Source organism: Manis javanica, chromosome 1 (genome assembly GCF_040802235.1).
Source record: "Manis javanica isolate MJ-LG chromosome 1, MJ_LKY, whole genome shotgun sequence".
Taxonomy (NCBI): Eukaryota; Metazoa; Chordata; class Mammalia; order Pholidota; family Manidae; genus Manis; species Manis javanica.
Genome location: NC_133156.1, coordinates 180,806,505 through 181,069,878, shown reverse-complemented (window position 1 = coordinate 181,069,878; position 263,374 = coordinate 180,806,505). Strand labels below are relative to the sequence as shown.

At 37.9% G+C, this 263,374-nt stretch overlaps 1 protein-coding gene and 1 long non-coding RNA gene across 11 annotated transcripts; one reads left to right on the top strand and one right to left on the bottom strand.

Annotated features, from left to right (window-relative positions):
• Window positions 1–31,803: 31,803 nt before the first annotated feature.
• Window positions 31,804–52,276, bottom strand: LOC118974102 (uncharacterized). Its single transcript, XR_005063697.2, has 4 exons — window positions 52,164–52,276; window positions 40,411–40,469; window positions 37,888–37,997; window positions 31,804–33,466 (listed from the first exon to the last, which is right to left on the bottom strand). It is a non-coding gene; the product is annotated as an uncharacterized lncRNA (long non-coding RNA).
• A 120-nt stretch (window positions 52,277–52,396) lies between these two features.
• Window positions 52,397–261,819, top strand: ALMS1 (ALMS1 centrosome and basal body associated protein). 10 transcript variants are annotated; one of them, XM_073211465.1, is made up of 23 exons: window positions 52,397–52,726; window positions 74,571–74,766; window positions 78,121–78,238; window positions 79,371–79,837; window positions 81,603–81,721; window positions 81,828–81,959; window positions 86,101–86,260; window positions 104,905–109,692; window positions 110,697–110,830; window positions 144,060–145,903; window positions 156,689–156,930; window positions 173,709–173,834; window positions 186,056–186,226; window positions 200,475–200,612; window positions 204,310–204,477; window positions 223,934–225,084; window positions 250,384–250,504; window positions 251,627–251,830; window positions 252,123–252,352; window positions 253,065–253,248; window positions 254,494–254,557; window positions 260,566–260,665; window positions 261,670–261,819. In XM_073211465.1, the coding sequence occupies exons 1-23, from the start codon at window positions 52,442–52,444 to the stop codon at window positions 261,712–261,714; spliced, it is 11,187 nt and encodes a 3,728-aa protein (XP_073067566.1). In that variant the 5' UTR covers window positions 52,397–52,441; the 3' UTR covers window positions 261,715–261,819. The 10 variants fall into 10 exon arrangements, with proteins under 10 accessions (XP_073067566.1, XP_073067536.1, XP_073067535.1 ...); XM_073211435.1 differs by lacking the exons at window positions 78,121–78,238; window positions 79,371–79,837 and having other exon boundaries at window positions 86,170–86,260; XM_073211434.1 differs by lacking the exons at window positions 78,121–78,238; window positions 79,371–79,837.
• The last annotated feature ends 1,555 nt before the right edge of the window (window positions 261,820–263,374 follow it).

The window sequence follows — 263,374 nt, the reverse complement described above, 5'->3', positions numbered from 1 at the left end:
AACACCAGGTCCTTTAATCACAGTAATGATGTTGTCCCCTACCTTCATGACACCTGCTTTCTGGGCAGGTGTGCCCCAGGTGCTTGGGATGATGGTGGAACTAGATGTGGATAATTAGACGCTGGGATAGTGCTGGCACTCGGAGCTACAGTGGCAGTGGTATGCCCAGGAGATGGAGGTGGAACCTGAAGTGGGCAATTAGACACAGGAATAATGCTGGCACTCAGAGCTGCAGTGGCTGGCTGTGGTATGCCCAGGAGAGCCCCAGCTGCCCTGATGGAAGGTGTTAACAGACGTGTTTCTTGACACACATCTCTTTTTCATGATGGTGGTTCCTCCAAGTGTAGGTCTTACCCGTCCAGGCGGGCTTCAGGCCTATTGATGGAATGTGGGAACACTAGGGCCTCCCGTTGCTGTACCATCTTTGTTTAGGACAGGTAAGCCCCACATGCTCGGATGTAAGGTTGTATTCATAGAGTGTCCTACCGCTGAGGTGCTTGCCTGTTGTCCTGAAGCAGCCGTGCTGTGGCCATACGGAGCCCAGGTTATATGGCCACCAGGAGGAACAGAAGTGGGGCTATGTGCCCTCTTCCTGGATGACGTCTGGTTGAGTATTTGGGATGCCTGTGAATGAGTAGGGTCTTGGGCAGATACGCTGAGCCCAGGTCTTCCTCCACCCACGGGGGCTGCAGGAGCTGCCCACACAGATGGGCCTGGTGTAGCACCTGTGAGCAGTGAACTCCTGTTCCCACTGCTGGGCATCCTGGTAGCACCTCTAAACCCACTGGTGGTGGCTGTGCTGCTGGACATGCCAGCGGCTGGCCAGACATTCACAGTGGTGCCAGATGCCAAGACTAGCGATGTGAAACCTGTGAAGTTTGATTTCATTCTGTGGCTGCTGGGTGACTGGGCGGCAGGAGAGCAGGGCTGTCTGTTTTCCCAGCAAGTGCAAGTGTTTAGGCTACTGCCCACCACAGTTTTGAGAAGTGCTGGGAACAGGGATTGCTGGGTTAAAGAGATGGGTGGAAATTGTATTTTTTCTGCTGCCTACTTTGGGATGTAAAAAGGTGGAGACATGGGCTGAGGCCATACTGCCATTGTGCAGTTTGTCCTGAGATCCAGGAGGCACCATGTAAGCTGGGAAATGATTCTTCCCAGAGACAGGCGGAGACTGGAAAATGACAGCCTGGGAAGATGGTGTTGTATCTATAGCATCATCATCAAAAGTAGGGTTGAAGATTGCAATTGTGCTGCCCATGGCATTGTGTGGGATTGAAGGCGCCACAAGGAATGAACCAGGAGCCCTGGGGAGAGAGGCATTCTGGGAATTCCAATGGTGAGCTGAGGGGCAGTTTGGGGGCCGATGGGGTGGGTAAAAGCGGGGGTGTGGCCAATGGGGTGGGTAAAAGCGGGGGTACCTCTGGTCCACCCTGCAGCTGATTTGGGTAAATGGGAGCAATCTCCCTGTGGACTCTGGGGGAGAAGTGAAGATGACAGCATGGGAAAGGGGAGTCATGTCCATGTTCATATCAGGATCTGAAGTAGGTGGGGAGGTCAAGCCTGCAGGTGCCTGGGCGGCAATGGTGGGAGGGCCTGCTGTGGAGGTGACTGTGGGGACACTGAGAACAGAGTTACTGAGGGAAGGCCCTGGAACCAGAATGGGTAAGAAACAAGGACTGGGAGAATCTATACACACAGGCGATGGGGAGTCCCTTACCCAGGAAGGCTGCTGGGAGAAGGTGGTTGAGGTGCTGGGAGGTGTGCAGAGGTCAGAAATATGAAATGCTGTAGCTGTGACTGACTGACAAGGGCTTGCATTCTCCTTGGGTGGAATTCCAACTACAGGATTGGGACTAAGAGGAGGAGCAGTTTCAGCAGGAACAAGGGGAGGAGGAGAGTTAGGGGCCATGTTTCTTGTTTCCTGCTCAGTATTGGGTTTGGGGGAAGGTGGGGGGACAGGTGGGATCAGAGGCCTGGCAGACAAGCCATCCAAGTTGGCGGTGGTAGCAGGGACCTGTAAGGTGTGACTGGTTGAGGGCAGGGAGCTTGCAGTCTCTAGTGGGGAGGAGGAAGGGGCTGGCTGAGGGGCACTGCCATCAGCCATGACCTCCGTTCTATCCTCTGAGTTCTTGTTTCTCTGATGGTCAGTACTGTTCTCCACAGCACCTGGGTCTTCAGCAATAGCTAAGTGAGGAAGTTTAGGAGGTTGGGGCAGCTCCCTGTGATCCCACAGCACTGGTAGTGGCCGTGGCCATGGCAGAGTCAGAGGCATGGGTATTTTCCTTCTGCAGGGCCTCCTGTGGGCAGGTCCTGGTAAAGAGCTCCTTGGGGTGTCAGAAGGCTCTGTGCGCTGCATCTTCTTCCCAGATGCTGGTGAGTCTGCAGGGCTCAGCTGATGACTGTCACCTGGCACTTCCTCTGCTGACCTCCCTGGCAGCCGGGAGCAGCATGGGGTTGGGTCAGAGGGCACTGCTGCCTCTGGATCAAACTTCTGAGGAGGCAGGACACCTCCAGACGGGTTGTAAGTGGTGCCCATGCGGTCTGCAGAGGAGGAGCTCATCTGGGTGGTCTCTCTCGAGCCGTCTTCTGGGAGCCTAGGACAGTCCAGAGGCCCAGGACTGCCCTCTGGGGAAGTGAGAACCCTGCTGGTCTCTAGGGGCCTAAATGTTGATGATGGACCCCCACTGCCATGGGGGCCCCTGTTCTCATCATGCTGCCCTTTGGTCTCTGCGTAAACCTCCTCCTCCTCTGTTGTCCCCTTTCTAGGCTCTTTTGGGACCTCTACCTCCGGGCGAGGAAGTGGGAGGTCGCTAGCTGGCACTGGCTCTTTAGCCTTGACTACCTCCTCAGGTAGTGGATGCAGGAGAGAACGTTTTCACCCTGAGAGAGCCATTTTTGTGGTTCTCGGGAGTCCAGACATCTTGGAATTATAAGTCGAGAGTGTGGCCTTCTTTGGTGGGACCCCTGGTTCATTGAAGTCAGGACTCCCAGAGGGGAGAATACCGCCTCTGCAGCTTGATGGAAAAGTCAACTGGTAAAGACACAAGGTCCCAGTGGAACAGCCTGCAGCCAGGACAATCAGCAGGTGCACAGGCAGCGTCCTGGATGGGAAGGACCAGTAGGCAAAGAAGGTGGGGCTGGGGAGGCGGCAGAGTGGGGCATGAAACTTAGGAAGGAAATTGCCCACACAGAAAATTGATTGTGTGCCAAATGATCTGAGAATAGGGTATGAACTAGGAGAGGGTCTCCTTTGCTTCTAACTCCTCTCAGGTTAAGCATGCACTGGGCTGCCCAGCTAGGGCAACTGTGATGTCACCTGGGGCTGTGAGCACTGCTGTAAGCACACCAGCCCCACACAAAGGAAACCCTGCCAAAGGTCACAGGGCGTGGCCCCAACACCAACCCCAGTAAAATTCCTAGCACCCGGAACTGCCCCCTGAGGGCTACAGGTGTTTGAAGCAGTTTGTCTTTTTTTGTGGTATCTTTGCCTGGTTTTGGTATTAGAGTGATGCTGGCCTCATAGAATGAGTTTGCAAGTATTCCCTTTTCCAATTTTTGGAAAACTTTAAGGAGGATGTTTATTAGGTCTTCACTAAATATTTGATAAAATTTAGTGATGAAGCCATCTGGTCCAGGGGTTTTGTTCCTAGGTAGTTTTTTTATTGCTAATTCAATTTCATTGCTGGTAATTGGTCTGTTCAGATTTTCTGTTTCTTTCTGGGTCAGCCTTAGAAGGTTGTATTTTTCTAAAAAGTTGTCCATTTCTTCTAGGTTATCCAGTTTGTTGGCATATAATTTTTCATAATATTCTCTAATCATTCTTTGTATTTCTGTGGTGTCCGTAGTGATTTTTCCTTTCTCATTTCTGATTCTGTTTGTGTGTGTAGTCTCTCTTTTTTTCTTGATAAGTCTGGCTAGGGGTTGATCTATTTTGTTTACTTTCTCAAAGAACCAGCTCCTGTTTTCATTGATTCTTTCTATTGTTTTATTCTTCTCGATTTTATTTATTTTTGCCCTAATCTTTATTATGTCCCTACTTCTACTGACTTTGGGCCTTATTTGTCCTTCTTTTTCTATTTTTGTTAATTGTGAGTTTAGACTGTTCATATGGGATTGTTCTTCTTTCCTGAGGTAAGCCTGTATTGCAATATACTTCCCTCTTAGCATGGCCTTTGCTGCATCCCACAGATTTTGCAGTATTTAATTATTATTGTCATTTGTCTCCATATATTGCTTGGTCATTGATCTGTTTTTATTTGGTCATTGATCTGTTGATTATTAGAACCATGTTGTTAAGCCTCCATGTGTTTGTGGGATTTTTCATTTTCTTTGCATACTTTATTTCTACTTTCATACTTTTGTGGTCTGAGAAACTAGTTGGTACGATTTCAATCTTTTTGAATTTACTGAGGCTCTCTTTGTGGCCTAGTATATGATCTATTCTTGAAAATGCTCTATGTGCACTTGAGAAGAATGTATATCCTGTTGCTTTTGTGTGGAGAGTTCTGTAGATGTCTATTTGGTCCATCTATTCTAACGTGTTCTTCAGTGCTTCTGTGTCCTTACTTATTTTCTTCCTGGTCGATGTGTCCTTTGGATTGGGTGGAGTGTTGAAGTCTCCTAGAATGAATGCATTGCATTCTATTTCCCCTTTTAAATCTGTTAGTATTTGTTTCACATATGTAGGTGCTCCTGTGTTGAGTGCATAGATATTAATAATGGTTATATCTTCTTGTTGGATTGACCCCTTTATCATTACATAATGTCTTTCTTTGTCTCTTGTGACTTTCTTTGTTTTGAAGTCTATTTGGTCTGATTCAAGTACTTCCACTCCTCCTTTTTCCTCCCTATTAGTTGCATGGAATATCTTTTTCCATCCCTTCACTTTTAGTCTGTGTATGTCTTTGGGTTTGAAGTGAGTCTCCTGTAGGCAGCATATAGAAAGGTCTTGTTTTTTAATCCATTCAGTGATATTATGTCTTTTGATTGGTGAATATAGACCATTTATATTTAGAGTTATTGTTGACAGGTATGTACTTATTGCCATTGCAGGCTTTAGATTTATGGTTACCAAAGGTTCAAGGCTAATTCCCTTACTATCTAAGAGTCTAACTTAACTCACTTAGTATGCTATTACAAACACAATCTAAATGTTCTTTTTTTTCCCCCTACTTTTTCTTCCTCCTCCATTCTTTTATATATTAGGTATCATATTCTGCACTCTTTGTCTATCTCTTGACTGACTTTAGGGGTAGTTGATTTAATTTTGCTTTTCTGTAGTAATTAATTGTTCTACTTTCTTTACTGTGGTTTTATTTCCTCTGATGACAGCTATTTAGCCTTAGGAACACTTCCATCTACAGCAGTCCCTCCAAAATACACTGTAGATAGGGTTTGTGGGAAGTAAATTCCCTCAGCTTTTGCTTATCTGGAAATCATTTAATCTCTCCTTCTAATTTAAATGATAATCTTGCTGGGTAGAGTGTTCTTGGTTCAAGGCCCTTTTGTTTCATTGCATTGAATATTCTGGCCTGTAAGGTTTCTGTTGAGAAGTTTGATGATAGCCTGATGGGTTTTCCTTTGTATGTGATCTTTTTTCTCTCTCTGGCTTCTTTTAACAGTCTGTCCTTATCCTTGATCTTTGCCATTTTAATTATTATGTCTTGGTGTTGTCTTCCATAGGCCCCTTGTATTGGGAGATCTGTACACCACCATGGCCTGAGAGACTATCTCCTTCTCCAGATTGGGGAAGTTTTCAGCAATTACCTCCTCAAAGACACTTTCTATCCCTTTTTCTCTCTTCTTCTTCTTCTGGTAACCCAAAATACAAATAATGTTCCGTTTGAGTTGGTCACACAATTCTCTCAATATTCTTTCATTCCTAGGGATCCTTTTTTCTCTCTGTGCCCCAGCTTCTCTGTATTCCTCTTCTCTAAGTTCTATTTCATTTATCATCTCCTCTACCATATCTAATCTTTTAAATCTCTCTACTGTATTCTGTAATTATTGGATCTCTGTCCTGAATTCTTCCCTAAGTTCTTGAATTTTTCTATACCTCCATGAGCATGTTTATGATTTTTATTTTGAAATCTCATTCAGGAAGATTGGTGATTTTGGTTTCACTTGATCCTTTTTCTGGTGTTTGTGGGATTTTGGTTTGAACCAGGTTCCTCTGACTTTTCATATTTGTATGTGGCGCCCTCTAGTTCCCAGAAACTCTACTCTCTGGAGCTGCTCAGCCCCTGGAGCTATTTTGTGGGTTGTAGGGGAGCGGTGTGGGTGCCTATTTGGGAGGAAAGAGCTATTTCCTGCTTCCTGGCTCCTCTGCCTGTCTCCACTGCCAGAATCAGTTGGCCAAACACACAAGTATAAGCCTCTATGCTTTGTGTTTGTAGCTCCATAGGCAGGGCTTTCCTCTGGCTGGCCTGACACCAGGGTAGGGGCTGCCAGTTTGCAAGACAGGTGCGGGCTGGCTGGGTGGAAGGCGCAGCAGGATGCATATCACTGTGGGGGGCTTTAGAGCTGCGTAGCCAGCCAGTGGGATGGAATGCCGGAAGCTCCTGGAAGTTCTCAACCTGCTGGGCAGAGTGAGCCTGGACAATTTTGTCTACCTGTCCTTTCTCCTGAGCAGTAAGCTCTGTGCAATCCTTGTCCCTTTAGCCACCCACTTGCTTTTAGGATGTCTCTCAGACTGCCCACTTTTCCTTTGTCCCAGAGCAGCTGCATATGGATCCTTGTTTTCCACAAACAGCTGGAATATCAGTCTCTCCAGGCATTCCACTTGTCTTAGTTTTCCAACCCCACTAATCACCAGTGCACCATGCAATGTAGGTTCATGCTCCCAGAGCAGATCTCCAGGGCTAGGTGTTCAGCAGTCCCAGGCCTCTCCTCCCTCCCTGCTCCATTTCTCTTCCTTGCACTAGTGAGTTGAGGTGGGGGAAGAGCTTGGGTCCCACCAGATCATGGCTTTGGTACGTTACCCTGTTCCCTGATGTCTGTTCTTTTCTCTGCATGTATGCAGTCTGACACAGCCTTCTTTCCTGTTACTCTTTCAGGATCAGCTGTATTAATTATATTTTTGTATTATATGTGGTTTTGGGAGGAGGCCTCTGTCTCACCTCTCACACCACCATCTTTAATCCAGAGTCCTCACCATCAGTATTATTTATACCAATGGCATCCTATTATACATACTCTTGTAACTAACTTAACATTGTATCTTGAATGTTTTTTTTCCCCCTCAATCATGGTACAAACTAATCAATAGTGTCAACAGCACCAGAGTCTTCCATCATGTAAATGTACATAATTTTTTACCTTGACATGTTCCTGTTTCTAACTATTATAAAGAATCTGACTGTGCATAGCCTTTTATGTGTACCTGGTGCACTAATGGGGGTAGTAATAATAATAATAATAATACAGTATGCTAGCTAGCATTTGTATGCTACCTACTATGACACTCACTACCAGGTGTTGAGAGCTTTATACATACTCACCATTTAATTCTCACAACAACTTGATGAATACTATTATTGTCTCTATTTCGCAGATGGGGAAACTAGGCATGGAGAGGTTAAACTTCCCTAAGCTTATAAGGTTAGTAAGTGATTTGCCAGAATTTGAACCTGCAGTATAACCATAGGCTAGATTCCAAACAGGGGAATTCCTAGGTCAAAGGTACAAACATTTAAAAGTATAATATATATTGTCAAACCTTCCTTTGAGAAGATTGTTCTGATTTAGATGCTAGTCAGCAGTATATGAGAGCTAATTGGCTAGCAGAAAGAAGTATCCCAGTGCTAATTGTAATCGCACTGTAAAAATTATTAAAGAAGGATGAAAATGTATTCATAGGGTCTTGGTATTTCTTTTTCTATGATCTAGGGGTCTAATGCCTCATCCAGGACCTGAGCGGGAACCTACCTCCTACCCCTGCAGTGGCCACTGGAGATGAGGCTGTTCTGACATGGACTGGAGAGGGTATACTGCGGGGGTGGGAGGCTTCTGTAGCCTCCTTACTTTTGTTCTTTCTAGTTTGGGTCATGCAGGAGGTGGAGAGTAGGAGACCAAGGTGGCTGCAAACCATTTAGGAAAAGCTTCTTAAATTATTCCAAGGCAGCTTCTAAGCTGTGTTACCACAGGAGAGAGGAAGGTTATTGTTTCTCTTGTTTTCCATTTATATGCCTCCTTGGGCAAAGTCAGCATCAGACAGAGCTGAGAGGTAGATCATCACTGAAGAGGTGACTAGGATGGGCTTTAGGAGAATCAGAGGCGGGGGGTGGGCACAATGACTTCTCCATGCTGCTAGCCACCCTATAATGTGAGATCAAACTCCCTTTGTATCTAAGCCTGCTTCTCCTTTGGTGGGCAGTAATGGACTTGGATCTTGCTATATGCTTTTATTTGATTGAGAAATGATACTCAGTGCATTGATTTTTAATTTATGTATTAAGAAGATGAAAAAGAGTCTGAGAGTGTAGACTGAGAGGTCTATAGCTCTAGAACAGAACCGAAATCAGAGATAAACCTGCTAAACTAAACCTACCTGGCATACTTCTCTTCTCCCTGTCTTCCTCCTGCTTCTCACCTGAGCTCATCTCACGTGTTTTATCTCTCCTCCCCCATCTCACAATAGTTTTCCTTAAACTTCTTTGAAGTAGTTGGTCAATGTACTGGGATCTGACAACATAATTCCAAAATACCTGGTGGTTTATCCACTGCTGACCCACTGAGCCATAGCCTGAGTCTTCTGTGCATCCCTGGACCATGCCCACCACCGTTAGGCTAGGCTTCTGGTCACAAGTAACAAAAATGCAACCTGAATTAGCTTAAACTGAAAAAATAAAGAAAAAAAAGTAATTTATTAACTCACAGAATCTAAGGGAGTATCAAACAACTGGCAAGGGGGAAAGGATACAGCTGGGTGTCAGGAGCTGGTGGACCGAGGGGCTAAAAGTTTTTCAGATGCTTTCAGCTCTTCCTCTTTTCTCTTACTAATGAGTGAAAACCTGGCCACTGGCAGATTCTGTGTTCTCCATGTCAGCCTGCTGTGATAAATGGATGCTTGTTCTCAATTCCAGGTAGGAAATCTCAGGAAAGACCATTGCTATCCTCTCTAGGACAATTAGCTGGCTAGGTGGCAGGGTAATTTACAGCTGATAAGACCAGTAGGGGCTTGTGCTTGTGTTTTGAGGGCCATTCCCAGAAAAGAGGAAACCACTGGGAGCCAGGAAGCCTTCCAAGAGGCCACTGCCTCAGGCCTTGAGGGCAAGAGCTAGGCGGAAATGGACTCTGGCATGTTCTCCTAACAGGGGCAGAAATGGATAGTTCCCACTGCTTAGAAATGCCCCTGGAGCAAGTTGCCTATTCCATCTGTCTGCCAGTTCCAAGGAACATTGCCCAAAATAAAAATCCCTCATTAGCAATCCAGAGCAAAACAATGTATTTGTTTCCTAGAATAATCTGGAGCCATATTCAGCTTGGCAACCTGTGGGCCCCACACATGTGGTTTGCCATGCAAGGACTCCAGCAGGGACCTTTACTCAGGGCATGAGGGGGAGGGTCCAGGGTGGCCCCTGCTCAGACAGCAGCAAGCAGGTGTTCATAACAGAAATGGCTTTAACAATGGTATACAGTGGGCTTCTGATACAGGGTATGTCAGGGATGGGAGGAACTTAAACAGTGCTTCTAAATGCCAGCTTCCACTAAGGCCAAACTATGGACACATGGCCACAGGGTTATAGAGAATCCCATCAAGGAGTAGGGATCTCAAGCCTGGGAGTTACTGGAACTAATTCCAACCCAGCTCTGCTGTTAGCTTGTTCTGTGACCTTGAACAAAATGCCGGTCCTTTCTGTGCTCACATTCTCTCACTTGCTCTACCTACAGTCTAAGGATTAAGAGCTATAATTAATAAATTAGGCAGTTGAAGCACAAGCACTTACTATGGCAAAGAGAGATGATGTGATAAAGCAATTAATTCCAGATATGCTTCTCATGTTTTCTGGGTACCTCCTCTTATGGGAGTGGGGTTGGTCACCACAGTCTGAATTTTATGACTAGCTTTTGTCTTCTAATCCCTGCTCTTATTCATTCATTTATTCACTCATCTAAATATTTATGGCTGACTTAACATATCAGCCACTTCAACAAATTATTGCAGAAAGGTGTGATACATATGACAGTGGGGGATGCTCAGGGTAGTTTGGGATCATAGAATGAGGCAAGAATTCATTATCTAGCCAAAAAATTCAGGAGGTAATTTTCCAAGGAAGTAATTTTCCAATTGAGACCAGAAGGTTGGGTAAAAGTTAACCAAGAATAATGGAAAGTGAGTGGGGAGCATGTTCTAGGCAGAGGGAAGCATGTGAACAGGCCAGAAGGTAAGAAAAGGAGGGGTGGGGAACAAAAAAGGATTTAGAGAACTGAAGGAAGTCCATGTTGGCTGCAGCAAGAAGAGTAAAAGAGGCTAGAAAGGAGAAGTGGGGTCAGGTGGGAGAGATGGGAAAGCTCAGGATCATGGACCGTTTTAAACACGTTTAGGTATCTGGACTTTATTCCTGGGGCAACAAGAAGTCTTTGAAGAGGTTTGAGCTATGTAGGAGATGCAGTTTTATTTTAGGAAGGCCAGTCTGCCTACTGTACGGAGGGTGAACTGCAGTGGAGATCAGTTAGGAAGCTGCTGCAGTTCAGGTGAGAGAAGGTTGTGAGGCCTGAAGCCTGATGGGAGTAACAGGAAAGAAGAAGTTTCCAGAGTCCACAGACATTTAGAAGCTAGTCTCTAATGGACATACACGGGTGATTAGCTACCTGTGGGGCAAAAGGGAGAGGAGGGAATTGGGGTTGACTCTCGGGTTCTGGTTTGACGATGAGTAATAATTTACTTAAGTGGAGAATCAGCAAGAAAGCAGAGTCTTCTAACCAAACATTGGGTTTTATTTGTGGAGCTATAATTTACATACAGTAAAAGGAAAAACTCTTAAGGATACAGTTTGATGATTTTTTACCTAAATCATAGAACATTTACATACCCTGGAAATTTCCCTTGTGCCCCTTTTCAGTTGAGAGACACTTCTGCTTTGAGGTAACGGCTTTTCTCAATTCTATCCTTATAATTAGTTTTGTTTGTTCTTGAACTCCATATACATGGAATAATTCAGCATGTACTGTTTTATGTCTGGCTTTTTTTGCTCAGTGCAATGTCTGTGAGGTTTATCCACTGCATGTTTTGCATGCATCAGTAGTTTATTCTTTTTTTTCAAATACTAATATTCCATTGTTTAAATATACCACAGTTTGTTTATCCATTCTCCTACTGATAAGAGTAGGTTTTCACTTGCTTTTATGGTTGTTTGTTTTGAGGAAGTCACAAGGAAAATGATTTAGAAATGAATGACAATGACAAGATATAACAGTTGTATAACCAGTTATATAACATAACCTTTATGACCTACTATATAGATTTGAAATATATAATAAGTATGAATAAAAGATCTAATTTACTTCAGGAAAAAGACTTTTTAAAAATTTAGTAATAAACTCAAGAATGTGCAAGACGAATATGAAGAAAACTACAAAATTTTCCTGAAGAGCTTTAAAAAATAGAATCAATGAGGATATGTTTTCTTGACTGGAAAGACTCAATATCATAACTATGTCAATGTGTCAGTGTCAGTGGGTTCCCTGAGAAGCAGACACTGAGATGAAGTTAGGAGTACAAGGGGTTTATTTGGGAGTAACACACTGAGAGATAAAAGCAAGACTGGGGAGGAGAGCCTCAAATCTGTCCTACATGTCTGACAGTCTCAGTCAACCCAGAGATGAGTTCCAGAGCAAAAATTGTCCATTCAAAGATTCTGGTACTGAGAAGAGATGGCCAGTTCCCTGGTACCTTCTCTGTACTCAGTCACTGGTGGGGGCATTCCTGGAAAAAGCATGGCCTTGGTTTGGAAGCTGAGGTGAACCTGAAAGGTGCTACCATTGGGGATCAGCATAACTGTGCTCTTTGCAGCTGAATGGCACATTCTTTCTTTAAGAGACCCTCGAGGGGAACACCTCCATAGCCAACACTCACAGTCACTTCTCTCCAAATTAATCTGCAAATTTAATGCAATTTCAGTAAAATTGCCCACATGGTATGATTATGTACAGGGAAGAAAACAAAATGAACAGAAGAATTATGAGGAATTTTTAGAGTTTATAAAATTTTCTTGGTACGAAGTCGATATATAAAATTTTATTTTTTCTATGTATCACCAACTATGAGTTAGAAAATGAAATGTAAAAAGAACAAGACAGAATTTTTAAAAATTCTGTCATTTTCCAAAAATAATAAAAATATGAACTATTGAAGTATAAATATAACAAAATGTAAAATCTTTATAAAGAAATTGATAATATTTTATTGAAAGATATTATACAAACGTCATTTATTTTGCAGACAAATCTGTGATTTGGGCAGGGATTTTCAGGGAAAGCTCATCTCTGTGCCACACCCTGGAAGCTGGAGGAGCTGTACTGAAGGCTGGACGGCTTGCTGCTAAGAGGGCTCACGCATACAGAGGGCGAACTGGTTCAGGCTCTCAGCTGACCTGCTTGCTTCCTGTCCACGTGGGCTTCTCCTCACAGCTTGGTGGCTGCGTTCCCAGGGCAGTTTGTGTGTGCGTGTGTGGTATGTGTGTGGGTACAATCAACTTTATTACTTATTTTCAGACATCTAGCATCATTTCTGCCACACTCTTAGTAGTCAAGACAGTCACAGACTCACACAGGTTCAACCCACCCTGGCTCAAGGGAAGGGGACTTAGATGTCACTTCTTGAAGGAAGAGTGGCAAAGTCCTGGCAGAGCATGTGGGATGGAAATATTGTGGCCACTCTTAGGAAGTACAATTTGCCACATTCCTGCTCTGAAACATGACTGATGCAGTTAATAAAAAGGTTTTTTTTTAAACCTTAAGAATAAAAGGTTGAGCTAAAACTAAATGCAGTAGAAAATACTAAATCTGTAAATAGAGAAACAAGTAACACTTAAAAAGAATATATATATGAATAAATAAAAGGCAGATTTTTAAAAGGTTAAAAAATTTAAATGAGCTAAAATATGGAAGCAAATAGTTTTCTAAAGTTTAATACATAGGATGTGAAATAAGGAAAAATAATAGAAGTCTGAAAATTAGAGAAGCACTAAAATAAGGATATAGATAGAAAAGAATGATTTAAAATGGCTCACATCAAGACTAGAAAATGTTCTAATAGCACTGAAACAAAATTTTATTAAATCAAATATATCTTTGTTAAAAAAAAAAGTGACTGGAGGTCAGTTTGGGGAAGGTTCTGGTCCTAGACAGAAGGAATCCCTCTTCAAAGGCCTTCTGTGGCCGGGATTACCTTTAAGGCCGGCAGCACTGTCACAACCCTGGTTTTGGAGGTTCCATGTCTTTGGCTAATCTCTCTTTCTCCCGGTCTTAAAGTTTCTTTTCCATGTAAATCTTGGACATTATGGACTTTGCTGCCTCTATTCGGGTCTTTCCTGGTCCTTGTGGCAACCACAACTGGGTCATCATCCTGCTGAAGAGAGAACAGCACCCTACTGAGCTGCGTCTCCCGGAGCCCATTTTGCCGCCCTTGCAAGTGAAGCCAGGAAGCGGTCTGGGACTTGGTGCGGACGAAATCGTTCGGAGGCCCCAGGAGCCTACTATATCATAAATGCATCCTGGCAGTACACGGGTTCCTGGATTTCTCTTGCTTAATCTGCTGTCGTCCTTAATGTTTTCTTTTAATGACAGTGATTAAGAAAAGAATCAGTCATCATCATCATCTCAAGCTCGCACTGTCCGTTTCCGTTTCGGAACGGAGAGTCTAGGCTGATTCACTTCCCTGGACAGCGCTTTTGTCCCCCTCTTCACTGGTTTGCTATTATTTGCAACACCAGGGCCCCAACCCCTAGCCTTGTGAGAGAGCCAGAACTCCCCCAAGGCTGTTTGGGCAATTGGCCCAGCTGTTGGGCGCCAGCAGTGAATCCTCCGAAGCAGCCTGGCAGAGCAGGAGCTGCGCCGGGGGTGGAGGTGTGAGAGGTGAGCCTGGCAGGCTTCAATTACGTTGCTAAGTTCTGAGTTGCTTGTTTCCTGCACGGTTGAGTCGGCTCACCCTGGAAACAGTCACCTTCCCGGCAGCTCCATATATAGGCTGCCGGCTGCCGGCTGCCTACACCTTTGCCTTCCAGCTCCTTCCCGAGCTGCCTGAAGGTTCTGCTGCCTGTGAGAGTCTCGCTTCTTTTATCAGAGGCTGAGCCTTTTTCCAGAGAGGCGGGAGGGTCAAGACTCTCTTCCCTGGGGTGTTAGCTTTGTGGGAGGGGCTGGAGGAGGTGGAAGGTGGGTGGGAAGGCGAGGGATTGAAACCTGTGATTGAGAATATCTAGTCTCTCTCCTTATTTAGAAAATTAAAGAATAGTGGGAGTGGTTGAGTCCAAACTGATGGTTCAATGGGGGGATAGATCCCTGCGCACTCACTCCTGCTTTCCCACAGAGCTGCCTCATGACCCAGGGCACCAGACCTGAGGCTCCAGAGACTGGCGCCCCAGATGAAGCCCTTCTTCCCCTCAGAAGCCTGACCCAGGGGCATGTAAGAGCATCTGTGTTTAACTCCCTACCACTGGCCATGAGAGCCTCATCCTTAGGGACTCTCGGGTGCTCTGGAAAACCCAGGAATGAGATTCAGATTTAGAGGCTGTACCTCCTCATGCCCCTCATCCTCACTGCTTCTCCCCGATCCTTTCTAGCCTTCTAGCAGATGCTCCCCTGGGTTTTCCTTCCAAGCTCCACACTCACCGACATCCCCTGTGAGCTCTCCCTGTTCCTCCAGGCCCAGCACAAGGTGTCTTAAATTCTCAACCAATCTTTCCCTTTCTCACACTGCATTCACACCCTCCACCCACCCCGTTTTTAAAGTTTCGGTCCAATTCTGCATTGTTGTATAGAATAACTATTTGTGTAGAAACTTATCTCCACTTTGGACTCACCTAGTTTGGGGCTTGGCACGCATTAGACACAATGCATGCTTGTCCAGATGACTTGCTGGAGGCATACAGATTATTCTGGCCCTACGGTTTACTCGCCACCCATTAAATGCCCTTTATCTTCTTTACATTTGCATATTTACTTAACCAGTGTTCCTGTCCTCTCTAATCATTCCTAAATTGCAAGCTCATGGGGGTTCCAGATTCCGGAACCTCATTTGATCATCACTTAGACTCACACCATGGCAACAATATATGCATAAACACTGTTGAAGATTTTAAAGGAATGTTTTTACCATGAAGATAGAGTTGAGGGAGCCCAAGATCTCCCTCTTACATTGCCATTTTATAAGTTAGGAACTTATTACTTATAAGCCCGCCCCAAACCTACTGAGACCTCTAAGATTTGAGGGGTGGTGGGAGAGACATTTATAATGTCCACTCCAAAATATGACAGGAGTATAGAGATGTTTACTCTTTTGCAAGGCTAGTATTTTTTTAAACCTTAAAAAAACTTCCATTTAAAAGATAGGAACATGGAATGCTTAGTGACTCTTCTGTCCCACCCCTCCTTGTTTATAACTTACTATTTTTTTTCACTGTTTTATACAGAGAATATTTTTTTGAATAAGCATGAGTAAATGGATTTCATATTTGCAAACTGAAATCAACTGGAAACTCTTATTTTTTTTTTATGTATGTGGGTAAAATTGCAGTATTTCTAGAATCTCTTGCCAGGCCTTAGTACATCTCCGTATCAGTAGGTGTTTCCAAGGGGTAGAGAGGTGTAGCCATCTCCATATCAATATTGTAAGGGGGTTGAGCGAGCCTGCACCCGGACAGGAGAGGTTTGGTGGGGTCTTTTTGGCATCCAGATCGTGAGAGTCACTGGCGAGCAGGAGGAGATGAGGGCTTGTAAGCAATAAACAATTTCTCCCACTTTATTTCTCCCTTTGTCCGATTTTGGCTTCAAAGGTTTATTTGCCCTTTGGGAACATATTTTCTCTCTAGAGTTACAATATATTATTTACTTATTTTACCGAGGTACAGAGTAAAAATTCACAAATCTTAATGTATAGCTGGGTGCATTTTGACACATGTACACACTCATGTACCCATCACCCAGATCAAGGTATCAAACATTTTCACTAATTTTTCCCCCTTCTTCTATATAACTTTTCCCCTTCTTCTTCTTCTATAACTTACTTCTATGTAGTTAATTTCTTTTTTTTTAAATTAAAGTATCATTGATATACAATCTTATGAATATTTCACATAAACAGCATTGTGGTTTCAACATTCACCCATATTATCAAGTCCTCACCCCCTCTATTGTGGTCATTGTTCATCAGCGTAGTAAGATGCTACAGAGTCACTACTTGTCTTCTTCGTGCTTGCCTTCCCCATGACCTACCTATATTGTGATTGCCAATTACAGTATCCCTTAATCCCCTTCTCCCTCCCTCACCACACCCTCCCCAACCAACTCCTTCCCTTTGATAACCAATAATCCCCTCTTGGTGTCTGTGAGTCTGCTGCTATTTTGTTCCTTCAATTTTGCTTTGTTTTTATACTCTTATGTAGTTAATTTTAGTAATGTAATAAGCACCCATAAACTCACCGTTCAAAACAAAGCTAGTCCCTGGGTAGTAACCCATATCTATCTGGTTTCCCCATCCCATTTCTCACCCTAGTTCTGTGCTGTCCTCAAGTCAGGTTTGGATTCAAGGGTCTATTCTGTTATATCACCATCTCAACTGTCCCCATTGTCACTGATAGAGCAAGTCTTTGGCGGGCTTCACATTTAAAAAGTCCTTAAATGCCCTCACTTGGCAGAGAACAAAGCTCAGATTAAATGCTGCTTGTTATAGCATACTCTTCTATGTTTAAGAGGAGCTCAAATAAATATAGCTGAGATATTATTCATCTCAAAACCACTGCCCACCAATTTGGATAGAACTTCCTTTGTTGCATTCCAGAAATTCCTTCTTCCAGGATGGGACCAGGATAGCTGACTAAGAGGTCCCCACCCCACACTCCCTGCCCACCTTCTCTCCAATACTGATTAGTGTTTTTCCCTCAGCCTCTGCCATGGGGAGAAACAGCTGCTGAGTGACATTCTCCTAGGCTTATAATATAGAGGCTACTGTTTGGAGTGACACATGCTGCCATTAGTCACTCTTCCCAGCACTGAGCCTGTATCTGTGTTTTGCAGTTACAGGCAGCAAGCAGGTGTCATAAGGCACACACTCAGACCTAGGGATAAAAAGAATGTTATATGTTATGGTACCTCCTTAATTCATCTTCACTCTCCTTGTGGAGAGGGTCTCTAAGAATAAAATGAATTGTGGGAGGTGATTTGAATTAGCAGGATAATGGGCAGCTTGTCTTATAGGTGTTTACTCTGAAGAATTTGTAAGACCTAAAGTTCCCTGGACTTGAAGGTCTATAAGGAGGCTCCATCTGCCACCAGGAGGCTGCAGTCTCTAAGACACTGACCACAAGGGGGTCTGTCAGAAGGGAACTTGGAGTCTGTAGCCTGGGGGTAGGGTGAGGGTTGGGATGAGGCAGGGTAGGTGGGAGCAGAAAAAAAGGTGAAGAGGGAGGGATCCCGGAGAAGAAGAGACTTGGGACTTCCCACCTAAGGCTGATTTGTTCTGCACTGAAGGCTGTCTCAGGCAAAAAATAAGGACATGTTCTGCAACATCCTCTGGGTGTCATTGTGGCTAGCCCCTGGAAAGATTGTTCTCTTTCTGGCCATGACACTGCAGGACATAAGAACAGGGTAACATAAGGAAGATCATGAGTATGAGCACAGTTTTGCTTGGCCTCCTGTGGGCCAGAATGCTGCGGAGATGGTATGCCGAGGGATGAGGCTTACAATGGGCCTGTGCTGGGGAGCTCTCTGGTGGTGCCTTGCCTGAGAGGTGGCCCCAGATCATGGTGAGGCAGCTCAGCAACTAGAGCTGTGCTCTTTAAGTCTTCCTCAAGACAGGTAATTGGCTCAGAGGAGGAGACATGGTCCAGGTTGGGCCAATTGTATCCTACCTTCTGAGAAGGTCTAGAATATGGAACGGAGAGGCATGCGGCCGGTGGTCTCTGGGGTGGAGTCATAGCAATGGCGACGTTCTGGAGGGAAGTGGATCCTCCAACCTCAGTTAAATGTTAGTGTAAGTGTTTGACATCTTGATGCGGGTGATGGTTACAGGAGCATATACACATGTCAAAATGCATCAAGCTGTACACTAAGACTTGTGCATTTATTGTATGTACCTCAGAGGATAAATAACTTACTTAGGGTCACAATGTGAAGTAGTTAGGATCTGAACCTGCTCTGCCCTGTCCCTAGTATGGGATTCCAGTCTTATTGCTTGACAATTGAATGTGCTTACTGTCTTTGATTCCTTAGCTCTGTTCTCCTCTTGATTCTTTGGGGTTGGGCTGAGTAGGCTTTAGATGATGTGGGATTTGAGGTTGGGCTACATGTTTCAAGACCCCAAATGTGCAGGGACATGGTTGATAGTACTGTCTATTTTGGAAAGAGCTTATATATATATAATATATATAATATATATAACATAATCCAATAAGAACCTAATAGTCTACTAAAGCTAAATATTTATATAAGTTTTTCAGATGAGAAATTGACCCTTGGAAAAGTTAAGTATTCAGAGCCTCATGACTTGTGATTTAGGGGCAGAACTGGGCAAGAATCCAGGTCACCTAGCTTCCAGCCAAGGGCTATTTACTTACAAATGGAGAGGGTGCTGGGGAGAAGATAGTGTGGCTTACTGAGGAAATGTGGAAGGAAGGACTCTTAAAGTAGGACTTGAAGGAGAAGGAAAGAAGAGGTGGTTTCCCTGGCCTGGCTCCTATTCGCAGCTGCCAAGCCAGGATAATGCTTGTGGTTTCTTTCATCCAACATCTTTTTACTATAGAAGAAGTCATATGGGCTCATCAAAAATGATTTCATCAGAAAGAAGAGTAGAGAACAACATGAAAAACTCCTCTGTTCCAACGCATCTCAAGAACTCTCTCAGAATGTCTTGAGAGTGTCTGGATTTGCATTGCCATTCTTTCCGGGGTCACATACTCTTAAAATGCTTGTGAAGATAGTGAACTCTATCCCACATTTCCCCTATTTTGAGTTGGGGTGGCATTTTGGTGTCTGGATTATAGCACTTGGCCCTTATCCACTTTGGGGTTCCTTCAGCTATGCATAGAAGTGGGAAACACAGCATCACATTATTAATAGTGCACAAGCAGAGGCCACCCATCAGGAGCAGCGCTTCTCTGTGCTGGAGCACGAGGCTTAATTCTGAAGTCTAGGAGGGGCTTCCTATGAGCTGTCCTCTGAGCTGAGGATAACTGAGCCTGCACAGCTCAAACACTCCCCTCCCTTCCACAGGCAGAGAAGACAGAGCAGCGGAGCTGACCAGAAGGACAGCCAGAGCTTCTCTGCTCACTGCATAGAGACAAAGGGGGACATCCAGCTCCCACCTGCTACAAGGTATGGTCACTCTGCCTACCTGTGAAATGTGGCTCAGGAATGTTCTAGGCCTTGAGCAACTCCTTCACTCTCAGAAAAAATTAATAAGATGGTGTTTTCTCCCTTAGGGGCAAAATGGACATATGAGTGAAGCTGCAGAAATATTCCCACCTTATGTTTACATAACTGAAGTTTGCCTTATTAAGGTGACATCTTTTATTTAGGGCAGCACTTAAATGCACAGATTCCCTGGGGGCAGAATGTACTAATACCTATTGGTTTAGGGATTGGGAATCAGAATGGCAAAAATGTAGTCCCCGCTCTCAAGGAGTTTATGACTCATAATGGGAGACAGATACCCACTCTACAGTTCAAATAAAGTTCTGTAATAATAATTACAATAGCTAAACATCCAGGAAACCGTTACGATGTACAGGTGTTATGCTGACCACGTTACATGCTTTACCTTGCTTAGTCCTCCCAATAATCACACTAAGGTAATTTTAGTATTACCAGTTTTCAGATGAGGAAATTGAAGCTCAGAGAGGTTAAGTAGTTTGCCCAGCAAGACACAGAGGCGGAGGCAGGAGTTGCTCGAACTGAAGTCTCTGTGTGACCACTACATTTTATTCCTACTATAGAGGACAACATGGGGTGCCACAGGGACCCAGAGAAGGGCAGTCACCCAGACTACAAGGTCAGGGGAGGACTGCAGAGATGCTCACACAGCCCTCCACAAATGCTTAAGCACCTTTAAGGACCAGCCAGTTAAATGGGGGAAGAAAGGGGGAGCATTAGTAGGTCAGGTCTGCACAGGACACCTCAGTGGAAGAAGGAGGGGAGGAGGATGCTGAAGGGGCAGGAGGAGCATGGGAAGGGGTGACCTGAAGGCTGAACTTCACAGGTATGTGCCATTGAGCTCATTTGTCTCCAGGGTAATGCAGAAATGCTCAATAATGACCGCTGTTGAGGCTGTTTGACAAAAAAATATTTATCTCTGAAGAGAACATAAATGAAAATATCTAAGAGAGGAGGGAGGGGGGACACCAGGGCATCAGGAGCCGGAATCTCAACCATCTGGAATCCTACTGAGATTTGGCAGCCCATTCCAGAGTCTCAGGTATCTTGCCAATAGATTTTTTAAAGGAGAAAAAAACAGTAACGTTGCCTGCTATAATAATGACCCAGAAACTCTGCACATTGACAATTACAGATTTCCTGCCAATGGCTGGGAAGCATATATTGGTTGCATAGCAGAGGCAGCAAAGAGGAAAAGCAACTGGGTGACGGCGCTGTGCCTCCTTGGGTTGTTGTTATCGCTGCCACCTTTAGCCATATGCTTTTCAAAGGCACTGAAAAGCCTGGACCGGTTTCAAAGGAATTCCGAAACCCAGATTTCAAAATCGTCATTACATCTCTGGATTGTCAGTGCTCTGTGTACAGGAAACACAAATTTATGGAAGTTCTTAAATGTTTCTCCATAAATGTTGATCAGCTTCTGTCATTACATGAGATGCCTGGGATGTTGAAAATAGATGCTAATAAATTGCCAATCCAGCTTATTGCCAAGTAATAAAAAGCATTTCTCTTCCTTGGAATAGGATGTCTTACCACTTGAGTGGGTTCCAGAAGCTGTACAGGAAAGGGAGTAAGATGGTTTCTTTTTTAGTCTGTTTGGTTGTTCCTTACCGCCCCCACCCCCACTGCCACTTTTTTAAATGGAATGAAAACAGATTCAATCTGCTGGGAACTCTGGTTTTTAAGTACAGCATGAACTGTGTTTGTGATGCAGCTGTCATCTGGGACTCTTATTGTTCTTTGCCACCACTTGATGTCCCATATGATTACGAGTCTCCATGCTTCCAGGTCTTTCCCTCTCCTTTTTCTTGTCCCCTTTCCACATACCAACCTTGCTCGGTTTCACAAACAGAAAAGCTAAACCAGAGGCTGATAAATCAGGTGGCTGATGAGTCAGGCACAGAGCCTGGGAGCCCTGCAACCAAATGGGGCTCTGGGACTCTGCAGTGTCCCTGACTCCATCTCCGTCTCAAAGGACAGCATGCTGCTTTGTGAGAGTGATGGTGTTATACCAAAGGCTCTGGAAAACTAAAAGCCACACATGTTCTGGGTATTTTGTTAAGACTTGTGTGAAGGGAGCAAAGCAAAAGGGTAATCCTGGGCAAATATAGGAGTCTTCCACTTTAGAAAATTCTTGGTTGGATATTGTGAAGAGATCTGGGGTATGTTGGGATATTCCATTCAAAATGAATGGGAAGTTGCTTCACTGTGTGTCTCGTAACTAAGAAGACCGATGTTCCAATGACATCCTTGAATGTTGAAAGCAGCATAATATATTTAAGTGTCTGCTCCACACCACAAATTGGATAACACAAAATGCTTCCAGGGAACCACTAGAAAGTCATGTTCAGTACCTTGAGATGAAAGCATGGGACCATTTAATTTTTTTATTGAGCATGTATTGTGTGCCAGGCATTTCCCTAAGTACTTTATATGTTAAACTCATTTAATATATTAACTCATTTAATTCTTACAAGGGCGCAGGTTGTATGGCAGAGCCAGCATTTGAACCCAAGTATGTGGCTCCCAAATCCTCTGTTCTTAATCACCGTACTTTACTGCTTTCGTTTTCAGAGCTGTTAGTTAATCTTGGAGGCTGCAATTTCCAGGCGATGCCCGTTCCTCATCTAGGCTATCATAATTCCAGTATTTGTCAACCTATGGAATGAATGATAAATTTAACTACCACCTACACACCCACTTACAATAGTGAGAGGTGGGAATGAATAAGAGGAAGAAATTTGCCATAACTAGTATTTAAAATAAAGGAAAAGGAGAAGCTAATTATTCAGTCTTCAATACTCTAAAAGCAGTACAAAAATATGCAATTAGCCAAGAGCATGGTCCCCACACATAGGTATTTTGTCCCTTATTCTTCACTACCACAATTAAGGAAGTATGTAATCTCCAGGATTTGCAGATGATTGCCATAACCAGGAACTTTTTTCTGGGAGTTCAAAAATATTGAAAAACATTATTTTTTCAGCATATTCTTTCAGAATTGTATCTTCAGATAAAGTAACCTTATTTGATCATTTTTCACATGGCCTTGAGTACTCTGAAGTTCTGGTATGATTCTTCCTTTGGCTACACTTCCATCCTCCCCCTATAGGAAAACACCTTGTTCCCAGCCTTTGAGCTACCTACTCAACCTTTTATTTGACTCCAGAAATGGAGAGAGCATCCCTGAAGTCAGGGCTTAAGTTGTGGAACTCTCAAATGTGGAAGAACGAAATTTTTCTATTATTTTTATTTTGCAAAAAAATGAATTAGGTAAATCTTCATCACTGATATGTATGCTTTCATTACTTTTATTTTTTCACACATATGTGTGTGTGTGTGTGTGTGTGAAAAATATATAGCACAAATCTTGGCATATAGCCTGATGAATTTTGACATGTGTATATACTCATGTAACCATCACTTAGATCAAGATATCAAACATTCTCACTAATTTTCCCTCTTTGCCTATCTCACCCATCCCCTCCACCCCCCTGCCAGTATGGCAACCACCAGTCTGTTCTCTTTGTTTATGAGTCTGTATCAGTTTTGTTTGTTCTGTTTTTTAGAATTCACATATAAGTGAAATTTGTCTTTGTCTGACTTATTTCACTTAGCATAATATCCTTTAGGTCCATCTATGGTTTTCTACTGTTTTAAATCCTCCATTTCCCTCTAAGGATGGTGGAGTCTTTTGTTTGCTAAGTTCAAATGGAGTCATCATCCTTAGTATAATAACCTTCTACATTCTTGAGGATAGAATTTAAATGCCAGAGTTGGGAGGAAGTGTAGATACCCAGTTTTAGATACAGAAGCTAGACGAGAGCAAAATTGCTGTGTTTAAGGAATAAGGAACTAAAAAATAGATATAACAGTTTCAAGACCTAGAATTGTTTTGAGGGCTAAATGAGATAATCTATAAGCATCTATGCACAGTCCTCAGCATAAAGCAAGGGCTGAGCCAATGTTCAAATGTTTTGCACTGCTATCATTTTTGTTGTTGCTATTGTTATATAAGCCTTTCTTGAAAATAAATGCTAATGATAGAAATAGAATCAAGAATAGAAATAGAATCAAAATAAAAAGCTTGAAATGATGTTTGAAAGTGTTATTTGCAATACCATCTTAAACCTAGAGCTAGAAATAAATGCTAAAGAAAATAAGATTATAGAACTAAATGTATATGTCACACACCTTGGCAATGGAAAATAAAACAACATGTACTAAAAGTCACGGAATGGGAAGGAGTATAAAAGTACTGGTTTGTTTTAAGTTGTCTCTAGAATATAGCATACAGCTGGCTTTTGCTTTGTGAGCAACTCAAAATCTTTTTGTCTTAATAACTAAATTTTGCTTCATTTACACTAATTAATATGATGTGTTTGACTTTGTTTCTGTAACATTTTGTTTTTCACTGTTCCTTAGCTTTAAAATATTTTGCTTTGTTTTCTTTTTTATTGCAATTTTGACTGAGATAATTGTAATTCACATGCATTTGTAAGAAATAAAACAGAGAAATCGTGTGTAACATTTACCCAGCTTCCCCTGATGGTAATGTTTTGCAAAACTCTAGTCCAATATCACAACCAGGATATTGTATTGATACAACCAGCAATCTTGTTCAGATTTCCCAAGTTGTTTTGATTTGTTTTGAATGTGTTTCTTCTACTAATTTGGAAAATTTAAATTTTATTCTAGTGTTTAGCTTTATGGTTTTATGTCTTTTTTACTGAGATATAATTGACATGTATCATTGTATTAGTTTTAGATGTACAACATAATGATCTGATATATGTATATATTGCAAAAAGATCATCAGAATTAGTTAACATCCATCACCACACATAGTTACAATTCTTTTTTCTTGTGATGAGAACTCTTGTAGCAACTTTCAAATATATAATACAGTATTATTAACTATAATTGCTATGTTATAGATTACATCCCCAGGACTTACTTTATAACTGGAAGTTTGTGCCTTTTGATCACCTTCACCCATTTCTTCCCTCTCCTCACCTCCCACATCCACCTCTGGCAACTATCAATCTGTTCTCTGTATCTATGAGTTCAGTTTTTTAGATTCCATATACAAGTGAGCTCACACAGTATTTGTCTTTCTCTGTCTGACTAATTTCTTTTAACATAATGCCCTCAAGATCCATCCATGTTGTTGCAAGTGACAAGATTTCTTATTTTTTTATGGCTGAATAATATTCCATTATTTATATAATATATGTATATATCATATATATTTCCTATCTATGTATATAGGTATATATCTATATATCACATTTATTTATCTGTTCATCCATCAATGGACACTCAGGTTGTTTCTATATCTTGGCTATTGCAAATAATTGTGCAGTGAACATGAGAGTACAGATATCTTTTTGGGATAGTGATTTTATTTCCTTTGGGTAAATACCCATAAGTGGAATTACCAGATTGTAAGATATCTATAATTTTAATTTTTTGAGGAAATTATATTCTGTTTTCCACAGGGGCTGCATCAATTCATATTCTCACCAACAATGTGTGAGGGTTCCCTTTTCTCCTAATCCTCACCAAACTTGTTATTTCTTGCTTTTTTGATATGTATGTAACTCTCCAGCACAAAGGCCTTTGAAGATTATCACATAAAGAACACTTTGGAAATGTTTTTAGTGGGAAGTGTCTAAAGAAGAAGAGAAATAAACCAAGAGGATGGGACAGATGTATGGGACATATAAGGATAATTAAATAACTTAGCAAATGTTATCACTGTCTAAAACCTTAAGATCAAAGATAAAAAAGAGGAAAAATTTATCTATAAAAACCTGGAAGGAATTTTATGGACAATATCAAATCTGTCATGGTCATAAAAGTATGCTGAAGTTATTATTTTGTTTGGAGGGTAAGATGCTGATAAATTAAATTAATTAATAGGAGTAAATAAATGTAAGTATCAAACTTAAGGGCAATCATATAACAAAAATAAAAAACACTCAATTTTATCTACCTAATGCAAAGCAGGAAAGGAGAAAAACAGAACAAAAGTGAAATACAGTGCACAGAAAGTATAAAATAAGTCCCAGAAAGTTCAATAAATAGAAATGACTAAAATTCATCAATTAGAAATCTAGGAATTCTCAAATAGATTAAAAAATAAAATAAAACAAGGTCCAACAATATGTTATGTACATGAGACACTGAAAGCAAAGTAAAATGATAGGTTGAAAATTAAAGAATAGGAAAAGATAAGAACAAGAAGAAAGTTGGGTCACAATCTTTTTTTCTCATGAAATAGATACCTAGACAAAAATAATAATAAGAGACAATGAGAATGGTTATATGCTGGGCAAAGGAATCACAGAACAAGGACATACAGCCAGCACAACATAGCCTCTAAGTAGGTAAAATAACAACTGACAGCATGTTGAGAGAAATAGATGATCAATTCTCATCAGAGATTTTAACTACAAATCAAATAGGTCAGCAAACAAAACTTATTTGCAATCTCAGTCTAGGGGAAGGGATCGTACATTTATAGAGCAAAAATCATAAGCCAAGTACTATACATGTGTTATTTCAATTCATCTTTCAAAAGTGTCTGAAGTAGGCCATATAATTAACCCCGTTTTACAGATGGAGAAACTAAGGTTCAGATAAACCAAGTAATTTGCCTAAGGTCTCATAGCTAGTATGTGGTAGTCTAAGAATCTAAACTGAATAAATACAAGTGCTATGTCAATATTCAATGTTCAATGCATTATGACAGGGTTTGAGTTATAACATGGTGCTATAAGCCCACTACAGCCCATCTCTCCTGCTAATTACAACTAAAATCGCTAGACAAATACATAAAACACTATTGGAGGACTCAGAAGAAAATTTTTAATTTGAATTTTAAAATGCAGGCAGATCATGGAGGAGAGTCAGAACTTGGAGAAGCAACCAACATGGGGGCAGCTCCCCTTTGTTTCCCTTTCTTCTCTTTTGGCCTTGCCCGATGGCTGAGCCCTGACTGTGGAGAAGCGCAGAGGCACCAATGGCTAAAACTTGAACAGAAACAGAGCGATGATGGTCAAAGAAACCAGAAAAAGGGGTCCCAGCAGGGCTGAGAGTAGGCAGTAGTATCCTATAGGGGAGAGAGCCAAAGGAGATCCATTAATTCTCTATATGAACCCACATATGTCCTGCACAAAACCTGACTATGAATGCATGGACAGATGCAAAGACTTGAACTACATGATCAAACATCAGAGTGTCTAACCACTGAGAGACACATGGGTGGAACAGACCTAAACAAAAGTGGCTTGGAGAACTGAAGCTGAATTTGAATCACCTGACCACTTTTCAGAATAATCTCTGAGTGGCACATGAACTGGTCAGACCCAAAGGAGCCTAAAAGAGGCTTAGAGAATGGAAGTGAGATTTGAACTACCTCAGGTGGGGCAGATATTACAGGTTAATTGCCTTCTAAAACAGAAACATACACATTCTCTAGAGGGTTTTAAAAGGATCCCCAGTCTATCCAAAATGACTGTCATAATGTCAAGATACTACACAAAATTACTCAACATAAAAAGAATTAGGAAATGTAAATAATTCTTGAGGGAAAATAAAATCAACAGATATCTATTCCAAGATAACCCAGAGAGTGGAATTGTCAGACCGAAAGTGGATGAACCTTGAAAACTTCGTGTTAAGTGAAAATAACTAAGTCATAAAAGATCACATATTGTATGATTTCATTTATATGGTATGTCCAGGATGGCAAATCTGTAGACAGAAAATAGATTAATGCTCTCCAGGGGCTGGGATAGAGGACATGGGAAATCACTGATAATGAGTATTAGGCTTCTTTTTCAGGTGGTGAAATGTTCTAAATTTATATAATGGTGATGATTGTGCAATTCTGTGAACATACTAAAAATGACTTAGTTTGTATAATTTGAAAAGGTGAATTGTATAGTCTGTGAATTTTATCTCCATAAAACTGTTACTAAAAATCTGTACATATGCATAGAAATGCTTCTTGAATGATATTCAGCAACTGTGTGCAATTTGGGGTGGTTTGCTGCTTTTATATATTGCTTGGATTTAAAAATAAGGAACATTAATTCATTTTTATAAAAACAAGTCATTGCTACCAAATGATTTCACTCATCTGTGGAGTATAAGAACGTAGAAAAAACTGAAGGAGCAAAACAGCAGCAGACTCACAGAACCCAAGAATGGACTAACAATTACCAAAGGGAAAGGGACTGGGGAGGATGGGTGGGAAGGGAGGGATAAGGTGGGGTAAGAAAGGGGGCATTACTATTAGGAGACATACTGTGGGGGGGGAGCGGGGAGGGCTGTACAACACAGAGAAGACAAGTAGTGATTCTACAGCATCCTACTACGCTGATGGACAGTGACTGTAATGGGGTATGTGGGGGGGACTTGGTAATGGGGGGAGTCTAGTAAACATAATGTTCTTCATGTAATCGTAGATTAATGATACCAAAAAAAAAAGTCATTGCTTTCAAAGAAGTAATGGTGCAAATGAATTTCAGTCTCAGAACTGAAGGAAGGGTGGGGGGTGATTGTTCAGTGGTGAAAGAAAATAGATTTTGGAGAGAAAAATCTTGTGTTTTCAGTGCTGTTATCTACTGTGCCTTTGCTTGCCGAAGAAATGCAAACTTCATTAGCATGATTACAATTAGTAACATAGTTTCATTTTTATCTTCTCTTAAGCTGAGTAATTTTCAAATTAAAAAAAACTCATGATACAATTTTACTGAACTCAAAGAGGATCTGTTGGGACAGACAATTTACTGACAGAAAAGCTACTTTCAAAGAGGCAAGAACAGAAATACCTCCTTTTCATGGTGTGCCTCTGCTTCAATCATGGGAAAATGTGCCTACAGGCATTATCCCAGCAGGCCAATCCATAATTAGAGCTCTAATTTTCTTCCAGGCACTTTCCCCTATATTGTCCAAGGGATCCAATAAGAGGTGCCTATAAAACCATGATAATGGTTCTAAACATTCTGAGTGCCAGCTCTACTACCCAGCTGATGTGTGGGTGGGGGGAAGCTGCATGGTGTAGAGCAGAAAAGCAACTGCATGATTGTAAGGCTTGCATCCCAATTCTTCCCTCTCAGAAAGGCTAACCAGGAAGACCCACAGAGCCTCCATTAACACTTTCTTTGAAGACACTTTCCTTTGACGCAACCATCCCAGAGGAAGTTTGCCTTGATACTTACTAGAGTATCGGGAACAAGATGATAACCAGTAAAACCAAAAGTGAGCTGAGCAAGCTTTGGGAAACTTCTTTTGTGGTAAGAATGATAAAAATTAGTTATCAAGGATGAGTCAAAGGACAAATGTCCAAAGATCTGTCACCATTGGTTTCTGCACACCTCCAACATCTTGATTTCATTTATTCCTTTCTTTGGCTACCACCTCTTATTATTACAGGGCACTTGCTCTAGCAGCTCATTCCTGCAGTTCTTAACCACACTGAGATCTGCATCCATTGATTTTCACTCCTTCATGATCATCTGATCATGGAGCATCTGATCAGCTCCTTCATGATATCACTTCAGTTCCTACCCAGCCTGAGCATCTAAGACTCAGGGAAATGATGCATCTACATGTTTATTTTTAGTTGATCCCTTGCAATTCACCCACTTTCAAAACCAGTTTGAGATGGATTGAAATAGAAAACACTGATGACAGAACAGAGTACAGGTTTAGAAGAGGAAATAAAAATTATTTAAAATGTCAATCAAGAGATAATTGGTTATGTAATTCAAAGAGACTCTATCATTTTTCACCTTCTCTTTCACTGTCAGAGAATAGAGGGAGAGTAGGCCTTGGCTAATAATGTAATTTGGCTGAGGGTTAAGAGAAAGGGCATTTCCAAGGATGGTTCTTTGTATAGCTTAGCAGTAGTTGTAAAGAGGTAGGTAGCTTAATAGTGGATCATGATTTGGGGCTCAGGACATCACTGGCTTGAAGGGGTTGAAGAAATGTTGAGGAAGTAAGATAAATAAGAGGAACTCACACTATTTTGCATAATTTCAGGTACTCACTCTCGCGCTATGGGCTGTGACTAAATTTATGTGGCATTAAGGAAAAATTTTTTCTTCTGCAATATAAATTTAGACTGTAATATCTCCAGGAAATTAGTATTTGTCCTTGGGAAATATATGAGAGAGAGAGAGAGAGAGAGAGAGAGAGAGAGAGAGAGAGAGAGAGAGTGTATTTGATCAAAAATTACCTGTTGGACATCAGGAAAACAAAAAGGAATAGCTACAACCCACTCCAAGTGGTGGACAGACTTTTTGTAACCCACTGGGAAAATCGAGGCCATCAGCATGAACCATCTCAACTTCTTTCCCAACCACCTACAAACTAAACCCTCTTGACCTGCCCTTTCTCCTTCCCTCTTATCTCAGTGGAAGAGATTTCTCCTTCCACCAGGAAATCCTCTCACTTTCTTAGGAACTTGTTCACCAATCAGCTCCTTTCTCTGCAGGATCTTCACCCTCTTCTTTACTCATGGTGTTTTCTCTTAAGCACTTGCTCAAGTCTAATCCTCTCTCGTTGCTACCCTGTAATTCTCCATTATTCCACAACCACACTATTTGAAAGTCATCTGCAAGAACTGTTGCCAGTTACTTCACTCAGAAATCACTGCAGCTGTGCTTCTGTCCCCAACACTTGGTGAAACTCTTCTCCCCGAGGTCACAGATGACCCCCTGGATACCTAATCCAATGGATCATTGCCTTTTCTTAATTTATGTGACTTCTCACTTTGTTGTTCCATGAAATTCTCTTGTGCCTTGGTTGCTATGATACCACTGTACTATCCTGGCTTTCCTCCAACCTGTCTGAACCAGCTTAGCATCTCTCTCATTCTGGCAATGGAGGAAAGAGCTACCATTACAATCTAAAAAATCTATACAGTTGTGATGTACTATACCAGTTCCCTAGGCCAGTGGTTCTCAAAAGTGTGGTCCTGGACCAACTGCCTCAGCATCACCTGGGAACTTGGTAAAATACAAATTTTTAGGCCCCACCCTAGATCTACTGAATCAGAAACTCTGGGGATTGGGTGCAGAAAATTGTATTTTAGTTATACCCTCTAGGTGTTTATGATGCAAGCTCAAGTTTTAGAGCCACTACCTTAGGTCTCTGGCTCCTAGCTCTCCAACCTCAGTTAAAATGTTCTTCATTTATGTGGCTACTTCTCTGGGGATATAACTTATAGCTGAGGAAGCAATGATTAGAAGATCAAGTTGACCATTTTGGCTTTGTCATGATGCCTAAGTGTTTAGGCAAAGCCTTGGACCTTTTCTGGAATTTAATGGTCAGCATCTTGAATGTCCATGGTACACTGGATAATAGCCTGATGCATTCACCAAAACAGACATGTCTGTATTCCCAGTTGTGTATTCCAAATAGTCCTCACTGCCAGCCGAGTGCTTCCTCTGAACCAATCAGAGAAGTGGGGGTCTGGTAGTTCCAAGGAAAGTTTTCAGGGTCTCATTCCATACAGCCGAGAGCGGCAAACACTTACAAAAAAAGATGCCTTTGATGTAGAGTGGGACCTCCAGTGTCAAAGGCAATCAGAGACTCCTGGAGATGGCCACATTTTCCCAGTGATTCATTCCTGACATCTTTACCTTGCTATCTCCCCAAATCGAATTTCCATATAAAGGCAGCCTTGGGTGCTGAAGATTCATACAGCCAAGATGCTTATCACAGGAGTCTTTATCCTGGATGGTTTTCAGGTCCACCCTCCTCCACGGCCCTTACCTGCTTTTGAATCTTAGCTTTGCTACTTCCCAACTAGGTGACCTTGACCAAGATGATTAACTGAGCTTCAGTTTCTCATCTGTAAAGACACCTACTCAGGTTTGTGAGGACCAACTAATGTTAAGCATTCACCACTGTGTCTGACAAATAATAGGCACTTCAAGCCTATTTTTTATAAGCCACCTTCCCTAGTTTAAGCCTGGAGAGATTTTGTGGCTTTGTCTCCTGTCAACAGAAAAAAAACCCAAAAAAAGCCAAACACTAAGAAAATACACAGAGAAACAGAACAATTTTAAATCAAAATTTCAGCAGGACACTAGGAAGGGAATATTAGGTTCAGAAAGATCAGATGGGAGAAATAAGATCATACAACAGGAAAGATTAAACTGACGCCATTTCAGATTTTAAAAATCTTTTATTGCAGTACAGTAGATATACAATCTTATATTGGTTTCAGATATACAACACAGCAGTTCAACAGTTACCCATATTGTTAAATCCTCACCCCCACTAATGCAGTTACTGTCTGTCAACATAGGAAGATGTTACAGAATCATTGGCTGTATTCTCCATGCTGTCCTACCACAGATTTTTAGTTTAATGTTCTACACAGCAGATTGATTTTGCCATTCTGCCTGATTGAGATACCATGGGAAGAATAAAAGATTACTTTCGTTTAATCACGAAAAGAATATTTAATGGAATGCCAACAAAGCTCTGAATAGATTTTCTTTTTAAAAAACGCTTTTTAAATATAAACAGAATATATTTATTATAGAAAAAATCAAAGAATTCAGAAAGTAAAGAAAGAGAACCTGTAATCTTACCACCCAGAGATGACCATTATTGATATTTTGGAGTGAATCTTTCCAGTTAATTTATTTGAACACACACACACACACACACACACACACCAGAAACACATTTTTTTTAAACAAATGGACTTGCACAGAAAATCCTATTTTGTAACCTATTTTTTCCACTTAGCAAGATGTTCTGAAAGTTTTCTATAGGTACTCTTTTAAATGACAAGTATTTCATTTCATGGATGTACCCCAATTTATTTAACTAATACCATAACTAATGAATCCAGTGACACAGACAGTACAATGATGAACATTGTTGCACATAGATATTTTTCATTAATGAAGTTGTAATTGAGGTATGGATGCATAAATGTGAGATGTATGGATATATAAATGTAATTATTTTGCATATGCAACTGTTAAAAGTTTTATGCAATTGAATTGCTCTAATACAATTTCTATTTCTTTTTATTTGGGTTTCAGGCTTTAGAACTCAGAGGGACTTTAAAAATCAACCTGTCCAATCCCAACTTTGAGTAAGTAAGCTGTTTTCACCACATAACATATGGGCCACTGTGATCCAGAGAGGTTAAAACCCAAGCTCCAGGTCACACAGCTGTATTGGTGGCTATGTGAAGACTAAAACCCAGGTTCCTGATACTGAGCACGCTGAAATGCCATTCTTCCTTCACATTGGTTCTCAAACTCAGCTATACTTTGGAATCACCAGGGAGCTTTAAAGAATACTGATGCCTGGATCTCACCTCCAGAGAACTTGATTTAATTGGTCTAAGGTGTGACATTTTTAAAGCATGCATTTATTTTTATAAAATAAAACATCACTGCAGAACACCACACCAATAAAACACATGACTTAATGAATTACTTTAAGGTAAGCACCGTTCAGATGAAAAAAATAGAAATTTGCCAGCCATTCCAGAAGCCTCTTCCATGTACCCCATCCCAATCACACATTCCCTCCTCCCGAAAGTGACCACCAGTTAGACCTGCCTTTCACAGTGACCACTTCCTCACATTTTCCTTTTTTATAGTTTTATCACCCAAATGTGCATTCCTAGAAGCTATATTTTACTGTCGCCCATTTAAAAATACATCACGTATCTTTTTTTTTTCACATAAGTATCTTTTAATCTGTAGGTTCCTCCTCTTCTATCCTTCTCTGGCTTATAGGCCTTTGACCTGCACAGTCTCCCACAGTCTGGATTTTTTTTACTTGAGGGCTTGTGGTGCAGGTCAGTGCGTTCCTCTGTCCTCTGTATTTCCTGCAAATAGACAGCTGATTCAGAGGCTGATTCAGATAACAGGTTCGATCTCTTTGGCAAAACCCTCAGTATTATATAGCAAGGCTATAAAAGGCACACATTGTCTCGTTATTTTTTGTGATCTTAGCAGATGCATAATGACTATATCTATTATTCATTGGGGAGGTTGCCAAATGCTGATAATTTGATACTATCATTTCTTTTCATTTTTTTAGTGGAAATACTTTTACAAACACACACTTTCCCTCATCTACTGTTTTGTTATACTGTAGTAAAGCTCATACAGAAAAAGCACAATAAAGGTTATATTTATTCCTTTAATTTAACTGTTTCAAGATAATAAATTGGTTATCATCATCTGAAGGTGACCAATTCCTGTTTTTGAAGTATCATTATGAACTCTTAGATTTAGACACATTAGGTGAACTTCAAACCATTGCAATTATTATCATTATTGAAGCTCACATAGTCCTTTGGCCAGCGAGAATCTCAAGCTGGTTCCTGAGCCCTCTTGACAAAACCTGTTTTTCTACTTTCTAGTTCTCTTCAGGTATTCTCTGTTGTATTAACTTGCTCTTGAATTCTTTCTAGTTTCACCTTCATTAATGAAATGATTTATGTTTTTTGATTCTTATTCTATATTGAGTTCTGTCCCCTCATTTCTGAGTTTTTCTGATTCTGATTTTGGTTGGATTTTTTTCTTAATGATGTTCATTTTGAAGTCATAGGTTACAATTGTTACCTGGTTTTGAGCCAATGTTTGGGCATTCTTTCATTGTCTCGTGGGACATTATTCTGGTTCTTATTCTCTTTTTTCTTGTAATAACTTTGTGTGAGCTTTGACCTTTATACTGTTCTCTTTTTTATTTTCTGTGTGGAATTAATTGTTCGGGAGTTTATAAGATGGAGTTCAGGAAAGCTTTTCTAATTTCATAGAGCTCCCTCTTCTGTTGTTTTTGTGTAGTGTTCAAAACTATGGTGGTTTGCCTTCTGGGATTTTTCTCATACTGTTCCCCTCTCCATTTAGGTCTACCCTTTCTATTTCTGTGCAATGTTTGAGACATACTTACACACTAAAAAATTAATCACTATTTACTTGAAATGGACTTCAAATTAACTGGGCATCCTGTGTTTTATTTGCTAAATCTGGCAACCCTAGTTGTAAATATTTTCCATGTGCTTTGGGTTTACTGTCTAGATGCTCTGCTGTTTTTATGTGGAGATTTGTAGGGACTGAAAAATTATGCAGGTGCTGGCATTGCCGCTTTCCCAGAATTCAGCCCATAATTCTCAAAACAGTCTTCTTGTTTCCCGCCCTTCTCCCTTGCTCACACATATATCATCCCATATCTCCTCTGATAACCCATGATATAAATCTAGTGTGTATTTTTCTATAGTATTTATTTTATTCATATAATAATATACATATGTGAATTATAAATATGGTTTATTTTTTTAAAACAAAAGTGAGATCACATAATATACATTTTTCTCCATGTTGCTTTTCTCAGTCAACAACATCCCAAAGAAATGCTTCCAAGCCACCTCACAGAACCCAATTTCCTTCTTCATAATACCAGCACTCAGAGACATGCATAGATTGTAATGGCTTTAACCATGTACTTAGTGTTAGGCTTTCACTTTGTTTATGGATTTTTGCTGCTACAAAAGCATCTGTAATAAAGACCCTTACATAGATCCTTCCATGTGAATGCTTTTGTTTTCCTGAGATAGACTTCCAGGAGTATACTTACTGGGCAAAAGTGTTTCTGATTGTGGCAGAAATGAAGATAGGGTCATTCAATGTCCATAGCATCCCCCTTCTGTCATGCTTTCCCATTGAAGAGAGGATAGAAAGTTAAAATAACAAAACTCCAGACTCTGACTAGTTCATCCTAGTAAATACCCCCATCCAGGATTAGATTTAGGAGTAGCCACACATATGTGGTGGAAGCATCTGGTTGTTTTGAGGGAAGCTGTGTTGGAGCCCCTTCCTGCTGTCTTGTCCCTCGCCTCATATATGTCATAAAAGAGAGGTAGTTGGAGGGTTGTCACTGGGACCTTCCATGGTGAGGCTGGCCATTTCTCCTGACTGCATGAGTACCTCAAACTTCCTGTCTATTCTTATAGACAACATTTTATAATAAACCTCTCACCATTAAAACACTCCACTGAAGTCTCCATTGAAGACACTGCCTTAGTGATCAAAGTGGCTGCTGTGTAGACCATGTGAACAGCACAAGAGTATAAAGGCTGTGGCTTAGTCTGTCTATTTCTAACAGTACTTGAAGAAATTGGAAGTCTTAGGGTTTTAAATTCTTGCCTCCAGGCATGAGTAGAGAACCAAGAAATTCCTACTATTGTCCTAAAATAATCTCTTCATGTTAGTCCCAAATGGCTGAGGTTAACTGGGTTGCTGTATTTAACTCAGACTGAGCCCATTACTATTTTTTTAATACAATTTTTTATTAAGGTATTATTGATATACATTCTTATGAAAGTTTCACATGAAAAACAATATGGTTACTACATTCACCTATATTATCGTGTTCCCCCCATACCCCATTGCAGTCACTGTCCATCAGTGTAGTAAGATGACACAGAGTTACTACTTGTCTTCTCTGTACTACACTGTCTTCCCCATGATGCCCCCCATATCATGTGTACCAATCATAATACCCCTCAATCCCCTTCTCCCTCCCTCCCCACCTACCTTCCCTCACCCCTCCCCTTTGGTAACCTCTAGTTCCTCCTTGGAGTCTGTGAGTCTGTTGCTATTTTTGAATCCATAGTCTTGTTTGATCTTTTAGGTGAAAGTCAGGGCATCAATTGGGAAAGGGTGGTAACATGATAATTGGGATGGGGAAATTCAGGAGAATCTGGCTGATACCAAGTAGTCAAACTCCATTCAGCCTCACTTGACGGCAGAGAAATAATCCTCCCTGTCTTTGTCTGATGTACCTACTCCTGCCCTGCTTGAATCCCTCCAGACCTGGCCTGAGATAGTTTCCTTGCAAGTGGATGCCCGTGCTCCTTATGCTCTTTCTAATCTCTCTTTATATCCATACATATAAGTAGAGTTGTGTTGTCTTATGTCCTAGGGGACCAATTACAAAGTCATATGTTATTTAGCAAAAGAATTGCAATATTTTGCTAATTTGTCTCAATAAGACATGGAAAATACATGTGGATGTGAATTCAAGAGATTAGGGGCACAATTTTACTATGGCCTAAATTTATTTAGTTTTAGAGGATCTAACTGTTTGGTCAGTGGATTGAAATCTGGTGTGGCTTATGCTGCATAATGTTGAGATACCAAGAACCCTTTGATATGATACAGAAAAAGCCAATGACATTGATATTTTGGAATTTTGGAATGAATTTATTAAATGTGGACTTACCATTCACTCACCCCTTTCTTGAGCCAAGAAGACTCACAGAACATTCCCTTCATTATGGTATAGAAAAATATACTGATGAGAAGAGCCCTATATCTTCACAAGGAACCCATAGCAGCTGTCCTCTGTAGCCTGGGTGTGAAGGGAAATACTCTGTACTGAAATGCATTTCTTGATTTCAATGGAGATTATTATATCCCAGAATGGTAGAGGCCATAGAGTGACACTTAACCAACAGAGAAAGGTGACATGGCTACCATAATAAGCAGCAGGGCTAGAGTGGTAATCAGAATAGTTTGGCCAATAGAAAACTTTGATGGTAGCTTATGTGGAGTACTCAGGGCCAAAATAGACCACTAACATTCCACTTAGACTGTACAACTGGGAAAAAAACTTGAGGGTATGAAAAGAGTCCTGACTTAAATCATCACAATAAAGAGGCATGGCCTCTTACCTTTTGCCATTTCTGAGTTAGTTTGATGTCCCAGGAGCCTTTGAGGAAGGACCCTGTGATAACTTTGATAGAGTGACTCTTATTCCTGGTCTTCCCCAAAGGGACTTATGTCTATTTACCATGGTAACTGAGCCAGGGGAAAGAGAGATATCAAGACCTCTTAGGAATTACTAGTTACTGGCTCTGGGCCAAAGTTATTTCCAAGGAACCTGAATTTCACTGTGGTGCACCAGGCAGGGTGGGGCTTATGAGAGCAAGATAATGAAATTTCAGCTACTGTTCTTCTCATAGTGGCCCAATAGGTTTTCAAGTCCATCTAATTTCTGTTTGTAGTTGGAGTAGAGATATTCAGGTACTGGTAGAAAGATATACATTCTGTTTCACCCATGAAATCATGTCTATTGTGGCAGAAAAGACCAAATGGAAGTTCTTGGAGATTCCCCTTCCTATCCAAATTATAAACTAAAGACAATAATCATGCCCCTTTGGAGAATTTTGGTGACTAGGTACAATTGAAGACTTGAAATATTAATAGGCGGTGATTCTTATTACATTGCCATTTTACTCACCATGTGTCTTGGATAATTTTATTGGGTTACCATAAGTTTAATTAGGTGGTAACTTCAATTATAGCTGCTGATTCAAATGTGATCTTTTGCTGGACAAAATCCAATCCATCCTAAAAAGAAGGAAATTACATTTGCAACATCATCAGTGAACTTGGAGGGTATAACACTAAACAAAATAAGGCAGAGAGAGAAAGACGACTAGTGCCTGGTATCACTTGTATGTAGAATCTAAAAAAGTAAAGAAACTCATAAAAAGAGTAGAATTGATGGTTGTCTGGGCCTGCGATGTGAGAAAATAAAGAGTCTAGTAAAAGGGTAAAAACTGTCTGTTGTAAGAGAAATAAATGTATAATACTGTATTTTATCATTGAAATTTGCAGAATAGAACTTTAGAGTTCCCCCACCCCCAAAAAAAGTAAATATGTGAGTTGATAGATGGGTTAATTATCTCATGGTGGGAATCCTTTCACAATGCAGACATATATCAAGTCATCAATTTTCACACCTTAACTATATACAATTTTTATTAAAATATCTTTCATAAATAAACAAGTTATAGAAAAAAAAAACAAAAACCAATCCAGCATCTGGTACTGGATAGGCTGCTATTGATCTTATTTTCCATCTCCCAATAAGCAGAGAATAGGAGAGGCCATTGCTTTCACCTGAAAGGTCAGCTGCATAAATATTCTTTTCCATCAAGGCTACTTAAGTTCAGCATTGGGTCAGAATTTTGTCTTTATGATTGTCTCATTATCTTACTGGATATTGCTTTGATTCAATCCATTGGTGACATTCATTCTGATAGGACTAGAGAACAGGAAGTAGCAGGTGTCCTCAGTTCCCTGACAAGATACATGCATGATAGAGAGTACCTGGGAAATCCCACAACAATTTCAAGGTGTCACCCCAAGGAAGTGTCTGTGACTCCAGTAGACTGTGCAAAGTTGAGATATCACCTTCACAATGAAAAATAAGTTTCAAAATAAAAAATACCTTGCATCATTGTCTTTAGAAAAAATAGATAGCAGATCACTCTGGATTTTTGAGGCAACATATTTACTGAATAATGTGCACTCCAACCCACTGTAAGTAACCTGGAAGGGTTACTTGACTTGAGTCAAATCCAGAATAACCAAAAGCTTCAGCTTGTTGAAGTTGCTCTGGCATTTGCCCTTATGACCCAAAGTATCTAATGGTGTTCCAAGTATTTGTGCAGATTGAGACACTGTATAAAGCTTATGAAAATCCCAGATAGAGGAATTACAGTGTAGTGACCCTCAAAGGGATCAGTGAGGTGAGACAGTAATTTAATATTCACAGTAATAGAAATTCATTGCATTGTCCTCACAAGTTTATCATATTCTAAATTTATGACATATACAAACACACACATGCATATATTTGAAAATTTCTTTCTACATGTTACATATTAACTTTCATAATTTCTTTTTCTGATTATAAAAGTGTTATGAAAATGAGGCTATTAACAGATTGACTTAGCCATAAGTGGAAATGACTCATTCTAAGGGAGAGTTTGCTACCAGGAATCATCTACAGGTTACAGTTAGCTTCCTCTCCATCCACTCAAGCACTTGGAGATGCTCTTCACTTTCTGCCCATCTAATGACCCCAGAGACCAACTAGAGGAGGAAATTAAGGTTCCCCAGTAGGCAGACATCTTTATCAGTTCCAGTGAAACCGAATTTATTCTGAAGTTCTCTCCAGAATCTTTTGCTCAGCCAATTCAATACAATTTCCATTCATTTCTTTCAACAACATTTACCAAGCACTTTTTATATGCCAGACATTATTTTAGGCACTAGGCATAGAGTGGTATGCAAAACAGACAAAATCTCTGCTCTTATGGAGCTTGCATCCTAGTTGGGGAAGACAAACAGTAAGCAAAAAGTAAATGTTGGTTGGTAAAAAGTTCTAAAAAGTAAAATAAAGTATGGGTAGGTGTATTGAGTTATCAAAGAAAGCCTCTTTGACAAAGTGAGCAGAGACTCTGTGGAAGTGGGTGCCAGGAGGTGGGAACAGCAGGTGCAAGGGCTCTGAAGTGGGGGTGGGCTTTGCATATAGAAGAACCGTGAGGAGACCAGTGTGGTTTGAGAGGGGTGAGCAAGAGGGATGGGCAGTTTAGATCTGGAGGTATCTTGGTAGGAACGAGGTCAGGTCGGCTCTTATAGGCCATGATCAGGACTTTGGATTTTATTCTGAGTGAGGCTGAGAGTCCTTGAAGGTTTTGGACTAGAGACATAAAATCCTCTGATTAATTATTTAACCGTGTTACCTTTGTTCCCCCACAGAGAATGGTCTATGATGGAAAGTAGTTCTGTACCTCTACGTTCTGTCACCTTCAGGCACATGCAGAAGTGCAGGCTCCTCCCACTTCCTCTTGCTGCAGGGCTTTAATTTGCATATTTATGTAAATCTTGGCTCATCCTGCACTGCTGACCTACTTCCTCCAAACCTGTCCTACAGTTGTAGGCAACCTTCCCTGCCCCCATAGCCTCTCACCTCATCCCATCCTTGACTGACCCGCTTTGCTCCTGAGGACAGGGCTGTCCTTGCAGCTTCTGTGGGGGAGGTTGGAGATAGGGCAGGGACAAGAGACAAGCATGACGATTAGTTTTCTGATCCTGGGATGCAGTGAGATTATGTTCTGAGAACTTCCCAAAGAAAGATTTCCAAAAAAGCCAAGGTATAAACAGTATAGTAAGAGCAAGAAAGATTCCATCTTAAGGCTAAGATTCCATTTTAAAAACCGAGAAGTTATGAAGTAAGTTTCCTAACATGTTCTTTAAACAGGCGATAACTCAACCGACTTTGGGGGCAGGGTAGGCAGTTTTGATTGATATGTTCCCAGAAGGTAGCTGCTATCCTAGAGAGGAACTGACCAATTTCTTGTGTCAAATTAATTTTGCAGAATTACCTAGAGGACTGATAGTAGAAGAGACTTAATGTCTCTCACTGGAAATAAGCATTTTGAGATCACTTTACAAGTCTATACGCCCTAGCCCTTTGAAAAATCCTTAAAAGAGGGAATTCCCAGCCTTTTTGCGCCTCCTTTCTGAGGATGCCTGCACTTTTCTTTCTTTAAGTGCTTACCTTTAAATAAAGTTTCTCATTGCTTAACTTACCTGCGTTTTGTCTCTCTGTGCTTTTCCAATAGTAAGCGTTTCTTTGCTATTTCATTCTATTTCCAAGTTTCCATTTCCACTTAGTCTTCACTTTACTCCTGAGAGCTCAGATTTGGGCCTGCAAGTTCCCTTCGCCTGGGTGACCAGTTGGAAACTAAAGCTGCAGGAGACTGCCTGAAAATCTCCTTTCTTTGGGAAGTTCTCAGAAATAATCTCACTTCATCCCATGCTCTGTGGTTCCCCCAAATCCTGTGGTGGTAGGGGCTAGTCCCCATGCGGTGCAGATGCAAGTGGACACGGGACACCAGATGACCTTGGCTTTCGGAGTTAGCAAGAGAAACTGCTTTAACCCTCTGCACTTCACTGTTCTCAACTGCCTGCAAGGCCCCTGCCATTCATTTCTACTCTCGCATTAATGAATTCCTTCCTTACCTATACTCTGAGGATGTGCTTGAGAATTTTTTATAAGTTACAAAATAAAAAATACCTTGCATCATTGTCTTTAGAAAAAATAGATAGCAGATCACTCTGGATTTTTGTTTTGAGTCAAGAACCCTCCTCCATCCAAGCTGAGGTTTCACCTAGTGCGCAGAAAGACCTCTTCCAGACGTAGCTTCCCATCAACAGGTTGACTGTTTCCCATGTTCCATTTACCACAGGGCTAGACTGGGCTGTGTCTGCTCCTACTGCCCCACTGGAAGCTCCTACACTGTATGGTTCAATGGGAAGGAGCATGGACTGTGATAGACAGACTGGGCTTGAAGCCATGTTGCACACACCCGCTTACTGGCTGGAGTATATTGGGCAAATTATTTAACTTACCTCAGCCTTGTTGTTCTCATCTGCAAAATACCTTACTGAATTATTGTGAAGATTGTAAAATACCAATCATAGTGCGTGGCTCTCCAAAAGCCTTAGTCTTCCATTCCTGCCTGTCCCTTTGATGTCACATGGCTATCCTTGTGACTTCCCTGGGTAGCACAGGAAGGATCTAGCATTTGACCCACCTTCTCTCTTATTCAGCTTCTGTTTCCCTCATAGGGGTTTTAATAGCCATAGGGGGAGTTTTAGGAACTCGTTTTTGTAGCCACACCTTGGCCCCTTAAACTCCTATAGTCACACCTTCAACCTTTTAAACTCCAGTATTTTAGTCCCCCGTCAAGATGTATTTCTCTACTCATCCTTGTATGCTTGTGCATTTAGTTTCCAAGGGCTTCTGCTCCAAGTTTGACAGCTTCATCCCAGGGCTCTGTCTTTTCCCACATTTGGCCTAGACTTTGTCCTGTAGATCAGTGACAGGTTTTGGGTTTAAGCAACAGAAGCTGACTCTGCGTAACTTCAGCAGAAAAGGAACCTAGTAGAGGGATATTGTGGAGCTCCTAGAACCAATGGGCAAGCTGGAGACCAGACTTGGAAAAGGGGTGGTATTGTATGTTAGGTTTATCATTCAGGAAATATTTATTCCCTGTTCATCAACCACCTTAGAAGAAATATGTTGTTGCTTTTATCCATTTGCGTTGGCCAGTGATGTGTGGGAGAAAAATGACAGTGTGCCTGTGGCCTTAAGAGGCATTTGTGTTTCCACTCACCTGAGCACTTCCTATTTCCGTCATGGAAGGAGCATTCTTTGGGTAACCTGCTGGTCCCTGAAGAATGAAAGACTTGTGGAGTAAAGTCACCCTAGCCACTCATGCACTGCAGCATGAAGCAGATATTCTCAGGCAACCAGCTGGTGCACAAGCAAGAAACAGTGCTTTTTATTGTGGGTCACTGAAATTCTGTGATTGTTTGTTATACAGCATTAAATATGAGTGGTTGAGCAGGGAGGCAAAATCAAAGGAAGGCTGGGGAGCAGGACCTTGATGATGGTCCTGCCGTAAGAACCATCTGGTTAGGATATCCCTGTTTCATTGGCTGTTGCTACTATGGCAACTTCACCACTATGACTATCTTCTAAACCAGTGCTTTTCAAACTTGAATGTGCCTGTAAATCACCTGGGGAGCCTGTCAAAATGCAGATTCAGTAGGTCTGGGTGGAGCCTGAGATTCTGCATTTGTAAGAAGCTGTCAGGAGATGCTCCTGGTTCCCAGACTATTCTAGAGTAGTAAAGCTCTCAACCATTCCAGCTTTACCCCTTAAGAGTCAAAGCATCAGACTTTGACTTACCCCTTAAGATCAGAGCATCCAGAGGTAAGAATTTAGGTTACCTGTCCATGCCTGGGTTGCTAAGTGGCAGGTAGAGGGGTGATTCTCTGTAGTGGGTGGGGCAGCACTGTATTATCCTTGATATTTCAGAGAAAAGAAAGAAGTGTTTCTCAACTATCACTGGGCATCAGCAATACTTGGGGGGTGGTGAGTGTGTTAGTTTAAAGATGAGATTCCTGGGTGCCAACCAGACTTCCTGAATCTTATTCTCTGGGTGATGGGAGCTGGAATTCTTCATAAAATTTACACCTCAGGTAATTCTGATGAAGATGGTCTGTGTACCTCACTTTGATCAACATGAATAAAACCCAGAAAACATGACTTCAGTCAGCTACTTGTCCCACTTCCCTGAGTAGAGGATCTATGTTGGTCCTGCTTTTCTCTCCTCTATGGGAAAGCGACATCCTTCTTCTATCTGAGGGTAACCCCTCCACCTGAATCACCTGACATCCTTCTGCTTTTGTCAATTTTTTTTCTAGCTGCAATGTCTTTCTTTCCTTTGGTTCAATCTTCTCAGCATACTAATATACTCAAGAGTCTTCCATATTAAAAAACAAATCAACCCCCATGGTTCCCTCCATGCTCCAGCTACTACCTACCACTTTCCTTTCTTTTTAGGGCCAACCTCCTCTTTTCTATACTCAGTGTCTCACTTTCCTCTCCCCTAATCATTTCCCAACTGTTGCATCTGGAATTTACTCTCACCATTCCAACAAAATAATTCCTTTTGCAACAAGTTACCGATTTCTCTTTTTGTTTCTTTCAAAGCATTTCCTCCCTCCCTCCTTCCTTCCCTTCCTTCCTTCCTTCCTTCCTTCCTTCCTTCCTTCCTTCCTTCCTTCTTTCCTTCCTTCCTTCCTTCCTTCCTTCCTTCCTTCCTTCTTTCCTTTTTACCAATAATTTCTTGATGCCAAATTCAATAGATACATTTCAGTCCTTATTTTATATTTTTGCTACATTTGATACTGTTGGCCTCTCCCATTTTGAAACTGTTTGATTTCCTATATTCTGTAGTACCTTTTTTTTTTTTCATCCTCTGCCCATCTCTCTGGAAGTTCCTGCTTAGTCTTTTGGAACGTGGGTATTATTCAGGATTCCACTGTTGGCCCACTCTTGTTTTACACTGAGATATGACTTCCTCTAATATCTATGTGCTTGTCAGCAACCTACACAACCCTCTTCCCTGAGTCCCAGATCTGTATATACAGCTCCAACTGAACATCTTTGACTGGATATCTCTCAGGCAACTAATACTCACTATGCTCAAAACTGAGCTCGTGACCTTTCCCTTCAGACCTGCAGGTTCCTTCTTCTATACTTCCATCATCAGCTTGGTTGTCCAAACCCCAATATGGGATTTATCTCACTCCTTCCTTTCTGTCTCTCCCCACTGCTTTCAGTCACCAGGTCCTCCTGATGTCACCCCCCTATGTAGCTTTTGCATCCATCTTCTCCTAATTCCATACCACTATCTGTGTTCTGTCATTCATCATCTGAAGCACTGTTGTAACTTCCTTACTGGTCTCCTTTTCTCTGCCAGGGTCCTCTTTCATGTCATCATGTGTTTGGTCTCCTAAGGAGAATACCTAAAAAGATATGGGGACATATTGGTGTATCTCAGTGATATAGCCATTTGTTTAAAAGGATGATGTAGTTGAAGTATGATTCTAGCTTGTTTTCTGGAAGGCTCAGATTCAGGAGACATCAGTTTCTCTATCAAATTGTCTAACTGGGATGTGGAAGCTGCTGGACAGACTTAAACATTTCAGACATAGACATCAGGAGAGAGCTTGGCATCACCTGTAGGCGATCTAATTATTTCTTTATACCTAATTTTATACTTTTGTGAAGTCATCTTCAAAGAAAGTTATCATGTGCAATCATAGCAGGAGGATTCAGTGAGAGTAAGGGCTCTGCCATATTGACCTGTCCCAGCTTCAGTACATCTATAGAGGACAACAACTAAAGTAATATTGATTACTGAGAGTCAAGCCTGCCTACTTCTCCCTATAGATTGTAAATTCTCTGAAGGCACAGGAAATGTCATTCAATCTCTGTTGGTCTAGCATCTGGCAATGTGACTGGCATTTAGTAGCTGGTCAATAAATATTGGCCAATTAAATGGTATTAGAGATTTGGGTCTGACCCAGAGCAGCCTTACCCAAAGGTGACAAAGCTCAGCCTCAGGGCTGAAAGATAACTAAGAGGGATGTAACTGTATAACTGGGCTGTAACCTGACTATCTGAGGCAATCTGCCTATGCATATTATTTTCCCATTTTAAAGTAAAAACTTGACTTTTCAAGGCTTGGGTTTGAAAAGAGAATCTTTTGGTGGGAGAAAGCCAGCTGACCCTGTGGTTCCAAGTGGGCCCCTGAGTTCCATCTTTCACAAGCAGTAATCTCTGTTTGATGACTCCTGTCACTGCTATGCTGGTCTACATGGTTAGAATGTTCTGGCTCAAGGGTTGAGATTATTTTGCTGAATTTCTCTAGCTCTGAGACTCATAATGTTTCTACCAACTAAAAATGTCAACAGTCTCTGGTTTCAGGTAAGTCCAAATTAACTGTAGTCTCCCAATTCATTGACTGTGGTCCTTCCTCAGATAGTGCCTCATCCTGCTCTGCCCCCAGGTAGTGGTGATACTAAAAATATTTAACAACTGAAATGGCAAGGGCATTGACCAATCAAACCAGAGTCTCAAGCTAGAATAGGCATTAACCCTTCAATTTTTGTATCCTAGACAGGTAAGTCTGGGGCAGCAGAAGGTCACTGGGGATGATGAGGGGAAGGGTACTTGGGACATTTGCTAACTACCAATGAAAACAGAAGTATCTGAATATTTTAACAACCAGTATTGCTAAACCTGTGCACATCAGATGAATGTCAGCCCCACCTCCAGGTATTTCTGGGGATTGTCAGTCTGTCATTCATGACTTCCCCAAGGAGTCCAGCTAGATGTCATGTGACAGGTGCAGGGTACTATTGCCCCTCTAGCAGTGGACAGCCTCTTCCACAATCACATTGGCCTCATCTGGGCATGGCTGCAGTTTCTCCTAGGTTATTTCATCTCAGGAGCATTAATTCCTCCACTAGACTACACAATTCCTTCTGCTTTTGCCTGCCAGGCCCTGTGGTCTTTCTGTGGGTATCCAGGTTGCCATGGGCATCTCTGGGTACCATCAAACAAGTCTTGAAGCTTTTACAACTGATTTTCCAGATATCCATGGTAAAATGGGGGAGGAAGCCTCTTTTTCCCTGTAAGTTTCTTTTTTGAAAAGAGTACCAAAATATAATTCATTTACTCACTCATTGGCTACATATTGAGGGCAAGTATATGGCAGGCATAATACAGATGTTAAGGTTGTGAAAAAGACAAGCTCCCTGCTTTTATGAGGTGTATGTTCTAGTGAGAAGAGACAGAAAATAGACAAAGAAACATATATAATGTTAGCTGACAACAGATGTATAAAGGAAAATAAATCAGAGTGGTAGGCTTGAGGATTATGGAGAAGGTGGGGGTAGGGTTGTTATCTTAGACTGACGGATCAGAGAAGACTTCTGACATTTGATCAGAAACCTTAATAAAGTAAAAGAGTGACCAATGTGGTTATCTGGGGGAATAGCAAATGCAAAAACCTTTCAGTAGTTTGCAATAGTGCTCCAGTGTTTTATGGTTTTGCTGAATTGGTTCCTTCAATTTCTACTGGTCTTCTGCCCTTTGCTTTACAGTTCTAGCTTCAAAAACCTAGAAAAGATCCCTTTCTTCTATAACAGACAGCTTTTTCCTCTCCTTATCTCTTTTTATCCAGAGAAGAAGAAGAGGAGGAGGAGGAAGGAGAGGAAGAGGCAAAGGATGAGAGGAGGCAAGAGCAGTGGGTATGGGGGAAGGGAGGGCATGATGCCCTTGTTTCCTCTTTCAGTGTCTAGAAGCACGAAGGGGTGGGCACGCTCTGTGTGTGTGCAGGCCTAGTCTGAGCAGCCCTCTGGGCACATTAGACATGTGCTGTGGGAATCCATACCATTTTGAATTGGCTGACTCCAACTTTCTGTGAATTCATATAAGTGTAGTCCTGCTATTGGAGATAACCAGGCACCTGAATGATGAGTCTCAGCTGCAGGATCTTCTGTTCCAGGTGTATCTGTGGGTCTCATCCTCGCCATAGGTCTCCAGCCATCTTTTCCTATCCTCTGGGCCTTGGCCTCAATAGACGGCTATTATAATAGGAGTTTTTTCTTCTGAGTGCAGTATTGGTCTCTAATTTTGGCTAGGACCCTTCACCATCATCTTAGGCAGTAGGAAAGGCAAACTTGTCTTTGTCTTCATCTATAAACAACATTTGCATAGTGCTTTTGAACCAGAGCTGGAGTCATTACATTGTGTTATGGGGTTCTGACATCTCCAAAATTTCTCTTTACATATATGTTCCCTATAAGACCTCCAACACGTGGCAAAGGTGGCTATAATGGAAGATGAAGTGAGGGCTAAGGAGGCACATGTGCTCAGAATCACCACTCTCTTCAGATAACTAAAGCTCTCTACCCATGAACTGAATGCATCCTGCCTTCCTTCCCCGAGAAACAGGAATGTTTGAATCCCCCTTGCAGTGAAAGCTGACCTTCCAAAAGGGGTAACAGCAGGGAAATAATATGGAGAACCTAGGAAATAAGAAGTGTGTGAACAATAAGGCATGGGTTTTAATCTTACTACAGTGGTTGGCCAGGTTTCTCTGTGCTGTTGGGGAAAGAGAACTTTTAGCTACTCTCCTGCCTCCTGTGGCAGTACCATATTTAACCCCTGGTGCTACTACCACTACTAGAAGGTAACATCGACAGGGCGCTCACTCTGCCATAATGAGATTGGTGCCAGGAGGCATCACCCCTACTTTCTAGCACCTTCCTAGTGCCTTGAGCCTAGGAAGCACTCAAACCTTTGATCAGGAGTATTGTGCTTCAGAGCAGAAACCAGAACTCTAGTAACTGGGATTAAATCCATTCACAGTAAGTTTGAAATTGGCATAGAACTTACACAGTTCCTTTAGTTGAATATGTCAATGCTCTCCTGCCAATGATCATTGTTTAACCTATAGTTAAAACTGGATTTGCTATTCATTGCCAACAGGGAGAATACCCATAGGGAATCATTGCATATCTCAGTAACAGCATGTTAGAATTTATGCAACTTGGCTTTGTGTTAGGTGGTTTTGGGGAAGGTTCAAAGAAGCAGGGCTTTACTCTGAATTGGGTGATGTCAGGAAAAGGGGGGTAATTCTATAATTATTTTATGAATCTTATTAGAGGAAAGGGAGAACAATGTGATGCTAGAGCTATCATTGTTAAAGAAGCAGCAGTTACTCAAATTAGCTGGAAAAGGGAGTTTGTTTATGGTTTACACAGTAAGGCTGTTTTTGTCTGTACTTATTCAAGATTATGGGGTAGTCTTGTTTTTTGTCTCCCTTCATCACAATCACAGAGTGACCTTGTGTGATACTGTCATTCTGCAAGATGGCTTATCCTTAATGGGAAAATACCACGGCATAGCTATGAATGACAACCAGCTCTTCACAACCCTGAGGCTTGCTTGTTAGTGTTAGAACAGTTTCCAGAGGCAGAGGTTTTCTTAGTCTCTCCCCTCTTTTGGTCAAGTGCAGACAAAGTCAGTCCACTGGACATTAATCCACAATATTCAGATTTGCATTAGGGCTGAGATCCTGCTGATGGGAGAATGCAGTCTGTGGTTCGATTAGAATTAATCCTTCCTTCTCTTCCTCTTGTGGGATGAGTTGTTGAATCATATAGCCATGTGACTGGATAGCCATGTGACAATGGATATCCAGTTGTTGAATGGATAGCCATGTGACAATGGCTATCCAGCACCATTTAGGATTCTGGACAGAATACATTGACTAATTGCAAAAAAAGAGCAATTACTAGAAACAAAAGAAACAAAATTCTTATTCACCTTTGTAATAAGTCTTGAAGCCAGGGGCCCATATTATAAAACCCTGGCAATGAAAACATGCCCTAGAATCCAACTGGGTCTGTTTAGAGAGCCAGTTGGTTTTTCCTTTCAACCTAGTTAGAGTTTACGTGTCCTGAAGGCACAGATGCAGCAGTGAGTGTTGCTGAACACAAACTCCCCCATGGCTACTAAGAGGAAATCAAGGGCTATATGATTGTCCTTGAAAACTGTGGCTAATGAATTCAAACTTAAATGGTCTGTTGAGCTTCTAAAGCAGATGTTGTGTTATTTATGATGTCTGCTAAGGTCAGAGACAAAAAATTGGGCTACCTTTTTGGTTGTATTATTTTGTTGTGGGAATTTCATTCATATGCAGAGAAAGTCAGTTATCCCTCCTGGGAGTTCTCCCAAGCCCTCTGAGTCTGTGCTTGCCTCATTTTGTTGGTTTCTGGGTAGGGAAACATGATCCATTGGTGCGGTGTTAATTTTAAATACCTAGAAGTCTCTAACAATTAGCTTCAAAACACAGGATAAGTTAGTGTGTGTGGTAGGAGGACATAAGTCTGATGTTCACATATGAACTAGCACTCTACTGGTGTACTACATTGGAAGTATGAGTATTATTTAGCACATCAGCAGCAAGCCAGTATTTTGTTCCTTAAGGTGAGCAGTTCTGTTGAATTAAGCAAAATAGGTTTCTGAAAAGTGGGCTTTTGTAAAGAGAATAAACTGAACAAAGAATATTGTAGCAAGGATGACCCCAATATTAGTTGCCATTTCTGAAGGGCTAGGTTTTTCTGATAAGGTTGCAGTAATCTTAGAGAAACATTTTGTTGAAGTATGGGTCAAGATTCAATTTTTAAAAGGCTGAAGTTTCGGATTAATTGTGTGAGGAAAGCTTAAGTACCAGAAGGGAACTATAGAAGGAAATCTACGTTATGAAGTGTTTAAAAGCACAGCTAGTAAGTTTTATTAATTAAGAGCAGTAGCTATGGTTTGAGAAAAACACATTCAAAAGGGTTTCTTAAGTGGCAGAAGAGCATAAAGGAGTCAAAAGTTATAGGATGGAGATAATGGAGATCGTATTGACAAATCATTTTGTTAGTAAACAAAGGTTGTCAAAGTACAGTAAGAGGCAAGATTAGTTGTAGGATAAAGGATACTGAAGAATCAGAAAATGGTCTTGTTCTGTTGTATGGGCATAAGCTGTCCAGTTCTTTGCACATTCTGGAAAATTCCCAAGAATCTTCAGTTTGAGGTCTTCCAATGGAATGGCTGTCAAGTAGCCAGGGAAAAATGATGCATGTATTTTAATTTGGGTAATGTGAATCCCAGGGTCAATGCCTTAGAGTTTTACTGCTGGGTCAGTTGTTGGCAGTGCCTTGTAAAGTCTTTTCTATTGAGGTTCATGGGAAATTTTTTTCTGATACATTTTCAGAAGACAGTCTCCAGATTCCAGAGGGTGCAGAGGCTGTAAAGGTGGGTGCTTTGAAAATATAGCCCCTACGTATTGTTGATAGGAGTTATTGTATGGGTCCCCTGCAACAATTAGTCAAATCCACTTGAATTAAGGTAGAATCTAGTATTGGAAGTAATTACCCAATACATGGGGCTGCCTATTATTAACTCAGAAGGAGATAACTGGTGGGTCCTTGAATGGATTGATGTTATTGCTATCAATGCAAATTGAAACTACTTTGAGCCTTGGAAGTTTGAGAGGTTTTGACAGTTCTGATAATTAGTTTTGGAATTTTCATTGTTTCTCTTAATTTTTCTTGAAATTTGTGCATAACGATAGTGGGGTTTCTAAGCAAATGAAATTCTAAGCTTTACAGAATTAGTTAGTAACAGTATCTGTGAAATAAGTGTCCTTGTTACTGGAGAGATACTTTGGGATTTCTAAAGTCAGGAATATAAAATGAGGCAATTTCTTACACCATTATAGCTATAGCTCTCCAGCAAGGAAAAGCCTCAATCTGCCACAAGAAGAGCTGTATTTGAATGTAGTCACCGTCCATGTAGAGGTGTTCAGTTCATGAACACCATGTTCTACTTTTATAGTTTTGCCAGGATCAAGTCCTTGGCAGATAGGACATATATTTTGGCAATACTGCTAAAATTACTCCACCAATGTTGGTTCAGTATCTTTGCCAATTTATCTCTGCTGTTCCGGGCAATACCATGATGCCTTTTTGCTGGACTCCACTTTACGCTGTCTCCCAAAGTAACAGCAAAGCCTCTCAAGACTCTAATTTGCCACAACTTTTATAGCAGTTTCTGAAATGGTCAGGAAATCTTTTGTTTCTGAGGCATTTCAAAGTCATTGATTAACCCCAGAACATGTGTATTCTCAGTATAAATTTTTATGCTTTATTAGTTGATCAGTCTGGGCCAGGGCCATTTCTGGACTTACATAGGACCTGGGATGGCAATGACTCAGCCAGCCACGTACTAGGTAAGAGACTTTGGGCAAGTCATTTTTCTGAGCATTAGCGTCTTCAAATAGGAAATTGTAGTCGTGCTTGTCTCACAGAACTGTAAGCATTTAATGAGTTACTGTACAATAATCGACGAATAATATTTACCACTAAAGACCTTCATATTAATTATTTCATTAGCACAACCATCTATGCGATTGACTTATTATTCCCATTTTATAGGGGCTCAGTAACACCGCTGGAAATGGCAACGTCAGGAATCAAACTCCCATCTTTCTGATACCAGCGCCCAGTTCTTATACTGATGCTTTCCCACTGTTTGGTTCAAGTGCCCACGTATCCTGTCACACAGTAGACACTCAACCATTAAACATTTATAATTTGCAAGTTTGATTATGATGTATTTGTCCTGGGCATTATTTCCTCTCGGTGCAGGGGCAAAAATCAGTTTTGGCCCGGCCCCGCCGAAGACTAAATTCTCTCCTCCCCCGAGAGGAGCCCAGTCCAGGTTTACTGTGAACTTACAGTAGTACTGTGAGCAAGATCCCCCTTGACGGGGCGAGGCGGTGGCGTAGTCTGTTGCGCCCCCTTGCCCGTCTTCCGCCAGTCCACGCGGGGCGTCCCTAGCAACACGCACGCTCACTTCCTGCCCCGCTCCGTGCGCGCGCCGCGGCCTCTGGAGCGAGGCGGCGGCGGTCTTTGCGCCTGCGCGCGGCCGCAACTGCCAATCGGTTCCTTTCCCCTCCCCCACCCCTACCTCCCTCCATCCCCTCCTCCTCAGCCTCTGACAGCGAGGCAGCAACATGGAGCTTGAGGACCTACCCAGGCTCGGCGAGCTCGAGGAGGAGGCGGAGGAGGCGGAGAACCTGGACCAGGATGAGGTGGTGGTGGTGATGGAAAAGGAGGAGGAGGGGCGGCGGAAGCTGGCCTCGGACCTCCACTATGAGAGCCGGCCTCTGGGGAGTCCGGACGGCGAGGACGACGAGGAGGCCAAGGCCTGGATGTGGGCGCGCCCTGCCGGGACTGTGGTTCCGCCGTCGCTGCCGACGTTCCACCGGTCGGAAGACCAGCGGCCCGTCCCAGAAAAGGTGAGCCGCGCCGAGCGGCGACGTGGGCCTCCGGGGGCGGGGCGGCCCTGCGCCCTCTGCCCGCTCTCTGTGCCGGAGGCCGCCGGCTCCCTGCCTGTCGCGGTGCCGGACACAGCATAGGCGCGCATTTCAAGGCGTGCAGAGGCCATCTCGTCTCCCGGGCCGCGACTCCTGCCCAGCCTCTGGCTGACTACGAGTCTCCCGTTCTTTCTGGCAAACACCTCTCCTGTACCCTCCCTCTGGGTGGATCCCGGGCCTTTTGAACTTACACCAGATGTTCAGAAGACCCAGTATTCCCTTTGCGTGTAGTTAAGAAACCGTTGTGGGAGGAGGTGCGGTTTATCGTGCCCTGAGGGGGGGAAGGGCGGTGTCGGGTGGAGAGAGTGGTTGCCCAGGGACTGTCTTGTAGGGGAGACAGTTGGGAGATAAGTGCCTGAAGGGCAGGACCGCCCTTGAGGGAGTAGTGTGGATTACGTACTAGGCTTGCTCAGTTACTCTCAGGAGGCTCCTCAAGGAGCGTCAGTTGTACTTCTCTGGACCTAGTTTGTACCATAAAGGGGTCCCTAGCCTGTAGGAGGGGCTTAGAAATGCAAGAGCCTTATGCTGCAGCTCCAAACAGTCTGGGAAACTAGAAAGACAATGGAGAAAAGCTGATTTTGTGCTTGGCTCCTGAAGATCATTTTCAAAATAACTGCATTTGAGTTATTGCTTTTAAAGGTGAATAACAAAGGTTATACAATTCAGATATCAAGACATCAGACATGTCTAAAAATTTTTTTATTAATGTATTACTGATATACACTCTTATGAAGGTTTCACATGAAAAAACAATGGTTACTACATTTACCTATATTATCAAGTCCTCACCCATATCCCAGTGCAGTCACTGTCCATTAGTGTAGTAAGATGCCACAGAGTCACTGTTTGCCTTCTCTGTGCTAAGCTGTTTTCCCCGTGATCCCCCACCCCATATGTACTAAACATAATACCCCTCAATCCTCTTCTCCCTCCCTCCCCACCTGCCCTACCACACTCCTCCTCTTTGGTAACCACTAGTTCCTTCTTGGAGTCTCTGAGTTGACTGCTATTTTGTTCCTTCAGTTTTGCTTCACTGTTATACTCCACAAATGAGGGAAATCATTTGGCACTTGTCTTTCTCTGCCTGGCTTATTTCACTGAGCATAATATCCTCCAGCTCCATCCATGTTGTTGCAAATGGTAGGATTTGTTTCTTATCGCTGAATAGTATTCCATTGTGTATATGTACCACCTCTTCTTTATCCATTCATCTACTGATGGACACTTACGTTACTTCCATATCTTGGCTATAAATAGTGCTGCAATAAACGGGTGCATATGTCTTTTTGAATCTGAGAACTTGTTTTCTTTGGGTAAATTCCTAGGAGTGGAATGCCCAGGTCAAATGGTATTTCTGTTTGTAGTTTTTTGAGGAACCTCCATACTGCTTTCCACAATGGTTGAACTAGCTTATATTCCCACCGGCAGTGTAAGAGGGTTCCCCTTTCTCCGCATCCTTACCAGCATTTGTTGTTCCTGATCTTTTCTATGTTGGCCATCCTAACTAGTATGAGGTGATACCTCATTGTGGTTTTAATTTGCGTTTGCCTGATAATTAGTGATGTGGAGCATCTTTTCATGTACCTGTTGGCCATCTCAATTTCTTCTTTGGAGAACTGTCTCTTCCTATCCTCTGCCCATTTTTTAATTGGGTTATTTACTTTTTGGGTGTTGAGTCATGTGAGTTCTTTATATATTTTGGATGTTAACCCCTTGTCAGATATGTCACTTACAAATACATTCTCCCATACTGTAGGATGCCTTTTTGTTCTGTTGATGGTGTCCTTTGCCATACAGAAACATTTAAGTTTGATGTAGTCCCATGTGTTCATTTTTGCCGTTGTTTCCCTTGCTCGAGGAGATGCGTTCAGGAAGAAGATGCTCATGCTTATATTCGGGAGATTTTTGCCTATGTTTCTTCTAAGAGTTTTATGGTTTCATGACTTACATTCAGGTCTTTGATCCATTTTGAGTTTACTTTTGTATATGGGGTTAAACTATAATCCAGTTCATTCTCTTGCATGGAGCTGTCCAGGTTGCCAACACCAGCTGTTGAAGAGGCTGTCATTTCCCCATTGTATGTCCATGGCTCCTTTATCATATAATAATTGACCAAAGATGGTTGGGTTTATATCAGGGCTCTCTAGTCTGTTCCATTGATCTATGGGTCTGTTCTTGTGCCAGTACCAATTTGTCTTGATTACTGTGGCTTTGTAGTAGAGCTTGAAGTTGGGGAGCATAATCCCCCCAGCTTTATTCTCCCTTCTCAGGATTGCTTTGGTTGTTCGGGGTCTTTGTGGTTCCATATGAATTTTACAACTATTTTCTCTAGCTCGTTAAAGAATGTTGGTATTTTTTTTTTTTTTGGTATCATTAATCTACAATTACATGAAGAACATTATGTTTACTAGGCTCCCCCTTCACCAAGTCCCCCCTACATACCCCTTCACAGTCACTGTCCATCTGTGTAGTAAGATGCTGTAAAAATCACTACTTGTCTTCTCTGTGTTGCACAACCCTCCCCTTGCCCCCCATGCACTATACATGCTAATTGTAATGCCCTCTTTCTTTTCCCCCGCCCTTATCCCTCCCATCCTCCCCAGCCCCTTTCCCTTTGGTAACTATTAGTCCATTCTTGGGTTCTGTGAGTCTGCTGCTGTTTTGTTCCTTCAGTTTTCCTTTGTTCTTATACTACACATATGAGTGAAATCATTTGGTACTTGTCTTTCTCCGCCTGGCTTATTTCACTGAGCATAATACCCTCTGGCTCCATCCATGTTGTTGCGAATGGTAAGATCTGTTTTTTTCTCATGGCTGAGTAATATTCCATTGTGTATATGTATCACATCTTCTTTATCCATTCATCTACTGATGGACATTTAGGTTGCTTTCATATCTTGGCTATTGTAAATAGTGCAGCGATAAACATAGGGGTGCATCTGTCTTTTTCAAACTGGAGTGCTGCATTCTTAGGATAAATTCCTAGAAGTGGAATTCCTGGGTCAAATGCTATTCCTATTTTGAGCATTCTGAGGAACCTCCATACTGCTTTCCACAATGGTTGAACTAATTTACATTCCCACCAGCAGTGTAGGAGGGTTCCCCTTTGTCCACACCCTCGCCAACATTTGTTGTTGTTTGTCTTTTTGATGATGGCGATCCTTACTGGTGTGAGGTGATATCTCATTGTGGTTTTAATTTGCATTTCTCTGATGATTAGCGATGTGGAGCATCTTTTCATGTGCCTGTTGGCCATCTGGATTTCTTCTTTAGAGAACTGTCTATTAAGCTCCTCTGCCCATTTTTTAATTGGATTATTTGCTTTTTGTTTTTTTGAGGCGTGTGAGCTCTTTATATATTTTGGATGTCAATCCTTTATCGGATCTGTCATTTATGAATATGTTCTCCCAAACTGTAGGATACCTTTTTGTTCTATTGATGGTGTCCTTTGCTGTACAGAAGCTTTTTAGCTTGATATAGTCCCGCTTGTTCATTTTTGCCTTTCTTTCCCTTGCCCAGGGAGATATGTTCATGAAGAAGTCACTCATGTTTATGTCCATGAGATTTTTTGCCTGTTTTTTTCTAAGAGTTTTATGGTTTCATGACTTACATTCAGGTCTTTGATCCATTTGGAGTTTACTTTTGTGTATGGGGTTAGACAGTATGGGGTGATCCAGTTTCATTCTCTTACATGTAGCTGTCCAGTTTTGCCAGCATCATCTGTTGAAGAGACTGTCATTTCCCCATTCTATGTCCATGGCTCCTTTATCGTATATTAATTGGCCATATATGTTTAGAATAATGTCTGGAGTCTCTATTCTGTTCCACTGGTCTGTGGCTCTGTTCTTGTGCCAGTACCAAATTGTCTTGATTACTGTGGCTTTGTAGTAGAGCTTGAAGTTTGGGAGCAAGATCCCCCCCACTTTATTCTTCCTTCTCAGGATTGCTTTGGCTATTTGGGGTCTTTGATGGTTCCATATGAATTTTTGAACTATTTGTTCCAGTTCAAGAATGCTGTTGGTAATTTGATAGGGATTGCATCGAATCTATATGTTGCTTTGGGCAGGATGACTGTTTTGATGATATTAATTCTTCCTAGCCAGGAGCATGGGATGAGTTTCCATTTGTTAGTGACCTCTTTAATTTCTCTTAAGAGTGTCTTGTTGTTTTCAGGGTATAGGTCTTTCACTTCCTTGGTTAGGTTTATTCCTAGGTATTTTATTCTTTTTGATGCTATTGTGAATGGAATTGTTTTCCTGATTTCTCTTTCTATTAGTTCATTGTTAGTGTATAGGAAAGCTACAGATTTCTGTGTGTTAATTTTGTATCCTGCAACTTTGCTGAATTCCGATATTAGTTCTACTAGTTTTGCAGTGGAGTCTTTGGGGTTTTTTATGTACAGTATCATGTCATCTGCAAATAGTGACAGTTTGACTTCTTTACCAATCTGGATTTCTTATATTTCCTTGTTTTGTCTGATTGCCATGGCTAGGACCTCCAGTAACACGTTGAATAACAGTGGGGAGAGTGGGCATCCCTGTCTTGTTCCTGATCTCAGAGGAAAAGCTTTCAGCCTCTCGCTGTTCAGTATGATGTTGGCTGTGGGTTTATCATATATGGCCTTTATTATGTTGAAGTACTTGCCCTCTATGCCCATTTTGTCGAGAGTTTTTATCATGCATGGATGTTGAATTTTGTTGAATGCTTTTTCAGCATCTATGGAGATGATCATGTGGTTTTTGTCTTTCTTTTTGTTGATGTGGTGGATGATGTTGATGGATTTTCGAATGTTGTACTATCCTTGCATCCCTGGGATGAATCCCACTTGGTCATGGTGTATGATCCTCTTGATGTATTTTTGATTTCGGTTTGCTAATATTTTGTTCAGTATTTTTGCATCTACGTTCATCAGGGATATTGGTCTGTAGTTTTCCTTTTTGGTGGAGTCTTTGCCTGGTTTTGGTATTAGGATGATGTTGGCTTCATAGAATGAGTTTGGGAGTAGTCCCTCCTCTTCTATTTTTTGGAAAACTTTAAGGAGAATGGCTGTTATGTCTTCTCTGTATATCTGCTAAAATTCCGAGGTAAATCCATCTGGCCCAGGGGTTTTGTTCTTGGGTAGTTTTTTGATTACTGATTCAATTTCGTTGCTGGTAATTGGTCTGTTTAGATTTTCTGTTTCTGGGTCAGTCTTGGAAGGTTGTATTTTTCTAGGAAGTTGTCCATTTCTCTTAGGTTTTCCAGCTTGTTAGCATATAGGTTTTCATAGTATTCTCTAATAATTCTTTGTATTTCTGTGGGGTCTGTCGTGATTTTTTCCTTTCTCATTTCTGATTCTGTTGATGTGTGTTGACTCTCTTTCTCTCTTAATAAGTCTGGCTGGAGGCTTATCCATTTTGTTTATTTTCTCGAAGAACCAGTTCTTGGTTTCATTGATTTTTTTCTATTATTTTATTCTTCTCAATTTTATTTATATCTTCTCTGATCTTTATTATGTCCCTCCATCTGCTGACCTTAGGCCTCATTTGTTCTTCTTTTTCCAATTTTGATAATTGTGACATTAGACTATTCATTTGGGATTGTTCTTCCTTCTTTAAATATGCCTGGATTGCTATATACTTTCCTCTTAAGACTGCTTTTGCTGTGTCCCACAGAAGTTGGGGCTTTGTGTTGTTGTTGTCATTTGTTTCCATATATTGCTGGGTCTCCATTTTAATTTGGCCATTGATCCATTGATTATTTAGGAGCATGTTTTTAAGCCTCCATGTGTTTGTGAGCCTTTTTGCTTTCTTTGTACAGTTTATTTCTAGTTTTATACCTTTGTGGTCTGAAAAGTTGGTTAGTAGGATTTCAGTCTTTTGGAATTTACTAAGGCTCTTTTTGTGGCCTAGTATGTGGTCTATTCTGGAGAATGTTCCATGTGCACTTGAGAAGAATGTGTATCCTGCTGCTTTTGGATGTAGAGTTCTATAGATGTCTATTAGGTCCATCTGTTCTAGTGCGTTGTTCAGTGCCTCTGTGTCCTTACTTATTTTCTGTCTGGTGGATTTGTCCTTTGGAGTGAGTGGTGTGTTAAAGTTTCCCAAAATGAATGCATTGCATTCTATTTCCTCCTTTAATTCTGTTAGTATTTGTTTCACATATATTGGTGCTCCTGTATTGGGTGCATATATATTTATAATGGTTATATCCTCTTGTTGGACTGAGCCCTTTATCATTATGTAATGTCCTTCTTTATCTTTTGTTACTTTCTTTATTTTGAAGTCTATTTTGTCTGATACTAGTATTGCAACACCTGCTTTTTTTCCTCTGTTGTTTGCATGAAATATCTTTCCCCATCCCTTGACTTTTAATCTGTGCATGTCTTTGGGTTTGAGGTGAGTCTCTTGTAAGCAGCATATAGATGGGTCTTGCTTTTTTATCTATTCTGTTACTCTATGTCTTTTGATTAGTGCATTCAGTCCATTTACATTTAGGGTGATTATTGAAAGATATGTACTTATTGCCATTGCAGGCTTTAGATTTGTGGTTACCAAAGGTTCAAGGTTAGCTTGTTTACTACCTTACTGTCTGACTTAACTCACTTATTGAGCTGTTACAAACACAGTCTGATGATTATTTCTTTCCCTTCTTTTTCCTTCTCCTCCATTCTTCATATGTTGGGTGTTTTGTTCTGTGCTCTTTTTAGGAGTGCTCCCATCTGGAGCAGTCCCTCTAAGATACCCTGTAGAGGTGGTTTGTGGGAGGCAAATTCCCTCAACTTTTGCTTGTCTGGGAATTGTTTAATCCCTCCTTCATATTTAAATGATAATCGTGCTGGATACAGTATCCTTCGTTCAAGACCCTTCTGTTTCATTGCATTAAATATATCATGCCATTCTCTTCTGGCCTGTAAGGTTTCTGTTGAGAAGTCTGATGGTAGCCTGCTGGTTTTTCCTTTGTAGGTGACCTTTTTTCTCTCTCTGGCTGCCTTTAATACTCTGTCCTTGTCCTTGATCTTTGTCATTTTAATTATTATGTGTCTTGGTGTTATCCTCTTTGAGTCCCGTCTCTCGGAAGTTCTGTGTGCCTCAGTAGTCTGAGCAACTATTTCCTCCCCCAGTTTGGGGAAGTTCTCAGCATTTATTTCTTCAAAAGACACTTTCTATCCCTTTTTCTCTCTCTTCTTCCTCTGGTACCCCTATAATGCAGATATTGTACCTTTTGTATTGGTCTCACAGTTCTCTTAATATTGTTTCATTCCTGGAGATCCTTTTATCTCTCTCTGCATCAGCTTCTATGCGTTCCTGTTCTCTGGTTTCTATACCATCAATGGCCTCTTGCATCTTATCCATTCTGCTTATAAATCCTTCCAGAGTTTGTTTCTCTTCTGTAATCTCCCTCCAGACATCTGTAATCTCTCTCCGGACTTCATCCCTTAGCTCTTGCATATTTCTCTGCAGCTCTGTCAGCATGTTTATGATTTTTATTTTGAATTCTTTTTCAGGGAGACTGGTTAGGTCTGCCTCTGCAGATCCTTTCTCAGGTGTAACTGTCTTGGACTGGACCAGATTTTTTTGCCTTTTCATGGTGATAGCAGTGGCTATAGGCAGGTTGCAGGTGTGTCAGCTGGGAGAAGAAAGTCCTTTCCTGCTTGCTGGATGCCTTGCCCTTCTCCTCTGCCTGTGATGGCTACCTGCACTCCTGGAACAGCCACCGGGTTAATCTCCTAAGCTGCTGTGGGCGGGGTGTCCGTCAGAGCAGCGCGGAGTCCTGCGGGGAGTGGCAGGCACACCAGGTGCACTCCTCTGTGGTAGTGGTGACGCTGCCGGGAGGCTGTGTAACAGCAGTGGCCTTTGGATCTGGCCCGGACGGCTGTGCGTTGGGCTGGGATTCCGGTTGGCTCCTGGGAGCGCGCCTGCTCCCTCTGGCTCTGCTGCCGGTGCGCGCAGGGCTTTTCCGTGCAGGCTTCTACTGGGCTCTGGCTTCACTGCCTCCAGTGTGTGCAAGCTGTGCCCGGGCTGTTCAATCATGCCACTGTAGGCTATAGCACAAACCTGCCCTGCAGCGCACGGATCTGCTCTCGGTTCTATCCAGCGCTTCCGTCCCTGGCGTGCGCTCCCACTCTCCTGCTACTGGGTCCGTGTGTTGGGGTCCGCGCCAGTTGGAGGAACAACTGGCAGGCTGCGTAGTCCTGTGAGGGGCTTCAGAGCTGCACTGCCTCCGTTTAGGGCACCTAAGTCTCCCTGGTATTCCCAGCTGCTGGGACAAATTTGTCCACTATGGGGTCCCTGTCTCTTTAAGACTTGCAGAAAGCACTTGCTTTTCTTTTGTCTCAGGGGCGCCGGTTGCGGGGACCTGCCCACAGGTTTTGCTTTTCCATTTCTCTAATATCCAACACCCCATGCACCTTGTGTCTGCGTTCCGGGTGTGGATTTCTAGAGTTGTTTAGCAGTCCTGGGCTTTCACTCTCTCCCTGTTATGACTCCTTTCTTACCGCCGGGTTTTGGGGTGGGGGAGTGTTTGGGTCCCGCCTGGCTGCAGCTTGTATCTTACTCCCTCCGTGTGATGTTGAGTTCTCACAGATGTAGATGTATCCTGGCTGTTGAACTGCATCCACTGGTGTCTCTTTTAGGAATAGTTGTATTTATTGTATTTTCATTAATATATATGTTTTTGGGGAGGAGATTTCCTCTGAACCACTCATGCCGCCATCTTCCCGTGATTCCCCCCTGTTGTTGGTATTTTTGTAGGAATTGCATTGAATCTGTAGATTGCTTTAGGCAGGATGGCCATTTTGACAATATTAATTCTTCCTATCCATGAGCACGGGATGTGTTTCCATTTATTGATATCTTCTTTAATTTCTCTCATGACTGTCTTGTAGTTTTCAGAGTATAGATCTTTCATTCTCCTTGGTTAGGTTTATTCCTAGGTATTTTATTCTTTTTGAAGCAACTGTGAATGGAGTTGTTTTCCTGATTTCTCTTTCTGCTAGTTCATTGTTAGTATATAGGAATGCCGCAGAATTCTATGTATTAATTTTGTGTCCTGCAACTTTGCTGAATTCAGATATTAGATCTAGTAGTTTTGGAGTGGATTCTTTAGGGTTTTTTTGTGAGTATTTTTTAAATTTTGTTATCAATAATGTATAGTTACAATTACTTGAACAACACTATGATTACTAGACTCCCCCTATTATCAAGTACCCTCCACATACCCAGTTACAGTCACTGTCCATCAGCGTAGTAAGATGCTATAGAGTCATTAATTACTTGTCTTCTCTGTATATACTGCCTTTCCAGTGTCCCACCCCCCACTACATTATGTGTGCTAATCATAATGCCCCAGTTTCCCCCTTATCCCTCCCTTCCCACCCATCCTCCCCAGTCCCTTTCCCTTTGGTAACTGTTAGTCCATTCTTGGGTTCTGTGATTCTGCTGCTGTTTTGTTTCTTCAGTTTTTGCTTTGCTCTTATACTCCACAGATGAGTGAAGTCATTTGATACTTGTCCTTCTCCGCCTGGCTTATTTCACTGAGCATAATATCCTCCAGCTCCATCCATGTTGTTGTAAATGGTAGGATTTGTTTTCTTCTTACGGCTGAGTAATATTCCATTGTGTATATGTACCACATCATCTTTATCCATTCATCCACTAATGGACACTTAGGTTGCTTCCATTTCTTGGTTTTTGTAAATTGTGCTGCATAAACATGGGTGCATATGTCTTTTTCCAACTGGGTTCTTGCATTCTTAGGGTAAATTCCTAGGAGTAGAATTCCTGGGTCAAATGGTATTTCTATTTTTCGTTTTTTGAGGAACCTCCATACTGCTTTCCACAATGGTTGAAGTAGTTTCCATTCCCACCAGCAGTGTAGGAGGGTTCCCCTTTTTCCACATCCTTGCCAACATTTGTTGTTGTTTGTCTTTTAGATCTTGGCCATCCTAACTGGTGTGAGGTGATATCTCATTGTGGTTTTAATTTGCATTTCTCTGATGATTAGCTCTTTAGGGTTTTTTATATATAATATCATGTCATCTGCAAACAGGGACAGTTTAACTTCTCCCTTGCCAATGTGGATCGCCTTTTATTTCTTTCTGTTGTATGATTGCCGTGGCTACGACCTCCAGTACTATGTTGATAGAGGTGGGGAGAGTGGGCATCCTTGTCTTGTTCCCGATTTTAAAGGGAAAGCTTTCAGGTTCTTGCTGTTAAGTATGATCTTGGCTGTGGGTTTGTCATATATGGCCTTTATTACGTTGAGGTACTTGCCCTCTATACCCATTTTGTTGAGAGTTTTTATCATGAATGAATGTCGAATTTTCTCAAATGCTTTAACAGCATCTATGGAGATGATCATGTGTTTTTTGTCCTTTTTGTTGATGTGGTGGATGATGTTGATGGATTTTCGAATGTTGTACCATCCTTGCATCCCTGGAATAAATCCTACTTGTTCATGATGGATGACCTTTTTGATGTATTTTTGAATTTGGTTTGCTAATATTTTGTTGGGTATTTTTGCATCTATGTTCATCAGGGATATTGGTCTTTAATTGTCTTTTATTGTGGTGTCTTTCCCTGGTTTTGGTATTAGAGTGATACTGGCCTCATAGAATGAGTTTGGGATTATTCCCTCTTCTACTCTTTGGAAAACTTTAAGGAGGATGGGTATGAGGTCTTCACTAAATGTTTGATAAATTTCTGCAGTGAAGCCATCTGGTCCAGGACTGTTGTTCTTAGATAGGTTTTTGATTACCTGTTCAATTTCCTTGCTGGTCATTGGTCTGTTCAGATTTTCTGTCTCTTTCTGGGTCAGCCTTGGAAGGTTGTATTTTTCTTGAAAGTTGTCCATTTCTTCTAGGTTATCCAGTTTGTTAGCATCTAATTTTTCATAGTATTCTCTAAAATTCTTTGTATTTCTGTGGTGTCCTTAGTGATGTTTCCTTTCTCACTTTTGATTCTGTATGTGTGTACACTCTTTTTTTCTTGATAAGTCTGGCTAGGGTTTTTTTTCATTTATTTTCTCGAAGAAGCAGCTACTGCTTTCCTTGATTCTTTCTATTGTTTCATTCTTCTCGATTTTTTTTATTTCTGCTCTAATCTTTATTATGTCTCTTCTTATACTGACTTTGGGCCTCATTTGTCCTTTTTCTAGTTTCTTTAATTGTGAGTTTAGACTGCTTATATGGGATTGTTCTTCTTTCCTGAGGTAGGCCTGCATTGCAATATACTTCCCTCTTAGCACAGCTTTCGCTGCCTCCCACAGATTCTGCAGTATTGAATTATTGTTGTCATTTGTCTCCATATATTACTTGATCTCTGTTTTTATTTGATCATTGATCCATTAGTTACTTAGGAACATGTTGTTAAGCCTTCATGTGTTTGTGCGCTTTTTCGTTTTCTTTGTGTAATTTATTTCTAGTTTCATACCTTTGTGGTTGGAGAAACTGGTTGGTACAGTTTCAGTGTTTTTGAATTTACTGAGGCTCTTTTTGTGGCCTAGTATATGATCTATTCTTGAAAATGTTGCATGTGCACTTGAGAAGAATGTGTATCCTGTTGCTGTTGGGTGTAGAGTTCTATAGATGTCTGTTAGGTCCATCTTTTCTAATGTGTTGTTCAGTGCCTCTGTCTCCTTACTTATTTTCTTCCTGGTTGATGTGTCCTTTGGAGTGAGTGGAGTGTTGAAGAAGTCTCCCAGAATGAATGCATTGCATACTATTTCCCCTTTTAATTCAGTTATTACTTGTTTCACATATGTAGGTGGTTCTGTGTTGGGTGCATAGATACTTAGAATGGTTATATCCTTGTATTGGATTGACCCTTTTATCATTATGTAATGTCCTTGTCTCGTTACTTTCTTTGTTTGAATATCCTCTTTTGCTGGATTGACCGTTTTATCATTATGTGATGTTCTTCGTTGTCTCTTGTGACTTTCTTTGTTTGTAGTCTATTTTGTGTGTTACAAGTACTGCAACTCCTGCTTTTTTGTCCCTGGTAGGTTCATGAAGTATCTTTTTCCATCCCTTCACTTTTAGCTCTATGTCTTTGGGTTTGAAATGAGTCTCTTGTAGGCAGCATATAGTAGGCCTTGTTTTTTTATCCACTCAGTGACTATATGTCTTTTGATTGGTCCATTCAGACCATTTACATTTAGGGTGATTATTGATAGGTATGTATTTATTGCCTTTGCAGGGTTTAGATTCATTGTGACCAAAGGTTCAAGGGTAACTTCCTTATGTATGCATCTAACTTAACTCACTTAGTATGCTATTACAAACACAATCTAAAGGTTCTTTTTCTTTTATCCTCCTTTTTCTTTATATATTAGGTATCATATTCTGTACTCTTTGTCTATCCCTTGATTGTCTTTGGGGGTAGTTGATTTGATTTTGCATCTTGCTTAGAAATTAATTTTTCTACTTTCTTTGCTGTGGTTTTATTTCCCCTGGTGACAGCTATTTAGCCTTAGGAATACTTCCATCTACAGCAGTCCCTCCAAAATGCACTGTAGATGTTGTTTGTGGGAGGAAATTTCTCTCAGCTTTTGCTCATCTGAAAATTGTTTAATCTCTCCTTCAAATTTAAATGATAATCTTGCCAGATAGAGTATTCTGGGTTTGAGGCCGTTCTGCTTCATTGCATTGAACATATCATGCCATTCCCTTCAGGTCTGTAAAGTTTCTGTTGAGAAGTCTAATGATAGCCTGATGTGTTTTCCTTTGTATGTGATCTTTTTTCTCTCTCTAGCTGCTTTTACGAGTCTGTCTTTATCCTTGCTCTTTGCCATTTTAATTATTATATGTCTTGGTGTTGTCTTCCTTAGGTCCCTTGTCTTGGGAGATCTGTGCACTTCCATGGCCTGAGAGACTATCTCCTTTCCCAGATTGGGGAAGTTTTCGGCAATTGCCTCCTCAAAGACACTTTCTGTCCCTTTTTCTCTCTTCTTCTTCTGGTACCCCCATAATACAAATAATGATCCATTTGGATTGGTCACACAGTTCTCTCAATATTCTTTCATTCCTAGAGATCCTTTTTTCTCTCTTTGCCTTAGCTTCTTTGTAATCCTCTTCTCTGATTTCTATTTCATTTATCGTCTCCTACACCTTATCTAATCTGCTTTTAAAACCCTACATTGTGTTCCTTAGCGATTGGATCTCCATCCTAAATTTGTTCCTGAGTTCTTGAATATTTTTCTGTACCTCCAGGATCATGTTTTTGATTTTTATTTTGAAATCTCTTTCAGGAAGATTGATTAGTTCAGTCTCACTTTATCATTTTTCTCGTGTTTTTGGGATTTTGGTTTGAATCAAGTTCCTTTGATGTTTCATATTTGTTTGTGGCACCCTCTAGTTCCCAGAAGCTCTACTCTCTGGAGCTGTTTATCCCCTGGAGTGATGTTGGAGTTGCAGGCGTGCCGTGCTGGTGCCTGGGGAGAGGAAAGAGCTGTTTCCTGCTTTCTAGCTGCTATTCCTGTCTCCACTGCCAGAACCAGTGGGCCAAACACACAGGTGTAAGCCTCTATGCTTTGCGATTGTAGCTGCTGTATGTGGGGCTTCCCTCTGGCTGGCCTGATACCAGGGCAGGGGTTGCCAGTTTGCGAGCCAGGTGCCGGCTGATCAGGGGGAAGGTGCAGCAGGCTGGGTATTAAGGTTGGGGGCCTTGGAGCTGCGTAGCCAGCCAGGGGGATTGAGCACCTGAAGATAGTGATAGTTCCCAAGCTGGTGGGCAGAGTGCACCTGGACAATTTTGTCCATCTGTCTTTTTTCCTGAGCAGTAAGTTCTGTGCAATCCTTGCCCCTTTAGCAGCCCTCTGGCTGTTAGGAAGTCTCTCAGACTGCCCGCCCAGAGCAGTCAGATATGGATCCCTGTTTTCCACAAGCAGCTGGAATCTCAGTCTCTCCAGGTATTCTGCCTGTCCTAGCTTTCCAAACCCACTGATCACCAGAGCACCATGCAATGTAGGTTTGTGCTTCCAGAGCAGGTGTCCAGGGCTAGGTGTTCAGCAGTTACAGGCATTCACTCCCTCCCTGCTCTTTGTTATCTTCCTCCCACCTGTGAGCTGGGGTGGGGGAAGGGCTTGAGTCCCGCTGGGTCTTTGGTATGTTACCCTGTTTTGTGAGGTCTGTTCTTTTCTCCAGGTGTATGCAGTTGGCGCACCCTTCTTTCCTGTTGCTCTTTCAGGATTAGTTGTATTAATTTTATTTTCATATTATATGTGGTTTTATGAGGAGGTCTGTGTCTAACCTCTCATGCCACCATCTTTAATCCCTCCTCATTGATTTTTTTTTTTTCCTTCCTGTTCACTCTTTGGTTTATCTGTGCTCCAATATTTATTATTTTCTTCCTTTTGCTTGATTTTGGTTTAGGTCGTTCTTTTTTTTTCTCATTCCTTGAGGTATAAATTAGGTGGTGTAATTTGAGATCTTGTTTTTTTTTTAATGTGTATGTGTACAGCTATAAACTTCATTCTTAGAACTGTTTTTGCTGCATCCTGTAAGTTCTGGTATTTGTGCTTTCAGTTTCATTTGTGTCAAAATGTTTTCTAATTTCCCTTGTGACTGTGAAACCCATTGGCTTTCTTAGAGTGTAGTGTTAATTTCTACATATTCATAGAATTTCTAGTTTTTCTTATGTTTTTGATTTCTAGTTTAATTCCTTTGTGATTGGAAAAGATACTGTGTATGACATATTTTGTGGCTTAATATATGTTCTATCCTGAAGAATGTTTCATGTGTACTTGAGCAAGTGTGTATGCTGTTGTTGAGTGGAGTGTTCTGTATATGTCTGTTAGGTCCATTTGGTCTATGGTGATGTTCAATCCCTCTATTTTCTTCATTTTCTGTCCAGTTGTTTACCCATTGTTTAAAATTAGGTATTGAAGGTTACTAGTGTGTTGCTGTATATTTTCTCCTTCAATTCTTTAAAAGTTTGCCTTGTAACCATCAGTGTAGTAAGATGCTATAGGATCATTACTTGTCTTCCCTGTGTTATACTGCCTTCCCCGTGTCCCCACCCCCAGTCCCTTTTTCCCCCTTATCCCTCCCTTCCCACGCATCCTCCCCAGTCCCTTTCCCTTTGGTAACTGTTAGTCCATTCTTAGGTTCTGTGAGTCTTCTCCTGTTTTGTTCCCTCAGTTTTTTCTTTGTTCTTATACTCCACAGATGAGTGACATCATTTGATACTTGTCTTTCTCTGCCTGGCTTATTTCACTGAGCATAATACCCTTTAGCTCCTTCCATGTTGTTGCAAATGGTAGGATTTGTTTTCTTCTTATGGCTGAATAATATTCCATTGTGTATATGTACCACATCATCTTTATCCATTCATCTACTGATGGACTCTCTTGTAACAGTTTTCGATTTAAAGTCTGTTTTGTCAGAGCTTAGTGTATTGACTCCTATGCTCTTTTGGTTACCATCTGCGTGAAATATCTTTCAGCCTATATGTGTCCTTAAATATAAAGTGTTTCTCTCATAGGTAGCATATAGTTGGAAGACCACTAACTTTTAATATTAAAAACTGACTTAGATGAACTCTTTAAGGATTTTTTTTTAACCAAAAGACATTTAATCTCAGATCAGACAGTTGCTGATAACACCTGCTTAGGTTTCAAGCATTCATCTTAAGAATCTTCCTTTCAAGTATTTGGATTACACACTATCCAGAGGTAACTGTGGGAAATCTAATCAAATATAATGGAATGTATTAGAAATTAATTTTCTTGATAAAGTTGAGAGTCAGATAGGTAAGAAAACTAAGTAGTTCTGGGAAATGGAATTTTTAGTAAGAGCTTTTAACATAACCCCTGGGTTTTCTTTGAGTTGATCTAAAAGTGAGTGGGAGTGTTCTTTTTCTCACCCATTGGGTTAGTTGTCAAAGTGCTAGTTTCTTAATATTGTATTATTAGTTTTCTACAAGAATCCTAATGAATTGAACTTTCTTTTTGTAAGCTGTTTCCAAAGGCAAGACCCCGTGCTCTATACCCAGCATTATTTAGCTGCAGTGAATAACCATTTTGAACACTGATTTTGGCATTCATCTGTCCTGGAGGGCTCAAAGAAGACTAACTGTGCCAAAACATTGGCTGTTTTGTTATGTGATTTCAGATTGCCAAAATGAATTTGCATAATGTATTTCTTTGCTTTTTATTCTTTATCCCTTAAAAATTGCCTTTGAAAAAGGTGGGTGTGCCACATGGTGCTCTAGCTTTTCAGAAAAGCTTCTTGGAAGAGTTGGTATCTTAGAAATCTCCTTAGTTTTTGAATAGAATTTAAATTAAGCTGTCCTTCTGTAACCAAAAGCACATTGTTATAAAGTGCAGTGTAAAAATGTTTTGTTAGTATAGCAACAGTGTTTTAATTCTGAAAAAAAATCTGATGACCTTGGGTTTCCTTCAAAGGTCTTTTCACATTTGTGGTTATTAATATTTTGTTAGCATTTATCTTTTCTTGACTAACAACTGTTTTACTTTAGAACCTTTTTTTTTTTATGAACAGCATATCTTTTTAAAATCTCTTTGAGGATCTGAGATATTCATTATATAGTCTTTTGAGAATATAGTTTGTAGTAGCATTTTTAGGAGTGTTATTGTGTTTTGTCTTTTGGTGCACCCTTCTTACTGGTGTTTTTGTGGTTGTGTTTGCCTGTCCCTTATGTCTTTTTCTTTGGAAGTAGGTCTTATATTGGAAGCTTTGGGTTCTTAATCTCCAGCAGTATTCTGTGGGGCAAATCTCAAGAATCAGTACCTGAACCAGTGGGTGACTGGAATAGGTCATTTTTGTTTGACTGCTTCTGATTTTTTTTCTGTTTGTATTGCTTCAGCCTTGGGGTGTAGCCACAGCTTTCATTGCCTTCTTTTACAGGTGGGAGAGGCTTGATTCAACTCCTCATTTAACCAAATGAGCCTGACTTTAATCCCACTCCCCATGCTCTGAGATGATTTTAGTCCCTGTTATTAGGGTCAATTTCTTAGGTGTCTTAAATAGTAAGCTTGCTTCTGCTTATTCTTTTACCTCTAGGGGTATAGGAGGTTAAGGAAATGCTGTAGTTTATTGGAAAATATTTGAGTCCTAATTGGGTAACCAGAAGTGTCCATATTTTTGAGTGATGTGATAAGAACTTAAAACAGTGGTTTTGAAGTTGAATTGTGAAAGTGCTTTACAAACTGGGAAATAGAATCTAAATGCTAGATTTTTATTATTATTATTATTCAGTCTTAGTGACTGTACTACTACTGTATTTAAACCTGATTTTGATTTTCAGTTTATTCCAATAACCCATTGCTTAAGCCAAGAGCCATTAAATTAAGACAATAATGGAACACAGATTTCTGATGCTAATGTGGTCTTTTTGGGAAAAGCAGTTCAGTGGAGTTCTGGGATGATCAGGTGTGTCTTTCATAATTGGCAAACTATCTTTTGATAAGCAGCACAAGAAATTCTGATTTAGCTGTGAAGTATGGAAAGAGGTGAATTAGTTTAATATTCCATTTTTTCTAATAGAGCTTTGGCAACCTTAATTATATAGAATAACAATTCACATTTTATTTTTGTCTCAGGACTCCTTTACATTCTTCAAAAATATTTTAAAGAGCTGTTGTTTATATGGGTTATCTATATTGATATTTAGCTTACTAGAAATTTAAAAAATATTTAATTTAAAATAACAAACCCATTATCTATTACCATAATGTATTTTAAAATGAAAAATGACTATTTTCCAAAACAAAATAAAATAAGTTGAAAGAATGCATTGTATTACATTTTTGCATACCTCTTTAAAGTCAGGCTTACTGGAAGATATTAGACAGTGGGTTCTCCAGAAAAATAGAACCAGTAAAAGACATATACAAACATAGAAATATCTATCTATATCTATCTACATATGTTGTAAAGAATTGGCTTATGTAATTATGGAGGCTAAGAATTCTGAAGATCTGCAACCTGGAGACCCCAGGAGAGTTGATAGTATAGTCTCAATCCAAATCTGAAGGCCTGAGAACCAGGATAACAGCTGGTATAAGTTTTAGACTGAGTCTGAGGGCCTGAGGTCTAGGCCAGCTGATGGTGTAAATTCCATTCCATATCTAAGTCCAGATGCAGGAAAAGACCATCTCAGCTTAAAGACCATCAGGCAGAGAGAGAATTCTTTCTTGCTCAGCTTTTGTTCTAACGGAGGCTTTTAATGGGATGAGGCCTGCCTACTTTGGGAAGGGCAGTCTGCTTTGATGAGTCTTTGGATCAGATGTTAATCTCATCTGTACACACCCTTAGGTGCTCACTCAGAATAATGTTTAACCAGATATCTGGGCACCCAGTGGTCAAGCCAAGTTGACACACAAAATTAACCAACACAGTTGAATTGTCAGATCTGCCTCCCTGTTTAGGCTGTTGGGATATATTGCTTTGGTTCAGGTATGGGAAGAAAATATGGCCTTATGTAGATACATAGTTAGAAAAGGGAGTGTCCACATAGATGCCCTGAAAGGGTGTCAGTGACCCCCTAGGGATCCTTGGCCAACCACACTTGAAGAACTGCTAATCTAGAACATTGTCATATATACTTAGAAGAAGTGGAAAAATTGGAAAATGGAAAAATAGGGAAAAAGCTCATATATGCTTGTTGGAGGGAAAATGCAGCTTTGCTTACAAAGGTTAAATATTTAAGGTTGATTATCTAATAACTTGTGTATCAGATTTCTTCCATACTTTTGATTTCCCCTAAGTTGCAGTGATTATTCTTTAGATGCAAGATATGGAGCAGAGAGATTTGTAGTCACCAAGCAAAAGGGGTTAAGAGAAACCCTGACCGGAAAAAGCACAGTACTCTGAGGCCATTAAATGGAAGGGGGATTGTTAAGGGTTTAATTGTGTACCCCAAAATGATAAGTCCTAATCCCCAGTACCTCAGAATAGGATCTTATTTGGAAACAGGGTAAATGCAGGTATAGTTATTTAAGGTTAAGTTGAGATCATATTGGAGTAGGATGGGACCTTGTACAAGAGGACAACACCATGTGAAGAGGGAGACACACAGGAAGAAACCAGAAGACAGAGGCAAAGATTGTGGAGTCATGCTGCCACAGTCAAGGGATGTCTGGGGCTAGTGAAAAGTAGAAGAAAGGACCCTCCTCTTTATAGGCTTTGGATGGAGCATGGCCTTGCCAACATCTTGGCCTGAAGTCTGAACTGTGAGAGAATAAATATCTGTTTTAAGTCCCAAGTTTGTGTAACTCTGTTATGGCAGCTCTAGGAAACAAATACAGGATGTATCCCTAAAGAGTTTAATATTCTCTGATGATGTTGTTTTGGTAGAGCACAGTCCAAAATAGATGTCTTCCTTTTTGTCCCTTTCTTATATTAACCATGGATGGATACTGTAGTTCTTCATTTCTGTCTTCATACCTGGGTTCTTTAGATCAACTGGGGCATTATGCCACTTTCTAATTCCTTCTCTTTTCTCTTGGTTATTCTGTTCATTCATCCTTTTTGCTGTCATCTGAGTTACCTCTCTTTATTCATTGAAAACTATAGGCTCTTGCTACACTGTCCTCTTCTAGATTCTTTCACTTCAGCTTACATACCCATCCAGTGTCAAACTCTTGGATCTTTCAGCTAACCCGCAGAGATCTTTTCCTCCACTCCTTCTCCCAGCCTTCTACCCTCACTAGGTTACTCATCCCATCCCATGGTCACAGCCTAGACCTTAACCATCTCCAGCAGCTTGAGTACAAACCATCCTCTCTTCCCCTCCAGCTACTGTGCCCATTTAACATTCTCCTCACTGTCAAATGAAATTTTCAAGAGTTGTCTACATTCTCTATCTCCACCTCCTGTATCTTACCCTCATTTCAAATTGTTAATATCTTAATTTTATTTTTTTACTCTCATTTTTAAAAGTCAGGTTTATTAAGGTATAATTTAAATACAGCAAAATTTACTCCTAAGTGTGCAGTTTGGTGATTTTTGACAAATACATGCAGTCATATAATCATTACCACATTTGAGATATACCAATTGTCATCACCCCAAAAAAGTTTCCTTGTGTCCTTTTTTAGTTAGTCATCTCCCAATTCTTAGTCCCTGGCAACCACTGATCTGATTTTTGTCCCTGTAATTTTGCCTTTTCAGAATTATAGTGTGTAGACTTTTGAATATGGCTTCTTTAATTTGGCACATGCTTTTGAGATTCATCCGTGTTGTTGCATGAATCAGTAGTTTGTTATTTTTAATTTTTTATTGCTGGTAGTATTCCACTCATGTTCAGGTTCTTAGGTAGACAAATGGTTTCATTTCTCTTGGGTAAAAACCTAGGAATGGGATTCCTGGCTGATATGGTAATTGTATGTTTAACATTATAAGAAAGTGCCAAATGTTTCCCAAAGTGGCTGTACTATTTTGCCTTCCCCACAATGTATGAGTTCTAATTGATTTGCATCCTTGTCATCAGCCCTTGGTATTATCAGTTTTCTTGTTTTTTGTTTAAAAAATTTTAGCCATTCTAGGTTTTAATATGCATATTGTGCCATATTATGGTTTTAATATGCATTTTCCTAATGACTAATAATGATGACTAGATGACTAATGTGCATCTTTTTGTGTGCATATTTGCTATCCATGTTTCTTCTTTAGTGAAGGGTCTGTTTAAATTTCTTGCCCATTTTTTATGTGATTTTTTCTATTTAGTGTCTAGAGTTCCATATGTATTCTAAATTCAAGTCCTTTATCAAATAATGTTTTTCACAAATATTTTCTCCCAGTCTTTGGTTTTTCTTTAAATTCTCCTGTGTCTTGAAGAGCAGAAGCTTTAATTTTGATGAATACTTTCATAGCATGATAGGAAGAATATTCTTATTTTTTAATGAACACTAAATTTAAAAAGAAAGCGCCTACAAAATTTGTTGCCATTAGTATTGGATTCAACTTTAATTCAACATTGCTACTTACTACTGTCTGTCAGTTGCTGCCAGTCCATGAATTACTTGTTAATGGTTTGTCAAGAGGTAAGTACAGGAATATAGAGGAAATACTTAGCAACTTTTACAGCAGTTTGACAGAGTAATTTTATGTTTTTTAGAACTAGAAATCAGACGTTTGGCCCTGTATTTTGTATTTTGGGCTTATGTGTCTTTTAAATTTCACTTTTTAAACTATGTTTTTTTTTTTTAAGTTTTAAAATTATTTTTACTTACTTACTTTTATTGGTATTTTAATAAAAATGTCTGTGATGAATTGGAAATAGCAAAAACTGATCTTTTCCATAGATGTTTTGAGAAGCATTGCTCTGAATCATGCCACTAATGTGAGAATAAACATTTGAAAGAGACAGATGTACAGTATCACTATTCATGGATGATTTGATCTGTATACTGAGAAGAAACAAAAACCCACTAGAAACCAGTATAGCTAGTAAGAATTCAGTACAGTGATCAAATGTAGAAAATATTGTGGCTTTAGGTTTGGATTTTTTTTTCAGTTTTATTTTAATCAGATTGTAAGATTTCATCATGTAGAAGCAACGTATTGTTTTAATGATAAGAACTGTTAAAGAATAGCAGAGATGCCAGTGATTCAACACAGTAAAAGAGGTTTAATTATGGGAAGAGGTCTAAAGTGTAGTTAATATTGTGAAAAACACAGAACAGCTTTACTTTTTCCAAAGTTTGATGAGATTGTCATCATAATGAAACCATATGCTACATGAGTGGACATTTTAATCTAAGTGTTAATATGTATAACTCAGTTAATGACTCAGCATGTTCTCTTTCAAAATTACTGTTTTAGAAAACAGAATCTTGGCATCGTCTTCCTCAAGAAATGGACTTTTCCAACACCTTGGATACAGCCCAGACCAGGTTTAATATGAGAGAGAAAGTGACCAAAGTGACAGACTTCCTCCCTCTGGAGGAAGGTTTATTGACCCTATCAGAAAATCGGGTAAAGGAGCCCAACAGAGATCTCTTATGTTCTCCATTGCTAGGTAATGCTCTTTATTTTTAACTAGTAGTAATAGTTCACATTTGTAGAATACTTTTCAGGGACTTTAAGTTTTGCTTTTAAATCCTTTCTTGAGTTGAGGAGCTCTGTAGAGCCATACTCAAAGGTATTTGCTTATTTCTGAGTTTCCACACTGGCTAGCTGGTCTAGTTATATTAAATATGCAGTTACCCCTCATTTTATCACACCTTATTGCTCACAGTAAAGTGTTAACTTCCTCTATAGTGTGTGTGCCTCCTCAGTCCTGAATTTCTGGAGTTTTTTCTTAGGGTAAGCCATATTATCCTTTGACTACTTTTCTCAGCAAAAGAGACCCCTTGATACTTAAGAATAAGCAAAAAGCAAATGTTCATGCTTACCTCATTAGATCCTTAGAATTAGTTTAAGGCATATATTATTACCCTCAGTGTTCACAAATTGAAATAAACAGGTTAAATGACTTGTCTGAGGTAGATCTTATTGCTTTCTCCTGTTTAATATGAAACTGATTTATTAACTCTTTACAAAAGGTAAACTTTAAGTGCCTTCTAAGTCATCAAGGGAGGAGATAGAATTGTACCATTACTACTTTGGATCTTTGTGGATATGTAAGAACGCATAACCCATACGGTAATTTCAATTTTTTCATGATTAAGCCATAATTCAGTCAAATATTTTGTTCTTCCTTCTGTTTTATTCAGTCCTCCCCCCTCCAAAATAAAAAAAAATGCAACAACCACATTTTTTAGAATTAGTCTTTGTCAGGGGAATGAGATTCAACCATGAAGTTGTCAGAGTTTTGTAGAGGAGCATGAATAAGAGTTAATTCAGCAAGTTTATTTCAAACATAAGCTAATGCTATCCAAATCAAAATATTAGTACCAATGCATTCCATGATGTAGATCATCAAAGCCAACTTGAATATTACATTCTAAAAAAGATGTTGCCAACATTAGAGTTCCTTTGTGGGAGATGACTATGACAAATGGATGAGAGAAGACTTTGCTATGATCAAGTAGTTGAAAGGCTGTCATGCTTAAAGAAGAAGCCGTTTATTTTTTATTCACTCATTTATATAACAGATACCTAAGCATCCATTGTGTGTTTGATGCTAGGGATATATGAACAAAAGCTACCTCCTCTTTTGGGAAGACAAAACAGAAAACAGCAATACCATGGGATGAGTATTATAGCAGTCTAGAGCAGGAGTCTACAAACTATAGGCCATGTCTTGATTTTGTACTATCCACGTCCTAAGCATGGTTTTTGCATTTTTAAAGGATTGTAAAAACAAACAAGCAAAAAAATATGTGGGACAGAGGTCATATGTGACCAAGAAAGCCTAAAATATTTACTACTAGCTGGCCTTTTATAAAAAATTGTCTATTCCTAGTATAGTGGTCTCCTAGTGTAGTGATCAAAATGAGAATACATTTTCAATTTGATATAAAAAAGAACTTTCTGATAGAGCCACTTAATAGTGGGAAGGCTATGTAACACCAGAGTGAGCTTTATGTCATGGCAGAATGTCAAGCAAAATTATCTAATAGAAGAATGTCAGCATTGGGTAGGAGATTGTGCTATGTGGATTCTAAAATGTTTTCTAATGTAAAATTTTATAATTATTTTCTCATTTACTATGCATAAAGTAGAACATTTTAATTATTAGAGGAGATCGCTGGATCTGCTGGCCAGAGGAAATGTCATCATTGCTGTTTTGCTTTGCATGAGTGTTGTGGGGTGTGTTAGTCTCACCAATGGCAATGTCATGATGATGACTAGTGCCAGAATAGTTAGATATCTCAAAAAAGGGTGATCCAAATCATCATCAGTTGTCAAAATGTGAGGAATTATGGGGTCTTTTTTAGTAAACCTTCATGATTCTTAGAGAGGTGAAAACCTTCTTTTAGCAAGTTTTAAGACTGAATCTCTAAGCCAAGGCCAAAGAGGGACTACCAATTAGTCCTTGGTGGTAAAGGTTATCATCTTTCCATTTCTCATTTTAATTAACTTAACTCAGTGAATACGTAGAAAAATAATTCTTTTTGAGTACCTAGTAAGTGTAGCAGGTACTTTGTTAGGCACTGAGGATACATCTCTGAATAAAAGCAAATACGGAGTTGACAGTCTAGGTGGGAAGCAGACAGACCAAAGATTAAAACAAGAGTGTGATAGTGATGACAGGGAAGGTGTGCAGTATTATAGGCATTCTGAAATCAAGAAAGTATAGTGTAGCAACAATATTAGATTCATATTGAAAGAACAATTTAGTTTTAACAAAACATCACCCATCCAGTTAAATTAATATTAAATAGAATGCTTTTGGTTTTACAGCTTTGTTTCTATTAATACTTAATTTTTCGTTTTGTAGTTGTGTAAAGGCTATAAGGAATAAGGAGTTTTTATCTAGTTTGTACATATTAAGGATATCATAATCATAATGAGAATTATTTACATTGGCATTCATGAACCATAAGACTTTTTTTTTTTTCCTTTAAATTAGGACTTCTCAAACTTCTTGGTCACAGGACTCCTTCACACACTTTAAAATTACTAAGGGCTCCAAAGAGCTTTTGTTTTTGTGGGTTATTGCTGTTTCCCATATTAGAAATTAAAATTGAGAAATTAAAAAAATGTTAACTCATTAAAAAATAACAACTCCATTGCATGTTAACATAAGTTACATAATTTTTAGGAAAATAACTATTTTCCAAAAAAAAAATTAGAAAAGTAACATTATTTTACTTAAAAAATTCTCTGTAGTAGCTGACTTAATAGAAGACAAGTAAATTCTGATATTTGCCCCTGCATTTAATATGTTGCTATATCATATGTGAGACAACTTCTAAAAAATTCCACTGTACTCTTATGAGAAAATGAGAGTGAATAAGGCAAATGATATCTTAATATTATCCTAAGAGTGTCTTAGGAATCCTCAGGACCACACATTGGTATAAGATGGAAAAAAAAATCCTCATAACGGTTAAGAACATTTGCTAAAAAACGTTCAGAATATTTAGGTTCAGGTCTCACTCTGGTACTTAAGCTATCTGAATGTGGACAAATTACTTAATATTTCTTAAGTTTTATAATCGTATCTCCTTACCTACAAAATGGGTATGATACTACCTGTCCTTCAAGGTTGTCATGAGGATTAAATGGAAGATTGTATGTTAAGTGACTGGATCTTAGCAGGCTCTCAGTAGATGGTAGTAGCTGCTGCTGCTGCTGCTATGTTATCATTCTAATGCTTATAGAATTCAGCGGGCAGCATGTTTAGGTTCTTTAAAATACTGCAGGAGTAGGCTAAACAATTAATGTTCAGCATTCCAACATTTTTATATTCGAAACTTCACAGTCATACAAGACAGCTTTGCTTTTCCTGATTTGCCTTTGCTGACATGTTTGACACAAGATCAAGAGTTTGGGCCTGATTCCTTATTTCGTGAAAGTGAGCTAGAATTTGCACCTCTGAGGTAGGATTTATTTTATTTGCATGTAACCTTTCTACTCTTTCTTTTTTTTTTCTAAATTGTTAATATTAATGACTTCAGATTAGGGTGATGCTTCAGGTTGGGGGTTAGATATTCTTAGCATGTACTCTGAAGGTAACAAGGCCCCATTGTGCATATGAATTTGGTATAGTTACATGTGTAAAAATGAGCCAGGCAACTGTAGTTAATTAAAAAATTACTTCTAATGTATTCTACTATTTTGGGCATATATTAATTTAGAAGGCACACTGATTTTTCCCTCTTACAAATCTCTTCTTTCGTTGCCTATTCTGTAAAAAGCATTCATTTCATGGTCACTAACTTGTTTAGCACTCTAATTTTGGTCAGCTGATATCAAATGAGCCTCGTTGTCTCTCTGTATCTTAGAGGAGGTGTGAATATGAAGCTTATTCTAACAGACATTCCTAAATTAACAGTTATTCCAGATTAATGCCCTTTAAAATAGTCACGATGGGAGACAAGTCTGGAATTCTCTAAAACATACTTGGAATTACCCAAGAATATGAGTTTTCCTCTTTTAGAACCTTAGATTAAAAACAATATATGCTTATAGACAGAAAACTTCTGCCCTTCTGCTATGTTTTACCTGAAAGTTACTTTTATGAAAAGTGTGCTATGTTCAACAGTCAACAATGATAAGGTTTCTGTTTTGCGAGTGGATCATTTTCTAAGTGGTTTTCAAGAGCACAGTAAATGATTAGTAAAGTAATTAGTGAAGGTTAAAAGAATATTAAATTATGGTAGGTGACAAATCAAACATTTTAAGTTAAAATAGAAAAGTTTGGATTTTTCATTTAAAGAATCATTTTCTATTTTTGGTGATATGAAAGCATGCATATTTTTTGGTAATATTGTTTTAGAGAAGCCAGAGAAAATACCACAGTCATAGGATGGTAATTCATTTTTTGTTCACAGAAAATTTTCTTTGTTTGGTCATTAGCCATCTTTAAGAAATTTGAAATCTAATTTGTTTTCAACACACTTTCAAACGACCTTAATTTCAGAGACACATCAGCTTTGTATTTTTTCATGTGAGTATTTTAAAAAAGAAACGTTTTTAATATGTTATTTATTTATTTTTAACTATTTTCAGGGGAATTCCTGGTAAGTCTGAAGACACTGAATGGTGTTCTCAACCATCGGAAGTTAGTGAAGCTTTATTTCAAGCAGCCTCAGAAGTAGCTTCAGATTTAGTTAACAGGTGTTTTAGTGTATCTCTGCACCCACTTATAGGTAGTACAGCTGTTGAATCTCAGCATTCTTTTTTACCTCCTGAACAAGGGATGAATGAAGAGACTATTACATCTGATATAGTTGATAAACTGAAAACCGCTAAAGACCCTGATAGTTATGATGCTGTTTGTTCTTATATGTCACGGAAGACAAAAGAAATTGTACAGGAGCCAGAAATCAATTTAGCTGATAAAGGTCAAGTTACTTTTTCAACTTCATCTGATAGAAGTGATGAATATATAACTCCTAAAGAAAGCAGCAGTTTTGATGCTTCTTATTCATGTTGGAAACAAGAAGTTTTACAGCAGTCAGAAAAATATTCAACCAGTAAGGACCAGGATTCTTATTCAGATTCATCTGACACAGTTGATAAAAATAAAATTCCTAAGGAAAGTGACATATTTAGTGCCCCTTTTTTATGTATGCCATGGAGCACACAGGGAGTGGCACACTATCTAGAAACATGTCTAATCAGTAAGGACTGTGTTTCTTTTCTACCTGAATTGCTCTTCATTTTAATAAAAAAAGTCATATTCTTTCTTGCATTGTTTGTTGGAAAGAAGAGGAAAAGGGATTCCCTTGACGTCTGATAGTCCTTATTTTTTTTTTCTGGTTTTCTTAATTTTGTTATCATTAATCTACAATTACAGAAAGAACATTATGTTTACTAGGTTCCCCCCTTCACCAAGTCCCCCCAATATACCCCTTCACAGTCACTGTCCATCTGCCTAGTAAGATGCTGTAAAATCACTACTTGTCTTCTCTGTGTTGTGCAGCCCTCCCCGTGCCCCCCACGCACTATTGATAGTCCTTATTTTGAGAGTGTTTATTTAAGGGCTCCAGCTGAGAAAGAGGTGAAACAAAAGATAGATTCTTTGGAGGGTTATGAAAAAAATGAAGAAGGTCTGTGGAAAGAATTATCTCAATGTTTTGAACTAAAGGAGAATAAAAGTGCTCAAGTATTTTCAGAGGTGTGTCCCAGATCTTCAGAAATTCATTGTATTGAGAATGTTATAGTTCCTGATAATAATTTTATAGCAGTTTCAGAAGCACATATATTCTCCAGGGGACATAATACTGCTAAGACAGAGACTTCTGATGGTTCTCTTCAGATTATTAAATCCAACTTGGATGACACATCAGAGCAAGTGTATTTTCAAGAAGAAACCAAAAGACAACTTCTGCTTTTAGTGGGAAAAATATTGATGCTACTTAAAATGTAGCCTAGAGGTAGTTAATTGCCTCTTTTGAACCTTTCAAGGAAGAGAGTACAGTAAATGAAATCCAAACTGACATCAATAAATCTTTAATAAATGACAGCCAGGAAGGTGAGCCAAAAAGTCCAGATCTTTCCCTATTATATTATAATGATGAAAATCCTTTCTTTGATAAATTCAGCCATCCATCCATGCTTTCAGTCTACTCCTGGCGTGTTTGAACCAGCACTTCAATACCATTCTTGCATACAAAGATGATGATGGCTCCCTGTACTGGTATCCTAATTTAAAATTACTCCCCAGTGCACCGCAGAAATGTTATTAAGCCACCTTCTCTGTATAGAACTTAAGTTACCTGCTGCTTTAAGTCAAAAACCTCACAGCCCGGCTGTTGGTCTTGGCAAAACACAGTCAGCTTTATTTTAGTGTAATAGAGACAATAAACCATTTCTTCCCATTGGGAAGTAAAGTCTGTTCCTGCTCCTGACCTTGCAGAGAAGATAGGATCTTCAAACATTTTTTGTCCAGTGTAAGTATCGACTTAAGATACTTTGGTTTTACCAGATTTAAAGCAGCAAACCTCTGAAGAAGTTGCAGATTTCTCAAACTGTATTTTGGGTAAGAATGTAAACTCTAGTAATACCATTGAAGGTCCATCTGCAGCTTTAGGAAGCAACTTTTCAGCAAACTTGGGGACAATGTGATGCAAAATCACGAGATATTTTACTGATGACCTCTAATGCATCATTAATCACATTCAGCCAAGAGACATTGCTGAAAGCTGATATAGGCAAAGGTGAAATTCCTCAGCCTATTGGGAGCTGAGTGCGGTTTTACTTCACATACAATTATACAAAATGACTCCTATTTTGTAGAGGGCCTGCAGGGGAAGGCTGAATCTGACATCTGTACTCTGAATGATGATAGTGAATGCTGTAGCCTAGATGAAAATGCTGTTGTATGCGGTAAAAGAGTTGCTGAGCTACAAAGAGAGGTGAGACACAATAAAGTGACGATTGGGGTATACATGATCTTTTCCATTATTGTTTCAGGAAGTGATATTGTTATTTGTTTTTATTTTACTTTTTACTGTTTCCCAGGTATGTGTCCAAGGTGACTTGACTGGCGAGTGCATTGAGCTAGCAGGTTTAGAAAATTTGCTTGATGATGTAGAAATTTGTGACAGCTCTCTACAACTATCATCTAAGGAAGAGAGCAGTTTTGAAGAGCCTGTAAGTTTTTCTATTTGATACTTCTTATGGGGTAGGGAAAGAAATTGTTGAAAAATGGGGATGAAAGTAAGGGCCCATTCATATCCTCTAATACCAATTTGTGACTTGTAATCTGGTCTTCATCTGATACCCAGGAATACGCTCCATTAATTTGTTAGAGGTTGGTATAAAAGAAATGTTGTGTTTTGTAGACTATTAAGACTTAGTGAGTTATGTGGTGTATTGGAAAAGGCCATTCTTTGGAGTTCCCAGGCCTTTGATCTTGAGGCATCCTAATAACTTCCACATTGTGCCAGCAAGAACCTTGGGAACAGTTAGTGTTAAGATTAGGTTCATTCATGGAGGCATTCAATTGTGCTTTCTTTTCCTATGGGCCTTCTATGTACAAGCTTTGCAATAAGCCCTGGAATATTCAGTATTCCTATTTAGAAGTTGCTGAAACATTTGACTTCAGAGGTATCTTGAAAATGACAAGAACTAGTGTTTTCCTAGGAAGGATACTGAGGTGCTTGATGTTCAAACTAGTCAGTGTCTCCAAAGGGAACTAACTACCCCTTTCCCAAATGAGTGACATACTCATATTTGTACACATTCCTTCCCTCTACTTATATCATCATCATTGTGTGTCTGTACAAAAAATGGTAATTTTGGGGTGTTATAAAAATTCTTGACATGGGCACATACATGAATTAATTAGCCCTTTGGTCATTTTTATCACATCAACCTTTCTTTCATAGAAGGATTCATGTGCCTGGTTTGGATCCCTTCATTTTAATGTTGTTCTGGTCCCATTACCCAGCCTCTTTTGTCTGATAATGTCAGCTCCAGTCTGGATCCCACTTCTTTATAAGATGTCCTTATATTCTTGCTGTTAGTCATTAAATACAGTTAGATAATATATGTGGTGTATTTAATGTTACTTTCCTTGTCCTGTTTTTCCATGTATAAGATCATGGAAGCTACTAGTTTTGGTTGCAACCACATTTAGACCTTTAGGTTCAGACAGTTAATGAGAGAAAATGAATGACAATATTGTAATGAACTTTTTTCTTTTATTTATAATTTATTGAGTTTATAAAGAATTTTAATATAGAGAGCTGTGAAGTTAGTTTTATTATCTTCAGCATTCTAAAGGCATTGTTTAATTCTAATTTTCATGCTTATAATGGGGAGCACTCTGTGCTCGGATACTGTATTAAGTGGTTTACCTGTATGCATCAATTTAATGTCCTTTGGTCATTCTTATCATCCCTATTTTACAATTAATACTTAAAGGGTTAAGGAGCTTGCTCATGATCATTTAGCAAATAGGGGAATGAGTATTTGAAACTAACCTTGTCTATATACTATACCATAAACTGTCTCCCTGTTTAACTTTCTTCAATGAAACCAAATCCAAGATTTTGCATTATTTTTGCAGGAGTGAAGATTTTGAAGGAGATTAGTCAAAGTCAGTTTCAATAGGAATGAGAAAGAACATGTAACCAGTTTTCAAGTTTCTAATTTTTTTTTATAGTAGTACTGTTGTAACTTACATCAACTTTTCATATAAGATGTAAAAGAAAGAGACATGTTCAGTTAATAGTGATATGCTGAAATTAACTGACCACTGTTCCAAATTTTATTTGTTCCTAACTGTAGACTTAGGAATATTTTTTCAGTCTGGGAAGGATGCTGTTCCCTGTATTGCCTTTTACTCTTAGCTTTGTTCTATTGTCTGAGAGTTATATATGCCAATATTAGGTAAGCAAGAAGCCAGACATGGCAGTAATCTTACTATGTGGCTCAGCTTGTTCTCGGGGCTACCATACTCCTTGGTTTCTTCCTTATTCTCATTTGTGTTTCAGAACAGTCATTCATACTTGTTTGCCTTACTTTGATACCTACCCATCATTCTCTAAATGATTATTTGGATATCCACTTACGTAGGATATTGCTTGGGGCTATGAAAAGGATGTGGTGATTTGGAGTCAAAATCCTGTTCAGTTACTTTCTTAGCCTCGTGTCTTGGGCAAATGACATCTGAGGTTCACTCTGCTCATCTACATAAAGAAACAGCAATAGTAATAAGCAACCTCCAATATTATTAAATGGGGCTAAGGTATATAGTACCTGTGTGGCACCCGGCTGTTAGTTTTCATCTCTTTCCAGAAACTAGACTACTAGATTCTTATCTGTGGTTTCCTATTTTCTATCATTATTTTGTTCTTTCTGTCTCCTTGTTCCTAGTAGCAGCAGCGTACATTCTTTTAGCCTCTGTGATGAAGTACTGTTTGGTATCCCTTATTTTGGCCATGTAATTCTAAATATAACAAGACTTACTCCTTAGATTTCTTTGTTGGTTTCCCTTCTCCCGCAAAGACCTAGTTTCTTCTCAAGGTTTAAATTCTTTTTCCTGTATGGATAGTTATCACCTGTACTTTTAGACCCTAATATGTCTCCTAAGGTAGACTGATGATATGCTACTTTGAAGGGTATTTTCTTGTAAACATTCTCATCGACTCAAATTCAACTTGCCTATATCAAAATAACTCATCTTTTCCCAAAAATCAGACTGACTTGTAGATTTTCCCAGTTCTGGTAGAAGTGTTAGAATTTCTTGGTTTCTTTATTGTCTTTGATTCTTCATTATTATTAAAAACTGGGAGATAAGCCAGTCTTGCTTTTTTCCTCTTCTGATTCCTCCCATTTTTAGTTAGTAACACAGATGTGCTGATCTCTTAAATACTTCTCTCCTTTTTCATTCTCTTCTTTGTCATTCTTTTGAATTACCTGCACTAATAAGTTTATATTTTGAAGCTTTGATATAATGAAATTTTCTTGAAGTAAAGATTGGAATAGAAATTTTTTTCTTCCTACATTTGGAAGCTCTAGGGAAAAGCTGCTATTAAACACATGTGTGTGCACACAAAATTATACACAAGTATGTATCATATCATATATCATATACATGATATTTGTGTCAAAAAAGTCTCCTTCAGGAGTGGAATGATTGAAAAATAAGAACTTTGTGCTATGTTTAGACCAGAACTTCTCTTAACTATTGTCATTTTGAGTTGGATGTCTTTGTTGTGCAGGGCTGTTTTCTGTGCATTTTAGGGTTTGGCAACATCCCTGTCCTCTCTTTACAAGCTGCCAGTAGCATCTCCCTTGCTAAACATATGACAGCAAAAAAATATCTCCAGGCATTGCCAAATATCCGTTGGTTGGAGACGGGTGGGTGGGTGCAGTATCTCCCCCATTTGAGAACCACTGGTAAAGAGAAATGTAGACCAGGACTTTGGATATAAAATATTCATATCTACACACTGTCAGCTTCCTAAGAATGTTCATTACTCAATGAAAAAACCTTGATGTAAGAGAGTAGAAAAATTCATGCTTATGTACATTTTAAAGACTCTCTCCTGAGAAGGCATCAGTGGAATAATCTTTTTAGGGAAACAAAGAAAACTAAAAGTGGTATACTGTTTTTATATGAGAGTATACCATGAATTTGGTGGAAAGTTGTGTACGTTTATGTAGTAACATCATAAATAATAGTTTCTATTTTCTAGTAAGGACTTGTGATCTGATGAAACTTGAGGAACTTCGTTTTCAACATTTAACTTTTACTTCACTATCAGTTTGTATTTCCCACTACTTTTGTTTCAAAAGAAATTTGAGGACCTGTGTTTTTTGGTGACTGATCACAGAAACCGTTCTTTGATACCTTTATTTTTCTTCTAAACATTTGTGGATTTCTTGAAAATACTCCTGTTCTCCTATCCTCTTCCACAACACACCTCTTCTTAAAAAAAAAAAAATCTTTGAACTTGTGAAGAATAATACCAAAGTTCAAACCCTGCAATGATTATACTATTATATGGAGCAAACCTGGGAGAAATAGAACCTTCTAGACCTTCTGTCTATAAAATTCTGTAGGCAGACTTCCAGACCCTCAAAGTAATTTGTAGAGCTTTCTTGGAATTGACCAAACACAATATGACCTGTATTTGAATTCAGGAGGGTTGAGAATATGATCTTAAGGAACTAAAATATAACTGCGTAGTATTCATTTTCATAAGAATGAGTTTTGTTTTTTAGCAGATAAAGTCTACAATTAATCTTACTTTCTTCATTTTTAAAAATCTTTTTTTCATAGGTAGACTGTTCTAATATGGACATTAATCAGTCTTTTTCATCTGTATTGCCTCCATTTGTTCCTCTTAAGCCAACAAGAGAGACAGAATATCACACATCAGATCTCAGAATGTTGAGGCTATCTCCTGACAGTGTGCCAGAGACTCTCGAACATTTACCAGGTATGTAGAAAAGCAGATAGTAGGTGTGGTTATGGCTAGCTAGTTTCCTATGGCTAACTAGTTTTTTATTTTTGTACTCCTATAATATTGTTAACTTTTAATTAGGTTTACTTATAAATCCACAGCTCTTTTATTAAATGAACCAATCGATTTTTCATTGCATTCTTCATCACTTTATTTAGAACAAAATTAATGGAGGAATCTGATATTAGAGTCAGTTTGTTTCTATACTCCTTTCTGTGACTTGAGGGGAAAAAGGAATTAATTGAATGTGAGAGGATAACCAGCACAAGAGGACAATCAGCTTGTAGAGAGGAAATTTAGAGATTAGTTTTGAGGTAGAAAGCTAGATAGGAGGTGGGGAGTGGTTGAAGTGAATTCGGGGTTTGAGGAGAGTGGCTTAATGGAGGCTCAGAGTTTGTGTTGAAGTGAACAAGAGATGGAGCTGACCAGGGAAAAGCAAAAGGATTGGCATTTAGTTCTGAGATGTCCTCTGAGGTTAGAGGTGATTTTACAATGTTGCTGTCTTGTATAGAATCTCTAATTTTTCTCTACTAACATTCAGAAATTGAGAAGATGAAATTACAGGATTGAGTCTTGGTTGAGGGATTTGTTTAGTGGGTGGATGTGGTGGAAGATAGTGGAAAGGAATCAGTGAGAAAAGTCCAGCTATTGGCTTCAGCCTGCATGGGGAAAGAAAAGAAACCAGAAAAGAAGTTTGGGAGAAAATAGAAGGAGCAGAAGTTTATTTATGAAGCTGAATAGATAAGGTGGGTATAAATTACTGACAGAGCTAGAAGAATGGATAATATTGGTCAGATTGCATCAGTACATTTAAATGGGGATCAGTTTGAAAAATGATTAGATCTACTGCATGACCCTGGGATTGGATAGTAGAAGTTGAATATACAGATCATAAAGTAAGTTGAGATTTTGAAGCTGGCCTCTTGGATTGGTTAACCAGATTGAAATATATTCTGATAAATGTGGGATTTGGGGTTTAGGGAAAGCCTGTGAACCACTCATTGAAGTCTTAAAAAACTGGGAGGAACTAGGAGCTATAAGGAAAAAGTGATAGATGGAGGATGGTGTGTATGATCTAACCCTCAAAAAATAGCTTTTATTTGTTTTTTTTGTTTGTTTATTTGAAGAAGATAGAAAACAATAAGGAAATCATTGTGAGAAGTAGTTAAATGCCAGGTTCCATACCTTCTCGTTCTCAGAGCCATGGCATATGGGAGAGGGCTGCAATAATTACCCAATATTTAATTGTTATTTTTTTGTAGGTAATTTTTATAATAACCTAATTTTCTTTACTAGCACTGTTTTGTCATGTAAATTGAGAAAACTGTCTAGTGTCACCTGCTTTCAGCTTGAAGAACTTCCTTTCGTATTTCTTACAAGATGGGTCAGTTAGCAACAAATATTGCTCTCCATTTTATTGTACCTGGAGTGCTTTTACTTGTTTTGAAGCACAGGAAAATGAAAGTTCCTATGGCCAGGTTCCTCACCTGACCATAAACTACTTGATGTAATTGGTCTACTGCTAGGCTAATGATTCCACACCTGTGGGCAATAAGCTATTATTGCCTGAGTCATTATATAGAGAGCTCTGCCCAGTGCTCTGCCTAGAAGCAGAGACGGAGTAGGGCTTGCTGCATACAGACTTCCCCATGGCAGACATGATTCCAGCACAATTCCAGCACTCTACCTGCCACTGTGAGAATAAAGCTTGGTATAAACCCTTTTACCCCAAAGTTCCATTGTTGTTATTTGGTCTCACCCAGTCCAGAGTGAACTTGCCCAGGGGCAATCCCCCTCAGGCAAGACAATAGTTTTGCTAGGTTTAGAATTCTCTCTCAGTACTCTGAATATATCTTTATACTATCTTTTCGCCTTCCTTGTTCCTGATGAGAAGTCAATCTTATTAGCATTCCCTTATATGTGATTTATTTTTCTCTTGCTTTCAAGATACTCTGTCTTTCAACATTTTGATTATGATGTATTGGTGTAGATCACTGCTTACCTACATTGAATTCGTTGAGCTTCTAAGATGTATAGCTTAATATTTTTTATCAAATTTGGGAAGTTTCCAGGCATTATTTCCTTGAGTATTTTTTTCTGCTCGTTTGTTTTCTGCTTCAGGTATCCTCTGTTTAACATATGTCAGTGTACTTAATCTTGTCTCTCAGTTTTCTGAGCATTTGTTAATTTTTCCTTATTCTTTTTTCTCTCCAGATTGCATAATCTCTATTAATTTATCATCACGATATCATTTCATTCTTCTATCTGCCTGTGTTTACTCTTAAGCCTCTTGGGAAGTCTTTCAAAGTACCTGCCTTTCTTTTGTCCCAGACCGGCCGGTTGTGGGTACCTGTTCTCCACAAGCAGCTGGAATCTCAGTCTCTCCAAGTATCCCACATTTCTTAGCTTTTCAACCCCACTAATCTCCAGAGCACCATGCAGTATAGATTTGTGCTCCTAAAGCTGATCTCCAGGGCCGGGTGTTCAGCAGTCCTAGGCTTCCACCCGCTCCCCGCTCCATTTCTCTTCCTTCCGCTGGTGAACTGGGGTGGAGGAAGGGCTTGGGTTCAGCTGGATCACGGATTTGGTCCGTTACCTGTTTTGTGAGGTCTGCTTTTTCTCCAGGTATATGCAGTCTGGTGCAGCCTTCTTTCCTGTTGCTCTTTTAAGTTTATTTGTATTAACTATATTTTCGTATTATATGTGGTTTGGGGAGGAGTTTTCTGTCTCACCTGTCATACCACCATCTTGAATCTTCTGGTTCTCTTTTAAACTTTTAGTTTGTCTCCTGTATGTCTTATTGGTATCATGTAGCTACCAGCTTCCTCTTAGTTACTTGCCATTGTTTTTCCCAGTGTCCTTAGGTCAATTTTCCCCGTGCTGTATTCGAAATAAAGTTAGTCTCCTTATGGAGTATGAGAAGCTCCATGTTAGTATAGCTTGCCTCTCATCCTAGGCAGAAGCTTTGTGATGCTGCTCTTGATGTAGGGCACTTCTTGGGCACTTCTTTTACAGTCCATCTCCCAAGACATCTCTGTATTTCTTTTCATGCATCTCATTTACTATTTTAATTGTTTGGTCACATCTCATTCCTCCTAATAAGACCCTGAGCTCCTGAGTGATAGTATTATAGTGTAAGTCTTGAAATTAAGATTCAGTATTATGTGCTGCCCTGACATCTGAAAGTTGGAGGGCCTCAGAAGGCGTAACCACAGGTTTTCCTGCTCGCACCAGATAATGATAATGCTCTCCACTGAGAGTGGGAAAGGTTCCCTACCTTGCTAGTTCCCTTATTCAGCAGACCAGCTGCACTCTACCTAATGGTTTTCAGTCCCTTGACAGCTTGTGAAATTATTCAAACAAGCCAATTACAGCCGCTTGTGGGAAACTTATTCTCTTGCTGCTACTGTAAAGCCTGCCTCTCATAGTTTCTGCTTCGTTATTTTCTTCCCAAGTGCAAGCTCTGTGTTGCCTTGCATGGTTCAGTGTCCTCCTCCCATACAATGTGGGTATTTCTGACTAATAAACTGTGGTCAGTCTAATCTGTCCAGTGTCAAATATCATCTGCTTGGCCATCCCTATAACCACCTATATGGTGAAGAGGACGTCAGTAAAAGAATTATTTATGTTTGTGTTCAATAAACATTGTATTTAAATGGGTCCTTGATATCAATTGCCCTGATTTCTTATTTTTTATTGGCAAATCCCCTGGGTCCTATGATGAGCAGAAAATGACTGATGAACCATACCTCAAACTGTGTCTAAAGTGTGGGGAACCCATTTATGAATAGAGTAAATAATTACACTTAATAGAATTTGAGGAGTTCAGAGTACAGGAGAGATTGAAAATAGAATAATAAGCTTGAGTTTGCATTATTGAGAATTGGTGACACCATTAGCAATTAGGGAAGTAGATTGAGTTTTAGACATACTGAGTTTGATTTTTTAAATCATTTTGGAGTGACCTCAAAGCCAGTTTAAAAAATGGTAAATGAGAAATGTAAATTTGGAAGACCTCAACAATCCATAATTTGGAAAACCTCAACAATCCATGATTAAACTATACTGTAAGTATAGGTAAGCTTTCTGAGGAAGCATGAGTATAGAGAAAAGCAAAATGCTAAGGACAGACTCTTATAGAAAATAGTAGGAGAAAGAGGGGCCAATAGAGAATACAGAATAGGAACAAATATTTTGTTTAAATTATTATTCTGATTTTAATTCTTACCCTTTCAGTTCTTACCTTTTCTTACTGCCTTCATTACATCACAGTGGATTTTGTTGGATCCACATGTAGGATTGCTGTGTCTTCTTGGTGGGTTGATCCTTTTATCACTATGTAATAATGCTCTTTGTCCCAAGTAATTTTTTATCGCATCTCGCCATCTAGGGCGACGGCAGGAAAACGATCACCGAAGGCCTGGTTCGTTAGGAATCTTTATTATGGGTGTCCGAGCATCCATCTAGCGAAAGGCAAAAGCAAAAAACAACCACCACAACCACTTCCTCCAGGGCAGCAGCTTATATAGCATATCCCAACCAATCAGCTGACTGATCACGCGCCAGGTTCAGTCTTATTGGAAGCATGTGAAAAGCATGCTATGAGCACGAGCACGGAAATGGAGACAAGCCAATCATGGAGACTTCCTTATGCGCTGAGCTGTAGGGCCAAGAAGGGTAGTGTCTAGGAAGCAGGTGCCATCTTTAGGGCGTTGTCCAGCTAGAGTGGGGCTCAGCCTCGGCCATAGGCTGGGCCCCCACAATTTTTCCTTCTGAAGTTCATAGAATATTATAGCCACTCTTACTTTTAAAAAAATTGTGCAATATTTCTTTTCCCACTGTTTACTTCACACTTCTAATAGCATGTGAAGTGAATTTCTTATAGACAGCATATTATTTTAAAAACATTCTGCTGTATCTGTATTTTAGTTGTACTTAAAAATTTAAGTACTTCTATAAGTACACTTACATAAAATTATTTACACTTAAGTTATTGATGTACTAGGACTTAAAGTCTGGCATTTTATTGTTTTCTCTTTGTTCCTCTGTTTCTCTCTTCCTGCCTTACTTTTGGTTAAACAAACGTTTTGATCTGTCTAGTATTTTGAGTGTATTGCTTTGTATAGTTCCCTTAGTGGTTGCTCTAGGTACTACAACATACATACATAATTTGTAACTGTCTATGGCATCAACTTTTAACACTGGGAGTGAAGTATAATTAGTTTCCTTTACCCTTCCCACTTTTTAAATACAATTGCATTAATATTTCCTTTAAACATATTGAGCACCACAGCATGATGATAACATTTTACTTCAAACAATCAAATATGATATTTAAGAAACATGAAGAGAATGATAGTATATTTACCTCTATTTTCATCCATTTTGTTCTTTTGTTTGTGAGCTTTCAAGCTTTTTCCTGCTATTTCCTTTCTGTTTGGAGAACTTCTCATCCCTTCCTTGTGGATGGGCCTATTTGTGACAGATTGTTAGTTTTCTTTACCTGAAAATGTCTTCTTTATCCCCCATTCATTCTTGAGGGATAATTGAAACAGATACAGAATTAATGCTTTATAGCTTTTTTCTTTAAGCACTTGCAAAATGGTATGCTACTTCCTACTGGCCTTCATATTTTCAGATAAGAAGCCTGCTATTATTCAAATTGATGTTCAAATAATGCATCTTTACCTCTGGTCAATTTCAAGATTTTTGTCTTTAGATTTCAGAAATTTAATTGTGTTGTGTCTTGGTGTGGATTACTTTGGGTTGGGATTCACTCAACTTCTTGAACCTGTAGGTGTATGTCTCACCAAATTTGGGGAGTTTTCAGCCTTTATTTTTCTATGAATACTTTTTTTGAACTACCGACACCCCTCACCCCACTTCTAGTACTCTGTTGATGTGACTGTTAGATCTTCTATTATAGTCAAAGGGCCTCAGTTTTTAAAATAATCTGTTGTCTCTCTGTAGTAATTGTATTGATTTGTCATCAAGTTCACTGATTTTGTTTTCTGTTATCTCTATTCTGCTGTTGAGCCTTTCCAGTGAGATTTATACTTGTTATTGTATATTTCATTTTGTACTTGAATTTCCATTTGGTTCTTTTTTATAATTTCTGCTTCTGTGCTGAGATGTCATCTTACTTCATTTGTTTGAAGAGAATTCTAAATTGCTTGTTCTAGTATATATAAGATGGTCGCTTTAAAATCCTTGTCAGATAATTCCATCATCTGATTCATTTTGGTGTTGGCATCATCTAATTATCTTTCTTATTCAAACTGTGAGTTTCCTGGTTCTTGGTATTGTGAATGATTTTTAATTGTATTCTGTGCATTTGGATGTTATGAGGCTTTGGATCTTACTTAATCTTCTATTTTAGCAGGCAGTCTCCCTATTTAAGTGTAGTATACAGTTCTTGGCCTACTTGTGTACAGTTTGCTTTCAGAGACAGTTTAGTTTTTAGAAGCTGTACATTCTCGTCAATTTTGTTCACTGGTGCTGCTGAGGCTCATATTTGATCCCTGCTAATGTTGCTCGTTGAGCTGGAATTGTCTTCCCCAGGCCTGCTGGTATTGGGTGGGAAGTAGGAGATACTGTCTGATAGGGTAGAGGACACTTTCCTGGGCCTGCTGCCAGGCATTTGACACCATTGGGTTTCCCACTTGATTCTTGCTGGTGCTATATATAGGGGTGGAAAGTGCTACTCTAGGCCTGCTAGTGCATCTAGATGGGGAATGTAGAATGGTAGGCCTGGAGGGTGGAGACTTTTCTTAGGCCTGCTGTCTGGATCTTTTAGTGCTGCTGGCTTCTCACCTAGTTTCTGTCAGTGCCATTGGCGTGGAAAGCACCTACCTGGGCTGCCTCCTGTTGCTTGGTTGGATATCAGGAAACTGGGAGTAAGTTGCTGGCTTGAGGGCTGGGAAACGCTAGCTATGCCTTCTCTTCTTTCTCCCTTTCCTGTCCTGGTGGTGGTTCCATGTTTGAGGCCTCTCCTGGATCCGTTTGGGATGAATGAGAGTTAAAAAGATCCAGAGAATTCGTTGATGTGTTATTCCTAAAGTCCTGTGGTCCCATCCAGTCAGCCTTCCACTTTCTAACGTTGCAGTCTTTTTATGATGACATGTTGAATTATTTCCATGGGGAAGTAGAGAAAAGTGAGTTTCTGCTATTTTGTTTGGGGACTGGAAGATAGTAGAAAGTTAGAATATGTGAAACTTGGAGACACTGTTGTCCTTGGCTATTAGAAATCATAAAATGAAGAAGTCAGGGTGATAAGAAGTGAAGTAAAGATCTTTCTTAGGCAATATTAAATAAGCTCAGGGATCTCATCCACAGAAAGTAGGGATACCTGTGTCATGAAACTTTCCTAACTTTTCTAAAATCTGCCCTATCATGGACCAATAATAGCTAACATTTACTGCTTGCTTTGTTGAGCATTTCCATTGATCATATTATTTTATATTTATAACAGACATACGATGGTTGATACTGCTATTATCCTATTTGATAACTAAGCAAAATAAAGTTAGAAAGTTTATCTTGCCCCATAGCTGGTAAATTAGTGCGGTGCCAGTTAAGAACCCAGGCAGTGTCCACACAGAGCCTACATTCTTTCTTTTTAGTTAATTATTTTTATTGATGGACAGTCTTATATTAGTTTGAAGTATACAACACAGTGGTTCAGTAGTTATCCATATTATTAAATCCTCACCCCCACTAGTACTGCTCCTATCTGTCAACATAGGAAGATGTTACAGAATCACTGGCTATATTCTCCATGCTGTCCTACCATCCCTGTGCCCAGCATATATTATGATTGAGAATTTTTGTACCCCTTTATCCTCCTCACCCTCCCCATGGCAACCCTTCCCCCATGGTAACCACCAGTCACTTCTCAGTGTCTGTGAGTCTACTGCTGTTTTCTTCATTCTGTTTTACTTTGTATTTATATTCTACAAATAAGTGAAAGGATAGGTATTTGTCTTTCTCTGCCTGGCTTATTTCACTGAGCATAACACCCTCTAGATCCATCCATGTTGTTTCAAGTGGCAGGATTATTTTTCATTTTATGGCTGAATAATATTCCATTGTGTATATGTACCACTTCTTTATCCATTCATCTATTGATGGACACTTAGGTTAGTTCCATATCTTGGCTATTGTAAATAGTGCTGTGATACACATAGGGGTACATATGTCTTTGAATCTGGGATCTTGTTTTCTTGGGGTAAATTCCTAGAAGTGGAATTACTGGGTTGAATGGTATTTCTATTTTTAGTGTTTTGAGTAACCTCCATATTGTTTTCCACAGTGGCTACACCAGTTGACATTCCCACCAACAGTGTAGGAGGGTTCCCATTTCCCCACATCCTCATTAACACTTGTTATTTCTTGTCTTTTGGATAGTGGCCATTCTAACTGGTATGAGGTGATATTTCATTGTGGTTTTGATTTGCATTTCCCTGATGCTTGGTGATGTGGAGCATCTTTTCATCTTTTCATGTGCCTGTTGATCATCTGTATTTCTCCTCTAGAGAAATATCTGTTCAGGTCCTCCACCAAATTTTTAATTGGGTTTTTGTTTTATAGTGTTGAGGCATATGAGCTCTTTATATATTTTAGATATTAACCCCTTATTAGATAAATCATTTATGAATACATTCTCCCATACTGTAGGTTGCCTTTTGTTCTGTTGATGTCCTTTGCTGTACAGAAGCTTTATAATTTGAGGTAGTCCCACTTGTTCATTTTTGCTTTTGTTTCCCTTGATTAAGGAGATGTGTCCAAGAAAAAAGTGCTCATATTTATGTTCAAGAGATTTTTGTCTATGTTTTCTTCTAAGAGTTTTATGGTTTCATTTCTTACATTCAGGTCTGTGATTCATTTCAAGTTTACTTTTGTGTATGGAGTTAGACAATAATCCAGTTTCATTCTCTTGCATGTTGCTGTCCAGTTTTGCCAATATCTGTTATCAAAGAGGCTCTTTTCCCCATTGTGTATTCATGGCTCCTTTATTGTATATTAATTGACCACATATAGTGTGGGTTTATCTGAGCTCTCTATACCCTTCTGTGGGTCTGTTCTTGTGCCAGTACCATATTGTTTTGATTACTGTGCCTTTGTAGTATAGCTTGAAGTCCGGGAGTGTAATTCCTCCAGCTTTGTTCTTTTTCTCATGATTGCTCTGGCTATTTGGGGTCTTTTGTGATTCCGTATGAATGTTAGAACTATTTGTTCTGGCTCATTGAAGAATGCTGTTGGAATTTTGATAGGGCTTGCATTGAATCTGTAAATTGCTTTGGGTAGGATGGTCATTTTGACAATATTAGTTCTTCCTGCCCATAATAATGGGATAGATTTCCACTTATTTGTGTCTTTAATTTCTCTCATGAGTGTCTTACAGTATTCAGAGTATAGGCCTATCACCTCCTGGGATAGGTTTATTGCTAGGTATTTTATTCTTTTTGATACAGTTGTAAATGGAATTGTTTTCCTGATTTCTCTTTCTGCTAGTTGTTGTTAGTATATAGGAATGCAACAGATTTCTGTGTATTAATTTTGTGTCCTGCAACTTAGCTGGATTTCATTATTAGTTCTAATAGCTTTTTGGTGGATTCTTTAGGGTTTTCTGTGTATAATATTGTGTCATCTGCAAACAGTGACAGTTTAACTTTTTCCTTATCAATCTGGATGCCTTTTATTTCTTTGTGTTGTATGATTGCCGTGGCTAGAACCTGCACACTATGTTGAATAAAAATGGTGAAAGTGGACATCTTTGCCTTGTTCCTGATCTTAGAAGAAAAGCATTTAGCTTTTCACCATTAAGTATGATATTATCTGTGGGCTTGTTTTTATGGCCTTTGTTTATTGAGGTATGTACTCTCTGTGTCCATTTTGTTGAGAGTATTTATCATGAGTGAATGTTGAATTTTGTCAAATGTTTTTTCAGGATCTATTGAGATCATGTGGTTTTTATCTTTTTTTGTAATGTAGTGTAATGGATGATCCTTTTGATGTATTTTTGAATTCAGTTTGCTAATATGTTGTTGAGGATTTTGCATCTATGTTCATCAGGGATATTGGTCTGTAATTTTCTTGTTTTGTAGTGTCTTTGCCTTGTTTTGGTATTAGAGTGATGCTGGCCTCATAGAATGAGTTTGGAAGTATTCCCTCCTCTTCTGTGTTTTGGAATACTTTAACAAGGATGGGTATTAGCTCTTCTTGAAATGTTTGGTAGAATTCATCTGTGAAGCCATCTGGTCCTGAAATTTTGTTTTTTGGGAGTTTTTTGATTACCATTTCAGTTTCATTGCTGGTGACTGATCTGTTCAGATTTTCTGTTTCTTCTTGTGTCAGTCTTGAAATATTGTATTTTTCTAGGAATTTGTCCATTTCTTCTAGGTTGTCCAGTTTATTGGCATATAGTTTTTCATTGTATTCTATAATAAGTCTTTGTATATCTGTAGTATCTGTTGTAACTGTTCCTTCTTTGTGATTTTGGTTTTTTTTTTGTACTCCCTCTTTTGCTTGGTACGTCTGGCCAGTGGTTTATCTATTTTATTTTCTCAAAGAACCAGCTCTTTAGATTCATCAATTTTTTCTGTTGTTTTATTCTTTATTTCTGTCTGATCTTTGGGTTTCATTTCTTCTTTTTCTAGTTTCTTTAATTGTGAGTTTAGACTGTTTATTTGGGATTGTTCTTGCTTCTTGAGGTAAGCCTGTATTGTTATGTACTTCCTTCTTAGAATAGCCTTTGTTGTGTCCCACAAATATTGGGCTGTTGTTTTGTTTTCATTTGTGTCCATGTATTGCTTGATTTCTGTTTTTATTTGGTCATTGATTCAGTGATTATTAAGAAGCATGTTGTTTAGCCTCCATGTGTTGTAGGCTTTTTTGTTTTCTTTGTGTAATTTATTTCTAGTTTTATACCATTGTGGTCTGAGAAGTTGATTGATACAATTTCAATCTTTTTGAATTTGTTGAGGCTTTTTTTGCGGCCTAGTTTGTGATCTATTCTGGAGAACGTTTCATGTACACTTGAGAAGAACGTGTATCCTGATGCTTTTAGGTGGAGTGTTCTGTAGATATCTGTTAAATCCATCTATTCTAATGTGTTGTTCAGTGCCTCTGTCTCCTTACTTATTTTCTGTCTGATCTGTCTGTTGATGTGAGTAGTGTATTACAGTGTCCTAAAATGAATGTGTTTCAGTCTGTTTCCCCCTTTACTTCTGTTAGTATGTATTTTACATACTTAAGTGCTGCTATGTTGGGTGCGTAGATATTTATAATGGTTATATCCTCCTGTTTAATTGACCCCTTTATCATTATGTAATATTCTTCTTTGTCTCATGTTACTTTCTTTGTTTTGAAGTCTATTTTGTCTGATATAAGTACTGCTACACTTGCTTTTTTCTCCCTATTGTTTGCATGAAATATCTTTTTCCATCCCTTCACTTTTAGTCTGTGTATATCTTTGGGTTTGAAGTGAGTCTCCTGTAGGCAGCATATAGATGGGACTTGTTTTTTTTATACATTCTGCCTCTCTGTGTCTTTTCATTGGTGCAGTCAGTCCATTTACATTTAAGGTAATTGTTGATAGGTGTGTAGTTATTGCCATTTTATTGTTTTGTTTGTTTTTATAGCTCCTCTCTGTTCCTTTCTTCCTCTCTTATACCTCTTGTTATTTAATGGTTTTCTTTAGTGTTGTGAGTGGATTTCTTTTTTTAAATTTTCTTTATATCTATTGTAGGCTTTAGGTTTGTGGTTACCAAAGATTCAAGGATAGCTTCCTGATTGTTTAAGTCTATATTAAGTTGCCGATTTCTTATTTCAAACACAGTCTAAAAGTACTTTCTTTTTACTTCTTCCTTCTCCACTCTTTATGTATTAGATATCATAATCTGCACTTTTTGAGTATCCCTTGATTGATTTTGTGTACAGTTGGTTTTGCTACTTTTGTTTTAATTTCTTACTTGCATAGTAAATAATCAGTCTACTACCTTTACTGTGGGTTTAATTTTACTGGTGAAAAACTTTTTTTTTCCTCCGGAGCATTTCCATCTTCAGCAGTCCCTTTAACATTTCCTGTAATGCTGATTTTGTTATAAATTCTTTTAGCCTTTGTTTATCTGGAAATCATTTAATCCCTGCTTCCAATTTAAATGTAATCTTGCTGGGTAGAGGATTCTTGGTTGAAGGTCCTTCTGTTTCAGTACATTAAATATTATGCCACTCCCTTCTGTCCTATAAAGTTACTGCTAAGAAGTCTGCTGATAACCTGATGGGGTTTCCATTTTAAGTAATCTCTTTCTCTTTATGGCTGTGTTCAGTATTCTCTCTTTATCCTTAATCTTTGCCATTGTAATTATTATGTCTTGGTGGTATCTTCCTGGGGCTGCTTTTGTTAGGGGCTCTCTGTACTTCCATGACCTGAGTGTCTGTTTCCTTCCCAGATTGGTGATGTTTTCAACAATTATTTCCTCAGAGAGACTTTCTGTCCCTTTGTGTACCTTTTCTACTTCTGGTACCCCTGTTACGTGAATATTATTTTGTTTGAATTGGTCACAGAGCTCTCTTATCATTTTTTCATTTCTAGAGATTTTTTTTTATCTCTCCTTCTCAACTTCATTGTGTTTATGTTCTGTAATTTCCATCTCATTGATTATCTCTTCTTCTTGCAGCAGTCTATTATTCATTCCCTCTATTTTGTGTTTCATTTAAGTTTCTGTATTCTTCAACTCTTGTATCTCTTTGTTGAAGTCCTCCATGAGATCTTTAATATATTTCTGCACATCAGTGAGCATATTTGACTTTTACCTGGAAATCTTTATCAAGAAGATTGGTGATCTCTGTTTCATTTATCTTATCCTGTAGTTTTGTTTGGAACATATTTCTCTGTCTCATTTTGTCAGGTTATCTTATCCTGTATCTTATCCTGTAGTTTTGTTTAGAACATATTTCTCTGTCTCATTTTGTCAGGGTTTCTGTGTTTCTTCCTTTGTATTAGATGAATCTGCTATGCTTCCTGATCCAGAGAACAATGGCTTTATGGAGAAGGCATTTGTGGTGCCCAGAAGCTTAGGACTTTTTCTTCTCCAGTGACTGCTTCTCCTTTGCTGTGGAGCCACAGTTGCTGTTGGTGGGCTGTGGACAGGATTGCCTTTCTGTTTGCCAGTAGTGGTTTGCCTCAGCCAGGCCTATGTGATGGGAGCAGTGGTTTCTGCTTGGATCATTGTGGGTGGTGCTACCCTTTGCCTGCACTGCAGCAGTGGTGAGGCTGCTGGGCTAACGGGGTGGGTGGGGCAGGTGCAGGGCAATTTGTACAGTGGCAGGGTGCATGGGCTCCTGGGGTGACTAGTCACCTGGTTGCTGAGCATGGGGTTGCTTGGTAGTGTTTGCGAGTTGCACGATGGAAGGGCATTCAGGTTTGTGGAGGTGGTGTGATGTGTGGTGGGGTGTGCGTGGGTGCCTGGGGTTGCTGCAAAGGCAGCTAGTTGCCCTGTGGTGGCATGCAGCTGCTGCAGCAGCCAGTCCTTGGGTGCTCCCTAGCAGCAGTGAGGTGTGCAGCCACCAGCTTGGCCACCCATGGGGAGGAAAAATCTCTTGGAGCTGGCTCTTGCAGGTGCCTCCCCAGTTGGGCTGAAACAAGGCCGTGAAAGCTGAGAGAGTCTCCCTCTACCCACCAGGCAGCAACATCTGATGCTGCTGAGCCACGTGCACTGGTGCCTTAGCAGTGCACAAGGAAGTGGCCTCAGGACTGAGCTGCCAGTGAGGGGATGGAGTGTCTGGGGCTCCTGAGAGTGCCCAGTCTCTTGGGCCGAGGGAGGGCTAGGGAGGTATTGTCCACCTGCCCTTTCTCCTGCAGAGATAGCTCCATCCAACCATCACCCCCCTCTGGCTATCCTCCCACTGTTGGCAAGTGTTTCAGACTGCTGCTTCTGTGTTGGATCCCAGTGGGACCAGCAGAATGTGGCTGTCCTCCACAGGCAGCTGGTGTCTTAGCTTCCCAGAGTGTTTCAACTGTCTCTGGTGTCCAGCCCTGCTAATCACCAGGGCCAGGTGTGCAGAGTTTATGGGCTCCTATCCCTTCCCTGCTGTGTTCCTCTTCCTCCTTCCTGTGGGTTGGGGTGGGTGAAGGGCTTGGGTCCCACTTTGCCATTTTTTGAATGGTCTCCTCTTCTCCCCCAGGACTAGATGGTCTGTTCTGCAGTCTTCAGTTTGTTTTCAGGTTTAATTGTGTTTGTTATAATTGCTTCCTTTGTGTGTGTGTGTGTGTGTGTGTGTGTGTGAGGAGGTTTCTTTCTTGCCTTCCTACTCTGCCATCTTGAGTGTCCCCCTTCCCCCACCCACTGCCCAGTGTTCCAGAGCCTACACATTCTTAATCACCACAGTATGCTACCTTGTATTGTTCCTAAACCCATCTTTTATGTTCTTCTTGAATGTTGATAATAATGTCTGTTCTCCTCTATCAAATCTTAACTCTTCTGACTGATTACCAAGACCTTCTAAATTCTATTCCATTTTGTTATTTTTACTTTTCTACCTCTATAGTCATGTTCATTCCTTCCCTTGATATGTTGCTTATTCGATTTTCCTTCCCTGAATGCCATTTCCTTTCTTCAAATATGTCTACATTTTTCTTATAAATTAAGGCCCTTAAGTTCAAATCCCACATTTTCTATGAGGATTTTTGATTACCTGATTCCATTTTGTTGTGTTCTTTATTTGAATTTTAAATGCTTCTGTAGCTTCAGTATAAAAAATAGAACAGCAACAAGTTTTTCAAATTCTCTCTTAGAGAGGTTACCACATTATTTTTTTGTTCAGTACCTAACACAAATCTTGGTACACAATAAGGCTTGGAAGAGTTTCATGACGATTTCCTGACCTAGGAGTATCAGTCAGTGGTATAGTACTGGCTGTCTTCAGTTTGTTTATAGCAGCAGGTAGAAACATGGTAAGAAATGATGCTTTTGTGCAAGAAAGGATCTTAACTTCCACTGAAGTTATACTTACTCTCAGTGCTTCAGTTACTTTCTATAAAGCTGATGACTTCCCATGTAGGACTGTCTAGATATGTCTTATACTTCAGATGTTTGTATCTAACTGCCTATAAAAAAATCTTCATTTGGATATCACATGGTACCTTACCCTCAGAACTTTAAAGAAATATTCATGATCTTTTCAGACCTACTTTTCTCTATTTCCTCTTAGTGAAGGGCATCTATTGAGTTGCCAAGCCAGAAACTTGTATATCTTCCTTTATGCTCATCCCTGTCCAGCCACCCAATCTTGTTGATTCTGTTTCTTACTTAGACTCCTTTTTTCTCTTTTTTAAGAGTAGTACATAAATAATGGGAAACTGGATGCTTTTCTGCCCTCCTATCCATCCTCTGTATTAAGCTAGAATAGTCTTTTTTCAAGGCATACTTGGTAATATCACTTGTAGTTTGAAGCTCTTACTTTTAATCTACTTTCAGGATAAATTCCAGATTACTCTTTGGTATATCATAGAAGGTCTCTGCACACCTCTAGTCTCACACTTGCCTCTTTGATCATAGTGAACTACTGCCTTTCCTTTATTATGCAAGGCTTTCTTATCTTCTTGATCTTGTAGATGCTGTTTTCTCTGCTTGGAATAATCCCTTCCTCTACTCCTTCTTCCCAGTCTTTGCCCAATTCCTACTCTTCATCCTTCTATTTTCAGATGTCTGCCAGGAAATATTTCTTGATTTCTACTGCTCACCATGACTCCTTAAGAAAGAGTAGGTTACTCCTTAAATGTGTTTCATAGTATCTTGTAAACATCCCACTAATCATTGCACTCAACACGTAGAGCAGTAATTGCTTATTTACTTGGTTCTATCTTTTATGAGACTTTAAGCTATTTGAGGGGAGAGCCTGGGCTTTGTTAATATTTTTTTGCATCTGGCCATGAAAAGATGCTCTGTAAATATCTGTTGAATGACAATGAATTATTGAATATTAAATGAGTTAAATATATGGGTAGACAGTAGAGATGGGTGAAATAAGATAGGTTTTGTCCTTTTTTGATCAGTTCTCAAAAAAGTGGATCTGAAAGCACATCTCGTTGAATTCATTTATTTCAGTTGTTGTTATGAAGGCCTGTGAGTTTGTTTCTTGCCCTATTTTAAAGCTTTTGCTGAGTTCACTAATATGGGACTATCTCTATATTTGCATGGCATATGTGCCTTTCTTTATGTTGTTTCATGGTTATTGGGGTTTGTGATTCCTGCCTACAAGCTTAACTGATTTAATCTTTCATTGGTATTCTTCCCATAATTTATGATTAAAGCCCAGTCTTTGCTTTAGCCTAACTGCTTTTAAGTTGTTATTTGTTTGGTATCTCTATAGAAGGTACAATCTGGGTATGGCTTAGAATAAGTGAGGACTTTGAGTTATGAAAGGACATTGGGAAGGTTCTCCTAAAGATTAGGGGCAGAAGCAAGACCTGAAATTCCATCTTCTTCCTGTCGTCCTTTATGTGAGTTAAGGGTGCACTTACTATGTGCCAGTTACTTTTCATACATTATCTCATTTAATCTTCATCACAACCCTGTGAGGGTGGTATGATGAAAGAACTAACTTTCCCAGCATTATTCTATTAGGAAATAGTGTGTTTTGGATTTGAAACTATGTCTGAGTACAGAGTTGCCAAACTTTACAATATAAGCCATTGCCTAGCGTTTTGAAACCACTCCCTCTTAAGAGGAGTTTAGGGAGTCTATAGCTCATTGGCCATACCAATTCCCACTTCCACATAGAACTTAGTGATAGGAACAAAAAAACTAATGTTGTAGTATGAGCTTGAATACGTCATTATTATGTTACAAAACACTGCCCTATAAACTTTTAAAACGCAGCATTCTTATATTTAATTTGATACTGTGTTGAAAGTTACTCAAATGGCATACATTTGTCAAAAAGATTAATGAATTATCGTTATATAGGCACTTTGGAGGGGTTATATTTACATCTGCTTTGTCAATAAAGGTATCAACAATTCCTAGTTGAACCATAATAATACATGTATTATAGTCTAGTTTTGAGAGAATTTGGGTTTAAAATAATGTTGATGCAAACATCTATCAGTTTGCTTAGGGGTTAACCAAATGACCCACAGAAAATTGTAAATAATTATCTACTTACCAATAATTAATAATTAGGAAATTGTAAAAATGATAGTTACACTAATTCTAATATTACCAATGTCTTTTTTTAAACTGCAGAAATTTTAATCTTCCTGCTGTGTATATAGAACATAGGTATTTTTCAGGATAGCCAGACTTCTTAGTAGTGACTGAATTGGAGTTCTTGAAATCCAGAAATATGCTAATTTCTTTTTGTGCAGTGGTAATAATATTCCATAATAATTCACTTGGAATGATTGCTAGTAAGAAGCCCTAAGTCATATGTAAGATGAAACTAGAATTGCACTTCGTTTTGTCTGTGAGAAATAAAGGACTTACTTGTTATTAACTCAGGTCAGAGGATATGCAGTATAATACTCTCTTGTGATGGTGGGTGGCAGCAGTGCAGCACAGCTCCCAGTCAGCTATGTGATCTTGATTTATTTGCTTCCTATATTAGAATGTAAGCTTTTTGTGGCAGAATTAGAATGTAAATTTTCTATTTTATTGCTGTATTTCCTATATCCTGCAGTGATTGGCATGTAGTTAACATTCATCTTATTAAATGAACAAATGAGTGAATTCTCAAATCTTGACATTTCTATTGCAGTCCTTTACTTTCCACTGCTGTTTAGAACTAGATTCACTATGTTAGTACAAATATAGAACTTCCTGTTGTTGCAGAAAGTTCGGTTAGAGAGTGCTGCTTACGCTTCGACATTCCCTTCTCACCCATCTTGAAATCTCTTTCTGCATTCTAGTACTGAGTAAATCTGTCAACAGTTCCCCATACCATAGAATTAAGTTCAAACTCCTTAGAATAACCTTTAGAGTGTTTACAGTTTCATATAGTTAGAAGTATATATCTTATTCAGGGTGCATTTAATAGGACAGTCAGTGAAACCCACTGTATATATTGCATCCACCTGGTTCATATTGCATTGCTCTTTAGGACTTGGGGGAAAGTGGAACCCATGAAAAAAAGATGATGATCATTTGCTATGCCACAGAAGTATTTGTCTCTAGTTGAGGGGTCTCATGTTTTCTGCCAGCATTCATGGCATAATAACAGACCAACTTATTAGCTAATAAGTAGGGTGAAATAAAATCCCAGAGTAGACAGCATTTTCCCATCACACTGAAAATTCTTTAAAAATCCAAATTTTAAGATCCAGATAATATGCCATGGATATATTGCTATTTTTAAATCTCCATATTGAGATAAACTACTCTATTGTTTAATACTTAAATTATTTCCACATTAGTTTGCTGTTATAAAAGACTTTTGTAATTTGTAACCTTTGTGTGTAAATACATGTCTCCTTTGATGATTATTCCCTTAGGATTCCTTTCTTAGAAGTGTAAAGGCCCAAGGAAGGAAAGATTGCTTTATTTCTTTTATGCATTAAAGAGATATATTTTTAATTAAAAAATGTAATTAACAATATCAACAAATTTCTTTTTCTTTAGGCGTTACTTCTAAAGGAGGCATATCTGAAATTATTCAATCCAAGCTAAAAGCAGGCATTAATACTACTCCTGCTGATTCAGACACTGGATCTCAATTATCCTTCTCCTCTGAGGACTTTCCTCAGTTAGCACTAAGGTCTCTGCAAGAAAATACTATTGGTCAGCTTACTGATGCTCTCAACCAACAGGCACTGGCAGATAGTCAACCAACTGAAGGGACTCTAAAAGTTTCAGCTGTTCATGAAATAGCTGACCAGAAGACTGGGATATCAACAGTACTCTCTAGTTCCTACTCACAAAGAGGGAAGCCTAATATTTTCTACCCACAGGCCTCGCCATATAGTCATTTAGCTGAGGAGGCTCTAAAAGTTTCATCTGCTCCTGGATCTGCTGAACAGAAGACTGGGAGACCTATAGTTTCTCCAAGTTCTTACACATTTAGAGAGAAGTGCAGTATCTTCTACCAAGAAACATGGTCAGACAGTCATCTAACTGAACAGGCAGAGAAAGCTTCAGCTGCTCCTGGATCTGCCGAGCAGAACACTGGTATATCAACAACAACCTCTGCTTCTCACCCACACAGAGAGAGGCCCAGTGTTCTTTACCAACAGCAGTTGCCAGACAATCATCTAGATGAACATGCACAGAAAGGTTCAGCTGTTCCTGGATTTGCTGAGCAGAAGACTGGGATACCCACAGCAACCTCTATTTCTTACCCACATAGAGAGAAGCCCAGTATTTTCTATGAACGGGAGTTGCCAGACAGTCATCTAGCTGGACAGGCACAGATGGATTCAACTGTTAGTGGATTTGCTGAGCAGAAGACTGGAGTACCCACAGAAACCTCTACTACTTACCCACATAGAGAGAGGCCCAGTGTTTCCTACCAGCAGGAGTTGCCAGACAGTCATCTAGCTGAGCAGGCACAAACAAGTTCAGCTATTCCTGGATTTGCTGAGCAGAAGACTGGGGTACCCACAGCAACCTCTACTTCTTACCCACATAGAGAAAAACCCAGCATTTTCTATGAACAGGAGTTGCTGGATAGTCATGTAGCTGAACAGGCACAGAAGGGTTCAGCTGTTCCTGAATTTGCTGAACAGAAGACTGGGGTACCCACAACAGCCTCTACTTCTTATCCATATAGAGAGAAGCCCAGGTTTTTCTATGAACCAGAGTTGCCAGATAGTCATCTTGCTGAACAGGCACAGAACGGTTCAGCTGTTCCTGGATTTGCTGAGCAGAAGACTGGAGTACCCACAGCACCTTCTGCTTCTTACCCACATAGAGAGAAGCCCTGTGATTTCTATGAACAGGAGTTGCTGGACAGTCATCTAGCTGAACAGGCACAGAAGGTTTCACCTGTTTCTGGATCAGCATACCAGAAGTCCAGGATACCAGTAGCACTCCCTAGTTCCTACTCACATAGAGGGAAACCCAGTGTTTTCTACCAACAAAAATGGCCAGACAGTCGTCTAACCAAACAGGCTCAGAATATTTCAGCTCTTCCTGGACCAGTTGACCAGTATACTCAGATACAAACATTACCTTCTAGTTACTACTCACATAGAGAGAATCCCATTATTCTTTATCAGCAGGAGTTGTCAGATAGTCATCTAACTGATGAGGCTCTAAAAGTTTCAGCTGTTCCTGGACCAGCTGACCAGAAGACTGATATGCCAATAGGGTTCTCTAGGCCCTATTCACTTGGAGAGAAGCCCAATATTGTCTACCAGCAGGCATTAACAGATAGTATTCTAACTGAAGAGTGTCTGAAAGTTTCATCTGCTCCTAGACCAGGTGACCAGAAGACTGGTATACTAACAGTACCCACTAGTTCCGACCCACATGGAGAGCAATGCAGTATTTTCTACCAACAGGCTTTTCCTAGTCATCTACCTACAGAGGCTCTGGAAGTTTCAGTTGCTCCTGGACCAGCTGAAAAAAACAGTGGGTTAAAATCAGAAGCTTTTAGTGTGTGCTGCTCACGTAGAGAGAAGCCCAGTAGTGTCTATCAACAGGAGTTGCCAGATAGTCATCTAACTGAACAGGCTCAGAAAGTTTCAGCTACTCCTGGACCTGCTAACCAGAAGGCTGGGATATCAACATTAACTTCTACTTCTTATTCACACACAGAAAACCCCTTTATTTTCTACCCACAGGGCTTACCAGACAGTCATCTGTTTGAAGAAACTCTGAAAGTTTCAGCTGTTTCTGGACCAGTTGACCAGAAGACTGGGCTACCAACAGTATACTCCATTCCCTACTCTAATGGAGAGAAACACATTATTTTCTCCCCACAGGCTTTGCCAGACAGTCATCTACTTGAAGAGGCTCTGGAAGATTCAGCTGTATCTGAACCAGTTGACCAGAAGATTGGGTTGTCATCAGAACCTTCTAGTTCCTACACACATAGAGAGAAGCCCATTATTTTCTACCCACAGGGCTTGGCAGACAGCCATGTGCCTGAAGAAGCTTTGAAAGTTTCAGCTATTTCTATAACAGGTGATCAGAAGACTCGCCTACCAACAGTACCTTCAAGTTCCTACTTACTTGGAGGGAAGCCCATTATTTTCTGCCAACAGGCCTTGCCAGATAGACATCTTCCTGAAGAGGCCCTGAATGTTTCAACTTCTCCTGGACCAACTGACCAGAAAACTGGGATACCAAGAGTATCCTCTATTTCTTACTCTCAAAGAGAGAAGCCTGGTATTTTCTACCAACAGGGCTTGCCAGACAGTCAGCCAAGTGTAGAGGCTCTTAAAGTTTCTTTTGTTCCTGAGCCAGGTGACCAGAAAACCAGGAAACCAGCAGTGACATCTGCTGCTTACTCACACGGAGAGAAACCTATTGTTTCTTACCAACAGGAGTTGCCAAGTAGTCATCTAACTCAAGAAGCTCTGAAAGTTTCAGGTGTTACTGGCCCAGCTGATCAGAAGACTGGGCTACTAGCAGTAACCTCTGCATCTGACTCATATAGGGAGAAGCCCATCATTTCTTACCAGCGGGAGTTCCCAGATCCTAATGAAGATGCTTTAAAACTTTTAGGGGTTCCTGGGTCAGCTGACCAGAAAACTAGTCTACGAATTGTGTCCCTTCCTTCCTACTCACATGGGAAGAGCCCCATCTTTCCTTACCAAGAGTTGCCGGATCTTACTGAAGAAGCTTTGAAACCCTTTGCTCTTTCTGAACCAGCTGACCAGAAGACTGAGATATCAACAGGACCTTCTAGTTCTCTCTCACAGAAACAGAGACTCAGGATTTCAGCTGTGATTTTACCAGATGACCAGAAGACTGAATTACCAGCAGCTCTCACTAGCTCCTACTCATATAAAGAGAAGCCCAAGAATTTAACTGTGATTGGGCCAGATGACCAGATAACTCCATTACTGACAGTTCTTCATAATTCTTATTCTCAGAGACAAAAGCCCAGTATTTTCTTTCAACAGCAGTTGCCAGAAAGGCATCAAAGTGAAGATACTCTGAAGATTTCAACTGTCCCTGAGCCAGCTGGTCTGAATTCTGGGATACCAATACCTCTTTCTAGTTCTTATTCACACAGAGAGAAATCTAATGTTTTATACACAAAGGAATTGCCAGATAAACATCTAACTGAAGATGCAGTGAAGGTTTCAGCAATTCCTGGACCAGCTGCACAGAAAATTGTGTTACCAGTAGCTCCTCCCATTTCTTTTTCACACAGAGAGAAACCAAATACATTCTATCAACAGGATTTGTCAGATAGACACCTAACAGAAGATTCCTTGATGTTCCCAAGTGGTGTTGGGCAAGATGATCAGATTACTAGGTTATCAACTGTTCCCTCTGGTACTTACTCACATAGTGAGAAGCACAAACTTGTTTCAGACCATGTTCAAAGGCTAATAGATAATTTGGATTCTTCTAATTCTGGTATTATCTTAAACAATGTGCCTTTAAATTCTCAGACTAATGATAGAGTTGTAATTAATAAGCCAGAATCTTCAGGTTTTGAAGATGTTAGCTCTGAGGAAGTTCAGGATACAGACAGTAGTTCCAAAACTCTTAAAGAGATTCGGACACTTTTAATGGAAGCAGAAAATAGAGCACTGAAACGATGCAATTTTCCTGCTCCCCTCGTCCCTTTCAGAGATGTTAGTGATATTTCATTTATACAGTCTAAGAAGGTGGTTTGCTTCAAAGAACTCCCCACTACTAATGAATCTAACGGTGATTTGTCTCAGAGTCAGCCATTCACAGAGGAAAGCCCAAGCAGCAAGTGCATGCAGAATGATACCAGCACACAGACAAACCTGAAATGCCAGACTGGCATTAAAAATTGGGAGTTTATTAGTTCAACTACAGTTAGCAATCCATTACAGAAAGCAGAAAACAAAGCCAGAGTGGCATTTGATGAAACTCTTAGGCAATATAAAGCAACCAAATCTGTAACGAGATCTGAACCTGAAGGGTACAGTGGACTCATTGGGAATAAAATTGTTATCCCTATGATGACTATTATTAAAAGTGATTCAAGTAGTGATACAAGTTCCTGCTCATGGGACAGTAATTCCTTCGAGTCAGTTTCTGATGTTCTTCTAAACTTCTTTCCATCTGCTTCACCCGAGACAAGTATGACAGGTAGCAGAGAGGAAGAGGGTGTGTCAGAAAGTGATGATGGTGGTGGTAGCAGTGTAGATTCACTGGCTGTGCATGTGAAAAACCTTCTGAAATGTGAATCCTCACTGAATCATGCTAAACAAATACTTAGAAATGCAGAGGAAGAGGAAAGTCGGGTACGAGCACGAGGTAGGAACTGGATAATTTGTTATAAAGGCAGGTCAGACTTACAGATAGTTTAATAATTTGTAGTTCTAAATTTATTTTCTTGTAGAACTGTTAGAATGTTTGCACTTTCTACTGGCAGTACAGAATGAGCCCATTTACACACTGTAGCTAATTACAGTATTAATAGTGCTACTTTGAGTTTAGGGTCTTAGATTTTGATGTCTGAAGGAGAGTAAGGAACTAGCTTGGGTTTCCAAAATCCTACAGCTCTCATGTTTCCCTTATCCTCCCCATTATAGTATCCTTATTTTGGAGGCATAAAAAAAACCCAGTTCGCTCTGCATCATGAAACTACATACAGTTTCTCATCCCATTTTCCAATAAAATTCTTGAAGCAGATCGTAATAGTAGAAAAAAGCTAATCAAGATATTTCACAGTAAAACTTGATGAGAGGTTTAAAGAGAATATTTACTAATCCCATTTATCTCTAATAGTAGAAGTACATTAGCAAAGGAGAAACACTTCAAGACAATATGGGGAATGTATTTGAAGGGCAGTTTATAGGCAATTCAGGCTTACTTGGGATACTTTCCTTAGAATTAACTGCCTACACTATTCCTTTTATCACTTATGCATATTTTGATTCTGAAAAAAACTCCCAAGTTTTATTTATTATTCTTAACAGTTCTCGTGGACATAGCAATAAAGGTAGCAGGAGCTAATGGGGAGACAAAGGGACTGCCTTGATTGGAAGGAAGATTAAAATAAAAGTGTTTGAATACCATATTTAAAGTGGCCTGTTGGGAGGAATATCTGTAGAATATGGTTTTTAAATATCAGATTTTTCAATGAAATGGAATCATTAAGTTCTAATGGTTCATCATATGAATGAGAGCACACTTTTTGCTAAGCATTGTGGTAGGTATTAAGTTGAATATATTGATTATCATCTCTGCTCTTATAATCTGACAGTTTGCCACTTCTGCCCTCTATTATCTCAAGTGTTTTTATGCTTTCTTTCCAGCTTGGAATATGAAGTTTAATTTGGCCCATGAGTGTGGCTATTCCATTTCAGAATTAAATGATGATGACAGGAGAAAAGTTGAAGAGATCAAAGAAAAGTTGTTTGGTCATGGGAGAACAACTGACTTGTCCAAGGTATAGAAGAAATCTAGAAATGAATATGGAAAATGTGGAATTTCGAAAGGGTAGTGGAATGTGAATCTCTTACCTAGGCACTCCAGCTGAGTCACTGATAATCTGGCTAGAGTGTTAGGGTCTTAATTCTTTGATATTAAGATTTAAGGATTAGATTCTGTAGGTTTTGATTAATTCCAAATTCATCTATGAAAAAAATGTTCTCCTTAGGAAAATAAGAATGAATTTGCTTATTTTATCAATATATTGTTGTCACCTTTCTTTTCTCTTGGGGGTGATGTCTAGAGGTGCAAATGAAGTCCATCTATTTTCAGATGAATATTCTCTGCTTAAGAACACAGAGCTATAGTAGCTTATGTTTAAATGAATTTCTTTATAATAGTGCTTATTTTCTTTCTATTGAGAACTTCATGCACAGAAAAGAATATATAAAACATATATATAATTAAGAAAAATAAAAATAATTCCTGTATATTGGCCATACAGCTTGAGAAATAGAATGTTACCAAATACCGTTGAAGTCCTGTGTTTTGCCTTCCCTAGTCGTATTTCTTTAACTTCCTATCCTGACATGTATTGACTTTTTTGCTGTTCTGGATGACTTTGAACTCTTTAATAGATGGAATGAATATGCTATATATTCTTCTGAGAATTGTGTTTTTTGTATTAAGTGTTTGAGATTCTTCTGTGTAGATGTACATAGTTTTACTTTATTCTTTTTTATTGCTGTAAGTGTTCCTGTGTATGAATATATTATAGTTTATCCATTTTCTTGTGGATAGGGCATTGGTCTGCTTTTATGAATAGTAACAGGGTATAATAATACCTATTTTACAGGGTTTGCTCTAGTTTACATGAGATAATGCTTAGTGGTATGTATGATAGCTAGCTAGTTCTCAATTATTGACAGCTTTGTTATTATTAATCCTATAAATATTGGTATAGTTGTTTATAGACTTTATGGCCTAATTCATACAACTTCTTAAAAGTTTATCAGTGATAATAGCATAATCATTTGGCTTATCTCAATTTTGGAAAAGTTTTTGAAAAGTATGAATGAAATTGGATTTTAGGTTTACGTATAGCTTGTGAAAAGAAAACTTATAATAAAAGGATCATTAGTTGTCTTACCACCCATTGTTTAAAAGTAAATATTTTCTCTTGTGGTGTGCATTTCCTTATTTCTTTAATCTTCATGTAGTCATGTTTTCAGGCTCCTCAGCAATCAAACTGCTTTCCTTTGGGTAGACTAGTTTGTATTCTTCTTAAAATAGGGTGTCCTCATTTAGATTAAACATAAAATTTCACATGTGATCACACCAGTTTGAAACATATTTGGTAATTTTCTTTTTGCTAATGTAGTCTATGATTTATAATGGTCACATAATACTATTACATTTTTTTTTTAAACATGAACTGCTGCCCAGATTTCTATTCCCATTTTTGGTGTGTATATAATTTTTTAAAATTCTCCTGTATTCTTACTGGTTTCATATCAATGTTCAAGCATATTGGAATGATTTTTAATCTAAAATGGGTCATCTGTTATATTAAATATCCTCTCTAGCTTTGTGCCCTGTATATATTTAGTAACTATTTTCTAAAATAATTATTAATAAAAATGTTTACTAAGACATGGTTATGAGGGAAAAAGTCTAAAACTTTTTGAATAAGATTTTTTAACAACTGGGGTAATTCACCATGCTATCTTTCAGTCCACATTTCACCATTTTACACTTGACTTTCTTTAATCTGTTTTCTGAGTGATTAGAAACTGTGGTTTGTTTAGTATGACTTGTTCTTAGTGAACTCAAACTGGCCACCACAACTGTGTGTGTATTTCTGCATTCTTTTTTTACTTAAATATATGATAATTTCCCCTTAAAACTTCTCTAAAAGCATAATTTTATGTAGGTATATAATATTCCATTGTATGAATATAACAATTTAGTCATTCCCCTGTTTCTGGAAATTTCTTTGTTGGTTCCTCAAATGTTTACTGGATGCCTAATATGTGCCAGTCATTGGTCTATATGCCTACAACATATCACTGAACAAAATAGACAAAAATTCCTCCCTCTTTAAGTTCACTTTCAAGTGAGAAGATACAGAAACCAAACAAGGTATGTATGTCAGTTGGGGAGATGCCAGGGAGACAAAGCAGAATGGTCAATGAAGGACCTGAGAACAAAATATTTGAACAAATACCTGCAGAAAGTATGAGAGTGAGCCATTTGGGTATCAGTGGCAAGAGTATCAGAGACAGAGCATGTTAAAATAGTGTGTTAAAGGATACTAAGGAGGCCAGTTTGACTGGTGAGAGAGATTGAAAGAGGAAAGATCAGATTGTGGAAAGCAGTAGTTTTTATCACTGGTGTTAAATGCCTCCTAAAAGCATATTTTTGGAATTTAATGTAGGTTATTTTGGTCATCACATGATTGAGGATTGCTTCTGGCATGTAGTGGATAGGTGTCAGAGATATTAGAAGTCTCACAATGAAAATTGTCCCATATCACATACAACTTTTGAATGCCTGTCTGTTATGTAGGTGAAAAACCTGTTATAATTATTTCAGTGTCCATTTCATTGTCAGGTTTTTTTCAGTGTAGAATATTTCCTCTGTTTTTCTTTTTTCTGTCTTTTGTGACTTTGACATTTTTGAAGAGTATAACCCAGTTACTTTGTGGACTGTCCCTCCAGTTGAGTTTGATGTTTTGTCATTGTTAGATTCAAATTTGGGTTTTCTGTAGGAACACCACAAAAAATGATGATGAGCTTTTCTTAATGTGTCATATCAGGAGATTTTTTATGTTAATTGGTACCAATACTGCTAATGTTAACTTGTACCACTTAGTTAAGGTATGGTATCAATATGGTACATTTACTGTACTTAAGAGTTAATTTTTAAGTGTGTCTTACATATAAATTAATAAGAAATTAATGTTAGAGGGAGATATATATCATACTATGTACATATATTGTTATTAAACTTTTACCTATCTATTTTAGCATCTATTGATGATTTATGACTACATCAGTTATTAATAATATAGCTGCAATTTTTTTAAATGTCACCATTCCTTCAACATTGATTAATTGAAATCCTATGAATTCGAGGTTTCCATTCTCCCCATGTATTTGTATCAGTTTGGAATATCAGATTTTTCTTTTACTCTAGGAGTATAATCTATTGCTACCATTATTTGACACCTAAATTATCCTGGACTTGCTAGTGAGAGCCCTTTTTATTCATTTATTTATTAATTTAACATATCTATACACACACTTATGAAGGTTTCAAAAGAAAAACAATGTGGTTATTACATTCACTCTTTTTATCAAGTCCCCCACATACCCTATTACAGTCACTGTCCATCAGTATAGTAAGATGCCACAGAGTCCCTAGTTGTCTTCTGTGAGCTATGCTGCCTTCCCCATGACCCCCGACACACCGTATGAACTAATCATGAAACCCCACAATACCCTTCTCCCTCCCTCCTCACCCACCCTCCCACCCCCACCCCTCCACTCCCCTTTGGTAACCACTTGTCCCTTCCTGGAGTCTGTGAGTCAGCTGCTATTTTGTTCCTTCAGTTTTGCCTTATTGTTATATTCCACAAATAAGGGAAGTCATATGGTATTTGTCTTTCTGTACATGATTTATTTCACTGAGCATAATACCCTCTAGCTCCATCCATGTTGTTGCAAATGGTAGGATTTTTTTGTTTCTTATGGCTGAATAGTATTCCATTGTGTGTATATACCACATCTTCTATATCCATTCATTTACTGATGGACACTTAGGTTGCTTCCATATCTTGGCTATTGTAAATAGTGTTGTGATAAACATAGGGGTGCATATGTCATTTTGAATCTGAAAACTTGTTTTCTGTGGGTAAATTCCTAGGAGTGGAATTCCTGGGTCAAATGATATTTCTATTTTGAGTTTTTTGAGGAACCGCCATACTGCTTTCCACAATGCTTGAACTAGTTTATATTCCCACCGGCAGTGTAAGAGGGTTCCCCTTTCTCCGCATCCTTACCAGCATTTGTTGTTCCTGATCTTTTCTATGTTGGCCATCCTAACTAGTATGAGGTGATACCTCATTGTGGTTTTAACTTGCGTTTGCCTGACAATTAGTGACGTGGAGCATCTTTTCATGTGCCTGTTGGCCATCTCAATTTCTTCTTTGGAGAGCTGTCTGTTCATATCCTCCGCCCACTTTTTAATTGGGTTATATGCTTTTTGGGTGTTGAGGCGTGTGAGTTCTTTAAATATTTTGGATGTTAACCCCTTGTCAGATATGTCATTTGCAAATATATTCTCCCATACTGTAGGATGCCTTTATGTTCTGCTGATGGTGTACTTTGCTCTACAGAAGCTTTTTAGCATGATGTATTCCTTTTTGTTCATTTTTTGTTTCCCTTGCCCAAGGAGATGCATTCAGGAAAAAGTTTCTCATGTTCATATTCAAGAGATTTTTGCCTATGTTTTCTTCTAAGAGTTTTATGGTTTCATGACTTACTGTCAGGTCTTTGATCCATTTTGATTTTACTTTTGTGTATGTGATTAGACAATAATCCAGTTTCATTCTTTTGTATGTAACTGCCCAGTTTTGCCAACACCAGTTATTGAAGAGGCTGTCATTTCCCCATTGTATATCCATGGCTCCTTTATTGTATATTAATTGGCCATATATGCTTGGGTTTATATCTAAGTTTTCTAGTCCGTTCCATTGATCTATGGGTCTGCTCTTGTGCCAGTACCAAATTGTCTTGATTACTGTGGCTTTGTAGTAGAGCTTCAGGGAGCGTAATCCCCCTGCTTTATTCTTCCTTGTCAGGATTGCTTTGGCTATTCAGGTCTTTTGTGGTTCTGTATGAATTTTTTTTGTATCATTAATTTACAGTTAGATGAGGAACATTATGTTTACTAGACTCCCCCTATCACCAAGTCCCCCTCACATACCCCATTACAGTCACTGTCCATCAGTGTAGTAATATGCTATAGAATCACTACTTGTCTTCTCTGTGTTGTACAACATTCCCTGTGCCCACCCCTACATTATGTCTGCTAATAGTAATGCCCCCAACTTTTTTCCCCCCTTCTCCTTCTCTCCCCACCCGCTTTCCTTCACCCCTCCCCTTTGGTAACCACTAGTCCCTTCTTAGCATCTGTGTGTCTGCTACTGTTTTGTTCCTTCAGTTTTGCTTCATTGTTTACACTCCACAAATGAGGGAAATCATTTGGTACCTATCTTTCTCTGCCTGGCTTATTTCACTGAGCATAATACCCTCTAGCTCCATCCATGTTGTTGTAAATGGTAGGATTTGTTTTCTTCTTATGGCTGAATAATATTCCATTGTGGATATATACCACATCTTCTTATCCATTCATCTATTGATGGACACTCAGGTTGCTTCCATTTCTGGGCTATTGTAAATAGTGCTGCGATAAACATAGGGGTGCATATGTCTTTTTCAAACTGGGCTCCTGCATTCTTAGGGTAAATTGCTAGGAGTAGAATTCCTGGGTCAAATGGTATTTCTATTTTTACTTTTTTGAGGAACCTCTATACTGCTTTCCATAATGGTTGAACTAATTTACATTCTCATCAGCAGTGTAGGAGGGTTCCCCTTTCTCCACAACCTCACCAACATTTATTGTTATTTGTCTTTTGGACAGTGGTGATCCTTACTGGTGTGAAGTGATATCTCATTGTGGTTTTAAATTGCATTTCCTGGATAAATAGTGATGTGGAGCATTTTTTCATGTGCCTGCTGGCCATCTGAATTGCTTCTTTGGAGAAGTGTCTGTTCATATCCTCTGCCCATTTTTTAATTGGGTTATTTGCTTTTTGGGTGTTGAGGCATGTGAGTTCTTTATACATTTTGGGTATCAACCCTTTGTTGGATATGTCATTTACAAATATATTCTCCCATACTGTAGGATACTTTTTGTTCTGTTGATGGTGTACAGAAGCTTTTTTTTACAGAAGCTTTTTAGCGTGATGTATTCCTTTTTGTTCATTTCTGATTTTGTTTTCCCTGCCTGAGGAGGTGCGTTCAGGTAAAAGTTGCTCATGTTTATATGCAAGAGATTTTTGCCTATGTTTTCTTCTAAGAGTTTTATGGTTTCATGACTTACCTTCAGGTCTTTGATCCATTTTTATTTTACTTTTGTATATGGTGTTAGATAATCGTCCAGTCTCATTCTCTTGGATGTAGCTGTCCAGTTTTCCCAACACCAGTTGTTGAAGAGGCTGTCATTTCCCCATTGTATATCCATGCCTCCTTTTTGGTATATTAATTGGCCGTATATGCTTGAGTTTATATCAGGGTTCTCTAGTCTGTTCCATTGATCTATGGGTCTGCTCTTGTGCCAGTACCAAATTGTCTTGATTACTGTGGCTTTGTAGTAGAGCTTGAAGTTGGGGAACGTAAACCCCCCAGCTTTATTCTTCCTTCTCAGGATTGCTTTGGCTATTTGGGGTCTTTTGTGGTTCCATATGAATTTTAGAGCTATTCGCTCTAGTTCATTAAAGAATGCTGTTGGTGTTTTGTTAGGAATTGCATTAGATCTGTACTTTCTGTCCTTATTTTCTTTGTCTTCTTCTGGTACTTCTCTAATGCGAACATTGTTCCTTTTGAATTGATCACACAGTTCTCTCAATCTTGTTTCATTCCTAGATATCCCTTTTTCTTTCTCTGCCTCTCTTTTTTCTGTTCGTCCTCTATAATTTCTATTCCATTTACCATCTCTTCTACTACATCTAATCTGCTTTCTAATCTCTCCATTATGTTTCATTTTAGTTACAGAATTTCTTAATGATTGTATCTTCATTCTAAATTCATCCCTAAGTTCTTGAATATTTTTCTGTACCTCCATGAGCATGTGTATGGTTTTTATTTTGAAATCTCTTTCAGGAAAATTGGTGAGTTCAGTTTCTCTTGGCCCTTTTTCTTGTGTTTGTGAGATTTTGGTTTGAACCAGGTTCATTTGACCTTTCGTATTTGTATGTTGTGCTCTGTAGTGCCCAGAAGCTCTAGCCTCTGGAACTGCTCAGCCCCTTGAGTAATGTCAGGGGTTGCATGGGAGAGACACTGGTTTCTGGGGGGGAGGAAAGAGCTGTTTCCTGCTTCATGGCTGCAGTGCCTGTCTCCACTGTCAGAACCAGTGGGCTGAGCACACAGTTGTAAGCCTCTGTGCTTTGTGTTTCTAGCTGCCACAGGTAGGTCCTCACTCTGCCTGGCCTTACCCCAGGGCAGGGACTGCTGGTTTGCTAGCCAGTGCCAGCAGGCTGTGTATCACAGTGGGAAGCATTGGAGCTGAGTAGCCAGCCAGGGGGATGGAGCGCCTGAAGCTCCTGAAAGTTCCCATCCTGCTGGGCAGAGCACTCCCAGACAAACTTGTCCACCTATCCCTTCTCCCTAGCAGCAAGCTTCATGCAATCTCCACCCCTTCAGCAGCCCTTACGCTGCTAGGAAGCCTGTCAGACCGCCTGCCTTTCCTTTGTCCCAGAGCGGCTGGATGTGGATCCCTGTTCTCCACAAATGGCTGGAATCTCAGTCTCTCCAAATATTCCACCTTTCTTAGCTTTCCAACCCCACTCATCTCCAGAGCACCATTTAATGTAGGTTTGTGCTCCCAAAGCAGATCTCCAGGGCTGGGTGTTCAGCAGTCCTGGGCTTCCACCCCCTCCCCGCTCAATTTCTCTTACTCCCGCCAGTGAGCTGGTGTGTGGGAAGACTTGGTTCTCGCCACATCAGGGTTTTGGTGTGTTACCATTTTGTGAGGTCTGCCGTTTTCTCCAGGTGCATGTAGTCTGGTGCAGCCTTCTTTCCTGTTGCTCTTTTATAATTAGTTGTATCAACTATATTTTCGTATTATACATGTGTCGCGTACCCCTTACACCGCCATCTTTAATCTTCCCGACTTGTTCTAGTGAGAGCCCTTTTAAGCTGGCTTCTGTCTATGTTTGACATGTCCTCATTCTTTCAGCACTCAGTCACTTTCTGTGCAAGAAGATATTCCAGGGAAATCTTGTCTTTTCTCTTCACTATCACTAGGGTCAGCCATTTCTCCAAGGGACCCTGATTCCTTCTAACAGCGAGTATATTTAGAAACCAAGAAAGGGGTGCTTATGATACTACGATGCCATTGTTTTTAGGCCTTCTCAGTAGATAGTTTGTATACACTCTACACTCTGTTTTTTCTTTATCAATATTAAAAACCATGAGAACTGTGCATTTACACTGGTATATCCAGTTCCATTTCAGTACCTTAGGATTATTTTAGCATTTCCCCTTTCTATATTTGTAACTCACTTTACTGATTAAGAGAAATCTGTCTCCTATTATCCTCAATATATTTGGTTGCTTGCTCAAACACCCCTGTATATTCCTCACTTGGCTCCAGTGTTCATGGTGGCTGCAATATTTATTTGCATTTATTTCCCAGACCCCACTTCCAACCTGTAAGTTTTATATGTAAACCATTATTATCATACCATTTCAGATCTTTTTTAATTGGGTAAACTAGGTAAAGGGGGAAAATTGGTGAGAATATTTGATATCTTAATCTGAGTGATGGTTACATGAATATATATGTGTCAGATTATACGCTAAGATATGTGCATTTTATTTAAAAAAATTTAAATGTCTATTTTAATTTGTTCCAATAATATTAGGATAATATTTTCAGTATGTTGAAAGAATAACTGTCTACCTAGAATTCTATGTACAGTGGAAATCCATTTCAAGAATAATGCAAAATAAAAGTGATTTTTGTAAAAACAGATTTTCAACATTCAACACTTACTAAAAGAAATGCTAAGTGGTATACCTCAGATTATAAGAAAATGATCCCAGATGAAAAATTTGTGATGCAAACAGGATTAAATAGCAAAGGAGATGTAAAGTAAGTATGCAGATGTAACCAAATACAACTGTGCCAAACAAAAATAGGATCTTCAGGGCTGATATAAAACATGGTATAAAACTAAATGATAATAATTTCTTTTAGACTGGAAGTTTTTTAAATGAAGTTAAATATTTCTAAGGTAATTAGTTGTTGAAGGAGATGGTAGACATATTGTTTAAATGAATCAGTACATGTATTGTAATTTCTGGAATAACTGTGTCACCTATATCATTCTCAAAGTTAATTTGAGGTGGTTCATAGACCTTAATGTGAAATATAAAATTACCAAGCTTCTTGAAAAAAATCCCTTAATGATGTGGGGGTAGGCAATGATTTCTTAAATAGGATACAAAAGGTACTAACCATAAAAGGCAGGATTGTTAAATTGCTTATCATGAAAATTAAAAATGTTTGGTCATCAAAAGGCATCATGAAGAGTGAAAAGTCAAGCTGTTAAGTAGAAGAGGGTATTTGCAATACATTTATTGTAAGAACCCCTACAAATCACTTCTTCCTCCTACAAGACTGCAGTGGCTGCCTCACAAATGAAGATATCCAAGAGTCCAATAAGCGTTTGTTAAGATTCAGTGTCATTCTTTATTAGAATAATGCAAATTAAAACTATAATAAGAGACTCTTTCAAACTAGAGGGACTAAAAATAAAAGCAGAACAATGTTAAATATTGGTGAAGTTGTAGATAAACTGAAATAGTCATGCATTGCTACAGGAGGGTAAATTGGTACAATATTCTTAGAAACTAATTTAACATTATCTAATACAGGTAAACATATGCCTGTTCTAGGACACTTCAGTTCTACTTCTAAGTGTGTACTAAAGAGATATCAGTGTATATCTTCCCCAAAAGACATGGACAAAAGTAGTAGCTAAAAACTGAAAACAATGTGCATGTCCATCAAGAGTAGGATAAATCAGTCATTTATGATTTATTTGTACAGAAGAATCTGTTATTTTATTTTAGCAGTAAAAAAGAACAGACTATTGCTGACTCAGCAGTACTGAAGGATTTCATATTATGTTTAGCAAAAGACAGAGAAGAGTAATACTGAATAATTCAATTTATATGAAATTCAAAAACAGGCAAACTAACAGTGAAAAAAGGTAAGAACAGTAGTTAACCTTGGTCAGGCCAGGTGTGTGATATTGACTGGGAGGAGGCATAAGATGTCTTCTCAGGTATAGGAGGTGTTACATATATCTGTATCTGGGAAACATTTACACAGCTATAGAAGGACATCTTTGTTGTTTCGAGAGTTTTTGCATTTATGAATAAAATTGCTGAAACATCCTTATGCAGGCTTTTGTATGAGCATAAGTTTTCAGCTTCTTTGGTTAAATATCAAGAAGCACAAATGCTACATTGTATGGTAAGTTTTTTAAGAAACCACCAACTGTCTTACAAAGTGACTATAACATTTTGTCTTCCTACAAATAATGAATCAGAGTTTTGTTGATCCACATCCTCATCAGCATTTGTTGTTGTCAGTGTTCTGGATTTTGGCCATTGTAATAGGTGTGTGTCAGTGTGTCAATATTTTATTTAGTTTGCATTTCCCTAATGACATGATGTGGAGCATCTTTCATATGCTTATTTTCTAGCTGTATCTTTGGTGGAATATCTGGTAACATCTTTGACCCATTTTAAAATCAGATTGTTTTCTTGTTGACTTTTAAGGGTTCTTTGTGTATTTTGATAACAATCCTTTACCTTTCTATAAGAACCGTTTGCAGCTCTTTTCTCCCTGTTTGTGGCTTGTCTTCTCATTCTTTTGACATTTTCTTTCATAGAACAGACTTTTTAAACTTTTAGTTATAAGAAATTACCAGCTTATCAATTATTAGTTTCAAGGATTGAATCTTTGGTGTTGTGCCTAAAAAGTCATCACCATACCCAAGGTCATCTAGGTTTTCTCTTATGTAACCCTCTATGAGTTTTATAGTTTTGCATTTTACATATTGGTCTGTGATCCAATTTGAGTTAATTTTTTTGAAAGGTTTAAAATTGGTATCTAGGTTCATTTTCTGTATGTGGGTGTCCAATTCCAGCACCATTTGTTGAAAAGACTGTCTTTGCTCCATTATATTACTTTTGTTCCTTTGTCAAAGAACAGTTGACTATTTTTACATGGTTGTATTTCTGGGTTCTGTTCTGTTACAGTGATCTATTTGTTCTTTTCACCAATACCACACTGTCTTGATTACTGTAGCTTTGTACTAAGTCTCAAAGTTGGGTAATGCCTTCCAGTTTTGTTCTTTAATATTCTGTTGGCCATTCTAGGTATTTTGCCTTTCTATATAAACTTTATTTTTATTTTTTTTAAATTTTATTGAATATAATTGATTTAACTCCATATAAACTGTAGGTAATCAGTCTGTCAATACCCACAAAATAACTTGCTGGGATTATGTCTGGGATTTGCATTGAATCTGTAGATCAAGTTGGGAGTAATAATATGAAGTTGGGAGGGTTCACAATATTGAGTCTTCCTATCCAAAAACATGGAATATACTTCATCTATTTAATTCTTTGATTTCTTTCATCAGGATTTTGTAGTTTTCCCCATATAATTGTATACCTGTATTGTTAGATTTTTATGTAAGCATTTCATTTTTGGGAGGTGCTAATATGAATGGTACTTGTTTTTAATTTCAAATTCCACTTGTTCATTGCTGGTATACAGAAAAGGAATTGACTTTTGTATGTTAACCTTGTATCCTGCAGCTTGCTATAATTGCATATTAATTCTAGGAGTTTAAAAAATTCTTTCATATTTTCTATGTAGGTGATCATGCCATCAGCAAACAAGGGCAATTTTATTGCTTCCTTCTCAATCTGTATACTTTTTATTTCGTTTACTTGTTGCATTAGGTAGAAATTCCAGTGTGATGTTGAAAAGGAGTAGTGAGATGGGGTAGCTTTACCTTGTTCCTGATCTTTGTGGGAAAGTTTCTAGTTTTTCACCATAAAGTATGTTAGCTGTAGATTTTTTTGTAGATATTCTTTATCAAATTGAAGAAGGTCTCCTCTGTTCCTAGTTTACTGATTTTTTTTTTCTCATGAGTAGGTGTTGGATTTTGTCATACCTTTTCTGCATCTACTGCATATATAATCATGTGATTTTTCTTTTTTAGCTTGTTGATATGATGGAATATTAATTTAATTTCAAATGATGAACCAGTCTTGCATATCTGGGGTAAATCCCACTTGTGTGTGGTGTATAATTCTTTTTATACTTTGTTACATTTGATTTGTTAATATTTTTTTGAGGATTTTTGTGCCTATATTCATGAGAGAGATTGGTGCATACTTTTTTTCTTTCTTTCTTTCTTGTAATGTCTTTGGTTGTGGTATTATGGTAATGCTGGTCTCATAGTATAAGTTAGGAGGTATTCCTTCTGCTACTGTCCTCTGAAAGGGATTGTAGGGAATTGGTGTAATTTCTTCCTTAAATGTTTGGTGGAATTCTCCAGTGAACCCAACTGGATCTAGTGCTTTCTGTTTTGGAAGGTTAGTTATTGATTCAGTTTCTTTAGTAAATTTATGCCTATTCAGAATGTCTTTTCCTTTTTGTGGGAGTTTTTGCACATTGTATATTCCAAGTAATTAATTGGTCCATTCCATCTGAATTATCAAATTAGTGGGCATATGGTTGGACATAGTATTTATTTTTTATCCTTTTGATGTTCATAGGATTTGTAGTGATGTCCTGCATTATTTTTTGTATATTAATAATTGATGTCTTCTTTTTTTCTTAGCTTCTGGCTAGAGACTTACCAATTTTGTTTATCTTTTCAAAGAAACAGATCTTGGTTTTGTCAATTTTTCTTTTGTTTTCATACTTTCAATTTCATTGATTTCTGCTCTAATTCTTATCTCTCTGCTTTCTTTGTAATTGATTTTCTCTTCTTTTTCTAGTGTCCTAAGGTGGAAACCTGTGTTACTGATTTAGATCTTTCTTTTCTAATTTTTGCATTAAATGCTATAAATTTCCTTCTATGTACTGCTTTTATTGCCTCTCATAATTTTTCGTAAGTTGTGTTTTCATTTCCATTTAGGTTAATATAAATTTAAATTTCTCTTGAGGTTTCTTCTTTGATTTGTGCTTTATTTAAAAATATTATGTTTAATGCACATATTTTGGAATTTTACAGTTATCTTTAGATGATTTCTGTTTAATTCCATTGTGGTCTAAGAGCACAGATTGTATGTTTGATCTTTTAAATTTCTCAAGATGTGTTTTATGGCACAGAATACAATATTTTGAACAAACTACTTCTGTTAGATTAATTATGAATGAAGACAAAAGGGTTCTGTCTGTTTCTACCCTTTTCATTTATTCCTTCTTTGATTTTCTTCCTTTGTGTAGATTGGGGTTTCTGTCCTACATTTTTCTCTTCTCTAAAGTACTGCCATTAACATTTGTTGCATGATAGGTTTACTAGCAACAAATTCCCTCTATTGTTTATTTCTCTGAGAAAGTCTTTATTTCTCTTTCAGTCTGAAGGATAATTTCATAGGGTATAAATTCTCAATTGGTAGGTTTTCCCCTCTCAACGCCTGAAATATTTCACTCTATTCTTCCTTGCATAGTTTCTGAGGAGAAATCAGATATAATTCTTTGTTCCTATATAGATGGGGTATTTTTTCCCTCTGTCTTCTTACACGATTTTTTTCTCTGTCTTTGATTTTCTGTACTTTGAAAATGTTGTACCTAGGTATAAGGGTTTTTTTGGTATTTATCCTACTTGGTATTCTCTGAATTTCCTGGATGTGTAGTTTGGTGTCTGATGTTAATTTGGAAGAAATTTTATGCATTGTTGTTTCAAATATTTCTTTCCTTTCTTCTCTTTCTTGTATGCCCACTATAACATTTGTACATCATACCTTTTGTAATTTTCCCAGAGTACTTTGATTTTTTTTTTCTTCCAGTCTTTTTTTTCTTTGCTTTTTAGTTTTGAAGGTTTCTTTTGAGATACGCTTAAGCTCAAAATTCTTGCCTAGGTCATACAGTCTACCAATAAGCCCATCAAAAGAATTCTTCATTTCTGTTAAAGCATCTTTGATATATAGCATTTCTTTTTTGTTGTCTCAGGATTTTCATTTCTCTAGTTACATTGTCCTTGTGTTCTTGTTTGCTCGCTACTTTATCCATTAGAGCTCTTAGCATGTTAATCACAGTTGTTTTAAATTCCTGGCCTGGTAATTACACTGTCCCTGACATGTCTGATATTGATGCTTGCTCTTTGTTTTAAAATAGTTTGTTTCATAGTATGCTGTATTGTGGGGCTTGTAGGTGGTTTACTAAATTAAGAATGTGCAAATTATGACCTGCTGAATGAGGAGGCACGAGCCACCCATATGAGGCTAGCAGGTAGCTCCTCAGCATCCAAGTTTCCACTTTGGGGAACTGAAAAACTTGGAATTGTTTTGATTAAAGGTTCAGTTTTAATATACTCACACGAAGGAATTAAAAGTCACATGATTTATTACTTGCAGATCCCAGAAGTGGTTTGGGGCTGTGGAGCACAGTGAGCACAGGAAGGGCAGTCCTCTGTCCCAGGTCACAAGCAAGCAGCAGAGGGAGAGGAGGGTAACGAGCACCTATTACTTAGAAGTGGTTGGGGCAGAGGTCACTAATTTCACTCGGGTTCAATTCTAAGTGGTTATTTTAAAAGGTGCCCAGGAAAAACAGAACTTCTGGTGAGAATCCTAAGCTCAGGTCCTTATCTAACTGTCCAGACTCTGGATGTGAGCAGGGTTGTCTTACTGAAAAATGCCTGGACAGCAACTCAAAATGGCTGTTTTCTCATCACAATTGACTCTGTGATGCCTTAGCATCCTACAGACTACTGTAGGAAAAATCATGGGCACTGTGTGGATGGTGGAGATGTGTGAAACCACTGGCAGGGTTTTGGTCACTCAGTGACCAACCGTTTGAGCAAAGCAAAAATGCCAGTCAACAAATATCCGTAGCTAAATGATAGTTTGAAATCCTGTCCATAACCATTCCCCTATTTGTTGGGGTCCAGCCAAGAAAAGAGAGTCCATGGATAAGGTTAAGGTAGGTATTTGGCCAAAAACTTGGATGAGATTATGAAATATTTAATCATGGAGTGCCACGATGCCTCTGTCATGGGTTAGAGCTGGTTCTCCAAGCTCAACACCCCAGCCCCAAAACACTGACAGGGTGGGCCCAGTAGCCAACTTCTCTTTCTGGCATTAATCTAGGATAATTCTCCTTGGCCCCTAATACCTGATAGCTTGCACCCTTGGTCCCTGCCTGGGGGGAAGAGGCACAGCCCTGCCTTCCTATTTAGCTCAGCTTAGCTCAGTGGTAGTTTTGTATACAATTATAGCCAATCGCCATCAGACCTGACACCTAGTGGGGTCTCATGTGTAGACTCATGGGAAACTCACCTCAGACTGGGGTCTGCTAGTCTGTCCCTGTAGGGGAGTCTGATCTTTTATAGTAACAACAGTTTAGGGTGGGGATCCGCAGCAATACCTGGCAACATCAGTGTAGCAATCCCACAGAACACAGCAAGCAGTGGTTCCTTCCCAGAGAGACTGAGCAGCCAGAGGGGAAGTTAGTAAGCTGGCTGCAACTAAAAAGTATTTTATGGGGGTACAGACTGTCCACAATTCTATCCTGGTTACCAATTGTTTTGGGGGCCCATGGCTGTTGTATTAAATTGAAAATACGCAGATTATGATCTAAATGAGGAGACACAAGCCACCCACACAGAGTTGGCAGGTAGCTGTTCCTGTTTTGGGAAATGGAAAACCCTGGGGTTGTTTTCATTTAAGGTGCAGTTTTAATACACACACAAAAGGAGTGAAGTCACAAGTTTTACTACTTATAGTTCCCAGAAAGCAGGGTTGGGTGGGGTATGGCACAGCAAGCTAGGTGAAGGGCATTCCTCTGTCCCGAGTCACAAATGAGCAGCAGATAGAGAAGAGGGTAGCAAGCAAGCATCTATTAATTATGAGGTAGTTGGGGTGAAAGTCACTGACTTTTCTTGGGCTTAATTCTGGTTATTTGAAAAGGTACCTGGGAAAAGCAGAGCCAGAGCTTATGGTCCTTATCTAACTGTTCAGACTTTGGGTGTGAGCAGAGTTGTCATTTCTGTAAAATGCCTGGGCAGCAACTCAAAATGGCTGTCTTCTCATCACATATGCCTTATAATTTTTTCTTCATAGGTGGTTATGATGTATCAGGTAAAAGGAACTGTTGTAAATAGGCCTCTAGTGAAGTAGTGGTAGGGTATGTAGTGGGGGAGGAAGTATTCTATAGTCTGATTATATCTCGCTCTTTTAGTGAGCCTATACTGTGAACTTCAGTGTTTCTCAGCTTTTTTTCTTCTTCCCTTACATGGGACAGGATAGCTAGAGTGGGCTGGAGTTGGGCATTTCCCTTCTTCCATGTGGAAGAGCTGACTGGACCTGGGAGACTTTTTTCACCCAGGTCACTTAGGCTTTGAAAACAACCCCAGCAGATTAGGCTCTGGTTTACTAATTACCCTCAAGGACGGGCCTTATTAAAAACAGAGTACTTTGGCGTATTTTAAAACTTTCTTTTCTCCTACGCCTGCTTGAAAGCATGCAGGGTTTTTTTTCCCAGTATTTACTGTGAGAACTTGGTCAAGCTTGTAGAGGTAAAACTTATAAAATGTTAGGGGTACACCTATGATAGGTCTCCCTGGAGTTTTCAGCACTCAGACTTGTCCACACTGAGCCTCCAGCAATTTGTCAAGCACAATTCAGGTTTTCCTACTCCAACATGGTTCCCATAGTAGTTTCTACTCAGTGGTCTCTGCTCCTATAAGCTTTGATTCCCTTTATTTGCCTGGCTGTTCTTGGGATCAGTGGTTTGCTCTGTGACCTTAACTACTTTTATGGATCTCAGAAGAGTTGTTCATTTTTTAGTCTGTTCAGTGTTTTACTTGTGAGGACAGAGTGGCAATTTCCAAGCTCCTTACATGTGAAGCCAGAAACCCCTGAGATAACCCTTTATCTGCTTTTTGGTATATTTGTAACAAAAAATTGAGGAGAAACATAACCTGGTACAGATATTAAAATGGGTGAATCTTTCAAGCTGTCAAATAATGAATAATTCCCATGCTAATATTCAAGAAGTTCTAATTAATAAAAGAAATATAAGTTTCAAAGTTAACTTGAGAACACTAACAATGTCAAAAAAATTTCACAGACACCTCAGAAAAGAATGGCAACATCTGCTCTTTCATTTCTGGTTTTATTGAGTCTTCTCTTTTTCTTAGTCTAGCTAAAGGTTTGTCAATTTTATTTATCTTTTCAATTAGCCAACTCTTAGTTTCAGTTATTTTTTTCTATTGTTTTTCTGCTCTTATTTTGTGTATTTCTGCTTTAATCTTTATTCTTCTGATAACTTTGGGCTTAGTTTGTTCTTTTTTGTAGTTCCTAGAGGTATAAAGTTAGGCTGTTTATTTGATGTCTTTATTTTCTTTTAATATAGGCATATATTATTGTAAGCTTTTTACTTCTGCTTTTACTACATCCCATAAGTTTTGGTGTGTTGTGTTTTCATTATTGTTTGTCTCAAGATACTTTCTAATTTCCCTTGACCCATTATTTGTTCTAGAATGTGTTAATTTCCAGAGATTTGTGAATTTCATGGGTTTCCTTCTTTTACTGAGTTCTAGTTTCATTTCATTGTGGTCAGAAAAATACTTGGTATGTTACCCATCTTGAATTTGTTAAGACTTGTTATTTGTCTATACGTTGTATTCTCTCCTGGAGAATGTTCCTTGTGCATTTGAGAAGAAAGTGTATTTTGCTGCTGTTGGGTTTAGTTATGTTTATGGGTTTGTTAGGACCATTTGGTCTATAGTGTTGTTGAAGTCCACTGTTCCCTTATTGATTTTCTGTCTGGATGTTCTATCCATTATTCAATGTGTGGTATTGAAGTTTCCTACTATTTTTATTGCTGTCTTTTTCTCCTTCCAGTTCATGTAGTGTTTGCTTTATGTATTTAGGTACTCTGATGTTGGGCGCATATATATTCATAATTGTTATTTCTTCTAGATCAATTGGCTTTTATTATTATATAATGATCTTTGTCTCTTGTGACAGTTTCTGACTTAAACTCTATTTTGTCTGATATTACTATGGCTGCTCCTGTGCTTTTTTTTTTGAGAGGGCATCTCTCATATTTACTGATCAAATGGTTGTTAACAACAATAAAATTCTGTATAGGGGACTCAATGCACAATCATTAATCAACCCCAATCTCAACAGTCTCCAATCATCTTCTCCTGTGCTTTTTGATTATCATTTGCATGGAATATCTTTTTGCGTCCCTTCACTTTCAGCCTTTATGTGTCCTTAAATCTAAAATGAGTCTGTTGTACACAGCATATAGCTGGATCTTGCTTATTTATTTATCCATTCATTAATTCTGTGTCTTTTGATTGGAGAGTTTAATTCACTTATGTTTTAACTAGTTACTGATAGGGAAGGACTTCTTGCCATTTTGTTCATTGTTTTCTGTTTCTCTTGTAGTCCTTTTGTTCTTCTCTGGCTGTCTTTATGATTTGTAAATTTTTTGTAGGGGTATGTTTTGATTACTTTCTTTTTTCCTCTTCTTTATCTTCAGTAGGTGTTCTCTTTGTGGGTACCAATGAGGCTTACATAAAACTTCTTGTAGTTATAGCATAGACAGTAAAAGCAAAAATAGACAATTGGGACTACATCAGATTAAGAAGTTTCTGCGCAGCAAACAGTCAGCAGGGTGAAAAGGCAAATTATAGAATGGAAGAAAATATTTGCAAACCATATTATCTAATAAGGGGTTTAATATCCAAAATACATAGAGAACTCATACGCTGCAATAACAAAACACCTCACAAGAAACAAAAACAAGTAACCTAATTGAAAAGTGGGCAAAGTACTTAAATAGACATTTCTCCAAAGTCTAACAAGTGCATGAAAACATGCTCAACATAACTAATTATCAGGGAAATGTAAATAAAACTGCAGTGAAATGTGACCTCATACTCACTAGGATGGCTACTATCAAAAAACAAAAGAGAACAAGGGTTGGACGGAATGTGGAGAAATTGGAACCTTTGTACATTGTTGGAGGGAATCTAAATGGTGTAGCTGCTATAGAAAACAATAGGGAGGTTCCCCCAAAATTTTAAAATAAAATTACTGTGTTGTCCAGCAATCATACTTTTGGGTATATGTCTAAAAAAATTGAAATTGGGATCTTTTCACTCCCATTTTGCAGCTTTATTCATGATAGTTAAGATATGGAGACAACCTCTATGAATGTTTTACCAGATTAGTGGATAAAGAAAATGTGGCATATACACATACAATGAAATATAATTCAGCCTTAGAAAAGAAGGAAATCTTGTCATATGTGACAACATGGATTAATGTGCAGGACATTATTCTAAGTGGAATAAGCAAGTTACATAGACAACTTACGATTTTACTTATGTGAGGTTTCTAAAATAGTTGAACTCACAGCAGCAGAGTAGAATGGTGGTTGTTAGGCCTGTGAGGTTGGGGAATGGGGAATTGCTGTTAAATAGGTATATAGTTTGTTATGCAAGATGAACAAGTTCTAGAGATCTACTCTACTATATGGCACCTGTACTTACCAGTACTCCATTGTGCACTTAAAAAGGAAATGTACCTTTTGTCAAGAGGATAAATCTCATGTGTTCTTACCGCAGTAAAAAAATAAGACAGTTGGCCCTTGAACAACATGGTCAGAGTATTATTGCTTAGGCTTACTATGGTATATTTAAGTTGTTTTGAATATAAATAGTGTAGTTCTCATCTTAGTAGGTTTAGAGTTGATTTTAAACAACAGCAAGATTTTCAGGATTTTCTAGAAAACACTTTAAAACTTAGCATACTTGTTCATTCCAATACAAGTAGAAATTGTTTTAACTGTTTTTTTTAAATTTGGTTTTGAGGCCCTAGAATATAAAACTATGAACAACTTAAAAAATTACTCCTGCAAATAATTCTGTTGTAATTTGTAAATTTTTCTAAAATTTTACACTTCAGCTTATAGTAACCCTTATTTATTTCTTAAAACATTTGTTTCCATAAGTTCATTCAATTTTCAAGGAATTTTGTATGAAGTAGTGATCCATGTTTCATTTGTAGGGAGAAGATTTTTACTTTTAGCGCCGGTGGCTATGCCCAATGCTCTGTGTGTCCACGTGTGTACATGTGTGTGTGTTTTGTTTTGATGGGGGAAAATTATTTATTTCTTTTCTGGCTTATTAACATGAAGTCTGTGACTTGTGATATTAAGTAGAACAATGAGAGAATAATATTATCTGATAAAACTCAAACATCTGTTAAGTAAAAATTTTTTCTCTGGAAATTAGAGGACATGTATCAGCAAAAACGTACTTTTAAGTTTTATCTCAATACAGTTTATATACTATAAGGTTTGATGCACAGAAGTTTTAAAGTTTCATGTCCAATTTATGTATTTTTATTGTTATTCCTGTCTCCTTAGAGGTAGTTTTTAATGTATGGAGTACAAATTCATTCTTTTACACATGGTATTCAGTTGTCCCAGCCTGTTTTTTTTTTGTTTTTTTTTTTTTTGAGAGGGCATCTCTGATATTTATTGATCAAATGGTTGTTAACAACAATAAAATTCAGTATAGGGGGGACAACGCTCAATGTACAATCATTAATCCATCTCAAGCCTAATTCTCGTCAGTCTCCAATCTTCTGAAGCATAACAAACAAGTTCTTACATGGTGAACGAATTCTTACATAGTGAATAAATTCTTACATGGTGAACCGTACAAGGGCATTCATCACAGAAACTTTCGGTTTTGATCATGCATTATGACCTATAAACAATCAGGTCAAATATGAATATTCGTTTGATTTTTGTACTTGATTTATATGTTGATCCCACATTTCTCCTATTATTATTATTATTTTTATTTTTAATAAAATGCTGAAGAGGTAGGTAGATGCAAGATAAAGGTAGAAAACATAGTTTAGTGCTGTAAGAAGGCAAATGTAGATGATCAGATGATCAGGTGTGTGCCTATGGACTAAGTATTAATCCAGGCTAGACAAGGGCAGCAAGACATCCACGGATGCAGAAGATTTCTCTCAAAGCAGTGGGGGGTGAGGTTCTGAGCCTCACCTCTGTTGATCCCCAAATTCTCACCTGATGGCCCCCCTGCGACTGTGCCTGTCTTAGGTTGTTCCTCCCTTGAGGAATCTTACCCGTCTCTGGCTAACCAGTCATCTTCCGGGGCCATACAGGGAAATGTAAAGTTGGTAAGTGAGAGAGAAGCCATATTGTTTGCAAAGGTTAGCTTTTTACTTCTTTGCAGATTTATGCCCTGTGGCTTCTATGCCCAGCACTTGTCTCGAGGTATCTTTACCACCTGGAGGAATTATGATACTCGGTAAATTCGATATGAGGCACGAATTCTATTTAAGGGTTGTAATTAGGAAGGAAGAAGAAAAGCTATAGATGTAGCATATGAAGGAAACATGGGAGGATTGATTATTTCTTTGACATATCTTCTTGTATAGTACCTTAAGTATGTATAGGTTTTAAACTACTAACTAATTTGCACACACATATTAACATAATAGGAATACGGTGACATAAACAAAGCAAATCTATAATTACCATCCATCTCCAGTGAAGCCAAGAAAACCATTTAGGCACCCTAGGCATTTGTGAAAATTTATCTATGATATGATGGATATTGTCCAACTGTACTTGAACCATCAGACAAATTAAAGCAGCCCATTTCTGGGATCTGTTCACATCCCATATGTTCTTTTAACCATAGATAGTCTATAGTCATGAGATTTTGGAGTGCTACAACTTGCACCCCTCCCAACTCCTGGTTGAGTTCCAACAGTACAGATCCGGTCAAATTCGTTGTCTCACTGTATGCACATGCCAGCCTAGACATCTCCCTCCTCATTCCTATGGCAAGTCCAGGAGATGGTGGGCTGGATGCAGCCACAACCGCAGCATCGTCTGGATCCCTGTGGAGGCTTTTTGATGATCATCCCCCGGCACAAGTCCTCCAGAGATTGCTGATGCCGGAAGCTCCTCCTCATATCGTATCTTAGTTCATTTTCTGGGTATCCAAGCTAGGCCTTGATCTTCTGCATAGAAACAAACAGACCCTTTGCCCACACTTTGACATGCCCTCTATACCACTGTGCAGAACTCACTGGAGGTCAGCACACAGTAACTGCTTTTTTTTTTTTTTTTTTAATTAAGAGAAAGGAATATTATCAGAAAAGAGTACCTCCATAGCTGATCATCTGACACCCTTTAAGTGATCAACATTAAGGATATTTAAAGCATGTGTTGATCTTTGATTTACCAATAGTTTTATCCTGTTAAGGAGTAATCCCCCTTTCTTTCTTTCTTTCTTTTTTTTTTTTTTTTTAATTTTTAATCTGCACTTACATGAAGAATACTATGTTTACTATGCTCTCCCCTATATCAGGTCCCCCCTAACAACCACATTACGGTTACTGTCCATCAGCTTAGCCAAATGTTGTAGAGTCACTACTTACTACTTGTCCTCTCTGTGTTGTGCAGCCCACCCTCCCCTTTCTCCCTCCCCCCCATGCATGCTAATCTTAATACCCCCCTTCTTCTCCCCCCCCCCTTATCCCTCCCTGCCCACCCATCCTCCCCAGTTCCTTTCCCTTTGGTACCTGTTAGTCCATTCTTGGGTTCTGTAATTCCACTGCTGTTTTGTTCCTTCAGTTTTTCCTTTGTTCCTATACTCCTCAGATGAGTGAAATCATTTGGTATTTCTCTTTCTCCGCTTGGCTTATTTCACTGAGCATAATACTCTCCAGCTCCATCCATGTTGCTGCCGATGGTTGGATTTTTCCACTTCTTATGGCTGAGTAGTATTCCATTGTGTATATGTACCACATCTTCTTTATCCATTCATCTACCGATGGACATTTAGGTTGCTTCCAATTCTTGGCTATTGTAAATAGTGCTGCGATAAACATAGGAGTGCATCTGTCTTTCTCAAACTTGATTGCTGCGTTCTTAGGGTAAATTCCTAGGAGTGGAATTCCTGGGTCAAATGGTAGGTCTGTTTTGAGCATTTTGATGCACCTCCATACTGCTTTCCACAATGGTTGAACTAATTTACATTCCCACCAGCAGTGTAGGAGGGTTCCCCTTTCTCCACAGCCTCGCCAACATTTGTTGTTGTTTGTCTTTTGGATGGCAGCTATCCTTACTGGTGTGAGGTGATACCTCATTGTAGTTTTAATTTGCATTTCTCTGATAATTAGCGATATGGAGCATCTTTTCATGTGTCTGTTGGCCATCTGTATTTCTTTTTTGGAGAACTGTCTGTTCAGTTCCTCTGCCCATTTTTTAATTGGGTTATTTGTTTTTTGTTTGTTGAGGCGTGTGAGCTCTTTATATATTCTGGACGTCAAGTCTTTATTGGATCTGTCATTTTCAAATATATTCTCCCATACTGTAGGGTTCCTTTTTGTTCTATTGATGGTGTCTTTCGCTGTACAGAGGCTTTTCAGCTTAATGTAGTCCCACTTGCTCATTTTTGCTGTTGTTTTCCTTGCCCGGGGAGATATGTTCAAGAAGAGATCACTCATGTTTATGTCTAAGAGGTTTTTGCCTATGTTTTTTTCCAAGAGTTTAATGGTTTCATGACTTACATTCAGGTCTCTGATCCATTTTGAGTTTACCTTTGTATATGGGGTTAGACAATGGTCCAGTTTCATTCTCCTACATGTAGCTGTCCAGTTTTGCCAGCACCATCTGTTGAAGAGACTGTCATTTTGCCATTGTATGTCCATGGCCCCTTTATCAAATATTAATTGACCATATATGTTTGGGTTAATTTCTGGAGTCTCTAATCTGTTCCACTGGTCTGTGGCTCTGTTCTTGTGCCAGTACCAAATTGTCTTGATTACTATGGCTTTGTAGTAGAGCTTGAAGTTGGGGAGTAAAATCCCCCCTACTTTATTCTTGTTTTTCAGGATTGCTTTGGCTATTCAGGGTCTTTGGTGTTTCCATATGAATTTTTGAATTATTTGTTCCAATTCATTGAAGAATGTTGCTGGTAATTTGAGAGGGATTGCATCAAATCTGTATATTGCTTTGGGCAGGATGGCCATTTTGACAATATTAATTCTTCCTAGCCGTGAGCATGGGATGAGTTTCCATTTATTAGTGTCCCCTTTAATTTCTCTTAAGAGTGACTTGTAGTTTTCAGAGTAAAAGTCTTTCACTTCTTTGGTTAGGTTTATTCCTAGGTATTTTATTCTTTTTGATGCAATGGTGAATGGAATTGTTTTCCTGATTTCTCTATCTATTGATTCATTGTTAGTGTATAGGAAAGCTACAGATTTCTGTGTGTTAATTTTGTATCCTGCAACTTTGCTGTATTCCGATATCAGTTCTAGTAGTTTTGGAGTGGAGTCTTTAGGGTTTTTTATGTACAGTATCATATCATCTGCAAATAGTGAGAGTTTAACTTCTTCTTTACCAATCTGGATTCCTTGTATTTCTTTGTTTTGTCTGATTGCCGTGGCTAGGACCTCCAGTACTATGTTAAATAAGAGTGGGGAGAGTGGGCATCCCTGTCTGGTTCCCGATCTCAGAGGAAATGCTTTCAGCTTCTCGCTGTTCAGTATAATGCTGGCTGTGGGTTTATCATATATGGCCTTTATTATGTTGAGGTACTTGCCCTCTATTCCCATTTTTCCTGAGAGTTTTTATCATGAATGGATGTTGAATTTTGTCAAATGCTTTTTCAGCATCTATGGAGATGATCATGTGGTTTTTGTCTTTCTTTTTGTTGATGTGGTGGATGATGTTGATGGATTTTCGAATGTTGTACCATCCTTGCATCCCTGGGATGAACCCCACTTGGTCATGGTGTATGATCCTTTTGATATACTGTTGAATTCTGTTTGCTAATATTTTATTGAGTATTTTTGCATCTACATTCATCAGGGATATTGGTCTGTAATTTTCTTTTTTGGTGGGGTCTTTGCCTGGTTTTGGTATTAGGGTGATGTTGGCCTCATAGAATGAGTTTGGGAGTATTCCCTCTTCTTCTATTTTGTGGAACACTTTAAGGAGAATGGGTATTATGTCTTCTCTGTGTGTCTGATAAAATTCCGAGGTAAATCCGTCCGGCCCCGGGGTTTTGTTCTTGGGTAGTTTTTTGATTACCGTTTCAATTTCTTTGCTTGTAATTGGTTTGTTTAACTTTTGTGTTTCTTCCTTGGTCAGTCTTGGGAGGTTGTATTTTTCTAGGAAGTTGTGCATTTCTTCTAGGTTTTCCAGCTTGTTGGCATATAGGTTTTCATAGTAGTCTTTAATAATTCTTTGTATTTCTGTGGAGTCTGTCGTGATTTTTCCATTCTCATTTCTGATTATGTTGATTTGTGTTGACTCTCTTTTTCTCTTAATAAGTTGGGCTAGAGGCTTATCTATTTTGTTTTTTTTCTCAAAGAACCAGCTCTTGGTTTCGTTGATTTTTGCTATTGTTTTATTCTTCTCAATTTTGTTTATTTCTTCTCTGATCTTTATTATGTCCCTCCTTCTGCTGACTTTAGGCCTCATTTGTTCTTTTTCCAGTTTTAATAATTGTGATGTTAGACTATTCATTTGGGATTGTTCTTCCTTCTTCAAGTGTGCCTGGATTGCTATATACTTTCCTCTTAAGACTGCTTTCGCTGCGTCCCACAGAAGTTCGGGCTTAGTGTTGTTGTTGTCATTTGTTTCTATATATTCCTTGATCTCTCTTTTGATTTGTTCATTGATCCATTGATTATTTAGTAGCATGTTGTTAAGCCTCCATGTGTTTGTGAGCCTTTTTGTTTTCTTTGTAGAATTTATTTCTACTTTTATACCTTTGTGGTCTGAAAAATTGGTTGGTAGAATTTCAATATTTTGGAATTTACTGAGGCTCTTTTTGTGAGCTAGTATGTGGTCTATTCTGGAGAATGTTCCATGTGCACTTGAGAAGAATGTGTATCCTGTTGCTTTTGGATGTAGAGTTCTATAGATGTCTATTAGGTCCATCTGTTCTAGTGTGTTGTTCAGTGCCTGTGTGTCTTTACTTATTTTCTGCCCGATGGATCTATCCTTTGGGGTGAGTGGTGTGTTGAAGTCTCCTACAATGAATGCATTGCAGTCTATTTCCCTCTTTAGTTCTGTTAGTATTTGCTTCACATATGCTGGTGCTCCTGTATTGGGTGCATATATATTTAGAACGGTTATATCCTCTTGTTGGACTGAGCCCTTTATCATTATGTAGTATCCTTCTTTATCTCTTGTTACTTTCTTTGTTTTGAAGTCTATTTTGTCTGATATTAGTACTGCAACCCCTGCTTTCTTCTCACTGTTGTTTGCCTGAAATATGTTTTTCCATCCCTTGACTTTTAGTCTATGCTTATCTTTGGGTTTAAGGTGAGTTTCTTGTAAGCAGCATATAGATGGGTCTTGCTTTTTTATCCATTCTATTACTCTATGTCTTTTGATTGGTGCATTAAGTCCATTTACATTTAGGGTGACTATTGAGAGATATGTACTTATTGCCATTGCAGGCTTTAGATTCGTGGTTACCAAAGGTTCAAGGTTAGCTTCTTTAGTGTCTTACTGCCTAACTTATCTCGCTTACTGAGCTGTTATATACACTGTCTGGAGATTCTTTTCTTCTCTCCCTTCTTATTCCTCCTCCTCCATTCTTCATATGTTGTGTGTTTTGTTCTGTGCTCTTTTTAGGAGTGCTCCCATCTAGAGCAGTCCCTGTAAGATGCCCTGTAGAGGTGGTTTGTCGGAAGCAAATTCCCTCAGCTTTTGCTTGTCTGGGAATTGTTTAATCCTGCCATCATATTTAAATGATAGTCGTGCTGGATACTGTATCCTTGGTTCAAGGCCCTTCTGTTTCATTGCATTAAGTATATCATGCCATTCTCTTCTGGCCTGTAGGGTTTCTGTCGAGAAGTCTGATGTTAGCCTGATGGGTTTTCCTTTATAGGTGACCTTTTTCTCTCTAGCTGCCTTTAAAACTCTTTCCTTGTCCTTGATCCTTGCCATTTTAATTACTATGTGTCTTGGTGTTGTCCTCCTTGGATCCTTTCTGTTGGGAGTTCTGTGTAATTCCATGGTCTGTTCGATTATTTCTTCCCCCAGTTTGGGGAAGTTTTCAGCAATTATTTCTTCAAAGAGACTTTCTATCCCTTTTCCTCTTTCTTCGTCTTCTGGTATCCCTATAATACGAATATTATTCCTTTTGTATTGGTCAGATATTTCTCTTAGTGTTGTTTCATTCCCGGAGATCCTTTTATCTCTGTCTATGTCAGCTTCTATACGTTCCTGTTCTCTGGCTTCTATTCCTTCAATGGCCTCTTGCATCTTATCCATTCTGCTTATAAATCCTTCCAGGGATTGTTTCACTTCTGTGATCTCCGTCCTGACCTCAGTGATCTCCTTCCGGACTTCATCCCACTGCTCTTGCATTTTTCTCTGCATCTCATCCCACTGCTCTTGCATTTTTCTCTGCATCTCATCCCATTGCTCTTGCATTTTTCTCTGCATCTCTGTCAGTATGTTCATGATTTTTATTTTGAATTCTTTTTCAGGAGGACTAGTTAGGTCTGTCTCCCTCTCAGGTGTTGTCTCTGTGATCTTTGTCTGCCTGTAGTTTTGCCTTTTCATGGTGATAGAGATAGTTTGCAGAGCTGGTACGAGTGACTGCTGGAAGAGCTTCCCTTCTTGTTGGTTTGTGGCCTTTTCCTGGGAGAATAGCCACCTCTAGTGGCTCGTGCTGGGCAGCTGTGCGCAGACAGGGCTTCTGCTTCCTGCCCAGTTGCTTTGGGGTTTATCTCCGCTGTTGCTGTGGGCTTGGCCTGGCTGGGGCTGTTCCTCCAAAATGGTGGAGCCCCGTTGGAGGGGGAGCTGCCGGGAGGCTATTTATCTCCGTAAGGGGCGTCTCTGCTCCCTGCTGCCCAAGGGGTTAGAGTGCCCAGAGATCCCCAGATTCCCTGCCTCTGGTCTAAGTGACCTGTCCTGCCCCTTTAAGACTTCCAAAAAGTACTCTCCAAACCAAAACAACAACAGCAACAATGAGAGAGGGAACAGAAAGGAAAAAAAAAAGGAAAAACACGCGATTTTTTTTTTTTTTTTTGTCCTCAGTTGCCGGTCCCAGGCACCCGCTCACTGGTCCTGCTGCCCTGTCTCCCTAGCACCAGGGTCCCTGTCCTTTCAAGGCTTCCAAAAAGCACCCACCCACCGGTCCCGCAGGGAAGGAATGCTTGATATTCTTTGTCCTCAGGCGCTCGTCCCAGGCACCCGCTCACCAGTCCTGCCGCCCTGCCTCCCTAGCACCGGGGTCCCTGTCCCTTTAAGGCTTCCAAAAAGCACTCGCCAAAAAGTGAGAAAAAAAGGGGAAAAACACGCGATTTCCTCCTTCCTCAGGTGCTGGTCTCAGGCACCCGCCCACCGGTCCCACAGGGAAAAACGCACGATATTCTTTGTCCTCAGGCTCCGGTCCCAGGCACCCGCTCACCAGTCCCACCGCCCTGCCTCCCTAGCACCGGGGTCCCTGTCCCTTTTAGGCTTCCAAAAAGCACTCGCAAAAAAGAGGGAAAAAAAAAGGGGGAAAACGCGCGATTTCCTCTGTCCTCAAGTGCCGGTCTCAAGCACCCGCCCCCCGGTCCTGCAGGGAAAAACGTGGGATATTCTTTGTCCTCAGGCGCTGTTCCCAGGCACCCGCTCACCAGTCCCGCCACCCTGCCTCCCTAGCACCGGGGTCCCTGTCCCTTGAAGGCTTCCAAAAAGTGCTCGCCAAAAAGAGAAAAAAAAAGGGGAAAAACGCGCGATTTCCTCCGTCCTCAGTGGCCGGTCTCAGGCAACCGCCCGCCGGTCCCGCAGGGAGAAACGCGGGATATTCTTTGTCCTCAGGTGCCGGTCCCAGGCACCTGCTCACCGGTCCCGCCACCCTGCCTCCCTAGCAACGGGGTCCCGTCCCTTTAAGGCTTCCAAAAAGCACTCGCCAAAAAAAAACCGCACCAGTTTCTTTCTGCCCGCCGGGAGCCGGGGGGGAGGGGCGCTCGGGTCCCGCCGGGCCGGGGCTTGTATCTTACCCCCTTCGCAAGGCGCTGGGTTCTTGCAGGTGTGGATGTGGTCTGGATGTTGTCCTGTGTCCTGTGGTCTCTATTTTAGGAAGATTTTTCTTTGTTATATTTTCATAGCTCTATGTGTTTTTGGGAGGAGATTTCCACTGCTCTACTCACGCCGCCATCCTGGCTCCGCCCCCCGTTTTTTTGAAAAGACTGTTCTTTCCTCATGAATTTCCTTGGTCCATTTGTTGAAGATTAAGTTACCATAAATGTTAGTTTTTATTTCTGGGCTGTCAGTTCTGTTCCCTCGATTTATATGTATACCCTGCGCCAGTAGCACCCTGTTTTGATTACTGTAACTGGGTAGTAAGTTTTAAAATCAGAAAGTGAGTCCTCCAACTTTGCTCATCATTTTCAAGATCAGTGTGACTGGTCTGGGTTTCTTGAATTTCTGCATGAATTTTAGGATCTGCTTGTCAATTTCTGCAAAAAAAAAAGGTTGGATTTTGATAGAAATTGCCTTGAATCTGGATCAGTATGGGAAATACTGCCATCTTAACAATATTAAATCTTCCAGTCCATTGGACCACTCTTCCATTTATTTTGATCTTTTGTAATTTCTTTCAACAGTGTTTTATAGTATACTGGTCTTATATTTATTTTAGTAAATTTATATTTTTAAAGCATTTAATTCTTTTTTATGGTGTTGTAAATGGAATTGTTTTCTTAATTTCATTTTTTGATTGTTCACTGTGTTGAAATATACTTGATTTTTGTATCTTGAGCTTGTATCCTGCAACTTTATTGAACTTGTTTATTATTAGTCCTGGTGGTTTTGTGTGGTTTCCTTGGGATTTTTTATATAGAAAACCATGTCATCTGCAAATAGAGGTAGTTTTATTTCTTCCTTTCCAATCTGGGTTTAATTGCTTTCCAGATTGGCTGGAACCTCCAGTGTCATTTTGAAAGTAAAAGGAAGAATGGGCATACTTGTCTCATTCTTAACTAGGGGAAAAACCTCTATTTGCACCATTTAGCATAATATTAGCTCTGCATCTTTTGTAAATGTCCTTCTGGTTGAGGAAGTCCCTTTCATTTGTAGTTTGCTGAGTGATTTTATCATGAAAGAATTTTGGAATTAGTTGAATGAAACATTAGCTTCTAAGAGCCTGTTAGATATATAATGATACTTTGTTGTGATGTAACAAATGTTTTATAGCTTATCTGAAATGTTCATACATAGGAAAATAAGAAAATTTATTTACCTAATACTAACACTATGAGAATTTTTTAAATGGAAAGGTTATTATGAAAGATGTTTACAATTATTATAAGCTTAAAAGAAGTAATGTAGGGTATAGAGTGTTTTAAAAAATTGTGAGATATGGATTGTGGGAAAGAAGGGAGAAATATGTTTTAGGATGAGTGCAAATCTAATCATGCTCAGTTCTAAGAGACTGGATTAAGTTTATGTTTCTTAAATTGATTTATTTGTTTCCCAGTGATATGTCAGGTAGTGTCAGGGTACTAGGACATGGAATACAAATGGCATTTTTAAAGCGTTGGTTTTGTCTAGTGGTGTTTAATTAATTTATTGGCTTTAAGATTTTTCAACATTAAATTTTGAAATAATTGTAGATTCACATGCAGTAGTAAGAAATAATACAGAAAGATTGCTCTTACACTTTTCCCAGTTTCCACCAGTAATAACATCTTGCAAATCTGTAATTATATATCATGATCAGGATATTGACAATAATTACAATCAGGATACTTAACTTGGAATCACCACAAAGGTCTTTTTTGTTGCTTTGCAATAGCTATATCCACTTCTCTCCTGCTCCCACCCCTTTCTTAACCCCTGGCAACCATTAATCTGGTCTCCATTTCTATAGTTTTGTCACTTCAAGAATGTAATATAAATGGAATCATACAGTATTCAACCTTTTAGTATTGGCTTTTTTCACTCAGCAAAATTCTTTGGAGAATATCCAGGTTGTTGTGTGTATCAGTAATCTGTTCCTTTTTATTGATGTGTAGTATTCCATTGTATGGATATACTACAGTTTATTTAAATAGTTACCTATTGAATGACATATTAGTTGTTCTGCAGTTTGGGGCTATTACAAATAAAACTTCTATAAACATTCATGTGCAGGTTTTTGGTGAACATGGCTTTGTTTCTCTGGGATAAATGCCCAGAAGTGCAACTGCTGGGTCATATCGTAGTTTTATGTTTAGTTTTTTGAAAAACTGCTACACCATTTTCCAGGGTGGTTGTACCATTTTACATTTCCAGGAGTAATCTGTGCATGATACCATTATTTCACAGCTTTACCAGCATTTAGTGGTGTCACTAATTCTTATTTTTTAGCTATTCTGTTGTGGTAACTCACAACTCACTGTGGTGTTAATTTGCATTTCCTTAATGTTAGTGGTGTTAAACATCTTTTCATGCCCTTATTTCCCATCTCTGTCTTACTTAGTGAAATGTCTGTTTTTTGCCCATTTTTCTAAATTTTTTTTAACTGTTGAGTTTTGAGAGTTGTTTTTGTGTGTTATATACACATCTTTTACTGGATATAGGATTTACAAATATTTCGTCCAGTCTGTTGCTGAGAGAGAGAGAGGGGATCATCCCATTACTGCCGAACAGGAATAAAAGTTGTCTCCCCATGTGGTCTACATTGACACCATGGGGAGAGGTTGCTCATTTCCAGCCAGTAGGGCTGAAAACAAGTCCTGGGTTCCTACTTGGCCATCTCTGATACCACCTTGCCCTTGGTGATGAGGTGCTTCATTATAGTTGTGAAAGGGGGAGTCTGGGCTCTTCACTTGGCCTTTGCTGGTGCGGGTGTGGGTGAGGCCACAGTTGTCTATGGTGTTGGTTAGAATAAAGGTGTTACTTGTTTAAATGTTTTCTGTTATGCTGTATTTCACCTTTACTGGGTTTTTTTTCGCCAGTGAGACATGTTTTTGTTACCTTTTATCTGTGCCCTTTGGTCCTAGGTTGCTGGCCTCTTTGGATCCAATCTGGGATATATGAAGTTAAAAGAAAACCTAGGGATCTCACTACCATATCATTCCTCAGGTCCCAAGGTCCCTAGCCAGTCCTTCTTCTCTACATCTTTCAGATTCTTCTTCAGTTTGTCTTATATATAATGTCCAGGATTTTTTGTTGTACTTAGCAGGAAGAACAGGGAAAAGTGCGTCTTCCCCATCAAATGGGAATGGCAGCATAATTTATAATCCTTTTATATGAAATCTAATGTGGCTGTGTCATCAAATAGAATGTCAAGGTTATAACTTTATAGGTCAAACATGGAAGTATCAAAGAAATTTTATATTCATGGTAGCTTTAGGTACTGATCCTATACCCCAGAAAGAAGTTTATTTCTCTTACCTGTTCTTAGGAATATTCCTTTCTTTATTCTTATTGATAAAATATTAGGGTATAGGCCAAGGTTCTATAACAAAAAGACACAGAAATACAATGGTGGCTAAAATAAGGTAGAATTTTATTTTCCTTTCATGTAATAGTCCAAGGTAGGATAGGGGCTCTGCTCCTTGAGGTCATCCAAGGACCCACACTGGCTGGGCAGCTGAGCTATCCTTACACATGGCTTCCAAGGTTGTTCTAAACATCACCATTTTCAAGTGGCCAGAAGTCATGGTTATGTTAGTGATGGTAGTAGTATGTGAACATGAAAGTCAAGAACTTGATATTTTTTAAGACAGAAAGCAGAAGTTGTATTTACTACTTTTTCTCAGATCCTATTGACCTAAACCTAGTTGACTATATGGTTACACCTAGCTGCAAAAGAAACCAGAAATGTCTCTAGTTTGGTGTCCATGTGACTAGCAAAAATTGGGGTAAGGGACCTCTATTATTAAAAGAAAAAGGTGAGACAACCTTTTGGGAGACAACAGTAATCTTTGCCTTTGTTACTTTAGTGAAACATTTTTAGATGAGATAAATGATGTTTCAGTTATCATGAATTAACTGTCTTTTTCTTGTGTTTTACCTGTTTTATTGTAAAAAATAAACATGACCTTCATGGTCAAATCTTAGCCTGGCTATAAAACTTATTTTTATATAACTATTTGGATTACTGCAAGTAAGAACTTGTTTATATCTTCTAGGCTTTACGGAGTCCACGGGGAATAGGATGCAAGCCAGAAACTGTATGTAGTCACATTATTATTGAGAGCCATGAAAAAGGATGCTTCAGGACTCTAAGTGCTGAACAGCAACAGTTGGACAGCCACCCTTGTGTTTTCAGATCTGCTGAACCCTCAGAAATTATCAGACAGCAGAGCCCATCATCATGGAGAACCAGGCACATCAACCTTTCCAAATCACTAGATCAGAACAAACCCCGCTTCAAAGTTTGGAATTCTTTGCATTTACAGAGTCATCCCCCATTTCAGAACTTTACAACTGATGACTTCAGAATTAACCAGAGTCCTCAAATACCATTCCATGAAAAGATGGACCCTTGGCTGTCCGAATCAGTAGAACCTGCTTGTGTGCCACCTGAAGAAATGAATTGTCATGCTTCTTCTCAAATGCTGCCCCCAGAACCCATGAAAAAGTTCACTACCTCCATCACTTTTTCATCTCATCAACATTCTAAATGCTTTTCAGATTCCTCTGTTCTTAAGGTTGGTGTTGCTGAAGGTAGCCAGGGTACTGGAGCATCTGTGGGAGTATTTAATTCTCATCTCACCAAAGAGCAAAATTCCCCTAGAGATCTAAAACAGAAAACCTCCTCCCCTTCATCATTTAAAATCATTAGTCAGTCACCAGATAAATCTGTGACTATTTTAGCAGAAAGTAATAGGCAAAGACAAAAATTACCTGTTGAACATTCTCACCAAGAAGAAAAACTATTACAAAAATCATATTATAAAGGCAGTCATTCTGAACCTAGTACCAGTGCCAATTATAGCAATTTCAAGGAAGTTCATTTTTCTGATAACCATACCCTCATGAGCATGGGCAGACCAAGTTCCACACTAGAAGTAAAAAAGAAGACTGTAACTGTAACTCCAGATCTTTCTTCGAACATTTTTCTTGAACAACAAGAGCTCTTTGAACAAAGCAAATCCCCACACGCAGATCACCATGTGAGAAAACACCATTCTCCCCCTCCCCAACATCAAGATTATGTGGTTCCAAACCTTCCTTGCCGCATTTTTCTTGAAAAGCGAGAACTCTTTGAACAAACTAAAACCCCGCATGTAGATCATAAGATGAGAGAAAACCACTCTCCCTTTCTTCAAGGTCAGGATTATATAACTTCAGACCTTCCTTCTTCCATTTTCCTTGAACAACGTCAGCTCCTTCAACAAAGCAAAGCCCCAGATGTAGATCACTGTATGAGAAAACACCATTCCCTCCTTCCTGAAGGTCAGGATTGTGTAGTAGAAAGGAATAATCAAAATAAGCATAAACCACACATTGCTGATACGATAAATATTGAAGCCAAGTCCAATAATGTGGTCTCCCAGTCAGCCCCAAATCAATGTACAGTGGTAACATCTGCATCTACTCCACCTTCAAATAGAAAAGCACTTTCTTGTTTTCATATAACTCTTTGTCCCAAGACTCCTTCCAAGTTGGATAGTGGAACTTTACATGAAAGGTTTTATTCATTGGATCCTGCTTCTAAAACAAGGATGGATAGTGAGTTTAACTCTGACCTACAGACTGTATCTTCAAGATCATTGGAACTGGCCTCCAATTTATTGACCAGTAAACCTATAGCACAGGATCAAGAATCTTTAGGTTCTCTAGGACTTAAATCTTCATCGGACTTCCAAGTCATACAGTCTTCTCTTCCTGATAGTAAAACTATTACTCAGGACTTGAAAACCATACCTTTTCAGAATAGCCAGATAGTAACCTCAAGGCAAACACAAGTGAACATTTCAGATTTGGAAGGATATTCCAATCCAGATGGGACTCCGGTATCTGCAGATCGGTGAGTCTCACTGTGATGACAAGCAAGCTGATGAAATTTGTGATAACGGGTTTAAAATAATTAAGCAAGTGTTAAGTTCCTGGGGGAGTGGCAATATGAGTTAGTTCTCTTTGGGGAGGTTGTATCTGACCAATCTTCTAGAAGTCTTTCAAGGAATAAATACCTAAGTAGGAGAGAACATTTGAAAGTAATTTATATTTTCAAGGGCTTTTGACAAGAATTGGTGTCAAGTGTTTTAAACATTGAATTACTTTGAGAAGAATCTTTGATAATCTGGTAGTACAGTTTACCAGTTCCTTATTATGTTGGAAATATACTGAAGACCAGGTTTTTGGAGGGGATATGTGCTCATGCTCACTCTCCTGCTTGTTTGTTTTCTCTCTGTTTAGCTCTCTGTCTCTCTTTCTCTCTCTGTTTCCATTTTATGATTCCTCTAAAATATTTAGTATTTACAGTGAAAAAATGGTATCTTTCGGTGGAGAGTCCTGGCAGACATAACTTTAGACAAGTTATCATCAGTAATGCTTGTCAACATAATGTGCTCCGTGATGAGATGCCCCACTCACAGTGTATTGTAGGAAAGGAAATGCAGTTCAGGGATGAATACATTTGATTTACATTATATTGCCTAATTTTAAGACTGGCATTACTTGAATTTACATTAATGAGTCTCTTAAAATATGGCTAAACAGAATTACCCTGTGTGTTCAGTGTTTCCACCTTATGGTTGAGAAGGCAGCATATCATAGTGGAAAGCCCTAGGCTTAGAAAGGAGGAAGGGAAAATGTTTATTCAGCACCTATATATGGTAGTCATGGCAGTGAGGGACTTACATATGTTATCTCATTTAATACTCGTGATAATCCTTTGAGGTAGGTGGTGTTATCCTTATTTACCCTATGGGAAGCAGACACTGACATTGCCACTTTGTCAGCAAACTTCATTCTCTCAAGTAATGCTGTTTGTAAGCAGCAGAATGTGCATTCAAATGCAGTCTGTTCAGTTAAAGTAAGAGCTTGTTCACCACATGGTACTGTTTCCTTGAATCTCCTTCCAGTTCTTCTACCAGTTCTCTTCGACAAGTCATTTTAATATCTTTGGTACTCAAATGTGGATGATGATAGAAGGAAAGGATGGTTGGAAAACTAAAAGGTGGTGATTGAGAATTGGACTGGGGTTAGAAAAGCAAGGTCAATCTCTGGTTTCAGTATTATAAATAGTACTATATAGAGATCAGCATTGGTACTTTTTTAATGTCTAGAAATTAAAAGATTGGCAAGTTTATATGTAATACTTAAAACTCTTCAAAGTGAAAAAAATGGCAGGTTATTGGAACTGAATTCCTTGAATGAGAAGAAAAGAATAGTTAGTATGAACTAACAATAATGCCATTTGTTCAGGTGTAGTAAGTACCAGGCATTGTAGAAGATGCTTATATCCTTTTATACTAAGTGTAATCATATATATTAGATGTTTTACCCCAATTTATAGATTTATAAAACCTAATACTTAGAGAAATTGTTTTGTCCAAGATCACATGGTCAATATTAAGTGTTGGAAGGTAGCATTTGAATCTAGTTTTGTCTGACTCCAGAGTCCATAGATAATTCAAACTACATATATGCACATAGACATTCATCTGTATATATATTTGCATAAACACGTGAAACCATATTATTAAGTATTTTTTAACTTTTTAATTTTGAGATAGTTTTAGACTTACAGAGGAGTTGCAAAAATAGTAGAAAGAGTTCTATATTAATTATCTGTTAATATATTACCTTGAAATGGAGCAGCTTAAAACAATAAATATTATCCCATAGTTTCTATGGCTTTGGTGCTTCTGGTTCAGGATTTCTCACAAGGTTGCAAACAAGGTACTGGCTGCAGCTCCCATCTCAAGGCTTGTCTAAGAGTATGTGCTTCCAAACTTTCTTGTCTGGCTGTTGGCTAGAGCCATCAGTTCCTTCCTTCCATAAAGCAGCTCAAATGTGACAACTAAGCTTCCCTTATAGTGAGCAAATAAACAAACAAGAAAGGGTGCCCAAGACAAAAGGTACAGTCTTAGTAACCTAACCTTGGAAGTGAATCTCACTATTTCTGCCATATTCTGTTCAATAGAAGTGAATCACTATGTCCAGCCCACCCTAAAAGGTTAGTGATTACACAAGGGCAAGAGGCAGAGACCAGGAGGCAGAGATCACAGGGGGTATCTTAGAAGCTTCCAATATGCCCTTTACCAAAGCTTCCCTTTATGTTAACATCTTAACATAGCACCATAACCATAAAACATTAACCAGAACTAAGAAATTGCCTTTCATATAAAACTATAAAATATCACTGATTTTGATGTCACCTGATTTTTGCACAAATGAACCCTTTCTGTTCAGATCCAATCCAAGATACTACGTGGCATTTTAGTTATTATGTCTCCTTAGTTTCCTTCAACTTATGGCAGTTTCACAGTATTTCCTTGTTTTTCATGAACCTAGATACATGACCTTGTAGAGATTTGATTATTTTGGAGAGTCTTTTTTATGTAGTTTAGTCTGATGTCTCAAGATTAGATTGAGGTTATGCATTTTCAGTGCATCTCATCAGGGAGCACATTAGGTTGATATGCATTACTGGAGATGTTAACCTTGATCAGTTGGCTAAAGTGGTATCTGCCAAGATTCTCCACTATAAAGTTTCTGTTTTTCCTTTGTAAATACTGAATCTTTGAGGGAGACACTGGCATACTATACAGATACCTGTTTCTGCTTAAACTTTGATAATATTTTATCTTCCATCAGTGGATCTTGCCTATAGCAATTATTGCTCTAGTATTCTAATGGAGTTTTTATATTACTTTAATTCCTTCTACCTGTACTAATTCGAGTACTTCTACAGGCAAGAGCTATTGTTCCTCCCCATTTATTTATTCCTTTCTTGTGACACCAGTATGGACTCAGCGGCATTTACTCATTCTTCAGATTATAATCCAATACTACTCAAGTTGTTCCTGTTATAGCTATTGGGACACTTTTATGTTGGCTCCAGACCCTGCTACAGCCTTGAAATCAACCATTTCTCCAAAGAACCCTTGCTTCTTTTTTTGGAGAACAGGATTTTTTTAAATTTATTTTTTTCCAGCCTCATTGAGATGTAATTGACATATAACACTGTGTAAGTTTAACGTTTACAACATATTGATTTGATATACTTACATATTGCAAAGAAATTGCCATCACAGCATTAGCTAACACCTCCATCATGTGACATAATTACCATTATTTTTTATGGTGAGAATGTTTAAGATCTACTCTCCTAATTTTCAATTATAATACATTATTGTTAATTATCACTACAATGTTATGCATAGATCTCCAGAATGTATTCATCTTCTAACTGAAAGTTTGTATCTTTTGACCAAAGCTCCCTGTTTTCCCAGCTCCCCAGTCCTTGGTAATCACCATTCCACTCTGTTGCCACGAGTTTTAGGTGACATGGACATTTTAGTAATATTTACATATTAAGTTTAATTTTAATTTTACATTTATTTCTTCTGGTTCATTAACATGGGATATCTTTACATTTGTGTCTTCATCAGTTTCTTTTATCAAAATCTTGTTTTCAGTGTACTGATCTTTTACTTCATTTAAATTTATTCCCAGATATTTTATCCTTTTTGATGCTAATGTGAATGGGACTTTATTTCTTTTTCAGATGCTTTGTTGTTAGAACTGATTTTTGTATGTTGATTTTGCATGCTGCAACTTTACCAAATTTATTGATTAGTTCTCACAGTTTCTTGGTGAAGTCTTTTTTTAATTGAGATATGTACAGTAAAATCCACAAATTGTGTACAGCTCAGTGAATGTTTACACATCTATACATGGTGGAATCTTTAGGATTTTCTACATATTAGATCATATCATCTAAACAAAGACAGTTTTACTTCTTCCTTCCTGATATGGATGCCTTTTATTTTTCTTGACTGGTTGTTCTGGGTAGAACTTCCAGTGCTATGTTGAATAAGAGTTGTGAGGGTGGGAATCTTTATTTTGTTCCTGATATTTGAGGGAAAAAAGCTTTCAAGCTTTTCACCATTGAGCATAATGTTAGCTAAAGGTTTGTCATACATGATCTTTGTTATGTTCAAGTGTGTTCCTTTCATGCTCAATTTGTTAAGAGTTTTTATCATGAAAGGATGTTATATTTTGTCAAATACTTTTTCTGCGTCTATTGAGATAATCATATGGTTTTTATCTTTCATTCTATTAATGTGGTATTTCACGTTTATTGATTTGCATATATTGAACCATCCTTGCAGCCCAGGGATAAATCCCATTTGATCATGGTGTATGGTTCTTTTAATGTGCTTTTGAATTTAGTTTGTTAATCCTTTATTATTAAGAACTTTTTTTCCTATATTCATCAGGATATTACTCTGTAGTTTTCTTGTACTGTCATCTGGTTTTGGACCAGTAATGCTGGCCTCATAAAATGAGTCTGGAATTGTTCTTTACTCTTTAGTTTTTGGATGAGTTTGAGAAGAATTGGTGCTATTCCTTGAAAGTTTGGTGGAATTCACCAGTGAAACCATCTGGCCCTGTTCTTTTCTTTTTTGGGAGGATTTGAATAATTGATTCAATCTCCTTGTTGGTCTGTTCATATTTTCTAGTTTTTTCATAATTCAGTCTTGGTAAGTTTTATGTTTCTAAGAATTTGTCTGTTTCTTCTAGGTAATCCAATTTGTTGGCATATTTTGTTCATAATAGTCTCTTATAATCCTGTGTATTTCTTTGGTACCAGTTGCAATGTGTTCTCTTTAACTTACGATTTTGAGTCTTCTCTCCTTTTTCTTAGTCTAGCATTTTTTCTAAAAACCAGCTTATAGTATCTTTGAACTTTTCTGTTTTTTCTACTTTTTCTATTTTTATTTATTATTATTATATTTTTATTTTTCTGCTCTGATTTCTGTTATTTCCTTCTTCTACCTTTGAGCAAGTTTGTTCTTCTTTTCCCAGTGACTTGAGGTGTAAAGTTAGGTTGTTTATTTGAGACCTTTTTTTTAAATAAATAGGCATTTATTGCTATAAACTTTCCTCATAGAACTGCTTTTTACTACATTTCAAGGTTTTTCTTATGTTCGTTCCCATTTTTGTTTGTTTCAAGATATCTTTTGCTTTCCCTTTTTATTTTTTATTTGACAGCCTCATTTTTCAGGACTGTTATTGTTTAACTTGCATGTATTTGTAGAATTTCCTGCTGCCGTGCTTTGATTTCTAGTTTTATATCATTATGGTTGGAAAAGGTAGTTGTTACAATTTCAGTCTTCTTAAATTTGCTAAGACTTGTTTTGTGGCCTATCGTATAAATCCATCCTGGAGAATGTTCTGTGCATGTTTGATAACAATATCTATTCGTCTGATGATGGATGGAATGTTCTTTATATGTCTGAATGTTTTTTTATGTGTCTTTTTTATATGTCTGTATTTTATATATATAATTTGGTCTAAAGTATGGTTGAAGTTCAATGTTTCCTTTCTGATTTTCCTGTCCATTGTTGACAGGGTGTTTAAAAACATCAAAATGGGGGGAGTAAAAGGGTAGTTTTTCTATATGTGGTCAAGGTTGTTATCATATTAAACAGGTGGTTATAAGATGTTTTACATAAGCATCATGGTAACCACAAAGAAAAACCCTGTAGTAAATTCACAAATGATAAAGGAGATCAGAACATACTATTACAGAAAATCACCAATTCACAAAGGAAGGCAGTGAGAGAGGAAGAAAGATACAAGGAATCTACAAAACAGCCAAAAAACAATGAAATGGCATTAGTAAGTCCTTACCTATCAATAATTACTCTAAGTGTAAGTGAATGAAAAGACATAGAGTGCATGGATAAAAAAAGACCCAGCTATATCCTGCCTTTAAAGAGACTCATGTTAGCTTTAAGGACACACTGGCGTGAAGTGAAGGAATGGAAGAAGATATTCCATGCAAGTAGAAACCAAAAGAGAACAGGGGTAGTTATACTTATATCAGACAAAATAAACTTTAAGTCAAAAACAGTAACAAGAGACAAAGAATGTCATTACATAATAATAATGAAGGGGTGATTTCATCTAGATAGTATAGCAATTATAAATATAAACACACCCAACATTGGAGCACCTAAGTATATTAAATAAATACTAACATATCTGAGGGAGAAATAGACAAAACAGGAATAGTAGGGAACATCAATAGAGAACAGTATTTAGATATGAAGATGTAAGCACCAGGGTTTGCTCATTGCTACTAGGATCTCACTGCTTCTAGCTGCTCTCAATTAATAAAGCTAAGAATTATGTGTATGTATGTTAACACATACATATACCTACATGTATATTTATTTCTATCAACATATATGTTTGTGTAGAAATGTATGTATGTATGTATACATGTGTGTGTGTGTTTCCTTAAACCGTAAATTGATAATCAATACCTCCAATGAATCTAGAACCACAGGGTTGATTGGTACTCTTTCCTCTTTATTTGTAATTCCTTCTTCAGTGGTGATAAACTTGGCTCTTGTTATTTACACTATATTGGCCTAATATATAAATAAAGTCATTTCAGAATTCTAACCCTTATCCAGGTGGGAAACAAGTTCCTCCCACTAGAATACAGTGTTTATGTGTAATTTCTTTTGAATTTAATGTTACAGTACCAGTCAAAACACTGCTGACATTTTGCGGGTCAGCTTGTTCCTTACACCCTTCAGTGTGAGTATGTGATCATTTATAATACAGTTAAGATTCATTTGTCACATCCTGTACTCCATCCTTATTCCCACAGGTTAATTTTATTTTAAATCTACATAATGTACAATTCACTTTTGTGGTGTACAGTTCTATCAGGTTTTGATAAATCCACCATCACAGTTACATACAAAGCATTTCTATGAATTCAAAAATTCCTTCATGTCATCCTTTTTCAGACATACCCTCCCCGGACCTCTGGCAATTTCTGATCTGTTCTTCTCTGTAGTTTTGTTTTTTGTTTTGTTTTGTTTTCATTTCATTTCATTTATTTTATTTTATTATTTTATTTTTCTATTCTATTTTATTTCAATTCATTTCAATTCAATTAATTAATTTGGTGTCATTAATATACCATCACATGAGCAACATTGTAGTTACTAGATTCACCCCATTATCAAGTCCCCACTACATACCGTGTTACAGTCACTGTCCATCAGCGTAGTAAGATGCTATAGAGTCACTACTTATCTGCTTTGTGCTATACTGCCTTCCCCATGCCCCCCACAAACACATTATGTGTGCTAATTGTAATGTCCCTTATTCCCCTTCTCCCTCCCTTCCCACCCACCCCCTCCAAGTCCCTTTCTCTTTGCCAACTGTTAGTCCATTCTTGGGTTCTGTGAGTCTGCTGCTGTTTTATTCCTTCAGTCTTTGCTTTGTTCTTATGCTCCGCAGATGAGTGAAATCATTTGGTACTTGTCTTTCTCCGCCTGGCTTATTTCACTGAGCATAATATCCTCTAGCTCCATCCATGTTGTTGCAAACAGTAGGATTTGTTTTCTTCTTATTCAGCCCTTATTTCTTTTAAGTATTTTTTCTCTACCATACTCTTTCTTCTCTCCTCTGTCTCTGATGACACAGATATTAGACCTTTTGGTATTATCTTATAGGTCCCGGAAGCTCTGTTGATTTTTTTCTGTCTTTTTTTTTTCTCTGTTGTTTAGATTATGTCATTTTTGTTCATCTGTCTTGGAGTTCACTAAATCTTTCCTCTAACATTTCCATTTTGTTCTTGAGCTTATTCAGTGAGTATTTTGTTTCATTTGTATCATTTTTTAGTTATAAAACTTCTGCATTTTCTCATTATCTTCTATTTCTTTGCTGAGGCTTTGTTTTTCCATTTGTTTCAAGGGTATCCATCTTAAATTGTTGGCGCATTTCACTAAAGCTTTTTTTTGTATAATCTTAACATTTTTTAAAATCTCAGCATTAGTGTCGGTTGATTGTCTTTCCCAATGTGTGTTGAAATTTTTCTGATTATTCATATCTGAGTATTTTAATTTGGATTGTATTTCATATCTTGTGAGGTACCTGGCCTCATTTTAATCCTATAAAGAATTTTGATGTTTTTGTTTTAGAAAACAATCAGCCCATTTGGCTTCAGGTTATAAATTCCAGCAAGCCTTCCATGGGTTGTAGTTCCATGTCAGTTCAGTTTTCAGTTTTGCTCTGCTATTCAGATCTGACTTGTATTTGTATACCCTGGGGCCAGTCTAAGACTTGGGCAGTAGTCTGTCCCATACTTCAGTTCTGAAAGTGTGCATATGTTGTTAACGTTCAGGTCCACATATGCATAGCTCAAGTGATAAGCCCAGGAGTTTATAAACCATGTTAAAGAGTTGCTCTCCTCTCTTTCATTTCCCCTTGAGCTTTTCTTTTCTGCTCATCAGGATGGAAAGCTGGGGCTTAATTTGCTCTTCTCTTCTATATACTTCCTGTGACTACAAGCGGCTTAGTACAGAGGGAGAAAAAAAATCAGGGGTGTGGCCCATACTGTTAATATCACACCTCTTCTGGTGGAAGAGGAAGGTTTCCCTCCCTCAATATTTTAAGCTCCTCCCAGCCCCTGTCACTGCTATACCACTGCCACCATGAGATTACTTGAGATTGCTAGAAGAGAGAATGGATAAAAGGGGATTTTCACACTATTTCCATTCCCACTCCTCAAGCCTGAATAGAGGGCTTCTCGAGGTCTTCCTGTCTGTGCTAATGCTCACTTTCAGGCTTCAGGCTATATTAAGTTGAGGGCAGTCAATGCCAAAGGAAATTGGTTAACTCATATCACTATTTTAGTGGTACTTCAACTGTTGGTGATCAGTTTGTCTTTTCTTACTATGTTAAGAGTCTTCCAATAGCTGCTCCATGTAGTCTAAATTTTATTGCTGCATTCAGTCAGAGAGACAGGATCGGTTATTACTACCCAGGACTGTTAACTGAATATACTATTTTTTTGTTCCCATCAGCAGTATATGCAAGTTCCAGTTACTCCACATACTTGCCAGTACCTGGTATATCTAATAATTTTTAATTTTAGCTATTCTAAATGTGTATGTGATATGGTATGTTGTTATGGTTTTAATTTATAATGCCCTGATGACTCACGTTTACTTTTGTCTTTTGGATTGTTTGTCTCATTATTATTGATAGAGAATCTGGACAGGAGTACCGTCTTTTTGAATAAGCCCACCCACCATCTCAGACTTTATTAATGTGGTAAATCACACTGATTGGATTTTAAGTGCTAACTCAACTTGCATTCCTAGAGTAAACCATCTTGGTAGAAGTTCACACACACACACAAACTATGTTTGGTTTTCTAGTATTTAGGATTTTTGTTTCTATATTCATAAGGGAGATTAGCCTATTATTTCTTTTTTCATAACTTTCTTTTTTCAACTAGTGAATGAATAGTAGGCAGAGGGTAGAGAATAAAAGGTTCTTCTGCTTTTGTGATATTATAAATACTACTCCAGTATAAAACAATATAATTTTGCTTCATTTTTAAGAAATAAACTTTTATTTTCTAATTATTTTAGATCTGTGGAAATAATACAAACATAATGTAGTTCTCTATACCCCTTTCCCAGTTTTTCCTGTTTTTAACCTCTTACATTACTGTAGTACATTTGACAAAATTAAGAAGCCAATATTGTACAATACTATTAATGAAACTCCAGACTTTATTTGGATGTTGCTAGTTTTCCATTAATGATCTTTATTCCAGAACCCAATCCAGTATATCACATAATAATAGTTAATTCTCAGTCTCCTGTGGTCTATGACAGTTTTCATCATTTTAACAGTCTTGAAAAAAATGTGTCAGGTATTTTGTAGAATGGCCCTCAATCTGGCTTTTGCTGATATTTTCTCATTATTAGACTGGACTTATGGGTTTTGCAAAGAATACCATAGAATCAGAGTATCCCTCTCATCACATCATAGGAGAAAGTCTGTGATTTCCACATGATGTGACTGGTGATATGAACCGTCATCACTTGGATAACATGGTGTTTTTCCAGATTTCTCTAAAGTTACTATTTCTCCCTTTTTTATACTCTTTTCCTTGGAGTCTGGTCACTAAGTCCAGCCCATACTCAATGTGGGAGGGAGAGATTAAGCTTCATCTCCTTAGGCAAGGAAGGTATTTACAGATATTATTTGAAATTCTTCTCTAAACAAGATTTGTTCTCTCTCCTTTTTAGTCAATCATTTATTTACTCCATTCTGTTTTAATATGAATTCTCTATAATCTTTATACATAATTACAACCTTGAAAACCTCTGGTTCTCCAATTGACATATAAAATACCTTGAGGGAAGGCTTTGTTTGTTGTTTGTCTTTGTAAAATCTGTGCACTTAGCACAGTCTCCTAATTTATAGTGACTTCCAGTAATTTCTTAAAAATGAATATATTTTCACTTCAGCTGAAAAGTACCCCTTTCTCAGCTAAATTATATAATTAAGAATTCTAAATTGAAATTAAAAGTAGATTTAAAGTAAATAAAAGTAAATTCTTGTACAATGGCATTGTAATACGTATCAAAGAAAGCAAAGGATACTATGGAAATAACCATCTGGGGTTGATATTTTACCACAAAATATACCTTGAAGCTGCTTAAATGTTCCTTGAAGCCACTTTTGTATAGAGATTATAGTATTTAATAAGCCAAGGATATAACCTACTGTGTCTTTTCTCTGTTTTGTTAAGATCATCAGAGAAGATTAAGATCCCATTTTCTGCCTTTTCTGGAAAATTATCATCTGATGCAGTAACTCAGATAATAACAGAAGGTCCAGGAAAAACAATGTTTTCGTCTGAGATTTTTATTAATGCTGAAGATCATAGAGGTGAAATTCCAGAGTATGGGACCCAGAAGGTGGGCAAAGTTCCTGTCAAGTTTGGGTCATCATCGTCGGTCCAACAGATTACTGTTTCTCGTGGTACAGATGGTAAGACAATGTGATTATATTTGAGGCCATATTGTGAATTTTAATATGTAATTATCTCAGAAATTTGTGATTGGATCTTTGTAGTCAGAAAACCTAATTTTAATTTTAAGCATTAGGATGCATAGCTATGGAGAGGATATGATTTATTGTTTTACTTTACTTTCTAGTTAGCCACATATGTAGAACTCATATTGCTGATGGTTGACATATTTTCATCTCATGATACTTGAAATAAGAATGCAAGTAGTTTATAAAAACTTAAAACAATAAAGGTCTTATTTTAGTTGAGCAAGTGAATTATTGGCATTTGGTATTATAGTGTTACAGACTATAATAAATAGATGCAAAAATATATAATAGTGCAAACACAATACCCATCTATTAATTGCTCATAAAAGAATGACCAAGGACCCAAGTGACTGTGGCCCTGCTGTCTTTAAAAACATTCAACTCACGCTTACCTTGGATTCACCATCACAGTATGCTAGAAGGGACAAAAAGCATGGAAGGCTTTTCTAGGCTAGTCCTGGACATGGCCCAAATCGCTTTGCACTGGCTAGGAATATTTAGCTATGTTTTCCAGAAAGGAAGAAATGGGTTTTGGTAAACAGCAATCTCTATTTGTAAGGGCTATATCTAGAGTGTTCATACACTATTGTGATAGTGATATTCAATAGTTCTTATACTATAGAAACATTGAAAATTAGAGTAAATTATTTTCTTTTTCAGACCAGTAACAGAAACATTAATGATTAAGTTTGCATTTTTACCCCAGTGAAGCTGGAAACTTAAAATTACTTATTTAAAGTACTTAATATATTCAAAATATATTTTAAGTTTTCCTGCTTAATGCAAAAAGCTTATGTATCTATAGATACAGATGGGATATGCCTAAATATTTAAGGAAAATTGCTTGGTTCAGCATTTAAGTTACATTGAATTTAATTAATTAATTGATAAATTATTAAGGTGTCACTGATATACACTCTTATGAAGGTTTCACATGAAAAACATTGTGGTTACTACATTCACCCATATTATCAAGTCCTCCCCACACCCCATTGAAGTCACTGTCAGTGTAGTAAGATGCCACAGAGTCACTATTTGCCTTCTCTGTGCTACACTGTCTTACCCATGACCCCATACACACCATGTGTACCAATCATAATACCCCTTAATCCCGTTCTCCCTCCCTCCCCACCCGCTTTCCTCCACCTCTCCCCTTTGGTAACCACTAGTCCCTTCTTAGCATCTGTGGGTCTGCTGCTGTTTTGTTCCTTCAGTTTTGCTTCATTGGTGTACTCCACAAATGAGGGAAATCATTTGGTACTTGTCTTTCTCTGCCTGGCTTATTTCACTGAGCATAATACCCTCTAGCTCCATCCATGTTGTTGCAAATGGTAAGATTTGTTTTCTTCTCATGGCTGAATAGTATTCCATTGTGTATATGTACCACATCTGCATTGAATTTAATGTTTAATAAGCTCATTTATATGTTAAGATAGTTATACTTAAACATTTTTATTGTGAAATAAAAGCAATACCCCCAAAATGTACAGTTTAATAAATAACACAACACCTTTATGTGTCAGTTACCTATTACCACAGTGATCCTGTACAACAAACAACCTCAATGCTCATTTGCTCTCCTCACTCCTGGGCTTGTGGGTCAATTGGAGTTTGGCTTCAGGGTGTATAAATGGTTTGGATCTGTTAAACATGCTTTGTTCTGAAACTCTGGTTAATGAGACAATAGCTGGGGTGTGGTGACGATAAAAGCACAAGGGGAAATCTGCCTGTGAAAGTGTGTGTTAACCTCTGCTCACATCAAATGGCACAGTTTAAGTAGAGGCCATGATTTGTAGTTTTACCTTTACACACAGATACCTGGGAGTAAAAAGTACTCCTTTAAATGATTAGTATTATTTGGTTTACTAGTAAAATATTATTTTTAATACTATAGATTGAAAAGTAAAATTTTGTGATTTTTTTTTGTATGAAATATTTTAAAGTACAAAGAATAATGTGTCAAACACATAAACAGAGTAGAGTGCCCACTACTCTGAATTAACAAATTCAGAATAATATGCTCTGTGTTTATTTTTGGCTCTATTTTCAAATTTTTTGAAGAATTAAATTTTATAGTTGAATTTTCCTTACCCCTCTCCAGTCTTTTCTACTTTCCCAAAGCAAACCATTATTTACTATATAGTCACTTCTCCTTCTATGGCAGGCAGTCAAAAGTAACCATGAAACTATTGCATCTGAATATAAAATTACTGAGAATTTCAAAAAGCCACTTATTTGTCTCAGTGTTTTCCATATACATATTATGATAGCCATTCTTGTTCTAGGTCCATTGTAATTGTTTCCAAATGTTGTTATCCATTTTCTGCAACCTTTGAATTAGATGGTAAATTTAACCATCACTATTAAGTTTTATATACAGAAGGGGAGGAAGAAAATAAATAAATAAATATTGTAACAATAATGACTACAGAGTGACCAAACAGAAGTGGAGGCTACAGCCTATTTTTTTCTGTTGTTTAAATTCTTCCCTCCTCTATACATTTTTTTGTTCTTGACTTCAGCCAGGTGTGTGTCATCAGTTTGGTTTTTTTGTTTTTTGGAATTTTTTGCCTGTGGGGTGGTACAAATATTTCTAAGTAGTCTGAGATTTACCTAGGTCATGTTTTGTTAATTTCTATCACCAAGCATGGTAAAGTGGTCCCTTAGGTGTTAGCTATACTCCTATTGACTTCCTTTTTTAAGGGCAACCTTATCTCTCCCTGATAGTTAAGGTCAGTCACACTTTTAGTCTACACCATGGTGTCCATTCCATGTATAATTTCAGTGACATAAAGAATGTAAAATGACTAGACGGCTCCTTCCTCCTGGTGGAAGTGTACCTCTTATTTCTAAGATCTTCCATCTAACAAAACTCAGTCACAGAAGTGAAAGCAAAAGATTCTAAAAAGGCTTTTACCTTTATTACTGAATTCATGCATTCTGGTGTGTGTGGGATAGGCAAATACCATATGTGGTTTCAAGCATATGCCATATTCTATAAGGTAGCACCAGGCTCAGAAAGTGATGTCTACCAGCTTTGCTCACTTTTTTGTCTCATTTCCTTCACTATGAAGTGAGTCCTTTGGTTGGAAGGAGGGTACTGATAATACGAAACTCAGTGTCAAAATAAGTCATCAGAACGAAGGAGTAGTCAAGGATGGGTAATACAATTCTAAGTAAAATAAAGGTTGTATTGTTTCTGGAATGAAGGAGGCTTCATTTTACTCTGGGACTGTCAGACTCTATCTGGAGTATTTTGATTTTTATAAGCTAGTCATAGTCAACTAGGAATGCATCTAGAGGTGCTGACAGGGTGTAAGAGAAGACCATGGTCTATAAGGTTAAATTGAAGGAGCTGAAGAAATGATAGCTACCTACAAAATTCTATTCATATGAGTAATACAACCCCATAAAACACTCAGGAATAACCTACTAAACAAGAATTTTATAGGGTCTTTGTGAAGGAAACACTAATCCTTTATGTAGCAATTACAAAGAACAGTGGGCTAAATTAAGGGACTGGACATTTCATGATGGGAAGGCAGGATATTGTAGGATGTCATTTATTCCCAAATAAGTTTATACTCCAACATAATTCTCAGAATTCTAATGGAATTATTCTTTTGAACTTGTTTAATTGATCTTTAAGTTTATCAGGAAGAATAACAAAGAAAATTTGGAGGAAGGAGTAATGGGAAGGACAAATTTTAGCAGCAATCAAATTTAAATTGTACTCTATCCTAAACATCTCCGAACATATTGATGTAATAAAATAGAAAGCAGAGAAGTGACTTCTGTTTTACTTGAGCTTAATAAAGAAGGTATCACAGTAGAGAAAAATAGGGGTTATATAATCAGTGCTATTAGAATAAGTTGGTTACTTAGGGAGAAAGGGATTAGAAAAACTTGACACTTCACCTCTAACCACATACAAAATTAAATGTTTGATACATGGTGACTTTTTAAAATTTCTTTAAATTTTCACAGTAACCCTATGAGGTATGTATTATTATCATGCCCATGTTGTAGGAGAGAAAACTGAGGCAAAAAAGAAGGGACCTTTATTCAAGGTCACAAAAATAGTGGCAGCTCCAATTAATTTACAATTAATTGACTGATTATGTACTGACTACTGACTGTGAGTTAGGGTAAGAATAAGCTATTTTATCACAGAAATTCCAAAATTAGTGTAAGTGACCTAGAGCAAATAGCTCTGTTTCAAGTCTGCTGGCTCTGGCATTCTTACAATGTTACTTTCATCTCTGGTTCCAAAGTGGCTGCTGCAGCTATCGTGATCTCCAGTCCCTAGGAAGTGGAGTATTTAAATGGGATGCGTGGAATTTGCACACATTGTTCTCACAGTCATTTCATGGGCCCAAACTTAATCCTATGTCGATACATGGCTGTAAGGGAGATTGGAAAATACAGGCATACCTCAGAGATGTTGTAGATTAGGTTCCAAACCACCGCAGTAAAGCGAGTGTCACAATTAAGTGAGTCAAATGACTTTTTTATTTCCCAGTGCATATAAAAGTTATATTTACACTGCCTTTTGTCTGTTAAGTGGGCAATAGCATTATGTCTCAGAAAACAATATGTGTATTCACTTAATTAAAGTATACTTCATTGCTAATAAGTGCTAGCCATCATCTGTGCTTTCAGTGAGTCACAGTCTTTTGGCAGGTGGACGGTCTTGCTTCAGTGTTGGTGGCTGTTGATCAGGGAGGTGGGTGCTGAAGGCTGGGGTGGCTGTGGCAATTTCTTAAAATAAGGCAACAGTGAAGTTTGCTATATCAATTGATTCTTCCTTTCACAAACTATTTCTCTGTAGCGTGTGATGCTACTGGATAGCATTTTACCCACAGTAGAACTTCAGTCAAAACCATAGTCAATCCTCTCAAACCCTGCTGCTGCTTTTTCAACTAAGTTTATGTAATAATTTCCTAAATTGTTTGTTGTCATTTCAGTAGTCTTCACAGCATCTTCACCAGGAGTAGTTTCCAACTCAAGAAACTTCTTTCTTTGTTCATCCAAAAGAATCAACTCCACATCCATTTAAGTTTCATCATAAGATTGCTTCAATTCAGTCACTTCTGTAGGATCTGTTTTTCTTGCTTTTTCCACTACATCTGCAGTTACTTCCACCTCTCAAATCTTGGGCTGCTCAAAATTATCAACTCTTAAACTCCTGTTAATGTTGATATTTTAACTTCTTCCCATGAATCATGTTCTTAATTGCAACTAGAGTGGTGAATCCTTTCCAGGTTTTCATCTTACTTTGCTTGGATCATTAGATGAATCAGTATGCATAGTAGCTATGGCCTTATGAAATGTGTTTCTTAAATAAGACTTGAAAGTCAAAATGTCTCTTTGATCCATGGGCTGCAGAATGGATGTTCTGTTAGCAGGCACGAAAACATCATTAATCTCTTTGTACATCTCCACCAGAGCTCTTAGGTAACCAGGTGCATTTTCAATGAGCATTAATATATTTTTTTTATTGAAAGTATCTTTGATACACAATCTTACATTGGTTTCAGATGTACAACACAGTGGTGCAACAGTTACCCTCAAATCATCACCCCCTCTAGTATGGTTACTATCTATCAACATAGAAAGATGTTACAGAATCATTGACTATATTCTCTGTACTGCTATCCCCATGACCAACTTATACTGTGATTGAGAATTATTGTTCCCCTTTATCTCCCTCACCCTTACTCCCCTCCAGCACTCACTCACCCTTTCCCCTTGGTAACCACTAGTCACTTCCCAGTATCTAGGGGTCTACTGCTGTTTTGTTCCTTCTGTTTTGCTTTGTTTTATATTCTACAAATAAATGAAATCATAGGGTATTTGTCTTTCTCTGCCTGGCTTATTTCTGTGAACATAGTACCCTCTAGATCCATCCATGCTGTTGCACATGGCACTTTCTTTTTTATGGCTGAATCATATTCCATTGTGTATATGTACCACATCTTCTTTATCCATTCACCTATTAATGAACACTTAGTTTGCTTTCATATCTTGGCTGTTGCACTAGTGTGGCAATAAACATAGGGGTGCATATATCTTCAAATCAAGGATTTTGTTTTCTTTGGATAAATTCCTAGAAGTGAAATTATTGGGTTGAATGGTGTTTCTATTTTTAGTTTTTTGAGGAGCTTCCATATTGCTTTCCAATGAGCAGTAATACTTTGAAAAGAATCATTTTCTGAGCAGTAGTTCTCAACAGTTGGCTTAACCCCTATTAAACATTAACCATGTTACAAAGAAGATATGCTATCATCCAGGCTTTGTTGCTTCACTTTGAGAGTACAGGCAGAGTAGATTTAGTATAATTCTTAAGGCCTTGGGATTTGGAGAATGGTAAAAAAAAGTACTGGCTTCAACTTCAAGTCATCAGCTGCATTAGCCTATGATAAGAGAGCCAGCCTGTCCTTTGAAGGTTTGAAGCCAGGCACTGAATTCTCTCTAGCTATGAAATTCCTAGGTGGCACCTTCTTCCAGTAGAAGGCTGTTTCATCTGCATAGAAAACTTTCATGAACTATCTTCGATCTTCTGGGTAACTCACTGCAGCTTTCACATCAGCACTTGCTGCTTCACCTTGCACTTTGGCATTACAGAGATGGCTTCTTTGCTTAAACCTTATGAACCACCCTCTCTGCTAGCTTCAAACTTTTCTTCTGCAGCTTTCTCACCTCTCTCAGCCTTCACAGAACTGCAGAGAATTAGGACCTTGCTCTGGATTAGGCTTTGTTTTAATTCAGCAATATTGTAGCTGATTTGATCTTCCATCCAGACCACTGAAAGTTTGTCCATATCAGCAATAAGGCTGCTTTGCTTTCTTTTCATTTTATTCTCTGGAGTGGCACTTTTGATTTCCTTCAAGAACTCCTTTGCCTTCACAGCTTCACTGTTTGGTATAAGAATTGGCCTTGTCTTGACTTTTTTTTTTTTTTTTTTTGAGAGGGCATCTCTCATATTTATTGATCAAATGGTTGTTACAACAACAATAAAATTCAGTATAGGGGGGTCAATGCTCAATGTACAATCATTAATCCATCTCAAGCCTAATTCTCATCAGTCTCCAATCTTCTGAAGCATAACGAACAGGTTCTTACATGGTGAACGAATTCTTACATAGTGAATAAATTCTTACATGGTGAACAGTACAAGGGCATTCATCACAGAAATTTTCGGTTTTGATCACGCATTATGAACTATAAACAATCAGGTCACATATGAATATTCATTTAATTTTTATACTTGATTTGTATGTTGATCCCACATTTCTCCCTTTATTATTATTATTTTTATTTTTAATAAAATGCTGAAGTGGTAGGTAGATGCAAGATAAAGGTAGAAAACATAGTTTAGTGCTGTAAGAGGGCAAATGTAGATGATCAGGTGTGTGCCTATGGACTAAGTATTAATCCAAGCTAGACAAGGGCAGCAAAACATCCACGGATGCAGAAGATTTCTCTCAAAGCAGGGGGGTGAGGTTCTGAGCCTCACCTCTGTTGATCCCCAATTTCTCACCTGATGGCCCCCCTGCGACTGTGCCTGTCTTAGGTTGTTCCTCCCTTGAGGAATCTTACCCGTCTCTGGCTAACCAGTCATCTTCCGGGGCCATACAGGGAAATGTAAAGTTGGTAAGTGAGAGAGAAGCCATATTGTTTGAAAAGGTTAGCTTTTTACTTCTTTGCATATTTATGCCCTGTGGCTTCTATGCCCAGCACTTGTCTCGAGGTATCTTTACCACCTGGAGGAATTATGATACTCGGCAAATTCGATATGAGGCACGAATTCTATTTAAGGGTTGTAATTATGAAGGAAGAAGAAAAGCTATAGAGGTAGCATATGGAAGAAAACATGGGAGGATTGATTATTTCTTTGACATATCTTCTTGTAGAGTACCTTAAGCATGTATAGGTTTTAAACTACCAACTAATTTGCGCTCACATATTAACATAATAGGCATACGGTGACATAAACAAAGCAAATCTATAATTACCATCCATCTCCAGTGAAGCCAAGAAAACCATTTAGGCACCCTAGGCATTTGTGAAAATTTGTCTATGATATGATGGATATTGTCCAACTGTACTTGAACAGTCTGAGAGAAATCAGACAAATTAAAGCAGCCCATTTCTGGGATCTGTTCACATCCCATATGCTCTTTTAACCGTAGATAGTCTATAGTCATAAGATTTTGGAGTGCTACAACTTGCACCCCTCCCAACTCCTGGTTGAGTTCCAACAGTACCGATCCGGTCAAATTCGTTGTCTCACTGTATGCACATGCCAGCCTAGACATCTCCCTCCTCATTCCAATGGCAAGTCCAGGAAACGGTGGGGTGGATGCAGCCACAACCTCAGCATTGCCCAGATCCCTGCGGAGGCTTTTTGATGATCATCCCCCTGGCACAAGTCCTCCAGAGAGTGCTGATGCCGGAAGCTCCTCCTCATATCGTATCTTAGTTCATTTTGTGGGTATCCAAGCTAGGCCTTGATCTTCTGCATAGAAACAAACAGACCCTTTGCCCACACTTTGACATGCCCTCTATACCACTGTGCAGAACTCGTTGGAGGTCAGCACACAGGAACTGCTTTTTTTTATTTTTTTTATTTTTTATTAAGAGAAAGGAATATTATCAGAAAAGAGTACCTCCCTTTAAGTGATCAGCATTAAGGATATTTAAAGCATGTGTTGATCTTTGATTTACCAATAGTTTTATCCTATCAAGGAGTAATCCGCCTTTTCTTTCTTTCTTTCTTTCTTTTTTTTTATTTTTATTTTTTAATCTTTAATCTACACTTACATGAAGAATACTATGTTTACTATGCTCTCCCCTATATCAGGTCCCCCCTAACAACCACATTACGGTTACTGTCCATCAGCTTAGCAAAATGTTGTAGAGTCACTACTTACTACTTGTCCTCTCTGTGGTGTACAGCCCACCCTCCCCTTTCTCCCTCCCCCCCATGCATGCTAATCTTAATACCCCCCTTTTTCCCCCCCCCTTATCCCTCCCTGCCCACCCATCCTCCCCAGTTCCTTTCCCTTTGGTACCTGTTAGTCCATTTTTGGGTTCTGTAATTCTGCTGCTGTTTTGTTCCTTCAGTTTTTCCTTTGTTCCTATACTCCTCAGATGAGTGAAATCATTTGGTATTTCTCTTTCTCCGCTTGGCTTATTTCACTGAGCATAATACTCTCCAGCTCCATCCATGTTGCTGCCGATGGTTGGATTTTTCCACTTCTTATGGCTGAGTAGTATTCCATTGTGTATATATACCACATCTTCTTTATCCATTCATCTACCGATGGACATTTAGGTTGCTTCCAATTCTTGGCTATTATAAATAGTGCTGCGATAAACATAGGGGTGCATCTGTCTTTCTCAAACTTGATTGCTGCATTCTTAGGGTAAATTCCTAGGAGTGGAATTCCTGGATCAAATGGTATGTCTGTTTTGAGCATTTTGATGAACCTCCATACTGCTTTCCACAATGGTTGAACTAATTTACATTCCCACCAGCAGTGTAGGAGGGTTCCCCTTTCTCCACAGCCTCGCCAACATTTGTTGTTGTTTGTCTTTTGGATGGCAGCTATCCTTACTGGTGTGAGGTGATACCTCATTGTACTTTTAATTTCCATTTCTCTGATAATTAGCGATGTGGAGCATCTTTTCATGTGTCTGTTGGCCATCTGTATTTCTTTTTTGGAGAACTGTCTGTTCAGTTCCTCTGCCCATTTTTTAATTGGGTTATTTGTTTTTTGTTTGTTGAGGCGTGTGAGCTCTTTATATATTCTGGACGTCAAGCCTTTATCGGATCTGTCATTTTCAAATATATTCTCCCATACTGTAGGGTTCCTTTTTGTTGTATTGATGGTGTCTTTCGCTGTACAGAGGCTTTTCAGCTTAATGTACTCCCACTTGCTCATTTTTGCTGTTGTTTTCCTTGCTGGGGGAGATATGTTCAAGAAGAGGTCACTCATGTTTATGTCTAAGAGGTTTTTGCCTATGTTTTTTTCCAAGAGTTTAATGGTTTCATGACTTACATTCAGGTCTCTGATCCATTTTGAGTTTACCTTTGTATATGGGGTTAGACAATGGTCCAGTTTCATTCTCCTACATGTAGCTGTCCAGTTTTGCCAGCACCATCTGTTGAAGAGACTGTCATTTTGCCATTGTATGTCCATGGCTCCTTTATCAAATATTAATTGACCATATATGTTTGGGTTAATTTCTGGAGTCTCTAATCTGTTCCACTGGTCTGTGGCTCTGTTCTTGTGCCAGTACCAAATTGTCTTGATTACTATGGCTTTGTAGTAGAGCTTGAAGTTGGGGAGTGAAATCCCCCCTACTTTATTCTTGTTTTTCAGGATTGCTTTGGCTATTCAGGGTCTTTGGTGTTTCCATATGAATTTTTGAATTATTTGTTCCAATTCATTGAAGAATGTTGCTGGTAATTTGAGAGGGATTGCATCAAATCTGTATATTGCTTTGGGCAGGATGGCCATTTTGACAATATTAATTCTTCCTAGCCGTGAGCATGGGATGAGTTTCCATTTATTAGTGTCCCCTTTAATTTCTCTTAAGAGTGACTTGTAGTTTTCAGAGTAAAAGTCTTTCACTTCTTTGGTTAGGTTTATTCCTAGGTATTTTATTCTTTTTGATGCAATGGTGAATGGAATTGTTTTCCTGATTTCTCTATCTATTGATTCATTGTTAGTGTATAGGAAAGCTACAGATTTCTGTGTGTTAATTTTGTATCCTGCAACTTTGCTGTATTCCGATATCAGTTCTAGTAGTTTTGGAGTGGAGTCTTTAGGGTTTTTTATGTACAGTATCATATCATCTGCAAATAGTGAGAGTTTAACTTCTTCTTTACCAATCTGGATTCCTTGTATTTCTTTGTTTTGTCTGATTGCCGTGGCTAGGACCTCCAGTACTATGTTAAATAACAGTGGGGAGAGTGGGCATCCCTGTCTGGTTCCCGATCTCAGAGGAAATGCTTTCAGCTTCTCGCTGTTCAGTATAATGCTGGCTGTGGGTTTATCATATATGGCCTTTATTATGTTGAGGTACTTGCCCTCTATTCCCATTTTTCCTGAGAGTTTTTATCATGAATGGATGTTGAATTTTGTCAAATGCTTTTTCAGCATCTATGGAGATGATCATGTGGTTTTTGTCTTTCTTTTTGTTGATGTGGTGGATGATGTTGATGGATTTTCGAATGTTGTACCATCCTTGCATCCCTGGGATGAATCCCACTTGGTCATGGTGTATGATCCTTTTGATATACTGTTGAATTCAGTTTGCTAATATTTGTTGAGTATTTTTGCATCCACGTTCATCAGGGATATTGGCCTGTAATTTTCTTTTTTGGTGGGGTCTTTGCCTGGTTTTGGTATTAGGGTGATGTTGGCTTCATAGAATGAGTTTGGGAGTATTCCCTCTTCTTCTATTTTGTGGAACACTTTAAGGAGAATGGGTATTATGTCTTCTCTGTGTGTCTGATAAAATTCCGAGGTAAATCCGTCCGGCCCCGGGGTTTTGTTCTTGGGTAGTTTTTTGATTACCGTTTCAATTTCTTTGCTTGTAATTGGTTTGTTTAACTTTTGTGTTTCTTCCTTGGTCAGTCTTGGGAGGTTGTATTTTTCTAGGAAGTTGTCCATTTCTTCTAGGTTTTCCAGCTTGTTGACATATAGGTTTTCATAGTAGTCTTTAATAATTCTTTGTATTTCTGTGGAGTCTGTCGTGATTTTTCCATTCTCATTTCTGATTATGTTGATTTGTGTTGACTCTCTTTTTCTCTTAATAAGTTTGGCTAGAGGCTTATCTATTTTGTTTATTTTTTCAAAGAACCAGCTCTTGGTTTCATTGATTTTTGCTATTGTTTTATTCTTCTCAATTTTGTTTATTTCTTCTCTGATCTTTATTATGTCCCTCCTTCTGCTGACTTTAGGCCTCATTTGTTCTTCTTTTTCCAGTTTTGATAATTGTGATGTTAGACTATTCATTTGGGATTGTTCTTCCTTCTTCAAGTGTGCCTGGATTGCTATATACTTTCCTCTTAAGACTGCTTTCGCTGCGTCCCACAGAAGTTGGGGCTTTGTGTTGTTGTTGTCATTTGTTTCTATATATTCCTTGATCTCTCTTTTGATTTGTTCATTGATCCATTGATTATTTAGTAGCATGTTGTTAAGCCTCCATGTGTTTGTGAGCCTTTTTGTTTTCTTTGTAGAATTTATTTCTACTTTTATACCTTTGTGGTCTGAAAAATTGGTTGGTAGAATTTCAATATTTTGGAATTTACTGAGGCTCTTTTTGTGAGCTAGTATGTGGTCTATTCTGGAGAATGTTCCATGTGCACTTGAGAAGAATGTGTATCCTGTTGCTTTTGAATGTAGAGTTCTATAGATGTCTATTAGGTCCATCTGTTCTAGTGTGTTGTTCAGTGCCTGTGTGTCCTTACTTATTTTCTACCCAGTGGATCTATCCTTTGGGGTGAGTGGTGTGTTGAAGTCTCCTAAAATGAATACATCGCAGTCTTGTTTCCCTCTTTAGTTCTGTTAGTATGTGCTTCACATATGCTGGTGCTCCTGTATTGGGTGCATATATATTTAGAACGGTTATATCCTCTTGTTGGACTGAGCCCTTTATCATTATGTAGTATCCTTCTTTATCTCTTGTTACCTTCTTTGTTTTGAAGACTTATTTTGTCTGATATTAGTACTGCAACCCCTGCTTTCTTCTCACTGTTGTTTGCCTGAAATATGTTTTTCCATCCCTTGACTTTTAGTCTATGCTTGTCTTTGGGTTTAAGGTGAGTTTCTTGTAAGCAGCATATAGATGGGTCTTGCTTTTTTATCCATTCTATTACTCTATGTCTTTTGATTGGTGCATTAAGTCCATTTACATTTAGGGTGACTATTGAGAGATATGTACTTATTGCCATTGCAGGCTTTAGATTCGTGGTTACCAAAGGTTCAAGGTTAGCTTCTTTAGTATCTTACTGCTTAACTTAGCTCGCTTATTGAGCTGTTATATACACTGTCTGGAGATTCTTTTCTTCTCTCCCTTCTTATTCCTCCTCCTCCATTCTTCATATGTTGTGTGTTTTGTTCTGTGCTCTTTTTAGGAGTGCTCCCATCTAGAGCAGTCCCTGTAAGATGCCCTGTAGAGGTGGTTTGTGGGAAGCAAATTCCCTCAGCTTTTGCTTGTCTGGGAATTGTTTAATCCCGCCATCATATTTAAATGATAGTCCTGCTGGATACAGTATCCTTGGTTTAAGGCCCTTCTGTTTCATTGCATTAAGTATATCATGCCATTCTCATCTGGCCTGTAGGGTTTCTGTCGAGAAGTCTGATGTTAGCCTGATGGGTTTTCCTTTATAGGTGACCTTTTTCTCTCTAGCTGCCTTTAAAACTCTTTCCTTGTCCTTGATCCTTGCCATTTTAATTACTATGTGTCTTGGTGTTGTCCTCCTTGGATCCTTTCTGTTGGGGTTTCTGTGTAATTCTGTGGTCTGTTCGATTATTTCCTCCCCCAGTTTGGGGAAGTTTTCAGCAATTATTTCTTCAAAGAGACTTTCTATCCCTTTTCCTCTTTCTTCTTCTTCTGGTATCCCTATAATACGAATATTGTTCCTTTTGGATTGGTCACATAGTTCTCTTAGTGTTCTTTCATTCCTGGAGATCCTTTTATCTCTATGGCAGCTTCTATACGTTCCTGTTCTCTGGCTTCTATTCTTTCAATGGCCTCTTGCATCTCATCCATTCTGCTTATAAATCCTTCCAGGGATTGTTTCACTTTTGTGATCTCCTTCCTGACATCTGTGATCTCCCTCCGGACTTCATCCCACTGCTCTTGCATTTTTCTCTGCATCTCTGTCAGTATGTTCATGATTTTTATTTTGAATTCTTTTTCAGGAGGACTGTTTAGGTCTGTCTCCTTCTCAGGTGTTGTCTCTGTGATTTTTGTCTGCCTGTAGTGTTGCCTTTTCATGGTGATAGAGATAGTTTGCAGAGCTGGTACGAGTGACCGCTGGAAGAGCTTCCCTTCTTGTTGGTTTGTGGCCTTCCTTTCCTGGGAGAATAGCGACCTCTAGTGGCTTATGCTTGTCAGCTGTGCGCAGACAGGGCTTCTGCTACCTGCCCGTTTGCTGTGGAGTTTATCTCTGCTGTTTGCTGTGGGCGTGGCCTGGCTGGGGCTGCTCCTCCAAAGTGGTGGAGCCCCGTTGGAGGGGGAGCGGCCGGGAGGCTATTTATCTCCGTAAGGGGCCTCTGTGCTCCCTGTTGCCCAGGGGGTTAGAGTGCCCAGAGATCCCCAGATTCCCTGCCTCTGGTCTAAGTGCCCTGTCCTGCCCCTTTAAGACTTCCAAAAAGCACTCTCCAAACCAAAACAACAACAGCAACAATGAGAGAGGAAACAGCAAAAAAAAAAAAAAAGAAAAAGAAAAAACACGCAATTTTTTTTGTCCTCAGGTGCCAGTCCCAGGCACCCGCTCACTGGTCCTGCTGTCCTGCCTCCCTAGCACCGGGGTCCCTGTCCCTTTAAGGCTTCCAAAAAGCAGTTGCCAAAAAGAGAAAAAAAAGGAAAAATGCGCGATTTCCTCTGTCCTCAGGTGCCAGTCTGAGGCACCCGCCCACCGGTCCCGCAGGGAAACACGCGCGATATTCTTTGTCCTCAGGCACCCGCTCACCGGTCCTGCCGCCCTGCATCCCTAGCACCGGGGTCCCTGTCCCTTTAAGGCTTCCAAAAAGCACTCGCCAAAAAAAACAACCGCTCCGGTTTCTTTCCACCCGCCGGGAGCTGGGGGGAGGGGCGCTTGGGTTCTGCCGGCCCGGGGCTTGTATCTTACCCCCTTCGCAAGGCGCTGTGTTCTTGCAGGTGTGGATGTGGTCTGGATGTTGTCCTGTGTCCTCTGGTCTCTATTTTAGGAAGATTTTCTTTGTTATATTTTCATAGATCTATGTGTTTTGCGGAGGAGTTTTCCACTACTCTACTCACGCCGCCATCCTGGCTCCTTGTCTTGACTTTTGACATGACTTCCTCACTAAGCTTATTCCCTTCTAGCTTTTAATTTAAAGTGAGAGACATGAAACTCTTCCTATCATGTGGACATTTTGATGCTCTTGTAGGGTCACTCAGAGAATTGGGAGGTTCAAGGCTGCTTGGTGGAGCAGTTAGAACACATACCAAACATATATCGATTAAGGTCATAGTCTTCAATGGGCGTGGTTTGTGGTGCCCCAAAACAAATACAATAGTAACATCAAAGGTCACTGATCATACATTACTATAACAAATACAATAATAATGAAAAAGTTTGAAATATTGCAAGAATTATGAAAATGTGACTGAGAGACATGAAGTGAACAAATGCTGTTGGAAAAGTGGTGCTTATAGACTTGCCCATTTTGGGGTTACCACAGACCTTCAGTTTGTTAAAAATGCAGTATCTGTGACGTGCAATAAAGTGAAGCACAATAAAAAAATGTATGCTTGTAGAGTGTACAGATGGTAGTATGTGCCTAGCAAGATAACAGAAAGCTGTTACTAATAGAGTTTCTGCCACATCGTGAAAGGAAAGTATGTAGAAGAAGATCTCACCCTCTATAATCAAGTTATTACATTGGCACAGCCATTTTAGAAAGTATTTTAGCAGCTACTATTTTTTTTAAAAAACCTTATAAATGCTACAGTCTTCCACTCTGTCATCAGAGAATTTACTTCCAGTGGTGCAGCAGGGGAGAATGGGTATGCTATAAACAGAAAATTCTTCATTCATAGAATTCTTTATAATTGAAAATTGAACTCAACCTAAATTTTCAACATGAGAAGGGTTAAAAACATTTCATCATTAGGATAGCCATAAAAAAGTGAAGATAAGAAATAAAATGATATATTATAAATGTGAAGTAGAATTCCAAATTATATGTACTATATGGCAACCACTATGTAAACAAATACGAGATAGAAAAGATGTATAGGAAATACATTAAAATGTTACTAATAGTTACCTTTGGTAGAACTTTTATCTTTTCCTGTATTTTCTTAACACTGAGTATTTATACTTTTATAAGAGAGACTTGTTATGAGTATCTGTCACACAGAAGAGAATTATTTTCTGTGTTTCTGGGGACAGGCTAAGACTATAAGACCAGTACTAGGGGCAATGACCAGTTTTCAGTTTGCTGTAAGATGTTTTTTGTTAGAGCAATTTTCTATATGGAATAGATTACTAAAAACTCATGTTCTCAATGAAGACTACCCTTACCACCATAGTTAAATTGCGTCCTGCCCCGTACTTGAAAAAGTTTAAAACAGGTTCAAGAGAGATTCAAGAAGAGGTTCTCTGGAGTGGCATTTTTTATATCCTTCAGGAACTTTTCCTTTGCCTTCACACTTCACTGTTTGTTATAAGAACTGGCCTTGTCTTGGCTTTTGACATGCCTTCCTCACTAAGCTTAATCATTTCTAGCTTTTAATATAAAGAGTATGCTTATTCTTTACTACATATCTCCCTCCTCTAGAAGGCTAGTTCCTCTTAAAGGCAGAGATAATTTTCTGTTTAGTTGACTGATATATCCCAAGAATCTTGAACACTGTCTGACACACTAAAGACACTCAAAATTTGTTCAATGTATTAATAAGTGTTTGCTTATAGATCATTTTGATTTTTATCTCCTTAGCCCAGCCTTCACTATTGCCATATAAGCCTTCTGGTAGTACAAAGATGTACTATGTTCCACAATTAAAACAAATTCCTTCAACTCTGGATTCCAAATCAGACACCACCATTGAGAGCTCACACTCAGGTAATATGCAAAAATTATTCAAAGTTTTATTTTTTGAAATTTTATTTGCGGATTGGCAGATTAATTATGGTATGACATATCAAAACTCAGTGATATTTAGTCTTTCAGTGAAATGTAGAGCTTCTCATGCCTCAGTGTCTGGTTCTGATAGGTGTGTTATTTGATCAGGTATATTATATACAATTAAACATTTTATAAATATTTGATAGAATTGTATGTACAGTTGTTTAGAATAGTGGACCCCATCTAGGACAGAGTTTCCAAGTTTTCTGTTCACAGAAACCTTAGTATTTTGGTGATTCTTTTATGTGAAACACATAAATATAAGAAGGGTTTTTCAAACAGCTACTAAGTTATTAAGGTATAAATACTTACTGTTTTGATCAAACAACTTAATAAATGAAAGTATTGGGTATTTCATTTTTATTTTGGTTTCTGAAAGAGAATATTTTGCTATGTTCATAAATAGCCACAGTTACCCAAGAGATATGTGCAACTGTTAAGACACTGTACAACCTCTCAAACCTTGAGATGAAATTGGATACAAGCACCATCATGTGCTGCTTTTATTACAGAAACTGTGAAAAATCCAGCTTGGCAAAGATACAGTAGCAGTGAAGGGAATGTGGCATTGTCTAATGTTGAAATTTTAAACTACCTTGTTCTAGTAGTTTGTGTAGTATACACCAGATATCTGTTATTTCCCTAGAATCTTAAATCATCGTGAAGCACCACAGTGAGTTCACCACAGGGGAACTGCAGATTTAGAAAATGAATAGCAGTCTATGGAGGAGCTCAGTATTTCTGTGGGGAATTTAAGATAAGGATACTAAGTTGGTGTGGTATGGGGTTTTGACTAATAGAATAGCATTTTGAGTGGTCCATGGAAGAAATATTTGATTCAGTTTAGATATAAATTGTTGTCTTCGTGATTAGTCCATGGACAGTCTTTATAGGTGTAGAAATTGCACAGAAAGGAGAAATTGTCCTGGTCTTATGTAGAGCTTTTTGTTAATTTTAAAAGGACAAACTAGTATCTAATGATAACTGAGTTAAAGTCTCTGGTAAAAATGGATGTCACTGAAAAAAAGAACCACAAAAATGCTCATATTATAATATGTTAGGATTGATTATTAAATCTATTACCAGAAACTGTAAGACATTTCCACTATTTGCAAGGCTATGATTTTAAAAACATACTTAGTGGTCACCAGAAATAAAACAAGATCACTTAATTGATTGTAGGTATGAAAATCTTTGATGCTTTTCTTACTTTCAGCCCCCTAGTTTAGAAGACAGAATGTTTGTGCCAATAAAAATTTGATCAGGTGTCCCAATACTTTTTGAGGCCTGTGTCCTGCTATCTATCCATATTCCTAACTCTTCCTTCTAGTTGGAGGCAATAACTTTGAGAAAAAAATTGGACAGTGATGGGAGGAAAAAAATGATTCAGGGATGGTACATTATATCCTAAGAAACAGTGTCCCTTTAATAATAAAGCACTGACTACATTAATAAAAAGAGATCTAGTAGCTGTATATACTTGAGTTATAGTTTTTCATGTTCTGCTTCTAGTCGGACAGTGAGGGAATTGAGAATAAAAAATAATCCTTCATTAAGCCAGTAGAGATACTGTAAATGAAAGCCTCAGAATCGTTCTAATAGCCATCATTCATTAATGTGTTGTGCATCTATAGGTATGAGAAAGATTGTTGGCAAATATTTGGACCGAGTAGATTTTTCCTCAATTGAGAATGAGTAAACAATTGAATTCATAAAATCTTTAAGAAAAAAACAAACAAACAAGGCAAAGGTAACAACTCCCAAAGAAAGAGGCAGATGTTAGAAATTTCCTTATATTAGGCCCAGTAACATTCTTAAGTAGTAACAAGACTCCGTTTATATTGGACAGTAAGTTCTGTGAAGACAGGTACCATGTGTTTTTTTTGTAAGCTATTTTATACCTCATACCAATGTTCTTATATACATTAAAATACTTGTATATTAATAATCACTGTCAGTAGGAGCAAAAAGCCATGGGGAGAGAACTGGCTAGGATTTTTAAAAAGGACTAAGAAATTATAGTAGAAAAAGCATGGAGTAAAGACCTCTAAGTATTCACTCCTCAATAAAAGCAATACAAAAGTTGGCAAAACTTTCCAAAACTCTGGAAATGAACCAAAGGCTTATAGCAACCCAGTGAGGATTTATGCAAGAAGAATGAATCCTTGTAAGAACAGTAGATTTTGTGACCTTCCAGCTTGCCCTAGGCTCCCCATACTCAACTCAGTGATGACCTTGAAAAATATCAGCTTGCATTCCCAGGACTGGAGAGAGCAGAACAGCTGGACCTCTTTCAAAAGTTAAGTCCTAAAGAATTGTTAATATCTGACCTGTCTGCTGGTTCCCTGGAGGACACCACTCAAAAGGCTTTTCTTTATTTGATCTCATTCAGAGCTGTTATCCAGTATTTAAAGCTGTTCTCTCTCTCTTTCAACCTGTGTGTGTGTGTGTGTGTGTGTGTGTGTGTGTGTGTGTGTGTGTGTGTGTGTGTGTGTGTGTGTGTGTGTGTGTGTGATGTTGTTTGTCAAAAACATCTTATTTTTGGTGTCCCAATGCCTGTGTTTTAATGTCACAGTGTCTGAGATGATAGATAATGGTTTGAGACAAACAGTAGACTAACCAAAAGCTTAAAAGGAAAAACTGAGGTCGAGAAGTCCGTAGATGATTTGAAAAGCTTTAACTGATTCCTGGAACTAGAAGACCATGCACATGCAGAAGACTGTGTGTGTGCTCAGGAAACCTGAGGAGACCCTGCCCATTACTTCTGGTTGCCTTAAATCTCTGTGCAGGAAGAAAAGGAAGGCTAAGGCAGAGCTGAAAACTGCTTGGTTCAGTGTTGAAGTCATGCCCTGACATGCTGACATAGTCCTTTGGCCAAGACTTGGAGGTTTATTGGTTCTAGGTGTTTAAGGCTATCTCTGTCTAGGCATTAGCTGACCACTAAGCTAGTTGAGTAGAGAATTCAGTAGACTTAACAGAAGTAATTCTAAAGTTACTTAAACAATATAGAGCAACAACTGCAAATACAGAGGAGGTGGCAGAGTCTTATTTTCACAACTGCCAAATTAATGCTGGTTTTCAACAAAAAATTACAAGATGTGGAAGTTAAAAAAAATTGGCCCATACACAAGAAAAATAGTAGTTTAGAAACTGTCCTTAAGGAATCACAGACATTGGATATACTAAACAAAGACAAAATTAGCTATTTATAGTATGTTCAAAGAACTAAATGAAACCATGCCTGGAGAATTAAAGGAAAGTATGAGAACAATGTCTTAACAAATAGAGAAAATCAATAATGATAAAGAAATAAAAAAAGAACCAAATAGAAAATCTGTATTTGAAAAGTACAATAAGTAAAATTAAAAACTTACTAGAGAGCTCAGTGTCACATGCGAGCAGTCAGAATAACCAGCAGTGAATTTAAAGATCATTTTGAGATTATCCAATGTGAGAAACAGAAAGAGAAAGAAACATGAACAGAATCTCAGAGACTTTTATGAAAGCTTAGGCATACTATTACACACATAATGGGAATCCCAAAAGAAGAGACTATAAAAGCGTCTGAAACAGTATTTGGAGAAATAATGGTGTAAAACCTCCCAAATTTGATGACTGTTGATCTGCACATCTGAGTTCAAGTTAGTCCAAACAGAATAAACTGAAAGAGATCCACATCTAGACATATCAAATCAAACCATCAGATCATAGAATGTTGAACAGGGAAAGAGGGGATACATCATTGTTTACAAGGGATCCTCAATAAGATTAATAGCTGATTACTCATCAGAAACGATGGAGGCCAGAAGGCATTGTAATGACATATTTCAAAGAGCTGAAAGAAACAACTCAACCAGTAATTTTGTATCCAGCAAAACTACTCTTCAAAAATAAAGAAATTAAGAACTGGACAGCTACATGCAAGAGAATGAAACTGGATCATTGTCTATCCCCATATACAAAAGTAAACTCAAAATGGATCAAAGACCTGTAAGTCATGAAACCATAAAACTCTTAGAAGATAATGTAGGCAAAAATCTCCTGAATATAAACATGAGCAACTTTTTTCTGAATGCATCTCCTCAAGCAAGGGAAACAAAAGCAAAAATAAACAAATGCTAAAGCTTCTGTACAGCAAAGGACACCATCAGCAGAACAAAAAGGCATCCTGTGGGATGGGAGAATATATTTGTAAATGACATATCCGACAAGGGGTTAACATCCAAAATATACAAAGAACTCACATGCCTCAACACCCAAAAAGCAAATAACCTGATTAAAAAATGGGCAGAGGATATGTACGGACAATTCTCTGAAAAAGAAATTCAGGTGGCCAACAGGAACATGAAAAGATGCTCCACATTGCTAATTATCCGGGAAATGCAAATTAAAACCACAGTGAGATATCACCTCATACCAGTAAGGATGACCAGTATCGATAAGACTCAGAAAACAAATGCTGGTGAGGATGTGGAACCCTCCTACACTGCTGGTGGAAATATAAGCTAATTCAACCATTGTGGAAAGCAGTATGGAGGTTCCTTAAAAAACTAAAAATATAAATACCATTTCACCTGGGAATTCTACTCCTAGGAATTTACCCAAAGAAAACAAATTTTCAGATTCAAAAAGACATATGTACCCCTATGTTTATTGCAGCACTATTTATAGCCAAGATATGGAAGTAACCTAAGTGTCCATTAGTAGATGGGATAAAGAAGAGGTGGTACATATACACAATGAAATACTATTCAGCCATAAGAAAGAAACAAATCCTACAATTTGCAACAACATGGATGAAGCTGGAGGATATTATGCTCAGTGAAATAAGCCAAGTGGAGAAAAATAAGTACCAAATGATTTCCCTTGTTTGTGGAGTATAACAATGAAGCAAAATTGAAGGAACAGAACAGCAACAGACTCACAGACTCAAAGAAGGGCACTAGTGGTTACCAAAGGGGAGGGGTAGGGGAGGGCGGTTGCAGAAGGAGGGAGAAGGGGATTGAGGGGTATTATGATTGGCACACATGGTGGGGGGATCATGGGAAAGACAGGGTAGCCCAGAGAAGGCAAATAGTGACTCTGGCATCTTACTACACTGATGGGCAGTGACTGCAGTGGGCTATCGGGGGGACATGATAACATAGGTGAATGTAGTAACCGCATTGTTTTTTCATGTGAAACCTTCATAAGAGTGTATATCAATAATACCTTAATAAAAAAAGTAAAGTAAAGAAATTAAGGAATTCTCAGATAAATCTAAACAGAGAGCTCCTTGCTAGCAAACTGACCTATAAAAAAATGCTAAAGGGATTCTTCAGGATGAAATGAGGGGACTCTACACAATAGCTCAAATTCACATGAAAAAGTAAAGAGCACTGGCAAAGTTAACTGCATAGGTAAATTCAAAAGACAATATAAATGCATTTTTGTTTGTAATTCCATTTTCTCTCCAATATGACTTAAAAGACAAATGTATTAAGTGATAATTACAAATCTAAGGTATTAGACACAAAATATATTAAAATGTAACTTGTGAAAATAACAGCTTAGGGAAGAGATAAGATAGAACCATTTTGGAGAAAAGCTTCTGTATACTATTAAAATTAATATTGATCCAAATAGATTGTTAATTTATTTTAAGACGTGAGTAGTAATTCCTAGGACAACCACTAAGAAAGTAACTCAAAAATATATACTAAGAGTCACCTAGGAGTAAGAATGCTACACTAGTAAATATCTATTTAACACAAAAGAGACACTAGTAGAGAAGTCGAGGAACAAGTAGTTATACATATAGAAAAAAACAACAACACGTAAATCCCTCATTGTCAGTAGTTGCAAGAAATATAATTGCATTATGCTCCTGTAAAATGGCAGAGATTGGCAAAGTAGATAAAGACATGCTCCAACAATATGCTGTCTCCAACTATATACTATCACTTTATGATCAAAGACAAATTAAAAGTAAAAGGATAGAAAAGGTTATGCCATGTAAACAGTGACCAGAGGGCTAGTGTGTCTGTTATTAGACAAAATTAACTTTGAAACAAAAATTACTAGAGACAATGAAGGTATTATTTTATAATAAAAGGTTGAATCCATCAAGAAGATATAACAATTACAAGTGTATATGCAGCTAACAACGTAGTCCCGTGTACATAAAGAAAAACTGACATGATTAATGAGAAAAAATAAATCCTGACTATTAAAGGGAGAAATAACACAAATCAAGCCAGTAGCAAAAAGTCTCATATTGTATAATAACATTTATATGAATGTCCAGAATAAGCCAATCCATAGACAGAAAATAGATTGATTAGTGCTTAACAGGGTCTGTCTAGGTGGGGGAAATGGGGAGTAATTGCTAAAATGTACAGGATTTATTTTTGTGGTGACTAAAATGTTCTGGAATTACTGTTGTATATATACTAAAGACTACTGAATTGTATACTTACTCAAATTGGTGATTTTATTTTAGGTGATTTGTATCTCAATTTTTAAAAAGAAAGGAGAGGCAGGAATGAATAAGTGAAGGAAAGACTGCTTGAAAATGTAAAGATTCGGTAACATTTAAAGTATATTTTACAGACAAAACTAACATGAAAGCAATTGAATTTGTGACAAGGACAAAGTTGAGAAAGTCTCCAAAAACACAAAGGAAAAAGAACAAAATGGAAATGATCAAAAAGAAGATGACATACATAAAAAACACAACTCAGTAAACCACACCAAGAATTATTGTTTCTGGAGCTGAGGAAGAAAGCAGAACAATTTGAACAAAACTAATATTCAAAGACTTAATTTAGGGAAACTTATGTCTCTTGAAAAAGAGAACACAGTATGCAAATAGAAAGTTATTATATAATCCAGGCAAATATCAGCAGAAAAATACTGAGATGCATACTAGAAAAAGATTTTAAGTTAAAAATAAAAGGAAAAAGCCCTATAAATATATAATTTTTTAAAGTTTATGTAGTTAAGGGAAAAAATGCTCTAATACCAGACGTTTAAACAATGCTAAAGGTTAGAAATGAAAAAAGTCTGAATTTACTGGGAAAATTATATAATTCAAGGATTTTTGGACCCAAGTACATATTCACTAAGCACTGTGGCAATAAAAAGACACTTTCACAAATACACAGGTGCTAGAAAATATATTCTACCTCTATACCTCCTTGATAAAAAATCACCCACAAACTCACATCACTGAAGAGATGGGTCAAAAATGAAGATTTTAAGAAAGAGAAAACAGTGCTAAAAGTGACCATGGTGTACTTTAAAGCCAATTTAATATAACGTGTTTTAATAGAAAGTTTAGTCTTAAAAAAATTGACAGAAGTCAATTTTGAAATGAAAGTCATGAAAAGAAGAAAAAATTGTATCTTTTGACTTTAATAGAAGAGACTAAAGGGGTCTCATTGTATTTATGACTTGGTGATCAGATAAAGAAGTTTTTATAAAACTCAATATGATGGTAAAGGCACAGGCAGCAAAAGAAAAAATTTGGACTTCATCTAAGTCAAAACTTCTGTGCATCAAAAACACTTATCAACAGAGTAAAAAGTTAACTCAGAATTGGATAAGACATTTGCAAACATTTATCTGATAAGGGATTAATAACCAGAAAATATGAAGAACTTACAGCTAAAAAACAGTAGCAATCTAATTTTAAAATGGACATAGGATCTGAATAGACACTTCTCCAAGAAAGATACATAAATACCCAAAAAAATCTTGAAAAGATGCCATACATTGTTAGTCATGAAGGAAATACAAGCCAAAACCACAATGAAATGCCACTTCATACTCATTAAGATGACTAATATCAAACAGAAAATAACAAGGGTTGGCAAGGATGTGGAGAAACTGGAACCCTTGTATATTGCTGGTGGGAATGTAAAATGTTGCAGCCACTATGCAAAACGTTATAGTGGTTCCTCAAAAAAATAAACAATTACTATATGATCTAGCAGTTCCATTTCTGAGTATAAGCCCAAAAGAATCAAAAGCAGGGATTTGAACAGCATTTGTACACTGATGTTCATTGAAACATTATTTTTAATAGCCAAAAGTTGGAAACAACCCAAATATATATCAACCAATGAATAGATAAATAAAATGTGATATATGCATACAATGAAATATTATATAGACTTTAAGAGGAGTGAAGTTCTGACAGATGCTATGCTGTGGATGAACCCTGAAGACATTACACCAAGTGAAATAAGCCAGTTACAAAAGGACAAATATCCTAAGATTTCATTTATGGGACATACCTAGAATGGTCAAATTCAGAGAAACGAAAGTAGAACAGTGTTACCGAGGGTTGGGGTGAGGAGAAATACGTAGTTATTGTATATTAGATACAGAGTTTCAGTTTGGGAAAATGAACAAATTCTGGAGATAGATGGTATGATGGTTGCACAACAGTGTGAATATACTTAATGCCACTGACCTGTATTCTTAAAAATGGTTGAAATGGTAAATTTTGTGTGTAGTTTATTTACCACATTAAAAAAAAAACTACTTTAAAAAAGCCACTGAAAAAAGTTCTAACGAAAATTTAGAACTAGATATCTATCTTCTAAATTACTGTTGTATATACCGAATTAACAAAATAACATAGAACGAGAACAGGAAACAAGAAACTTTAAAATAAGTCAAATGAATAGATTACAGTGAATTGCCTTTAGCTGTGATAAATAATGTAGCATACATTTTCATTTTCTCATGCATTTAGCTTAAACATGTTCAGTTACATAAATTTTACCAAAAGAGGAGAGAAAGAATTTTAAATGTGCAAGTGTTTTGTGCACTTTACCCTCTATGAGCATATTACCATAAGGAAGTTTGAAATGGAAGGTGGGAAACCTTGGTTCTCAAAGTTCATTGCCCTCATATGTCTTTTATAGTTTAAGCATCTTATCTTGCTTCCCTGAGTACGAATCTAGAGTTTAAAGTGTCTTTTTGGTATAGTATGTCCACTAAGCATAAGCCATTATTTTATCAGGTGCTCAGATGGAGGCGTAGTGATTTATTGCAAGCCAGAAGGGAAAAGTGGACTCTGGAGGATTTATTAAATAGACAAGATGTTGATTTCAACATGGTACCTTCTTAAGGGACCTTCAAGGGTGATTTGGACCCTGCATTGTTTTTCACTTTGTATGCTGACTTTAAATTCCACTTAAAATCTCTCTCTTCTTGAGTGAAAAAAATAAATAAAACTATATATGTTGTGATCTTAGTGTATGTTCATTTAGAAGGATATATAACCAGTTTGGTTGGGGTTTTTTCATATTAGTTGTTGTTATTGTTTTCTGCATGCTTTTCTGAATCTTCTGGTTGATGACCAGGTTGATTTTTTTTTTTTTAAGGTGAAAGCTTTTAGCTCATTTTCCTTTGTTTCTTCTTGTGTTTCTGGCAGATACTGTGCTGGGTGCTACATTTACAGGTGTTTGCAAAATAAACATGGCCCCTGTGACAATTGGGGCATGTATGTCCCAGTGGGGAGACAGATACTAAACAAATAGACCACTAATGAGTATATAATTACAAATGACAGGTGTTAAGAAAATAAAGAAGATTTTAAGAGAATAATGGACCCACTTTTGTTTTAGGAGCTTATAAGGTCTTTCCAAGGAAAAAACTTTTGAGCTGAGATCTAGAGAACAAAGGAGAGCTAGGCAGGCATGGAGTAGAGAGTGAGAGTATTTTGGTCAAAGGGAACAGTATGCACAAAGTTCCTGAAGCCAGAAAGAGTTTGATGCATTTGAAGACAGTGTGAGTGGAGCAGAGTGGTGGCTAGATAAGGTTAAAGATAGGTCCAAGATCATGCAGTGTCTTGTAAACCAAATTAGAGCATCTGAATTTTATTCTAGTAGGCAACTGTAGTGTGATTTTCATTTGTAAAATTTATTTGGCTGCTGTATGAAGAATGGCTTGTAAATGGGGAGGCAGGGAGCCAAAGTGGGGAAGTAAGGATACAGTTAGTTAGAAGGCTGTTGCAGTAGTCAGTGCCAGAGATGGTAATATCTAGGATTAGAATGATGGTGATAAGGGATGGATAGAAATGGGCACAGTCAACTATTTTTAGGAAATAATTCATCCTGGACTTAGTGATAGAATATGGAGAGTGAAAAAATTGATTACTAGTTTTGTAGAGTAAGTAGTGGGATAAATAGAGGTGTCATTCACACTGAGAGGAATAAACAGATTTGGGGAGGATATCTGCTTTGGACATGTTAAAATTGAGATTCCTGTTCCACATCCACATAGAGAGTAAATTTGCAATTGAATGTAGAGCATTGTGTGTTTACTCTGGTGAGGTTGTACATTAGGGTATCACATTGGTGGCACTGTTCACATCATAAACATATGCTATTTTTTTATGTTAACACACAGTGGGCATGAGGGTTCCAGATTTCTAGGTAGAGTTCTGGAGCAATAACATTAGCTTTCTTCCTGCCCCAAACATATACCTACTTTCACATTCTACAGCTATTCACAGATTTGAGAAAGTAAGTACACAGACACTCATGGCATATACAGATGATTGGCTACACTCTCTTTCACCTGCCTCTTAGCTCCACTGAGGTTGATTCTTTTGCTCGTCCACCCACTGCTCTCAGAGAGTTACTTATTGTTCCCCACCTGATTCTGTATCTGGCATAATCACCTCTGTTGGTGAACAAAGGGTGGTGGTTTAAAGAGTATGCTTGTTCATGCTGCTCATGGTGCATGATGTCTAGTATCTGGAAGTATTTGTGAGGAGAATGATCCCCATACGCAGTTGTTGGTGTTATACCATAATATTTAACAATTTTTTTCAGTTGAGGAAGAGACATCTCTCTCTAATTTCTTGGGAAAAAAAATGCTATAAGGGCTAGCTGTGTCCTAAGTGCTAGAATCTGAACCCAGAAGAAGGGTCCCAGCTAGAGATACATATTTGTTGGTCATCAGCATATAGATAATGTTCCATACATTGGCAATCGGTGAGTTCACTTAAGAAGAGAACAGAGCCCAGTTCTGATCCCTTGAGGAACTCCACCATTGAAAGATTTGGTAGAAGCAAGAATACTAAGGATTTGCTAGAGAGTAGAAGCAAATAAGAGAAAGTGATCCCACAGAAGCTAAGAGCCCAGTATAGTCTGTACACATGGACCGAAGGCTTACTAGGACCTCTGTGATCTGTCTTGGAAAGTCCTTAATAGCTTATTTATGTTTGCATTGTACTGTGAGGCTTATACTTACCCAGCTATTATTGCCATATACAAAGAAAATACGTGAAGTAGAGAATCCCAAATCAGAAAGAACATACATTTTTGTTGAAGGGAATTCTATTTTTATTACAAATTTCTGTATGTCCAGGGATGTTCTTTTCCCTTTTTTTTTGTGGCATAGATAAATTTCTCTTATCAGTGGATATGGAAATACTGAAATGTATTTTAAAAGATAATAAAGTTACTTTCAAATGTTTTATTTCTTTATCATGTAAAATTTTCATTTCAATATTTTGTCTCTTGAATTGTCAGATTAATCTTCCTAAAACTTAGCTGATTACATTTTCCCTTTATTAAAAAACCTTTAATGATACTGCATTTTATGTACAACAAAATTTACACTCTTTAGCTTGGGATTCCATGCCCTGCTGAATTTTGTCCCAAACAATTATTTTTAATACCTTCTACCACTCTTTAATGTATTCTGTGATCCAGCCTGACCCAAAAGTGTCTACTATTCTTATATTTTTACACTTTGCTTTCCTCCCTCTTTGTCATTGCTAATGCTGTGACCTCTCCCTAAAATGCCTTTCTTCCTTCTTTTCAAAATTTGAAAAAACCTACTTATTTTCCAAGATACAATCTATTTTCTCTTCCTCTGAAAACCTTCCTGAGCTGGATATCATCTCCTTTCTAAACTTGATAGCCTACTTTATATGTCTTCTCTTGTGTTGTTTGTTTTTCCACCTTGTATTATTGCAATTTAAAGTACATATCTGACAGCTTCAGTTTGAGTGACATCTCCTCCTGATTACCCTACAACATGCTCTTTGTAGTGTCTTTTTTATAGAAGTAGTTTAAGAAGTAAATTTTTGTCTTTCTTCAACTTCATATCTATATTTGTGTTAACTGTACTACCTTAACATTTTTCTGTAGGATCCAATGATGCTATTGCTCCAGACTTCCAAGCTGAGGTGCTAGGCCTGAGGGATGATGACCTGGAAGACATTGTTAACATTAAACACAAAGAGGGGATCTACAGTAAGAGGGCAGTGACTAAGGCATCCTTGTCAGTGGGGAAAAAACCCTTTCTGCAAGATAGTTCAGGTAACTGGATTGGCTTTGTATATTCTGTGGCCTGTTTTTTGCTTTTCTTATCATCCTAAATAAGAATATTGTCCAATCTTTATCTTTTTTCTGCTTTGTTAGGCAAACTTTTCTCCTAACCATTTAGTGGGTGTATACAAGAAGGTAGATATCTATAAAATCTTTAAATGCTTCACAGATTTTGAAAGCTGTAAACTTTATCTTGACTATGGGAAATAAAATTTTTTCCTGCTATAGAAATGATATGCAGTCCAGTATGTTTTCAAGACTAAAATTCATAGAAAATCTTGATTAAATTGCCTCATGAATTTATGTGTCAGAGGGTGCAAACTATTATCTCATAGTTGGATTCTGTAAGAAAATATATGGCTCATATAGTCTTTAAATCTTTTTTTTTTTTAATTCTGCTGCCAACATTTAAGAGCAAGATTTTGGGCTTCTCTTAAGTCAGAATATCTGGTTGCACTCAGCTTGCATTCCTCCATAGCAATAGTCAGCTGCCCCTGAAACACGTTTGTCTCCTGCAGAGAGCACAGTACATTCTCTTGTTTGCTACAGTCCCCACAGCTCTCAGACTCAGTCTGCTTCATTCATCCATCTATCTGTCTTGTGACTTATGGGTATTTTGAGTTTAAAATGTTTTTTCCAAATATGGGCCCCACTGTTTTTTGTTTTTTATTTTTTTACTAAGGTATTGATATACAATCTCATGAAGATTTCACATGAGCAACATTGTGGTTACTATATTCACCCATATTATCAAGTACCCCCCCCACACCCGGCGGCAGTTGCCGTCCGTCAGTGTAGCAAGATGCCACAGAGTCACTACTTCTCTTTGCTTCACTGCCTTCCCCATGACCCCCCCCCCCCACACCATGTGTGCCAATCATAATGCCCCTCAGTCCTCTTCTCCGTTCCTCCCCACCCGCTCTCCCCACCCCTCCCCTTTGGTAACTGCTAGTCCCTTCTTGGAGCAGTTACCAAAGGGAAAAAATTTTTAAACTCAAGCACTTAAAAATGTGACAGCCTCAGTGGAAGGAAAATGACATTTCTCAAAGAATTTAAAAAGCTTTCCAGAGGAAAGCAGGGAGCCCGCAGAGTTTGTCAGATTGCGTACAAAATAGGAAAAAAGACTTTGTGAAGCACCTTTGAAGAGAGTTCAAAATACATAAAAGGATTATTTAAATCTATTAAAAGAAAGAACCTAGATTAACAGTGGGATGTCTTGCTGTCAATAATGGGGCACTTGAAAATTAAAAAATGGAATTCTAATTATCTCAGATGTTAAAGATAAAGTCACATAGGAAATTACAATATATTTAAAGCTAAATAATAACAAAATTCAGATATTAAATTTATAGAAGATAGCCAAAGATAGCTGTGAATATGAATAATGGATATGAATATATGAATAATAAAAAATAATAAAGATCCAGTCACAATTCCAGTAGATTTTTTCCCAAAAGATAGCAAACTTATTCTAAAATTGATAAGGAAATATGGAATGCCAAGAAGAGCAAAGCTAATCGTAAAAATGAATAACAAGAGGGGGGCGGAGCCAACATGGCGGGGTGAGTAGGACAGTGGGAATCTCCTCCCAAAAACATACATAGTTTTGAAAATACAACAAATACAGCTAATCCTAAAAGAGAGACCAGAAGACACAGGACAACAGCCAGACTACATCTACACCAGTGAGAACCCAGTGCCTGGTGAAAGGTGTAAGATACAACCCCCGGCCCGGTGGGACCCCAGCACACCTCCCCCCAGCTCCTGGCGGGAGGGAGAGGGAGCCCAGGACTGCTAAACACCCAGCCCCAGCCTCCCGCATCAGCGCGCAGACACAGTGCATGCGTGGAGGGCTGGAAACTAGGGAAATAGGGCAGCAAGACCTCTGAGCAGGTGCCGAAGCTGATGCCCCTGTGACAAAGAAAAGCGAGGGCTTTTTGAAAGTCTTAAAGGGACAGGGATTTAACAGCTAGACAGAAACAACACAGGTCACAGCCCAGTGGCTGGAAATTACAGGGAAAACTGAGAGCACTAACTCCCTGGGCAACAGCTCTGAGACCCCTCACGGACGTAAACAGCCCCCCCGTCCATTACCCCTCCGGGTGCTGCGAAAGCAGAAACAGCCTAAGGCAAAACATGCCCACAGAAAGGCAGAAAGGAAAATTCCTACACTTCATCAGGGCAAGACACAAAGACCCAGCCTACACGCAATTACACAACACAAGCCACTAGGGGTTGCAGTTGTCCCAGTAAAGAAAGGCCAGGAGCAAGTGAAAAGTTTGGCCCTCCCAGCTGACAGTCAATAGTACCTGTCAACATGAAAAGGCAAAAAAATATGATCCAGACAAGACTAACCCAGACAGCTTCGGCATCTGCTACATCTTCCCCTGAGAAGGAACCTGGGGAGATAGATTTAGCCAGTCTTCCTGAAAAAGAATTCAAAACAAAAGTCATAACCATGCTGATGGACTTACAGAGAAATATGCAAGAACTAAGGAAGGAGAATACAGAAATAAAACAAGCTCTGGAAGGACTTCAAAACAGAATGGACAAGATGCGATAGACCGTTAATGGACTAGAAAACAGAGAACAGGAACGTAGAGAAGCTGATGCAGAGAGAGATAAAAGGATCTCCAGGAATGAAAGAATTTTAAGAGAGCTGAGTGACCAATCGAAAAGGAACAATATACGCATTATAGGGATACCAGAAGAAGAGAGAGAAAAAGGAATAGAAAGTGTCTTTGAAGAAATAATTGCCGAAAACTTCCCCAAACTAGGGGAAGAAATGGCCTCTCAGACCACAGAGGTACACAGAACTCCCCTGACAAGGGACCCAAGGAGGGTAACACCAAGACACATAATAATTAAAATGGCAAAGATCAAAGACAAGGACAAAGTATTAAAGGCAGCCAGAGAGAAAAAAAGGTCACCTACAAAGGGAAACCCATCAGGCTATCATCAGACTTCTCAACAGAAACCCTACAGGCCAGAAGAGAATGGCATGATATACTTAATGCAATGAAACAAAAGGGCCTCGAACCAAGACTACTGTATCCAGCACGAATATCATTTAAATATGAAGGAGGGATTAAATAATTCCCAGACAAGCAAAAGTTGAAGGAATTTGCCTCCTACAAACCACCTCTTCAGGGCATCCTACAGGGACTGCTCTAGATGGGACCACCCCTAAAAAGACCACAGAACAAAACACCCAACATATGAAGAAGGGAGGAGGAGGAATAAGAAGGGAGAGAAGAAAAGAATCTCCAGACCATGTTTATAATAGCTCATCAAGGGAGTTAAGTCAGACAGTAAGATAGTAAAGAAGCTAACCCTGAACCTTTGGTAACCACAAACTTAAAGCCTGCAATGGCAATAAGTACATACCTTTCAATAATCACCCTAAATATAAATGGACTGAATGCACCAATCAAAAGACACAGACAGAGTAATAGAATGGATAAAAAAGCAAGATCCATCCATATGCTGCTTACAAGAGACTCACCTCAAACGCAAAGACATGCACAGACTTAAAGTCAAGGGATGGAAAAAGATATTTCATACAAACAACAAAGAGAAGAAAGCAGGTATTGCAACTCTGGTATCAGACAAAACAGACTTCTAAATAAAGAAAGTAACAAAAGACAAAGACGGACATTACATAATGATAAAGGGCTCAGTCCAACAAGAGGATATAACCATTATAAATATATATGCACCCAATACAGGAGCACCAACATACCTGAAACAAATATTAACAGAACTAAAGGAGGAAATAGAATGCAATGCATTCATTTTAGGAGACTTCCAACACACCACTCACCTCAAAGGATAGATCCACCGGGCAGAAAATAAGTAAGGACACAGAGGCACTGAACAACTAGAAGAGATGGACCTAATAGACATCTACAGAACTCTACATCCAAAAGCAACAGGATACACATTCTTCTCAAGTGCACATGGAACATTTTCCAGAATAGACCACATACTAGGCCACAAAAAGAGCCTCAGTAAATTCCAAAAGATTGAAATCCTACCAATCAACTTTTCAGACCACAAAGGCATAAAACTAGAAATAAACTGTACAAAGAAAGCAAAAAGGCTCACAAACACATGGAGGCTTAACAACACGCTCCTAAATAATCAATGGATCAATGACCAAATCAAAATGGAGATCCAGCCTTATATGGAAATAAATGACAACAACACAAAGCCCCAACTTCTGTGGGACACAGCAAAAGCAGTCTTAAGAGGAAAGTATATAGCAATCCAGGCATATTTAAAGAAGGAAGAACAATCCCAAATGAATGGTCTAATGTCACAATTATCGAAATTGGAAAAAGAAGAACAAATGAGGCCTAAGGTCAGCAGACGGAGGGACATAATAAAGATCAGAGAAGAAATAAATAAAATTGAGAAGAATAAAACAATAGCAAAAATCAATGAAACCAAGAGCTGGTTCTTTGAGAAAATAAACAAAATAGATAAGCCTCTAGCCACACTTATTAAGAGGAAAAGAGAGTCAACACAAATCAACAGTATCAGAAAAGAGAAAGGAAAAATCACGACGGACCGCACAGAAATACAAATAATTATTAGAGAATATTATGAAAACCTATATGCTAACAAGCTGGGAAACCTAGGAGAAATGGACAACTTCCTAGAAAAATACAACCTTCCAAGACTGACCCAGAAAGAAACAGAAAATCTAAACAGACCAATTACCAGCAACGAAATTGAAGTGGTAATCAAAAAACTACCAAAGAACAAAACCCCCGGGCCAGATGAATTTACCTCGGAATTTTATCAGACATACAGGGAAGACATAATACCCATTCTCCTTAAAGTTTTCCATAAAATAGAAGAGGAGGGGATACTCCCAAACTCATTCTATGAAGCTAACATCACCCTAATACCAAAACCAGGCAAAAACCCCACCAAAAAGGAATACTACAGACCAATATCCCTGATGAACATACATGCAAAAATACTCAACAAAATATTAGCAAACTGAATTCAAAAATACATCAAAAGGATCATACACCATGACCAAGTGGGATTCATCCCAGGGATGCAAGGATGGTACAACATTCGAAAATCCATCAACATCATCCACCACATCAACAAAAAGAAAGACAAAAACCACATGATCATCTCCATAGATGCTGAAAAAGCATTTGACAAAATTCAACATCCATTCATGATAAAAACTCTCAGGAAAAATGGGAATAGAGGGCAAGTACCTCAACATAATAAAGGCCATATATGATAAACCCACAGCCAGCATTATACTGAACAGCGAGAAGCTGAAAGCATTTCCTCTGAGATCGGGAACCAGACAGGGATGCCCACTCTCCCCACTGTTATTTAACATAGTACTGGAGGTCCTAGCCACGGCAATCAGACAAAACAAAGAAATACAAGGAATCCAGATTGGTAAAGAAGAAGTTAAACTCTCACTATTTGCAGATGATATGATACTGTACATAAAAAACCCTAAAGACTCCACTCCAAAACTACTAGAACTGATATCGGAATACAGCAAAGTTGCAGGATACAAAATTAACACACAGAAATCTGTAGCTTTCCTATACACTAACAATGAATCAATAGATAGAGAAATCAGGAAAACAATTCCATTCACCATTGCATCAAAAAGAATAAAATACCTAGGAATAAACCTAACCAAAGAAGTGAAAGACTTTTACTCTGAAAACTACAAGTCACTCTTAAGAGAAATTAAAGGGGACACTAATAAATGGAAACTCATCCCATGCTCACGGCTAGGAAGAATTAATATTGTCAAAATGGCCATCCTGCCCAAAGCAATATACAGATTTGATGCAATCCCTCTCAAATTACCAGCAACATTCTTCAATGAATTGGAACAAATAATTCAAAAATTCATATGGAAACACCAAAGACCCTGAATAGCCAAAGCAATCCTGAAAAACAAGAATAAAGTAGGGGGGATTTCACTCCCCAACTTCAAGCTCTACTACAAAGCCATAGTAATCAAGACAATTTGGTACTGGCACAAGAACAGAGCCACAGACCAGTGGAACAGATTAGAGACTCCAGAAATTAACCCAAACATATATGGTCAATTAATATTTGATAAAGGGGCCATGGACATACAATGGCAAAATGACAGTCTCTTCAACAGATGGTGCTGGCAAAACTGGACAGCTACATGTAGGAGAATGAAACTGGACCATTGTCTAACCCCATATACAAAGGTAAACTCAAAATGGATCAGAGACCTGAATGTAAGTCATGAAACCATTAAACTCTTGGAAAAAAACATAGGCAAAAACCTCTTAGACATAAACATGAGTGACCTCTTCTTGAACATATCTCCCCCAGCAAGGAAAACAACAGCAAAAACGAACAAGTGGTACTATACTAAGCTGAAAAGCTTCTGTACAGCAAAAGACACCATCAATAGAACAATAAGGAACCCTACAATATGGGAAAATATATTTGAAAATGACACATCCGATAAAGGCTTGACGTCCAGAATATATAAAGAGCCCACACGCCTCAACAAACAAAAAACAAATAACCCAATTAAAAAATGGGCAGAGGAACTGAACAGACAGTTCTCCAAAAAAGAAATACAGATGGCCAACAGACACATGAAAAGATGCTCCACATCGCTAATTATCAGAGAAATGCAAATTAAAACTACAATGAGGTATCACCTCACACCAGTAAGGATAGCTGCCATCCAAAAGACAAACAACAACAAATGTTGGTGAGGCTGTGGAGAAAGGGGAACCCTCCTACACTGCTGGTGGGAATGTAAATTAGTTCAACCACTGTGGAAAGCAGTATGGAGGTACATCAAAATGCTCAAAAGAGACATACCATTTGACCCAGGAATTCCACTCCTAGGAATTTACCCTAAGAATGCAGCAATCAGGTATGAGAAAGACCAATGCACTCCTATGTTTATCGCAGCACTATTTACAATAGCCAAGAATTGAAAGCAACCTAAATGTCCATTGATAGATGAATGGATAAAGAAGATGTAGTACATATATACAATGGAATACTACTCAGCCATAAGAAAAGAGCAAATCCTACCATTTGCAGCAACATGGATGGAGCTGGAGGGTATTATGCTCAGTGAAACAAGCCAAGCGGAGAAAGAGAAATACCAAATGATTTCACTCATCTGTGGAGTATAAGAACAAAGGAAAAACTGAAGGAACAAAATAGCAGCAGAATCAGAACTCAAGAATGGACTAACAGGTACCAAAGGGAAAGGGACTGGGGAGGATGGGTGTGTAGGGAGGGATAAGGTGGGGGGAGAAAAAGGGGGATATTAAGAGTAGCATGCATGGGGTGGTGGGAGAAAGGGGAGGGCTGTACAACACAGAGAAGACAAGTAGTGGTTCTACAACATTTTGCTACGCTGATGGACAGTGACTGTAAAGGGGTATATAGGGGGGACCTGGTATAGGGGAGAGCCTAGTAAACAAAATATTCGTCATGTAAGTGTAGATTCGTGATTAAAAAAAAAAAAAAGCAATTCCTGTGTGGTGACCTCCAATGAGTTCTACACAATGATATAAAGAGCATATAAAAGTGTAGTCAAAGGGTCTGTTTGTGTTTATACAGAGGATCAAAGCCTAATATGGCTATCCCGAAAATGAACTAAGATATGATATGAAAAAGAACTTCCAACATCAGCACTCTCAGGAAGACTCATGCCAGAAGATGATCATCAAAAAACCCCAACAAAGATCCACGCACTGCTACAGGTGTAGATGCACTCATCCCACCGGTTCCTGGACTTGCCATGGGAATGAAAAAGGAGATATCTAAGCTGGCCTGTGCGTACAGTAAAACAACAAATTTGACTGGATCTATACTGTTGGAACTCAACCAAGAATTAGGAGAAGTGCAAATTGTAGCACTCCAAAATCTTACAACTACAGACTATTTACTGTTAAAAGAACATATGGGATGTGAACAGTCCCCAGGAATGGGTTGTTTTAATTTGTCTGATTTCTCTCAGACTGTTCAAGTTCAGTTGGACAATATCCACCATATCATAGATAAGTTTTCACAAATGCCTAAGGTGCCTAACTGGTTTTCTTGGTTCCACTGGAGATGGCTGGTAATTACAGGTATGCTTTGTTCATGTAACTGTACTCATATTATGTTAATGTGTGTGCGCAATTTAATTAGTAGTTTAAAACCTATACATGCTGAAGTTACTCTACAAGAAGATATGTCAAAGAAATAATCAATCTTCCCAGGTTTTCTTCTGCCTGCTACTTCTATAGCTTTTCCTCTTCCTTCATAATTACAACCCTTAAGTAGAATTCGTGCCACATATCGAATTTACCGAGTATCATAATTCTTCCAAGTAGTAAAGACACCTCAAGACAAATGCTGGGCATAGAAGCCACAGGGCATAAATATGCAAAGTAAAAAGCTAACCTTTTCAAACAATAAGGCTTCTCTCTCACTTACCAACTTAACATTTCCCTGTATGGCCCTGGAAGATGACTGGTTAGCCAGAGACAGGTAAGATTCCTCAAGGGAGGAACAACCTAAGACAGGCACAGTTGCAGGGGGGCCACCAGGTGAGAAATTGGGGATCAACAGAGGTGAGATTTACAACCTCCCCCCCCCTGTTCTGAGAGAAATCTTCTGCATCCGTGGATGTTTTATTGCCCTTGTCTAGCTTGGATTAACACATAGTCTACAGGCACACACCTGATCATCTATATTTGCTCTCTTACAACACTAAACTATGTTTTCTACCTTTATCTTGTATCTACCTACCACTTCAGCATTTTATTAAGAATAATAATAATAAAGGGAGAAATGTGGTATCCACATATAAATCAAGTATAAAAATCAAATGAATATTCATATTTGAACTGACTGTTTATAGTTCATAATGCATGAGCAAAACTGAAAGCTTCTGTGATGACTGCCCTTGTACTGTTCACCATGTAACTTATTCACTGTGTAAGAATTTGTTCTCCATGTAAGAACTTGTTCGTTATGCATCAGAAGATTGGAGACTGATGAAAATTAGGCTTGGGGTGGATTAATGATTGTGCATTGAGCATTGACCCCCCTGTACAGAATTTTATTGTTGTTAACAACCATTTGATCAATAAATATGAGAGATGCCCTCACACACACACACACATATATATATATATATATATATATATATACACACACACACACACTTCCAATTGTAAAATAAATAAGTAACCGGGATGTAATGTATAGCATAAGGAATATAGTCAAAATATTGTAACAACTTGGTATGGTGATAGCTGGTACCTAAAATTATCATGTATATAAATGTTCAATCACTGTGTTGTACACCTGAAACTATTGTAATACTGTGTGTCAACTACCCTTCAATAAAAAATAATTATCTAAAAAAAAACAAATGAATTACAAATCTAGAGGATTTATACTTCCAGATATCAAAACTCATTATAAAGCTGTAGTAATTAAGACAGTGTGATATTAGCACAAGGATAAACAGACTGACCATAGAAGAGAATATTGCAGAAACAGATTAGCACATATATGGACATGTGATAGATGATAAAGGTACCACTGAAAGTGGTGTTGAAAAAGGTTATCTTTTCAGTAAAATGATGCTAGATAAATTAGGCATTCCTATTAGGAAAAAAACCATTGCCTCCCCCCTACCTCACACTATACACCAAAATCAGTTCCATATGAATTGTAGATCTAAATAAGAAAGGCATAGATAGGTAGGTAGGTAGATAGTAGGTAGGTAGGTAAGTAGGTAAGTAGCTAGGAAGGAGGGAGATAGATAGATAAATAGATAGATAGATCGATCTCCAGGAAAATGCAGAGGCATATGTCTTAATAATTTTAGAATAGGAAAAAATTGATTATTGATTAGTTGGATTACCCCAGCAGAAAAGCCAATTGCAATAAATGAAAATATTGACAAATATGGCACATTAAATTAAGAAATTATTTTAAGTATAAAACACCAAATAAGAGAGTAAAAAAGTAAGTCACATAGTAGGGAAGATACCTGCAATACAAGTCTCACATATCCAGAATATAAAAAGAACTCAATCAATATGAAAAAGGTAGTCAACCCAATAAAAACTGAGAAGAAATTTGAATATGTACTTTATAAAAAAAGAATATTCAATAGCCAGTGAGCATATGTAAAATATTCATCCTCATCAGCCGGGTGATGCAAATTAAAACCACAATAAGATAATCTTTGCATACTCACTAAATTGACTGAAATGTAAAGGATAATACTATATTGGTAAGAATTAAGAACAAACTACTAATTCACAGCTGGTGAGAATGTAAACTGGTAGAAAGACTTTGGGAAGCAGTTTGCCATTATTTCCTAAGTTACACAAAAACATAGCTATAACCTAGCATTTCTGTGCTTAATACTCAACAGAAGGAAGTACAAACAAGTACCAAGAAACAAACATGAATGTTCTTTTTTCTTTTTTGAGAGGGCATCTCTCATATTTATTGATCATATGATTGTTAACAACAATAAAATTCTGTATAGGGGACTCAATGCACAATCATTAATCAACCCCAACCCTAATTCTCAACAGTCTCCAATCTTCTGAAGCATGACGAACAAGTTCTTACATGGTGAACAAGTTCTTACATAGTGAATAAGTTCTTACATGGTGAACAGTGCAAGGGCAGTCATCACAGAAACTTTCGGTTTTGTTTACGCATCATGAACTATAAACAATCAGGTCAATTATGATTATTCGTTTGATTTTTATACTTGATTTATATGTGAATCCCACATTTCTCCCTTATTATTATTATTATTATTATTATTATTATTATTATTATTATTTTAAATAAAATGCTGAAGTGGTAGGTGGATGCAAGATAAAGGTAGAAAACATTTTATGTGCTGTAAGAGGGCAAATGTAGATGATCAGGTGTGTGCCTATGGACTAAGTATTAATCCAAGCTAGACAAGGGCAACAAAACACCCACGGATGCAGAAGATTTCTCTCAAAACGGGGTGAGGTTCTAAGCCTCACCTCTGTTGATCCCCAGTTTCTCACCTGGTGGCCCCCCCCGCGACTGTACCTGTCTTAGGTTGTTCCTCCCTTGAGGAATCTTACCCGTCTCTGGCTAACCAGTCATCTTCCGGGGCCATACAGGGAAGTGTAAAGTTGGCAAGTGAGAGAGAAGCAATATTGTTTGAAAAGGTTAACTTTTAACTTTTTGCAGACTTATGCCCTGTGGTTTCTATGCCCAGCATTTGTCTTGAGGTATCTTTACTGCTTGGAAGAATTATTATACTCGGTAATTTTGATATGAGGCACGAATTCTACTTAGGGGTTGTAATTATGAAGGAAGAAGAGAAGCTATAGAAGTAGCGGATGGAAGAAAACATGGGAAGATTGGTTATTTCTTTGACATATCTTCTTGTAGTGTAACATAAGCGTGTATAGGCTTTAAATTACTAATTAAATTGCGTACACACATTAACAGAATAGGAATACAGCTAGTTACATAACCAAAGCAGACCTACAATTACCATCCATCTCCAGTGAAGCCAAGAAAACCATTTAGGCACCCTAGGCATTTGTGAAAACTTATCAATGATTTGATGGATATTGTCTAACTGAATTTGAGTAGTTTGAGAAAAATCAGACAAATTAAAACAACACATTCCTGGTAACTGTTCACATCCCATATGTTCTTTTAACAGTAGATAGTCTATAGTTTCAAGATTTTGGAGTGCTGCAACTTGCACTTCTCCTAGTTCTTGGTTGAGTTCCAACAGTATAGATCCAGTCAAATTTGTTGTTTTACTGTATGCATAGGCCAGCTTAGATATCTCCTTCTTCATTCCAATGGCAAGTCCAGGAACCAGTGGGATGAATGCAGCTACAATTGCAACAGCACCAGGATCTTTGTTGAAGTTTTTTGATGATCATCTTCTGGAATGACTCTTCCAGAGAATGTTGAAAACATGAATATTCTTAACAGCAGTATTTGTAATAGCTCCAAACTAGAATCTATTCAGATACCCATTATTCTTTAAGTAGAATGGATAAATTGTGGCATATTAACATTATTGAATACTAACCAGCAAATGAGAATGAGTGAAGGACAGTCATAACACTTGATAAAATTTACAAATATAATGTGAGAAAAGAAAGCAAGACATAAAAGAGTATATGCCATATTCCATTTATGTAAAGTTCAGAAATATACTTACTTTTGACAACTGAGCATTATGTTAGTGCATTTTTTGTACATATTTTCTACTACACAATAACAAAGATCTTTTAAAAAGATACCTTTTTAGAAAGCAAAAAGCTACTTAGAAATGAATTTAAAAACATCATAAAGATTATTGTAAAGAAAATTATAGAGTTTCATTGAAATATGTTAAGGAAGGCCTAAATAATTGGAGAGCTATACAATGCAAATAATAAATAGATGTTAATTCTCACCAGATTTAATTCTAAATTGATGCATTGGTACTCAAAATTGCATTCGAATTTTTCATGGAACTTAGCAGGCTAATTCTATAATTTTTATGGAAAACCAAGAAGTATATTTAAGGAATAAGGTAAGGGGACTTGCCATACTAGACATCAAGACCTTTTACATATGTAGCTTTTTAAAGACATCATTTGCGAAGGAATAAACAAAGAAAAATGGAAGAGAACGCTGTCCCAGTAACATGTCTATGAATATGGAAACTTAATATATGTCAGAGATAGCATAGCAATCCATGCAGAAAGGAAGAACTATTACATATGTACAGAAAAATTAAATCAGATAAATTCCTACTGCATACTAAAATGTAGTGCAATGATATTAAATGTAAAATGGAAAGCTTTAACCTTTTGGAATTCAGTTGACTACTTATGAGCATGAGGTATTGAAGGATTTCTTAAAACACAAAGCACAAACTATGAAAGAAAAGGAAAATAAATGTGGTATTAAGATGAAAAATTTTGTGCATCAGAAAACATAAACAAAGAACAAGACACAGACTGAAAAAAGATATTTACAACTCACAACCTGCAAAGAAACTTTACAGCTTTTTTTTTTAATGTTAAAAAAAAATTGGAAATAGCCCAAAGTTGATCAAAAGGTGAATCCAACAGAAGACTACATAACATTGCGTATCAGTTAATTAGAACCACATATTTAATGTGAGTAAATCCCCAGGTCATAATATTGAGTGAAAAGGTGTGTTGCTTAAAAACATGGAATGTACATTGTTGATTAGTACATGCAATAGAGTAAAAAAATTTTAAGAACATCCTTGAGATTATTAAACTCTGAATTCAGTATGAAAGTTGCTACTGAGAACAGAATGGCATCATTGAGGCTTTACTCAGGGAATCATTTTATCTGTAATGTCTATTTCTCAAACTGTGGTAGACACTTTGTTGTTCATTAGGTTATGTTTTTAGTAATCTCTTGCCATTCTGATTTCTTTGTTGAAAAATATTCACAGATAGGCAATGAATCTCTTGTCAACCCATTATAAAAACATATAACCATTATTAACTGTTCAATGACTGTTATCCTAGTTGTATTGATTTTTTTAATGTATTTACTAATATTATTTTGCACTTGAGCTTTTTCACACAATAAAAAAGAAAACTGATTAAAAATTAGATGAATGTGTAGCAAGTATGACCAAGAAAAACAGAAAGAAAATAGTATTAAAGTAGTTCAAAAGGATTTAACTTCACAGGATTTAAAAAATCATATGAGTGCTATATGTAAAATCTAGATGATAAAGATGCATTTCTGGGATTATATGAAATATCAAAATTGGCTCCATAAATGACAAAAACTGAACAGGCCAAAGAACTTGGAAAGGTTGTTTAAATTTACTTGTCTACTTTGAAAAAGATACCTGATCTAGACTTTTTTTTTTACTGTTGTGTCAAACCAGCAAAGAAGAGATTTTATTTAAAGTAGTATTTTATTTAAACCATTATTATACCCAGAAAAGTATATTGAAAAGCTTTCCAATTCATGTTATAGACCCACTATAACTGTCACAGCATTTACATGGTGGGGCTTAAAAGGTGCTTTTTTCCTAATATATAATAAAGAGGGGTTTGGGGTTTTATTTTTTGTAGTTTTTTGGGGGAGGAAAGGGGAGACAGTTACTTGCTTATTGTATGTATTATCTTTTCTTTTGCTGTGGGGTCAAATGATGTCATTGTTCCAGATGCCCAAGTTCAAGTTAACATCACAGTCGATGAGACCCTCTCAGATAAAATCCAGAAAAAGGAGATCTACAGTAAAATGGCAGTGACTAAGGCTGCCCAACCTGCAGAAAAAGAATCCTTGCAGAAAGACTCTGCAGGTAGCTGGCTTTGTAGAATGAATCTGGAAGCTTTTCTTCCTCTTCTGTTTTTGGGAATTGTTTGAGAGGGATAGGTATTAACTGTGCTTTAAATGTTTGGTAGAATGTTATCTGAAGCCATCTGGTATTTGGAGTATTTTGATTACTGCTAAAATTCATTACTAGTCTCTTCAGATGTTCAATTTCTTCCTGATTCAGTCTTGGGAGATTGCATGTATCTAAGAATTGATCTATTTCTTGTAGGTATTCCAGTTTGTTGGCATATAATTTTTCATAGTAGTTTCTTTTAATTATATTTGAGTGGTGTAGGTTGTAATGTCTCTTTCATTTCCAATTTTATTTATTTGGATCCTCTGCTTTTTTCTTGATGAATCTAGCTATCAGTTTTATCACTTTTGTTTTTCTTTTCAAAGAATCACCTCTTGATTTCACTGATCCTTTGAATTGGTTTTTTAATTCTATTTCATTTATTTCTGCTTTAGTCTTTACTATTTCCTTCTATTAATTTTGAGCTTTGTTTATTGTTCTTTTTTCTAGTTATTTTGGGTGTAGAGTTAGATTGTTTGAGTTTTTTTCTTATTTCTTGTGGTAGGCCTGTGTTGCTATAAACTTGCCTCTTAGAAGTGTTTTTGCTACATCCCAAAGATTTTTAACCATTTTGTTAATATTTTCATTATTCAAAAATTTTTTGATTTCCTCTTTGATTTGTTCTTTGACCCATTGGTTGTACAATAACATTCTGTGTAACCTCCATGTTTGTGTTTTTTCCAGTTTTATTCTTATAATTAATTTCCAGTTTCATATCATTGTGGTTAGTTCATATCATGTTTGGTATGCTTTTGATATTCTTAAATTTATTGAGACTTGTTTTGTGGCCTAATGTGATCTATCCTGGAGAATGTTCTGTGTGCACTTGAAAAGAATGAGTGTTGTTTTTGGATATAACATTCTATATATATATATTAAGTCCATTTGTTTCCTTATTGATTTTGTGTCTGGATGATCTACCCATTGATATAAGTGGTGTATTAAAGTCCCCTGCTATTATTGATTGCTGTCAATTTCTCCTTTTATGTATGTTAGTATTTGCTCTATGTATTTAGGTGCTCCTCTGCAGGGTGTGTAAATATTTACAATTGTTTTATCTTTGTGCTGGCTTGAGCCCTTAATCATTATATAATGTCCTTCTTTGTCTCTCATTATAGTTTTTGTTTTGAGGTCTGTTTTGTCTGAAATAAGTTCTGCTGCTTTGGCTTTTTTTTTAAATTTCTGTTTACATGGAATGTCTTTTTCCATCCCTGTAGTTTCAGTCTGTATGTGTCTTTAGGTGTGAAGTGAGTCCCTTGTAGCCTAGATGGGTCTTGTTTTTTAATCCATTTAGTCAAGTCTGTCTTTTGTTTGTAGTGTTTAGTCCATTTGCATTTAGGTAATTGAGGATATAGGTGTGTACTTAATTGCCATTTTGTTACATGTTTTCTTGTTATTTTTATTGTTCTTCTGTGGTCTTTTCTTCTCTTGCCCTCTTTGTGTGTGATGACTTTCTTTAGTATTATGCTTGGATTTCTTTATCTTTTGTGTATCTATTGTAGGTTTACAGTTTGTGGTTACCTTGTGGTTTATATATGAGGTTTTACACATGTAACAGTCTATGTTAAGTTCATGATCACTTAAGTTAGAATTACTTCTAACAGCACATTTTTTACTCCCCCTCCTCCATGTATTATGTCCATGATGTCTTCTTTAACCTCTTTCATTTACTGAATTCCCTAATTTTTAAAAGTAACCAATTTTACTACTTTTGTCTTTTAACCTTCATACTAGCTTTTATGTGATTTTTATAGCCTTTGCTTTGTTGTTCTTACCAGTGAAGTTTTTCTTTTCATAATTTTCTTGCTTCTAGTTATGGCCTATTCTTTCCTTTCTAAGTAAGTTCCTCTAACATTTCTTGTTAAGCTGGTTTAGTGATGGTGAACTCCTTTAACTTGTGTTTATCTGGGAAGTTCTTTATCTTTCCTTCAATTCTGAATGAAAACCTTGCCAGGTAGCATATTCTTGGTTGTAAGTTTTTCTCTTCAACACTTTGAATACATCACGCTGTTCTTTCCTGGCCTGTAGAGTTTCTGCTGAAAAAAAAATCAGCTGATAAACTTCCAGAGTTTTTCTTATGTGTAACTCATTGTTTTTCTCTCACTGCTTTTATGATTCTTTATCTTTGGTGTGACATTTTTATTATTATCTATCTTGATGCAGAGCTCCTTGGACTCTTCATCCTGTAGATTGCTGAACTTTGTTTCATTTAGTTCTTTTCTGAAGTTTTGTCTTGTTCTTTTGTTTGGAGCATATTCCTCTGTCTCCTCATTTTGTGTGAATTTCTATGTTTGTTTCTATAGGTTAGGCAGAAGTGTTACCTCTCCTGGTCTTGCATGCATGACCTTCTGTAAGAATGTCCTCTGGGTGACTGCATATGTGTGGAGGTTTTGGCTGGCTAACTGGAGGTTAGGTGGGTAAGTGGGGAGCAGATGGGCATGGTCTTGGGGCTCCTAGGTGGGCCTTGGTCTGGGGCCTCACTGGTGATGGGCCTGGGAATGGAAGCATCATGAGAAGAGTGAATCCACATGAGTGTTGTGCCAGCAGAATTGCTGAATCTCTGGTAGGTGTGTTTGGGTGCTGGCAGGGTCCAGAAGATACCTTGGTTAAGTCTGGAACTGGTGTGCATGCCCTGTCTCTGCTCCCATCTACACTTTCAAGATTAGGTAAGGGAAGGGGGGATATGTAAACAATGGCATTCTCCCTGCTCCCATAGGCACTAGCAATGTGCTGGGAGAATGTAAACAGTGGGGCTCATCCCACTCCATTCATGCCATGTGCAGGCAGAATGTAAATAATAGTGCTCACCTGCTCCCCTCCACCCTAGTAATGTGCAAGGGGAACATGAACAGTTGTGCTCACCAGCATTGTTGGTCCCAGAGAGAATTCTAGTAGTTCCCCCATCATTTGGTAGATGCTTTCATTCTGAAAATCAATTTCTTTCTCTTACAGTAAGATCATTCTTTAATCTGCAAACTCTGGCCTTCTCTCCATGCCCCAAGGCAAGCAGATCTGCTCAGGTCTCTCAGTGATATCCCTTCCTCCTCTAGGGTCTCACTGAGCATTGGGCATGGGGCTCCCTCCGTTACCATGTGTCTGTCTCTCCTGCTGTTTTTTAATGTGGTCTTTTTATCCCTTGTGTAGGTGATGTTAACTCAGCCCTCAGTTCTTCCTCAGGATGAATTGCTTGGTATGTAGGTGTAGTTTCAGTGTGTATGTGGGAAAAGGTTGGTTCAGGCTTGCTCTTTGCCACCATGTTGGACCTACTTTTCACAGAACTATGTCAAATGAATGAATCAATGAACTATTTCTTACCTTTTGTTAAGCCACTTCTCCAGCTTTGTGAATCTTGGACAAAGTAAATGTGTTCTACCACTAATTTTCCCATCTGGAAAAAAGGATCTGGCTGTCCTTTTAGGAAAAAAATGCTTGCTTCTAGTAATGTGGATTTACTCTTCTAATAAAATGTACATGAACATATTCCTGATTGACCTGTTTTTTTCTTTAAAACTAGTAACAATGCCTTTCACATAGTAGATACTTGACAGGTATTTAAAAATATTTTTTGTTGACTTCCTGTCTGGATACTGTGTTAATTTCCCTCTCTCAGGTTCCAAGGATGCTGCTGCTAAAGAGCATTCTGCTCAGTTACAAAACACAAAGATTGAAAGCCTACCAGACACCAAAGCCATTAAACAGAAAGAGAGCCAGAGTAAGAAGGCAATTCCCAAGGAAGCCTGGTCAGAAGATAAAGAATCCCTGCAGACAGATATTGCAGGTAATGGGATTATTGAGGGGGGAGAGGGAGGAGCCTATATCTATGTTTCCATTTCATTCTGATGAAAATGTAACCTCACAATTTAAATAGAGATCCATGTTTTCTTTTTTTGCTTTCTCATGCAAATTACTTCAGTGCTACTTTGTGTGGATGTGTATATTGATTTGTAAAATGATTGTTACTTCTGGGAAAAGATGTTGGCAACTTAGAAATAGGAATATAAATTAATACCAAAGGCTGATAGTAGTAGCAGTAGTAGAAGTGAAGTATCATGTCTTAGTGCTTAAAATCTAAAGGCATTCCAGAAGACTGTGATAAAGATGGAAAGAGACTTTATATAAACTTGTTACAACTTGCAGTAAAAAGAACTAAGATCTTGATGGACAGTGACTGTAATGGAGTATGTGGCGGGGGACTTGATAATAGGGGGAGTCTAGTAACCATAATGTTCAAGTAACTGTACATTAACGATACCAAAAAAAAAAAAAAAAAGAACTAAGATCTAATCCATTTATGTTTACCCATGGCCCCCTTTTTTCTAACAAATGAAAAGTATAGGACACAGCCATTACTTCGTAGTTATAAACTTTAACTCTTAGAGAATGTTAGAACAGTACCCAGTTAAGGAAGGAAATGAGTCAAGGAGCTCATCTATCCATACAGTAATTTGAAAATAGTCCAGGTGCAGTGGCTCACATCAAGAATACATAAGATCAGTGTTTCACAAGAGTGCCAAGACTACACAAATGTGAAAGAACAGTGTCTTCAAGAAATAGTATTGGAAAACTGGATATCCACATGTAAAAGAGTGAAGTTGGACCCTTAACATTTACCATATACAAAAATTAACTCAAAATGGATCAGACATCCAAACATAAGAGCTAAAATTATAAAATTCTTAGATGAAATGATCAGAAAAAGCTTCTTGACATTGGATTTGGCAGATGCTTTCTTGGATATGACATCAAAAGCACTGGCAACAAAAGCAAAAATAAATTGTACTACATCAAAATTGAAAAGTGTGCATCAAAGGACACAATGAAAATGTAACCTAGGGAATGGGAGAAGATATTTGGAAGTCATAAGTGGTTAATATTCAAGTTATATATAGAACTTCTGTAACTCAACAACAACAAAGAAACCCAATTTAAAAATAGGCAAAGAACTTGAATAGACAATTCTCCAAGGGAGATATATGAATGACCAACAAGCATATGAAAAGATGCTCAATACTACTAATTATCAGAAATGCAAATCAAAACCACAATGAGATACCACTATACAACCAACCATTAGAATGGCCACTATCAAAAAAAAAAAACAGTTGTGAAGGATGCAGAGATATTGGAACCCTTGAGCATCGGTGGAAATATAAATAATGTAGCCATTATAGAAAATAGTATGGAGTTTCCACAAGAAATTAAAAAGAGAATTACTTCATGATCCAGCAATCCTATGTGTATAAATCAAAAAGAACTCAAAGCAGGGTCTCAGAGATACATGCTCACCTATGTTCAGTGCAGCATTATCTACAATAGCAAAGATATGGAAAAAACCCCAATGTCTACCAACAGATGAATGGCCAAATAAAAGGTGGTATATACATGCACAATAATATTATGCAGCCTTAAAAGTGTAGGAAATCCTGTCACATGGTACAGTATAGATGAACTTTGAGGGCATTTTGGCTAAGTGAAATATGCCAGTCACTAAAGGGCAAATACTGTATATTCCACTTATGTTAAGCATTTTAAGTAGTCAAAATCATAGAAACAATGTAGGAAAGTGGTTGCTAAGGGCTGGGGAGAATTAGTATTTAGTTTTGTAGAGTTCCTGCATTGGAAGATAATATTCTAGAGATCAGTTTTACAACAATGAATATACTTAATGCTACTAAAATATATATTTAAATGGTAAAGATGGTAAACTTAATGTTACATTTTTTACCACATAAAAAAAAAGAAATGTGTAAGATGAAAAAACAGAACATTGCAACTCTGCAATGGGCAGCAAAGGAGACAAATTAGAAAAGAAAGATGGAAATATAATCTGCAAAAGCATACTGTGGAAGACAGAAGAAAATTTTTCCTAAGTGTTTTGTGATCTGAATAATTAAAATACTTAAAATATATTAAATAAAAGTTGAGATAATAAGATGTAAAGAGATTTAGGGGATCAGATAACAAATTGAAGGGGAAAAAGTATAACAAGGAAAAGAGATAAATGCAATTAGAATAAATAGTTTGAAGACTGGCAGTGACAATTCAACAGTCATGTCTGTGGTATCTCTAAAATAAGTAACAAAAAGATATAATGTATAAGGAAAAGTGAACCTACAATTAAAAAGGACATAACCTAGTCCCAGGAAAAATTTGTTTGTAGTAGTTAACACCAGTCATGTGTTGATGATAGTACTAAATTTTAAAGAAAAGGAACATTGTACAGGCAATCATGAAGAAAAAGAAAAAAGAAAAAAATCAGCAAAGGGACACGTAGGGAAAGGGAGGTTAAAGGAGGTATACATGAGCTAATTTTATCTCTAAAGTTGATAAATCAAGAAATACATGTGCATGTATAACATTGTAAAAGTTACCCCTAAAACAGTTAAAATCAAACTATAAACCATTCAAAATGTTTAGAAAAATGGTACTAGTAGTATGGGGACAAATGGAGGAAAATATAAAACAAAATAAATTTGTAAGAAAAGAAAAAAATACTATAAAATAAAGAATGGAGAACATAGAAGAAGACTATATAAATAAACACGTATGGGATAAATTCACCAATTAAAAAATCTTCTCAGATTAGGTAAAAAATAAATGCAGTTCCATGCTGTATAGCAGACACATTGAAAATAAAATGACTCCAGAAGGTTGAAAGTAGGAAAACTATACAGACATGTCAATAAGAAATTTGGAGACATGATGTTAATAGAGACAACACCAGAAGTGTTGCAGGAATTAAGGAAGAAATTTTTATATAGGTTTGCAAGCTCAATGAGGCTATAACATATACATCAACATGAATTAGTATAAAATTACATAAAATCAAAACTGGGAGCAGCATCAGTAAGGAAGTTTATGCTGCTATATATAAGAATAAAGACAAAATTATATAAAAACTCTTATTATAGTGTTAGGTAAAAGGTGTTTACATGGGGGCAGGGGAGTGGAATTTGCTTGCATGAAAGAAAAATACAACACAGACCATAACCTAACAAAACCTTCAAGGAGAAATGGGCAATACAGAATAGTTGTAGGGAGCTTAAACACACATATTTGTTCATGAAATCATAGAAATTATATATATATATATATTTTTAATTTTATTTTGGTATCATTAATCTACAATTACATGAAGGACATTATGTTCACGAGGCTACCCCCCTCACCAAGTCCCCCCCACATACCTGTTCATAGTCACTGTCCATCAACATAGTAAGATGCTGTAAAATCACTACTTGTGTTCTCTGTGTTGCATAGCCCTCCCCATGCCCCTCCCCCACACTATACATGTTAATCGTAATGCCCCCTTTCTTTTTTCCTGCCCTTATCCCTCCCTTCCAACCCATCCTCCCCAGTCCCTTTCCCTTTGGTAACTATTAGTCCATTCTTGGATTCTGTGCTTCTGATGCTGTTTTGTTCCTTCAGTTTTCTTTTGTTCTTATACTCCACATATGAGTGAAATCATTTGGTACTTGTCTTTCTCCGCCTGGCTTAAGAAATGATATATTTTTAAGTTTAAAAAAACTTCTGGAAATAGTGTAAATAATGAGGTTGATCTAATAGATAAACATAAATGTTTGATATTTTAAAATGACTTAAAAAAAACCTTTCCAAATGCCTACAAAACACTGTTTCAAGCTGCTTCATTGATATATAATGCACATACCATAAAACTCACCCATTTAAAGTGTACAATTTAGTGTTTTTTACCCTATTCAAATGTGTACAACATTCAACACAATCTCGCCCTCACCCTCACATTAAACCCAGCCCCTGACTCTAACCTTCCCCGTACACCTTACCGAAAACCTAACCCTAAACCTAGCCCTGGCTCCTGAACCTAACCCCTCACCGTCACCACTGACATCACCCACACCTCACTGTAACCCTAAACCTCAATCTTGCCCTCACCCTCACATTAAACCCAGACCCTGTCTCTAACTGTAATGCTATCCTCCCTGTACACCTGTCTTAAGTCATTGAGTATGATTTTAGCTGTGGATTTTTCATAGATGCCCTTCATCAGATTGAGGAATTTCCCCTCTATTCCTAGTTTAGGTGTTTTTATCAAAAACAGGCTTGTTTTTGTCAGTACATTTTGTCTTTTGAGGTGATCAACTGAGTTTTGTATTTTATTATATTGATTGACTTTTGGATGTTGAACCAACCTTGCATTCATGGAATAAATCCTACTTGTTTGTGATGTATGACTCATTATATGTTGCTGGATTCTTTTTGCTAGTATTTTGTTGAGGTCTTTTGTATCCATACTCATAAGAGATATTGGCCTGTAGTGTTCTTGTGATGTCTTTGTTGGGTTTATTATCAGAGTAACACTGGTCTCATAAAATGAATTGGAAAGTGTTCCCTTCTCTTTGTTTTTTGGAAGAGGCTGTGAAAAATTAGTGTTAACTTCTTTAAATTGTGGAATTCAGTGGTGAAGCAATCTGGTCTTAGACTTTTCTTTGTAGGTGATTTTTTTTTATTACTAATTCACACACTTCACTTGCTTTAGATCTGTTCAGATTGTCTATTACTTTTTTAGTCAGTTTCAGTGGTTTGTGGCTTCCTAGGAAGGAAATTTGTCCATTTCACCTCAATTATCTAATTTGTTGGCATACATAGTAAAGTGTATTCCTTTATAATGCTTTTTATTTTTATAAGTAAGTAAAATTTATTTATTTTATAGTAGCAGTATTCCCTCTTTCATTTTTCATATGAATCTTCTCATTTTTTCTTGGTCAAGCTACCAAAAGAGTTTTGTGAGTTTAGTTGATCTTTTCAGAGAACCAGCTTTTAGTTTGTTATTTTTCTCTTTTTAAAATTCCTTGTTTCAGTAATCTCCACTCTAATCGTTATGATTTCCTTCCATCTGCTTTCTTTAGTTTTAGTTTTCTCTTCTTCCAATGTCTTAACTTCCAATGTCAAAGTTTAGGTTTTTTTACTTGAGATCTTTTCTTGATACAGGCATTTACAACTATAAATTTCCCTCTAAGCTTTAACTATAACCCATTAGTTTGTTGTCATTCATTACAAATTATTTTTTCTGGTCTCTCTTTTTTGATTTCTTCTTTAACCCATAAGTTATTTAGGAATGTTTTGTCTAACTTCACATTTTGAGTTTCCTAAATTTTATTGTTACTGATTTCTAATTTCAATTGTATTGTGGTTGGAGAACATATTTTGTATTATTTCTCTCCTTTTAAGTTTATTGAGGCTTGTCATATAGCCTAGCATCTCTCTGTCTGGCAAATACTCAATATGCACTTTAGAAGAGTGCGTATGGTTAGAATGCTCTGATATGTTTATTAGGTTTAGCTGGTTTACACTGTTACTCAAGTCTTCTATTTCCCTGTTAACCTTCTGTCTACCCACTATTTCTAGTGGAGTATTAAAGTCTCCAGCTTTTATTGTTGAATTGTCTATTTCTCCTGTCACTTCTGTCAGCTTTTGCTTCACAGATTTTGGTGCTCTGTTACCAGATAGACATGTTTATAATTATTATAGTTGTCTCATGGATACCCTTATATCATTATGAAATAGCCTTGTTCATCTGTAGTAACATTTTTTTTTCTGATGTTATTATAGCCATGCAGCTTTCTTACTGTTGCTATTTGCATCTTTGTCCATTCTTATATTTTCAGTTTATTTGTATCTTTGTATCTAAAGTTCATCTCTTACAGAGTGCATATAATTGGATCATGGGTTTTTTTGGCAAAACCAGTCTGACAATCTCATCTTTTTTATTAAATTGTTTAATATGCTCATTTTTAATATTCAGTACTACTGATAGAGTTGGATTTACATCTACCATTTTATTTTTTCTTTTCCATGTATTTATTCTTGGTAATATGGTAGATTAGATGTCCTGATAACCTCTCTTAAGGAAAATAAAGCTGGATTAAAAATATCAAAGCTATCTTTAAAATCATCACAGAGTTGACAATGACAATAAAGCATCTGTAGCTCCCCAAAATAGAGTGAAAGCAGGAACCTGACAAATAAGCACTAAAGCTAGTCACCCTAAAGGTTTCAGATGCAGTCTATAGAGCTGGACTTTATATTTAATGTCTACATGAAATTATGGACAAAATATAAAACTTAGGGCCCACCCACAGTGAAAATTTTAATGGCTATTCCTGCTTAAAGCTGGGCCTCCAATAGGTTACAGTCTAAATAAAAGATTAAAAACAAAATAAACACATCCATGAAGAAGAGGAAAACAAGGAAACTTACATGTCTAAACCTTGTTAATGAGTTTGGGGAGAGAAAGCAGTGTCAAATTTATTCTGAAAATTTGTAAATGCAAACCAGCTCTCACACAGGATTACAGTAAAGAATTTTGCACTTACACAATTTATTGGTGCAGTAAACTACATGTGTATTCTGAAAATCCTCCAGCCCAGAATTTTATTTAAAATGGTCCTAGCTTGGTAGTGCCAACTCACATGCCATACTGAAGCAAATGTGTATCTCTCTGAAGAGATTTCAACCCAGACCTCAAAACATTCCCCCAAATGCCAAGCTCATAGTCAAGGCATCATGAATGAAAAAGCATAAAAAAACAAAAGATATAAATGAGACCCACAAAAACAAATTTCCAGGGCTCCTTGGGAATTCCAATTCTAGGATTAGAGCAGGAAATAGAGGAGATGAGTTTGGAGCATCTTGTAGTACTAGCAGGTAAAGAAAAAAAAAACTCACAAAGAGATACAAGAGCCAAGTAAAAGAACTCCCAATGACCAAAGTTGTAATTTGAACAATATAGTAGTATTGAATTATAATCAAATATCCTTATCCATACTGATATAATGATTGAATAAGTAAATACATGGGAACAAATAGACAACTCTTCTGTGCAGAATTCTAAGTAATTTGCATAGATACTCTATCCTTAAGGAGGTGTAGAGCATGATTTCCTACTCCCTAAGAACGTATCTTACACAGTGACTTCCATCCAAAGAAAGTATAGAAAGGGAAAAAAGAATAACTTTACAGTGAAGAACTCTGACAAACACTACTTCAGCCAGCTAGTCAAGTTCAACATCAATAGTTAAGTCATGCTGATGCTATTTACCCTTATGTGGTGAGAATGGCACTTTCAAGTCTTCCTTCCCAAAATGATAACTCCAATCTAACCATAAGAGAAACATCAAACAAACCCAAATGACTGACATCCTACAAAATACCTGATCAGTGTTTCTCAAAACTGTCAGGGCCTTGAATAACAAAGAAGTTCTGAGGAACTGTCACAGATCAGCATAACCTAAGGAGACATGATAACTAAATGTAATATATCCTAGATTGAATCCCAGAACAGAAAAAGGACATCAGGTATAAACTAAGGAAATCTGATAAAAGTATGAATTTCAGTTAATAATAATGTAACTTTTTTGGTTCATAAAATGTAATGTGCCATATTAATATAAGGTGCTAATAGGGGAAACTGGCTATGGATAATAAACTGTCTGTACTATCTTCACAATTTCTCTATAAATCTTAAAACTTGGAAAATAAAAAGTTTTATTTTAGAAAATTCATATATCCATACTGATATTAAAACAGATAAGATAGTTTAGATAGATCGATAGCTTTGTTGATTAGATAAGGAAAGAGATACTCTTCTTTATAGAATATAATATGACACCAACTAAATGAAGAATGGAAAATAGTTGGAAAATCTCCACATTACAACCATTATAGTAATAATAGATTTAAGCAAGACTCATCAGTGGATAAGATTATTGAGTGAAAATTTATTAGGGAGTAGGGTATTTATACCTTTCCACATTACCCATTAATTACAAAGTCAAAAAAAGCTTACCTTTACCATAGAGAACTCTATACAGCCTCTTAGCCAGGTAATCCGGGTTAACATCATCAGTACTGGGACAAGTTGAAGTAAAGTATTCCAGATGTGATGCACTTAGGACACATTACTCATGTAGAGTTTTTGTCAAAATTCATAACTTCATCTAATCACAATGAAACTCAGACTCAAACTGAAGGACATTCTGCAAATAACTAGCCTGCTGTTTTAAAAAATGTTAGTGTTTGGAGGACAAAAGCTGAGAAACTATTCTAGATAAAGGATCCTCACTAAATGGGTTTGACAAAGAATCAACACACTTTGGAGAGGAAAAAAAATGGCATGAGAAGTGAGGCAGAAACATCCTCCCAAAATCACAGAACACGAATATACAGCAAATAAACTAACCCTGAAAAAGCAACCCAAAGACTGCAGAACAGACTGCCTACATCTGGGGAAAAGAGAAGACCTCACAGATAGTGGTAAAGTAGCAAAGCTGCAATCTGGTGGGAACCAAGTCCTCCCCAACCCACTCACAGGAGGGAGGAAGAGAGACAGAGCAGGGAGGGAGTAGAAGCCCAAGACTGCTGAACACCCAGTCCTGGAGATCTACTCCAGGAGCATGAACCCACATTACATGGTGCTGTGGAGATTAGTGGGGTTGGAAAGCGCAGTCAGGTGGAATACTTGGAGAGACTGAGATTACAGCATCTTGTGGAGAACAGGTACACACATGGGATCCCCTGGGACAAAAGAAAGGTGGGCACTTTGAAAGATTTCTCAGCAACGAGAGGGGCATTAAAAGGGCAAAGATACAAAACTCATTGCTCAGGAGAAAGAGCAGGTAGACAAAATTTTCCCAGCATGCTCAGCCCAGCAGGTTAGAAGCTCTCAGGAGCTTCAGACGCTCCATCCCCCTGACTGGCAACACAGCCTCAAGGCCGCCCACTGTGGTACGCAACCTGCCACTCCTTTTGACAGTTGCCAGTCACACTGACCTGTCTCCACCATCATGCCAGGCCTTCTGGAGGATGGCCCCACCTACCACAGCTATAGGGGCATAACACAGAGGCTCCTCCCTACATTCTCAGCCCACTGGACTTGGCAGTGGAGGCAGGCACTACAGACAGGAAGGCAGGAAGGATCTCTTCCTTCCTGGCAGGAGTTACTTCCTCTTTCTTGTCTTCTACACCTGTCATTGCTGCAGGTGCTAAGCAGCTCCAGAAAGTAGCATTTCTGGGCACTAGAGGGCACTGTCTACAAAAAGTTCTTATTCCATAGAAAACACTAAAATAATGAAACGGTAAAGAATTTGGTCCAAACAAAACTGCAAGAAAAAAATTCCAGAAGGAGGGTTGACTGAAACTGAGATCACCAGTGTTCTTGATAAAGATTTTAAAATAAGAGTCATAAACATTCTCATGGAACTACAGAAAAATATTCAAGATCTCAGGGAGGACTCCAACAAAGATATAGAAACTGAAAAATACAGTATCTGAAATGAAACATACAATGGAGTGATTTAAAAGTAGATTAGATAAAGTAGAGGAGATGGTAAATGAAATGGAATATACCCTAGGCGCACAGAAATCTCAATCATAATGTAAGTTGGTCATGGATATGGAGTGCAGAGAACAGGAAAACAAAGAAGCTGATGCACAGAGAGAAAAAAAAGATCTCTAGGAATGAATGAATAATAAGAGAACTGTGCAACCACTCCAAAAGGAACAATATTTGCATTATATGGATACCAGAAGAAGGAGAGAGAAAAGGGGATAGAAAGTCTCTTTGAGGAAATAATTGCTGAAACCTCTCCAGTCTGGGGAAAGAAATAGTCACTCAGGTCATGGAAGTGCAGAGATCTACACAAGGGACCATAGGAAGACAACACCAAGACACATAATAGTTAAGATGGCAAAGATCAAGGACAAGGAGAGAGTATTGAAAGCAGCCAGAGAGAGAAAAAAGATCACATATAAAAGAAAGCCCATCAGGCTATCAGCAGACTTCTCAGCAGAAACTTTAAAGGCAAAAAGAGAGTTGCACAATATATTTAATGCAGTGAAACAGAATGGCCTCCAACCAAGAATACTCTACGCAACAAGATTATTGTTTAAATTTGAAGCAGGGATTAAACTATCTCCACATAAGCAAAAATTGAGGTAGTTCACCACCCACAAATCATCTCTACAGTGTATCTTAGAGGGACTGCTCTAGATGGAAGTGCTCCTAAGGCTAAATAGCTGTCACCAGAGAAAATAAAACCACAGTAAAAGAAGGAGACCAATTTATTACTAAGCAAATGCAAAATTAAATCAACTATCCACAAAGTCAGTCAAGGGATACAGAAAGAGTACAGAATATGACACCTAATATATAAAGAGTGGAGGAGAAAGAAGGAGGGAGGAAAAAAAAGAACCTTTAGATTGTATTTGAAATAGCATAATAAGTGAGTTAAGTTACACTGTTAGATAGTAAGGAAGCTGTCCTTGAAACTTTGGTTACCACAGATCTAAAGCCTAGAATGGCAATAAGTATGTGTCTATCGGTAATCACCCTAAATGCAAATGGACTGAATGCGCCAATCAAAAGACATAGTTATAAAATGGACCAAAAAACAAGACCCATCTCTATGCTGACTGCAAGAGACTCACTTCAAACCCAATGACACAAACACTAATACAAGTGAAGGGATGGAAAAAGATGGTTGAGGCAAATAATAGGGAGACAAAAGCAGGAGTAGTAGTACTTGTATCAGACAAAATGATTTCAAAACAAAGAAAGTAACGAGACAAAGAAGGATGTTACTTAATGATAAGGGGTTCAGTCCAACAAGAGGATATAACCATTATAAATATCTATGCACCCAAAATAGGATTACCTAAATGTGTAAAACAAGTACTAACAGAATTAAAAGGGGAAATAGAATGCAGTGCATTCATTTTAGGAGACTTCAACATATCACTCACACCAAAAGACAGATCAACCAGACAGAAAATAAGTAAGGAGACAGAGGCACTGAACAATGCATTAGAACAGATGGACTTAACATACATCTACAGAACACCCTACCCAAAAGCATCAGGATACATATTCTTCTCAAGTGTACATGGAACGTTTTCCAGAATAGATCACATACTAGGCCACAAAAAGAGCCTCAGTAAATTCAAAAAGGTTAAAATTGTACCAACCATCTTCTCAGACCACAAAGGTACGAAACTAGAAATAAATTATGCAAAGAAAACAAAAAAGCCCACAAATACATGGAGGTTTATGAAAAATACAGTATCTGAAATGAAACATACAATGGAGTGATTTAAAAGTAGATTAGATAAAGTAGAGGAGACGGTAAATGAAATGGAAATCAGAGAACAGGAAAACAAAGAAGCTGATGCACAGAGAGAAAAAAAGATCTCTAGCCAACAAATCAATGACCAAATTAAAACAGATCAAACGATATATGGAGACAAATGAAAACAACTCAATAGTATATTCAGAGATGAATAGATGAAGAAAATGTGGTTATATACATTGAAAGAAGGAAATGCTGCAATATGTGACACAATGGATAAATCTTCAGGACATTATGTTAAGTAAGATAAGCCAGTCACAGACCAGTATTGCATGAATTCACTTACATGAGACTCTAAAATAGTTAAATTCACAAAATCAAAGGGTAAAATGGTATTATTGCCAGGGACTGGGGGAGTGAGGGAAATGAGTTACTAATCACTGGGTATAAAGTTTCAGTCAAGCAAAATAAGTAAGTTCTAGGGATCGGCTGTAAAACACTGTACCTACTGTCAAGAATAATATATTGTACATTTAAGGTTTTGTTCAAAGGATGTGTCTCCTGTTCAGTCCTTTCACAATATTATTACAGAAAGAAAGACAGAGAGAGAGAAAGAAGGAAAATATATTTGGGGCCAAATTCTGCAGAACCTGGAACACTAGGCTAAGGACTTTAATTTTATCCTTAACAGAAATTAAGAGCCAGTATAAAATTTTGAATGGAGAAGTTACATGATTATAGTTGTTTCAGGAAGGATAACCATGGCAACAGCATAAAAGAAGCAAAATTGTGAAAGGCTATTAGAATACATTAAAATATAAAGCAGTAAGTTAAAAAGTGTGGAATTAGGTAACATTACTGTTAAATATATTCATTTTCTAATGTCAGTAATTTCAGTCAGCCCAGTCCCACTGACTTAGGATGGAAGTAAACTATATAGTGAAAGTAGAAAATGAGCAAGCTGAATTCCTTGAGTATAAAGGGCTCTATAGAACAATGGAATTAGATAATCACCATCTCATGGTACTTCCTTAAGAGTAAAGGTTGGGGTAGTTAACTTCTGATAATGAAATTTTATATAGAAGCATCTGAAAACTTCCCCTCAAATAAATCATAAAGTACATTGAAAATATGATTTACTACTTTAAAAAAATTCAAGTTAAACATGCTGATTGTAAAAGATTCAAATAATGCATAGAATTTCAGGTGAAAAGTAAAAGTTTCCCTTCTATCCCTGAAGCCCCTTGTTCCACTTTCCCATAATAAGAGGGGTTAATCAGGTTTTTGCATATCCATTTAGATAAAATGCTGCCACGTAGTCCAGAAATATTTGTTCAATGAAAGGAATATTTATGCATATACAAACATTTTATATTAAGTGATTTGATATACCATAATTTAACTAGATATTTAAGTTGTTACCATATGTTTAGTAATCTGAAGAATACTGCAGTGAATATTCTTTTGTATGTGTGTGTAATTTTACTTCATTCTTTTGGTACAACTTTATGTGTTTATCTCTAAGCCCTGTTAAGTCGAATTGCTGGTTGAAAAGGAACCTGTGTTTCAATTTTAGTCAGTGTTGAGAGTTTAGATAAATTTTTCCATAATACAGCCACCTACCAATCCCACCAAAAAGTTGCGAAAACAGTACAATATACTTGCATTTATTTATCTTACATTCATTTTTGTTAACGTTTTGCTTCACTGGCTTTACAATCGATAAATATATATATATTACTAATATTTTATCTGAACCATGAGGGGATAAATGGTAGACATCATGTCCTTTCATCCCTGTATACCATAGTATATATATTCTAAAAAGAAAAACATTTCCTTACATACTATGGTATAATTATCAAATATATTTAGCATGGATACAATACTAATGTATAGTCTACATTTAAATCACACAAATTCCTCCCTCCCTTCCTTTCTTCCTGTTTTCTTCACCAAGTTTTTCTACAGCTGTCCTTTACAGCAAATTTCCCTCCTGGTCTACAGAGTCCAATCTATGATCATGATTGCATTTAGATGCCATGTGTATTTAGTGATCCTAAATCCTGAAGTCTGTTATTATAGACACTGAGAAGTGACTGGAGGTAACCTGGCTACAGGGGACAGTATGTGTTGGGTCGGTGGACTGGATGAGGGGTATAAAGAGGCGCACAGAAATCTCAATCATAATGTAAGTTGGTCATGGGTATGGAGTGCAGTATGAAGAATATAGTCAAAAGTTCTGTAACATCTTTCTATGTTGACAGATAGTACTGCACTAGAAGGGGTGAAGACTTAAAATGTAACATTTGAATCATTGTTTTGTATAACTGAAACCAATATAATACTGCATATGAACTGTACTTCAATTAAAAAGAAAGACAATGCCAAAGGTAGCCACAATTTGGATTGCCTTTAATATATTAGCTAAAAAAGTGTGTTGATTTTTATATTTTAGTTAAGGTGTCATTGATATATAATCTTATGAAGGTTTCACATAAGCAACATTACGGTTTCAGCATCACCCATATTATATGACCCCCACCCAACCTGATTGCAGTCACTGTCCATCAGCTAGTGGTATGCTATAGAGTCATTACTTGTCTTCTCCATGCTATACTGCTTTCCCCAAGACCCACCTATATTGTGATTGTTAATTATAATGCCCCTTAATCTTCTTCTCCCTCCCTCCCCACCCACTGTCCCCAACCTCTTCCCTTTGGTAACTGCTAGTCTCTTCTTGGAGTCTGTGAGTCTGCTGTTGTTTTGTTCCTTCAGTTTTGCTTTGTTGTTATACTTCATAAATGAGTGAAATCATTTAGTACTTGTCTTTCACTGCTGCCTGGCTTCTTTCACTGTACTTAATACCCTCTAGGTCCATACATGTTGTTGTAAAAGGTAGAATTTCTTTTCTTTTTATGGCTGAATGATACTCCATTGTGAATATGTACCACTTCTTATTTATCCAGTCATCTACTGATGGACATTTAGGTTGCTTCCGTATCTTGGCTGTTATAAATAGTGCTGTGATAAATGTAGGGGTGCACATGTATTTTTGAATCAGGGATCTTGTTTTCTTTGGGTAAATTCCTAGTAATGGAATTCCTGGGTCAAATGGTACATGTATTTGTAGTTTTTTGAGGAACTTCTGTATTGCTTTCAACAATGGTTGAACTAATTTACATTACAACCAACAGTGTAGGAGGGTTCCCCTTTCTCTGCATCCTCATCAGCATTTATTGTTTCTTTTCTCTTGGATGTTGGCCATCCTAACTGCTGTGAAGTAATATCTCATTGTGGTTTTAACTTGCATTTCCCTGATGATTGCTGATGTAGAGCATCTTATCATGTGCCTGTTGGCCATTCGAATTTGTTCTTTGGAGAAGTGACTGTTCAGATTCTCTGCCCATTTTTTAAATCGGGTTATTTGTTTTTGAGGTGTTGAGGTGTGTGAGTTCTTTATTTTGGATGTTAACCCCTTTTTGGATAAGTCATTTATGAATGAATATATCCTCCCATATTGTAGGATGCCTTTTTGTTCTGCTGATGGTATCCTTTGCTGTACAGAAGCTTTTTAGTTGGATGTACTCCCATTTGTTCATTTTTGCCCTTGTTTCCCTTGCCCAAGGATATGTGTTCAGGAAAAAGTTGTTCATATTTATATTCAAGAGATTTTTGCCTATGTTTTCTTCTGTGACTTTTATGGTTTCATGATTTACATTCAGGTTGTTGATCCATTTCAAGTTTATTTCTGTGTATGGAGTTAGACAGTTATCCAGTTTCATTCTCTGGCATGTAGCTGTCCAATTTTGCCAGCACCAGTTGTTGAAGAGACTGTCATTTCCGCATTGTATATCCATGGCTCCTTTCTTGTATATTAGTTGGCCATACATGTGTGGGTTTATATTTGGGATCTCAATTCTGTTCCATTGATCTATGGGTCTGTTCTTGAGCCAGTACCAAATTGGCTTCATTACTGTGGCTTTGTAGTAGAGCTTGAAGTCAGGGAGCATAATCACCCTACTTTCTTCTTCCTTCACAGGATTGCTTTGGCTATTTGGGGTATTTTGTGCTTCCATATGAATTTTAGAAGTATTTGTTCTAGTTCGTTGAACAATGCTGTTGGTATTTTAATAGGGATTGCACTGAATTTGTAGGTGGCTTTAGGCAGGACACATTGGCCACTTGGACAATATTAATTCTTCCGATCCATGAGCCATGGGATGTATTTCCACTTTTGGTGTCTTTAATTTCTCTCATGAGTGTCTTGTAGCTTCCAGAGTATACATCTTTCACCTCCATGGTTAGGTTTATTCCTAGGTATTTTATTCTTTTTGATGCAGTTGTAAATGGAATTGTTTTCCTGATTTCTCTTTCTGCTAGTTCATTGTTAGTGTATAGGAATGCAACAGATTTCTGTGTATTAATTTTATATCCTGCAACTTTGCTGTATTCCGATATCAGTTCTAGTACTTTTGGAGTGGAGTCTTTAGGGTTTTTTATGTACAATATCATGTCATCTGCAAATAGTGACAGTTTGACTTCTTCTTTACTGATCTGGATTCCTTGTATTTCTTTGTTTTGTCTAATTTCCATGGCTAGGACCTTCAGTACTATGTTGAATAACAGTGGGGAGAGTGGGCATCCCTGTCTTGTTCTTGATCTTGGAGGAAATGCTTTCAGCTTCTCGCTGTTCAGTATGATGTTGGCTGTGGGTTTGTCATATATGGCCTTTATTATGTTGAGGTACTTGCCCTCTATACCCATTTTTTGAGAGTTTTTACCATGAATGGATGTTGAATTTTGTCAAGTGCTTTTTCAGTATCTATGGAGATGATCGTGTGGTTTTTGTCCATGTTTTTGTTGATGTGTATGATGTTGATGGATTTTAGAATACTGTACCATCCTTGCATCCCTGGAATAAATCCAACTGGGTCATGATGGGTGATCTTTTTTATGTATTTTTGAACTTGGTTTGCTAGTGTTTTATTGAGTATTTTTGCATCTATGTTCATCAGGGATTCTGGTCTATAATTTTCTTTTTTTGTGATGTCTTTGCCTGGTTTTGGTATTAGAGTAATGCTGGCCTCGTAGAATGAGTTTGGAAGTATTCCCTCTTCTACTTTTTGGAAAACTTAAGGAGAATGGGTAGTAGGTCTTCACTAAACATTTGATAAAATTCAGCAGTGAAACTCTGGTCCAGGGATTTTGTTCTTAGGTAGTTTGTTGATTACCAATTCAATTTTGTTGCTGGTAATTGGTCTGTTCAGATTTTCTGTTTCTTTCTGGGTCAGCCTTAGAAGGTTGTATTTTTCTAGAAAGTTTCCTTTTATACGTTATTTGTATTAATTCGTCTTGAAATGTGTTGCAGTCGGGGACTGCGAAAATGAGAAGTCGAGTCAGAATGATGTTTAATGCACAGTACTTAGACTTCCTCTGAAGACAAAGCACCAAGTCAGAGCTTCCCTGTGCTTTTATTAAGTTACAGCAAGCAAAAAGACAGGATTATAGAATAAGTTTCATCATCAAGCTAAACAATTGCAAACTAATCCTCTTAAGGTTTCTCTTATGTCTCATCAAGTCATCCAGCCATGTAAGTCTCAAGGTGTGTTCCTTATCTGGGTTTGCCTCAGAAAGGATCACTAGAACGTTTGCAGTCCTTGTCACACCACTCATGACTCACACCAGATTCCAAGACACAGTACCTATTGTTCTTTTCTCTTAGATTAGTTTCGGCTATAGATTAAGCTTAAGCAGGAACTAAATTACAGCAAGGTTAACTGCTGAGGTAACTACATAAATGTTTGGTAGAGTTCATGAGCGAAGCCATCTGATTCTGGACTTTAGTTTGTCAGGAGGTTTGAAAGTCTTTCTACAGTTTAGATATTAAAAGAAGATATCATGTATCCCACTGCATTCTGAGGAAATTGCCTTAGGGATTCCCAGAGTATTTAATGAAAATTCTGACAATAATCTATAGTGTGGGTAAAAAGTATCGATAGTTACAAGTGTTTCCTTGTGGAATCTATTTGTCATTGTTTCTGCCTATAATTGAAACTCCAAAAATATGTATTGATACTATATTAGTGTTTAGAACTAGGATTTATGATTGTAGGATGTTATTACATCTAAAAATACCTGTTTGATGTAGAAAAATAACTGTCAAAAAGTGAAGATGGAAGATGGTAAATTTTATGTTAGGTGTATTTTACCACAAGAAAAAAAAAACTAGGTATGAACAGATACTTCTCCAAAGAAGGAATTCAGATGGCCAACAGGCACATGAAAAGATGCTCCACATTGCCAGTCATCAGGGAAATGCAAGTTAAAACCACAATGAGACATCACCTCACACCAGTTAGGATGGCCAACCTAGAAAAGACAACAACAAATGCTGATGAGGATGCGGAGAAAGGGGAACCTTCCTACACTGCTGGTGGGAATGTAAGGTAGTTCAACCATTGTGGAAAGCAGTATGGAGGTTCCTCAAAAAACTAAAATTAGAAATACCATTTGATCCAGGAATTCCACTCCTAGGAATTTACCCTAAGAATGCAGGAGCCCAGTTTGAAAAAGACAGATGCACCCCTATGTTTATCGCAGCACTATTTATAATAGCCAAGAGATGGAAGCAACCTAAGTGTCCATCAGTAGATGAAAGAATAAAGAAGATGTGGTACATATACACAATGGAATATTATTCAGCCATAAGAAGAAAACAAATCCTACCATTTACAACAACATGGATGGAGCTAGAGGGTATTATGCTCAGTGAAATAAGCCAGGCAGAGAAAGACAAGCACCAAATGATTTCACTCATCTGTGGAGCATAAGAACAAAACAAAAACTGAAGGAACAAAACAGCAGCAGACTCACAGAACCCAAGAATGGGCTAACAGTTGCCAAATGGATAGGGACTGGGGAGTGTGGGTGGGAAGGGAGGGAGAAGGAGAATAAGGGGCATTACAATTAGCACACATAATGCAGGGGGGGTTCACGGGGAAGGCAGTTATAGCCCAGAGAAGGCAAGTAGGGACTCTATATCATCTTACTATGCTGATGGACAGTGACTGTAATGGGGTGTGTGGTGGGGAGTTGATAACGGGGGGAATCTAATAACTGCAATGTTGCTTATGTGATTGTTTATTAATACCAAAAATATATATACATATTGAAGATATGAAAATAAATAAATAGAACTGTGAATATGGCTTGACTGTAACAATGTGTTAAGGGTATATTGGAGGACCGTCTTTTAATAAAACTGTTCATAAACAACCTCCTAGAAGGCTGGAGATGGCTGTATCCCTCATTTCAGGTTGGGAAGTTTGAAAACCTCTAAGTATTTTAATCTGCCTATGTCTCTTTATCATCTCTCTTTATATCTGTATGCTTATGTTATCTAGCTAGCTAAATTATATATAAAAACACACATGCCAGGAAAACGTAACTATATTTTTTCAGTCTCTGTCATATAAACATAGTGATAATGGGTTTACCTAATTAACTAGGAAGTTAACTCATTCTTAAGTGAATAGAATATACAGTATTGTTTTAAGAGGAACATAAAAAATAAAAATAAACTGGGTATAAAATAGGTGATGATGGTTCACAGAAAGGAATTTTAAAAGCCTTTAAAACATCTGAAGGGTTGTTTTTTATTTATCCCACCTATTTAATTAATGATGATTATAATGAAGTCTCAGGTTTCTTAGGTGAGAACAGAGTTAACAATATCTATCTCTCAATTTTATTAAGAAGATTGAATTAAAAGAGGAAAAATAGATATAGAACACATCCTAATCTCCCATACATAGCAGGTAGTGAATGCATAGCAGCTGCTGTTATAATCCAGAGAACTAGAGTGCCTTCCTTGAGATTACACAGCCAGTCTATGGCAGAGTACAACCCAGAATACAGATCTTTTGGACTCTGAGTCTCTTCAAGTTTTACTGTGCCACTCTGTCTCCTAAGCACAGGCATGAATCCTCTGTACAGGCAGTGAATTTTCTGAAATTTTATATAAACGGTTCTTTCTTTTGGTCTTTGTTCTATATCTAAATAATTAAGTGTGAATACTATTTCTAAAGGGAATGCAAATATTTTAAAATCTTTTTTTCTCCTTTTCAGAGTCTAGATGTCATTCAGAATTTGAAAATACTACCCATTCTGTCTTCAGATCAGCCAAGTTTTACAGTCATCGTCCAGTACACCTACCAAGTGATCAAGATTTTTGCCATGAATTCTTAGGAAGGAGTGTTTTCATGAGGCATTCTTGGAAAGATTTATTTCAGCATCACCCAGACAAACAAAGAGAACACAGTTGTCTTCCTCCCTCTTATCAAAATGTGGAAAAGACAAAGACAGATTACACCAAAATACAGAGCCTAAGTATCAATGTAAACTTGGAAAACAAAGAAGAGGCTAAAAGTCAGGCTAGAGATTATCCACAAAATGACAAACAAATGAATGATCAAAATAAGGATCAGAAGGTCACCTCAGAGCCACCAACTCAGCACACTGCACATTTGAATGAACTCTGGAACAAGTATCAGGAGCAACAGAAGCAACAGAAGAAACCTGAGTTTGGTGACAGGAAAGAACTGTCCTTGGTGGAGCGACTTGATCGTTTGGCCAAACTTCTCCAGAATCCCATCACACATTCACTCCTGCCCTCTGGAAGGACACAGGATGATAGCAGAGGGGAACAAGATGTTAAAGAAGGGAGTGCTAAACTGCAACAGCAAAAAAACAAGCTTCAAAAAAAGAAACGATATAAAAGCCTGGAGAAATACCATAGAAACACACGAGATCTTAAAAAAAGCAGGGTTTTTTCTGCTCATCAAGATGGGAAGTCCAATCAGATTAAAATTGAGCAGATTAAATTTGATAAATACATTCTGAGAAAACAGCCAGGTTTTCATTATATAAACACTTCTTCAGATTCTAGACAATCAGAGGAGAGTGAGCTGCTCACAGATACTGCCACTAACATTATTTCCACCACCACTTCTCCTGTGGAATCAGATATATTGACCCAAACAGATAAAGAAGTGACTTTGAATGACAGGAGTAGTTCTCTTTCCACCATTGACACTGCTCGATTGATCCAAGCTTTTGGCCATGAAAGAGTTTGTCTGTCACCTAGGCAAATTAGATTATACAACAGCGTCACCAACCATCAGAGGAGGTACCTTGAGAAGCGGAGCAAGAACAAGAAAGCATTTTACACGTGTCACCCCCAAATGACTTCTGAGCACACCAGAAGGAAACACATCCAGGTACATGGCTACGAATTCCATCTGGCAATGTGACTGCCTTTTTCATGGACTTTTTAGTTAAGCTTTGCACACAGGTGAAAAAAAAATCCCATTGCCCTTTCTTCACTTGAACATTTCTTACCAACTGAAAAAAAGGGAGAAAGTGTAGTACAATGCTGTTGTGAGATGTCATTCTTTTCATCAGCACTCATTCACGAATTACACTTTGAATGAAGGGCTTTGCTCCTACATGCTTCAGAGTCTGCAAAGTAATCCCCAGGCACAGAGATGCTCCAGGTTAAGAATGGCCTCCATTCTGAACAGGATTGCATGGTCTTTTGGTTTGTTTTTTGTTTTTCATTCCTCTCTGTCTTTCAAGAAAGGTTAAGGTGCTTTTAACCCATACACACACACACGTGCGTACATAAATAACATACTATTTTTTAAGTATATGAGGAATTGGAATGATAGAAAATTTAAAGCCAGGAAGGGGAGAGCTACATGATTTTTTAAAATAAATAAATAAATGAAGAATTGTGAATGACAGGAAGACAAATTGAAGCCAGGAAGGAGGTAAATATACCCTGTGGACATGATTGCTAGAAGTAAGCCACAAATTTCCCTTTATGTTTCTAGCAGTTAGTATTGCTAGGATTTTGTGATCAAACGACATGAGTCCATAATACAAAAACAAACTACATTTTCAAAAACATTACAGATATTTCTGGTACCAAGACCTAAGAGGAATTTCTCTCGTTTGTCCTCATAAAGCAAGCACCACAGTATAACAGTCATCAACAGTATCCTTACAACAGATTTAGTAACAATGCCCATAAGGCTAATAATGGCCTTACTTTAGGGAGTTCAGTAAAAGCAGATCTCAAGAGTTAAAAAAACACAGACCATTACTTTAACCCAAGAATAAAATTTAGGATATCTAGAGAAGTGCTCTCCAAAGAGAGATGCTTACAAAATGGTTCACTGGAGTAGAGAAAGAAAAGTACTAGATTTATATTCATTTTTCTCAGCCTTTTAAAATTTGTATATGATATAATTTATAAATAAATGGTAATTTACTCAATATTTTTTTAGTAGGACTGCATGATCAAAAAATTTTATAGGAAAGGAGGTACAAGACATTCAGGAAATTTACTATTAGTATTTCTCATGATTGTGTTTTTGGTAGGTACTACAAGACATTGACTATATATATATATATATATATATATATATAAATAGTACAATATGACTTTTTTTTAAGCAAATGAAGAATTGAGAGTCACACAGATTAAGGCTTTTTGTTCCTTAGAGGAGAATAGAGGTAAAGTGGAAGAGGCTTAACACAAAGGTCACATGTTGTATAACTATTTACATGAAATAATGAGAACAGGCAAGTTCACAGAAACAAAGTAGATTCATGGATATTAGGGGCTGGTGGAAAGGACGACGAGAGTGTGACTAATGGGTAAGAGTTTTCCACTGAGGTCTACTTTGGTAGAGGATTTGTGTGTGTGTGTGTGTGTGGTAAAATACACATAAAGTTTACAATTTTAACCATTTTAAAGTATACAGTTCAGTGGCACTGAGTACATTCACAGTGTTTTACAAGTAATATCACTATTTAGTTCAAGAACTTTTTTCATGACCTCATCCTTTTCACCAGCCCCTAATATCCATGAATCTACTTTCTGTTTCTGTGAACTTGCCTATTCTGGTTATTTCATGTAAATGGAGTTATACAACATATGACCTTTGTTTTAATCCTCTTCCACTTTAGCATAATGTGAACCTCACTTTGAGGTTCATCCATGTCTGGGCATGTATAGTATTTCATTTTGCATAGCTAATACTCCATGTGTGTTCTTCATTTTATTCATCTACTCCATTCATAGACATTTGTGTTGTTTCTACCTTTGGCTGTTGTGAGTAGAGCTGATATGAACATTAATGAGCCGGTATTTGAATACCTGCATACAGGTCTTTTTGTATATATGTAGGAGTAGAAATACTGGGTCACATGATAATTCTATGTTAACCAAACTGTTTCCTACAGTCGCAATACCATTTCACATTCCCACCCACCAGAAGTGGGTGAGGGTCCTAATTTCTCCACATTCACTAGCATTTTTTATTTACCTTTTTTTTGCCATCCTCGTGGGTGTAAGTGGTATCTCATACTCACTGTTATTTGTTTGTGGTTTTGATTTCCCTTTCCCTTTCCCTCATGACTAAGGACGTTAAGTATCTTTTCATGTGCTTATTGGCCATTTGTCTATCTTCTTTGGAGAAGTGTCTACTTAAGTCTTTAGCCACTTTTTATTCAAGTTGTTTATCTTTTTTTGTCCTTTGAGTTGCAAGAGTTCTTTATATATTCTGGATTGTAGACCCTTGTCAGATTTATAATTTGTAAGTATTTGTTTCTATTCTCTGAGTTGTCTTTTCACTTGTTTATCCATGCCATTTGATACACCATAGTTTGCTTTTGATGAAGTCCCTGCGTACCTACTTTTTTTTTGGTTGAATATCCTTTTAGTGTCATCTAAGAAACCATTGTCATATCCAGATTCATGAAAGTTTGTCCCTCTATTTTCTTTCAAGGATTTTATACTTTTAGCTCTTTGTCTGCATCTTTGATGTATGTTGAGTTAATTTTTATATTTGGCATGAGGCATGGGTCAAATATCATTCTTTTCTACATGGATATCCAATTGTCCAGCACCAGCTGTTGAAGAGACTATTCATTGGCCACTAAATGGGCTTAGCATTCTTGTCAAAAATCACTTGCCCGTGGACGTTTACTTCTGGTCTCTGTATTCTGTTCTATTAGTCTTTATTGATTCTGTTCCATCTGTCTTCATGCCAGTATCACACAGTTTTGGTTACTTGTAGCTTTGTAGTAAGTTTTAAAATTGAGAAGTGGGAGTCATCCAACTTTGTCAAAAACCATTTGACCATATATGCAGGGTTTATTTCTGGTCTTTCTGTTCTTTTCCATTGTCTGTCTTATGCTATTCCCACACTGTTTTGGTTTATTTTATCTTTGTAATAAATTTTGAAATCAAGAAATCTAAGACCTCCAACTTTATTCTTCTTTTTCAAGACTGTTTTGGCTATTCAGTGTCCCTTGAAATTACATATGAATTTCAGTATTTTTTCTTTTTGATGCTGTTTTAAATGTAATTGTTTTCTTAATTTTACTTTTGCATTGTTCATTGCTAGTTCACAGAAACACAACTGTTTTTTTTTTTTTGCATGCTGGTCTTGTATCCTGTAACTTCAATGAATTCCTTTGCTAACTCCTAACAGTTTTCTTGTGGATACCCTAGGGTTTTCTACATAGAAAATCATGCCATCTGTGAACAGATATAGTCTTACTTTCTCCTTTCCAATTTGGGTGTCCTTTATTTACTTTACTTGTCTAGTTGGTCTGGCTAGGACTTCCAGTAGAGTGGCAAATAGAAGTGGCAATGGCATTATTATCTTTTTCATTATCTTAGGAGGAAAGCATTCAGTCTGCCGCCATTGAGAATGTTAGCTGTGGATTTTCTAATATAACCTTTGTCATACTGAGCAAGTTCTCTTTTTTTCTATTTTGATGACTTTTTACTGTGAAAGTGTTTTGAGTTTTACCAGGTGGTTCCGCATCTATTGAGGTGATCATCTGGGATTTTTCCCCTTTTATTCTATTAATATAGTGTATATTGATAATCATGTGTTGAATCAACCTTGTATTCAGGATAAATCCCACTTGATCATAATGTATAATCCTTTTCATATGCTGCTGGGTTCAGTTTGCTAGAGTTTTGAAGAGGACTTTTACATCTGTATTCATAAGGGATATTCATCTGTAGTTTTCTTGTGACATCTTTATCTGCCTTTGGTACCAGGGTAATGTTTGCCTCAGAATGAGTAGGACATTTTCCCTCATCTTCTATTTTTGGATAAGTTTGAAAATTGGTGTTAATGACTGATGCTAATTTTTCTTTAAATGTTTGGCCGGTGAAGCTATCTGGTCATAGGTTTTTCTTTGGGGAAAATTTTATTACCAATGCAATCTCATAATGTTATTAAGTCTATTCAGATTTTATGTTTCTTCTTGAGTCGGTTTTTGTATTTTATCTGTTTCCAGGAATCTGTCCATCTCTGCTATTTTTCTAGTCTCCCTTTATCTACTAAACTTCATTAGTTGCTTCTGCTTCCTTTGGTTTAGTTTCCTCTTCTTTTTCTAATTCTTTGCAGTTTAAAGTTAGATTATTGATTGGAAAGTATTATCTTTTTAATATATATGTTTACAGCTATTAATTTCCCTCTTGCAGATACAGATTTCCTTCTAAATTCTGCCTTTACTTCGTTCCATAAGTTTTGGCATGTTTTGTTTTCATTTTCATTTATCTCTAAGTATTTTTTAATTTCCCTTATAATTTCCTCTTTGACCATTAATAGTTAGGACTACTTAATTAGCACATATTTGTGTATTTTCCAAATCTCTTAACTGTTATTGATTTCTCACTTCATTCCATTTGGTCAGAAAAATATACTCTGTATTATTTCTCTCCTTTCAAATTTATGCTGACTGATTTTATGGCCTGGCATGCATATGATCTGTCCTGGACAATTCCCATGTGTCCCTGAGATTGTATATTTTGCTGTTGCTGGAGTGTTCTCTATAGATCTACTAAGTATAGTCGATTTATAGTGTTGTTCAAGTCCTCTGTTTCCTTATAGGTCTTTTGTCTAGTTTTTCTATCCATATTAAAATGATACAACAATAGATCTGTAACATACAACTATAGATCTACAACTATTTATGTAGAACTGTCTTTCTCCCTTCAATTCTGTCCATTTTTGCTTCATATATTTTGAGGCTGTATTGTCAGGTGTATGTATGTTCATAATGTTATATTTTCTTCATGGGTTGACACTTTTTATCAATAAATAATCCCCTTCATTATCTCTTTTAACAATTCCTAACTTAAATTCTTTTGTCTGATGTTATTATAGCCACCCTACTTTCTCCCCATTCCTACTTTTGCATGGAATATCTTCTTACATCCTTTGACTTTCAAGTACTGTGTCTTTAGATCTAAATTAAGTCTTCTGTCAACAGTATGTAGGTTGGTTGTGTTTTTTTCTTTAATTCATTCAGCCATTTCTACCTTTTAATTGGATAGTTTAATCTGTTTACATTTCAAGTAATTACTGTTAGGAAAGGACTTACTTTTGCCAGTATTTATGTCACATCTTTCTACCTTTTTCAGTTCCCCATTACTGCCTTCTTTTCTGTTTAATTTACTTTTTGTAATGTGCCATTTTGGTTCCCTTCTCGTTTCCTCTCCTTTATATTTTTTCTTAGTAGTTGCCTTGGGGATTACAATTAACATCTTAAACATACAACAATCTAATGTGAATTGACACCAACTTAACTTCAATAGTATATAAAAACTCTCCTTCTGTTCATCTCTGCCCTTACCCTTTATATTGTTATAGTCAAAGGTAATAGCTGTATACTTTCTATACCCATTAACATAGATTAAAATTATTATTGATGCATTTGTCTTCTAACTCTTAGGGGAAAAGAAAGAGATGTTACAAACCAGAAACACACTGTTACTGACTTTTATATTTATCTGCCTTTACCAGTGTTTTTGTGTAGGTGGCCTTGCTCCTGTTTAAGTTTTCACTTAGTTGCCATAAACTTTTGACCATCTTCCAGAGTTCTGATAAGGTTGATTTGACAGTTTTTGCCAGGTATTTTGGTGTTTCTAGGGAATGGACAGGCCTCTCGAGGTTCTCATTCTACCAATTTGTTGACATAACCCCAAAGCAATTTTGTAACCTTCCAATAATAGCTGCTATACTTCTTTCCCAGGTCTGCACCATAATGGTCCCTGTTGTAAAACTTCAGACTTTTACCTGGTAGAGTTTGTGGAGAAGTAGTCAGCAAGATGGTGCACAATCCCCCAGTTTCTGTGCCTCCTATGGTTTCGCACTCTCACCTGTGTACACTTGGTCTTCCCCACTTAATCCATCTCCAGCCTTCTTGAGTGGTGTCCAATTGTGTCTCCTCCAGGTAAACTGGTACTCATGTTTCCTGTCTCCCTGCAGGCAGCAGTCTCTTTAGTTTTGGGGCCAGGGTTGACCTCTGACCTCAGCTTTTTGATGGCTTCAGGAAGAGTCGTGAACTTAAAGTTGGTATATTTTTGTTGATGGTGGAAGTAGTGGTAGTGGTGTTGTTGTAAGGGTGGGAGGGCTGTCTTCTTCAACTCTAGATCCCCAAATGGAAACTAGGATTTTGACCTGTGGTATTTTTATTAGTAGTATTTTGTAGATGTTTGTTTAGAGGAGTTTTTTTTTTAAATTTCTATGAGGTTGGGTTTATCGTTATTACATATTTATAATTTTAATGTATCATGATCAGAGATTGTATTCAGTTCTACTTCAGTTTTAAGGACATATAGAGATTTTCTTTGTGGCTTAATGCATGAATAAGTCCTCCAAGGGTGGAGATGGAGTCTCCATAATACAGTATGGTATTCCATTTATATTAAGTCATTCACCTTTATTAATTATATTAGTGATATTCTCAAATACTGGTTTTTGTGATTTGTTCAAGACCTGTTAGAATCTCCAGTACTGTGTTGAAAAGAAGTAAGAATGTCTTGTCTTGTTCCTGATTATAGGGAGAGAACTTTTTAGTTATTAAGTATGGTGTTAGCTGTGAGTTTTTAATAGATGTCCTTTATCAGGCTGAAAAAGTTCCCTTCTATTCCTATTTTACTTAGTGTGTTTGATCACAGAAGGGTTTTGGATTTTGCCATATGCTTTTTTGTGTGTATGGAGATGATCATGTTTTCTTTCTTTTTAATATGGTGTATTACTTTGATATTCTAATGTTGAACCACCCTTGCCTTCTTAGGATAAATTCCACTTGGTTTTGATGTATAAAACTTTTTCTATGCCACTGGATTCATTTTGCTAGTATTTTGTTGAGGATTTTGCATCCGTAACTTATAAGGTGGTCTGTAGTTTCCTTGTGTCTTTGTCTGCCTTTGTTATCAGGGTAATACTGGCCTCTTAGCATGAATTGAGAGGCAATCTTTTTTTTTTAAGCTTTTTTTGTTTGTTCATTTTATTTATTTATTTTTATTTTTTTATAAAGGTATTATTGATATACACTCTTATGAAGGTTTCACATGAAAAAACAATGTGGTTACTACATTTACCCATATTATCAAGTCCCCACCCATACCCTAATGCAGTCACTGACCATCAGTGCAGGAAGATGCCACAGATCCACTATGTGGAGAGGCAATCTTTAGTGTATTTTTTTAAGAGTATGTCAATGGTTGGTGTTAGTTCTTCTTTAAATATTTTGTAGAACTTACCAAGAAGCCTGGTCCTGAGCTTTTCTTTTTGCTAAGTTTTCGGATTTCTGATTCACTAAGGTTTCTTTCCATGTTCAGATTTCTGTTTCTGTTTGAGTCAACGTTGATAGGTTGTTTCTCTGGAAATGTGTTTCATCTAGGTTATCTAATTCATCGACATATAATTCTTCAGTCTTCCTTATAATCCTTTTAATTTCTGTATAGTTGGTAGTAACTTCCCCTTCTTCATTCTAAATTTCATTGATTTGAGTTTTTTTCTTTGGTGAGTCTACCTAAAGACTTTTCCATTTTTATTGATCTTTTCAAAGAACCAACTTTTGGTTTCTTTGATTTTTCTCTTTTTCTGTACTTTATTTTCATTATGATCTGTAATTTCCTTCTGCTTCCTTTGACTTTTGTTAGCTCTTCTTTTTCTTATTAAGGTAGAAGATGAGGTTATAGTTTTAAAATCACCCTTCTTTTAATGTAGACATTTACAAGTACAGATTTCATTCTAAGTTCTGCCTTCATGGCATCCCGTAAGTTTTAGTATGTTTTGTTTTCATTTTCATTCATCTCAAAGTATTTTTTAATTTCCCTTGTGATTTCTTCTTGGACCATTAGTTGTTAAGAATGTGTTGTTTTATTTCCACATATTTTTTAATTTCCTATATTTCCTTATGTTATTGACTTCCAATTTCTTCCACTGTGGTCAGAGAACATACTTGGTATGATTTCAAGCCTTGTAAATGTGTTGTGACTTGTTTTATGGCCCAGTGTATGGTCCCCTAAAGAACATCTCATGTGCCCTTAAGAAGAATGGGTATTCTGCTGTTTTTGGTTAGAGTATTCTATATATGTCTGTTAGGTCTTGTTGGTTTATAGTCATTCTTCAATCTTCCATATCCTTACTGGTCTGTCTAGTTGTTTATCCATTTTGAAAGTGCTGTATTGCAGTCACTATTACTGTTGAATTGTCTGTTTCTCCATTTCTGTAAGTTTTGCTTCATATATTTTGGGTATTAATTTTTTTCTGGTACCAGTACCTCTGTATCCCTTGTACATTCAGGTTTAATTTCATTTCAGCAAAAATTTTCTTTAATTGTGTCTTGGAATTTTTTTTATTTCTTCATAACCTGTTTTCTATCTTAGGAGTAAGAGATGTATATATTGAGATGTGTTAATAAAGGACCAAAACATATGATAATCTCGATATACATGGATGGCAGTGCCACTTATCCAAATGTTAGCTCTCTACTGTATGTCTTCCTCTCCTAACATTCTAATGATTTCATTTATATCTGCATTTCAGGACACTTAGCATTCCATTTCTAAACATGGAATTTCTGGGGTATCAACTGTGCACATTAAAGATGTTTAATCCATACTGCAAAATTGTCCTGCTGAAATGTTGAATCAACTGTTTATTCACCAGTTATGGATAATAATACCTTGGTCAATAACTGCCAGTAGCATTCTTGTTAATATTTACCAGTCAGAGAGGCCAGAAATATTGTATCTATTCTGACTCACATTTCTTTAATCATACTCACTGAGTTTTTATTTTCTTTTGTATGTCTGTTGACCATTTGTATTTCTTCTTTTTTGAACTATCTTGTCTTTAACTCAGGTTTCCTTTGATATACTAATGTTTTTTTCCCCAAATATGTGTACAGGACACTTTTTACCTCTGTCCATTTGAGGGTTTAGGAGTGAATATAAGGAAATGACTACAGCAGGTTGCTTGTCCCTCCATCCCTGCTTTGATGACACCTAGTCTTTCTTTGACTCACTGTGCCTCTCCCCTGTATCTACACAGTCTCTCCCCAGTCTCTGCAGTTCATGCTTCTCCATCACTTCTGTGTTTTTGCACTCCCTGCTCTTCCTTATCTCTGCCTTAGTGCACCCACACTCTGTGCATCTGTGCTCTCCTCCACCCTACCCCATGCTGCCTTCTTGTCTCACTGTCTGCTGTGTGGCTCAGGTTTTTCTGGTTATTCCTTCCCTTCTCCGTTTCTCTCAGGTTCTTGCTATGCTTGCCTCTGTGCACGCTCTCCATATTTTCTCTTTCTTTCTCTGTCATTCCCCATCTCTTCTTCTCAGAGTCTGGTTGTGTATTGGGGTTAGATAAGAGGGAAAGCTGTCAGTACAAAACAAGTCAAGTCAAGTTTATCAGTTTGTATTTATGAAGAAAAAGCTGAAGAAGAATGATTTGTCTGTGTTTTTATCCCTCTCATTACTTCCTTTGCCCATGTTTCCAGCAGTTGGGCAAGTCAGCAGCACTAACTACCAAACAAAGAGACCTATCTCCATGAAAGAATAAAATGAAACCTTGGTAATGTTCAATTAAATATTTATCATTGTTTCTTACGTTTTATAAAACAGGCTGATTTCATATCTATAATCACACTTATATATGGAGAGAAACAACAGTCCAAAGCAGTATATTGGAATCCATAGGGTAAATTTTGCTCTCTTCAGAGATAAAATACAAGATATAAATATGTGGTATGTAAGTATATATGTGTGTGTGCCTACATACACACGCATGTCAAATACACATATACATGTCAAGTACACACGTGTGTGTACTTGACGTGTATATATGACTGGAACAAAATAAACTATTAATGGGTTTTCTTTAAATTATGGGGTTTAAATTTTTCCTGTATAATTTTTTATATGTTTCAATATTTTTTTACAAGAAACATGTATTTTCTAATGAGAAACCATAAAGATTGTTCTTGTTTGACATTAATAAAAAAATAAGGTAAGCCAGACTGATCAAATAAACAAAATGTTAGTTATAAGCTGGAAAGGACAATTCTCAAGCTTTTCATTGTGTCCTGGGTTCTGCCTAAAATACCTATTTGAACCTCCTTTCTAGCCATAATAAATCCTTCTAGAAGTAGAGTAAAAGAACTGGATTAGGAAAGAACCATACACAGTTTCTTTGCCAAGATAACGTAAAATTTTCTTTTCACTTCAAGTGCCAAGGTTTGAGTTAAATTTGCTCCTAGGTACATGGCCTCTCTGAAGTTTATCCCCATATTCCATATTTATTCTTGTTCTCCCATGGGTATCTGTTCTTTTGGCTTACAAGAACACTTACAAAATGTATATTCTGTGTATGTGTGTGTATTTTCAGTATATATAAAAATATATCATTTTTTTCTTATTTTTGCTAAGCATTTTTAAGATTTATCTACATTGCTATGCATGCAATCTAATTCACGTTTCTAATCATTGCATACATAATACTCCATTAAGTGCATCTACCAGTTCACCTATGAACTTTTCCTATAGTGGACCCCCAGGAAAAGTTGTCAACTCCCAGCACCACAAAACATTCATTAACAGTGTACATCCTTGTCCATGTACCCTTCTGGGTCTGTGTAAGCCTATGTTTGGTATATATACCCAGAAGTTACACTTGATTTCCTTCACTAGCACCAGTTGCTTTTCCATCTATATTCCTATCTGCAATACATGAAAGTTCTTATAGTTCTACTTCTTTCCCAGCATTTCTAGTTTTGCCAGAAGATTAGAAGTACAAGTTTCTATACCATGAGAAGATTGAATTTTTTTTCATTTAATTAATTAAAAATTAATTGTTACTTGTCTGGAGAGTCTACCCTATCCCGATTGCAATTACCTAGACTTCCAAAACTACTGCTGTGCTTTCAATCAGAAAGCATTCATTTATTCATTCATTCAGACATAATTATAGAACATGACAAAAGTACAAGAGTGGGATACTTTAATTGCTTTTCTAAGGTTATGTCTTAAAGCAAGTAAGATGTGGAAGTTTTAATAGCAAAACTAACAAGCTTGATTTAAAGTATCTGTATAAAACTTCAATCTAGAAACCGAGAGTCCATAATTATTTCAAATGCCCGTGGGATAGTTAGAAAAATTAACTGTGTTTAGGCAAAATGAATCCCAAAAGTACATTTATGACTAAACTTACATTCTCTAACCACAATATGATAAAATTGGAATTTGACAATTAGAATTTTTTTCATTAAATAGATGAATTTAAAGGATCATTCTAAACTTTTGGGTTATAGAAGAAATAAAAGTTGAAACTACAGACTTTTGTATTTCACTAAAGATAGTAAAAGCACTTATTCAAAATTTATGGGATATAACAATATACATTAAAGGAAAAATCTATAGTCTTAAATGATACTTAGTTGAACAAACTCAATTGGGGAATAATTTTAAAAGACTGATGAAAGAAAGAAAGAAAGAAGTAATAAAGTGGAAAATATATAAATTAATAAATCATTCCCCAAGATCTGATTCCTCCAAAAAATAAAATAGAACAAACAAATCTTAGGTTATTCTGACCATGGAAAAAAGGATATCAACATTAGTGACACACAAGGGTATAACCACAAAGCGGAGATTTTCTTAAAAAAGATTACTGTGTACAACTTTAGGCTAATAAATTTTAAAATTAAAAGGATGATTTTTCTAGGAAAGTATAAATTAAGAAAAATTGACCAAGAAGTTTTTAAGTCCTAGGTAGATCATTAACAATAGAAATTTAAAGACTCTCAATACTATAAGCCATTGCTCCTATGTGCCCTCCAGAAATTTTGTACAAATACATGTTCTCACCAAAAAGTTGTATCAGAGTTTGTCCTTCTTCGTTCCCTTGCCAACTGTGAGTAATATCAGTCGTTTAATATTTGCTAATTTTATGTGTAGAAAAACTCATTGCTTTACATTTAATTTAAATATTAGGTTTCAGGGATTGCAATTTTATCTTTTGCCTATTTTTCTCTGAAGATCTTTCCCTATTACTCTAAAGCATTAATTATATTTATATTGTAATAATATTGTTATACTCAACCTTCTTTGTTCCATGCTAAGAAATATCTTCCCAATTTAAAGATTATGAAAATATGCTGTTTCTCTTTTAATACTTTTTTAAAGGTAGGGGCAAGGCATTTAAACCCTTAATTCACATGGAATTTATTTTGTGTATAACTTTATTTCCAAATGTTAAGCTAATTGTCAGGTTTCTAAATAACAGTGCTTTCATAAATTATTGGAAAAGTAATTCTTTTGTTAAGCTGGCCTCTAATCAGTTAGAGTTGGTAATTAATAAGCCATGGTTCTTTTGAAATTTCTACGCAAAACAACTGAAATAGCATGGGAACACCTTATCAAAAGGGAGAGATCTAAAGAGGAAATTAATTGTGACCAAAATATGAAGAGGTTTCATTTATTAAACTTGAAGTTAAATCAAAACATCCAAGTGAAAATATCTGATAAACATAGATAATCTGACTTCATGAGTATATCGTGAGTGGAATGAAGACTTTAGAGTCACTTATGTAAATGTGATCATAAATCCTCATAAATATTACATCTAAGAGGGAACATATTGGAAGAATGTAGAGAAGAAGAAAAAGAGAGGGCCACTTTCAAGCCATAATTTTTCAAACCCTGATAGAAAATCCTTTCGGATCCATGTCATCTAGCTTTACCGCCCTCTACTGGATTTTCGTGATCCTTTCCTTTTCCCATATATTGATTGATTCTGGTTTTTCCCATATTAATTGAGGACTTTAACTCTTGGTTCATTTTCTTGATCTCCATCCCAAACCCTGCCATTATGTGGGAAACTTTACTATCTTGTTAAGGTTTCTTGACTTCAGTTCTAGTGATCAGTACTTCCATTACATTTTAACCATCTTGTTTCATGGCCATACTTGGAATGCATTTTAAATTTTCTGGGGAGGATTTTTCAGTTACCATCTACTATACTTGCAGAAATCAATGACTAGTTCTGATTCGCTAAAGGTGAATAATAGTTATCACCTGAACTGCTATTATAAGCGTTAATCTTGTCTCTAGAAATTAAATCTACGTCAAAATATTATATTTTGGACACTTTGTGATTGTGTCACCCTTTACTGGTTAGTAAATTTTATTGAAACTACAGGTGCCAGTTTGATCTGTGCATACCTAAAAACTTTTCACAAGAGAAGACTTGTTTGGTGCCAGAGACTACATTTCTAATTGGGACTCTGTCTTATCAATGTGTCCCTCTGGTCCTAAAATTGAATGGTTATAAATGATTAGCTTAACTTATTCCTCTTTTAAAAAATCTCCCAGCAGGCACCTGGCCAGCAGAAAGTTAACAATGACAATCTTTCTACACGAATAATAGCCATATAGGGTCATGTAAGAAAGTATGGCCTTTTTCCTATATTGGATATGTTTTCCTAAACTCAATTTCCACCTAAAAAGTAATTTTTTAATTGAAAAGCTTTTCTCCCTCCTGGGTCTATCAGATGTTGTCTCTGATTAATACGTATGGGAATAAATCTGACCTAGATTTTAATTAAAATGTACTATAAAAACCTGACACATCTCTCAGCTGGAGGCAGTTACTTTTCCTAGTTTGGAATAAGGCATTAGGTGAGTTTGCCCTCATAACAATTGAAATTAAAAAACAGAAGCAGCCAGCCATCATGTATCTCCTTCCCAGACTCTGCACCTCATACCTTAAACCATAATAGCTGGTAATATCATTTGACTTGTAAGCCACTTAAATCTCTATCTGTAAGCCCCACTGCAGAGAACTGAGTGGGCTGATTCACACCCAGACCCTGAAGGATGATGAGATCATTAAAGGAGATGCTGGAGACTCTCCTATAGACTAAGGAAAGTGGACTGTTGTGGTTTACCGATAGCATTTGTAAATGCATTCAGCAAAAATGATGTTCTGTCCCACGATGGATCCTCAGCACAAATGATCAGACACAGTGCAGGCCTGTGCATTGTGATTATTATAAATCTGGGAAGTCAACATGGCATGATTGCATGATTCTCTTGGCTCTAGTCATACAGTGTATGTAGTGCTCATCATACCTAGAACATCCAGTGCCCATAATTTTTATAGGATTTTCATTCTTTATTATATGAAAATGACATTGTTGGTCATCTTCAGTTATTATATCCCTGATTTGGTAACACAGGAGATGCAGGACAGCAGAACATGAGAAGCTTTTTTTCTCCCAAATAAGGTTTGGAAATCTGCATGCATTTGTATGTATGTATGTATGTATGTATTTATTTATTGCATTGATGAATAAATATATTTTTGCAGCTTTCTTGAGATCTTTTACATACCCTAAAATTCACCTATTTAAAGTGAATAATTTTAAAATATTTTCATCACCCTGAAAAACATCCTATACAGATTAGCAGTCACACTTCATGTCCCCCAGCCTCCCACTCCTGCCCCAACACTGCTGCTGTGGTTACTAACCTACTTTCTGTCTCTATAGATTTGCTTATTCTGGATATTTCATATGAATGGAACCATAATATGTGACCTTTTGTGACTGGCTTCTTCCACTTAAAATGTTCAAGGTTCATTTACATTGTAGCATGTATTTATTACTTTTTATGACTAAATATCCCATTTATGAATATACATATTTCATTTATCCATTCATCAGTTACTGGACATTTGGGTTCTACTTTTTGCCTATTATTAACAAAGCTGCTGTGAACATTCATATACAAGTTTTTGTGTGGACATACATTTTTTTTTTGGGCATATGCATAGGCGTGGATCATATGGATTGAGGAACTACTAGACTATTCTCCAGAGTATGCAAAGATACCCTTTTGCATGCCCACCACCAATGTTATGAGGGTTCTGATTTTTCCACATCTTTTTTATCCATTCATCTGTGGATGGACATTTAGGTTGTATCTATTTTGGCTATATTGTAAATAAAAAATGCTGACATGAACAGAGGAGTGCAAAATACCCTTTCAGATTAGTGATTTTGCTTTCTCTGAGTAAATTCCCAGAAGGGGAATTGCTGAGTCTTATAGTATTTCTATTTTTCGCTTTTTGAGAAAACTCCATACTGCTTTCCATACTGGCTGCACCAATTTGCAGTCCCACCAGAAGTGTATGAGGGTTCACTTTTCTCCATGTCCTCACCAACATTTGTTATTTCTTGTCTTGTTGATATTAGCCATTCTGACCACTCTGAGGTGCTATCTCATTGTAGTTTTGATTTGCATTCCCTAATGATTGGAGATATTAAGCATCTTTTCACTGTGTTGGCCCTCTGTATGTCTTGGGGAAAATGTCTGTCTATTCAGGTCCTCTGTCCCTTTTTTAATTGGGTTATTTTCTTGGTGTTGAATTGTATGAGTTCTTCATGTATTTTGGATATTAGCTCCTTATCAGATACATCTTTTGCAAATACGTCTCTCATGCAGTAGGTTGCCTCTTTGCTTTGTTGATGGTTTCCTTTGATCTGTAGAAGCTTTTGAATTTGATGTAGTCCCACTTGTTTATTTTTGCTTTTGCTTCTCTTGCCTGGGGAGACATAGCTGAAAAAAAATACTAATGCTGATGTTCAAGACTGTACTATGTTGTCTTCTAGGATTTTTATGGGTTCAGGTCTTTTATTTAGGTCTTCAATCCATTTTGAGTTTATTTTTGCAAATAGTAAGACAGTGATCCAGTTTCATTATTTTGCATGTAACTTGAGTTTTGCCAATCTTTGATAAAGATTGCATAGCATCTGTAGATTACTTCGGACAGTATGGTCATTGTAACAATATTAATTTATCCTATTCATAAGCGTGGTATATCTTTCCATTTATTTGTGCCTTTTTCAGTTTCTTTCATCTGGGTCTTACAGATTTCAGAATACAGTTCTTACACCTCTTTGGTTAAATTTATTCCTAGGTTTTTTGGTCTGCTTTAACACATTTTATTTACTGATTCCTTAACTAATTTTTAAGTGATTGATTTTACTACTTTTGTCTTTTAACCTTCATCCTAGCTTTTATGTGGTTGGTCTATTACCATTGCTGTCAGTTTGTTTTACCAGTTTAATTTTTTTTCTTTTCATTAATTCTTGCTTCTAGATATGATCTTTTCTTTTCCTCATAAAGAAATCCCTTTAACATTTCTTATTAAGGGTGGTTTCATGGTTTAGAGTATATTATATTTTTTCATGTTTACCTTTTTATAGGCAGGAATTAATCTGGATGAGATTTGAACTTAGAACTGGAAACAAACGCACCAAGGCTCATCACTTAGTCAGATGTAGATGTGGGTTTTTTTATTATAAAGGTATCAATGATATACAATATTAAGAAGATTTCACAAAAGCAACATTGTGGTCATGACATTCACCCATATTATCAAGTCCCCCCCCACAGCCCACCACAGTCACTGTCCAGCGTAGCAAGATGAGACAGTCACTACTTGTCTTCTCTCTGTTACACTATCTTCCCCGTAACTAATCATAATTCCCCTTAATTCCCTTCCCCCTCCCTTCCCACCCACCCTTCCCAATCCCTCGCCTTTGGTAACCGCTAGTCCCTTCTTGGAGTCTGAGTGCCTGCTGTTGTTTTGTTCCTTCAGTTTTGCTTTGTAGTTATACTCCACAAATGAGTAAAATCATTTGGTACTTGTCTTTCTCTGCCTGGCTTATTTCACTGAGCATAATACTCTCCAGCTCTATCCATGTTGTTGCAAATGGTAGGATTTGTTTTCTTGTTATGGCTGTACAGAATCCATTGTGTATATGTATCACATCTTTGGTTATTTCCGTATCTTGGCTATTGTAAATAGTGCTGTGATAAACATAGGGGTGCATATGTCTTTTTGAATCAGGGATCTTGTTTTCTTTGGGTAAATTCCTAGGAGTAGAATTCCTGGGTCAAATGGTATTTCTATTTTTAGTTTTTTCAGGAACCTCCGCATTGCTTTCCATACTGGTTGAACCAATTTACATTCCCACATACCATACCTTTCTCCACATCCTCACCAGCATTTCTTGTTCCTAGTCTTTTTGATTTTGGCCATCCTAACTGGTGTGAGGTGATATCTCGTGGTTTTAATTTGCATTTCCCTGTTGATTAGTGATTTGGAGTATCTTTTCATGTCCCTGTTGGCCATCTGAATTTCTTCTTTGGAGAAGTGTCTGTACAGATCCTCTGCCCATTTTTTAATCGAGTTATTTGTTCTTTGGGCGCTAAGGCGTATAAGCTCTTAATATATTCTAGATGTTAACCGCTTGTTGAATATATCATTTATGAATGTATTCTCCCATATTGTAGGTTGCGTTTTTGTTCTGCTGACAGTGTCCTTTACTGTACAGAAGCTTTTTAGTTTGATGTAGTCCCATTTGTTCATTTTTGCTTGTTTCCCTTCCTTGAGGAGATGTGTTCATGAAAATGTTGCTCATGTTTATTTTCAAGAGATTTTCTTCTATGACTTTTATGGTTTCAGGTCTTTTATCCATTTCAGGTTTACTTTTGTGTATGGAGTTAGACAATAATCCAGTTTCGTTCTCTTACATGTAGCTGTCCAGTTTTGCCAGCACCATTTGTTGAAGAGGCTCCTGTTTCCCCCTGGCTCCTTTATTATATATTAATTGGCCATATATGTGTAGGTTTATATATGGGCTCTTAATTCTCTTCCATTGATCTATGGGTCCATTCTTGAGCCAGTACCAAATTGTCTTGATTACAGTGGCTTTGTAGTAGAGCTTGAAGTTGGGGAGTGTAATCCCCCCACTTTCTTTTTCCTTCACATCATTGCTTTGGCTATTTGGAGTTTTCTGTGGTTCCATGTGAGTTTTAGAAGTATTTTTCTAGTTCATTGAAGAATACTGTTGGTATTTTTTGATAGGGATTGCATTGAAACTGTAGATTGCATCAGGTAGGCCATTTTGACAATATGAATTCTTCCTATCCATGAGCAGGGGATGTATTTCCATTTATTGAGGTCTTCTTTAATTTCTCTCATGAATGTATTGTAGTTTTCAGGGTATAGGTCTTTCACCTTCTTGGTTAGGTTTATTCCTAGGTATTTTATCCTCTTTGATGCAATTGTAAATGGAATTGTTTTCCTGATTTCTCATTCTGCTAGTTCATCATTATAATATAGGAATGCAACAGATTTTTGTGTATTAAATTTGTATCCTGCAACTTTGCTGAATTCAGATATTAGTTCTAGTAGTTTTTGGGGAGAGTCTTTGGGATTTTTTTATGTATAATATCATATCATCTACATATAGTGACATTTTAACTTCTTCTTTACCAATTTGGATGTCTTTTTTTTCTTTGTGTTGTCTGATTGCCATAGCTAGAACCTCTAGAACTATGTTGAATAAAAGTAGGGAGAATGGGCATCCTTGTCTTGTTCCCGATCTTAAAGGAAAAGCTTTCAGCTTTTCACTGTTAAGTATGATTTTGGCTGTGGGTTTGTCATATATGGCCTTTATTATGTTGAGGTACTTGTCCTCTGTACCTATTTTGTTGAGAATTTTTGTCTTGAATGGGTATTGAATTTTGTCAGCATCTATGGAGATAATCGGGAGATGTTTGTCCTTTTGTTGATGTGGTATATGTTGTTGATGGATTTTCAAATATTCTACCATCCTTCTGTCTCTAGAATAAGTCCTACTTGATAATGATGGATGATCTTTTTGATGTGTTTTTGAATTCAGTTTGCTTACATTTTGTTGAGTATTTTTGCATCTATGTTCATTAGGGATTGGTCTGTAATTTTCATTTTTTGTGGTGTCTTTACCTGGTTTTGATATTAGAGTGATACTGGCCTCATAGAATGAGTTTGGAAGTATTCCCTCCTCTTCTACTTTTTGGAGAACTTTAAGGAGGATAGGTATTAGGTCATCACTAAATGTTTGATAAAATTCAGTGATGAAACCATCTGGTCCAGGGTTTTGGTACGTAGGTAGTATTTTTATTACCAGTTCAATTTTCATGCTAGTAATTGGTCTATTCAGTTTTTCTGTTTCTTCCTGGGTCATCCTTGGAAGGTTGTATTTTTCTAGAAAGTTGTCCATGTCTCCTAGGTTATCCAGTTTGTTAGCATACAATTTTTCATAGTATTCTCTAATTTTTTTTTTGTATTTCTGTGGTGTCCATAGTGATGTTTCCATTCTAATTTCTGATTCTGTTTATGTGTGTAGACTCTTTTCTTGATAAGAGTAACTAGGGGTGTATTGTTTTGTTTATTTTCTTGAAGAACCAGCTCCTGGTTTCATTGATTCTCTCTGTTGTTTTATTCCTCTTAATTTTATTTCTGCTCTTATCTTTATTATGTCCCTCCTTCTACTGACCTTGGACCTCATTTGTTCTTCTTTTTCTAGTTTCATTAATTGTGAGTTTAGACTGTTCATTTGGGATTGTTCTCTCTTGAGGTAAGCCTGTATTACAATATACTTCCCTCTTAGCACAGCCTTCGCTGTGCCCCACAGACTTTGCGGCATTGAGTTATTGTTTTCATTTGTCCGCATATATTGCTTGATCTCTGTTTTTATTTGGTCACTGATCCATTGATTCTTAAAGAGCATGTTCTTAAGCCTCCATGTGTTTGTGGGTTTTTTTGTTTTCTTTGCATAATCTATTTCTAGTTTCATACCTTTGAGAAGCTAGTTGGTACAATTTCAATCCTTCTAAATTTACTGAGGCTCTTTTTGTGAACTAGTATATGATCTGTTCTTGAAAATGTTCCATGTGCACTTGAGAAGAATGTATATACTGCTGCTTTTGGGTGGAGTGTTCTGTAGATGTCTATCAGGTCCATCTGTTCTAATGTGTTATTCAGTCCCTCTGTCTCCTTACTTATTTTCTGTCTGATTTATCTGTCTTTTGGAATGAGTGGTGTGTTGAAGTCTCCTAAAATGAATGCATTGCATTCTGTTTCCCCCTTTAATTCTGTTAGAACTTGTTTCACGTATGTAGGTGCTCCTATACTGGGTCCATAGATATTTTTAATGATTATATCCTCTTGTTGGACTGAACCCTTTATCATTATGTAATGTCCTTCTTTGTCTCTTGTTACTTTCTTTGTTTTGATGTCTTTTCTCTGATACAGTTACTGCAACTCCTGGTTTTTTCATCCTATTATTTTCATGAACTATCATTTTCCATCCCTTTACTTTTAGTCTGTGTATGTCTTTGAGTTTGAAGTGAGTCTCTTGTAGACAGCATATAGATGGGTCTTATTTTTTTATCCATTCAGTACCTCTGTGTCTTTTGATTGTTGCATTTAGTCCATTTATGTTTAGGCTGATTATCGACAGGTATGTACTTATTGCCATTTCAGGCTTTAGATTCATGGTAACCAAAGGTTCAAGCGCAGCTTCTTTACTGTCTAACAGTCTGATTTAACTCGCTTAGTATAGTATTTCAAACACAATCTAAAGGTTCTTTTTTTTTCTTCCTCCTCCCCTCTTTATGTATTAGGTATCATATTCTGTATTCTTTATGTATCCTTTGACTAACTTTGTGGGTAGTTGATTTAATTTTGCATTTGCTTACCTATTAATTGTCTTTTACCTAATGAGAAGTCTACTTCCTTTACTGTGGTTTTATTTTCTCTGATGACATCTGTGCAGCCTTAGAAGCACCTCCATCTGTAGCAGTCCCTCCATGATACACAGTAGGGATGGCTTGTGGGAGATAAATTCCCTCAACTTGTGCTTATATGGAAATTGTTTAATCCCTCCTTCAAATGTAAATGATAATCTTTCTGGGTAGAGTATTCTTGGTTTGAGGCCCTTCTGTTTCATTGCATTAAATATATCATGCCACTTCCTTCTGGCCTGTAAGGTTTCTGCTGAGAAGTCTGATGATAGCCTTGTATGTGATCTTTTTTCTCTCTCGGCTGCTTTTAATACTCTGTCCTTATTCTTGGTCTTTGCCATTTTTATTATTATGTGTCTTGGTATTGTCTTCCTTGGGTCCCTTGTGTTGGGAGATGTGTGCACTTCCTTGGCCTGAGAGACCATCTCCACCCCCAGATTAGGGGATTTTTCAGCAATTACCTTCTCAAAGACATTTTCTATCCATTTTTCTCTGTCTTCTTCTTCTGGTACCCCTATAATGCAAATATTGTTCTATTTGGATTGATCACACAGTTCTCTTAATATTCTTTCATCCCTAAAGATCCTTTTTTTTCTTTCTGTGCCTCAGCCTCTTTATAGTCCTATTCTCTGATTTCTGTTTCATTTACTATCTCCTCTGCCTCATCTAATCTGGTTTTAAATCTGTCCATTTTATGTTTCATTTCAGATACTGTATTTTTCAAAGTTTCTATCTCTTTAATTCCTCCCTGCAGTCTTGAATATTTTTCTGTAGCTCCATGAGCATATTTATGATTTTTATTTTAAAATGTTTATCAAGAAGATTGGTGATTTCAGTTTCATTTGGCCCTCTTTCTGGTTTTTGTGGGATTTGGGTTTGTACCAGGTTCCTTTGCTGTTTCATGTTTGTATTGATTACTCTAGAATAATATCTTTGTGTAGACACTACCCTCTAGTGCCCAAAAGCTCTACTCTCTGGAGCTCCCCAGCACCTGGAGCAATGGTAGGGGTCGCAGGTGAGCAGCACTGGTGCCTGTCATGGGGAAAGAGCTCTTTCCTGCTTCCCAGCTGCATTGCCTGCGTCCTCTGTGAGGGCCAGTGGACCAAGCATACAGGGAAGAGTCTCTCCTTTATTTCCCTTAGCTGCTGTAGGCAGATCTGCCCTCCAGCTGGCCGGGCTCGGTGGGGGCAGCAGGTTTGTGAAACAGTGTTGGATGAGAGAAAGGAGCGGGAGGCTGCTTATCACCGTGGGGGGCCTCAGCACATTGCCAACAAAGGGGATGGAATGCTTGATGGTCCTGAGACTTTCCAACCTTCTGGGCTGAATGTGGTGGGATTATATTGTTCACCTGTCCTTTCTGAGCAGCAAGCTCTATGCCCTTTAGCAGCCCTCTTGCTCTTGGGAAGTCTTTCAAAGTACCTGCCTTTCTTTTGTCCCAGACCAGCCAGTTGTGGGTACCTGTTCTCCACAAGCAGCTGGAATCTCTGTCTTTCCAAGTATTCTGCCTGTCTTTACTTTCCAACCACACTAATCTCCAGGGCACCATGCAATGTGGGTTCATGCTCCTAGAGCAGATCTCCAAGGCTGTGTGTTCAGCAGTCCTTGGCTTCTGCCACCTCCCTGTTCTGTTTCTCTTCCTTCTGCCAGTGACCTGGGGTGGGGGGAGGGCTTGCGTCCCACCAGATCACAGCTTTGCTACTTTACCCTTTTCCGTGAAGTCTTCCCTTTACCTTAGATGTAGGCAGTCTGTCGGAGTCTTTCCGGTCGCTCTTTCAGGATTTGTTGTATTTGCTATATTTTATGTAGTTTTGGGAGGATGTTTCTGTCTCACTTCTCACACTGCCATCTTTAAGCCAATCCCCCAGACATGGTTTTTTCACACCCAGTGGTTCTCTGTTTTGGAAGTGCTGGAGGTTCACAGGCTCAGGCTTGGAAGGGACCATCAGCACTTTTGCAGCATCTGTACCACAAAGCACTCCAGCTTCTACTTTAACTGCTCCATCACTCACTCCTGGGCAGCTTGTTCCATTTGTCTAAGGCTTCAGTTATCAGAGGTTTTCAGATACAAAGATCAAAAATCTTCCTGCATTGGATTTCCTGTCTCTGTTCCTAGTCTGCTCTCTGAAAACACAGAAAATAGGTCTAATCTACATCTTGGGTCCCCGCTGCATTCTCTGAAGTTTTTTTTCCTCAGGTCTTCACTTTTTGAACCATTCCTTGCTTTCTTCATCCCTTTCCTAAGCAGCTTTTGGGTCTGTTAAAGTTCATCATTATCCTATTTTTAAACATGTCCCTTTGAGTTAAACACATTGTGCTTCAGATGGTGAGAGCAAATTGACAGAGCAGATTAATCACCTTCCTTTCTGTGTCTAGAACATTTCTATGGCCTAATGTGTTATACTTGTTGAACTCAGTGGAGACATTAAACCTTTATTGCCACATGCTTCCCTGTTTTTGTATTGTTTATTCTCACTTAAACTGGTAATGTAATCACATGATAAAAAATTTTTAATGTGTAAAAGAGTATTTGCCTTTTTACTCCTGCTCCCTTGGCTCCCAGCTCTCCTTTCCAAAGCTTCTCAATGTTATTAGTTCTTGCGTCTCTTTACGGAGATTTTTAAAACAAGTTATTGAAGTATAATTTACATACCATAAAATTCATCCATTTTAACTACAGTTATTTTAGTAAATTTATAAAGTTTTGCAATCATCACCATGATCCAGTTTTAGAACATTTCTGTCACCACAAAAAGGCCCCTTATACCTGTTTGCAATCAGTCCACATTCCCAGCCCCAGACAACCTCTAATCTGCCTCTGCCTTTTCTGGACACTTCATGTAAATAGAATAATATAATGTAGTCTTTTATATCTGGCATCTTTTGCTTAGCATAATGTTTTCAAGGTTCATTCCTATTGTAGTATATATCATTAGTCCCTTTTTATTTCCGATTAGTTTTATGTTATATGTATATACCACATTTTGTTCATCCAGTTACCAGCTGGACATGGGGATTGTTGGTTTGTTTTTTGGATAATATGGACAATGCTGCTACAAACATTTGTGTAAAATTTTTTGTGTGGACATATGTTTTCATCTCTTTGGGGTATATACCTAGAATTGCTGGGTCAAATGGTAAGATTCTGTTTCATTTTTAAGAAAATGTCAAAGTGTTTTCCAAAGTGGCTGTACCATTTTACATTCCCACAAGCAATATGTGAGGGTTCCAGTTTCTTTGCTTCCTTGTCAGCACTTAGTATTGCCCATCTTTTTTATTATAGTCACCCTAGTGGATGTGAAGTGCTATCTCATTGTGATGTTAATTTGCATTTCTGTAATGATTGATGATGTTGAACATCTTTTCATATGCTCATTGGCCACTCTTATGTCTTCTTTGATGAAATGTCTCTTCAAATCTTCTGTCCATTTTAAATTACATATGTGGGATGTCTCGCTATTTATTTAGCTCTCCCACTGACATTTTGTACTTTTCAGTGTGCAAGTCTTGAAATTTTTCAGGTTGTCATTCTTAAACCCTCCAGTTTGCAATGTTTAACTTTTTGAAAACTAAAACATTTCCTGTCCCCAGACATCTAATGTAGATCCTTCCCTCCAGGATTCTGTTTCAGGTTTCCTGAAGGCCCTAGAATATAGTTTTATCTAGTTCAGGGAAGTAGATACTTGCAGTTTCCTTTCCTGTCTTGGGCTTTAATTCACCTCTACCAGCTTACTTAAGTAGACAAGCATTTATTCAAAACATAGATGCCCAGACCTCTTCACTAGAGATTTGAATTCATTGTTCTGAGTTAGGGCCTCTCCCCCAGGAGATTGTTATGATGAGTAAGTTTAAGAAATACTGTTTTATACTGAATGTTGATAGATTTATAGTATATTCACATGTATTTATATATACCATTTATTCTATATTTGATAAGCTTTTTGTTACCCACTAACATTTCACCATCACTTTTAATTCAGGAACTTGCCTGTCATTGCTCTACTTGCTCTGAACATAACTAAAAAGGCCTCTGGGCCCTTTAATGCTATTTGCAGTATTCCACTCACTCAGGACTTCTCATGGGGCCTTTCAGCTCTTTGTAGATTTATTCTCATAAAAGCATCTGAGTCTGATCATGTTGGAAAGCACTATGTCTGCAGCTCACCACTGTATTTCATTATCCCCAGCCTCTTTATCTCATATCAAAATTTTATGTAGGTGTCAAGTTAGAGTTTCGTTCAGAAGACCCACCAGGCTATTGTTTGGCTAGCATCCTCTTCATGGTTTTTTCAAGCCCTGTGAACATACCCGTAATACAAGTCTTTATGTCTTACCCTCTTGAAACAGCTTAGACCCTTATATAATTACAGCAACACTCCCCTCCATATCACAAATTATGTGGTAGCATGTTCACATTGTTATAAGCTTCCTGGCAACTTCATCTCAACAATTGAATTGGATTAGAAAAGGCTCTCGGTGACTTGTGTGTTTTCTTATCCTGCGGGTAACTGTGCCATTGACTGCAGGTAATGGTAACAGGGTCTCTTTTGTTTTCCAGGTGGCAAGGCATATGATTTCTTCTGACTGTATATCATCTTCTACCAGTAGTTTCTGGAACTCAAACTCTACCTTTTGCAACAACCAAAATGTACACATGTTAAACAAGGGCGTGCAAGCAGGTAAATTACTTGAATTTAACATTTCCATTGAAATGCAAGCAGTTCTTAAACATATAAAATACTAAACCTCTCTCAAAATAAAAGAAATGAAGATTAAAACTATACTCAAATGCTATTTTTCACCTGTCAGATTGGCAAAAATCTGAATTTGAGAGCAAATGCATGGGCAAAAGTGTAAGGAAATAGGTAAACATACATTCTAGTGGGCGTATAAGTTGGGGTACAACCCCTGTGACAAGCAATTTATCAATTTCTATCAAAATTACTTTGAACTGGCATTTTTACTTAGGAAATTTAGCCTACAGATACACCGTGCATATGTGCAAAACTGGCACGTGTTCAGAAGTATTGTTTATTTTAGCAAAAAATAAAAATTAACATAGATGTCCATTAATAGCCAAATGGTTAAATACATTATTGTTCACCCATATAATGAAATCCTATATAGGATGAGGAAGCTCTCCCTCTACTATGTCAAGATCTCCAAAATACATAATTAAAAAGAAAAATCAGGGCATAAAACAGTGTATATATAACATGCTAGTCCATGTATTTTAAAAAATGGGAATTTCTTGAATGTGTGCAAAAAATTCTCTAGAATTATGGGATTATAAACTGTGTGAGTGGAGAACAGGAGTGGGAAAGAGGCTATTTACTTTGTTTTTCTATATCCTTTGACTTAATAAAGCAAAAATAAGCTTTCCCCTTGGGTTTTTTCCCTCAGTCTTACCTTTACATCTGTGAATCCCTTCTGTACCTGGGTGATTACCAGTGAGACTATAAGTATTTTACTGTCTTTCTCACTCAGCATCAGAACTGAAATCTGTATGTATTGAATCCGTATTGGTAGATCTTTCCCTCTAATATCTAAATGACTTCAAAATATAAGCCTTCTTTCTTTCTCCTACTTCCTCTCCCTCCCTCTCTCTCTTTCACTCTCCATCTCTCTGTCCTGCCTCTTTCCCTCTCTCCTGCGTACCCCACCTTCACCACACTACACCACTCAAAGGAGGCAGTAGCCTGTGTTATTAAAGCCTTAATAAGTTTTCATTTACTGACTTGAGTATACCTGCTAGTGCAGTCTTGAGCTGCCTCCCAAAGATCTATGATCTTTCCCCTCAGGTCATTTGGAGATTGTGAATGGCATCAGAAAACATACTCGAGATGCTGGGATGACTTTCCCAACTCCAAGTTCTAGCGAAGCTAAAGTAGAAGAGGACAGTGATGTGACTTCTTCGTCAGAAGAAAAAACTGAAGAGAAAAGCCTTCTCACCAGTTATGCTGGGGACAAAAAGTTAAGGAAGAATAAGCACAGTTGTTGTGAAGGTCAGTTTCTAATTCCTGGTTTTGTAGCACAAAACCTAGTGAATTTTAAGTGTCTTGCATTGCTAAGATCTTTATTTCTAAATAACTGTGTTGACCCATCTTCCCAAGCACCACCCGGGCAAATTTTCAAAGTATCTAGCACTAGAATTAATAGAATATACCTACAGTTCAGCAGACTCCAGAGCATCCTGGTGGCATGGCCTCTGACAGCTGAGTCCCCTGAGTGCCTATATTATGCATGTCTGTGATAAGAAAAATGAAAAATCTTTTTTCTTAAAAATATTTCCTATAGGAGTTTCATGGTTTGTTCCTGTGGAAAATGTGAAGTCTGTTCCTAAGAAGGAAAACCTACCCCAGTGTCATGGCCCTGGTATTGCCTGGTTTGCACCAGTAACCAACACCAAACCCTGGAGGGAGCCACTGCGGGAACAGAACTGGCAGGGACAGCACATGGACAGCTGTGGGTCACAGGCCAGCCACGGCAGAGATCCACTGAAGCCATTTGTGAGAGCATCCCTGCAGGTGCAGTGACCTTGGGTTAAGTTTAGCCACATATTTAAGGGGGACAGAAGGGGGAGACAACAAAGAAGTCAAATCTGACTTGGCCTTTTGAAGTGCACTTGTGTGACCTCCTTTCTAGCACCTCCACAGGTCATCTGTGCTCACTCTCATCAGCAAAGGCTGCCTTACTGTCAGGCATTCTGAGTCACATATGTGGGGACAAGGCAGTGGAAGGGTGGGCATTGTGATGCTGCTCACAGGCTTGCAGAGAGCCTCCTGGAGGGTGCTGTGGACGCCTGATGATTGTCAGCCTTCTGTCTGTTCCTCCATTTACACAACTCCTATTCCTGCTTAACACAGGACTTCAAAGGGGATGAGTCTCTTATTTATTTATGAGTATCTTGGTAGCTAAAGGAAATGTTATTTAATGATGTGTTTGTTTGAAAAGAAATTTAAAATAGCACAATGGGCCAAGCTCTATCCCATCGACATTTGAAAGACTTGTAATTACCAGTCTTAGTTCTTGGCTTATTCCAAAGGCATTTCTTTGATCCCTCTGATTTCATTACTGGAGCTCTCCCACTCAGAATTGTTAGATTATTCTTCAGCTCTAGATATTTTCTGCATTTTAGGAACAGGCTCTCCAAACCTGTTAGGCAAGTACTGTTCTTCCAGGCCTTGGAGAACAGACTGCATCATTAATGTGAGCTCTGGGGCTTTTTCTCCTCCTCAGGAGTCACTTCAGCTTCACAGACCTGACTTCATCTCCCGCTCTGGAGAGCGGATAAAGCGCCTGAAGTTAATAGTTCAGGAGAGGAAGCTTCAGAACATGTTACAGAGTGAGCGGGAGGCACTGTTCAACCCTGTGAGAGCATGGCCAGGCTGCCAGGAGCCCATGCGCCCAACCCCCAAGAGAGGTACCTTCTGCTGTTCACTTTCCTGTACTGGGTAGAGATGGCAAAGTCTGCCTTGTGCTGGGAAGCACTGCTCGTGCCAGGCCCGTCACATGGACAGAAGGTGACTTTTGCTTGCTGAGTCTCAGATCTACTTAGGAAGCAGAATATTCCCAATTTAGCTCTCAGCACTTTCATGATCCAAATAAAATAAACCCAGTTACTCCTTTTCCTGTTTTATATCTTACAGTGTATAATGAGAATGTGGTTCTATGAACCAGCTGTGTCCATGAGCAAGTTAGTTCCAAAAGTATACAGTTGACCCTTGAACAATGCAGGCGTTAGAGGTGCCAATCCCCCACACAGTCGAAAATCTACTTATAATATTAGACTCTTCAAAAACTTAACTACTAATAGCCTGCAAGTGACTAGAAGGCTGGCCAATAACATAAATGGTTGATTAACACGTATTTTGTATGTTAGGTATGTTACATACTGTATTCTTAAAACAAAATAAGCTAGAGAAAAGAAAATGTTTTTCAAGTTGTCACAAATCTCCAAGAAATTTTCCGATATATTTATTGAAAAAAGTGTCTGTGTAAGTGGACCCACATTCAAACTGTGTTGTTAAGGGTCAACTGTAATTTTGTTTCTTTAAAGATGGAGCTGATTTCAGGCTTGCCTACCTCATAGGGTGGCAATAATAAAAATAATCATCATAATTTTTTAAAAACACTTACATAGCCCTTCTGCTTTGCCCAGACACTGTTCTTGTTAAAGCTTAGAACACCTCCCCGAGGTAGATACTATTAATATCCCTACTTTACAGATGAGAAAACTGAGGCAAAGAGAGATTAATATCTTGTCCAAGATAACATACCTGATAAGTTGGAATTTGAACCCAGGTGGACTGACTCCAGAGTCTGTGCTCTTAATAATTAGGCTAAGTATAAGATCTCAGTATAATAATGTATGAAAGCTGTGGAAACTATAAAACATGACCTATTACCTTCATCACCGCCTTACCTGTGAACTGGTCAGTGTTTTGATTCCTACTGTCTAGTCTGCACTGCAGAAGTATTGTGCATTTTCAGGAGCCTTAGACTGCTTCACAGTCACTATGGTGACCTCGCTTTAGCCATTGCTCACCACCCAGCACTGCCAGCTCAGAGTAGGGTCGCAAAGTCCTAGAAGCTCCCTCTCATAGATCTTGAGCAATACACCTTCCTTATTAAAAACTATGCACTGAAAACCCCTTCTCTTGCTTAGGCTTCCTGGCTGCCCAAAAGAACAGGCCTATTGGAAAGAAGGAAATGATTCAGAGGTCGAAACGGTAAGGCCAAAAGAATAAGAGTAATTATAAAAGCATAAATCAGACCACCAAGTGGTCAGGAGCTCTGGCTTGCTCCTAGAATGAAGGCATTATGCTCAAATTAAAACATTATAAAAGAAGAAGTTAAGAAAGTAGTTTCTCATTTATGCCACTGAAAAAAGAAAGAAAAATAGCAGATCCTGGCATGGATTACTCATATACAAAATATACAAAAAAATCCTCACTAACTTGCAAGCCTTAGGATTGTCTTTGTTAGAAACCTAAATATAAATAGACTATTTTGAAATAAAATTTATTTGGGGCTTTACCCTTTATGTAGGCAATCCCATTTCTAGAAATCTTTCCAATACAGTGAGAAACAATGGAATATTCTCCAAGACATATTAATTAAATGATTCCAAAAAATCAAGTTTGGGAGGCATGTGTATACTGCTACCATTTGTAGTCTTTAAAAAGAAGTATTTGTGCTTATGTAGATGCATATACTTTTACATGCATAGACTGTCTAGAGATGGATACACAAAAAACTGGTTATAGTGTTTGCCTCTGGGAAAAAGAACTGAGTAACCAGCATGCAGAGGTAGGAGAAAGACTAATTTTTTGCCCTTTTGTACTTTTAAAATTTTGTGCCGTTGCATGCATTAGCAGTTAATCAGAGATATGCATATATTGATCTTGACAATGCCATGGAAGAGCAAAGTTAAGGGCTATCTAAGGGGTTCATTAGAGACTTCCTTTAATAAAAACAGTTTATAGTTGACATAGTGCTTGAAAACAACTTATTTTAGGTAATTAAAGCATTCCTCTTAAAATATTTTTACTCTCCATTTAGTAAACCCTTTCCTTATAGCTAAATCAAAGGGATGCTTTAACCAGGTGGTTCTCAAAGTATAGTCTGTGAACCTCTGGAATTTGCTAAGACCCTTTCAGGGTCCAAGTGAATTTCAAAATGATGCTAGGACATTATGCCTTTTCACTATGTTGTCATGTACACTGATGATGCAAAAGTAATGGGGGGAGGAGTAAAACTGTGGCGCTTTAGCTCTGTTTGAGACAGTGGCACCAAACTGTGGTAGCCTAGTAGGCACTGTGTTCTTCACAGCCACATAGCAGCAGGGTAACGGGACACATAAAGCACTTCTGATACCAAGATATTGTGTGCATGATTGGTTCAAGGAAAAGTACTTAATATCATGATTGTGTAACAGCCATCTCGCTGCCTTTGTCATTGGAAACAGCTGACAGTATTTATTGCCAAAGAGAATATTTGAACTTTCAAGCAAAAAGTAGAATTCTAAAAAACTTGTATCTACCACTAAGAGTATGACTACCTCCCAATACTTGGACTTTTCTGATGAGATCAGCAGTGACATTACCAAATGTGAAATTGTCATATTATATAAGTAAATATGTCAGCATTTAGAAGCTCTGCATAACTCACTGACCAGGATTTTCCAAAGGACTGTTGCATGGTGTTACAAAATCAAGCATGGAGTGCAAGATAGACTGACATACCCTGTAGAATTCATAACAGTACAAAAATTCATTGATACAGTTTCAGATTTCATATTGCAGCAAATCTGAAGAATACTAATATTTAAGTATTTGGTGTAATATCAAGAAAATCAACAATTATCTGAACAGAATATTAAAATACTTCTTTCTTTTCCAACTACGTATGTGTGTAAACTGGATTTCTTTAAATATACACTTTAACCAGAAAGGCATATAACAGACTTAGTACAGAAGCATATATAAGAATTCAGATGTCTTCTATTAAACCAGATGTTAAAAAGAGATTTGCCAAATATGTAAGAGCAGTGCTCTTCTTACTGTAATGTTTTGTTTTGGAAAACATTTATTTTATATGTTAGCAGGGAAGAAGATTATTGTTATTTTTAAATGAACTAAGAAATAAGTATTTTTTTAATGTTTAGTTTTAATTTCTAATACAGTACCAATAGATAAATCCACATTAACCAAAACTGGGCTCAATTTTTAGAAGTATAAAGGAGCCTAAGTACAAAAAATTTGAGAACCATTGCTTCATTATAACTCTCACAAAATTAAATTACGGGAAATTACATAGCACATTTATTGGAGGGAGGGGTGACTCATTACGCCTTACCTCAGCAAAAGCAGCCTTTGCTGTAAGGGGCTATAAGCTTGCCTGCAGGAAGATCAGCAGGGCATCTTCTGTAAGGTGTCAGTGCTTTGAAACATAAGTGTCATTGTAGCGTTAAGCACCCATCCTCTGAAAAGAGACTCAGGTTTTTTTAAAGTGATAATTTCTTGAGTGCTTCTATTCAGTTTTATTTTCAGTATGGCCCCTTTTCAAGGAAGCCATCCCTTTCCATCTGAGAATCATGGAGTTAAATGGGTTCTTAAAGATCATCTACTTGGCACCCTTAATATTTAGGAAAGTACAGCCCAGATAGAGGAAGTAGCCCAGCAAGTCAGGTCCAGTACTTTTCATCTGTTTCAGATGGAGGATGTGTATCTCTAGATCCTGTGTTACACATCACCTTTTCTCATCACCTACTTCTAACAAAGATGCTTAAAGGTTTCTGTTGAGAAGAAAGGATTTGAAGAAGAGAGAACTTGATACTTAACTGAAGATATTTCTTCCAATGTGTCCTTCAATAGAAGTTATTTCACTAAGTTCTTAAAGCAAATATTTGGGTATGTGCCACATACAGGACTAGGTACTAAAAATGAAAGATAATTGACTCCAGACCATGAGCAGATAGACAGACAGTTCCATAGTATCTTTAGCTGCAATATATATGTAATTACTGCTTTCTGGCTCCCAGCTTCCCAGTCCTAGAATGCAAGCTTTCCTGGGCCAAGCATATTTTTTTTCACAGCACATGTTCTCTTGGCAATAACTCTTGTTTACCAATGGCCTTTGTTACCACTTTTCTAACAGTGAGTGGTTTTTTTTGTCCAGCTTTAGTGAGATATAATTGACACATACCAGTTGTATAAGTTTAAGGTGTAAGTATAATGTAGTGACTTGATACACATATATATAGCAAATGTTTACCACAGTACAGCCCATTAACACACCCATCACCTGCAGAACTGCCATATTGTTGTTGTTCTTGTTCTGGTAAGAACACTGAAGGGCTACTCTTAGCAACTTTCAAGTATGTAACACAGTATTGTTAACTATAGTCATCATGTTATACCTTAGACTCCCAGAACTTATTCTTCTAACTGGAAGTTTGTGCCCCTTTGACCAACATCTCCCATTCCCCACCCATCAGCCCCGGCACACCATTCTGTTCCGTTTCTGTGAGCTTGATGTTTTTAGATTCCACGTATATATAAGACCATACAGTATTTGTCCTTCTCTGTCTAACTTATTTCACTTAGCATAATGCCCTCAAGGTCCATCCATGTTGCAAATGGAAGGCCTGCCTCTTTTATGGCTGAGTAATATATTTATGTGTATGTCACATCTGCTTTATCCATCCATCCATCGATGGACATTCAGATCGTTTCCATGTCTACACTATTGTGAATAATGCTGCGGTGAACATGGGGTTCCTGATTTCATCATTTTGAGATCCTGATTTCATCTCCTTCAGATATATACCCAGAAGGGGGATTGATGGATAACATGGTTGTTCTATTTTTAATTTTTTTAGAAACCTCCATAATGTTTTCCATAGTGGCTGCACCAATTTACATTCCTACCAACAGTGCACAAGGGTTCCCTTTTCTCCATATCCTCACCAGCATTTATCTCTTGTTTTGTTTTGTTTTGTTTTTGATGATTGCCATTCTAACAGGTGAAATCTCACAGTGATTTCATCAACAGTGACTTTTTTTAATATATGATTGTTCCTCTTTAATCTCCTTCTTGACTTCCACTTTTATGTTTTCAGTTAATGATCATCTCCACTGCATCCCATTCTCTACTCCCACGATAGCTCAGACCACCTATTCATCCAGCTAGAAAGCTGGGGAGTAGTCCCCTGCAGCCATGTTACCCATCACTGCATATGCAGCCAGGGAGCACAGCCTGGAAATTTGGCAGCTTGATTGCTCTGGAACCTATTCTGCCTTGATGGAGGCTGGCCTGTACTCTTGAAAGACTGCTCTTCCCCCTGCTTCTGCTCTTGATTTTCTCTAGTCTACCTTCCACAAAGCCTCTACATGATTTTCAATTTTTTTTTTCACATTATAGAAAACTTTGAAAATATAGAGAAATTAGAAAATAGAAAGTAAATGTCACTCATAATCCTTCTATCTAACCACAACTAACACTAGTACCATTTCTTACAGGATTGGGGGTTGTACAGAGACCTGTATTAATGTACACTTATTTTCCCCCTAATTGTCGATCATACTATATTTACAGGTTCGTAGCCTGCTTTATTTTGCTCAATATTATATTGTGAACATTTTCCCATATCATTAAAAATTCTTTGAAACATTGTTCATGCTTTATATTAATTCCATTATATTCCATAATCTGTTTAACTGGCCATTTATTGGAATTTAAATTATTTCCATTTAGAATATACTTATCAAATGTATATTCAATCGTGTTCCTCTCTACTTAAAATCAGCAGCAACCCTTTCTCTCTCACTTACCAACTTTACATTTCCCTGTATGGCCCCGGAAGATGACCGGTTAGCCAGAGACGGGTAAGATTCCTCAAGGGAGGAACAACCTAAGACAGGCACAGTCGCAGGGGGGCCATCAGGTGAGAAATTGGGGAACAACAGTGGTGAAGCTTAGAACCTCACCCCCCCTGTGTTGAGAGAAAGCTTCTGCATCCATGGATGTTTTATTGCCCTTGTCTAGCTCGGATTAGCACATAGTCTACAGGCACACACCTGATCATCTACAATTGCTTTCTTACAACACTAAACTATGTTTTCTACCTTTATCTTGCATCTACCTACCACTTCAGCAGTTTATTAAAAATAAAAATAATAATAATAATAAAGGGAGAAATGTGGGATCCACATATAAATCAAGTATAAAAATCAAACGAATATTCATATTTGACCTGATTGTTTATAGTTCATAATGCGTGATCAGAACCGAAAGTTTCTGTGATGACTTCCCTTGTACTGTTCACCATGTAAGAACTTATTCACTATGTAAGAATTCGTTCACTATGTAAGAACTTATTCGTTATGCTTCAGAAGATTGGAGACTGACGAGAACTAGGCTTGAGATGGATTAATGATTGTGCATTGAGCATTGACCCCCCTATACAGAATTTTATTGCTGTTAACCATTTGATCAATAAATATGAGAGATGCCCTCTCAAAAAAAAAAAATCAGCAGCACCCCATCCGTGACAGGACAGAGCCCGAGGGTTTCACATGACTGTGAGACTCTCCACATCCCATCTCACCATGATCCCATCTGCTTTCCCCGTTTCCCTACACTTCTCTTGTGAAGCCTTGACTCCCTTATTACCAACACTCCCTTCTCCTATCCACTTTCTTCTCCTAACTATTCTTCAAGACCTACGTCAAGCTTAATCCCCTTTCTGGTCTTCCCTGACTCTCTTCAGTCAGAATAAATTTCAGCTTTCCCTTTAATTCTGTTAATATTTTGTAGATATGACCATTTTTATACTTTTGTTTCCCATTTTCTTTGTATTTAAAAATACTAGTAATTATAGTAATACATATCATTATCTTATATTGAACCAATACATTTTTGCATATATAGAGAAAAGCAGTTCATATCCACCCCTTTATCCCATTTCTTCCCAGAAATAACCACTATTAGCAAGGTTTTATATGCTTTTATTTATTTGTCTCCCCTTCCAGATTGTGAGCACCCCAGGCTAGGGTTCTTTGTGTCCACATTTCTAACAAGAAGCTGGGTGCACATAGTGGCCTAGGGTCTGCCTGCGAGGGACTGAGTGCCTTCAGAGCAGTAGAGCTTAGGAAGGTGGGGGAAGGAGATCATGTGCCTCAGTAATCAGGTAACCTTGCTGTTTTTCTGCCTTTCCACTGGTGCCATTTCTAAGGATTTACGAGCAGCTTCCAGAAGTACAGAAAAAGAGAGAAGAGGAAAAGAGGAAATCAGAATATAAATCATACCGGCTACGAGCCCAACTGTATAAAAAGGTCAGTCAGTCCAGAGCAGGACTGATCAGTTTTATGGGGTGAAAAAAAATGTTGGGAGAAACACATCTGACCTGTTAGCATTAACCGCATTTGGGAAGTGCTCATAATACACTGTACTACTGGTGGAAATTGGAAAGAAAGCACCTGTGACTAGACTTCAAAATTAAAAAGCCACCTTCCAGACATACATTTGGAATGAAACCAAATTTCCTACTTAAGAGTTAGTTTAGATGTCATAGTGGAAATGTTCAAATCTATCATAAATGTTGGGTTTTCATTCCAGAGTCCCAAATGGGAGTTCTTTGCCCCTTATGGGTACAGGATATATATCTAGAACTTATAAAATAAACTGGAAAATGTCCAAGTGTAGCATAACACGTGGCAGCTTTGTGGGTCAGATTCTTGAAGCTGATGCTATTTCTGGCTTGTAGCAAGAATCCTACAGTGCTGCAAGTCCCTGAAACTCACAGACCAGGGGATTTGCTACTGATTAATTCCTTTAGAAACAATTGGGATACTGTATTCAGAGGTCCATATCCTTCACTGTTCTTATTTCCTTTCCAACCCCCTCACTCCATCCCCAGAGGACTCCAAGTCAGACACCAAAAGATGAGTTCTTAGCCTGCCCATGTGGCATTGAAGAACTGCTTCTGGAGCTCTCAAGTAGGGAGGCCCGGGCACTGCATGGCGTGTCTGGTGCATGAGCATTACACAGCCAGGTCTCTCATTGTGCGGGTGTGTTTGTGAACTGGTGGATGAATTCGTTTGTCAGTATTATTGATTATCTTTATCTTGTAGAACTAAATGATTATAGATCGTCTTCCCTAATATGTCAGGAAGTATTTTTTTTGTATAATTTCCATAGTTTCTGTAGGTGGGGAAGATAAATAAGGTTTGAGTAGAACTGCTGGTCTTCTCAGTGGAATGTCTGGGGTAAGGAGTGGCTGTCTGCCTCTCGTGGTAAGAGTACCTAACTTCTTCCCTGTTTTTCTTTTCATCCACAGAAAGTGACCAATCAACTCCTGGGGAGAAAAGTTCCCTGGGACTGACATAGATTATTTTCCTCAGAGCTTTGGAATTATTTTTTATCAGCCTGGAGAAGCACAACCCTCACTTTTATGAGTCTGGTTTAATAAAACTTAAGTCTCTGTTCATGTATGGTTTCAAAGTAGTAACCATCTGAAGAGTCTAAGACAGAGTGGTGATTGGAGAAAGATACTTCCTCCGTAGTGGCCGTGCTCACGGGGATGTTTGTTACAAGGATATTATCTCTTAATTCTAATATGTGTTTTTATACAGTTAGAAAAAAATAACTGCTGATTGTCTCATAGTAGACCCAGCAGAGGGTCATTTCATTCCCATCTGAAGATGTGAGGGAGCTATGCAATGTCTCCTCTGAGGTGTCTGGAGAGCTTCAGTCCAAAAGCATCATTCAAGGGAAATGGACTTTGAGAATGCAATATAGCCTCTCCTTGGAAACACAGCAGGACATGGTGAAAGCCCTGTCGTGAGTTCTGTGGAGAAGGTATCTTGTTCAGGTGCCAATCAGGCATGCCCAGACTCCTGGCACACACAGGCACATGCAGGCTGAAGCCTCCTTTTAACTTCATTCCAGATTTCTCAGGGGGCACTGGCCTTTGGTGGATTTTCCTCTACCCACCCTCTTGTTTTTCAGGATTGAAGCCTCAGACCATTTATCACTGCACATGGGACAAACATTTATAACCTGGAAAACCAGATCTGCAAAGCAAGAGTTAATATAATGTGATAATGCACATAAAGCACTTAATTAATCCTATGGCCTAGAATCACAGCTAAGGCCCAGAGTTGAGGAGGGGAAGGTGCTAAGCAGCCTCATTCTGAGTTCAGTGGCCCCAGCAAGGCAATAGAGGACATTTGCCTCCCCAGCAGGCTTCTTGAGGAGCTATGGCAAAGTGAAGACCCTGCCAGAAAGTGGAGCTCACAGCTTCCAAACAGTGCCACCGAGGCTCCCTTCCTGGCCCAGGACAAGGCTCGGAGGAAGAACCTGGCATGCACGAGGCTTACTCCTCGATCTTCCCTTTCATGCTGGGCAACGTGATGAACCACTTCAGGCCACTTTACTGGTAAAATGAGAGGGTTAATGCCTCCAAACCTCCCTTTCAGCTCTCAAATGCTGTGGCTATTTGCATGTCTTGTGAGAAGTTTTTATTCAGAATACAAAGAAAGAGTAGACCCAAGTGGAAACCTGGGTCTACAGGAAAACAGGGCAGGATGGAGTCCACTTAGGAATGATGAGTATGATTCTCTTTAAACCCAGAGCCGGGTCATCCAGGCATCTTCCCAGAGCAGCTAGGTTCAGGGCCTGGGAAGCCACAGGTGGCAGCTAGCAGCTACTCCACCCAGCCCCAGCTAGCCATACCTCCGTGGGAATACTACTACAGGTGGCCTGGAGAGAACCTGTTAGCACCTCCATTAGGTTCCTGTTTAAACAGGAAATCTACAGACTTGCATTCACCTAATAACAGGTATTTTCCCTGACAAAATGAAGCCCCACTTGGGAAGGAGTGCTGAAAGAACCCAAAATTGCAGTTTTCCTTGAGCGAGTACTGCCTGCAGAAGCCCAAGCATTATCCTTTCTTTAATGCCTCTGCCAGAATCTGTTCTGCCCCCAGAAGTAAGGATGGTTTCTCTACTCTGCCCTTGGTGGTGCAGGCTGAGCACCTGGCA

Excerpts from the sequence above, each read along its gene's own strand:
- ALMS1 (XM_073211465.1), top strand. The coding sequence starts at position 52,442 with ATGGAGCTTGAGGACCTACCCAGGCTCGGCGAGCTCGAGGAGGAGGCG. Across the intron at positions 145,904-156,688 it reads ACTCCGGTATCTGCAGATCG|ATCATCAGAGAAGATTAAGA; the intron begins GTGAGTCTCACT and ends TGTTTTGTTAAG. Across the intron at positions 156,931-173,708 it reads TGTTTCTCGTGGTACAGATG|CCCAGCCTTCACTATTGCCA; the intron begins GTAAGACAATGT and ends TTATCTCCTTAG.